Here is a 274956-nt window from a genome sequence, read left to right as displayed (position 1 = left end):
TACATAATCAAAATACATTCTTAGAAAAGATCGAAGTAGTACTCTTTGTATTTTATACTTTGAATATATATCTATAGAAGCTATATGTATCAATTGTTTGTCTTGCTGCACATTTTACATCACAGACGTTTTCTTGACGGCTCCCATTCCAATTAAACTACATGTGTTGAAAACAAATTAAACAGAGGAGACATTCATCCAGATTGAACAAAAGTGGCAACGTGAGGTATCCCACGCTTTATCCCGGCCGTAAAATAAAGTTAATTCAGAAAAAAAAGAAGCTGGGAGGGACGTTTGAATATCACATTGAAATCTGTTTATCATGCTAACAGTTATCTTTAATTTGAATCAAAGACAAATAAAGGGAACAGACAAGACTCAGAAGCTGACAAGAAAAGCCACAAGTTACTGCAGAGTGTGTGATCAATAAACAACGTGGCCCCTCCACCAATATATTCAAATAACAACCCTGACCGCATTGGAAAGCAGAAAAAATGACCACAGCGGCAGTGGGATTGCCTTTTGTCCCTGAATGAAAAACATCACTGGAACTTATCATAACAATAGAACTGAACTGCTGAGATTGAAACTAAAAAAGCCATGTGGGCAGTTTCCTGTCACCAAAACACCATCTGTAAGATTTGCAGGCTTGTGTGACTCACAGAGCAACAAATTCATGCGTATTTAAATGTGACTACAGTAGTTTGACAAGGTAACAAACAGAATCATCATGTAAAACATACACCTGAGCACATGCATGTTTCAAACCCACTCGAAGATGCACACTTTTGATTTTGATGGCACATACGCACACATACACACTCATGCGGATGCTACTGAGCAGGTGTGAGGTCACAGTGAGAGGGTGGCGTGTAAGCCTAGGGTTGTGCACAATCATGCAGAGAGACAAAAGTGAATGAATATGCTTTATGTAGGCAGAGAGTTAATGTCAAGCAAGAGGAAGAGGAGTTATCATGTTGATAAATGCACATTTCTAAAGCTCAATAGCTTAGAATGTTTTGTTACATGTCATTTCAAAGGAATTGTTTCACAAAGTAAGATGGAAATATTGATGCTGTGCTACGAAAAATATGATGCTGCAGCCAGGAGACTGAGCATAGCTTAGAATAAAGACTGGAAAACACACAACTTCCTGCTTCCAAGCCAACAAAAGGTAAACTATAACATTTTATAAGTTTTATACCTTGCCCCTATTTGTTTTGTGTGTGTGTGTGTGTGTGTGTGTGTGTGTGTGTGTGTGTGTGTGTGTGTGTGTGTGTGTGTGTGTGTGTGTGTGTGTGTGTGTGTGTGTGTGTGTGTGTGTGTGTGTGTGTGTGTGTGTGTGTGTGTGTGTGTGTGTTTGTGTGTGTGTGTGTTGACTGCCATGTTGTTTTAACTCCGATTTGTGCAATGTGCTACCACAAATGGCAAAAAACCTGCCAACAAATGAGGACACAGGTCTTTGTTAAGCCTAATGAAGTTTCACCAAAAATGTATTGAGGATGTGGGGTGACCGGGGGACAAAAAAGTTCATATTTAGGGCACTTGGTAGGGAGATATTGTTGCATTTCCTTAGGGTTCCAGTTTTTATGCTAAGCTAAGTCTGCGTTAAGACAGGAAGGACATGCCCCTTTAACGCAATCCTTGCTTTGTCTGAATTCCTCAAACCGGCTGTTGAATGAAGCTTCTCATTAACCATAGTAAAATAAATAATATTAATATTCTCATCTCACTCCTGGCCAAGAGATCAATGTATACCCTAAATGACACCTTTAACTTATAAACTAATGATTCAATCATAGAACAATAATGTGCAATTCAAAAAATGTCAAAAAGAATGTTGGATCAAGCATGATTATATGATTGATATATGATTAGGATAATATTTTACTGTAGCAAACACATCAATGCTTAGATTAAAATTAGAAAATGAATGAATAATGAATTACTTTCTTTAAATATATCTCAGGTTCAGCCTTCTTGCTTCTTGACCTTCAAATTGAGGACAAGCACCAGCTGGGAGACAGAAAACAATTATGATGTTGGGAGGGAATGGATAGGCCAATAAAAAGAGAGCTAGCAAAGAGGCTGATGGACTGCCATTGAATAGCTATTTAATATAGTATTTGAGGCTCTGACACAATCGCTGTTTTTATAATCAGGGCAACCTGTTAGCATGCCAAATTTGCTTTCACAATATCTGTCTTTCAGTTTTTTCCTATCTGCATGCCTGTACATCTTTGATCATCTCTTCCATTTGACTTTTTCCTGACACTAATTGAAAGAAAAACCCCAGCTCCAATCTTTTCTGAAATGTCCCTTGTATTCATATTTCTGAAACATCTGCAGGTTTGTTATCAATGCCACACTTCTACTCGTAAAATAGGAAACCCCAATAAAAGCCTTTTAACTGTAACAGTAACACAGAGTATATTATATTTCTTGAGTATATTCTTTTCTTGGTCATGCATTCACAATGAGGCAGGTCATTACACTAGGTGCACACATTATGAATCAAAATGATCAATTAATAATTTTTGGAAGTATCATCAACAAGCAAAACAGATTTTCAGAGAACAGAACATTTCCAACTTGCTACAGACAAAATCGCAGAGCCCAACAAAAACATTTAAGTGGTATAAAAAAAAAGAAAGAAACCTGTTTTGATTTTTTTACAGTACAAAAATTGGCACAGTATTTTTTAACCAGCGTTGCTGTGTTCTCCAGACTGGTTGTTGACAGAATGCCGCCGCTTCACAGACCTACGAGCAGAAAACCCTGAGAGTGGAGACAGAAGGAGAGACAGAAAGATGGACAGAGAGAGCAACAGAGACATGGAAATAGAGATGTTACAGTCATTACTCATCCAACGAACCGGGGCTTTGATGGCCAAATGTGAAATTCAAGTGACAATCCACACAGGAGCCATCGTCTGTGATGCATTATGTTGGGGCTTAATGAGCCATAGTGGATATGTAGGGCCCTTGTTTTGCTCTCATGGCAAGAGTATATGAAGTGTCTAATCTTCAATGTGCACAAATGACGACGGAAACAAAAACAGAAATGGAGCAGACCCACTCGCTTTCGCTCTAATCCTGTTAGTTTTAAGGCCCCTCTCCACGAGTTTCTATGGTTACCCACTCTGTTTTCATCTGAAACGACGAGTGATAACACATTGGCGCCGCTAACAACTACAGGTTGCAGATTGGAGTTATACAAATGTCTTGCAGAGGAAAAGCTGCCCTTGTAATCTCTGAGATAAATCTTAATGGGCTGTTCCAGAAAAACATTTTCCTTAATATGAAATAACCAGCTGGCATATTTGAGTGGTTAAAATATGATGTCTGGTAAATAAAAAATAAATACAATGATTAATAAAACACATCATAGATCTTGAGCATCCCACGCTGTTGCAGATGAGCTGAGTGAGTAATCCTGGTTTTAAGGTTGAAGATATAACCATGCATTCTACATTCCACAGCAAATCCAAAAGATGAATGATTAAAAATGTAAAAGAAAAAAAAGAAATGAAATATGATTCATGCCTGAGTCAGCAGGTTTGGAAAACCAAATTAGCAAAAGGCTAGCCCCGTGGTCAAGAACTGAGGAAGATTTTTATTAAAATGATGCTTATTTTATGACTCATAGCGGATGAATCCTTCTGTTTCTGGTGACCCCTTGACCCAAACTATCCATTTGTAGACAACATATGTCAAAATCTACTCGACAGTTACTATACCATTACTATGGATTTATTTTGTGACATGCAAAAGCTAAATGTTACCAGCAAGATACGTCTTTATCCACTAAGATTATTGCCTTCAAATGTGCATATACATATTGGCATTAGGATAAACGTCTTAATGACCCTAGGGAAAATAGAATAACAAAAACCACTTACTCATCTGAGTCCTTTTTGCTCTCCTCAATGTAGGCTATGGACTCTGAACGAAGCCTGTTGGTGACCTCGTAGGTACGCAGGGTGACTCCAAAGATGTCTTCATGGTAGCGGTTCTCATCCTGGATATGGTGGGAAGGTGAATGTAATGAGAAAAGAGTACACAAATATGTAATGGATTTTGTTACACAGTGAATGGCTGGACTGATTTTTTAAAAAGTAAAAAAGAAGAGATATAATCAAATCTCAAAAACGTTTTTTTTTTACTTTTAATTTTTTTCACAGCTCATCTAGGATTCAAACTTGAGACCCTCACTTCACCTGACAATAGCATTACTCCAACACTTGGTGAACATCATAGTGATGACGTTGCACAGTGACCTCTACTTTTTCTTACCCGAAGCTTGCTGATGAAGAAGCCAGCATCCTCCAGCGTCATGTTGCCCTGCTGCCTGATGATTTGCTGGATGGTCTTTAGAACATCCCCAGCCATTGTAACATCCCCACACACGTAGATGTGTCCTCCCTCCTCCCTCAGGCACTGGTACACCATCTCTGACAGCTGCTCCCGCAGTACATCCTGTACATATTTCTGACAGAGAAGCAATGGGGAATGATGAGTGTGAATTAGAAGGTCAAGTGTGAGCCAAGTAAGGGAAGCAAACGATGTGAAAAGTCAAAATCACAAAGACAGAAAGGGAGTTAAGTAAAATAAAGTAGCAAACTGGAAAAGTTATCTTTCTATAATCAGTGTTCTACAGAAAGAGACAAAAGCAAAGACATAAGGAGGACCTAGAGGATGGTTAAAAAAATAAATGCTGACAATTATGTCACTCAGAGAGTCCAGACCTCTGCCAATGTTGATGGTGAATTTAAGTGCTCATGTGGCATTTCCATTTCCACAGTGAGGAATTTTCTCCAAGATACAAATTTCCACGTATTCCTACATTAAATAAAAGCAGCACAAATGCTCTATCTCACAATGTTAAGAGAATTTAAACATTACTAGTGTATCAACCCCATGATTTGAAAGAGCTCTGAAATGAATGTGTTCTTCCTTTAGCTTACAAATCCGAAAGCATAACCTTCTCGGCAGAGGTAATAACTTTACCTTGGGATCAACTGTAGAAAAATCGCCAAATAAAGATACATTATGTGAATTGGACTGAATTATCTCCTGTATACAAGCAAAGCATTTTTATATAGCCTTTCCTCTACTGAGATGTTATTTTAAACCCACACAGCAACCCAAAGAGAGTTGCGACCTGCTGACTCATCCACAGCTATGGACAGTTTAATGCTTGTACCTTTGGTTTGCCGGGCTCTCTGGAATAGGCTGTATAGAGCTCCTTGAATGCTTGTTTGTTCTTGGCCTGGATGGTCTCCTCCTTGTAGATGTGGTCCATCTCAGACTGCCGACAACCGAACACCAGGATCATGGGGCACGACTCTATTACTAAAAGAGGACAGTCAGATTTACTTTTTTGCTCTGAATGGTGCTGAAGAAGAGACAATCTGTTTTGTGTATTATCTTGATCTCTGTTACGGATTAGATATGAATTCCATTGTTACTCAGAGGTGCATATTACATCATTTTACCTGTAAGAGTACATTTATCAGCTTGTCCTTGATATTCTTATAATAAGCTCTCAATTTATTAAGTATGTTTGCTATTTCATTTGGAGCAGGGACAACCCAAAACCTCTCTCAAAGTTAATAGATATGTCTCTAAGGAATGAGAAAACAAATCTACCGTTGTGTTCAAGGTCATATAGTCTTTGTTGCCAGAAGCTTCTGAATGGGGCGATACCTGTTCCTGGACCCACCAGGATACAAGGTGCTTGGTTGTCTTTGGGAAGTTGGAATGATGGTGCACTAAAGTAATGCAATAGATAAACAAATTAAGCACACATGTAATCACAGTGATGACAAAACTTCGACATTCAGGAAAAAATGTATTCTGTTTTTGGATTGTCTGACAAAAGAAAGTTATCTCTGCTCTGGTGTCTGCAAGATAAAACTGCAGTAGCTGGCTAACTGAGTTTCGTAGGAAAACTGGAAGCAGATCCTGGGTCCGTCCAAAAATAACAAAAACTGTGTAAAGCTCACTAATCAGCACGATATGTTTTGTTTGTCTAGTCTTTAACGACAAATGGCGGTTTTAATAAGGTTATTTGTCTTGGTTTGCTACCAGTGGAGACTCCAGGAAGTTTCTGGCTCTGACTAGGAAACTGCCTGGCACATAACCCCTGGTAAAAACAGCTATTTGTTGTTTTTATAGTCAGTAAAGATGTTCGGATTAGTGAGCTTTAGAGCTGCTGGTTTGTAGAGTTTGTTACTTTAAGAATGAGCAAGCTGTTTTCCTGTTTTCAGTCTTTGTGCTAAGCTAACTTAGCTAATTACTGTTGCTAGCTCACATTTAGCATGCAGACATGAAAGCAGGGCTGCCAACTTTTGAATTCAGCTTGGAGTGAGATTCATGTGTACAGTGTTCTTTGCCGCCCACATGGAAATAAGGGTTAGTTTACTGCAGCTGCCCAGCTTGCTAGGCGACAATTCTACGGACAAGCGGGTGTTAGGTGACGCAAACAGGAAGTCCTCCGTCTCATTTCGTAGACCGCTCAGTCTGCTGTTCCTACATTTTATTTTTATATTTATATATATTTATTTGGGACGAAAACTTAGCCTGAGAAAAGGCATGTGTGGAGTGAATGCATGAGATATGTGTAAATTGCGTGACTCACGCTCAATGCGTGAGAGTTGGCAGCCCTGATGAAAGTGTTATCTTTTGCGAAAAGAGTTTCGCTTTTTCCCTCAAAATGTCAAACTTTTCTTTTAACAAACAATACGGATTCAGCTGACATTTAACATTTTTTGGGGGAAAAACATATTTGTGATATTTACCCTCTGACAAAGCATGGCACCATCTCCCCCTTCTCTATCCTGTTGAGCCACGAGGAACACACTCCATGGTGAATAGGTCCCTCTCCATCTAAAAGGGATGATTATTACCAAGCAGGCACTTTATCATTTTCATTCCACCTCCCACTCTCTTGGAGAGCACAAACCAACAGAGGAAGAGTGGCCTTAACACATTTTCCAGGGCCAGGGCTGCTCTCTCCCTTAAGGTTAATTACATTAATTCAACGGTTACCTTTACAATCATAGTAATATTGTTTCCATGGGTACAATTTCACGTATGAAAGGGTAAGCATCTGGTAATGTTTGCTGACTACTTGACAGGCTAAGCTTATAGATGCTTATTGCACAGGTGGAGATGTAAGAGCCTTGTGATATAGCCTACTTTGCTATACACAAACACTTCAATTGAAACTTGAATAATCTAGTCATTTTAATATACTTTCAGACAGACTGATATACCTGTGGTGTTTCCTCTAGTTGGTTTTTGTGTCAATATCTGTAAATAGAATATGTTTGTAGATATAGACTCTTCCTGAGGCGTTTCTAAATCTACGTTTCTTCTAATTACAATCCTGGGCCAGTTACCCTATGAAGCAAACTGGCTTTCCAAGATAACTTCCAATCAATTTTCTTTGAGCCATTCGAGGGTTCATTTGACTTTCTGAGTCTTTACAGCAACCTTGAAAGAGTCACAGCACAGTGCCTTTTATCCATCAAACAGAACTAGATGAAAATATATACACAGGATATGCTCTCACTGCTAGTTTTTGTGAACATGATTTAATCAGGGTTGGTTGCGAAACAATGACGCAACTGTGGGAGACACATGCAGATGGCAGGCATTGAATATACTAACATAAACAAAAATTCTATTCTTGGGCTGGGCTATCTGTTGATTTATTGATATTGTGATATGATGCTATATATTGCATATCGTACAGTGTTAGATGGCACACTTGTTGTCTTTGCTTGGTTTTAATGGCTGCATTGCAGTAAGGTCATGCCATTTACTGAACTCACCAGATTTTCCTAGCTCTTCAATTATTTCCCTTCACCCATTACATCTAACTTGCATCTACAAGGTAGACCCTACAATACTCTTGCAATATAATCCATATTTTTTATTTGTGAAGCCTTACCTGAACAAAATATATAAATTAAAGCATTTTTAATTAAACTAAATCTCTTCATGTTTATTGTAAAATACTACCATGGCATGATTTTCCCCCGTAATTCACAAACATTCATTATTTTAAGGACTTCTGGGAACCTTAAACGCTACCTGCTAAATACAGTTTAATCCACTATCATGGTTGAGTTTATTTTGTATTTTATTTACTGAAATGTCAAGAAAATTGCAATAGAAAAGGCCAGGAAAGAAAGAGACCAATTTCAGACCTTCGAAAGTCTAATGGGAGCATTAAAGTTCATCCTCAAAGAGAGCAGCAGAAAATACCAACGGTTACACCCACACAGTCTTAAAATCCTTTGAGACACAACAACTAATGCTCATAGAACCAAGTGAGTGGTAGGTCCTTACCCCGGGCACGGTAAGAGACCACAGCAACGGTGAGGTGGATCTCTCCTGGGTGCAGGTCTGGAGAGGAGCTGATGGAGTAGTAGCGGGGCTGCAGCAGGGGCAGCTGGGTGAGCAGCAGAGTGGAGGGCATCTGGATTGAGGGGAACTCCTCCAGCACCTCCACCAGCGTTGGATCATTGAACCACTTCCACTCCTCGTACTCCTGCAAGCCCTGGTGGTGACGAGAAAAAAGACAAGGTGGGATAAGTAAAGAGGTGGAAGAACTACTTAGATGCTTTACTGGAGTAAAAGTATAGCTACTATATTCTTAAAATACTTCATCATAAGTAGAAGTCCTGAATATACCATGTATATAGTATATATATATCAGATAAATGTACCAAAAGTATAAAAAGCACAATGCAGAAAATGTATTTCTATAGCATTATATGGTTATACAACACTATACTATCCTGTTTTATACCTGATAAATACATGTAAAAACCTTTTAATGTTGCAGTTTGTCAATGTGGAGCCGATTTTAGTTACAAGATACAGCAAGGGAGCAAAAAGTTAGATATTTTCCTCTGAAATGAAGCGGTGTAGAAGTTTAATGTTGCAACATCAAATTAGGATTATGTCAAAGTAGTACTAAAGTATGGCACATGAGTTAACATACTAAGATTCATTGCAGCACTGGATAAATTCAGGTGGATATGCATCAGATTTAATTTCTGTCTAAGTTAGTTTTTGAATTGTTGTTGTCCTAATTAAGAAATCTTAGTAGCTGCCATCATTACAGAAAGAAAATATGGGGTGGTTTCCTCTTTTGGAAAATGTCTGACTCGAGAGCAGGAGGCAACCACAAGCAGAGCCATTCACCATTCACTGCCCAACTGTTTTAGTGTGTCATCATTTACATTTGGGTGGGATTTATTTAGAGCACTGCCACAAGGCTTAAAGACTTTGATAGGTCCCTAACTTTTGCTTTGTTCACAAAGTGCTAATGAGCAATGCAGTGCCCTTGAAGAAGCCTTGTGTGGTTCCATTATAAAAGGCAAAGCCCTGTTGAAAGCGCAGTATGTACTATTAGCAAAAGTTTAACAGAAAAAAATACTTTTGGGCCGTTTATTTTAACCTTGATACACAGATGGGGTTTTAGGGGATCTTTTCAGGGACTGATTTGAGATAGCTTATAAATATGCAATCATTTTTAATGCAATTCCCTCGTTCGTGCTTCTGAAAAGAGATAAAAAAGAACACAATAACAAAACAAACTTCACAGCTTGAATGTTCTGAAATGCTTGATATGATTAAAAGGACTAGGAATGTCAGAGAACCATGCTTTAGTCTTGAAATGAGCTTGAAATTAGGGCATATAAAAATAAAAATTATCTGCAGTGCTGATTCTACTGTACTGTTTCTGAATTCCTCTTGCTTTAGTGACAATGATTTGATGTATGAGCATATGAGTCACTGCTTGGCCTCAGCCAGCCTTCTCCACACATTGACAGAAATGGAGAGTGAATTGTGGGAGGCACTGCATGGGGGAATGGCTCTGAGTTAGAACGAACAACGGCTTTAATTTGGCGCCAGCTCACTCCTGCTGTACATATTTCTGTCGGAGCAAAGTGCAACAAATCGGCATTCAGACACAGAAAACCATGTCCCAAATTTTGATGGCAAACATAGGAATGCGTTGGTTATTGTTGTGCCTTAAACACATGTCGACTCGTTCTAGAACCCTGCTTTAAAATGTGCTTTAGTAAAAATATCTGCATACATTTGGCACGCATGAAAAGAGAGCCTATTTTTGGATATAGCCTACGCACATACATTGCAAATCCAACATTTAGCTCGGTTAGATTGAATTTACCTTGCTGAGGATCTCTAGTTTCTTTTTCTGTTTGTCATTGGTTGCCAAAGCAGCAAACTGCTGAAGCAGCACAGGGCTCGGTGGGGTGGTGATGTCCAGGAAGTACTGAAAGGCCTGGTAGATGGTGCAGGGAGGGATCCGAGTTTCATTTGTCCAGTTACTGATAACACCTGTAGAGAGAAAAAAAAAAGGTTCAAGATGCATTCATTCATATTTATCATCCACAGTCGATCACATGTGTAACAAATAGAGTGGTGTGGAATTCACAGAAAAACCACCAACAGTGCAGTTCCCCTTAACTTCATGTAGGCTTTATGCTTCTTTTATTGTATTTTTTTTTTTCAAGCTTGCAAATTCTCTGAAAAATATATGGTCAGGACTATATGATACTATTTTATTACGATGTCATTATTTATTGAAACTTTGGTAAATAAGCATCATATGAAGAATTATATTTTTTAATTACTGACACAATTTCCACTAACTGTGATTATTAAGAAAGTGTATAAGAAAATATTTGTAAAGTTCTTATATGCTGTTAGAAATGCCACGACCAGGAATGGATTAATGTGTTATGGTAACTCAAAAGATGTGTTTGAAAACACCTTGCTTCACAGTCACAGTAAAAATCACACTTATGTCACACAGTGTCACCACAACTGTGTGTGACTTCATCTTGTCTGTTGATTCAAGAGAGTCTGTTTCTTATTCATGTTCACATTTTGACATCCTGCCCAGATTCCAACTGCAACCCTCCAGTTTGCACACCTGTCGCATCCGTAAAGTACCATGACGTTGCTGATAGCATCACCCACCTAGGGCAGTGTTCCTCTCCTCCAGGAACTCCACTTTCACAATTTGATTGACAGGTGGAGCGTCTTCCAGTTTATCTATGAGTGCTGTCACCAGGTCCTCGTGGTTGCCAGGGAAGATGCCCAGATGGTCGCCGGGCTGGTAGCTCAGCTTGTCGTGGTTGTTAGTGTGGAGCCGCACAAATATGGTGGAGCGACTGCAAAAGAGATACAAAATTTGGGGAACAACGTTGCACAATTTTGGACACCAGAGTGCATTACATCAAATAAACATATTTTCACAAGCTTACAAAACAGATAACATGTGACATATTATTTTCCAGTTTTAAAATATACTTACTTGGATTTAGGACTTTGCAAGTTTTGAGATTCTAGCATCTTTGCACCATATACCTTCTTCTTGTGAATACTGTGCAATGCTGTTGGTAGACAAAAATACAGTTATATTTTTACAGAAACAGACTGTTCCACCAGTGGTTCTTAGGGCCAGTGCCCCTGTAACATTGAGCTCAGATCCCTTTCCAAAATAATAACAATTTATAATAATCTATTTTTTATTTTTTATAATGTCATTTAATTAAATTCCAAGTAATTTACAGAAACAAATTTGGTTACAAAAAAAAAAGAAATTCAAAAATTAAGAAAGAATATAAAACCAACGTTTGGCTGCATAAATAATGTAGCAAAGAATGTCCTTTGACCCAAATAACTAAAACAAGTAACTTAACTACAATTGTAACTAAGTCACTGACACAAAATATAATACTGAAACAACCAACAATAATGGTATTTTATATTGTTTGTGCGCTATGATTTCATACTGAACTCAAAGTGTTGAAATCTTGTCTTCAACACTGTCTCCGTTGTCCTGGATTAAATGAGCCCCTTTCATTAAATAACTGTCCCCAGCCGGACCCCCCAATTGAAATGGGTCAAGAACCGCCACTGGACGGGATTTACATAATCTGTTAATTTATTAAAAATACTGCTTTTTTAAACAGGTGTTTCAATTGATTTGACTACCTAATAAGGCTAAGATAAACTACAGAAACCCTTCTCTTTATAATGCAATAGAGTACAATTGCAACAAAAAATGACAAAATATCAGATGTAGTCGACATATTGGATGAGTCACTACACTTGATCAATAACCTTGACGCCCCTCTGCAGATACATTATAGTGAGACGCCATCAATAGTTTATCACTTAGCTCCCCATGGATTATTATTTACCTTCTGTGAGGGCCGGGGCTTCAGCTGTGTACGTCATGCGGAACTTGCTCTTCTTCCAGCTGCGGTCGTTGCTGATCAAGGAGTCGTTGGCCTTCTCGATGTTCACGTCATCGCCAACACAGAACACGTCACAGGCAGCCTTGACATGTAACAACCGAGCCAGATGAAAGAACGGGACCATTATTCAAAGTGTGCCATCACTGGAATAAGAAAGGATTTGGAAAATGATTTCTGCATTTTAAGTAGGACTGCCCCCACCAACTCAAGGTCAGTGCTTGGCCATCCATGGCCAAATGACACCACTGTTGGGCTTTTTTTTAAAGGGAGGAGGGTGCCTTCTGATTTTTTGTTGTTGTGGGAGCACAGAGAAATCGGGCCCAATTTCAAAATGAAGTCAAATACCCAATTTGATTTTAATGTGTCATGAATTAAAGTTAAAAATGATGAGAAATAGTAATAGTAATTAGTAATAGCAGCATTCGTGAAAAGGTTGTTACCTTTTTTCCTGGGTTAACCTTTGTGTGTTAATGTTATTGCAATCAATATACGATATAACATTTACAAATATGGAAACTCTAAAATCTTGTTCCAAATATCTTCTTCATCATGTCATAATTTGCCAAAACTCCTTTATCATTGTAATGGATTTAACGCTGAAATGAACATCACTATGAGAACTGAATCCGGAATCCTTTTTAATCAAGAATCAATATTCATTTAACCAAGCCCAAAGGGTCTTAAACAATGAAACATACCTTAAAAACCTTCTTGGCCCAGGTTCTGAATGACTCCTCCTGGCCACACAGCTCATCTCCCTCTCCCATACGTAGGATGCGCTCCCCCCCCAGCTCTTCAAACAGCGTGTCCACAGCGTGGGCAAAGGCGCAGAAGTGTGGGTAGGCCCTGGAGCCAAGGCCAAACACTGAGAACCTAAACAGAGACACACATTCAAATGCATACACACACAAGGAAGAGAGAGACAAAGTGTGAGAGGCAGATAGCGTTAAAAAATCCCAAAACAAACCAACCAACCAACAAACCATTCGCAAATCATGGCCACCAAATGTCAGAATCCCCAAAGTCTTAGAAGAAAAGCTTTTGATTAGATCGAAGTAGGAATGAGCTGAGTTTTCAGAGGGCAGGAGATTCATAAAATCACAGCTTCACTATGAAATGGTCAACTTACTTTAGTTTAGAGCAACATTTTTGTGTTTTTATCATGTTCAGAATGTCAGGAATCTGTCCACTGCAATAAGATTTGAAATCCAAAATACAAGTTTAACATGCAGAACACATACAAGTGACTAACCTAATGAGTACAGTTAATACACTTAATTAAAAGTCGAAGTTTCATTTTTTCAGTGTACGTCAACAGGTTCCACATAATTGTATTTGGTTAGTTGAAAGCATAGTATTAAGTTGAACCTATTATTTTTCATTTAAACTTAATTTTATTGAGTTTATCTAGCCTAATACAAACATTTGTTATTTGTTGACATGATACATTTATCTAAGTCACGTTTACATTTTTTTTTCAGCGTCGGATAGCTTTTGTTTGACAAGTTGTTAAAGTCTTTTGACACATTTTTGTTTACCTGACATTGGCGAGTGGTCCGGTACTCTCAAAGTTAATCCTGGGTTCTGGCTCGTCACTGGAGGACTTGCGAGTGTCAGAGTAGGAGGACACGCTGTTGAAACGGACCTTGTAGCTCCTGGATGAGAGGCAAAAGCGGAGAGATGAAAATCATGGACATATAACTCATGGAAAAGGGAGAGAAATCCACAATGCAATACAAACTCACTTTCTATCTTCTGTGTTGGATGTGGGGTGGCGCATCTCCATTAAGGCAGCACCAAATTTCTTCAGTAGCCAAAGAAGGACTGTTAGTATCTGTGCATCTGCCTAGTGTTAAACAGTCAGAGTTTAAAATATATTAACACACATACCTCTCCATTTTCTGGTGGATCCCCATTGCCGAATGTGCTGGTCACCGCTAACACCAGCGTTTCGTGCTCCAGGTCCACCACATCGTATTCATCCATCGACATCACCTGGGGATAACAAGACAGGGCATCATGCAAATGGAATCCAAGCCTCCACGAACAGGGTGTAGTGTTTAGTGTGTATTTCATAAAGGAAAAACGTGACGAAATATGTACGTAACCTTCCTTATCATCCTAGGACAAGATGATGAATGACTTCATTAAACACCAAAGGTCATGTCTCATGAAATGGAGGAAAAAAGCAGAGACTAAAATGTAGTTTAAAAAAAACCAACATATCATTTGAACCTCTCTTTATTTTTGTCATTTTCCCCTTTTTCCCACTCTCTCACACACACACACACACACACACACACACACACACACACACACACACACACACACACACACACACACACACACACACACACACACACACCTTGTGAGCCTAGAGATCAGTCCTTGTCTCAATCCTCCTTTGTCCTGACAAATGTGCTACTTTATTTCATTACATTTACAGTGTTTTGCCGTGTTGGGCGGTGCAGATTGGTTCTTATTACATACTAGTTAGGTGAGAAAGACCCAACACTAATGAACACAAACATTTTATGTTATATATATTTGATCAAAATTATGTTCTGGCTAGACTACATTAACTTTCAGTGGAGCTAAACTATATAAAAAACAGAATGGGCCTGGCTAAATATGATTTTTAACACAAAGACATTTGACACAGGACTTAGACTAAATAAAAACATAACTCAGACAATAAACCCTTGCTTTCTTAAACTTGCTCTCCAGACACACATTTCACAAGACAGATGACCAAAGCGTGTAAAATAAGGCTGAACATGCAGCCGTTGGCAAAGGAGGAGGTTGTAATAACCACTCCTTCCTCACCCCTAACGAGATGATAATATGCTGCTGCCACACATTGAGCATTAATGATGCATGCATACCGCTCAACATGAATGTGTTAGTCTGCCACAGGATTCACTTGTATTTCACACACACACACAAAGACACACACAACCATAGGCATGAAAAGGAATCAGGCTTTAGCCCCACGACAACGAAGATTTGCCCCGGGCACTCGCATCTGCCCTGCGATCCATCTACAGACACCCACTCTCAGTGACACACACATCAACACACACGCGAATCTCTTCTTATACGATTGATAACACTGGGAAAACAGGAAGGGAAAATTACACATGACCTGGAGGAAAAGCACACAGTGTATGATTGAGAGCAGCGTGTTTAGCATTTTTTTTCTCTCTTTATTTTTCAAACAGATTTGCACAGCCAGGGGTGCTTCGGGATCTTGTCTTAAACTACTGCACTGCTCAACGCATCGGTGGTTAAATGTTGCCTCCAACCCGCGGCACTTTACTGCATGAGAGAAGAAGAAGTGTGACAAAAGACACACTTTATTCTTGTATGCTCTCATTGCCTGTACTCAGCTGGCATCTGCTTGACTTCGTCAGCCACAGAGGGGATAGAGGCGGGGATGTAGGAACGATGTCTTTGAATTCCTTCTTTTTAAATTAAATGTCCTCACAATGATATTATGAGTTCCTGTCAAACTTTCGGATAACATGATGCAAGGCAGGAGCAAGGGTACCTTTGCATCGAATGCGTGCTTGAAGATTTCACACAGAGTTTTGGCATAATCTTGCGATTTGCCTGTCTCCGTTGCAAACAGTATGGTGGCTTTCACCCTCTTGGCCATGGCTTGGCCCATGAGCTTGGCTGAAAACTTCACAGCCCTGCAAAGGCAAAAGAAATAGATGGTAATTCATGAGAAGCACCGAATATCACAGGATGAGAAATTAAGAAAAACAAAGACCATTGATTTAGGGGAACAGCTTGCTGATAAATCATTTGTCATTGAGAGTAGTGGGGTACACTCAGAAGCGGTAGACATTATGTCAAGGGGGATAGATGACAATAGTGATTACCAAGCTTGTAATATCCTTGAGGCAAAAACATCAAAAGCGGAACTTGCGCGTGAACAAGTGCATGCATGTTCAGACACAACACTGACAAAGCTTTGATTACTCCCTAAGGGGTTGATTGGATAAATTGCACCGCTGATCACACCCGTTTCCTTCCAATGTGCCTCACTTTTGTCAGCAAAGTGATTACTGGTTTGGCATTAGATTATAATAGACACATCCTACAGTAAATTATCTTTGGCATTTGATGATGCAATTTAACCTTGACTTTAAAAATGCAGGAAGAACAAAGGAAGACAAACAAGTCATACATTTAACAAATACCAAACCTTGTTTTTTTTCAAATCTTTCTCTGTGACTGCACACTCACTTGGCAAGCTTCTTGAATCCAATGGTTCTCTTCTTTGTCGGCGTCCCGTTGACTCCCTTCCACACATAGGTATTCCAGGGATCAAGCTTTTCCATATGGGATGAGAAATTCAAGTTTTTAAAGGGGCCCTATTTTACCGATTTTCAGGTTCATACTTGTATTTTGTGTCTCTACTGTGACATGTCTCCATGCTTTAATGTTCAAAAGGGTCTTTACTTTTCTCATACTGCCTGTGTTGCAGCACCTCTTTTCACCCTCTGTCTGAGTCCAGTCTGCTCTGATTGGTTAGCTGGCCAGCTGTGTTGTACGGTCAATAACTTAGAGATGTCCCGCCCCTTCACCTACCATGTAAAATGTGTTGGAGCCCTAGCAATAGCATGAGTGTTACCTAGTGAGGTCACTATGTTGCGGTAGTAAAGAAAGGACTGCATTTGAGGCATTTGCAGACCATTAACATGCGCAAAAACTTATATAACACACTACAGAAAAGGCAAACCCCTAAAAGGCATAATAAGGCCCCTTCAAAGACTCCATCACCAGATACTGAGACATCATCTGTGACATTCAGTGTGTTCAAGAAGTGCAACTCCCTGTACAAACTTTCCTTTATTGTGTTTGGTCTACGTTTACTAATGATTCCCAACATTTACCTTTATGACTTCCTTAATATAGCTCAGCAACCAAGCAGTTTGTAAACACAAGTGCTGTACTTGTTGTGGTAGCATCTGCCAATAACACACAACACCCCATGAATTGCGTTACGGCCTTAAAAGCTAATGTCAGAGCAGGTATTCTTATCTCCGTTTTATGGGCTCACCTGGTACTCAAAGGAAGGGGTGAGGCGATAGTTGAGCATTTCTTGGTGGAACACCGGTGTGATACTTCCTGACATGGGAGGCACAATCCACACCCAGTCCCCGGGACAGCCACCTCGCACCCGGTACTCATTCTCCATGTGCTTCATAAAGGACTCTGTGGCTGAGTGATGGTCCACTATGGTGACTTTGCACAGCTAAAAATAAAGAATACACACAATGAACTCATTTAGGTATCTCTGCATGTTCTCGGATGCTTTCTATAACTAATAGTCTTTGAAAAGGCTGTATTTTGGGGGTTCCATGTAGCTAGCAGATATCAGGGCAAAGACTTCCTTCAGTCCACTTCTCATTGTTTTCAGTTAGATTAGCAATAGTTAATGAGCCGAGAATGGAGTCAAAAAACAAAATGACGCGACCAAAGAGGCCAATCTACAAATATACTTAGGGAATTATTTAACTAGTCTTTAATTCTCATGACCTTGAGACTGTAACCTTTTTTCGTATGATAAAGCAGCCAACTCTCAGCCATTGGGGCATCAACAATAGCTGGTAAAGAGATGACCTGTCTTTAAACCCTGAATGCGTCCATAGCAAAGACTTAAACACCCAGATAGGGCAAAGTTTCTGCTGAGGATCAGAGAGTATGTCTAATTTGACCGGTGCCCTCTGGTGCCAGCTTCTTTGTGAAGGACATTTCTTGTTGTTGATAGTGCGTTAGTTGTCCTCTTTGGGTGTGTTAAGTAGGCGGTGCAGACTAGAATCACAGACTCGGTTGGGGCAGGAGCTGAGACACGACTGTGTTCAAGCAAATGTGATTTGTGAACCCTCAACCCATTTGTCAACCAAATCAAAGCCGTAAGATAGCCGATGGGTCTAGAGATTTCATTTTGGCCAATTTTTCTTTAGTTCGACATATGGACTGTGAACTTGCATTCGACCAAAGCCTGCTCTGCATTCATATTCTGAATCTGTTTACAAAGATGTTGCACATTTCACAAAAAAATATGTTTTATTTCATCAATTACATTAAAGGCAAATCTTTTATGCATGCTGACATTGGATGCACCTCATATTTGACTCAAAATAAAAAAGTGTTAACTCTAGAGACAAACATGTCAAGCACATTTTCGCAAAAATATGAGTGATCAGAACATACACACTTTTCAGAGGCAGTCCAGAGCAAGGTTGAAGCTGGGTTTTAATATTTGAAACATTGTTTTTTTATAAAGTAAAGTGTACCTGGAAGCTGTAGAGAACAGCTATGTTGATTTCCACAAGTGCCTGGTCTTTCCAAAGGGAGGAAGTCTTTCTGGTGTCTAAGGCCATCCTGTCAGCAACCTCCTACATGATATAAAAATAAATGCAGTCACTGATATAAAAGTATCTGTCCTGGTTGGCAACACACAAATTAAATCAAGAGTGACATTCAAGTATTTTTCACGCCTCCAACAGGTGTTTGTTTACAGTGCTAGATCATTTTTGAGAGTGGGAAACAATTATTTCCCCCTCTCTTTTAACTTGCCTGAAAAGGAAACATGCAAATATAGTTAATTGGCCTAATTATATCCCATATATAAAATATTTTTACTGAGCATTTACTGTTCAATTCCATTAGCTTCTTTAAATAAATAACTCAAAGTATATGACTGCATGAATATATCAGCAGATAACTACATATACACATTTTGTAACAATATTAAACTTAACAATGTATAATTGATGTTAGGAACATCTTTGACAATACACAAGGAGGCTTTAAGTGCTGTTCAGCAGAGTGCACAATTAGCAGAGGAATGGCATTCTGATTTGGCCATTTGGTGACACAACACATGCTCCCCTCTACACAAGGTTTCAGTCAATCTGTAGTTCCTATGGAGCATGACCCCATATTCTGGCACGACACACTACCTCCAGAATGTTGTAGCGCGAGCTGTCACAGAAGTCCCTCACGCCAATCTCTGTGCCCATGTACCAGCCACTGAAGGGGCAGCCAGTGAACTCCAGACCACCGATCTCCAGCAGCATGTTGGAGACCGCCGGGAGGCCGTACCACTTCAGGTCCAGGTCCTTGAACCACTCGTACCTGGGCAGAGAAAACAAGGGATTGCCAGGTGGGAAATGTAGGTAAACATCCAACATTTGCGATATGAAGCTTATTAACTACACAAATTTGCAACGGTCTGTTTGAGCACAGAAATGTATTCCTGAGACCCAAATAATTTAAAAAGAAGAGCAGCCAAAACCAACATTAACAAAAATAAACCCTTTTTGAGAGCTTTTCAGTGCTGGACAGAGCAGGCAGGGTGTAAATCAACCTCCCTCTGCTCACTCCTTGCACCCTCTAGGGGGATTGATAACATTGCTTTCAGTGTATTATTTGAAGAGCTGGGTCTAATCTCATGTAATGATGAGGCGCTGTTGGCGGTCGAGTCCTGTGCCAAGCTGCTGCCAGAGCTGAGGGCCAGTAGATGCGGGGAATGGAGCAAGAGATGCCAATTTTGGGGAGGGTAGTCTAGCAGTGGGATCAGTGTGGGTTTTGATTGCTCTGTGTAGCGTGCAGAGATGTAGTGATAGCTCAGTGTGCATCTGTATTTATAATGTGTAGTGTAGGTGCAGATTTGAAAGTGATTATCAGAATAAGATAGAGCAGCATAATGCTTAAGATTTCAAGCACATTGTGGCTTTCATGCAGGGTCAGCCAGTTTACGTTTTCTTAAAATAAAGTAATCACCTCAAAAAAAAGGCAAAGCTTGAAACCTCACTTTCAAGTCCCATGGTTACCACAATAGCTGGCATAGCAACAGATAAAGTATGGCTTGCTGTGCTTTGTGGGAACGTTCAGCACAGTTGGAATGTGACAATAACCCAATCAGACTTCATGTTGTAAAAGTAACCCATTGTTTAAGAAGTGTTGTTAAGAGATGTGTGAGTGGGTGGATGTCTTTTTTATGTTTTTGTTTTGCTACATTTATGCATGCTTTAGAGGGAAAGCATAACTCACTTAGGGTGTGTGATTGGCACCTCGAGGATGAGGTCTTCGGGAATCTCGAACAGCTCGGGATCATTTCCATTGGCTTGCAGCAGGAGGGGCAGGACATCAAAACGGCCCTTTGGAGCTTTCCATCCCAGCTGCGTGCAGATCTGGGGACGAATAGCAACAAAACAGAGTGCAAATAGGACATTTGTTTCAAAGTGACTTTGCCATTCACCACATTGACTTCAGGTCCTCTGTGTACCTCAGTAAATTCAACATTAGCGGGGTCTCCGTGGATCTTTCCATCAGCCATTTTGTATCCAGCATAGCGAATCAGCTGACAGTTCCAAACACGAAAGTCATGTTTACCATCTGTCCTCTGAGGAAATATGGTGATAGCCGACCTGCAAGAAACAAACAGAAAAGAAAGAAAAAAATATTTAGAAAAATATAACTTTTTTTCAAAGTCAAATCTAAAATCAGTGGCTTATCTGTACATACGTACAGTATCGTAACGTAATCCACATAAAATACATTTTCAATTATGCTGTATCAAAGCTTAGCTACCTTTAGTCGACATCCCAGTGGTGTTTTCAATCCCATGATCGGGTGAAAGTGTTAACACTTCTAAGCTGGTGCTAAGTCACTGAGGAGGGGGAGCAGCTGCTGAGAGTCTGGGCGGGTTGTGCTAGCAAACAACATCTGCAGGAATGCTTGGGAACTGGTGTGATGCAGCAAAACCAGCAGTCTGTGCCTTCAGACTTTAAAGTGCCAACGACAAATTTCATTACAATCTGTCCTCTTACTGCCAATAACTAATGAAGTACATTGTTGACATTTACCAGTTCTGAGGGCTGTGTGTTACTGCTGCTGAAGGGACATCCTGGCAGGCCGAAGCAAAAGATACACACCCAAAAGCCGGGTCCTTAATTACAGGGAGTAGTCAATCGGAATGTACCAAATGCCTGCAGCGGGTAGGTTGTGAATACATGTAAAGAAATGTTGTTTACTACTTTGTTGAGATTGAAATTTAAACTTTTGTTGTAGTTAATTGCTTATCTATTCATACCAATACTATTTTTTTGTTGTAGTTAGGTAGCACATTGTTTTGGTAGCCTGATCAGTCAGTATACAGTATGTCCTTACATTAAGTTCTGTTTAATACTGTGGACCACTGTCATGGTTCAATAAATGTTTCTGTCACATTGTTACACATTTTGTAAATTGCTTATTTCCCTTTTATGTAAATAAACCTGTTTTTTTACACTCCTCAAGCCTGCAGGCAGAGCCAGCAGGCTTGATGGCTTTTCAAAACATTTGAAACTCCTTGACTAATTTTCATGCTTAAAAAAACATTAAAAACTGCATTAGAATAAAATAGAAAGAATAAACATCACCAAACATCAACCTTGCAACCCAACAATGGCAACACACTAATGAATTATGGATCACAATTATGGTGCCCGAAGAGAAATGTGCAGTGGTGGAGATTTTTCAGCCCCTTTTAAAAGTGAAATTAAACATCATGTTGACACATTTTTCCTGATATATTGCATACATAACATCATATTTTTTCCAAGAAATCCACGACTTGAAAACCACTGACTCATGGTGTTTTTTTTTTGCATCATTTATCATCCTTCCTGACATTTTTATTTATATTTTGTAATATTGACAGGTGTTTTGGGATAGGCAGGATTTCAAAACTATTGCAACATGTTGCATATGTTTATTTATGTGTCTGTATTTTTTATGTCGAAGCGAGAGCCAGACGGAGAGAGGATGTTGTGCTGGCTCCTATCAACATGTGTATGCGAGCTCTCTTCCTGAAGGCCAGGCTAAGTTTAGTAATGATTCAGAAGCTATCCATCATTCAAGAAGTAAATATGAAGTGTCACATGTGATTAGCACTTGGCAGAAAGTGAGGGAGCAGGTCTGACAAATGATTGCTTGTAAGCAAGGCCCGCCGCCTCACCAACAGGGCATTGATTGGTGCCGAGATACTGACAGGCAGCAGGTAGTGTCAGATAAAGCATAAAGAGACAGAGCACAGGCTGACAGATGGGACAGAGGGTCATGTCAGGGCAAAAAGAGATGGAGAGAGAGGGGATGAGATATATGAAGCGACAGATGGGGAGAGGAACAAGTGTAGTCGAAGGAACAGCAGAGTAGAATAAAAGGAAACAAGACGTAGGTAAATAAACAATAGACATTGTGTCTGAGTGTGTTTTTGTTTACCTCAGGTTGCCTTTGTTGGTGGCATACTTGATGTGGTTACAAATGTAGTTGTACATTCCATGAGCTGTTGTGCAGTCTCTAGCATCAAAAACCTGGAAAGCAAAACAAAAGAAGGTTATAGATGTTTTCAAAACGGGAATAAAATATTACCGTATGTATATTGTATATTGTATCGCAAGATGATATATGACTGCAAAGCTATGTTTGTGAGTATCCTGGATGTTATCTAAAACAGAAAATGCAAGTAGACATGAAACATTGATCTTGATGACTATCCAAATGACTTACTTGATTACTAAAAAACAGCAATGTAAAGCCAAATGCTTTTTATCCAAGTTGTATAGTACCTGCAGTTTGGACCACTGGATCCTCCCTACGCATCGGGCAGCATTCCTCCAGGCGTGCTTGGCTCCATAAATCAGTTCAGTGTCTTTCAGCTGGTAAGTGTCCGACGCTTCAATCTCCTTGGTTACTTCCTCAAGCCTGTCCACATGAGCCTTAGAGCCAAACCTGGAGACAGAACAGGTCCAGAGGCACAACAGAATAGAAGACAATAATTTAACTTTTAATTAAAGGTCTCCTATTATGCTATATTTGAACAAAATATTGTAGTGCAATATCTATACAATGCATACATATGTGAAGTGTTTTGCTCAAAATACCAAACAGATCACCCATTGTAGCATGCCTCATACCCCTCTATTTCTGCCCTGTTCCTGAAGTGCTGATTCTGTGACTGTGGATTAAAATTTGAGCTGAGCTGAAGCTGGCCACGCCCCTTTGGAGCATCATGATCTCTATCTGAAGAGAGAAGTTTCTAACGGAGAAACTCAGCTAAACACTGCCGTGATTAAACCCCATATTATGTTCCAAACCACATCCAGCATTATTTCTGAAACACTTCTCAGTGTTTACCACTACAACAGAGCTATTATATGTATTATATATACAACAACTCTAAGTCCCTCCTGCAGACATCCTGCTGAACACACAGACACACAGAGGTGCTGCTGAGTTTTTACTTTTAAAAAATATCCCAGTGCTTGTTGTTTCCTTTTCTTATGCAAGCGAGGAAAATTAAGCTACCCTGTTGAACCAGGCTTATTAGCTAACACTAATTAGTAGCTAACAGCAATGTTAGCATTTGCTACACATACATTAGTGGATAAATAAAAGAACATATATCAACAATCTACTTTAACCTTTTTATTGTATTATTTGCCTCTACCCAGACTTACAGGAATACAGGGATGAGTTCTGAAACCCAGAAGTGTGTCATCATTGTTGCACCTCAAGTCCCTTTAAAACTACCAATGGATTTTTTGAATGAGTTTTGGAAAATATTCCTAAAATAACTTCTGAGGCTTACAAAAGCTTTAGAGATTTTAACTTTTTGTGATTTTCTGACATAACAGTCAGTAACTACCTTACCTTTTTTTTGTTCGGTCTATCTACCCCACTTACTTTTAATTGAATAAAAGAAATCCCATTGGCTTTTTGTGGAGGGCAGCAGTGTGACGCTTACTTTCTGGTTGGCCTAATAAAAAGGTATTTTCTGCAGCACTCTATTGAGTCGCAACTATCAGCTGTTTCAGGACGTGCTTACCTTTTGATAGAGGTGTAGTACTGGTCTATAAAGTCAGTGGCCAGTGGAAGAAGCTCCTCTTTGGGTCTGAACTCGTCTGGTTTGCGGACAGTGGGCATCACAACAGAGCCGATGCACACATTTTCAGTGCAGAGTGGCATCTGATGAGACAATAGTATTCAGGGATTATATCTGCTTGTTGTTTTTTTTTTTTGTGCCCAAAATCCATCTGAAGAGCCAGTAGATCATTGCATATGGTAAAGCTCTGTGATAATATATCAGCAAATATCCTCAACATTTACTTTCAAACTAAGAAAAACACTAACAGAAGACACAATGCTGCCTCCCAGTTTTAATTTATTTTTATTGGACAAAGAATTCTTCAACATATTTCAGTGGTCTTCGGGATTACTGTTCACTGACAAAAGCCTGTGTTGTAATTAAATGCAAAATGAGAGATGCATGGCATCCTATTAATTTACAAAAGGCAGGACTATCATATTACCTTCCTTCTCTATTCCTACTAGATTAACCCGCTAGGTTCTGCTTCATGTGAAACAGACCCAGGGCATGTTTGAATTACACTTTAGGCAAGTGGAATCATTCATAAAGAAGAAGCTGTGTTTTCCTAGCCTATTGTATGAACTTTTTACCTTTCCCTCCTTTTCTTACTGTGTGCAAGCCACAATCCCTTCACCTCTTTATACCTCTGAAAGAAGGCTCTCAGGGTGCCTATGAGTAAACGCCTCTTTCAATACTTTTCAGAGGATGAAGGGAAATAAAGTGTAAACAAGAAATAAAATAGAAATAAACTATAAATAAAATGAAATCGATATGGAGTTCCTCAAGGTTCAGACAAAAGGTCAGGTTTTATTATAAGTTTTGACTCTGAATGCATACAAGGGATCATAACTGTTTTACAATTTATTTCAGTATATCGTTCACACATGGCTGGCACGCATGTTAATGAATGAGTAAGTCATTGAGTCATAGATTGGTATCCTTCTTTTAAGCAGGGCATGAAGACAGAAAGAGCGAGGATAAAATACAGAAAACATGTAAACAGAGAGATGCAGGGAGAAAATTGCTCATAGCTGAGAGCAACCTTGTGTGGTCAGTTTAATATGATTAGAGATGAAGTCAGCTGTCACTTTGGTTTGCCTAAATGCCTTCACCAGCTTAGAGAGAGATCGAATGAGTGAGCAAGAGCGGACGACAGGACGGATAGCGCAGGCATGCAACTGAAGAGGATATTTGACACTGACCCCATCGCTACTAAAATTGGCTTGTTACGCTGAAACACACACTTGCACTGTCCAAACACTCAGACGTAGACCAGCAGTCCGTCCAAAATAAACTTCCCTCTCTGTGCCTTCCAACAAATCCAACCCTCGCTCAACAAAAATAGAGAAGAGAAAAAATATGTCGAGCAACACAACAAACACACCATCACAGCCAGTCAACAAAAATAAAAACGTAAACGGAGTTAAGACGCGTGAAAGATTTTGTGATAACAAAGCTAAAAATAAAGGAATAATTTGAAAGAAAAAGGAAGCTGTGGAAAGATTGTTGTCAACAAGAGAGAACAACACAGAGGAGAAGGAAAGATGTGAACAGAAAGAGGTGACAGAGTAAAAAGGGGTAATGGATGAGTAAAGCAGGGAGTGTTAAAAATAAAACAAAGGAATCACTCGTGCTCCAGCACGTCCGCTCATTACACCGCTCTGGGCATTCATGCCAGCCAGCTGTCCTTTTCGAAAAAGACGGATCATCCTCGAATACAGCAGCGTCTGTGATATATAATAAATCTGAAGATGCTATTAGAGGCCATTCATTGGGATGCGCAGTCTGTGTTTGATAAGTCACCAAAGCAATTAGGCTGCTGTTTGCGGTTTACAAATGGCTGCTGTGTTTTGGGGGGTGAATGCTTAAACAGCGGGGTTCACCTTGTGCTTGTTACACTGGCTTATTAGCTAGAGGGAGAGGCTTTGGCGGCACGATAAAACTGAAAAATGGATGGTCAAACGGTTGATAGATGAATAGGGATACAAATGTATTTCAAACGGTTTGTTTTTGTTGAGTTTTCGGAAATAACCATTTTAGATGTTCGAAAGTCACCATGCATGGGTCAAGAACACCCAAAGCATCAGTTGTTCACTCACAAAGGCACATTGTTTCATGCCCAAAAAAATCCAAAAGTAAGTGATAGAGTAAGCACGGTATTAGATGTTGAGCATGAGCTAAAAGACACCCTGTAAAATTCTAGAAGAAAAATTCAAAGAGCACCAAAACTGGACCGATTCAGCAAGGGTGTAGCCCCGCGCCAAAGCAAATATTGCTCTATCGTCTTTTATGCGACCATCATTTATAAAATGAACATCATGCCATTAAAGACACTTGAAACCAGTGATCGGAACCATAAACTTGTAAACAATTGACTTATTTTTGAAACCAGTGGAGTCGCTATCTGTTGGCAATTAGAGGGAATTTAAGTTTAAGGTAATTTTGCATTGACTTCACTTTTTAGACCCACGCCTTGTTCTAATGGAAGGCATGGACTTACACAGTTGACATCTGTAAGGGCCATTATGGAATATTCTCGTTTATAGTCATTATTCCTGCTTTTTGTTTTGAAGGTATCTTTGGGCACAGGGTAACTTGGGCACCTGGTATAATAGTACATGTATATATTGGAGACAGGTGGTGGTGGGATTAGAGCAACAGTAAGCTCATGGTTTTTTACCACTGGGAAAGCACAAGAAACGCAAAGGGCAAGAGACAGGAAAACGGTTGAGTGTACTTTTGTTTGATGATATTGGATCATGGAAATGCACAAAAGGATATTCTTTTCTGGACTTGGATCATTCCATTGTGTAAGAGTTATCTGGTGCCTCAGCGGCAGTTTTACCTTTGAGTTAATCTTCTGTTTTATTTCTATAAGATTTTTGCAACTAGAACATCTTTGGTTGGAGATCATTGTCTTGAAAATGTTTAGGATTTGAACAAAGTAGACTCATGTTCATTTCTTTCCAATAACAATTAATGTTTTTTTGACCACAGTCTTTCCCTAAACAAATGTTTATTATTGTTACCATGATGATGAAGGTACCCCAACATTAGCCAAGTAGTAATTTCAACCCATATCAATATCTCTCCCTAACCCTATGAGCCTTAACCTTGGCGATGTTAAATTAGAAAATGGTCTTGTTGTCTTTTATCAGGAAATTGTGTGTGTCAATTTGGAAGGCATGGCCTGCTTTGTTGTAAGATCTCTCACTTGATTTATTTTATATCAGAAAACCTTTATTTTGAATGTATTCATGGTCATAGGATTCATCACTGGCATAGAAGACCTGGTTATTATATGACAAATTGAATCACAACATCCCATCTTTCTCATCCTTGTCAGTATGGTTGCCACAGCAACAAATGTAAATATGTAAATGTTGAAGCAGATGGCTTAATCCAACCCTTAATTGAACAGATTTCTATATGGCTTACCTTGCTGGAGCTGTGGTGGAGTGTGTCATTGTAGAGGGTGCCAGTTTCCCAGTTCTTGACCTTAATGAAGCGGGGGCATTTGGAGGGGCTGCCATTCTGAAGGGACTTAGTGGGCGAGGTCCTTCCCTGTGCCGGGGGCTGGAAAGAGCACACCGAAAATTACACATGAGTCATTACTTCATGCCTTTGAACTATATCTGGCTAATGGTTTCTGACCTCTGAGGTACCTTTCCTGCAAGCTGGATAAATTGTTTATGATTGGGAGTCATACTGTGGAAAGAGACGGTCTTGCATTGTCCTCAAAAGTACCTCAAATGGACATCGATTGGCAAGTTTAAGATGGGAATCACACACATATTCCATGGAGGAACTTTTAAAACCCTTTGGATGCTTTTTTGTGGACCACAGACTCTTTCTTCTCCAGAAAATTCTGTCTGTCATTGTGCTCCAGTCTCTCCACCACAGAAACTCTTCACATTGCCTCCCCTATCCATTTCTGGTTTAGTTTCCACTCAAGGATAAAGGCAATCAACATTTAACAGCAGGTTGATGGCAGGCTCACTTTGACTCACTTGGTTTTCCAATACGGTAGCTGTATTGACTTAAATGAATGCCTGCAATTTAACCCCAAAGCCAACTGTAAACGATCCAAGAGAAAGGCACAGAGTGATGTCCAATTATCAGAGCAATCAATCCCACACCTTGGAAGCTTTTTCATCATCTCCTACTGCATTGTTAATCGCACAGTGGAGCATCTCCTGAACGACTGTGCCACAATCATCATGCTCGTCTGGGTCCTGAATACCAACAAAGTCATGCCAGTTGAATCACATTGTCATTTTGCATCCTCTCAAACAGCAGAGAGGAATAAGAAGGATTGAATTGAATTTGATTTTGCACATACTGATAGTAAAGAGCTTAGTTCCTGTGTGTTCATGCGCCAAAAGCAGTAACCCCCACTGTACGGCTCAGATATGCCACATTATCACTGAGGTTGTGGACAGGAAGGAAGACCATCGGAGCGGAAAAATGTCTCAGTCAAACAGGCAAAGAAAATCAAAGAGAATTAAAGCTTTTTGACAGGAAAAGCAGAGCACCGGAAGCTATAGCTCTGGCATTTACGTTTAAGAAAGTCTGTTTATATGAACAACCTGTATATGTCAGTTCACTTTTTTCTTGATTTATACACGTGTACTGATGTCAATTTAAAATGTCAGGGTCAATGAAGCATCTTTTTTTGACCCTGAAAAACATTTACATGAGAGCGAGATCAGCTATTGAGAGACCATTAACTACATGTTTCGGAAGGACTGACATCAGCCAGGAGAGATAGGGAGGTAATTGTGTGTCAAATAGATTGCTCAATTTACATTTTACAAAATCCCTCCCCCGAAAGAGATGTGTTTGCCAATCATAGTTTGGCAAACACATCTAGGTTGAGCTGGTTTGTTAATGGCAAAATCATTCTGTTTTTCACTTATTCAATACTGCCTAAATAATAAATGTTCAATAGTTTAGTCATTGAACGCTAATCAGTGTCTGCTGAAGTGTTGCTAAACAGTCCTTCCTTTACTTAATACATTGTGTGATTTTTAAGCACTTTATAGTGGGTTGATTTACTCACAATTTGGACACTCATATGGCCGATGGTAAATACTGTGCACTCTATAGTAAATAGGGGTTGATTCCTGACAGCCAAGCTTTGGGTTTCACTACACGGTTAAGTTGCATTTCAAGGCTGGTGTCTTTTGTCAGCCTTTCCAAAATCAAAAGCATATTTTGGTGACGTCCTGTTGGGAGAGAAATACTTTGTGTGTAGAAAATCTTTACGGTCTTAATTTGGAATTGATAACATTAAAGTAGTCCCCTAAAGTTAGCAAGTGCCATAAAGGAATACCTGTAAGCTATGGGTATATTATATGTTAAAGACAAAACTCACAAAAGGAAGAGACTGAGAGAATAAAACTGTCAAGTTACCAAGAATTTAGAGCCAAGGTCAGGACCATAGATTCTATCTCTCACAGTCCTTTGTCAAATAAAGCATAAATGAGTATGGTTTTATAATAACCCCTCTGCCCCTATACCTCTCTTCTTCTAGGGGTTGGAAAGTGCAGATTCCAGGTTTACTAGGGTTTTTTATTTTAGTAACAGGGATAAATCTCCATATTGCTTTATTCACAGACAAAGATTATCGTTTCTGTCCAAAAAAAACACCAATGACCAAAAGATCCACTGTTTAGTATTTAGAGTTGGTCCTAGATGTAATGGAAACTTCTGGAGCTTGGAGTCGAAACACAATGAGACACGGAAGAGTTGGAACTTGATGGCCAAACTGAAGATTTATTTGAAGTTCCGCCCGAAAAATTGACAAAGACATGTGCTGCAGCCACAAGGTGACACAGCGCTTGCCCAATTCTGAAGATCTCTCTCTGAGAATTTAACAAGATCAAAGAGAATAATCCACATTCTTCATTAACAAAACAAAACAAGCAAGGCACTTAATCTACTGTCCATGGCTCAAAATGTATGCCAGAGGGACCTACGCCCCTGATAAGATGGGCTCCCAGATTTTCTCAAACAGCAAACTAACTTGTGTCAGCTTGTGCTTGGCCATACACTGGTAATAACAACAAACAGAGCTGCCACAGCTGACTGAAAATCAGGTAGCAACAGTTTTGATTAAAGTCCGAAATCGACAGTCTCCAACTACCTGCTTTTATCTACCTTTTGACTGAACTCAAGAACCTATCAACAAACCTAAATTTGTCAAGGGGTCAAATTCTGCCACAATAAAATTGTTAAGTGCTTCTGCGTAGCAATTGCAAGATACAACACTGGCTAAAAACATAATTGATAGAAAGATATCTGACATTATAATTTATCCTAATATAAAGAGATAATAACAGATGATTGGAATCTCTATGTCCAGTCTGTTTGCAAGACATATACTGCCCTGATTTATTCCATATTACTTGGAGAAGTTGCTGGACTACGGGAACTCTTGCAATCCCATCATATGTCACCAAGCCTCAATGTCAAAAATGAGGTGTGGTATGTACAGAAGGAAGCATCCATGAAGCTAGAAAATAAGATAACTGGAGATAATCTGATAAAGATAATTTCATAACGGGGCGTAATGTCCAAAGTCATTCTGGTAAATGCAGTTATACAATAAAAGTTCTCTTGAACACCCATCAATTAACATTTCTGATGGGAAATGGAGATGATGAGCGCAAGGTAGGGGGTAAATGGGAAACGAGAAAAGATGAAAGTGAGACTGACAGCCTGAGAAATGGAAAGACATGGTATGCATTAAATATTTATATAGTTTAGTCATGTACATTCATGGTTTGACAATCATGCTTAACTAGTGGTGATTAAGCCATTGCGTGTATAGAAAGAGATAACAAGAAAAAAAATATTCTTTGTTGTCAATGGATAATCAGAAGGCAGCTGGTGGAATTTGACAGAACATTTACCATCTTTTTTAGATAACAAGCTTTTCAAACATTTTGTCAGGAAGCAGTAGAAGCATATCCTTCTCCAAAATGAGAAACGTGCAAGCCATCAATAGCAATCCATATAAATCTGATTTACATTTCTGGACATTTTTTCTACTGTCTGACTTGAGTCTATCGAATTAAACACTTAGCGATGAGGCATCAAAGTCAGCATCAGTGTCTAGCAAAACGCCTGCAGGGGAACTTCTTGCAGCATGAGTCAGTACCCATGCATATACTGGACACTGATACACACTCACACAAAAACACACACACACACACACACACACTGATTCCACTTCCCACACTTTTCTAAAAGCATGTCCTCAGTCCAAGCACACACTCCCAAGACAAAGAGATAGCTTCTTATCCCATCATACATACATATCCTCTATTACCACTGCTGAGAGTACATAAGCCACCCACCCACCCCCCTTCTTCCCTTCGTCTTTCTAACACTCTTACACAATTATTCTCACAAGCATGCACATTAACACTCTCTTCTTTGCAGGTCTGAGGGGATGGATCATTTCTACAGGGGCCACAATTGATGGAGAGTGACGGATCAGCAGCTGCATGTATTCATTAGAACTCCTGGAATCATTTTGCCCCATCCGGTCCCATTGAGAGGGGATCGAGCAACGTCACAAGTGGGTGGATAACGCCGACCATGTGCAGATTACGACACTATGCCTGTCACAGACTCTCAGACTTGTGACCAGACCCTTCTATGTGGAAGGCATAAGCTGGATTTAATGCTGCACAAGCTTTCCTCCCGGAAGGATCTAATGCCTAGGTGATGGGATCTTAAGCAAAGGCTTTACTACTATGAGCAAAGAAGCAACACAGATGTGTGCTCGGTTTCTGAAAGCATCGCAAGTGCCAACCGTGTGGATTAATGCACAAGGCTAAAAAAAAAAACAGGAAGGCAAAGGCAGACATGGATGCACATGTATTACACAGCCGCAAAGATTCACTAACTGCTCATAAACACGTGCAAACACAGGGAGGATTTTCAGGTTATTGATCTAAAAGATTAGAGCTATACAAACATGAGCTTACAAGTGATTTTTCTTAATCAGAAATCATCTGAAAGCTTGAACATTTGTTTCATTTTACCTTGTTAGTGTCAGCATTGTGGAGCACCACCGGCATGTTTTCCAGCATTCTGTTGTTATCTGACGCCAGCTGGGGAGCCGTGCCATTTCCCACGCCAAGGTCCCTGGGGGTCATAAACAATTTTCTGTCAGGTGTGTTTGCTCACATCTGGTGCAACATAGTTCTTTCATTTCAAGTTTAAAAAAAAACACCCCACATGGAATCGCATAGGCACATTTAACAAGCCGCCTTTCTTCCCTCTTTACAAATAAATAAACCAGGGACTTGTACACGCTCCAAAATGCTTTTTAAACAGGGATCCCTGCACACCCACATAGGTGTTTTCTCTGTTTAGGCCTCCGTGGGTGTGTAGATGAAGCTTGGTTGGCTTCTATCAGCCTCTACAGTGTTTCTGTTTCACACCTGTTGCAGTGCTGCATTGGGACAATGTGATTCTTCGTGGAGGTCAGCCTAAGTAATTTCTCACCACAGCTGTGCTCCAAATTCAGTCAAAAAGAAGTGGGCGTATGATTCTTTGGGCTTATTCCTATCTGGTCATTTTAACATGCCAGCACAAACCAACCAAGATACCATATGGACTTTTGACTTTCGTTTAACATTGGATACAGTTTTGTACATGAACAGGGCGGTCTCACACTGAGCTGGAAGTATAAGATCGTAAGAGACTAAAGGAGGAGGGGGAGGGGAGGACACTGTGATGCCACTGTGTTAAACCACACGAGACATGAATAAACGAATAAGCAGAGTTTGCATTACTCCAATCAAAACGCATATCGCAGTCTACTGTTTCATTTACCCACCCCCCTAACTTTCTTATAAGCACGTGTCTATGTTAATTGTAAATCCTTACAGGCTTCCCTTCTCCCCTTCACACTCCCTGTCACACTGTATCTCTTTATCATAGCAATTTGCATAAGGATATTTATCCCCCTTCATTCAGAGGTGGAGTTCAGACACGCAGAAAACATGGAGAGAAGTTGCAAATGTCACTAGTCATTAGCTCTGACGAAGAGCGTCATCAGCCTCATGCTGAATTTTGGGATTGTTAAAACAGCAATGCAGTAAATCAGCTATAATGTGCAATTCCATCCCAAGCAAATGGAATGGAATTATTTTAGATAAGATTATTTATTGTATGTGCCCTGAAAATATTATGAAAATATGATAAATAAAATAAAGTAAGCTTTCTCCGGGTACTGACCGAACGCCAACATGTTTTTAAATGATATACGCTTGAACCCTATTGACAAAGCCATTTAACAAGACTTCCCCGCCCCTTTTAAAGCACATTTCTGTACAATTCAATGAACCACTTAAAGTGTATTTATGAACGAGAGGAGGATATGCACGGATTGGTCAAAAATTACATATTGATTGAAGGAGACTGAAGCCTCAATTAAATTTCAGTTGTTTGTATGAGCACAATAGCAAATAACTGAAACGTCAATATCAACAGTACACTGTGCAGGCCACTTAGAGTCGGGGATAGAATATAGGCTCAGACTGTGAAGCCATGTAAAACGCTGGTACAGAATGAACCAATGGTACAGAAAGTGGAATATACAGATTTTCACACTCCTCCACAAATTGCCTGATGAAACATTGCTGCAAATGGTCTCACAAACCAATAAGGACAGTTTGGAAAATGTTTCGCTCTCTTGCAAGCTGACAATAAACAGTTTAATGACGTTAAGTGTGAAACAAGCTTTGTGTACGTTAATTTGGGTCTACTTAGTGACATTGAAATTGACACTAAGAAAACAAATACCGTCTATGTTAACATTTATGTGTGAACTGTAGGATAAAACTTAGTCCGATTGCAATGTCATATTGATACATGCTAACAAATCTTAGGTCAATAATAGAGCTAAACAACATAGGTTATTGGTTTGAAATATTGAAACTGCCATGGGCAAGCTACATTTTTTGTTTAAAGTTCATATGGACCAATAAAAAGAGCTCCAGTAGTGGAAGAATAGCAAACTAAGCGGACATGATGAATGTGCGCAATGTATTTTTAATTGATGTTTGTTGGTGCTCAGCGTGCAGACAGTAATTACTTGGCACTGTACTCTGAGTTATATTAGAGCCTGTCTGTAGCTGCTAATACAATGCAGCTGGGTCAGTTAGTTTAGGGACGGCAGGGTGTCAAAGTGAGTGGGACTTCCTTTCAATCAGAGGGCCAGGTGTAGGCTACACTTAGCTAATAACCACCTTGTTGATGGGTTCTTGATCTAAATTGTGATTCTTATTCTCCCTAGGCTCTAACTCCAACCTGCAATGTGAAAGGAAACAAGCACAAAGACACTCTTAAGGAATACTTAACACACAAAATGAACATTTGTATGTCAATTATAAGTGTTACCATGAATTTCTCGCATGCCTCCATGATGAAGGAAGAGTAAAACATTTAAGAAAAGTCATGATGAACTAAAATAAATGGGAGACCTTTCTGAGACTGCAAAATGCATTTTGGGCTAGCATGGGCAAGTAGTGTTTCATATAGTAATGAATTAGCAAAAATTAATATGTTTAGGAAGTTATGAGCACACGACTGGATAACTAAAACATTTTCTAAAGTTTACAAACGATCCCATTTATTTAATTTAAGACTTTTCTCAGTTTTTTGTTTCTTCGTTCACCATAGAAGCCTGCAAGACAGACATTGTTTAAAGAATACAAGAGGTTACACAGGGTGAGTAGTTGATATTCACATGTCATTTTAGAAGTGAAGTATTCCTTTGACTGAGGAATCAATAAGGTAGTAGCACATCACATATTACCAGGCCACTTGAATCTGGGCATCTCTTCTCCCCACATTCCTCTGGCCTTCTCCATTGATCTCCCTTTTGCTGTTTTTGATGAGGCGCAGCACTGGTTCGATCTCCTTCAGGAGCTCGTTGTTCTCCTCCATCCCATTGCACAGGAGCGCTCCGCGGCTCAGCAGGGAATCCTGGGGCTGCAGGCCTCCTGTCTGCAGGATGGACTGGGTGATGGAGGGAGAGGACAGGTTCTCAATGGCCCTCAGCTGGGGCTCCTTATTGACCTGCTGCTGCTGCCCAGCGCTGAAGGGGCTCAGAGGGGAGCAGTGCTCGTAGGACTTGGAGGGTGGGAAGGCGGGACGTGTGACCCTCACCGTGCGTTGGCGGCCATCTCCGGACAGGGTGGTCTCCAAGTGGGTGGTGAAGCCCTCAGGCCCGCGGAGGATCAGCACTGCATGGCTCTCAACCATCACGTTCTTCAGCGTCTCCAGGGCACGTTCGTAGGACAGCTCCACCAGGGGCTTGTTGTTGACAGCCAAAACAATGTCGCCCACCTGCACCAGGCCACACTCCTCTGCTGCGCCTCCACGGATCAGGTCGGACACGATGACAGGCGGCTTGGACACCCTCTGCTTCACCAGGAATCCCAGGCCACCGACCTTCCTCTTGAAAAGACGCACTGAGATGATGTTGGGCTGCAGCTGGCACACTGTGGGCTCCGACTCCTGCATGGTGCCTGTGCGTGTATGTGTGATTGCGGGTGTGTGTGTGTTTGAGTCTGGGTATAAGTGTGTCCCCAGGGATGTGTCTGAAAAGCAACAGAAGGAGGAGGAGAAATGGAAGTTCTATTAGTTTTAGAGGAAATCACCTTTGCTGCATGATTTGTTTACAGTGTGTTGATAAGTCAAAGCGGGTATGAGTCACTCAAGGAGAGTGTAATATGACACGGATCATTAAGTGCTATTGAGCTACTAAAAAAAATGTGGTCATGCACATGAAAAGTCTATTATCCTACCTGCTGTTACTTCTGTGATCCTCAATATTGTCATGCCAAACATGTACCAAACTGTAATGCTCCAGAGATAAAACTAGAGAAGGGAGTCACTGTGGTCTGTTATTACAAATAGTGAAAAGTATTTACTCAACTTCTTAGTACAATTTTGTGGTATCGATATTTTGTGCTGCTTACCATCTCTGTGTCACTGCATTTTAATGAATAGAAATATTATACCTTTAACTCTGCTAAATTGAGTTAACAGCTGTAGTGACGGCAGATTAAAACATGAAATGGAAAAAACATGATCAATGATTAATATGATCCATTATTATAGACTAAACCACCAGACCATTTAACGGTTAACATGTTAATGCATCAAATGTTATCATGTTATTGGGGCAAACAGCATAGTGACTGATTTTTCTCTCATATATACAGTATTTTGCTGGTGTGCGTGCAGGACTTTTAATATAACCGAATCATTTTACAAAGTTTGATAAATATACTTTCCTGCACGTTTCGTTTACTCCATCTCCAACATAAACGTTTTTGTTTCCCACAAAGTGGTTGAGAGACATTTGAAACTTTACTTATGATGATAATAAAGAAAGTATTGCCTAAAATATTGTGAATAAACAGGGCTGACACTCATCTTGCTAGGATTTGTCTAATAAAAACAACAAGTGCACTCCTAAGAAATGCCATCACTTCAGCCTCTTCTTGTATTAATGCAACGCCACATACACATTATGTTCGCTCGTGTCTTTGCATAATCTTAACTTTTAAGCGCAAACAAGAAGGCATGCGGCTGAGGCCGATTCGTCCGCTCTCCTAGCCCCATTATGCCCCCTTGTCCCTCACTGTTCCTGCTCTCAAAATGAACTTAAGAAACAAAAAGAAGCCTATTTCCTCAGACAAGCACTGCCAGCCGCTATTAAAGTTCTCTACCTCCTTTGAACAAGCGAGTTGGTTGTTCTTTGAAGTCGAAGCATCTGGCCGCGTGGGTGGTGTCGCGTGGAATGTATACTACGTCAAAAAAAAAGAAAATAATGTACGCGTGCCACGCAGTCAGTATAGGAGGGCAGGCACTATAGTGGGGACAATTCAGCACCAAGGTCAGCACTCCGGCTTCACAGCAGCCTCTTGAACGCTGCCCGTTTTCATACTCAACTTTTAGTTTTCCCTACTCCTCTGCAACAGTTCACCAACAGCAGAGGTAATGGCTGAAAGTCGCCGTGATAAAAATACAACTTCCCCGCATGACAAGGTTCATATTCTTGCGTCAAGTAAAAAAATTTAAAAAAGTCGTTCAACCAAATTAGCTCCCCATCCTCGGACTCAACATTGACTTGGTCAGCGCTTTGGTTAACAATTTGTGGCTTTAAAGAGGAAAAAGTGGTGCAGGTTCATAAAAAATGTCCTGGGGCACAGGAATAACTTCAGTGAGCGGGCCTTTAATCTTCTCTCTTTGTAGCTGCCCCCTACGAAGATCAGAAATTGCCAATAACGGAGGTGAATATATTGATGGAAATGTGCTTTGAATATTAACAGTATCTCTATTTTTTTTTTTTTTTTTTCAGAATGCGGCTGCATCTGGCTTGGGGAGGTATATTCTCTTTTGTAATATTATAAATATTGAATATAGATGTTATAGACCATTTCCCACCTGATTCAGGGCTATATGATCAGGAAATGTGTTCAGTACACTACCACATAGACCGTATATTGTACATAAACTGCTTGGTAGATTATTAGTAATTAGAAGTGAATTCCGGGTTTGATTCTCTGGTAAATACTAAGGATGTCCCCCTGTTGCAAAGTTGTTGCTTTTTATATGGCATTTTTCGGTAGATGGGGTCTGAGCTCAATTTGTATACTTTATATTATGCTCACACGGTGACCTTTCCTAAATAAAGACGCGTTTCATGAAATGAGCACGTTAACATGGGGACAGGTTGGGTTCGTTTTTGTTCATTGACATCATAAATTACGATACAGCAATTCAGGTTTCAAATCAATTAAAATTTCATCTGATTAAACTGATGGTGGTACAATTTCCTAATATCTCCCTTGAGTGTAAAAACTAAAATTTCTTCCCCTGGTATTTCTGATGTCAAAATAAGTCCAAATGCAGCCTACACAGAGCTGTGTACTATTCCAAAATGCAAATAAAACAGGATTTAAATCCCATTAAAAACATTTTTTTAAATGTGAAACACATTTAAGGACTTCATAATGGAAGAAACACTCATTAGAATGTATTTGATTTACTTCTCTCCTCAATGCAATCGGCGAAAATGCACAAGATGTTCCCATCAAGCTTACATTTAAGAGCAACAAGTTCTGTCGACACTTGTTTGACAAAAATACCCAAAACAACAAAACTGAAAAGGCTTCAAACTTCTATTTGAGGAGACGAGGTCATTTTTCAAAAATAAATGCGTCCTTTCTTAGCCACAGGTCCGCACATTAGTGGACGCTCCATCTTTCCAATATAGCTGTCTACAGCCTAACCAAGCAGGGGAATGCGCAACCACAGAAAGAACAAATAAAGGGAGCACGGGGAAATAAATCCAACAACTCACCCCTGAGAACAGAGTCGCTCTCACAACGACCTGCTGCAGTGAACTTGGGATAAAACTCCTGCGCTCGCGCGTCTCTTCCTCAGCAGCTGCAGCACAGGTCTGTCATCCAAAAACGTCTCCAGGTCGCTTCGATGCGCTCTGCCTCTCTAGAGACGAGGCATGCTTGTGCTTTTCTGCGCACCGGGGCTCCTTATAAACGCAGAGCAACTGGAGACACAGTGACGAGCAGAGAGAGAGCCGTGCGCGGGCATTTAAATGAACTGTGGGTGGGTTTAGTTATGTCGGCTATCGTCATCACTCAGCATGCAACACCCGACCCTCTTCACATACCCAGTCCCATTAGAGCCTTCAGAGGGAGGCAAGGGGAAGGTAAGACGTGTCACACCAACATGTAGACTTTTAACTGTTTGAACTTGCAATAAAGTCAGATTAGTCACGGTGGGGCTGGTGAAGTTTCGAGCACAGGTCTGTACAAACGTTTAGAAAAGGGCAGAAGTTTAAACTGCAACTCTGGGGTTAAACAATCCTTATTTATGTTGACATGTTTAAAAATAATCCAATAATATCCAAATTGTATGGTGCGCACAATGCAGATCAATGAGCACCAGAAGACCAACAGTGCAGAGACGCTAAACAGTTATTCAGAGATGTTATTCATTATATTTAGCCTTCATCCAGCCCAGAGAAAGTCCCATTGAGATCCCTCAAACAAATGCAGATTAGAAGAAACTGTGAATGAGAACGAAGCTAAAAGAAAACAGCATTTATTGAGGAATTACCTTTACAAGGTTTTTAAATTGTGCCTTCAGGGGATCCATTTTTAGATAACTATGCGGTGAGCTTCAAATAGATGAAGGAAAGCTCTTCAGCTCACTAAATGCACTCAATCGGAAAAACAATCCAGTTAAAAGTCGGCTCTGCCAGCTTTTTGAGAAATCTAATAATACTGCTATTAATAAAGGTCATAAAAGTTATAATTTTTTCACAATTCTAACTATTTATAATAAGAGGGTTTTAAGTAAGAAAAAATGGACGAATAAAAAGATGGATATTTAAAAGTTAAATCCACCTTTAATAAAAGACAGGAATCACATGAATAGAATCATTGTTCCTTATATGATTTCACAAACAACCCTTGTCAAACAAAAGCCACATGGTACTGTTTCCTATCCCTTAAGAGCTCAGCGCCACACATGACACAGGTATTCTTAACCACTTATGGGTTGTGTCTGTTTTTCGACTTTTCAGATGAATTGCAAATTTATTATCTCTGTGAAAGAAAAAAACAGTAAAAGCACAGTCATCCTTCACACTGCAGCATTTGTTTAGCTGGCTCTCATATAACTGTAGGTAAGCTAACCTGATGACCTCAAACCCCATTTGCATTTTTTATAATATCGTAAAATAGATGTTTTTTTGTTGCATGCTGGAGTTGGTCTTGACCCGGGTCAATGTAAAGAGAGGCTTAGGAGTCAACAAACGTAATTAATGTACTTAATTTAGACAGATCATCCCCTTATATTCAGTTTTAGTTTATAACCTGTTAGTATGTAGTTGCCTATGGCCTTGCTTCTTCTGTTTGACAGCCTGAGCTATTTGTTTTTCATTGTTTTACACTGAGGTATGTGACAAACAGTGCTTTACAACATCTCACTTTAATGTGAAAATGTTCCCTCATTTCAGGTCTCTAATTTGTTCCAGAATTTGTACATAACCTAATACTGGCATATAATAAAAAAATGTTTTACCACTGTGATTAATTGGAAAAAAACAATCTTCGTTAATTAGTAATGACCTTTAGCTAGGATCCACAGACAATTATTGTAGCCAACATCAACAAATGATTATAATCTCAAACCGTAAGTGCAACAAAAGCATCACTTGCATTATATTCATTTTAAGCCTCAAACTAATTTACATTTTTGCACAATGGCCTAAAATGGTCAAGTTCCCATTCAAATGTAGCACATATTTTTCAAATTAAACACAGATAAGCTTTCTTAAAGTCATTTATCTCATGGTGTCATTTAGCTCGCCCCACCTATTGCCTATTGTGTTTAAATTAAGTAAATCAGTCACTAAGACAGTAAATGTGCAGTCTGGTGCCCATACAGAGGAGCTGAGAGGAGACTTTGAACTTGTCACAGAATCAGTTAGCGCCTACACCTCCTTTACTGTTGATCTAATCATACCTCAGGAAATACGCTATATCACAAACAAAATCAAAGACTGTATTAACAGGAAGAAAATAGCATTTGGATCAGGAGAAACTGTGGACTAAAGGCTGCGTAAAGGAAACTAAATCAGCAAAGGAGAGCAAAGAGAGAAACAGCTCAAAAACATGTTATAATCTGACACAAAAGAACTGTGGGACCCAATGTTGACTCCAATAAGAAGACTAAACAATAAAACTGTGTTTATTGGAAGGGAGGGGATCGGTCGTTTTATACAAATTGTTACAAACACTAACACTAACAAACATAAACTGGGCAACACCGAAACCGGATGTTGTTATATTCCTAAGCTAGCCCTAAAGCATACCCTGTGGGACCATCATTTACAAAGACAATATAAACAATTTCATATATTAATTTGGTACTAGATAAATTGAGAAGTAAGGGTCATTTTCTCAAGATTCTATATGATTAGACTTATTTTTTGCAACCAGTGGAGACACCCTCTGTTGGACATTGAAAATAATTCACATCTTGGGCACTTGATGGTCCTGAAAGGGGCCGCTTGGGCTATTTTGTTGGAATTACAGCTTTATTACATTTTCAATTAGTATTTTAGTTATATTGTTCATGAATAACTATAGATGTGCAACTACTAAGAGAGGAAGGGAGGGTGGGGTTGGCTGTCACATGTATCAAATGATGGACACACTTCAGTCAATTTCAACCTTTTGGTTGCAGAATAACTTGTACCACCCCTGTACTGTAGGTGGTACAGCCTTCCCCATGAATGAATCACTTAATTTTGTTCAACTCCCAATTAGGATGCCTTTGCTACTCTGGTAATGAAGTGTTAACAAAAATATTCCCTCAAGAAATTACAGCTTCGCTTCTCTGTATGGGACCACTAAGTGAACCTTTTTTTTTTTTTTATCCCTGCAGTTCTTAAGGTTCTCCCTAGAATAGCGGGGAAAAAACCCCTCAATTAATCATTACAGCTGAAAGTGGAGTCCTCCTCTTTGTGATTTCTGTTATCTAGCAGATGATGCACAAACATTTAGTTAGGAGCCAGCACAGCTGAATCGAAAGGCTCACGTTTCTTTAGCTGTATGGTGAAATATAATCAGGTAGAGTTCAAAGCTATCTATGAATGATCAGTGAGATGCTATTGGCCTACGCGTTGCATCAGTCATAACTCGATGTATCGACGTGTACACGAGGCAGCGGGCAATTTCTGGACATCGCACACACATGCACATATAAAAATAGCTGGGTTTAAAAGGGATATTTCTTTGAGTCCACTTTCAGAGTGTATCTTTATACACACGCGTACACTCATTCAGTACACTCATTCAGTACACACATACAGCAACATTCCACAGTCGGCCATGTCATTATGTCAATCACTTCCTGCTTGAGTGGTACCATCTGCCCTCTCATAAAGCCACACACTATGTGGATCACTGTGCAAAGCCCCTGCTTAGCCCCATTACATCGCACATCGCCCAGAGTTAAGACTCCCTGTAATAAAATTACATCGGTTTCTTTTTTTACATCTTCCTCATTTCCTGCTTGACCCTTAGCATTTTTCATTCACATTGAAACAGTTATGATTTGTATGCATGTGTGTATGTAGCTTTTGGAAACCTTTTTTTCACATGCCTGCATAAATACATGTACCTATGAGGCCTCAATACACGTTATCTACAACAGCCATTATTCACATCCCTTAGATTTCAATTCAACTTTTGTTCATGTTATATTTTCCATTGGTTTTTAAACATCTAGAAGAATAAAAAACATTATCACAGGAGCAATGCAGGCCTCAGTGATTATGTAGACACATGATGACATGCTAAAGGTATGCTTTGTATAGATTATACACTGGTTCCACATCTTAACTTGTTACAACATTTTAATGCTTGTGATTAGCCGTGTTAAGTACAAGTGCTCTGTCTTTGTTTCTATGGCAACTTTTAATTAAACATGTGAATGTGTCATTAATCAAACACTGTGTTTACCGCCAATGTTTGAGCCTCTTTTTGCAGTTTGATTGTATAGTATCACTTTGTCGCATGGGTTGTGGAATCAATTGGCAAATATGAATAGAGAATTATGCATGATTAAAAACAAACCACTCAACAGACATACTTGTATGAAGTGATTTCATGTGTGTAAGGGAATGATTACTGATTACATTTATTCATGCATCCCTACCAGTTAATACATAAGATGTAATGAAAACATTTTATATAATCATACTAACATGTCTTCTGATTAGTTTGTCCCAAAATGATCAGGAATCCAGGAATGCTGTATCCTTATTATATAAGGGCTTGCTAAATTGGTGAAATGTCATAAGGAGTACCCCAATAATCATGTATGGCCCCTATATGTATCCATGCTAGCGGATTTGATGATATCAGTGTGTCTGGAATAAAGGATAGTCAGGACATTTTATAATTTATTGTGAATGTTGAATCCTAATGACATGGGTGATTCTCGGACTTTGTTATCTACTTCCTTTGGAAACCCTTTACTTTTTATAGAGTTCACTCATTGGGTCATTGTCTGTTGTATCAACAATTAACTGCTGAGTCATCGAGATTCTCATCAGCCTTAGTTTCTTTTGTTTATATCTGATCCGCAAATATAAGCAAAGCATCATGCTATACCAAGATGGGATAATTTAAAAATGGCTTTGTATGTATGTAAGTGAATATATTAACATGCTGACATTTGCCTTTGGCTCAAAATACTTCCTAGCACCATTAAAGACAGTCGCTAGCATTCAAAAATGTGGTTTTCTGAGTCATTTTATTTTTAAAAAAAGAATCAAGGTTTTCCCCGCTATGGATCTGCGAATTATGGAAACACAACTTTTGTTTTGTATGGTTAATTAACGTAAATCTGCCTTTTAACAGGCCTCACTTCATATACGCCCCCCAAAAAGTACTTCAGTGGCCAAGAATGGTGCATGATTCCGTGCACTAATCTGACTAGCAAAAGAGACGATAACTTAAATCAGAGAATGGAAAAGCATTTAGAATTTAGTTTGAACAGACTAAATTCTTTTTTTTAGATGCACTTTTAGTTTTGACATAAAAATGTATAAATACTACTGACGCCAAGTAGTATTTTTAAAATAATGGCAATCGTATAAAACTCTGTTTGTTGATGTTTCATGATACATTCTACATGTAAACTCCACATTCATTTTCTTCTGTGTGTTAATCCATCAAAGCAGACATCTTTGTTCCCTCAAATCCCACTTTATTGTTGTAGGAATGCTTTAGCATTGGAAAGAGTCTCACTTTCTTGCATGAATGAAAAAAGTGATTTATAAATGCAGTCAAATTGCAAATAGTGAAATCTACATACACTGTATGCATGACTGCAACAGGTAAAAAAAACAACCATCAGTAGGCATATTTCCAGTAAGAGCTCTGAGAAAAACAATCACATTTTTTCTTGAATCTCAATTTCTACGTGTATGGGATCCGTTCCATTCAAGTGTCTGTTGAATTCTAACACAGAGAAATGTTGTCAGTAGTTTATAGAATAAAATAAAAAACACACATTTTACTCAAACACATACTTATAACTAGTAAAACCAGAGCAACTGATTATGCCTCAGTGGTCTCTTAATTTTTTTTCTCCAGAGCTGTATTTTAGAATGCGGAATTGATACTGTATGACATCTTTCCAAGGTGCTGTAAACTTTTGACCAAATAACTTTTACAACAAATGCACATATTATAAATGTATTTATATTAGTACGCTATTTCCTACATATTGCAAAAAGGCATGTGTAGTCCTAACCAATACTCACTAACCTTATAATCCACAGTTTGACACCATCAACTCTCAGAGTGGACCTGTAATTTATTATTCCTCACATTCTCTCCCCAGCATGAGGGTTAGGGGCTCAGAAGTTTCAGCCTTACGGATTGTGAAGCAGCCCTGGAAAATGTTATATTAAGTGGGCAGTGCAGGCAAAATGGTGATAAAATGAAAATGTCTGAATATGAAAGATGAGGCCAGCAGTTTCCCACAGGCTATGATGGGAAGAGCTTGTTCCTTTTGATGTAATCCAAAACATAACATCAGTGTTGCTTCCTCATAGCTCCTGGGTAAAACTGGAAATCAGTTAAGACCAGTAGGCCAGTGCAGGCAGGAACAGTCGGGGCATTTTATAAAAAATCTCTCACTTGAAACGAAAACACCCACTATTTGTTGGCATTGGGATTTTCTTGTAACCAACAAATTGAGCACAGCTAAAAGGGTCAACGCTGCAGAGCTAAAGACCGAGGGTTGAGAAGAGCCAAGAGCAACGCTGCACATGGAAATTTGCTGTTTGCACTTTGTTGGGGCCATCGTTTACAATCATTATCAACACAAATGAGCTCCACTTTATTTCTCGTTTCACAACAGACTGTTGAGAATGATAACGCCAGTCTCTGTGGTGTCAGCCCCCAAATGCTTGTGGGTGGTAAGCAAGAGCTTGCAGTGTTTAAGAGGTGGGAAGTCATTTATCCAAATCATATTTTACCAGACTCCTCTTTTATTCTTTGAATATTTTAGATTACAGACATTAGAATTGAACTAAAACTTCCTTTATACCGCAGATATTTGACTTTAAACAGGATAAACTCTATTACAAAAAAAGTATACAAATATGTCTCTCTGCGATTCGGATATGTGCTTTACTTCTTAGTAAAATCAACGATCAAAACTGAAGGATTACATGTATTCTACAGTGCTGATGGGGCCAAACATTTTAAAGTGATGCCAAGAGCAAAACATTTCCCAAGCTCCTCAGTTGAATATATTTAAAGCACAAGGTAATTTACGCTTGTTTTGGAAAATCGTTAACTCAAAGGCATTTTAGTTAACCAATGGTCAAGATTGAGTCATAGTGACCCCTACTGGCAAAAGGAAGTCAGCATGATGTGAAAAACATAATTTGATTCACATGCAATTTACGATGGGTGGTCTACACATGATATACAGCAACATATTGTATGTTAGGCTGCGTGTGTTCTCAAACCTTTGCAAGATTTGCAGTACATTTGCACATCACGTTCCTTTGGTCTACAACGGTTACAGCAATGCCCCTCAGCGTCAACCAGCTTTAAAAACCACGCTGTTACACTGTTCAATTGTTCCTCTCCCTATTTAAAGCTGCTAATACTGTAAGTGAGGAATTGTGACAAAGCTTTTGTACACAACTCATTAGCCTTTTGAGCCCTTCAGAGTGTTTCTGTACCATTACTTAGAAACAGTCAGGGTATCTGGCAATTAAAGTGGTTGGACATGATGGAAATGTAGGAAGGACACTCTTTACTGTTGTCTGTGATGACTGCAGAGATGCAGGTGCTCTTCTGAGACTATAAGCGTGAAAACAAGATTACTGGATACATTCCAGACCACATGGGGCTGTTTTGACATAAGTTGTTGAAATTACTTTCCCAAATTCCATTGAAGCACAGTAATGGTCTCTATGGGAGTGGCAAACTATTTTAAATTCATAATCTATGAATAAAATGGTGAGCCGAGCCCACTGCTGCTATTGATCTACGGAACTTTAAATTAGTTTTGCAAAAACTTAAACGAACGCGCCTATGAATTCTGTTATGTGTTGCAACAATTCATGCGGTCATAGCAAGTCACTGTAATGGCTTCTGCAAACATCTAAAAAGATGTTGGAATCTCTACGGGAAAACAACAGTGCAAATTATTTAGAAGATGTGAACCGGTTAATGCCATTATCCAGTGAATGCTTCACATTATCATCATATTTTGAATTCTACTTCTTGATAGCTTATGCTGCGCCACGTCAAATTATCCCCACGAACAACCTCACAACAAAAAGAAGTCCCACTGCAAAAACGTAATCTTTCCATCTCAATGTAGATCATTTAAGTTGAGGACATGCTCTTTTTTGTGACTGTGTTCCCATCTGCTACTGCCTTCCCTTTAAAAAGCGCTGCCAGGAAGAGCTACGACTCGGGTCTCTTCCTCGTCCCGAAAGGTCAAACTTGTCATTAGCTGTGAAGTTCTTCTTACATTTCGTCTCAGATAATTCAGAAGCCCTCTGCAAAGTATTTGATGCAGGAGTTCACCCCACCGAAAGAAACCTTTGTATTATCTGCATTTTGTATTTACAAATATGTTGCAGGAATAGCAGCTTCAAGTTATTTTATTAAACAGTGTGAGAAAGCTCCCTCTACACAGCACCATATTTCATCAAATTGTGAGTTCTGATGTAATAATATAGCTATTAAGAATTGATGTATGAATCTCTAACATATTGCTCATGAAGTTTAATTGAGTGTTTTTCTAGCTTTTAAACTGTTTGAAATGGTGTTGGACATTATTGGAGTCAGTAATGTTGTTGTTTCTTTTTAGTGTAGTATAAGCAATGGCACTTTGTGTGCATCACTCCCTATCTACTCAGGGAGTGATGCACACAGGGTGAACACAAGGTGAACCCAAATAACTGCAATTATCTCTAATTAACTCTAATCAAGTGAGTGGAAGGACAGAGCAACAGCGGTAAGGAGAGACCGTTTTGTAAGCTACTGGTTTTTATTTCAGTAGCATAGCTGATCCAAACAGAAACATTTTAGTGTCATCATATTTGTATGCATTTATTGAAAGCACATTTATCACAAACCCTAACTTTTAAACCTCGACCCAGGAAATCGATTTTCATCATACTTCGTCATGCTCCCGTTTCAATCAGTAGACGTGTAGGAGAGAAGTGCAGTTTCTCAATATTGATTCCCTCATCATTTACACATAATGAATACTAATAGTAAAATAGGCCACACATTTCCATAATAGGAGCATCGGGGTAATAAAGCATCGGGCCTGTGGAGTAGAGTAACTAATGAGCTCTAATCAATGTTGACCCGTAAAGGGATATCATTATTTTTAAAATAAGAAGTTACATTGTGTAGAGTAACCTACTGCAACCTATACAGGTGTTTAAAGCCCAGATTAGTATAATGTAAAGCCAACAATGTTTAATCAACAGCATTTAAATGTCTTATTGTTACGTGGACAAATAAAACAACTATATTATTGTTGTGAATTGTAACTCTTTGTTAGAGCATTAACGGTTGATAGATGACGGTACAAATGTGATGGAGACATAACATGCAACAAGTCCTCTGCCTTGTTCATAATGATATTGTTATTTTGTTTTATTCATGAAATAAATGATGATGTGAAAAGACTCTGAATCACTGTGTCTGCAATTTATTCATCATGAATCTATTTTATTTTCTTCCTTTCTGTTCAAAGTGAGTCTTGGCTCATTCAAGAAAACATTAACAGCTACACAGTTCTCACACAGTTACGGTTGTCATTATTAATCCTAAAATATCAACTTAAAACGGCAAGAAAAGTTTGAATTACTTTTGCTTTTTTTATTTATTACAAAATATGAGGCTATAGATTATATTACAGCATGTATTTCTGTTTTTATCAATTACCAAACATGAGGGAAGGAACCGAGGAACAGCTTCAGCCAGATGGAAAGCATCAATGGCCTTTCAGCTTGTATGCCACAAGCATATGCAATACCTTTCCTTTAATTGATGAAGCAGCGAACATAAGGTATACTTTATTAAAAATTGCTCATCCAGGGGTTCGTGCTGACGTACATTCATTTTCTAATAATCGTTCAATTTACAGAGATACTATCACAGCATTGATCAGTACAATGCTCGTACACTCCACATAGCACTTGATGCTTTATTTACATTCATATATAATGACCAGATCAAAGCCAAAACAATATAGTCTATTATTTTGTCTACATAAAAGCAGACTGAGCAGTCAGTTGTGGGTGGCCAGAAGGCAAATAGATGATAACTTATGGTAGAATTAACATTGCAATCCACGCAAGCGGAGGTAGTTTTAGTTTTTTCTATTTGTGTCCACTGATTTGCATTCCCCCTCTGAAGTCTTAAATTACACTGATTGTATCCAACGGGGAGTTTCATGAGCCAAACACCTCTCCAACTGAGACAGTTTGTGACATTCTCATAAGACTGATGGCTATTTGCCTCTGCAGGCCGACATACTGTAGGTGGAATAATCCAACAGAGTCTTTATTCTACAGAGTTGTATCAGCAGTGAATAATTAAAGACTTCCCAAAAGGATGAAGACAGAAGGCTATTAGAAGATTATGGTTGTCAAGTTTAGCATCCATTCCTCTGGCTATGTTTTTGGTCTTAAAACAAAACATTTTGGTATGTGTACTGTCAATAACATAAACCCATAATTTGCTCTTGTAGCCTACATATAATAAGTTTTATACAACAGGATTTTCAATTGTCAAAAATGGTTAAGCCTTATTACTTCCCCAACAAGACAAAGCAATGTTAGTATCTTTGTGAGGATTTATGCCTACTTATGCAAAGCAGTGCTTTGACTGAAATCGACATTCTGTAATGCCAACTATGAAAAGGCTAACATGCTAACATTTGACACAATGTTTACCCTCTTCACCGTAACATACTCCGTCCATGCCTCTGGTTCACTTGCTGAAGTGATGGAAGATAATAAAAAAAACATAAACCAAAGGTAAAACAAGATAAAGTGTCTTTAGTTTTCAGAATCGGTTAAACCAAATTGCATTATGTTATCTACCCTTTATTAATTATTAAGTATCCCAAAAAAAAACGTCGGACAAATATAACCTTCAGAAAGACAAGAGCATGTTGTGTTTAAAAGATCCGTGACAATTCTCTCGTCAATCTACAATGACGTTTTGTTTTGCTAGCTGGAGACTAGTAATTCCACGCGGCGTTTAATGAACCCAAACGGACCATACCTCTAAATCAAAACACACCGTGTCAGTTTTAACGGGGTCATATTTCAAAATTACAGTCACGCTGTTAGTTCATTAATCTTTGTTCTTGTCAATCAAAGGAATTTGCAAGTTTTTGCCAAAAACGGCATATTTTGGAGGGCTAACAGTTGTTGAATCATGGAAATTGCAGTGAGGAGAAAGAGGAAGCAGAAGCCATCTTGGTCATGTTTGAGAATATGCTGTCAGTGGTTCATTTGGGCAATGCCATTGTGTTTTACATAGGACCTGCACGTACCAACTCCTCATTTACTACTGCAATATTACTTGCTACACTTAGCTTGATTGCAGTATTTTGAGCTGTATGCATTAATAAACAAGATTATGCTATTTGAAGGCCTTGTTTCACATTTCAATTGAAGTTGGGTGCTCCTTCAAATTATTCCCATGAGTAGGCCTAATAATAGAAAAAAAGCATTAAATGAGTTCAGATGGCCTTCCTTGGTCAATATAAGAAAATAATAAATTAGCTTTCTAAGTTTAATATCAAGGCAATGAAAGCTGTATTAATAGCAACATTTATAACATCTCAGGGCACAGTGTGAGGCAGACTGTTTGCTTTTAAAATAAAAGACAACAGCCTTATCTATGAAAAGAGACAGGAGAGATAAAGTCATGACTGGACATCAGTAAAGTGCGCTGCATCAGATCATGTTAGGTATTCTATTGTTTTTGTTGTGAAAACAAGATGAATTATCACTCAAAGATTTTTTATTGACAACTGTTTTTTTCTTCTGGACAGTAGAACAAACCCAAATGTTGCACAAAAAACACAAACTTTATAACAAGGCCTGCAAATTGTAATTCATTGACATTCAGTTGAACAGCAGAAACTAAAATATTTCTGGAAGGGTAGAAAACTTTTATAAACTTTACTGTACAAATTATACAAATGAAGATCCATTACAAGCTTGAATGAAAGATATGCTCTCTCGAGCAAGGACAGCATTATATGTTGTTGCTGATTTTATCATGAGGAGGCTGATGCTCATGAAGGAGTGATTTCTGCTGATGATTTGGGTTTAGGATTTGTCAAAACGAAACAGGAACCTGGAGGGAAGAAAGCATTATGGCATCATGGTGTTGCATTATGACTGTGTTGCAGGGAAGCATTTTAGGTACAGAATGGCAAAAAAAGGAGAGGGGGGACTGACTGACATGTTTTACAGAGGCCTGGACAAAAATACTTCTCTACAACAAACAGCTTGAAAGCAGATTCAGAGCACATTTGAATCAGCAATATGAGCGTATCGTCTGAAAGGAGGATATATTTAGGCTAATCTGTTTAAATGTTATCAACTCGTCTCTTTTGGAAAAGCTGCTTGTATTTGACATCATCCTGTACATTCTCAAGTTTTTAAATGACAATGATTTGATGACAACATTAGAGTCATCAAAAAAATAAACTTTCCAAACAAAACTCTAAAAAATAATAGAGGAAATTATACTGACAAAACTCTTATGAGAAGCCCTTTCAGTGCACTCCCTTGTATAACAGTCAAAACAATATCTTCTTCTGCCTTAGTGCGTAATGTAACAACCGACTTCCCCGTCCTTGATGAATATGTGGCTTTAAAGCAAGAGAAGGATATTTTGGAAAATACATGATTATTGTCTTTCCTGCCAAGAGTATGATGAGAAGACTGACACAAATCTCCCATCTGTAGTGAGCTACCAGACCTATATCTAAACAACCAGCATCGCATAGCTCTGTCCCAAGGGACTGAAATCCACTCAAGAACTTTTAAAATGAGCTAATCTGTAAATTATATATTGTTTGTTTTATTCTTACATAAACTGAACTGTAAAATGTGCATTGTTTGAGCTTGGTTATATTTTTTCAATGATAGAGAAAGGTTAGTACCCCCTTTGTCCTATCTGTTAGCTTTAAGCTAACAGGCTGCTGACTCCAGTTAGTCATAAGACGCGAGACTGATGTAAATGTTCTCTTTCAACTCTTTTCGAATTAAATTAAATGTTTGTTTACACTAATGTCAAACTTCTTCATAATGTAGCCTGTTTTTATTTTGGGAATTAAAGTTAACAATGGACGGCCCCGGCTGTGGCGCAACTGGCTGGGGCACCTGCACCGTACGCCAGCGACCCGGGTTCGATTCCCGACCCGTGGTCCGTTCCAGATCCCATCCCGACTCTCTCTCCCACTTTCCTGTCACTCTCCACTGTTGTATCCGATTGAAGGCAAAGAGCCCCCAAATAATATCTTTAAAAAAAACAAAAAGTTAACAATGGACAATATTGTACATGTTTTTGTAAAAACACAGGCTTTGGGAAAATTCAGCAAACTCATATGTATGAATACAATTTCTTCAGCCTGTCGTGGGTTGCTGTTATTTTGCAGTCACCAATGAACTGTGAAAAATACTATGTAGGAAAATAAACATCTTTGCAGCCAATCATCTGCATGGCTGTATGTGCATTTGTCATAGAGAGCTGGTTTCCGTAGGACTGTGCACCACTGATACTTGTGTCACCTGAAGATAATTGTGAGCTACAGGAAATTAGACTCATTTTGCAGTCAAGAACTGTCCTTCTTCTTCCGTGAATTTTGTTTTTTATGTCTTGCTACTGTGTTTGCTCTCAACAAGCCTTATTATCCAACTGCATGTAGGAATTTGGTTAAGAGGAATTGCAGAAACAGGGTTTGTCCTCTGCCCACACTATGTACACACATACAGGATGAATAGCTTTATCGTCTAAAAAATGAAGTTTTGAATCAACCGGAGATAGTTAGGAAAAGACTTTGAAACTTTTAACTAGTGAGTGCAACTTGTTACATTTGTCATGATCAAAATTATTGAGCCATATGCAAATGTGCTGAGTTTTCTTTCCTTTACTTTCTACAACAAACATAGTGGAATTTCTTTTTGGAAAGGCCATTGTTACATTCTAACATAGCAACATGAACCAAATCGCATGAAGATACCAAAAACCAACATTGAATCTGTCCTTAAATCAAGTATTTTATATCCCCGGCATTATTCTAATCATGCCAGCAACACGTGAAGCATAGTAGAAGACCCTATGTAACAGGAGTCAAGGAAAACAAATGCAATGTTTTATCTTGATCAAGTTCTGCTTACTTTATTTGTACCCACAGTTAATTTGGGTTTCCATTGGATTACTTTGTCAGGGGAATTTAAACATAGACCAAACAAAAAGAAAATGCACCTACTACTTTATGCAGTAATTCTCCACTTGGAATAAGAAATCCTGAATCTTAGTTGGATCAAATTCGAAATATGGTAGAAATATGGTAACATTAATTAAAAGGAGATGTAAGAAACTATTAACACTGGATCATTGAGACTAAACCTTGCCGTCATTATTAATGTTAGAAGTATTATTGTGTCCTATAAGTAGCCGTTCTAACAAAGAGCTTGAGGGCAACATACCAGAGCTTTTCAAATTCCCTCTGTAAACACTGGTCTATTTAAATTCATACTATTTACTACACCAGATGTGGTTGTTGTGTCTCTCAGTGGAGGGCTACAGTCCTACCTGGATGGGCTAGTGGGGAATTGAAGGTTGCTTCCGTAGACCATTGCAATTTACAACAGCAAAGCTTTAAATGCTCTTGCCAAAAACCTTGAATTTCATATCAGAATCAAACATGTTTGAAAGATGTGTTCCCTATAAATGAAAAGATTCCGTTAATTATTAAAGAAGTTGCAGGTATTTTCAAAAACAAAAAAAAGAGAATTTGGTTTTGATTGCCACTAGAAAAGTGTTACATGCCTACTCAAAACTATACATAATTAGTTGTTAAGCCTTTTAATTGACACATAGCAAAATATTTATCTTTTCAAAATATCGTATGTTTTCTTTATCTTGATTGCTTAGTCATTAAACACTTATATGTGCAGGGGAAGCGTTGGAATAGACACTGGCTCACTGTCTCTCACAGCCACACATACAAATATTCTGTCGAACTAACTGTATTTTAGTCCGTGGGTTATTTGCTCAAACAGCCTGCACACTGTGATTCACAAAAAACGTTACTTGGAGTTTTCCTTACTCGCTGAGAGATTAATTTGCTGGTGCAGACAAATGGGTGTACCAATTTCTAGGTTATCAGACCATATAAAATAATCAATTACACTGAGATATTGGAATGGGGAGGTTTGGTTCAATAGATCACTCCATCTTCATTCACAAGCAACCTTTTCCTCAAGCTTGTCCAGTCGAGAAGCTTGTTTTGAAGTAGATGTGAAATAAAAAGTGAGGTGTTTTGTAACAAAAACAAAACTGTGAATGACTTTGGGAGTGCACAGACAATAAAGAGAATTGTTGGCTTTTCTCATATTAATTTGAACCATTGTTAACAAAAAAAGGATCAGTATCCTTAACACTGCTGCTGCTACGGTGCCCTCAAACAAGGCACTTAACCTCCGAACTGCACACACACAGCTGCTTAGTGGTCACCAATGTTCATGAAACCACATAATGCTCTGTAAAATCCGCTCTATCCTCTAGGAATTACATTTATAAAGTCCTATTTATTACTTTTCCCAATTAAGTGATCCTGAACATACAGAGCGCACCACTGTCATGCCAGAGACCAGGCTTTGCATCACCAATACCGCTTGCGGAAGATTAAGACACAGTCGTCACAGTTTTTCAATTCTCCATAATTGCTTTTTTTTCCATCGGCATGATACTGTTCTGCTCGACCCAACTCAACTAACTTTTGGTCTCTATTTAGTTTTCGACTACATATATCAACACCTATAGGAAAATATAGAACGGCATTGATTTCAGGGACATTTTCTATTTAAAATCTAGGTCTAGTGAATTAAAACAATGCGTGCACTAGTGACATTAGATTGGCTATTAAAGAATTGCCTCTTCGTGAAGGATGTCAAACGTCGACCTACTGTCGATTCTCTCTGGCCAAGGACAAGGTGGTTCCTAAATATTATCTGATACAATCCACTGTGTTTGTTAATAGAAAGCAAGAAAAAGAACAAGTCGAGTAGAGAAATGCAATACCATTAATGTCAGTATGCTATTTTGTCCAGACAAGTAAATACTGAATTGCCAGAGGGGCAGATATGATAACCAAAGATCCAAAGTTTACTTTCAGGGTTAAAAGAAAGTTTCCACCTCAGCCAATAATACCCTTAAAATGTTTGGATTATCATCACAATCTTCCAAATGCAGTGTGCAATAACCCAAAACATAAGTTTAAATAATCAATATATCAGGTCATAAAAGGAAAGCAACAACAATAACTGACAAAATGACTCCTTTGCATAATTTGCATACTCCAGATGTTGTTCTTAACAGTTTTGTAGCTGTTGTGAAATTGTTTCTCAGGGGCTCCCTAGAAAAGCGGAGAGTGATATGTTGCACAATTATGGTATTAAAAAACACATTTGCAGCTTTAGATGACTTGCAGCATGGCATGAATGGCATGGTTGAAATTCCTCAACAGAAAGACAAGGGTGTCGTTTTGGGGAAGGGCTTCAGGCATAGAGCGGAGAAAGGCCTCTCTGTTTGAAAGTCTGCGGCGTGTTTGTCACCCACTCTGGCAAAGTGGGCCAATACTGACCGCTAAAGGGTCCAATCAGGCATTAGATGTACATGTATGTATCAGAGCTGGAGCAAAAAGAAAGAGCAGGAAAGGTGGGGATTGTGGAAGCAAGGTGGGGCAAAAGAGGGTGGGTGGTTGGGCAGGCGGGCGGGTGGGCGGTGGAGCAGATGTGAGCAGAGCTGAGGACGAGCTTCTCGCAAAGACACAGTCCCATCGATGCATCCGTTACAGCCTGGAGCAGGAAGGGGGAGGGAAGGAAAACAGAAACAACATTAAATTGGAAGCCATCGTTAACACACAGCCCTGCAGGAAACCACACGATAAACAGCTATGTTCAGACAGACAGTGACAAGTCAGAACACAGGAAATGAAACTTAAGTCAAATCTGAAAATTATTGGTTAGGTATTCTTTTCCATTTTGCCAATGCAAGCAAGACAGAACAGCATCGAAGAGAACATCTTTAAATAGAAATGAATGAATATTGGACTATAAAATGTTGAGAAGCTTAATGATGAATTATAAAATAACTTGTTTCAAACCACATGGAAGTCTTTAAAGGTGCTGTAATAATTACCAAAATAAAATATGCAAATCTTCTACATTTTATCTTCGTCCAATGGTGCAACTGATTTTTCTTTACGATTTGATACTGGTTTAAGGGGATAGGGTTCTATGGTGGCCGACAGGTGCAAACACGCTACAACGGCCCAGAACACTTCCAATAGGCAAAACTCGCTGCAGCTTTAGAAATGATACAAATATAAAAACTCATATGTGCAAAAACACATGCAAATGAAGAAACATTATCACCAATTTGACAACACATGCGTGACATTTAGAAAACATTCCTCAACTTGACCAAACATGCGCATTGTTTACTAAAAGCATTGCATTAACACAACAGGTGTTCGGTCTAGTATATATGAAATTACTATGTAACAGGTAGTTAAGAGCAGATCTGCAATAATAATATGTTCACCTTGTCAAAATTAATCAATCAAAATGTTTAAGCACGATGAGAGTGACAGTTTGTGAAGATGTTTTTCATTTGCATACGTTTTGGCACATTTGTGTTTTTATATGTGCATCGTTTCTGAAGCTGCAGGGCGTTTCGCCTAATGGAAGGGTTCATCATTTCTCAACATTGGAAAAACTATTTGAAGACATCTGATGGCTTCCCGAACAAATCGAAATAAATTCAAACCAATAATGTTCTTCCGTTATTTAAAAATGCATTATATTTGACTTTTGTGTACATATAGCCATATCCAAAGATGGAGCCCTGTAACATTTGCTCACTTGTGATATTTACACATTACCATAGAACTAAAAGAAAGGACATCATTTTTTTGGAATGAATTAAAAATAATCATGATCTGGACTCGCTTTGAAGTGTCCACAGAGTCTGTCGTCACACACCGTGCAGAGCTTATTCTCTGCATCCAGGGAAACCACAATGGGTCTCCAACTTAGAGTCCGAGTGGTACTGTTGTTGCTCATTATCTGCCAGATGGGCCAGCATAGGGCCTGCTGGAGGGGAAGACAGGGTCACATCCTCCATCCTCTTGCATTATGTAAGATTTATTTTTGGGATGTACAGTTCAAACCAGTGTGGGTTTGCCAAGTGGTTGTCAGACAGTCAACCACTCTCAGGCTCTTGAGCATGATGTGAAAATCGCCACAGTTTGACCAGCTAAAACTTCATTGCTCTTATATGTCAGACGGGCTGCCTCACTAGTTGCAATTATCAGTGAGGATAACATTTGCACCTAACCATAGAGCAAGAATATCTCTGGCATTAGTGTTACATTTATTTGCTCCATGAATCAGGTCAACAGCTGCGTGGGATTCAATGCGATGTACATACAGGTGTTGCCAGTTCCTTAGCTTCAAGGCTTATCAAGCGTTTCCATTGTGGCACGGCTTTGGGCTCAGTAAATCTGAACCTTTAGGACATGGCACACTTTATAGTGCTTATGTTATGCCTCTTATCTTATCACTTGTTCTCTATTTCTCTGTCTGTATTCCAAACCCCTGGTCTGATGAAATACATCTCCAGCATAACAAGCCATGTGGGTGTCTTTAAATGAATAAAGAGAACCCCACAGTCCTTAGTGGCTACTTGGAAAAGCTAATCTGCCACTCTAAATTGGCTATTTTCAAAGACATATGCCGTGTGTGTTTTTGTTGACGTTCATCATGTTTGTGAAGGTAACCCTGATCTAATTAGCCATATTAATCTATTCAAAGTCTTAGAGGAAGGAGGAACTCCCCTGGGATTGCCATGTCTTCAATGTGTGATGCAAACTACGAGTTATTTCCTGATATACTGCTATGATTAGATTGTTGTGTTGTGTGGTTTTGCCTACCTCTACATCACTAGGTTTCCTAAGTTTCTAATAATGGAGCTCATGTCATGTTCAAACGCAGTAGATACTGCAACAACATTCCTGTGGCAACAGTAACACTATGATTAACTATGATTATAGAGTGGTGCAGTGGTGATGTATTTACCCGGAAGCATCTTAAAAGGGTCCCTTGATATAAAGAAATGGAATTTCCCATTTGGATTTCAGTATATTACAGAAAATAAGCTGTGTGGCAAACAAGCTTTCAGATGCTTGTGTTTCTTTAGAGATGCTAGATTTTCAGGTAAAACCACGTGCAAAGTCAATGCAAAATCATGAAGGGTCAAACATAAATCCCCCAAAAAGACATAAAGCAAAACATGAGAAAACCAATCTCAAATGCCACATACAGAGACAAGAACAGAAAGGAGAGAAACTGAGAACGACTTGCTTTTCTAGAACATCTGCTTTAGAGCCACTAAATCCTGTGATACTTATATCAGGGAGTCACTCTCATGATTTAAGTTTTTTGGAAACATATAACATTATTATTTTCATTTTATTAAGTGATATCGATTATTATTTTATGACTCAAATAATTGCACACTAATTATAAATTCAGCCTGTTTTTATTTTTTGTTCTGGAGCCAATATGTACCATAACAAGAAATGCACTGAACCTTATCAGGTTTAACACTTGACATAAACCAAGCATTCATGCTCCAATAAGCTTCAGCCTCCCTGAGATTGGGTGATGTGGGTTTTTTACACTTCAGTGGCCCAGTCTGGATTTCAGAGGTAGAGTGAAGGTAGAGAAGAAAAAGTTAGAGGACTGGCTGTGCAGACAGGTAGAGCTCGCATCTGTCCATCTCTTTATTTATCCTTCCATTTTCCTGCTCCATGCCCTCACTTTCTCACTTTCTACCTTCCACCAGTGACTCACATGTCTGACACTTTGGACCATACTAACACACACACACACACACACACACACACACACACACACACACACACACACACACACACACACACACACACACACACACAGTCCTCAATACTACAGTTTGTTCACAGAGGAAGAGGAGTTGAGACAAATAAAATACACCAAAAAGAAACACCACATCATGGCATGTTACAGCATCTATATAAGCACATGACTATTGTTTAAAACAGACTGGAACTATCTATTAAGGAAGAAAAGCAAAGGCGACAAGTAGCAGTAGCTATCAAATAGCAAATCAAATAGCAAATAAAAAATGTCCATGGTTTCCCTTTACATGGGAATTCTGTAAACCCAACAGACACATTTTATATTGTGCCACTAATACAAAATATTTTCTGGCAAAGTGAGACTCGCTTGCTGCTTACTGCTGTTCAAGCTACCTGAAACAGCGCCACTTCCCAAGTCAAACACTTAACTAGATGATTTAACATGTGTAGGTTCTTAAAGCAGTAATATATACTATATATAGCCAAATCAAGTTATTTTCATTCCTCTGAAAAGCAAAACTAGCTGGAGTCTAAGCGGCTGTAAGGGGTATAAGGAAATTCTACTGTGCTTATTCTTTGGAAAATTTGGGCAATTTTTATACTTCTTGATGCTATGCATACTGCATGCACTCGCAACTTGCATAAAGATACCATTTCTCGATCCGAATAACATTTCTGGATACAGTTCCTATGTTAATGCCTGCTGTAAATGCGGTCTTAGAGTTAACTTTTACTAGCTCAACTTTTATTTGAATTCATAAATACTCTCTCTTTTTTTAATTATTACAAAATGTTGTTGGTTTGTTCTGATGAATATCTTATTTCCCTTTATTGCCTTTTAATTCTATTCCATATTATTTATTTTCTAAATAAAAGGAACAAATTGCGAGTCCTAGAAGCTACAATGGAGATGGTTGTGTCAGAGGCATGAGCTCCATCGGTGCAGACAGTTTATCAAAGCTAAATAAGTTTATACTGTGCATTACTTAAGGGGATAATATAGTTTAAGACTGCTGTACTGTAGCTGTCCTCCAGCTTTCATATGATTGGAATGCCAAAGACCTGCATGTTGAAGCTCTTCTAAATGAACCCAGCTAAACTCAGTTCATGGATGTCCTGGAAACAGAAACTTTCAAAGGATGAGTCGAGATAAACAAACCATTTAACTTGCAATAAAGGGAACTCTAACCTTGACAATAACACAACAGTTTGATCACCTGGAACTCATTGAGGAGTGGTTAATGTCATCACAAGGTCTTAGTGGAGGGAAAACGCTCACAGTTCATGCTGGGTTTCTACTTGTGTAGACAGCTCTAGATATTTCTCAGCTAAGGAAAGGTAAACCTGTCTTTTGAGGTCACTTTTCTTGCATCAAAGAGAACTATGGAGTGGATGTTGCTGTGGCATATGATCACGGCAGAAGAGGAGGCAGCATTTCTATACAGTGCTTAAGAGTGGAGTTGGCTGCTGCAGAATAGTTTAGAAGAAGGATTTAACATTTTGGGATATTTGGATTAAAGAATTTTATTGGAATATTGATTTCACTCTTATTTATTTTTGGAAAATATAAGGTGATAGCAGCTAGTTAGCTTAGCATAGTGGAAACAAAAGTCTGCCTAGATGTAACACAATCTGCCTCCCAGCACCTCAGGAGTTCAGTAAATACCACACAGAATCATTTTCCGTTCAATCTCCATTTTCCCTAGTCAATTACAAGAGACCATCACATCCGCCTGATTATAACAGCATTTCATGTTGACACTGATTTTGGGTTTGAATGGCGTCTACTACTGCAGCTTAACAATGTTGTTAGTCCCGCCCTGTGGCACCTACGCATTGATCATTTGTCTTCCTGTGGAGATTATTTGCTCAATTGCTTTTTAATGTCTGACAAAGTTATGTAGCCTTTAATGGACATTTTTCAGGCTTTCCAGTGGAGGGGGGGTTTCATAGTAAAACAGATGTTGTATCCTGGGTCACTCTTAATATTTATAACTGGAGGGAAACAACATCAAAAGTTCCACTTTGTAGAATGAGATTGAGATCGCCTCATGCTTAGAACATTAATTAGGTGGTAAACACTTACTCAATGCTACGTCTGCCTTTTAAAGACATGGTAAAGATGTCAACCAAAGTAAAATATGGATAAGGTTTGACTAAGATAAAACATGACATAAAAGAAACAGAAAACATTCAAAATGAAAACATATTTTTATTGTCATACACTTCGTAAAGGATGAGTGCAAATAAAAGAGCTTGTGATCAAAATCTAACCATCACTAAGCCATGGACCATAAGGCATCATTAAATACAAGCTGTTTGGAGCTATCATCTACAATACAAGGACGGAATCAAGGAAAATAAACAACACAGCATCAATGCTTATGCAAGTAGAAGGAAAATGATGGAAAATAAATTTAACTGAACAGAAAAACAGAAACAACAAAAAAACACAACACAATTCATACATTCAAAAGAAAGAAGTCAACAAATTCACAAGGATATTGATATTACTGCAAGTGACGATAAAACATAGTCTACAATCGGTTATGTACACTTGGCACTAATGTTAGATCTTTGATTGTTGTCCAGTCAGGTTGTTGTCAACTCTAGCATGTGCACAGGGCGCAAATCTTTTTATCTTATTTAAATGCTAATCAATTATATCATCTATAAATATTCTGAAATAACCATTCTGTCAAACAAAGCTGTTGAAAAGTTTGGCAAAGCCTGACATAAAACTCCATTAGGTATTGAGATCAAACTGCTCAATGGACAAAAGTTCATCAGAAAAATGCTCACATAACTTTTATATATATGTAGTGTTTTTTTTTTTCATAACAATAATCAATCTTTGATAGTCCAACTCATGCACTTGAAAGTTGTAAACAGTACAAATATAAATGATCCACTTACAATATTTGAATCCCAGCAATTCCAAAATAGACAGACTCCAAAAACAGCAGCAGATTGTTTGTATGCATTTTCCAACACTGGCAGATGTGTATATAATGAATTGGAAAATGGCTATTAAACATGATTGGATTGTCTCTATCTATTCCACGTGGCTAGAGAGAATCGAAAGCAGTATACAGCTCAAATGGCGCCAAAGCTTCCAATTCATGATGATATGACTTTGTTATTTCTTTATAACACACATTTAAAATATATTATGATATATAGTAGAAAGTAGAAAAATGGCCTGGGGTGGTCTTCAGCATTGTGATATGTCTTTTCTGATATGTTGAAGGGAAAGTTCAGCCAGATTGAAGTTACTTTTACTTTAACTTTATAATCCAATAACTCAATAACTGCTTTGTTTAAATGAAGCAAATCAAAATTTAAAGAAACAAAAAGGCAAGTTTGTGATGAATTTGTCCTCCAGAGTCACTTTTTCGGCAGTGTTGTAGTCAAGAAGAAGGCTTGTTAAAAACTGTTTTGTTTGCTAGAAAACTACTGTAACCTGTAATTTACAAATCATTTATGATAAACTTATTAATATTTGATTACATATCGTAATCCCCTGCTTGACAATATCTTTGTTTTCAAGGTGTGTTTCTTTATTTGTATATTTGTGTGTATGTGTGTGGGTTTGTTCTTGCTACAAAGAGAGGACAGTTTGAAAAGTGAGGACATTTTTGCCAGTCCTCACTTCTTCTAAAGACCTGTTTGAGGATTAAGACTTTGTTTTACAGTTCTGGTCAGACTGAGGCTTAAGTTAAGGTAAGATTAGTGTAAGGGATGTGGTAGGAATTTACTTGTGATGGCTAAGGTAAGGGTTAGGGGTATGTTAATGATGATGCTCATGATAGAAGAAGATGTAAGAGTGTGTGTGTGTGTGTGTGTGTGTGTGTGTGTGTGTGTGTGTGTGTGTGTGTGTGTGTGTGTGTGTGTGTGTGTGTGTGTGTGTGTGTGTGTGTGTGTGTGTGTGTGTGTGTGTTCAAATGTACCTTTGCACTATACGCATGTACCAGAGCTTTGGTTTTAAAATAAACTGAAGATGAATTCATTTCGATGTCTTTCACTTAGAACATCTGTGACCACGAGTAACTCAGTATGAACATTCATTTATACAGCAGATTTATGAATTATTAACCAACAGTATTTAATACTTTCTAGTGTACTATATTAAAAAAACACATTTCACTTTTACCTTCAATGTGTTGTTCATAGGTATTTGAGGAAATGCAACACAGAAAGGTTAAAGGAATATCAGTTTAATCATTTTGTTGAGGTTAAATGAATGTATATTCAGCCTGACTACAACACTGCTTTTGAGCAACTTGAAACTAATTTTACCATGTACCAAACAAAGGACGACAACTTCTCAGAGTTTTTGCGTTTCCTTTTTAAAGGTTGTGTGCTCCCTTTACCCGTCTAGTACTCACATCATTTTCCTGTGAGGATCCAAATCATTCTGGTCCTCAGACCCAGCAACAGGTTGTCTCAACGTGTCATACACTAATCATAAAGCCAACGTTTCAGTTAATGTATCCAATTAATACATTATTTTCAATTACTGCATCAGCTATACAGTAGCTGACTTTATTTGAATCTGTGTTTATTATATTCTGTACCTATCATTAGCTATTTAATGAAAAATAATATGCATTTAGTAATAGGTAATGGGGGTTTAGGGGGCTCAGTGATAGCATATCTATAGGTTAATTAGTTGATGAGATACATTTCAAGTGTCAGCGATTTCTCAGAACAGTGTCAAGTGAGAAAGTCCTGGTCTGACTGGCTTTTTTCCCCCCAAAGACTGTAATTGTTCAAACGTCCCGCTTAAGTTCACAGGCAATATTCAAGAGAGAACATTCTCCCATCAAAGAACGGCGCCAACACATCCCCACACAAACAGGAACGCTGGCCTCTTCACATTCAAATGGTACGGTGTAAATAAGAGGACAGTTTTTGAAAGTTAAATAAAGCTTTTGAGACAAACATGTAGCTTATTCACACATCCACACATGAGAGACCATGAGGTAACAGTGACAGAATGCTCTACACAGTTGACAGACATAAGGAATGGCAAGACAATGTTATGAGTATATACAATGTGTGATGAACAACAGTTACATTCATTCAAAACAGAATGCAAGAAGACATTGGAAAATAAATCTACATTTGATCTCAAACATGTTTTGTTTTTTTTGTAAGTCCAGGATGATGTGATCAATCAAAAGTTACAAGCAAGATACATCCACAAAATCAAATCAAATATAATGAAGGGATCAAGTCAATAGTAAGAGACAAAAAAAATAAAGGAAAGAATATCCAGTATGGTTCAAATCAAACCAAAGAAAATATGAGTCCCGACTGCCTTGAGAAGCCTGACAGTCTCTGTACACACACATGCCAACATTCCATGAAAGTACACACAGCACGGGCAGTTTTCATCACTGGGCTGGCTTTTGGATTCAGTGCATTCTTTAAGGAGATGGGTTATTTAAGAAGAGTAATGGCGGCTTGTTTTTTTTTATATAGTTGCTGATAGTTTGTTGTTTTGTGTCCCTAACTCATTTGACATACTCAGCTGACTTCCAGAAGTGCCCTGGGTGGGAAAGGCGACGATTCCGTTTTGGCAACTTTTCCAGTAAATCTACCAGCTTGGAGAAGCTGGGCCGCTCATCCTGCTTGTACGCCCAGCACAGAAGCAGAATGTCCTGGAAAAGATACAACGGAAAACCAGCTTTTAAGATTGTGCAAATAAATGTCTTGATTTTCCTGTAAGTATTGGTGCTGTTTATTGAATACCTACAGTTCTAGACAGGAACCGCAATCACGGCAGGATGCACAGCTCCTTTTACGTAACCAAGACAGAGATCGTTAAGTGCAGGAGGTGTCCAGCCTTCCACACCATCCTGGCACTTAAAGTGCTCTGCATCTTTGCAATACTTAATTTGCACACAGTTACGTACTCAAAAAAGCTCCAGAGACTAAGTATATACTTAAACAGAGGGTTTCACAATGTAAAGATATGCAATTTAAATATCAGACAAAGATACTGTACGAGGTAAAAGTAATACATTTTTAGTTTGGATCACTCAGCAACAGTCAGCACTTAAACAACTGTGGTACAAGAGCCTAAACAAAGTGTCAAAACAAAACATGTCTAATTGTCATCTCTTTTTTTTTTTTTAGATTTCATTTCTAAAAAGTTTCTGAGGTGGGAAGCAACTAAGTGCATTTACTCAAGTACTGTACTTTAGCTTCGGTATTTTAAATGTTACTTTGAACTTCTACTCCACTACAATTCAGAGGTAAATCATGTACTTTTACTCCACTATATTTATTTAATACCTCTAGTTACTCTGCAGATTAGGATTAATGATGTGAAATATAATCAACACTTAAAGACTTTAGTTACACCTGGAGTGAATACACAAGCAGTATTTGAAACCCAGTCCTTACTTTTGTACTTTTACTTGAGAAACCTTGCAAAACCGATGCAGTACTTTTACTTAAACACAAGATCTGAGTACTTGTCCCACCTCTGCCCGGGATTGCTCATTGTTCATCTTTATCATGAGAAGTTCATTTCTGAGAAATAATCAACGTTTGTGTTTGAGCACTTGTTCTAGGATTGAATGGGCTGAAAGAAAAAGCAGGAATGCTCTTAAGTTAAAAAAAAATAGGAGGACTAACAAATTGTGACAAATGGAAAAGAAAGAGAGCCCTTACTGATATCTCCTTCCCCATGCCAGTTTGGGCGAGGTTTGGCTTCATCCCGCTGCCAATCTGCCAGATAATCACCTCTGCTGGCTGACTCTTGTAAGGCCACTCACGTGCGTGTAACTCGTACCAGATGGTGCTGTGATGAAAGAGGAACAAAGTGATGGTCAGCGCTTTGTACTGTCTGGAACTCCATATTTCCCAAACACCCACGAAGGGTTCCCATTCTGCCCAGTTCTAACGCGTTCAGGAAATGCTTCAGTTGCAACTTCTGTAAGCCATCAAACTCAACGGTTTTGATCAGCTTTCAGATTCATGGACAGCTGTTGTGCAGTTTTATTGCAAACATTTGAATTCTGTAGATGAATTTTGTATGTAACTTAAATCCAGATTTTAAAGATACAGTACAGTTGTAAAAACAGCTCCTGCTCAATTAGAATATAAGCAAGTGTTGTTTTCATTCTGCTCCAGCACGTCAAATTTGAGTAGCCTAAAAATAGCCCTTTGCCAAGAGTAGAAAAAAAAAATGAAGGCTGTTTTCGATTAATATGTAAAATAGCCATGGGGGTCACCTCTAGGTAACACAAGAGATATGAGAGCAGCTGGACATTGTGCACAAGCACTGCACTCTTCTTCCCTTCAGGGTGATATAGCAACAAAACCTCCATATGGGTGACCATCTGAAACTCCAATAGTTCTAGGAGTCAACAAAGCAGGGTCCACCCCCTCAAATGAATCAGTAATGGGATTGGAGGAGGAACAGGCGCCGTGGGTAATTTTAATCAACTTAAGACACATTTAAAATTGGACCTTAGAGGAGGAGAGGCAGGATACTTTGGTTCGAGAAACCAGAAGGGACACTCAAAAGCAATCTAGTTGGTTTGATGATTTCAGTCAAAATGTTGAGAAGTTGGGCATTATTACTTCTTGGGCAGTTTTAGCCCTATAATGCTTTGAATGTTAAATATCAGTTCCTTAACTTGTCTTTCTTTGCAGTCACATGCACAATAGATGTTCACTTTATTTGTATGCTTACTTTACTTTCTATGACTATTGTAATGTTCTTTTCCTTAGATGCTCCATAGATCAATGTTGAATCCACTTTTCAATTTCTAGAAACCCTTGTTGTCGCCTGACACAAATTAAACCCCATAACCTCCTGTGCAGTTGAGACTTACACCTAGAAAACAAACTACAACACACAACAGATGTTTTGAAGCCCTAATGTAAAAGCTTTTAAAAGACAAAGTTTAATCATAAACCAGCTTCCTTTGTACATCTTAAATGTCATGGTGTCACTCTTCTGCCTAATACATTTTATTATGTCTATTGACTCTTCGACATTCACACATTTTCCCTTTTTCCCTTATTAGCCAAACAGATTAACATTTAAACATTGTCTTTCACCCACATGGGGGAACCAATCACAAGTCAGTGAGCTCTTTATCTACTCCAATCAGTTTCTCCAGTGTCTTGCTGTCTTCCAGTTGCCAGTTGACAATTTCAGTCCCCATCACTACCATAACTAAGGGTTCATTCATAAAGGAGATGCCGTAACTCGGGGGTCTTCACTGTTCACTGTTCCTGAGAATATACGATCCTCCCAAACAAGTAGGGTGAATGTCAAAATCTGATAATTTTCAAGCAATTAAGTTTTAAAATGTCTAATCCTGCTCTCACTAAATGCTTATTACAGTCTATTTTTTGTACGGTAAGCAGTGAACATCTATAATGAGATCTGGCAACGTGTTAATGAGAGTCGCCTTTTGGTCATGTGATGTGGAGTTTTTGGATGCTGCTCTGTAGAAAAGCCAGAAAGAATTTATTTCGCATATAGATTTGGGCTTTGTTTACCCTCTCCATCAACGGTGGGCGAAGATGGACCAACATCAGGCTTTGCCATTGTCTGTGAAAAAACGCACAGGGGGGCGTCAGCTGAAACGACACTTACCCAAAAGCAAAGACATCTGACTGTTTGGAGAAGGGAAGCTTGTCCTCCTCTGTATCGGGGGAGAGCTGCTGGATTATTTCTGGGGCCAGGTGACACAGCCAGCCATTGGGGATCCTCAGTTTGTCTTCTCTTCGGCTGAGGGATGAGGAAACGTGGAGATGACATGTCAGGGTTTATCGATCTGCTGTACCATGCTGCCAAGCCACAGTAAAGATATTTGTCGTCGCTTTTTCATTCTACTATATTGTCTTTGCTGATATAACAAGATTAGAAGAATATGTTGCAATTCAATTATTGTTCAAGAAAAGGATGAACACTTTGGGCTTTGCAGCTGCGTCACTTGCACATTTACTGCTCAGTTCGGTAGGTCAGACACATTTAAAAGAACGCTATTCAAATATCCATGTATAAGATTAAGAGTGCCCTCACACCTGCAGTATTTTCTTCACTTGAGAAATAATTGTAAGGTAAGTATTTTTGTAGGTGCTGTCAACAATGTAAAATGTTGAACAAAGCCAGGTATGTTATTTGTCTAATTACATATGGGAAATATATGGTGTCACGTGGGTTGTACGTTGCCAGGAGTTCAGTGAAAAGCCAGCCCACATTTCCGATATGACGTCAAGTCCGCAGTAAATCCGGATCAGATCGTTTGTACCCCCGTTTATAGAGATGTGGGTAAGGAGGAAAATAGAAAGGGATGTATTTTCTGAGACTTTGTGAGTCTCCTTACACACCGGGGCCACATATGTATGTATAAAAGACAGCAAAAAGTGAATTTTGCATAATAGGGGACCTTTAACACAGCTTTTCAACACTGTTTATGTCTTTCCGTGATTGAGAAGGAATCTCTCCCATGAAAACGGTTACTGAAGACAAATTAAGGGTAATCAAGTGATGTTATTTTTTTTGTGAATATGTCACAAATACTGTACCTCCACTCAACGTTTCGTACGCCCTCTACCATGTGTGCCAATAGTGTTAAAATAATGTCATTCTGTCTCGAAGGCAAAATACTGCGTTGCAGGTGCTTAAAAAAAGTCATTCTGTCTGAGATGTGTGTTGAAAATAATTACCTGCCAGCCTGCAAAACCCCTGATATGGTGAAGAGTCCAAAGTCGGTGATGACGACTTTCCCGTTGTCATAAAACACGTTTTTGGACTTCATGTCTTTGTGTAAGATCCCCTTTGCGTGGAGGTAGCCCATCCCCTGAGGACAGAGGGAGAGAAATGTGACTTTTCTGTAATGTGATGGGCACTGAGCAAGTGTTCCGGGGAATCAGTGCAGAGTTGTTTTACCTTGACCATCTCTTGTGCGATCTGTCTGGTCTTGTTAACATCCAGGACAACCTTGGCATCCCTCACCACAGAATAAAGTGTCCTGCCTTTACACAAGCTGAGAGAGGGGGACAAGGACAAGATTTACTGTGTGGGCTTATGTAATAATTGTATCAACTTCAAAATATTTGACATTTTAGGTCTTGTGATCACATTTAAACTTTTGCAATTCATTTTCCCTTTGTCCGAATAAATAAAGAATAAAACTCAACCTTAGTGCGACCTGAGTCGGCTGCATTTTGTCATCAAACAGCCCCTGTTTTCCCAAAGATGACCGTCGGATATGGGACACAGCTGTCACCAACATAACACTGGCCCCTTATTTTTACCTTTCACTCGATATTGTACAGTATAAACCATACAGAACACACCAGTCTTTTTCTCTTGTTTTGGAAACCACTAAGCACTTCATTCACTGTTTTCAATCGTACAAAATGTAATTTGATAGTGTGTGTGTGTTTGATGCTTTTCTTAAGAAAAATTCCTTCCTGGTTGTAAAAATGTCTAACACAAATACACTTTTCTTGCCTCACGCTTAACCCTAACCTAAACCCTAACCCTTTTGCAACTGTTTTCAAATAAATTAAAGTTGGGACTATTTATCTAGCTGTTATTTTGTTTATGCAGTTTTATAAAATGTAAGCTTGTTTATGTGTTTTATTGACCTCTTTTAAAATCTACCTACAGGCAGAAATATACAGGGTTTTTACGTCTTATTACACTTTGCTCTCTCTTGTTGTTGCAAGGTGCTGTTGTTTATTTTGTTGTTACTGTTTACCTTGCCAATGCTGCATTCAAGACATGTCTGCAGAATAGGAGGACGGAAAATGCGCTAATGTTACAATGCTCATGCATTATTCCAAGAAAGATTTTAATTATCCATAGCGTCGAAATGTGGCTTGCTGGGGGCAATTCAACGTTAGCATTATGAATTGACATATCCCTTGAAATGTTCAGAATATATGTGACTTTTGAAAAATGGATCGAAGTGTGTTTACTTTGGTATCTACTAGGTTTTGTGTATGTGGGGCCCACACACGCTTGCTTTGGCTTGTTAAGTAACTTTTGACACAAGACACACAATGTCTTCTTAGTTGACTTCTCAAATTGCTGCAATCACTTCATATAACCAGTCATCTTTTATGTCAAATGTGTTTTTGCCAAACCAAAAAAACTGGCTTCACCTGCAGTTTGAGATGTTGTTGGAGGATGAAATGCCATCATTTCTAACTGACACGTGGGCCCACTCGGTGTCAGGGTGAGGCTGTTACACTGCGATGTGAGAGGTAGTGTCATATTTCTGGAGGGGTGCCTCAAAGCGGCTTATTAATAGACAGCTCTACAGCCACCCCCTGCCTCACACCTGAAGCCCTCAACCCCGACTGTGCCACGCAGGTGACCAACAAAGGACCTGAAGCCAACAGTTCATACATATTCATTACCAACGCTGACCTGACACCAGCTGCATTTTTAGAGGCTCTCTGTCCTCTGGGTATTTATAACACCCAAATGTGGCTTATGGCTTCACTGTAACTTCAGTAGAAACCTTACATTCACCTTATGACAACAATTACTGCAATACCTCAGAGGCAGCATTTGCTTTTACTCAGCTGATGTTCTGGTAACTAGGCAGAATTGATCCCCTGCCACTAGTGACAAATTCAATGATCAATTTTTATGGTTTCACTAATGCACCCTGGACATGCTCATCCTTAATAAACCACACATGATATTACACATTTATCACGATGAGTATCAGAAAGTACATTTTTAGATCCCTTCTTGAAAAGAAGAAGCAAATTATTGGTGGATAACAAAGCCACCTGTTGCACTGACATTTGCTATTATTTTCAGCAATCAGGATGGCATCTCCCCTGCACTCACGACAATTTGAGCAGGCATCAACTGCAATCATGCATCTCAGTCAATCAATCAGTCAAGCCGTTATTAAGAAGCTGTTTACCATCACTGTTAACGGAATGAGAAGGGAGTCATTTCTTTTACTATTAGCTTTGTCTCATGAATCACTTTTTCAACGGTGGGTCCAGCTTGGAAATCCCACTCTTTCTGTCAAATAAATATAAAACCAGAAGATACAAAGAGGTTTATTATTTTTCTTAGTGAGACATTCTTCTTTGTTCGCAGCCTGTGTCGATGGCTTTGGAAAATATCCGAACAATTTTTCTTTTTGAACATTATTAGCTAATTAATTAAACAGGACATTATTCTTTGTGATGGCCTTTAATTAGAACACAGCCTTGTAATACAATGAGAAAATACTTAAGGTTTAAGGTTGTTCACTTTGCAGGCCGATTCACTCCAACCACTAAAGTCAAGACAATTTCAGCAGGCGCTGTGAGTGTTTCTAGCAGCCTGTTCTCATCATAACGTTTGGAGCACGCTTCATTGTCCCAGAGGCGGCCGGATCAGTGGCTGGTCTGACATTAGACCCAGGGGACAAGGACTAGTTTAAGAGATTAAGAAGCAGAGCACACCACCATTCTCGGAGGTGTGATTCATTTTAGGAAAATCCCCAATGATAGTGAAGAACAAATGAACATGTGAGCAGTGGGGGTTAGTTGTATTCATGAAAAAGTCACATCTTTTGTCACACATTTTACATATTTTTTTCCCTTTCTTTCAATTTGGAATACCAAACTGTATGGACAGTTTAAAAGTCGTTTCCCTCCTAAAACTTTGCAACTTTTTGACATGCAAATGCATTAATTCAACCTTATTTATGGATAGATACAGTATATCTTTTTTTAATGTATTATGTAGATACGATATACTTCAATGAAATACACAAAGACAAAAACACTGTCAGGCTTTTATCAGCACAACATCACATGATACAGCCGTAAAAGTATTTTTCTCTTCAGTTTTACACATATCTATTTATATTTTAAATGGATAGCAATATTTTGTCTGAAGACATGATAACATTTATTTTAGAGATTACAATAATACCCTCTATTATTTTTATGAATGCAATGTCATATCCAAGTATATGCTATTGCCTTAAACTATATTAAAATAAATGATAAAATTCCCTGCACTATATTCTGCCTTTCCTTTGGAAACATGTATCAAATATTGCAAATGAACCTAAACTCAAAATATACTGCTTTCATAATTGTTCTCAATCCCTTTCATGTTTTATAGATATTTCCCTTTTTTTCAAAAGGATTTTTGGTCTTGTGTTTCTGTGTCCCAATTCCGTACAACATACCGTAAGTAGGCTTTAAGTATGTAGTGTTTTCACACTTGAAATCTTTATAAGTATACTTAAAGTCAAGATACATACAAAATAACACTATGAGTGTGATGTTGCTGAAAACCACCATCACTGCATTAAACAATTCAATGGAGGTGCTTAAAAACAAAATGATACATATTGCAGATGGAGGTTAGACACTAAACTTTTAACTACGAGATCTAACAACAAAGCAAGTTCATCAACAGCCATTGAGTTTATTTCAGAACACGTGTCCCATCTTTATCCTTACCTTGTGATGATTGCCAGGTGTGGTGGGCTCATGCAGGCCCCCATAAACAGCACCACATTCTCGTGGCGAGTGTTGCGGTAAGCCATCACCTCACGCTTGAAGGCCTTGAGCTGGTCCTCGTTGTCACGCTCAATGTCGATCAGGCGGATTGCCACCTCACCATGCCAGCGTCCGTGGAAAACTTTGCCAAAGCGGCCCTTGCCAATCATCTCCCCGATCTCCAGCTGCTCAAACGGAATGTCCCACTCCTGCAGGAAGATGCTGGTCTGGCTGGCCTTGCGTGGGAAGTTGCGTGCCGACAGAAGCGACAGGTTCATCTCCTCGAACTCGTCACCGGAATCCTCGTCGTTGCCGTCCTCGTTCTGTGATAAAGAAAAATCAAACAGTTATTTGGTAGCTGTTGGCCTGCTTTTCACAGATGTACATACATATGTGCAGGTATGGTGAATGAAATGCCCCTGTCCAACATGAAGAGGTAGTGTAAAAATATTTGACCAACATGTCAAATGCTTTTATTCTATTTGCCACAGAGCTGGAGGATCAAAATCAGCTGAAACCTCCTTTAAAGGAAGTTTCACAGACATACATGGTTATTTATTCTGAATGTAAAACCTAGTTGTGTCATAATATATTTGTACATTGAATCAATGACTTTATCAATGAATATGTAATAAAGAAGGTTTATATCTTTAATATTCCCTGGCGTATACACATATACTGTATATATCTATGTTTTCCTCTATATTAAACAAACTATCATTTTGTCAAATTGTCTTCATTCCAAATACTCACCGCTGTTTAGGCCATTGCCAATAACATAAAGAGTTATGAAAAGGGAAAACAGCCAGAGGGAAATTATTTTTGATTTATTCTGATTTGATTTCAAATATAATGTACTGCAGGAGGGAAAATGACCTATTCAGAGATGCCTGCTAGAATACTATTCAAGGCAATCTGCATCATATTTTCTCAAGATATTTCCTTGTTAGAGAACGGAGATGACGTCGAGTTGCATCTTTTCCTTCCTGCTGCCTTTCACTGAAACGTACCTGGAGGGGAGCTGAGTCAAATTATGCAAAATGAGAGAACGGTCCAAATGACTGCGACAAGTGATGGTGAGAGCTGTACTCTGTCTTCATTTGGATTCACAAATCATTTTACACCGATGTTACCAACAAAAATGTTTCATAGTATGATGTATGACAAACATTCATATATATTCAAAACAAGGACTTACGTCTGATGTAGGCTCAACTTCGATTTGAAGTAAAGGGTTGCCCTCATTCCTAATAGAAAGAAGAATACATTTTAAAATAAAACTATGAAAAACAACTCTTTCCTCTCATATAACTGATGACTATGTGTTGTTGTTATTTAAGTAGTGCTTTGCACCATTAATCAGGTTTTTAAATGGCTTTTTGTTTTGTTTCTCATGTGATATTAAAATGTATAAATGATTCATTCTTGATATCTTGTCTCCTGGAATGATCCAGACATGATCGATGCCCAGATACATATTTATGAGTCACATCTATGATGTTAGATATTTAGACAATTGCTTCTCCTGGTAGGAGAGGAGGTAGCACAACAAAATAGATATAAAACATGAAATAATGCTGTAGCTCTGAATGGGCTAAACAAGGTTAAACATAAGACCTTCTGGATAATGTGTACATCTTTCTTGTTTGGTGTAACTATCTTTATTAATGACATTTTCATTAAGTACAATGGTGATTGGTGGATTTACAATTGATCAATTATTGACTGAATGTATGATTGAATAGTGAGGCTGATGATGTGTAGGCTTTTTTACCAAACTTGAAGAATAATTAAGAGTACTCCATGGATTTATGCTCCATTTACTTGCTACGCGGCAAAAGGGATCGTGCTGGCATTGCCACAGTGTTTCTATGGAGATAGTGGTGCTGCCCGACTAGGCGGAAGAGCTACCCAGATGGTCGCTCACCGTTAAAAATTGTCGCCAAGCACTGTGCTAAAATTTCATATCATTTCAACTTTGACCTCATTTACCACTGACCTTTAGACACACAACCAATCAGACGACAGCTGTATGTAGCAGTTCAAGCTAGCAAGGGAAGTAACCATAGAAACTAAACTTAACTAGCTACTTCCACAGCGTTTTGATGAAAACAGCCAGTTTTGTTTCGTTTCTATGGTTACCTCCATTGCTAGCTTGTGCTAATACATACCTGCTATGTACAGCTCTCCATAGAAACACAATGTCAACGCCAGCGCAGATCTGATTTGCCGCTTGTTATGTGAATGCAGCATTTGACATCCAACTTTGTACCATCGCTGGATTCACAAAGAGCATTTAAACAAAAGGGATGACTGGAAAAAATTGTATGCGGCAAACTCAGAGATATCACCATCATTTTATCTGGTTCCAAAACCTACCTCCAACATTAACATTACTAAAATACATTAACCTCCAACATTAACCACAATGCAACTGGATCACCTGCAGTTGGGTCGGAGTGTGTTATGCTACTAATAAATGTAAAATGGATATTTTTTTCCATTATCAATAGTCTTTGGTGTGTTAATCAGTTGAGCTTTAAGCTATGGATCAAACATATTTTAAATAAATACTTTGATTGATATAGAATTATGACATTGCATTTGCTTTCATCAGTAAAGACCTTTATTCAGGTAATTTTCTTGACTGTCAACTGTTTCATTTGCTGTATTAGGCTTTGGTTCCACATTAAACGGTGAATAAGTGAAAGAAATGCAGGATTTTATACTAATCATAGGCCTATAATTATTAATTTCACAGCCGTTTTGTGGTATTAACTTTCAGGGGTGCTTTTGCCCTGAGCCCTTATTATTTTCTGACCCCAGCATGTACAGTGTCACTTACACCTTGGGTGCCACAGACACGACACAAATGATCCCGCTTTACCCTCTTAAACCCTCCCCTCCTCTGTCCATAGAACTGGCTGTGTAACACCAGTGTGTAACCTCTCACAACCTTTCTGTGGTATATTAACAGTGGTTTGCAAAGCAATTTCTGGACTCTGGGTGAAGACTAAAGGTGAGGCAGCGTATAAAATAATGTGATTCCTGTGGCGCCAGGGGCCCCCACCAGCGTTTCGATTTCTGCTAATGAGGGGTACCTGCCGGGTGTTGGGGTCTGAGACGGGCCCTCATTAACCCTGGAATGAGGCCATTAAGGCCAAAGAAACCTTTATCTGCCACTGCAAGAGCATACAAAGAGGTGGGAAAGGAGGGACAATAGCTTTAATTAAATCAGAGGAATATGGGTTTCATAACCTGTGCTAATGTATTCACATTCATCAAAAGGCAAAGAACGAGGGACAGTGGGTTAGAAATGGTGAAATGGTCCATCTAGAGGTATTATAATGAGCAGAGACTCAAAGGCAGGAGGTTGAAGATGAGCGTATGTTTTTCATTCATATTTCACTTTTTAAAAGAGATTTCTTCACTATCTAAATTCTAAATGTATCGCTGCATGATGTTGCCTTTATGTAGATTACACATGGGATATATTTCCTCAACTCTATCCCTTTACATCATTGATTATTTTGGATTTACTGTAATAATCTAGCTGTCACAAACACCAAATGTATCCAATATTTGTGGAAGTCCTCTACTCCCAGCAGCTCAGGAAGAAAGCCCACAGAATTATCAAAGACCCCCATCACCCCAACAACAAACTGTTCTGTCTGCTGCCGTCTGGCCGGCGGTATCGCAGCATCAGGACTAAAACCACCAGACTTAGAGACAGTTTAATTCTACAGGCCATAGGAATATTAAACACTTGAGCTCTGTAAGTGGTTCCATAAGCATTCATCTGTTTGCATCTTGCAATTTATTTATCTATATATCATATTCCATTTACTTGAAGGCTCGTCTTTCACTATTTCTATTTTTAATTTATTTTTATTTACTTGCACATTTTACAACATTCTCTTGCACAATTGTATTTCTATTCTGTTATTTCTTTATTGGTTTTATTTGTTTTATGTTCTATATATATATATATATTCATGTTGCATTGTTGGAGGCTCCTGGGACGTTTTTCATTGCCATATCTACACTGTACCTAGTGTGTACATGACAATAAAGCCTTGAATCTTGAATGTGAGGGAATTTTGGTCATTACTGATGCACCTCTACAGAAACACAAAATTACTAATTCAATAATTCTGACTTACTGTAAAATATATTTGACACAACTCTCACTATCAACCTGTTCTATTAGCCTCGGCCTGAAAATGTGTAAGCCTTTACATTTTCATTGCCATTTTAAAAAGCTAAAACGTGGCCCTAATGGGTTCTGAAACTAAATGTGTGTCTAGTCTACTTTTATCAACATCATTCTTTGGATAAAGGTTAAAGCGTGACTATTATGTAAGGCAATGACAAAATGTTATTAAAGGTTTTAGCTGTCGAAGCCACACAGAAGTAGTAGATGTTAAAAGCTTGAAAACAAATCATTGTTTTATGATGTTTCACCTGTACAACCATCTGGTGCTTCAGTCTGAACACACAGAAAGTCAGCTATCTCACTGATATTGTTCATGGTTAGGAATATTGCTCTTGACGTCGGGCAGCATGACTCATATGGCGTCCAAATTATCGGACCAAAAAAAAATGTTTGTTTACATTTGTCCTGTTGCAAATTCCAAAAACCTTCCATTCTACTAAAATTGCTTCTCTTCTGTCATGTCTTTTTCATGTGTAGCATAATGGACTAGAACAAACTGCATTTTTCAGTAACCCTTTGTTGCATAATGACTCTAAGTGATCCTTGAATCCTCTCAGAACCCCAGTCTATTCAAACACTATGAGGCCTCCTGTTATGTATGCATTAAATTGCCTTTTGTACTATATGTTCTGCTGATCTGCTGACCTTATTTCAAAGCTGGCAGCTGCTTAAAGATCGTAGCATGAAGACATCAATATATATATATATATTGTTTTATCTAAATACATCACTAGCATGGCCTAAACATCATTTCAAACAACAGCCATCGTCTGTCTAGGATCTCTTCAAGTGGATGTTCATAAAATAAAACTAATTACATTATTTACTATTGATTAATCCATTACAATCCATAAGTATCCATATTTCATTAAAATTGACCATCTGCCTATAGATGGGGGTCATTTTGTCCTGTTTCTATGATAGATTGAGATTCTGATCTAATTAACATCTGGGTCGAAAGGCATCTCATCACTCCTCCTCCTTCTCCTGTTGTTTTCCCGTGACCACTGGCTTCCTCAAAGAGCTAGTGAAAATCCAGTTGGCATCCCAAGTGTAGCGTGAAAGAAAGGATGTGCTGACATTCAGAGTATTCGTCATGAAGGCTCCCGCATTGAAATTGTCACCCAAATATCTGTGCTCCAATAAGTTTGTCCTGGCCTCTGACCAGCGGCCACAGAGAGGGAGAGACGAAGGAGCGTGTAGATGAAAGGAAGATAACGGAGAGGGCCCTGAAGAATATCATAAGTACTTTCTTCATTTCTTCAAAGGGAGACATGTGCTTTTGATTAAAAACTTGTTATACTGAAGGGTCTACTCACCCTGGTTCAGACAGGACGGGGTGCAGGATGACCTGCGGTGCTCTGCTTGGAGGAGCTTCTGGAGCAACATCTGGGGCAATTAGAGGAACAAATATCAGACAAACAAGTGAGAACAAAGGGAGGCATCTTTTTGTTGAATAAGGAAGATGCTTCCATTTTGTGGGTTAATTTTGATTATTATTATTATTATACAGAGAAACCTTTAGAAAGCATGTGAACAGTTGATCTCCCGACTGAAATTATGGAAGCACACTGCATCGCACCGACACTAAATATAAAATTATAACAAACCAATTGGCTCACATATAATGAAGACTATTTTAACATCAATTGTGTCAAACCTGTATCTTTTGGTCTCTATTTTTCTATAGGACTGGAAAAAATATATATAATTATTAATTTCCCTTCATATTTTAATGTTGTTTTTATTAAACCACTAGCAACTACAATATAGATGAAAGCAATTAAGCAGTGAACCACATTTTGAAATTGAGACCGTTTGTTTTCAGTTAGGGTTGGTAAAAACAATTGTTTCTTTGTTTCTTTTCTATGAACCTGGTGTGCACTTTACAGCGGAGAAAAGCTGCACAAAGGAACGCTCAAATTCTTTTTACCCTTTTGTATTCCAGTCTGACGTCTTGACATAATGTGTGTGAAAATATCAATAAGCGTGGAAAAGTCTTCACAGTGGGAATGAAGGCACGCTCTAGAGAAATACAATATATGTATGTGTTGAAATAGAGCAATGTGATATCCCTTCACAGTGTGCATCTTTAAAGCATGTAGAAAGATTTGTATTTAATTTGATTACCATGGAAGCATGTACAGCATACTGTGTCATATCTTTAGAGAAAGAAAGAGCAGGTTTCATTCTGTGAGCTTTTTTCTTGGAAGCATTCATTATTAACATGTAAGCTGAGTAAGGTCAGCTTTTATGTGGCATCTTCCTTTTAAACACATGCCATGCTTTCTGCCTGTGTTGGCACAGTGTGAAAATGAAATGTGAGCCACCCAAAAAAAACATTCCCTTTGAGGCATGGTGCATTAGTAGCTGGCACGTGGCCTCAAATTGAGAACGACCTGGTTTTGTTTTCTGTGTGATGCCTGCATGGATGTTTGCATGGATTTACTCCAAAGACCAGCAAGCCAGAAGAATTGGAGGCTCTAAAATGTCCAATGGTGTGACTCTTTGCCAGATGCTGTGTCTGTGGCTCCTGTGACTGAAGGGTATTCCTTCTTTCCCCCAAAAATCTACATTGGAATATGCTCAAGCTACACTGAGATTTAGTGCTTGTGTAAATATGATGGATGGATAAATCATACTGTAACCAACACTTTTTTTTGTAACCACCAACTTTTTGCAAAACAAGAGCTTGCATTTACAGTAAATGTACTATAAGATGAATGTACCATTGTATACACTGACAGTGTTATGGTTTTGAGATTGAAGTGACTAACAGTAAGTGGTAGTGTTTGACCATGTGGTTATGCAGCTCATAAAGGTAGCTGATGTGATTTAGATGAAAGCAGACAGTAGTATGTGTGGCTACAGTAATGAGATCCTTGGTGCTGTATATTCATGTGTTTCCAAAAAACCTGTCTCGTCCAGATCTCAATTACACCTCGTTCTATTCCTCACACCACTCCAGGTTGTCTGGGCCATAATATGCTGCCAAATGAGCAACGATTGTGTGGTACCAGTGTGGGCAAAGGAAAAGAGTCTGGGCATTGACAAGTCATTAGGAGGCCCAAATGAGACAACCAACGAGTGGGTGTAGGGGACAAGAGTCTTAAAGCAGGCCATGGAGACGAGATAAAAATCAGCACCAACATCAAAGGAGTCCTCCTCCTCCATACTCTTCCTGGGCTGCTTCCAGGGCATTATGGGTAGGGGCGATGAACAATAACGAGGTACTTACCGGGAAAGATGAACTGTTGTTTGTACTTGAAATAACTGGAGGCTGCGGGAAGAAAACAAAAGCAGAGCTGGAGTGATGTGGATTTACTAATCTTACAAGTTTGCTTGGTACACAATTAGTTATTTTCAGATAAATTAGGCAACCAAACTTTTATTGATTAACATGTAAGAGGTGTGTTTCTGGATATAATTGGCTTCATGAAAATTAAACGTGTTTACATTTTTTAGGAAGGCAAACAACATGATATTGGTGACGGCAATGTCAGTCCGTTGGTCATGTTCTGTCTAGAACTTAATATTTCAACAAGGATTGGATGGATGTTATTATATCAGATGGTCATGGTTTTGTGACCTTAGTGACTTTGGCAACCCCCTGACATTTCTTCTACAACTACTATGAGTTTTGGTTTTGAGTGAACTGCATTATCAATTGGTGGATGAATTGAGTGGAACTTGGTGCACGCACACATTTTTCCCTTGGAATGAATATGTAAAATAATGACATATGATGTCCAGCTTGACTTTTCACATGGCGCTTTAATCAAAATGTGCCAATTATTTAGTTTAGTTTCATGAAAAAACGTGCACAACTAATCACATTTCTATCAGCTTCAAAACTGATAGAGGGTGAACACAGTGAGCATCATTTTATGTATTTTTTCCCATCTCAAATATATGAATATCTCTGTATTTAGGTTCTCTGATTGTGATACCTGTCAAGTTGAACTGTTTCTGTTGCCGCGCCGACTGTGGGGAAGGATGCAGGGGCGAGGGGGGCGTGGCACTGCTGGGCAGAGGAGGAGCCGGGGAGGACGGGGTGGAGGAGGTGGTGGATGACGGATTGCTGCTGGAGTCTGGCTGATACGGGACTGGGATGTGATCCTGGGAAAAGACAGGAAAGAGAAACTTGTTTTTTCCCCCCAAATGTTTGTCTGCTAAACACAAAACGCTTGCACTCGACTTTATTATACATACCACAAGTTTCTAGATTGATTTTCTACCTTCCAGGCTGCACTTGGTTTTCATTAATATCAGTACAATTTAAAAATCTACTTGCATAGATGTGCAACTTGCCCCGACAGGGGTAATCCATCACAATGAGCAATATGCTGCCTTCACTTTTCTGACAAAGACATCTCACCATTGTATGCGGCTGCAGTTGAAAAACAGGAAGCCTCTGTTCAAAACTCCCTTCAGTGGTGCATTCAAGGATCCCCTAACAGAGCCAAAAATAAAGTTTGCTAACACTGAATCAGTTCCTCAACTGAAGATGTAACTTTTAAATACGTGTCTTTGTTACCAAAGTCCTTTTTCGGAACCTATATTACAAACACCGTCTGGACTCCACCGGATTTTCTATCTAAACAAAATGAGTTAATGCTTTCATGATGGATTCTAATAAGCCAAATCAGGTTTTTGTGCCACATTTACAACAATCAATGGAATTATTACTCGTATCTAACACACCTGTCTTGATTGTACTGACTCTGATGAAAAAGCACTTTATTAATTACATAGTCTGAACATTCAAACCAAAAGAAAAACTGCAAGCAAACATCAATCTTTATTGTTGTTGTTAAATATACAAACAATTCTTCTGTCCAGCAGCCCAACCTAAAATCTCAGCTGTCAGAGCATCCTTGAGTTTTAGAGGTTTCAAAATGGCTCTAGCTTGCAATGGATTGATGGAATGACTCCTAAAATAATGTTTACCATTTGATTATTTTGTATTTTTCTTAAGCTTCAAGTCTCTGCAAGATTATTTCTTAGCCCAAATAATTAAAAGGAAATGAATGGCTGCTTTGGGAGGTTGAAAATCAATCTCATGATTTAGGGTATTTGTTGAAAAAATAGTTTGAAATGATGTTAACTAAATTCAATTTGAAAGTAATGAGCTAAAACAGGAAGTGATGAATAATTTGACAAATGATAGAAGAAAAGGGCGTATTTACATATTCTGGCTACTTCCATCTCATTCATAAGACAAACAGTATAGTAGCACGCTGTGATGACCAATTCCAGAGAGTACAGAGGACTGGCAATACCCTTAAGTGTGAGTTGTTATAATACAAACTCAAACACTAGGCAAGAACTAAATGTAAATGATTTATAAACAGCTCCGGAAAAAATTAAGAGACCACTCCAAAATGTTTCATGAATCTCAATTTCTACATGTATGGCAGTCATTCCAGTGTTTATTAAATCCCAACACAGAAATGTTGTCAGTAGTTTATAGAATACAATAAAAAAATATATATATATCGGATGATTCTGTTTTTCTTCGATCTCACATGCTACATGTATTTGCAGTTCATTTATCTTCCATCTACAGCATGTAATGACCCAGCTTTTTTGTGACCAACATTTTGTGACCATCTTTATTCGACCCACGATAATCTTGCAATCAATAGCCACTTTATATGTTTTAAAATCCCTACTGTTGAAATGCAAATATATCCAAGTAATTTCTGTTGCATCTATATACATACAGTATATACAGCCGCGGAAAAAAATAAGAGACCACTCCAATTGTTTCTCAAATCTTTATTTCTACATGTATGGCAGCCATTACAGCGCGTGTTGAATTTCAACACAGGGAACAATTGCCAGTAGTTTATAGAATACAATAAAAGAAATGTTTTAACTCAAAAGACATTTCTATAAAAAACAAAACAAGAGAAAGTGATAATGCTGAAGTGGTCTCTTTATTTTTCCACGGCTGTACAATATATATTTATATATATATATTTAATCCCAGGGTATTTCTTGAGTGAGAGCGACAAAACATACATTTTTGATGTCCTCATGACAATTTCACATGTTATTTTCTGCAGAGTCATCAAAATACAGGTGCAATAAACAGATGCTGCAGAAAATATCAACAACTATAAGACCGATCTCTGGTTGCAAAGTTATTTCACAGGATTTGTTTACCAGCACTATAAAGGTGAACGTTATGCAATCAAAGGTCTTATTTCTAGCCGCACACATTGGGATCGCAAGATTTCCATCATCTCTGTACCACCATGGAAACCTTGTGATAAACTTTTTATCTCTGGAACTGAGAAACTGTTAGACATGCTGGCTGCAAAACACTCCTTGCACAAAAACAAATCCATCTGTGTAAACATCAATACTGCTGAAGATATTTTGGTACGGTTTCATGATCCCCTGAGAAAGACAAGGAGACTCATAACCCTTTTCCAGCCCCCCAAAAATGGAAGACGTGATATGTACGACAGGTTCAGCAAAAAAATTCTAATAAGCTGTTTATTTTTGCACTCACCTTGTTGATTTTGTTGGTTTTGGGTAGTGTCTGACTGATGTGCAGGTCTGTGTACCTGAGCGGGTTGTTGATGTCACATGGCACTGATTCAGTCCGTACCAGACGAGCTACTGCAGAAAAGAAGCACAGAAAACAATGAAACACTGTGAGAGGCTGAAATAAAACAATACTAGCCTAATAGCTTCAGGAAAATTAGAAAAAAAATCTTAATTAGGCCATGCTTAAATCATAAACTGCCTTTTCTTGAAGACCATCCAATTGTTAAGCATGCAGACACTTTGTTAGGGGAAAAAAGGTTTCCTAGAGGAAATTGAATCATTGGGAAACTGTCACTTGCTCCTACAACAGAAGAGTAGAACGAGTGTAATTAGTGTTCAGTACCTTGAGTTGTTCCTTGTTGATCTTATTTGGAAGAGAAAAGGAGGAGGAGGGGCAGAACAGGACAAAAGAATATCAATTCTGATAGCAGTTAATAGAATTTTTTCAGTGCTGTCTGTCAGTAAAAGCGGTACATGACGCAGTCACATTTGTCAAACCTAAGTGGATTAATTAATAAGAAGATAACCTTTTATCTGCAAAAGCCAGCAAAGACTCTTTCATTTTTTAAATGGGCACTCAATTGAAAGACATTGTCTTTTCAGTAGTTTAAGCACAAATGCAAACATATAAGTAATCATGAAGGCAGAATACATGCAATCATTTAATATCCACAAAATGACTATTTAGTGCCAATTTGGTACAGGCTGGTTTAGTACGGCCAGTGCTCACCTTTTTTATAGAAAAAGATCAGTATTGGGCAAATCTCTTGAATGTGTTGAAAGACAGAGGTGGAGTTTTGGCTTTAGCTTAATTCAACCTTAATCAAACTGAAAAGAAGCTGACTCCCAAAATGATCAAAGTAACAGAGTGGGATATTAATAACTGTAATTTAATTACTGACATTCAAATTCAAAATCATTAACATTTGCCCGCAGGATAGCCCAGTTGTAAGAGCTGGTGGCCTAAGTAAGCAGGTACGAGCACGTTGAAATAGGCAATGTCATCCCCTCTATCTCCCCCTGCATCTCTGATATACACCTGGCTTAGGAAGACAAATGTAAACATCTTGGTCAACAGTGGCAAAAGAAAATTAGGCTCGAATGCTATCACTATTCATTTGGATGGAATTGTGTTGAGCTAATATTAAAAAAAATACCTTTGAGCGATTCTCGTCCTCCTCGTTGTATGATCAATAAATGGCAAGGTGGGGCTTCTTTGGTGCATTTATTGTGGCACTTCAGCCTGTGTGCACAGACAAACAGGACAGGGCATTCTATTAGTGTTTGTCATATGGTTCATATTTTAGTTTATTTACACAACCTATGTAAATTGGGTGCATCAACATGTAGCAAAAAAGATTCATTTATTCAAGTTTATTCAAGTGAGATCTAAACATGTGTCACCTTCGAAAAAAATCCCCCCCAAAAAAGCACATTGACATAAAAAAATGACAGAGATATAATTATCTGTAATGAGCACAAATCACTACTATTGGTTGAATAAAAGGTAGTACTTACTTGCAGTTTTTACATTTCAGTCCAAACAACATTCCCTTTCCACATACTATGCATGTCTGGGACATCCAATACTTGGTTGAAAACCTACAGGCAAAAGAAAAGAGTGAGATAAATAATTTAAGAAAGTCCTTTGAGCTTGTTGCACATTTATATCACACGTGGATTAACTGGCAGAGAAACACGGCTTCTAACCTTTAAGCCTTTCATAACATTCTCTCATTCTGACGGCTTTTGCCAGAGAAGGCAACACATTACCTGCATAACCTTTCTGTGAGGATACAAAAAATGCCCCAAGAAGGTACTTTTGCAAAAGTGTTTACCTTCTGAGCTCCTTAACCTGCTGATTTGGGCCCCATTTCATTTTCATCTTTCGGTAACCCTGTTTGAATTAACATCTTAGGCAGTCACTCTGCTGCGCAGGGCCGAGGACATGGGGTTTACATCAAGGCAAAAATCAGTCTGAGAAATGAGCTCAGAAAATTGCACCACTAAAGGTTCCAACACACTTATTTCTCAGACAAACAAATCCAAAAAGTGCTCCGCAGTTTAGACCAATTTCCTGCACAGACCGTTCAAGCGGTACTATCACGTATGTGGCTATTGGCTGTATTTACTGATGCGACGCCTCGATGCAAGCAGTGCCGCTGGCTAATGGCAGGTGACTAATGTAGTTTGACAGAAACCAAATCTCTTTATTAGGGCATTCTTCGCCTCAATTGAGTTGCACAACTCAAATCAATCCCCTTGGGATTTTTAGTAGGCTCCGCTGTCAGATATGAACGATGAAGTGACATTAAGGGCGGATTTTGAATAAAGAAGTATTCATTCAGCCCATTTGATACCCCTAAGCCAAAGTGTTGCATTGTGTAGCAAAGACGCAAACGCACTTATCGCAACAGTCTAACTATACAATCAAGTTGTAAATATGCAAATCGGCACTTCTAGTAGATGCTGGATGGAGTAATTGCTTTTCTCTTAAAACAAGCCTTAATATTCAAATAACGGCTACATGAATTACATTTTCTCATTCCAAATCTCTGTTTTTCAGCAGGCTAGACACCCACGTTCTGGAGGTTGCTGAGATCCCACAACTCATATGGTATTGTTTTACTTTTTAGATCACTAGCGTTCCGAGTCAAGCAGGGTGAGAGAAAAAGAGAGGGACGGATGAGAATTGAGAGTTATGCAAGGGGGCCATCATTTTTTTAATTGGACTGACATTCTATCACAGATGTACGAGTACATAGGCACACTCACACACACTTACCCACACTCTTTCCTTTAGACCTACCTGTGTTTTATTGAGTTTCCCAGATCTCTTCGTGGAATCTGTGGGGACCAGCGAGGCACTGAGAGAGTGTCTGGAGGGGAAGAAATAAGAGAAAGGGAAGGTTGTTATGTTTTGTTTTTTTTGACAAATGGTAATATTGACTAAATATCCTTCAAAATTGCCAACAATTCTATTATCAAACAACATTTTGTAGCAACAAAGTGACATTTTGGTGTCGGACTTAATCAGCTGGTTCGATATCATGCCCATAGTTAGTCATGACACATTGTCAACTCATCACTGTAAACCAGGCTTTGTCCTAATTGTCAAGAACGCAAATGGACTGATAGAGGTATTGTAATAGATGGATAGACATCAATAATAATATAATCAGTGCATTATAAGGACAACACAGCATCCAGCATGAGCTGACAACAATATATTTCATATTTCTACCTGTATTGCATTGTGAGAGACTCTAGCCTCAAAAGGTTTCCAATACAAAACATTACGCTTGGTCCATTAGTACTGACAATGACTGAGCAGCCCAATACATTTATGCGCAACCTCTTAATACAAGGACAGAATGGCAGCCTACACAGCGCTGCCTGTGAAGGCGGCTGGAGGTGGTGGATATGCATTGAAATGATAGGGCGCTCTAATGCTGTGCCAATAATGAACATGAGCCCTGCAGAAAAAGTCAGGGCTATAACGTAGGGTGCATCATGCAAGATCATTTTTGTTTTATTTGAATTTCCACATAGGGTATTAGAGGCCTATTTAGGTTATATTCCGTCGCACTTCATACAATTACGAGATAAATGCAGTTATCCTGAAAATATCATGGAAACGGAATAGGAATCTATAACATGTTTCACAAAACAAACTCATAAAAAGAAAATCTCTTTACAGTATAATGAGAATATTATACCCCATATGAGGACTCCAAGTATCCCACAGTGCAATTTGAAAAGTAGCGTAAAACTAAATCTTTGTAACATTATCCATAGCACTAATACAATATTCACTGGAAAGAATAAGTAAAGAGAAGAGAGCATTGCGATTGAGACAAATCAAGAGTTGTGGTGCGAAGATAATCTGTTAAATGTTAGCGGAGCGTTTCATAACACTCACCGTCCAAAATGTTTTTGATTTAATCATTACAAAACATAAACTCACACTCTTGTACATTATTTTGTAATCATAACAGAAATGCATGTTCCTTATTATTATGAATGTTCCAACAATGCGGATAAAATGCCTCCAGCAGTGTCCAAAATGGTTTTTTGTTTTACTTTATATTAAGGTAGTATTGACAGTGAGTAAGGAGTATGGAATAATTTAATTATTTGGGAAATTGGACTCCATGTTAATTGACCATTGACAGTTCAGTCTGAGATTAGGTGTGTAATGATAGCTGCTAATGAAACCTCGAGCTGCAAGGCTGAAGCAAAGTGGAGGGGCGGATTACAGAGGTCCGGCAAGGTCACTTCTTTCTAACCCACAGCACTGGATTTTTATATATTTTCTCAAAAATTATAAATAATAACATGTTGCAATGATATTTAGTGAAGTCAACTACAAAAGGTCACGTAATACAAATAAATCACATGAATTAGTCCTACCTAAGAACCGTTTAGTCATTGATGTGAAAAATCAGCACCCTTTCCCGTTAAGGTAAGTTGCATGTCTTGTATTCGAAGAATTAAAAGGTTTCACATAGACGGATAATCATGCATCAACTCCATGATATTCATAAGCGTCCACACAAAATGTCCAATCCCTCATCATTTGCTTCTTCTTGGCTGAGTGTAAAGTGTATTAATTGATTGATATTCTGGCTACTTTGTGCAGTCTTATTCATGAGTATTATGGTACTTTTAAGCTGAAAATGAATGAGAGGAAGAATAGAGTATAGGCGATTTAAGATTTTTTTGGTATGGGTAGACGAAGGAGATGAACAATAGATTAAATCATGAAATTGTGCAGAAAAAAGGCTTCAAACTCCTAATGCCTTGAAATGGATTTGTGGGCTGAGTTGCGCACTGAGATCGATCTCCATATTACCTCAATTTCCCTCGGGATAAATAAAGCTTCTTGAATCTTGAATCTTGAATCCATATGAAAGGACAGAAGAGGATTCACTTCAGTTAGGCCAATAGGATGAAGATATCAAAATTCATTTCAGCTGGTTAGCCACAATATCGGCCAAAATAAGGAATCATCTATGAATCTGAGAACGTCTTTTTCAATCATCATATTAAGAGGCACTTTATATGTTTTGTAAGTAAACAGAGAAGACATTCAGATTCATTGTAGAGATGCCAATGTTCCTCCGAGAAGAGTCTTGGAAACTTGTCGATTGGAGTCTTTGAAAATTGTTTCAGAGACAGATTTCCTCTGGAGGCAGACAAACTCTTACCATTTGAATTTATTCAGTCCAAAGAAAAGGTATACAATCATTCATCACTCAACTTGCAGATCAAGATGCATTGTTTTTACAAGTTAAAGATCATGCATAGGTCATTTCCTGCGGTGTATTCTGCAGCTACACACTGGTGTTACTACACTAAAGTAGAATGAAGAGCACTTTCAAAATCATTTTTTACCTGGTAAGGGGCTCAATCAATCCTATTAATTGATAACAAGGCCACAAGTTATTGACAGTGCTAATCTCATGGCCCCAGTGCCGTATAGCATTTCCTTGTTCCTGAAAAACACCCTTCCTCTCTTTCCTCCCCCAGCTTCTCCACAGGCCCAGTGTCTTCTCTCCGCACTCCGATGCATCGCTCAATTACACTCAATCAACTTGATAACTCAATACAGAGGGGAAACTGACATCATCTGCTTCTTGTCGGCCTTGTTGGCGACTGGCAGATGATTGGACTTGTCAGCTGCGTGGTCAGGGCTGTTTATCATTATGTGTGTTTGCTGTTGATGTCTCTGTCTGTCTTCAGTGCCACTCATCGATGATCCTATCATCTCTCAAAGATGGGGAGTGTAGATTAATGTCAGCAAGTATTCATGAGAACAAACTCAACCAAACAATAAAAGCTTGAGATAAAACAGAAACCTTCAGATGTTACAATTTATTATGTACACATTTTGGGCTTGGAAAAATTGCCCTTCTTCCACCTATAACCGGCCAAATCAGAACGCATAACAATAACACAGTGCGTTTATTAGTTATTCCTGCATAATTGACATGGACATGTCCACCTAAATACAGGTAGCCTATTTGAAATTGTATGTTTCATGTAAAAAGCTCTTACCTGACCTCACCTCAATTTTATTTTGCCTGCATGGGGTTATTTATCCATGTTCTTTCCATTGTTGTTGCTTAAAATGTGGCTTTGGTTCACCTTACTTGAATGATATGTTGATACCACTGGAAATGATGAATCAATGGTTTTATTACAGTTGCGTGTTATCTTGTTTTGCAATAAACCGGAGATAACTTTAAAATCCAGTCCAGTTTCCTGCGCAGACTCCAGATTGTTGAAAAATGTCGAACATTTAAAGCTAAAAGCATTATAAACGCAATCATTCAACTATGAAACAAGACAAATTACATTTCGGATTTACCACTTTGCAAAAGACTTAAGGAAAAGGAGCTGCCACAGCAACTTTTTATACAAAAGAGCTGCACAGCACTTTTCCAACTTCTCAACAAGATGTGTCTTGCTTCTGTGTAGAAAGCTGCTAATAACATGCGCAGCATGACATCTGAATGCAGGTGCAATTATTTTGAGTGACATCGCTATAAAACAATGTGAGATACAACAGCTACTCTTCTGATGTATTCCTGACAGTTGCTCAAGGAGTGTTTGCAGTAGTACTAAAACACATTTGCTGCAACCATGGTAACCACATGTGTTTCCAAATCAACCGCAACTGAAATATCAAGTAGTACAACTTTTACATCTCTGTGTGTGTATATGTGTGTGTGTGTGTGTATGTGTGTGTGTGTGTGTGTGTGTGTGTGTGTGTGTGTGTGTGTGTGTGTGTGTGTGTGTGTGTGTGTGTGTGTGTGTGTGTGTGTGTGTGAGACAGATGAGCCTGCAGGAGCAGAGAAACCCTCAAGGCGCCAGACTACAGTGTCCTCCTCCATCTTCTCTGTTTGGCCTCAGACTAATTAAGCCGAGGCCTTCCTCTCCCCTCTTCCACTGACCGGTCACATGACACACAGCAGACCATGGGGTTGGGTCTGCTGTGTGTGTGTGTGTGTGTGTGTGTGTGTGTGTGTGTGTGTGTGTGTGTGTGTGTGTGTGTGTGTGTGTGTGTGTGTGTGTGTGTGTGTGTCTGTGTGTGTCTGTGTCTGTGTGTGTGTGTGTGTGTGTGCAGATGTAAAGACAGTTGAGTCTAGGAGCCTATTTAGAACCAAATATAGTTTATTTGTTGTGGATTCAGATGCCTCTCAAAGTGAAGCACTGCTGCTCCCCATGGAGGGTAAATTTCTATTGCGGTCCAAAAAAGAAAACTGTGAAGCATGTCACAATCAAAACAACGTAAGAAACATACATGGGGGAATCTAATTATTCTAATTGTCAGCGCTGTCACCAAGTATAACCCTCTACTTAGTATCAGAAGCATCAAGGTCAGAGTGGTTTGGATAAAAGCTTCAATTAAATGCAATCAACAGCTTAACATAGTATCATAAGGAGATACTGAAAAGCTTTAGAGGAGGATACCAAACTAATTCAGCACAAAACAACAATCAAACGCAACATGGCGATGAGAAGCTGAAGCCTGTGCAAGTAGATAAGAGTCTGATGTTATGGTATATACAGTGGACTGTGCAGAGCAGCAGAAGAAGTGAACAGGACTGTAAAAAAAGCGTGTGGGCGTTTGCTGCACAGTGTGCTGCATTACAGCACATGAGTGTTATTTGAGCGATATATTACAGGCTGTTGCTCACTATATTCTCATCTTTTCTCATCCATGCATTAAACGCATTTCCACAAGGTGAAAGTTCACAACTGAACCAATATTTGTCTGGAGAGGCAGCTAAAAATGCATTAAGAGCATAGAGGGAATAGAAGAGTTTGGCGTTTTTATCTGTTCGAATGTGGATTAAAAAAAAAAAACTCAGATGAACAAGAGACAAAGCCAGGTTGCTCAGTTGCTATGGCAACAGCTCCACGCCGATCAGCCTTTTTTTCCAGAATATTGTGCTGTCATACATATAACACCACACACACAAATCATGGTTTAAACTGACCATAGCAATCACAGTGACGGAAAAAATATAAATTTTCTTGGATGAAACTACTGTCGCCTTTATATATGCTAGGGTTCTTTAAGGCTGGAGGTTTGAGTGTGCCAGGGCAACAGAGGGATGGGAGAACAGATGATGCCCGGAGGCTTGGCATTGCTGGGAAGTTTATTCCTCAACGTAAAAACTCAAATGGCTTGGAGCATGCAGACAAGAACCCACAGACAACAGGTTTAGGTGGTCAAGTCAGAAGGGATTTCAGGTGGTTTTCAAAAAATGGCTGAATGGAGATGCTGTTACAGAAGTTGGTGCGTGCTTCAGTGGTGCCTACACTAAGAAATGACCAAACAGTGCCATCTCCTGTGCTTGATATACTTGCCAAACGTTTCTGTGATTGATTAAGTCGCCATTTAACAATCCACCTTTTTATTGGAGTTAATGATCTCCACTGCAAGATTTCTTTAGGTGGCCTGAGAGAATAATTTGTCAAGTCAGCAAAACATTTTTATTTTGAGGAGCAAACAAACAGCAATTACAAAATCCAGATCCTGCTATTAGATAAAGTTAGATGGTTTACTGACAAAATATGAGAAAGAAAATACAGAAAAGCTGGGCCTTGTGGCTGAAGTTGCAGGGGCTTTTTTAATTAAAAAGCAATTTTTGGAAAATATTTAAATAAATATATGCCTGTAAAGCTGTACGTTTATGACACTGTTACAATTATTAAATGAACATGTATTATTATGAATGCATTTAAAAAGAAACTTTATTGAAAGAAGAAGGTTTCACTGGGGAAAGTGGGCTCTTTAAAATGGGGGGTTTGCAAACACACTAATGTCCTGCATTTTGATATGTTTTATGCAGAATTTATGGTGCGAACAAAACCATTAAAAGAAAGTGGCTGGGAGAGTAGGTGAAAAAAAGGAATATTTTTAAAAATGTATTATTAATTATAAGAATATTTAAATAAAGAAAACATTTTTTCTCCAGCTTTTCATTACCCCTCTTCCAAGCATAACCGCAGGTGCCAATGACCCATTTAAGGTCTATCTCTGCCATCAGAAAATTACAATTTGAACTTTTGACTCTGTTGGCTTCAGGGTATTGGTTCACTGACTGATGAAATAAACAAGACATTAAAAAAGCTGAATATGATTGGCTCTGTATATGCTTGGCATGACTCAACGTGTCAACTTCCATCTCTTCAAACACACAAATACAAAAATGATTCCTTAAGGACAAAACTGTATGTCTGTACTGATATATATATAGATTGAAGACAATCTCCACCCATCATTTTCCTCACCCTTTTTAGTTATTTGTAGCCATTATTTACAAACTCTCAAAGGGACCTCCATTGAGGTGCCACACTCGGTTGCTAGGAGATCTGTGACGCATCTGCAAAAGCGTCCAAGCGAGGTTAGGGTGAGTGTTTATTTTCTACATGTGTACTCGTGACGTCACTCAGATTGAGTTGTGTGCAAAGCGTATGAAGAACATTCAAGCCATTTATATCCACAAGCACACACTCACAGACTCCTACACTCTCTTTCTCTGCATCACACACACACACACACACACACACACACACACACACACACACACACACACACACACACACACACACACACACACACACACACACACACACACACACACACACACACACACACACACACACACACACACACACACACACACACACACACACACACACACACACACACACACACACACACACACACACACCCCTTTGGCAGCAGGTGTGTGTGTTGGCCGAGTCCCAGAGCTGGTACACGAGGCATCATCACAAGTCAGGGTATCAGACTATGTGAGCTCAAACAGCCCGAGGTGCAAGAGGTTAGCTGAAAAATGTCCCTCTGTGGCCACCATAAATTAATACATTGGAAAAACAATGACTATCATGGGGGGAAAAACTCAGAAAATGTATTATTCAAGTTGACCATGAGGGTAAACAAAAACACTGAGTTGAAATCATTTTTTAAACACTTCTATTCCACATACATAAACATGAGCAGACTCAGCACAAGACACTAAGAATGAAATTACCAGTGCAATGGCCAATCTCTATTTACTAGCAAGGCCAAATAAATGATGAGTGCATGCATCCTTTTGTTTATATATGATATGTGTGTCAGAAGCCTCACTAGACAAATTCAGATTTAGCACCCAAGATTGTACTATCATGTCTTTTTGTTATTTCTCCATGGTCTAGGTGCTTTGGTTGTGTTGAGCTGAAAGCACCAGCAAATTCTTTCAGCAAAACTCCTCAAAACAGAACAGTGATTTGACCAGAAAGGTGTTTTTATAAATAAAGTGTATGATTTATATTAATATTATTATTATTAGTAATAGTAGTAGTAGTAGCACAAGATTTGTCATGCCTTGCATTGTTATTCCATGTGTTATGGTAATACAAAACTGTAAGAACAAACGTTTTATTTGTATTTTTCCTATTATATCAGGTTATGCATGAGGGCAAATAAATAAATAAACTGCAATACATACATTTTATCCTCCAGTATCTTTTATGATCCTCCCTACCTGATTCCTATAATACCAAGTTAGGCCTAAGTGCAAATTAATGCTGAGAGGAAGAGATTGTGTCGTTAAAGACAATACATGCACTCAGGCATAGGTGTTAAAAAGGAATGTAACAAGACAAACTAGATTGTGTAGTTTCTGCTGCATGTTTGCATGTGTGATGTTTTTCTTAACCTTTAACAATTTGTTGTTGTGCCTTAATGTACAACAATTAGCCATTGCTCATGTGAGGTTCATTTTTGTGTTTTGTGTTTCTAATGTTCAAAAAACACATTATGTTTCTCAAACTGTTTGGCAGGATATGTCTCTGAACATTCTATCTGAAACCCTCTGTTTTAGCACCTGTTTCTTATACGCCCCCTCCCAAAATCACAAAGGTAGTTCTCAAGCCTTAGGTAGAGATACTGTGGGTTTATTCTAATATGCCTGTATTTAATTTTCAGGTTTCATATTCGTATATTGAAGCGCAAGTGTGACATACTGATATCTGTTTGTTTTGCGAAAGCGACCAAAAGGACTACAAGTGAGGCATTTTAGGCATGGGGCGAGTATGTGGGAGAGAAACACTCTCTGGAGGAAAGTTTGGGATTTGGGACTACAGGAAAGGGAAACCCAAAAAAGCACAATAGGGCCTCTTTAAGGAAGGTGAGCAATGCTGAATAGCTTGATGAATACTATGCACTTAGAAAGTCAGTCAGAACTCCACTATGTGCAACAAAACCCCCAGCAAAGAGACACTAGTGTGAATCTCAAATGTTATCTAATAGTATCATAACCAGACTATCACAAAAAGTATCTCTAGGTGGAAAGCCAAAACAACTTAAAGGAGGATGCTGACGTTTCAGCTTCGACCGGGCACTGACTCATCCTGAGCAGACAGCGTTTGGTCACTTCAGCGCCTTGTAGGTCCTCCGTTTGTTTTGATTCTGAGGGCTACAGAGATGAGTTTCAATGCTGTTGGCTGGAGGGCTCTGACGTACGAGACGGCAGTGATGCCATAATCCCAAACATAGACCTGGGACAGGTGTTTATCCTCGATTAACGGGCGCATACACATGTGTCTGATGCTCAGGCATAGACACATATGCTATTACTAAAATAGGATCTGGAGACCAAAGGGATCAACTAAGGAGCTCCACATAAAAATAAAAACAACTTCCACTTTCACTCAGTGATTTACGAGTAAATACACATTGCATTAATTACATACAATTCCATACTTATTCTACCCAAATGTTGTTTTGCACAAAATTGTGCACAAAATTGTGCAAAACAGGGTACAGCGTAACTATATGTTGAGCCTCCATAGAGCAAAGGTATTCAATTTCTAGGTTGATATTTAGCTGAAAAAATAATGTTAATGATAATGTTAATAATAATAATAATAATACATGTTATTGTATAGCTGCTATAAGGGTACTCAAAGGCATTTTATATGGTAAAATCTAATACAAGTTATGACAATATAGACAATAAAGCTTCATCTTTAACAAACAAAAGGTGCAGTAAATGAAAAAGAATGAACTCATTTTCCCTGCAAATGTATGTTATGCTCTGTGTTGCTGTTGTTAATAGAAACAACACAGTGATGGATCAACAGTGAAGAAACACAAACATCTCAACTGCAAATAAGCCCATACTCCACTTCTATCTGTAACCTGAAACACTTTTTTCAAGATTAATACTTAATGTGTCAAAATTAAAAGTTAAAGATGACACTTGACATCCTAAGTATAACAATACCTTGCATTTTAATAAAATGTTAGTTGTTTTAAATGAAATAAGAAAACAAAATAAACATGCTTTTTCTAAAGGAGCAACTGCTACATTCACATACCACTTCATGTTTCTGATTTCAACTAGTCCAGCCAAAAGACAAAGCTCGTGATACGCAATGGTCAAGTTAAATGACAACAACTTAAAGTCAAATGTGAAAAGGTACCTATAATTGTAATCGCAATGTGAATTTTGACTATGCAATTATTATTAAATATATTATGTTCTTTTTTGATCTCTTTTATATACTATGTCTATTCTATGCTCATTTTATGTCTATTTTTATGTATTCTATTGGTAACTGTTTGCCAATTCTTTACTGTGAAGCACTTTAGACTGTAATCATTGTATGATTGACATGTGTTTAGCTTGTTTGGACAAGTGAGAAAACTGAATTTGAACTTATCCCACGTAAAAAATACATATACTTCTACTTTTGTGCCTTGTTTCTATTTCTTAAGAAACTGCAATATTGTATGTTAAATAAGAAAAGAATCCCAAACAAATAAGGGAAGAAATTAGCAAGGGAGATACAATAAATGCACATTCATCACAGTTGTGTTTTGTAATTCGAGCACAGCTTTATATGGCGTGTGATTATTCCACCTCATGCCTCTACTGACAAATATGCAGCGCTGTGCCCCACATACCTGTTAGTAAAGGTCTACTACTATTCACAACACTAAGTGATCATCATTCATCACTCCTTGCCTTGACACAACCTCCATTACTCCCCATCTCCTCGTATGTATAATGGCTTCCGCAGTATGCATATAATGCATCAGGCAATAAGGCTGCCAATGTGCAACAACACACCACCTCCGGTCATTATGGCACCACCTGATTGGTCATTTGTTGCATTTTCCAATAGAGCTATACTTAAATATATTCTTACCAAAAATAATTATGGTGATTATGAGTGAGCATTTTTTTCCGGCACAATAGATAAAGCAGAAACTTCAAGATTGACATTAGAAAGCGGAAAGAGGTGAGAAAAGAAAAACACATATAAGATAAATATAGATAATAAAGCAGTAGACCTTTGATTTAATTTAGGAGACTGACATCCCAGAAATGAGACGCTGCCTGAGAGCTAAATAAGCAGATGTTGAAAGGGATTAAAATATGAAAGAGGTATAGTGAAGGCACCTCATTTTATTAAAGCTAGAGTGTGAGCTGATTTTAAAAAAGTTCACTCACTTGCAGAGGGTGTTTCAGCATGGACAGGAGGTGTGGAAGGGATGAAGGTGGGAAAGAAGAAGGATCGCAGGGATCGTTCAGTGTGGAGGGGCGAGCGCTGCGTGGGCAGATTCTCACAGCTGCCCACGCTGCTGTGGATCTTAAGGTTCAAGGGCTTGGTCTTCTTCTTGGCTCTGAAGGAAATAAGACAAGAAAAGTAGATACAATTCAGAGGGATATAGGTTGCACACATACAAATTTCAAGGTTTCAAGGTTTTATTGGTCATATGCACAGCATATACAACGTATATGTTGGCAATGAAAATCTTATGTCCCATGCTCCTCCAACAACTCAACATACATGGTGCAAATAAGATAAATAAAATAGTGAAAAAGAGAGAAGAATATTTACAATATCAACAATAAAGATTTGAGGATGTGAAATATATACACATGTGGAATACATTGAGAGTATTTAAATACTTTACACTGTTGAATGAAGAGGTATGGACAGATGCATATATTAGGTATAGCAGATGTATATGGCAGATATGTATAATATATAGATATGTGTACTATAAACAGATATGTATGGCAGATGTGTATAATATATATGTATATATATATATATGTATGTGTGTACTATAAACAGATGCGAGTAGACATTCACACAGCTCAGGAGTTCAGCAGTCTTATAGCCTGTGGTATAAAACTGTCCCTGAGTCTGGTGGTCTTGGTCCGGATGCTGCGGTACCGTCTGCCAGACGGCAGCAGACAGAACAGATTGTTGCTGGAGTGATGGGGGTTCTTTATTATCCTACCGGCCTTCAAATGTTTCATTGAGTAGAGCTGAAGTACTCAAAATCCATTCCAACAACATAATTATGGGATTAAGTGATATTGATAGTGTGCCAGTCTAGGTATCATGTTCAGGTTTTTTTCTAGAAAAATATAGTACGAGGGCGTTAACGTCACTTCAGGCCACAATAACAGCCCCGCCCACTGTACGATGAAAATATTGCATTAGAGCGAAGCGGAAAATAATGGTTTCTTTATGTCCTAAAGATGCTGAGTCATATATAACACCTGAGACCACAAATAAATCCTGAGTTACGGTTTCTTTACTTCCTCTACAGAGAAAAGGACTGTAGAAATGACCTAATTCAGAAATCACAGTTTAAATGATTTAAGCCTGATGCTGCCTGCCACCTGTCCACTGGTAGACCGACCAGACCTCCTATTTATTCTGAGCTCTGTAAAAAAAAAAAAAAATCTGACATACATTATTTGATATGATTTTCATATTTTTGGAGTAATTACACAATATTTGATGAACAGAACTATTGTTTTCTGGCATTAGGTTAAAACTTTACGTGGAAAATCTGCATTTTGGTATGAGGGCGCGCGCCAAAAGTAAGAGGGCGTAGCACCCCTGTTACCTGTTTTAAACAAAACCCTGATTTTAATAAAGTGACTACATACCTACAGGCATCAGGCAAGAAAGAAGACACACTCGATTCTAAAATATTCAAAATTTCTTTTAAAATGTCTTGGACTTATTTGTAATTTAGTTTGTTGCTGATAATTTAATGTCACTTAAACTACGGATGGCCAGCTTTGTAAAGCTGTATGTATGCACCTGTATCTATCTGTACTAAGCAGGTATAATGTTTACAATGTTATTATTATCTAGAAAGTTAGCATGCTAACACCTACTAGCTTAAAGTATTACAGAGGAAAATAACAAAGCAAACCATCTAATTGGTTGAGACACAACAACAGACGGAGAGTCAAAGCGACATCCCTTAAACACATGCTCATAAGAAATCTGATGCAGAACTGCTGATAGTACAGTTGATGGAATTATAGCTGTAGTGTAAGCGGTATAATTAGCTAGAATGAATTTAACAGTAGCTTAGTATTCATGATATTCATCAATTTCACAGTACCCACATTGATAATTTGTATCCTTTTACTCATCTGAAGGGAGCAAATATATAAGCTCTAAATCATATTTCAGACAAGTCTAAACTAAAGATTTGTTTTCAGGTGACAGCGATTTATTTTGGTGAGTGTTATTGGTTTTCAAGGATCTGTCATGCGGCCTTAGGTAATGACAACTAAAACCAGACCTTCAGGGTGAATGAGAATGCTGTGTGTAATTGTGAATTCTTTGACATCAACAAGCTTATACCTGTTAGTAAAACACCAATGAGGCTCAGAGGAGCCAGGGAACTCAAAAAGACAAAAATCCATGGATTGGTTTTCTTTCTTAAGGGGGTTTGGGAATTAGAAGTTCCAGCTTGAAATGTATCCATAAAATAAAACTATCAGTGTTACAGGAAACTAGTGAAGGAAAAGCAGTAGAGAAGAACCAGAAAGAAAGGGAAAATAAACAATGCAGATAAAAGCAGGCTTATATGAAAAAAGTATAAAAAAATAGCTGAATTATGAAAAGTAAAAAAATAAAAAAAAACATAAAGCTGTGAGTCATGACTTCTCATTAACTTGGGGTTTAATCCCAAAGGAACTTTTCCTCCTATGTCAGTCTCTCAGTCTCCATACTGACTCATGCAATTAGACCTGTAAACCAGCCTGGCACTTCACTCCAATCTCCTGCAATAAGGAAGCAGCCTGCAGGTTATCACTTCTTCGTCATAGAGCTTTTGTCAGCTATTCCGATTAGTCCACTTTATGCAATTTGAATCAAAATCAAACCATTCATCTCCCTGTGTGCACGCCTTTTATCCTATACCCGAATGCGTTGTAGATGTTCAGTGAGGGGAAAGCGATAATGAACGTAGAGGGAAGGGAGAGGATTCCCAAAATTGGTTTTGAAGACGGCTGTCTGTGAAGGCATGTGGGCGGAGTTGGTGACTGTCAACTCCACAGTTGCTAACACATCTATTCAGATACCCTTTTTCTACTCTGCATATGAAAAGTTGAAGGAAGAGTAACTAGAATGCACGATACTGAAGATAGAAGAAGAGGGAGGTGGGTGACTTGTCAAGTGTTAAGGGAAATCAGTTAAGGTGTGAATAGTAGAGTTGCCTTTTGATCTACTCTATGAGTGTACATCACAATCCTCACAGATGGAAATCACTGCATATTTCAGTCATTTCAGGAAGCATTCGAATATCTTACCCCCGTGGGGTAATTTTTTTACGTATGATTTAGGCATTTCCTGTACCTATAGTAGTGATTAAATTAATTTAATTAACTTGTCATCCTTACAACTTGCTGATTTTCTTCCTTCCTGTTATATCCTAATATTTAGTTTTCTCTACAATCATTGAAGTTTAATGTGTCTTTCGTGAATTGATTGAACATGCATTCTTACATTTGCATAACATCAAGCGTTAATTCAGGGGCGCGCAGTTTGTAGACGATAGCTTTTGTTTTGCATGCAAATGATCTGTGAAGGTTGGATTTTGTCATCAGCTATGTCAGAGGGATTCATGGGAATCATGCTCCATGTAGTACGGGCAGGGAGGTATACCGAAGCACATGAGGTGGGATCAAATCTGTGTGTTAACTTTTTTCAGAGGTTTCTTATTTTTGAAGGATCAGATTTTCACTTTATAATCTGTGAACAAGGATGAAAAATGTGACATTCATGCACACACGTCCATGCATTAATCCGCCCACTCCCTCCCTCCACATCCACTTGCCCCTCACTTGCAGAGACACTAATTACAGAGACACCTTCAAGTAAAAGTTCCATATTGATCAAGGACATGGGAGAGCAGCAATCTTTCAAATGACATATTTCCTTTCCTTTCTGACATATCAAGAGGATTTCTAAAAAGCTGGGTCATACATATTCTGTCATACAAGTCTGGCCTAACAAGCTAAAAGTTGCTCAGCATCCAAATGGCTCTATAGTGGTGCTTTGAAACGGCAAAGCATTCCAGTTCTGTCTAATTAACACTGGTCTCCATCTATAAGAGTAACATTACTTGCGTGACACCATCTACATAGCCCCAGTTTTTACGTCAGTAAAAATGCAGAGTGCTCTACCGAGACCAATATGGCCAGAATAGCGCAGTTGAGTTTTATGCAAATGGACCTTTGGAATAATATGTCTGGCAGCCAATGCTCTCAGCTGCTTTAATAAAGTTTGTGGGAAATTAAATAAAGGTGGCTAGAATAATGATTTCAACAGAGAATACCTGTGAGCCCTTTGAGCAGTTTCACCCAAAGCAGGTGGTCTAGCTTTCAGAAGTCTGCTGTTTCAACCCGAGTTTAATAAAAGCTGACAGTCAGTAACCCAAGGTACTTTTTATTTTTCCAAAGACATTACAGCCGAGCAATGACAAACTTAATCTTAAAGGAATGTATTTCCATTGCTCAGCAAGTGAAACAAACCAAACAATTCCCTTTTGTTCATTACAAAACGCTGCATTTCATATTCTTTAAACTTGAATTTGAAGATGTTTGTCACTTGGTTTGCGTAAAGGACAACGAAAACAAACATACAGTATCATGTAAATGCTGAGCATTCACTGAGTCTTACTTGCCTGCTTAATTGTTTAATCGAAATGTAACATTTGTTTCTCGGAGGGGGCTATGTATGGACCATGAACGGTCAATAGTCACTGAACCAACCAAGATCTTCCAAGAACCACGAGACGCTGCTGTTTCGTACGTCAGCACGAAATTAAAAGCATGTTTGTTCCTGCAAGTTTTTTATTGGCACAGAGGGGCGTGTCTGTCAAACCAAGTCTGTAGGTGTGATATAACATTAAGACGACATCTTCTGATCACCAGTCGAGATGGTTGAATGATAACATCACACAAGAACAAAACATTTTTTAAAATTCTCCTCTTTGAGAGTCTCGCACTCAGATATGGTTGGGTGTCAGAGCACCAGGGAATGCACGAAACTCTCAGCGTGGAGGCGAATCATCAGGATGTATATTAAAAGCTGAACATGATGCCTATGGAAGATAGGGAGACATCCAATGCCGGGAAATCAGAAAGAAAAAAAGAAAGGCTAAAGCAATGAGCTATGTGTGAGACAGAAAATGAGATCGACAGAGCAGAGGCAGTGAAGCCGATGAGCAGATGAGAAGTGAGACCAGTGGTTGGGGACTGGAGAGCAGCGACAGAGGAGTTATACGTTGACAGGAAGGTGTACGGTGACATGTTGTCTTTTTAGTAGATCTTCGGCAATGTGTGTCAAGGCACATAGGCATTGCAGCTGTCTGTTTAAAATAGTTTCAGTGCAAAATGATGCTCCCATTGTAAGCCATGAGCAATGTTACAGTAGTGTTGCTGTTGGTATAAAATGTGGTTAATGTTTTCCTTCCACATTTTTATGTTTGCAACAATCAGTTTATTTGAATTCATGATGTGGGCACAGGAAAAAAACTACATGTGAGAGGGAACAAAAATATGTTGATTTTTTTCAGGTGAAATTAGCAATGACAATGACTGAACACTATTTTTTTTAAATCTAAATGAACTAATATTATCGGCCGTATTTCATAACAATGTTCCACTTTTTCTATCAGAAACACACTGTACTTATCAGTCCTCTGTCCAAAGCTCAAGATTACAGAGATTGAAGAGACAATAATTTCCAAAATTCACAACATACTTGTGTCTAATAAAATATTACATGAATCAATATTTGTTAGCTTCAAGCCTTTTAAAAACAACATTTTGGGTGCAGTCACACTGTTTTGTTTCCGGCTTGCTGTGCACAAAATAAAACCACTGTATTAACGAGGCAATCTAGCAGCAATCTAACAGCAACATAAATTACATTTATATAACCACAATAACACAAAAGCTGAAGTTAAAAACACCTTAAGAGAAGTTCAAATGTAAATGTGTTTAATAATGGATCTTAACCGGTCCGATTAGGTCTGGGTTTTACTTGGATATAATGGTGGGTAAGGGGTATGGATTTGCAAAACCGGACCTGGGAAGCACTTTTCCAGTGAACTATTATATAATATAACTATTCAATTGTTGATAACTGATAAATACTTAAAGTCAATGTCCTTACTGTCCAAATCCTAATTCATTCTAGCTTCTCAAATATGAAAAATGCTGATTTGAATGAGAACTGTTGAAAAAGGAAACTCATTTTTTCTCATGGTTGTAGGAAACTCTGAGGGGCTTGACCATAGCCCACCGCCATAGTGGAGTGGCTCTAGGGATGTCTGCCTGTCAAACGGAGGGTCATCTACTTTGGTCCAGATTGTTACGACCCCTCACTTTCTGCCCAAACTGGCCTCAACTGTCTCCTCTTGCAGGTGCTTGTGGTCTGGAGGGTCATTAAAGTAATTTGGTGACACCTGTTTAGGCCTCCAAGTTTACAGACGTCAGCTCCTTCCCCTGGTCTGTCCCTTCCTCCGTTTCAGTTTTGTTGAAAATGTTGGTGCTAATAATTCTTGTACATACAACCATCGAGAGATTCCACTAACTTCTGGTGCTTACTCTCCATCCTCCATTCTCTTTTGTTTATTTCTGATAAAATACCTTAAATGCACTTGACTGGTTTCCCATTATTGTCTAGGCAGTTTTATTAACAGAAAATTGTCCAATTCAATAATAATTCATGTTAACTGCATCCCTATTTTGAAATGTTGCTCATATTTAAAGGGGCTCTTTTATCTAATTTCAGGTTTCATAATTGTATTTTGTCTGAATTGTCTGAAACCAGAGCCCTGCTCTGATCACGTACAATGTGTTTGAGCGCGAGTGTTACTTAGTGAGGTCATTATGTTACAGAAGTAAAGAAAGGAGTTGAATGGAGGCGTTTCAGGCAAGGGGGAGTATGTAGGAGAGAAACTCCCTCTGGAGGGAACTTTGGGATTTCAGCCTTTGCAGACCATTTACATGCGACAAAAACCTACACAACACACTACAGGAAAGGGACAACCCCAAAAGCATAATAGAGCCTTTTGGTTTTGGTTGGGATGCACCAATGTTCAAGGTGTGTCAAAATCAGAGATTATTACCAAACACATTTAAGGGAAGGAAAGTAAAACTATTCTGAATAATGGCTGAAGTTCAGTGGACGTAAAATACATCAAGGTAAAAATAAGGACAACTAGACAGTCAATAATTAACATGCTGTACATAAGCATCAGATACCAAAAAAAGGAAATCTGCCCTCCTTCACTGCATTCATTTGCTTGCTACAATTAAAACTTACACAATCCACTAGCCAAAAGCTTGCCAGTATTCGACCCACGATCTTTGTTGACAGGTATGCCCTAAGACCATGGATGAAATGCTAATTTTCAACAGTGTATATCAGTGGAGAGTTAACCAGTTTGAAGATTACTATGTTATTGTTTGGGGGAGATCAGGTCTCGCAATCTAATAGAAGATTTTAGGGTTCCAAAAGTGTTGGTAGGGTTAAAGAACTCACTTCAAGAACTGTTCTAAAAATGGCAATCTGTTTTTGTTTGTCAGAAACAGCATAGTGTGCAATGAATTACACACGGCATCCGGATTGAATATTATTGGATTTTTCTTCCCTTGCATGTGAGTTTGCTTCAGACACAAGATGAATTTCAGAGGACATGTAATGCAATATACACACAATTTCTTCTGGATATAACACCTGTGATCTGAGGGCTGTAAAAGAGACAAGAGATGTGTCATCATGGAGATGGGAGAAAGCATCTTTGCCTTTCAGTCCGATTGGATTGGGCTGTGTCTAGATTGATGTTTAAGCATTTTCAATTAAAACCTTTTTTTGTTGTGAATCTATGATATTAGATGACTCTTGAAATTGTATTATAGAACACATGTTTTGTCCACACATGATATATACATGATATTTTGTTTCAGGTTTGAGCATTAGAAAGTCTAATTTTTTTTTAAAACACACAATATCTACAAGCACCTTTTTTCTTGCCACCTGTACTGTAACTCATCCATCTCCACCTCCAGGTGATAATTCATTGTCTCGAGAAATATTCTGTGGCTCCATGCAATAATCTGTATTAATTGATAGCTTGGCTTTGGATAACAACTCAGCAATTACTCATGTCCAAATCCTCTGAAAGCTCTTGAAATTCAATATTTTCCAAAATATGTTACATACAGACACACGTATTTGAGTGTACCTTAAAGCTCCACTGGGCGCAAACATGTGTTAACTTGTGATTTTGAAGCAGTTAGTAACAGGGTGAAAAGAAGAAGGGACCAGAGACCACCTTGAACCAGGAGCAGATGTTAAGCTTAAGATCAGAGAGACAGCCTTTATTTGATGGTTTGAATGATGAACGTTGGATTAACTCAGTAAGAAGTTGGACAGTCAAACCGTCATATTAGGATGTGCTGTAGTTTGGTATGGTACTGTAGAAATATGCTGCTGAATTGTCAGTGATGAATAGAAATAAAGAATATTTCAGAGTCTGACAATAACCATGGCCAGTGACCATAAAAAGTTCTTTCAGGACTTTTTTGAGAATGAAAGTGCATGTCTCAATAGCATTACTGCTTATCCGTGACAAACAGAATGAAACAGCATTGGAAGCAAACAACATCTGCGCAGCAGCTGTATGGGTTAATTTGTAGTTTGGAAGCAGTAAATGCCAGGGTGCCTAAAGAAGAGAAGGGGTCAGGGACGGTGTGGAGCCAGGAGCAGATGTTATCGGTTGACTTTACTATCAGAGAGACAGATTCCTTTGATGGTTTGAATGATGAACGCTGTTATAACTCACTTTGAGGGTAGTCAGTGCAGTAGTTATACAATGGTGGGTTTTAGTTTGTTATGGTACTGTAGAAATACCAGGCAGAGTGGGAGCTGATACGCTAACAGGGCAGGGTACTAAAGGGTAGTTGCCTTTTCTATATTGTATTACATAATCAATATTATACTATACTAGCCACCAGTGGCTACTAGCCACTATTATTTTTAATTATTAGTGTCTATTCCTGCATTCATCTCTATTCTTAATTTGCAAACACAGTGAGTTGTCAAGTGAGTAACAGCCAGTGTGTGAATTGAACTTGAACTCTAATAGCAATTGTGTTTGTTACAGCAGAGCCCAAGGAAACAAAGCCATCTGCATGAAAAAATGTATTCGGGGCTATTAAAATATGGCATATTTGTGTCAGTTTGTTAAACAGCATGGTCAGTTTCATCTTCCGTCCAAGTGGAGTCACTGCTTAGTTGATCTTGGGATATGTGACATATGCAGTATCTATCCATACAGTATATGTCTACTATAAAAAATCATGAATGCATTACAAATGGGAACTCGAGTAAAAGGAAAATTGAAATGCAAGTGGCTATTGTTGAAAAAAACGCAGCCAAAGTGGGTATTATATGCATCTTATTGGCATCATTTGTCAGATGGCTGCCTTTAATAGGGTTGAAGCAAAGTCTCCCTCTGAGAGCAAGATTAAGAAAATTAGAATAGGAATAAATGCCAGAAGCTCAGAACGACTTCTGTCCTCCCTTTTTCTCTATGAGTTCTACAGAGTTGATACATATGCATTGGTAACATGAAAAGCTCCTTTTGTACAGATCGTTTTTTACTTCCACAGCGGGGATTAAGATAGTTTTATTTAAATTGTCTGAATCGTCTGTCTTTCTGTATATCTATATATAAAGAGGGAACCATTTATCTTCTTAATCTTAACTGAATTGTTTTGCAACTCTAAAATTCAGGTCATGTACATGAAAGGTACAGGTGAAAAAATCCTCCATATTTGTATTTTAAGTGATGACGTTTTATCATCTTCTAGATTACCTCTTGTCCATCACGTGTTGCCAGAAGGTCAGTATTTTCCTCAGCATCAAATTGAATAAATTTTTTTTCAATTCAGTCAAAATGAAACCATAGCTCAAACCTTTAACTATCTAATCCAAGTATTAAAGCATTGGAGGCGATAAGAGCTGTGTGGCCCACAGCTGTATGGGTTAAATGGTAGTTTTGAAGCAGTAAGTGACAGGGTGCTTAAAAAGAAGAAGGGGTCAGGGACAATATGGAACCAGGAGCAGATGTAATCTGTCTCGACCATAACATCAGATGGACAGCCTGAATGATAAACAATGGTAATAACTACATTTGAGAGGTTGTTGGACACTGAAACAGTCATACTACAGCGGGTTTTAGTTTGCTTGGTCTTTGTCGGATTGATGTTAAAAATGATTTATCACACTTCAAACTTTGACCTTCCCATAAAACAGATAGAAATGGAACTTTAATGATTGTGCTGGGAAACTTAGGACTCATATAATTAAATCAAAAGCAAAACAAGATTTCCATAAAATTTACTTAAATGCTTTGAGCGCAGTGTACATGCTATAAATCGTTCATGTATAATGCTTGTTTCTTTCTCGTAGATCCTTTTTTTCCATCCTTTTTGATAAAAATTACACAGAAATTACAGATTACTTCTAACCACCCACTCAAATCCAGTTATCTGCCCCACGCAGCTCCCACTTGTTCACAAATTAACACAGAAAAACCATCAGCCTAATAAATCCATTCTCCACTGGCAACAGTGGCATTTGGGCTAACCACCACTCCTAAACACTCATATAAATTCATAATCATGACTCCAATTTCTGGGCCGTCGGTGGAGGCCAGGATGAGTACTCATTACTGCAGATAGATGGGTAGATGGATGGGGGGGAGTGTTGGAAACGTCTGGCTTTTAAGGGGCCCGGTGTTGACATCACCCCTCACCTGACTTGCCATTAATGGCAAAGGTGCAAAAGCCCTGATTAACATGGATGAGCTTTGGTCCGCAGAGAAAAGAAGATATACACCCACATTTCCCTCAAAAGGGATTCAGGGATATCTATCAACAAAATACCCCTCTACTCTCCCTTTCCTTTAAAGAATGTCAGAGACTTAAAACACATTTTGAAAAGGAACAGTTCTAAGAAGGAAACAAGGTGATCACCTAAACCACATAATGTGGTAGCGACCTGTCAATCCGAACATAGCCGCACCCTTAAGCATACTTTATTGTCTGATTTACTCTGAGAGGAATCATCATTTCCAAATTAACAACATGCTGTACTAAAGAAGACCTTCAAATGAGACCATTAACCCATTACAGAAAATGTTAAAAGTGATAATAAATCAAGGGAGAAGTAGGCTAATTTTTCCATTGATTTCTATACAAGCTGACTAGCTTTTGCAGCCGGTTGAATCCAACATACATATATAAGTGTAAAGCACCTTCACATGGGCTTCATTTTTCAGTCCTAGAGGTTGCCGTTATAATGAAAGAGATCCTATCTAGGGACAGTGTTTGTTTTTTCCTTCTGAGCAGAAGAAGTAGAGAGATGGACTCAGCTCCCAAAGTAGATATTAGCTCCTTCTAAGCTAACGAATCAACACAACAGATGATTTTACACAAATAGAATTATAAAGAATAATATAAATCCCAATAAATCCCGCCTCATCCCAAACAGCAGTTCTTAAAAGGTACCACTGGCAGCTGCTCAAACAGATACATTATCTTACTGCTCTTACATACAGGGCTTTGTGCAGTACACTTAACTACTTAATGAATGTCCCAAGCAGTAGAGCATGTGGAACAAATAATCCTCCGGGGTCAGAGGTCGCCGGCTAATGTGACGATGTGTGTGTCTCGGTGAAAAGGAAGAGCTGTATCCTAGTTGGTTGTCTTGGGGAGCAGATACAACAATTTCACACAATCTGAATTTACAGAGAGCACATTTTCAGGAAAATAAAAGGCGATACAAATGTACAAACCCTTGCACCAATTAGGAGTCATTTTAGACTCATGAGCTGAGAGTTCCTGCGTTAAATGTAAGACTTGTTTGCTCTTTGTGCTGCTGTTTGGCTGTAGCTGTCGCCTATCTACTTGTTTTATATGGACAACCATGAAGAAAAAAACTAAATAAAGACTTTTAAATGCAAGTGTATAACACATCATACAGATAGGTTTTCAGATGTCTGTCCAATCCTATATTGGGTGGCTCAAGCAACAGTATAATCCCTGTTCTATACCATTGCACAGGTATTTCCGACTGCAGGTAACCATAGCAATGGCAGTTCTGCTACTGGCAGATTAGCCTTAGGTCTTGTTTACAGACCTCTGAACCATCTCCCACATCCCAGATTTGCTCACCAACTTAAATCGTCTTATGTTGGATCCATTGATGGGTTTTTCAGCCATGAGAACCAGTTGACAAATCGCAGTTCAGCACAAAAATAAGGGAAATGTCAATACCCCCAATAGCCAGTCAGCTCTAGCTACATTCATTAAAATAAAAAAAGGCATAACTAACGAATGAAATTACAAATTAAAAAAATGGTTGTAAAATGTAATATGAATGACGAATAACTCAGGGTATCTGCTTTATTAGAACGCTGAGTCATCAATCCCCAAAGGCGACATCCTGAATCACCAAAGGTAAACTCCTGTCCTACTGAAAAAAAATACAAACAAAGTAGACAAATACAATTTCAATCCAATTTGAATTGAACAACTGCTGGTCAAGAAATTGTCTTTCCTAAAACTGTTGCACTGTAAGACGTAACACGGAAATATGTTCAACCAAATTTTGCATGTGTCAACAACTTTCAATGATAAACTACAACTTTCTGGACTTACTAAATAATATTTTATGTTGACAATCATCACATTTTAGAATCAAATATCTTTTGACTTAATTGGTCGATTTTGTATCTCTTTTATAAACAAGTCATTGTTATTATTATTTTTTTATATAAATAACTGCCATTTACAGCACATACATAATTAGTGTGGATTAAAAAGTAAAAAGCTCAGCTATTAAGCAGTTAAAGTAACATCATAATTGAAGATATGTATTTTTACTGCTGTGTATTCAAACATTGCTAATGAAAATTAACATTTGATGCACCAGACAACACAACATTATTGCATTTATTTAGTTGTGATCAACATTTACTTGAGTAGTTTCTAGTCCTGTGCAGGCAATGTGTGTTTATGCACCTCATAGCTGCCCTGTGTTGCATTCTCTCTCTGTAATATACAACGCTAGGTTTCAGTCAACAACGCCACAACCTTTTCAGTGTCCTTCGCACCACTGAGAGAACGAAGTCCAATGAAAAAAGCATTTTCAGTGTGAATTGGTAGATGTTATGGACGACGTTGAAATAACACATTGACAGGTTCTCAAAAGAGATGCATAATGAGAGGGGTGAGGAAAGAAAGAAAGGGAAACGTGGAGAGAAAGGGGAAAGGAAAAGGGGGAGAGAAATATATGGTGTGTACACCAGCTCTGTGAAAGCAAACAGCTAAATTAGTCATGCAATGGATGCAAATTTGCTTCCCCTGAGTGTTGCATGGTAGAATTACCCTGAGAGAAGCTGAGGGTGAATCATGCCAACCCCCGGCACCATGTGAGATATTAGCAAACATCCAATTCAATAAAAAAGTGCTTAACATTCAAAAAGCAGTGAAAGTCTCATAAGATGGCATTAACTGTTTGCTATTACCATTTCCACTGGAAGGGTGTGGGGGGGGCAAGACAAGAGGTGGTGGAAAAACAAACACGCCCACCTCCAGAAACGATCTTGGTGTGACGCGCCAATTGGGATTGTGACAGGCTGAAAATTAACATAGCCTTTTCCCCGCATGCATGTTAATGCTCATAAACATAGACAACGAGGTTCATTAATTGATTGTAGTCCAAAGAGCCTCTCTGCCTCGAAAAGGGCACAGAGAGAGAAGCGGGGGAGGTGTTGAGAAATAAAAACGGGAGAGGGAAAGGCTGCTACATAAGCTTAATTAAACTACTGTCGCACTCCTGGCTTAAAATTAAAGTTCAATTGGTGCTGGATATCCAGTGCACATGGAGCAGCAGCCATCATAGGCCTGAGATGACACAGACATTTTTACATTGTAAGATATAATCTTTTGGTGGTGATCAACGAGTTGTAGAAGATAACAATGTTTCATATTCCTATTTTCTAAGGGTTCCCAGAAATGAGAAGATTCAGCATCTGATTTAACAGGAGGTATTTTGTTGTTGCATTACATGGTCTCCAGATGATGGAGTTGAGAAACATTTATGGGACCTCAGGAAGCCTTTATTTTAACATTTACATTTAGAAGTAGGGAAGGATTAGTACGTTCCTAAATCCAAAAGAGACACTGCTCAAGGCCTCATGGCTGTCTTGTAATGTTACTTCCCCGCTGATAAATTTTTTTTAAAAAAAGGTGTTCAAAAACTTGAAAGGGACTTGCCAGTTGTTCTCTTCTCTGCTGAATTTTACTTCTCTGGTAGGTTTCTGAAAATAACTGCTTTTATACTGAAGGTTTCAGGCCTTTTGTTAATAGGCAGCACTTATCCTTACTATGATACAAAGCCGTTATTCAGGCTGCATAATCATATTCGTTCGAGTGTAAGAAGATGTCAAATCAACTCTCAAATGAGAGCTGTGTTGAGTTGGCTAATGAGTCCAGCCAGCTACAAAATCTAACCATCAAATTATATGTTGGTATCCTCACTGGGTCAACTTCTGTTTCTTGGGGTTTTCCCTTTCCTGGAGTGTGTTAAATAGGTTATTGTGCATGTAAAGGGTCTGCAAAGGCTAAGTTCCCTCTGAGGGAGTTATTCTCCCTGCCTGAAACGCCTCCATTGGACTCCTTTTTTTTAACTTCCTTAACATAGTAACCTGGGTTAATGGGCGGGACATCTCTAAGCGTTTGACCAATCACAACAGAGCCAGTCATCTAACCAATCAGAGCAGACTGGGCTCTGGTTTCAGACAGAGGGTGAAAAGAGCTGCTGCAGCACAGGCAGAATGAGAAAAATAAAGAGCTTTTTGAACATTAAAGAATGTAAACATGTCCAACTAGAGACACAAAATACAAATATGAAACTGAAATTTGCCTTTCTTGCTTTACATCTTTTCTGCCTCTGGAAGTTGCCTTTCCAACATCAAATCAAACATTGATTTCTATCTTTCCTGGGAACTGTTGTTGAACTGTTTGCAGGTAATTAAAAGCAACTTGAATGCAAGTTGAATTCTTGTTAAATGGCCAATTAAGCTGTTTATAATGTCGTCTTAAAGTACAAAGAACAGCATGATGACTTGTTTTGTTGCATCAACAGATACAATAGTAGCACTTTAGTGGGTTAACAGACATTTCTGGCTTAGTGTTACCACTTCTTATGGCATGAGCAAACAGGAATTCACAAGAGGATTTTACTGAATGATGGGCAAATCTGTTAAAAAAGGCACTGTCGGTTTGATTGATTTACTAATTGTGCGAGCCTTTACATTTTGTTTGTGATTAAATGCTTGCAGGTGCAACCAGGGATAAATTGATTGATTGAAGAAATTGCTTCTTACACAATTCAGATCAGCAAATGTGCAGGAAGGATGGCATCATTCTTGCCTAACCAAGATGTCTTCGAAACTATACTAAAAGAGAATAATCAAAGAAGCTTTGAAAAAAATTATCAGAAACACCCGGTGAGCCTAAGATGAGTGCATTCTTAGGATTTTACTAATGATTCTATACTACAGTAATAATCAATCACATGATGTTGGGTTGATACTCATTTGGTGACATTTTCATGGCGCCCCAGCAGAGGCTTCTGTCATCACAACAAAGCAAACACTACAGGCACTGTATTGATCCCTTACAGGTGTGCTCTTTAACCCTATCTGCGGCAGATCCCCCTATTGGAAAATTGGTTGCCAAGATGGATTTGTTGAGACAAGTACATCTTTCGTGTAATTTTGTGTTGAGCTTGGAAATGAATTTATCCCCCACCCAGAAAGCTGTACGTTAAAGATGAGTTAGTTCAAATGTACTAGTCTTGTGAGTCCAGAGAGCACCTTTGATGTGTTCTTTTGATAAAGTAAAAATGTCCTGCTGTGTAAAAACTGTATTATCTTGTGTTATTGAGAATGACTCTCTTTTGTTCATGAACAATTTAAACAAGTTACAACTGAGGAATCACTGAAAATGTTAAACCAGCTTTTGTTTTGTTCATTTCAATATGTTGGCCTTTTCAAGTAAGACCATCGTGCTAGGAAATGTCAACATCTCCCTCCTTACGCACATTTTGGACATAGAAGAAAATAAACCAAACCCTAAGTGAAGTTCATATAAAGGGCTTCTTTAGTGTGTGATAAGACTCTCAACCTTTATAAATCTATGGTTTTCATCTTGGTTTTGTTAAATGATTAGTAGATCTGTTATTTTTTTGAATTCTAAAATGTTTAATCTTCTACAGCCGCAAAAAACGGGAAGGTAAATAACAGAATGATGTAAAAGTAATTTACCACTGTCAAATTTAATCAGTTTCTAAGTGGGAACTAGGGTCCCCTACTGTAAATGCTTACTACTAATGAACATTGTGTGACTCTAACTACTAATCATGTCTTTAAACTTGACAACCCTTGAATCAGCATTTTCTTTTTCATGCTGGGGAAAAGCTCATTAATTAAAGGGAGGGAAATGTGTTTTGATACTTTCTAGTCTTCACAAATGAATATAGATGTAGCATATTCTCAGAGAACTGCATATTTGCTCCAGGCTTTGAATACAGTCTTTGATCTGAAGTTATAATCTGAAAGAGAATTTGCTGATAAAAGATTGTAACAATAATACAAAAAACGAAATGCTTTTACTGTTTCCCAAAAAGCTTTTAAAAAAAAAACACGGATCCTAAATGCTAAAGTAATAGTGAAGTGTGGGAAATAAAATATGTAATTGTAATGCTTTCCCCTGTGAAGGAACACTGTGAAGTGTTGCTTGAAAATGACTTCACATGATGCCAATCCTGCTACCTGTTGAATACATGCCAGAAGCTCTATTTTTATTTCACATCTATCAACCAAAAATCATTACCATAGGAACAAGAATAATCTGCTCAGCACCATCTCTAGAGAGTTGCTTTCAATGAAAAGGCTGCTGAGCAAACATATATTATAAAAGATTACATGTTTTACATACATATGTCTCTTCCTTAATTCTTCCATCAAAGTAAAGATTAAAGCTCAATTAGAGCAACATTTTATAATGAAAAGACTCCCTGCAAATAAATCTATATATTTATATTAATTATGTATTATTACAATAATTCAATTATAGACAATAACAACATTTTCCTTTCATACCCTCAGGTGTGCATTAAATACAGGTTATGAACTGTTTTTGTTTTTTTTCAAAATGTGAAATCACTTCTTATTTGATGAATCCATATCCCTATGCAGTTATGCTTATCCTACGGAAAAGCAGGACCTCACACTACAGCTCTGCCCCCTATAAAACCGGGGACAGACAAAAAATGACCATTGCTGAACTTCCAAAAACAGAAGCAAATATTTCTGAGAGTATCAAGGACCAACAAAGTCTGGGCATAACTAAATATATTTCAACTTGCACTTGACAGGTGGTGAGTAAGAAGATCAGAACGTCCCCAAGGAGGTGATTTATTCTTTTTTGAAGCATTAAGACTTGCCAAATTGGCAGGCGCTTTATCTCAGGGTAAGACTTTAATGGAATCATAGATATGAGTGAACACATTCGTAAGGAGGTAATTTGCTCATTATTTCTACAGAGTGATGGATACCAGCCTGTGGTTCACTGTAAGCTGAAAGGAAAACAAATTATCTCACAGACAAACAACGCATTAAACCTAGAAGCACACGGCTCTAAAGAAGGAGATGGGGGTCCACAACAGATCAGAGCGTTTGCCGAAATTCTAAATAGAGTGGAAACAATTTTCAGCCCCTGAATGCAGGATCACGGTACTGTATCTAAAACACACATTTGTGCAGCGGATAAGAATAAATGTTGAGATAGAGGCTATTAGAGGTTGGAATGGCCATTACATGTCCTGAATGCACTTGAGAAATAAAGCTAAACGTAGTCAGCTTTATTATATATGATTTTAACGCAATTAAGCCAAAAACATGACTATAAACCATGTTTGAAAATCGAAGTTGATTTGATTATCAATTACAAGTGTAGTTTCTCCAATTAGATAACATACTAAAAAAGAGAAAATGCTTTAGCGAGATAGAATTATCTGACATTATTATGCCCATGTATAATAATATAATCTAATTAGGGCTTGTTTTACCTCTGAAGTTAATGGAAATACTTGAATATTTCTAAAGCAAAAAAAGACAATATTACATTTCACAAAATAAAATGTCACTATATCAGTTCCAAAACCAAACCTAAGCTTGGCTTAAACATGGTATGCCGGGCAAATACAGCTATTAAAGTCTTTGTGCAGTATTATGCTAATGAGATATTAAGCTATATCATTAAGTTAACAAAAAAATGTGTCTTAGGGTTATGGTTAGGGTTAGAGGGTAATCCCTGGTTATAGTGTCCTTGCCGAGTGCAAGGGCAATTAAGCAAGAGAAACTAAGGAGCACAGCAAGCTTATTAAAATCAGGTGGTCGGTAAAAGGGGGAAGGTATAGGTAAAAGAAAGAAGCAGATATCACGGAAAGCAACCATTAAAGTATGAAATCGCCAAATATGTGATATTTCGGATATCTTTTACGGGCTTCTCGGTTTGCTACGGTGAAATGTTTGCATTAGGGATGAAATGAGAACAGTGTCTTCAATACCAAGTTGGTGCCAAAATTCTGTACACGTGACTTGTTTTTCTACGCAAGTACTATGAGTCAGGCAAAATTACATCGTAACGTCTTCTCCTTGCAGGGGGAAAGGGAAAGCACCCTTCCTCTTATAATGGAACATGACGTGAGCAACAAAACTGTGTCGTTAACAAGAGCAGGAGAGTTACAGGTCTGGCGCAGTCTTATACTGTAATAATAAATAACCAACTGATGTCAACAGGGGGAGGTTACATTGAATCATATTGTGATGCTTTTGAACAAAAAATCATTCGGAGAAGGCACGTAAAATGTTGATTGCGGCAATAATAAATGATAAGTAAAGTTGTTTAAAGGATATGTTTGGCAATTCAAGAAATTATTAGTCAATTATGACCTATAAAATGAGATAATTAAGGTTTGTATGGTGGAACACATGGCATGTATTGTTTGGTTTTCATTTATTTACAATGGAATTATATCAGGTATTTGTATTGAAATTTACATTTCTGCTGTCGTGACATCCCTAGTTTGCATCTTGTGTTTGATCCGAGAAAGGCGAGAAAGCCAAGGAATAATAATTCCATCGCAGGATTTAGAAAAATATAATGTTATGAATGTTCAGGCTTCTAACTTTAGGTATTTACGCACGCATTGAGGAAAAAGCAGACGCCAACTTTGCAATGAAGCCAATTCCCACGCGGGTACAGATAGGAAGCAACCCAGGACGAGTGCCTCATGCCAGAACTGAACCACATACTTACAGCTTGCCAGCACCATCCTCCAACCAATTACGATGTATCCTGAGAGGTACTTGGCTATCAGAGAAGCCAGCAGATCTGCCCTGTCTCGATGAGTTGCAATATTTCCAGGCACACACAGGCCATTGATTAGAGGGCCTCAACTCACAGCCTCAGTCTATCAGCGCTCAGGGACCGGTAATCAATTCTCTAATGCCGTTTGAGCCCATTCACTGCAGCAATGATCCACTCCTCATTGTGCAGATACAGACACACATGCCCACGTGGAAGAACATGTGTGGATGTTGCCAAGCACACACCGAATATAACCCAGATGGCCATTGTAAAAGCAGGGGACAACTCCCAAATATTAACTTACCAAGTGAAGCAATGATGGGGCACTGTCATCTAATGACATTATCAAAATGAGTGCAGCTCTCCTGAGGCGGACTCTGGTTCCTGATTACCTGGCAGCGCAGGACCCTGTTTGTGGCCAAATCTGATCAGCATAGCACCAGACACAGGCATGGCCGGTCAGCGACTCAGCCCCGCGGCCCCTTATCTCTACCGACAGACTGTTGTTCCTTTATGGGCAATGATGTACTCCAAAGAATTAATCTGATTGGGCTCTGGTGGAAGATTATGTTTGAGTAAAACTACTGAAAGGAAAGCAGGGGCCCTAACTTCCTTTCTGCGGTATCCTCGATCAGATGGAATTACGCTGTGAGACCTTGTACAGATCAGGGAGAGCGAGGACTGAATCTCTGCTTCAGGCAGGTCGTCTGCGGAAATTGACTGACCAGTAACAACTCGGATTATTGTCTCCAAGAAACTTTTTAAACAGGATAATTGACAGTCAAACAAATGTGTGCAATAAGAACCATTTCGCCTCAGTCCTAAATTACAACTTTATATAGTGTAATTCTGTTGCTGCTTCCAAACCATCCTTCTTCTAAATACATTTTCACTTTAATTTTGATATGCTTGATAACAATATTAACATAATTTTACTTTGCTGGCATCCTAAATGCAGGACTTTTACTAGTAACGGAGTATTTTTACAAAGTTACGAATCTGAATATATCCTCCTATTAATCCTGTTCATTTGTATTACCTCTAAAATGCAAGGTTTTCTGTTGGTATTAAATTAAATTAGATTGTATTTTAAAAAAATGTTAATACAAATAATACACCCAGCAAACATCAAACATAAACATGAAATACTCAATAAACAATGTTGCACTTTGAGTGAAAAGGTGTAGGTAGAAATGAATACTTATCTAGTCACAGCCCTTAAAAAAAAAGTATGTCCATTCAATGTATATTATGAATCATATATGAATATTCTGACTATGCACAAAAAGCTGTTTGTCAATCAATTCTTGTTGGTAAATCCTTAAATAATGTACACATCCTTTTGTGCTATGAATGCTTATGCTAAGAAACCCTGCTTGGTTTATGCGAGACATTGCTTTCATCAGGTTTTGCTTCAGTAAAATGTATCAAAGAAATGGACCTTAGAAGAGGGTTGTTTTAAAAGGAGCCTGTTAGCTAGGATTTAAACCCACGCATGCAGAGCCCAATGGGTTAGCACTCCATCGCATCAATAACACGGCCACCGCGTCTCTGCTGGCTTTTAAGGTGACCACACGTAATTGATCCTGACTCGGCTTTTGATGTATGAGTAGTTCATAGGAATTAGCTCAAATTGTAGAGCGCTTTTTGAGCAAGTGAAAAGCAACACTCTCCTGTTGTGGACTGATATTTACTGTAACTCAAAACTAAATAATTAACTGATGGGTAAAACTGTGATCTAAAAAAATGATAGAAGCACTGATACCAGGTTTAAGAAAATGCAGAGCTGGGGATCAAACACAACAATTACCATACACAGCATGGGTATATCTGCTTAATTATCCAACATTCATAATGATCAAAACTAATGATTCAGTTTGTGTTTAAACTGATTACGAGTATCATTAGATGTGAGAACAAACCTTTGAAAGCATCAGAATACATTAAGAACTTCATAGTTTTTGCCAAGTTTTAATTTCTGCATTAAAATACCTTTCAATCAAATATAAAGTGATGGGAGCTTTGGATCCTGTGCTTAAGAACGTTGGTGGTAATTTGTCCTTAGTGTTTGCATTTGGATCACAGTCTGGGCTTTCAAAGCTAAGACTCTTTACTTTTGAAAATCCAGTGCAACACTAACCCAAACAAAACAGTATTACACTTACTTTGGTGTCTGTGTGTCATCCAGGCGGTTCCCCAGCTGGAACTCATGGGATTTGCTGCGGTGCAGTGCGGTGAAGCCCGGCAGCAGATGGATGAGTTTGCGGCTCGGTGGAGGTGGGGTGCCTGGGGCCTTCACTTTGTTCCTTCGCCGCATTGGGGGAGTGCCAGGCGGGGTCATGGTGTTGACCACCAAGGGAGTCCGAGGAGGCGTGTGGCCAAAATGCCTCTGGCGGGGAGACGGTGGCAGGGAGCGATGACCAAAGTCCAAAGGAGGGAAGAGCCCCGTGGCTGGGCTGTCGACAGTCAGTCGATCGGCATATAAAGGTGGGGCCAGGGCCTGGGGGCTGTGGCACATGTGCTGGTTGTACTTGGACTGGACTTTGGGGCTCTGGGAGAGCTGGAACCGGATCCACTGACTGACCTCTGGTTGGCACACTGGAGTGTTTTCTTTTCCCGATTCAGAGGTGGGCCACTGGATGGACCAGTCCTGCTTCACCTGGCTCCCTGTTGGAAGAAGACACAGATTCAACATCCACAAAACACCTGGTTGTGACAAACCAAATAACAACAAGTTCATTTTTTATTAAAATGTAGTTTTTTAACAAATAGCAAACACTTTTGATTTATTTTGACCAACATTTTTATGTCTGTTTTTAAGATCTCCTATCTAAAACAATTGAGAAATAAAAATGTTTGTGTTGATGGTGAACATTTTTTTAAATACCATCTGAAATAACAGCAACATATATAGAAACATAAGTACTCCAGATAGCACACAGACATCAATACTATAATTGAAATGCTTTTTTCTGAAGAATAGGTCCGGATGAAAAAATATGTTGCTGTTAAATTCTAACATTAGTTTCTGGCACTCAGTTTATCTCCATTGTGTCATTGGGTCAAAACTTAGCCATATAAATAATCATCAAATATCTGCATGTCTTGATACCAATTAGGGTATTGAATATTTTTTGCTTAATATGGTGTTGTTAAACTGAAGTGGTTATTGACATGCACTTAAAACTGAATCATCAATTAGCTCTACTTCTTGATTGCAGCAGTAAGAGTTATCCTGACGGCAGGCAAACATTTACGACCAGCAAATGTGCTCAATTTGGGTAATGAAGAATTAACTCAGCAGCTATCTGATGTGATCGCATTAGTAGTGCTGTGGTGTTCAAATATGCTGATGTGGAGCAGATTAAGCATGAATGAATGAAGCAAGAGGGTGAGAAAAATGGAGGAGTGCACCAAAACAGAACAGGTCAAAGCTGTATGAGTCACACCACCAAGTCGACTTCTACCCAAACTAAACTTTCTGTTGAATGAGAAAGAGAGAGCAGCAGAGGCAAAATAAATGAAGGTGAGCAGCCAAAATGAGTGTTTTTGAGCTCAGATGACAATACTTTACCTCCATTACTGTGCAATTTATCCTCCTCAAGTTGTTCTTCAGAAAAAAACGGGGAAAAAAATGTGTTTATTGATCTGGCAGAGACACAGCTGAAATAGTCTGCAACATCCTACTTTTCTTTCCATCTGCAGTTATGTATAGCCAAAAGGCTGTTCAGCAAAACAAAACTATGTAGCTGGAATTGATCTCAGCTATGCAGTAACTCATATATGACTCTGAGCAACATTTACCTCACAGTCTTCAAAAACTGCTTTTGACCACAAAGCAACATTTAATGCAAATTGTTGTCAACAAAACTACATATTTTTGTGTCATTAGTTTTTCTTCCCCGCGACATTGTCTCCAAGGAACTATAAGCATCAAAAACACAAGCTTCAAACACAATATAAAACCAGCAACATCAAATGAGACGCGGAAAATATCTCCCATAAAAGGTCCCGATGGAATTGCTAAACTTGATGAAAAAAAAAGCCTGCAGCCTTTCCTATTCTGTAATGTTATGAAGAAGAGGCCGCAAGGAACGACGAGTTCTGGGAAGAGAAACAAGGGACATAATATGGATTTTCAAGGGTCCCACTATTCTCTTTTTAAATATACGCCTACTTAAGTCATATTGACAGGGGGTTATTACAATCCTTATTAAAGACCCCCAAAAAAAAAGTTACCAGAGGTTATGCTCATCAAATACTGAAAGAAAGCAAAACTTTTAAACAGATGCCGCTGGAACATTTAAAATCTTTTTTTTTTTACATAGAACTTGTGTTTGAAGACATGTTGTATTATTAATAATTTATATTGACTTATTTTCCAGAAATAAACCTCACATTTGCAAAGATTGATCTGGAACATACGTCCTGTTGACTACCTTAGCTCGAGCCTTGGATATTACTCAGTAGGGTCTCTCGAGTGAAGCTGTAGCTGCCACTCTGTACTTAGTGTGGCGGTGTGAGTACCACACTCACACAGGTGCCTGAACCCACATTAAGAGGCCCACATCTCAACCCTAAAAACCCCTTCAGAAGTCAAGTTCCAGGAAGGGCGAGTGGGCTCAACAGACTGCTCGTCCACCAATGTGAGCGGGTGATGCTTAATCGAGCCTCTTTTTATTAGCAGGAAAAGCCATAACCAGCCACTCAGAAATGTCAAAGTCCAGCTTGACCCAGTGAGCGACTGAAACTAATCAATGGCCAGTGAAGAGTTCTCACCTCCGACGATGATAAAATGGATCTGTTCTATAGGGGAAGTTTTAGTTTCCCTTAAATTTTCAATCAAAGGGTCGCTTTTTCTATCCAATAGTGAAAGGGCCGAGTTGTGTGGCGTCCATTGCTGTCTGTGCCGTCTCAAGCATTCCTTGTTCATCATTCAGGAGGTTTTTCACAGGAATAATATTATCCTATTCTCTAAAACAAACAAACTCAGTGATACAAACACAAAAAATGCAGAATAAAGCAGCTTCACATATATAATCAGCAATTTTACAGGAGGGGGGTGCGAGTAGAGCTGTCACTAAACTTTGCTCAATCATTTCTCTGATTACTTAAGATCCAGATCTTTTTTTTGTTTTACAAAGAGTCATAAATTATTTTAATATTCTCCTCATCTATACAACAAATGGACATGGTGAGTAAAATTGGTAAACACGCTGAATAAAACTGTTTCATTTAAACTAATAGAAGAGAATCTCTTAAAAGAAATCTGTGTTTCTGAAGACGCTGTGAAACTGCAGATTAAAGTTTCTTAAAAAAACTAAAAGCTAGACATTCAATGACTACAAATATTTGAATGTTTGAAATTTGTTGGAATGTGTTAGGAAAACTCCGGTACACAACTCAACAAAATGTTAAAACTCATAGGTCTAGTTTTTATTTGATATTTTAATGTGGAAACGTTATATTTTACTGTTAACTTTGCGCACCTTTCATGCTGCCTAGCCTTAGTAAGGTGGTCAAGTCAGATGAGAGTCAACGTAAAGCTGGTTGCTTTAGTCGGGTCCGGAGGTACGTTTTACCTGACACATTAGCCAATTTGACCGATCCATTTGAAAATCAGCACCTTGCAAAATCAAACCAGATAGTTTTGGGAAGTGTGGACCAATCACCATAAATCCAAATGATGTGCTTCCCTTCTTTAATTATATTCTTGCAGGAGACCGCCTCACTTGCCTCACGCTTTTGACAGTTCTTATCAAGCTGATACCAAAGTGAAATGCCTCTGCAAGTGAACCATTGAACTTGAATCACATTCATAAAACTGTTGCTTCAATTAATGAGTCAATTCATCAAACGCACTAGTATCTTAGCAACTGCTTGCGCAAAATAAGTGACAAGACTCAACTAATGAATTTCTTGTCTCACATGATCTCACCTAAGTCGAAGCCTCAGGCAATCCAAAAAAACTGGCTGCCAAACGAGATGAGGAACACAGACAGAGCTTAACCCGTGATTTGAGTTAATTTGCGTGGCTTGTGCTTGTTAGAGAGACAGTTTTTGAAGTTACTTTTCATGCAGAGCATTGATAGGATTTTTTCAGAAACACATAATCATCAATCTTCTATTCTCTCGCTCCTCCTGAATAATACCACATTTCCACATGCACTGTCGAACAGAACAATGCACCTGAAGCATTTAGCTTCTCCTCTGCAGTGATTAATGCAAATGGCACACCCCAACACCATTATTGTGGCAATCTTAACTTGCGGTGTGGCTTTGAGAAAGGCAGATAACAGCCTCATAATTGGACTAATTACCTCTCAATGTATTGCTTCTTTGGGCTAAATGGCAGTAAAATGCCACCGGGACAGTGGCTGGTTTATTTGACTGCCACTGTAAACAGGATTTGGTGAAAAGGGCAGTCGCTGCATTCAATATATGAAGTGTCTCTATTGAATCTTGACTCTTTTAAGTTGAGGTTTCATGGACATTCTCGCAGTGTAGTCAGTGGGACTCAAAGTCTGCTAATTAGATAACAGCCAATAAGGATCACCAAGGGGTGTTCAGGAAGATGGGGGATCGGTCAATGCTTCTTCTGGTCCTTTTTTCTTTCCCCTGTTTCATCTACTCTTTTTCTTCTCGACATGACAACATTTTCTTCTTCACCTCCTGTTGTCCATGGCTCTTTCTCACCCTCATTTTCTCTCATGTTATTCCACATGCCTTTTCCCCCGCATGCCTCCTTCACTTTCCCCTCCTTCGACCTCCTCTCTCGCATATTCTGTCCCTCCCTCTCTTCTGCCTTTCTTCGTCTCCTTTTTCTTGCTGATGGCATTTGAAGCCAATTAGGTGTTTGTGAAGCCGTCTTAAGACCGAGCATGGGGACTTTTCTTTTTTTTTTCAAGCCATCAAAGATTACAGATGTTAAGTCAGAGAGGAAACCTATCATGCTAAGAAAAGATAAACACTATTAGCCCGATCAACAGACAAACTCATATTTCAAAAATAGTCCATGTGAAAATGTTTGTCTGTGAGAGCGTGCGAGGACTTGTCTAGAGGGGCGGGCTGAATAATGTGTGTATATTGCGGCACAAAGGACCGACCGGCTGCCTTCAAATTGTATGACTCATCCTCATTGCAACTCGTGGACTGCAATCCCAAGAGCCTGTAGTGAAAAATTCTATTAACTTAGCATTAGTTTCCTTCCTCCGCCATTACACCACAGAGCACCATACATTCACATATTATGTTCTCTTCTGGCTATGTGATGTCGCCTACAGTACAACCTGCCAAGATTGCAAAGTATATGAATGTCATTGTCTGCCAATTTTGAGATAATTCCTGATGACTCATAAACTGGATCAACATATTTTCCTTTTGAAAGGAAAACATGTGCCATACAATCTGTAAATCCTTTTCTTTCATTCATGATGGTTGAAAATATCTGTACTTTTGCAACAACGTCCAAGATGTAAGAACATCCTCTGCTTCTTGCTTAGCAGTGTGTAAGAGCTACATGTGATCACAGGGTCTGCAATGCCGTTTAAAAAAACATGCTCTTCCTCTATTTTTGCATATATACATGTTGTAACACACATACTCGCACAATCCCACCAACTGTGCACTCACACAGATGTGCAAATAAGGGGATGTTGTGAAGCAGTGACATATTTTCATCTCCGAACTCCATCTGGGTAAGAATATGAATAACTTTACCGCGCAGCCTGTACTATTTCTCTCAGATCAACGTGCTTATCACCGCTCTGTGCGCTGCTGGTGGTGTTGCATTCACACGTATCCAGCCCCAAACCCTTAAGAGAGCCCATTAGTGGCTCTTTTGTGACCAGACCCTGCCTCTGAGGGAGAGGGGGAGTGAGGGGAGGGGAGTAGTGTTGAGACAATGGACAAAGAAAAGAGGCAGAAAATAGATTGACAAACAGTAAGCAGTAAGACAGGAAAGAGAAGGAGAAAAAGTATACTGTGAATAAATGAAACAGAAAAGGATAAACATAGCCCAGACCTTCATGGCAAATTTTGAAGGAGAGCAGATTGTTTTATTGCAGTTTCTTAAGCTATAAAGCTTTATATATCATTACGTTCGACAAAAGAAACTTTAATACTAGGTTTCTCCACCAAATCACATGGTGTTTTCCAGTGAATAGAGTTTGCCTATTGTAACCAACACATGGATCCTTGGTCATGAAATAACAGGTGGTCATACATGGGGGAAATAACCCATGTGTCTTTTTAATTAAACTGTTCAACGTTTAATGGATCCATCCATTAATACATGACAATGCTGCTCTCCTATCAACCAATGCAAGTAAAGATCAAAATCATGGTGTAAGTAACACAGCTGAACTGCAAGGAAAATGAACAGACAACATTAGCTTTCTGTGAACACCAAGATCGAAATCATAGGGTGCATCAAGATAGAGGGGGTCAAGTGCCATCCACAATGAGTTCAGGGCAGACAAAGATTAAGAAGGCCATTCACATCCAACCGTTTGGGTGGTTTCATTATTTGTCTCCTTGATTTCCTTGTTTTGTATCTCCTCCCGGCAAGGATGTGAGAGGATGAAGCAAGGGCAAGAGGCGAGGATGCAGGAACCGAAGATTCCAGATGAGAAATCATTGGTTCAATAGCGTCAAGTCTTCATCAACGTCAGTAACTCAAGACGTGCTGCACAGCTGTGTGTCATATTTGCAGGTGTGGTCTTTATACGTCACCCCTCATACGGTATTTTCTCGCTCTGTTCTCCTTCAGAAGCCTCCTCTCTCCTCAAAGTGCAAGGTAGAAGTAATGAGATGTATTCTCCATTTTAATGTCTACGTCATGTGATAGATATCTACATCCAGTGAAAAATGTACGATGCAGCTGAACGCTCCAGAAAAAACTTGGGCGGACCAGATATTTGATATTTTATCATGGCCCCGTTTCCAAGATCTTTTATACTTGCAACTTAACTGACGGCAGTAATATGTTGATTCTAAGACACAATCAGTCTTTTATAAACACTGACAGAACTGTGAGATAGCTGGAAAGCTGTCAATATTGTCCAGCAATTTATGCATGCTCACATCTCACACTGTGTTCCTCTTTTTTCAGACTGGTGGGGAGAGGGCAACAGGAAAAACAGACAGTTAGCAGCAGCTGCTTAGAAGTTGGTGCTATAGTTGTAGTAGGCAGCGATTGTCAAAGCCACTTTATGCAATTAGGTGTGAAGGAGCATAATTATTGGCATTGTTGCAATGGAGCATCAGGTCAAGAACACGTCAAAATATTACATTATAAGATATCACACTGATCTCATAAAAAGGAAATATCTACAGCAGGTGCAAAAGGGAAAAGAATCACGACTGAACATTTTTAGATTCAGTGTGAACAGCCAAAGTCTAAGACAGTGACAAAAGAGAGCTGGTCTCCAATGACGCCTGAAGCCTAGACTGCTCTGAACCCAGCTGGACTGAGGCATAAGCGGCTGGGACTCCCTGACAGACCCTGCCAGGAGCCGCCTATCTGTCTTTCTGGATAAAATCCGCCTCTGTCCCCAATCAGGTCAATGAGACAGAAATTAAGGAAGTTAGAGCAGCCCACAGGTGGCGAACAACTCCAGCAGTCTGACAAACCATTACAGAGAGCAGCTGTGGACCTGCAGAATCACAAAGAGCCTGTTTTTCAGGGCAGTGCTGTAATTACAAACAGGGGAAAAAAACAAATACAAAAGCTTTAAAGGATTGCCAACTCCTCTAATGAAACATTCTTTTAATAAAGCACATTTTGGTTAAGGGCACATAGAATAAAAACTACTCATCAAATTAATTTGCTTAATTATTCATCAGAGCTTTCCGTCTGAAAGGACATCTGTTACAGAACAGAGCGTGTGCGAGTGTGTGTATGTGTGCGTGTGATTGTGCATGTGTCTGTTTGAGTGGGTGTCGAGGAGAAACAGATATGTTATCAAACGGGTTTACAAGAGGTTGTTACTAAACACAAGGAGCCAGTTAGGGTGATGTTCTATTGCCCCCTTCTGGTTCATTTGTATCATTGCACAGGCTTTGACCTAACAGACTGAGAACACAGAGTGACCTGTAGCGCCACCTGGTGTGCAAACATGAAGCAGAGAAATCCACCTGTGGCACAGACAGTTTGTGAAAGCCAAACAAATAAAATAAATACTCGGAGCCCTTCTTTATATTGATTATTTAGAACTAGTTCTGCATGATTAAGTAACAATTACAAATTGTAATTTATTTTGATGGGCTATAAAATTACGGAAATCAATAGCCAATCAAAGGAATTTGGAGGAATTGACCATTTTTGCATAATAACTGTCATTATCATAAAAAATGTAACTAAAGAAACATGTTTTGTTAATTCTGGTATATCTCTGCAGCTCGACAATACTTTATTCAAAATAGGTTTTTTTAACACATATTTGACCATAAACAAATATTAGGCTTCCTTGCACTAGTCTATATTGCGATTATAAAAAATGTGCATTAATTGTGCAGACCTATTAAACATTATGGAAAAATCGGATATTGTTAGATGGGCAATTTTATAAAGTTGCTTAAAGCAAAAGAATAAGAGTGAAAATGCCTTATTTTTGGGTCCTTACCAATCGCTTAGTGTCAAATATCACCTGACCTGATAAAGCAGTTCAACCAATCCAACATACGTGTTCTTATCAAAGCAATACAATCATTCGTACATATTTTACTCAGGAGGGGGTCCTCACTAAGAAAAGGGTCAGCAGTTCAATCCCCAGCTCCTCCTAACAACATGACAAAATCTTCATGAGTAGGCCACTGAACTACCGTTTACTCATGATGGTCAGACCAGCGTTTGTTTGTTTGGTAGCTTACTGCCATCCATGTTTTGTATGTGAATGAAAGCAAGCCAATTTGTAAAGCACTTTGGATAGAATGTGTTGTATAAATGCAGGCATTTACTCTACTCTTTTACTAGCACTTTAATATGCTCTCTTGTGGACAGCATTTTTTTAACCTCTACTGCTACAAAACACTTTATTTCTTCAATATGTGCACATGGACATCCATAAAGGCACATTTATGGTTGATTGTTGTTGTATCATGTGTAAGGTGGATGCTTTTGCTGGCACATTATGGAGTTTCATTCAGTTGTGTTTTACAGAATAAATGTGAAGTTTTATATTCAAACAGATATAATGAAAGGACCCGCAAAGCTGAAGGGGTCAGATTTAAAGTACATTATGCTCTAGAAACATTAAACGCAGCAATAAATAATAGCTTCTGTGTTGTGAGTTTCAAACTTCTACAAACATAAATGTTTTTGATGTTATAACCAATATTTAGTTCGGTTTTAACGTCGATGAGGTCTGCTCAGGTTAAATTTGGGTGAATTTATGTGATCAGATTTAGGCTATGTGTTAGGTTCTTGTGCTCACACAAATATCAGAGTATGTTGTCCAATACTTTGTGGTGAAAATAAAATATATAAAAAGGAATACAAGATGATACATTATATTAAAAACCTACTGTAAAGGAAAAACGGTTCAGTTTGAACATTTATTATTATTAAACTATTGATTCATATTGCTTCATATTTCACAATTGCATGACATGAAAGCTGTTGCTCTCAACAGGTGGTGTCTTACCTCACAGAAATAATTGTCTGGCACACAAGTAAGGGTTCACATTATTTAAAGAGTGTAACTGATCCTCTGTGACTGAACAGTGCCACCTACAGAAACACAGACAGTACTGCACACACTGTGTATGAAATACTTCACTCTAGGACTGGCATTGGAAAAACACCACAGCAGGACGACTAGTATATTATAAATCATGACAATCTTAAAAATGTGGAGGTTGTGATGGATTTAAAGTTCATAACAGGTGAGTTAAATAAGGAGTTCTCTGACTGAGATCAGGAATGAGGTTGTTTTTTTGTTACATACCTAACATTTTTGTCTTTTTTTAAACATCATAAAAATAAATAACACTATTGGAATTACAAAGTATACCTCTTGTAATTCAAATCTTCTTTATATAGTCTATAAAACAAGCCATATTTAAATATAAACAATGGTTTTTGAAAGGGCATAAAGAATTCAAAGATTATGTCAGCAATTGTGTATTTAACCAATAAACTATAACCTTCACATATTACAAAAGTGTTCATTTGTATGTTGATGTAGGGTCTATATTCCTAATAAAGCTTTATTTATAACGATAAATACCTGCATCATTGACACAAACAATATATCACTGAAATGTACTAATCATCTCACCGATGATCAATGTCATATGGGCAGACATTAATGTGTGGCTTTCTGTTTCTATCACAATCATCACAAATAATGTAATTACATTTAAATATAATTAGTTTATATTGATTTTTATTACGCATTATATTCTTCATAACTGGTTTGTCATCCCTGTCACTGTTAGGGATAATCTTACACTGCGGCCTACTGCATACTGGACTACCTTCTTGACAACAAATATGAACACAAATATAACATTTATTTACACATGCGCATATATATTATGTTTATTTAAATATACAGTACAGCTCTGGAAAAAATGAAGAAACCACTGCAAAATGGTCTCTGGTTTTCCTATTTATAGGTATGTGTACACTGAATGTGTGTTGTATTGTTATACTGCGTTGTAGTTATACATCTAATTACTGAGGCATGTGAACACGTGTATAGCCACTATGTTTGAAAGTCAGGGACGTTTGGTTCTGTGGTTTCATAATAAAGAAAAAACGTGTGCCACTAATATCTCGGTTCCTGTACTTACAGCATCATAATGTTTTAACCCAAATTACATTCTACATCTTACACATTTTATGTGTACACATATTTAAAGCGGGTTAATGAGGTAATTGTTGAGAATAGTCTTTGTGTGTGCTGGCTTACTATAAATTGTAAATATTTGTTTACATTACTAAAAACATTCCATTGGTCTTAAGTATTTCAGATCATATTATTCCTTTGATGTACAGTATTTAAGTACCATTGTTGCACATCATTCTCTCCCCCCTCATTCTTTCCCTCGCTCTTTACTGTAACAGAAGAAGGAAATGCTACAGAAAATACTTTTTACAAAAATAAGTTGCTCTGTAGCAGCTGATTCTCAATTCTCACACGTGTCCCTACTTCAGTGTACTACCCTGCACCAATAATGTATCTTTTTGTCCGCTCTTTTTATTGCACGAAGTCATGTTCCAGATTATTTCCTGTTAACCTTAAAACCTGTTAAAGCTGAGATAATTGTCCTTAGTCTTTTGTTTTGAACTTTAGTTTTCTCATGATTGATAGTTGTATTTGTTTGTTTCAGGAGATCCAAATAAAAATGTAATGAGAGCATTGTAGGTTTATTGTATCTTAAACACCTTTTGAATTGAGTTTGCAGAACTATCATGTTATCTAAAATGACAAATACCATGGTAGAAGTATTTGTTGTTATTGCTCGCCCCTAGGTAACAAATAAAACATGCAGGCCCTTACTGGATATTGACAATTGCCAAAAAAGATTTGCTGGGGGGGAATAGTCTTCTCCCACTGTAATTCCTTGTAGGCTTGTACATAACAGATAATAACAAGTTAGAAATGTACTAAAAAAGCACAATTAAGTAAAGAATGTAATTTTTCAGAGTCTAGTGGTAACTGGCTAGTTAAAATCAGAACTGTTTATGGTAATGTGTGTATCTGTGAGTTTATCTGTGAGTGTTTTTCTGGGTGGACCCTCACCAAGCTGGTGGGCCTTTCTGAGGCAGGACAGGGAGGCGTTGAGTCGGGCGCACTCCTCTTCGTTGGCACCAAACTTCTGCAGCAGCTCACACACCTGCTCCTCGCTCAACTCCAGCAGGCCCTCAAGGGTCACCTCACCCGGGCTCATCTCCTGCGAAACACACACACGTACAAATACAGTACATGGTACAAGCAAGGGAATGCATGGTTTGCACTTTGGTGGCCACAATTGACAATGAAGAGAAGATGTGGGGGAAATGTTAAACCCCTTTTTTAGTGATTATGTTTTATCGCCAGTTAAGACGATTAAAAGCACTTGTGTCGCTTAAAAGCATGAATGTGGATCTATATTATGTCACAAATGACATAAAAATCTACAAGTTCAATTTTAAAAACTGCAACTACTGTGATGTGCTGAGAGGCCTGTCAATTACATAAAATGCCTAGAAATCAAATCATATTCAAGTTTTAACAGTCTTTTTTTAACAAATATTTCTCAAACACGCTTAGAAGATGTGATGTTTACTATTGAGAGCATAAAGATTTGTAATACATTTTTATTTCAAGAGACAAAAGCTTCCTTGCAGCCAGCATCTAGTGGCTGTAAGAGGAGCTGCAGCTCAGGACACGCCTGCAGTGATTGGTGCTACTGCTTGAAAGTCAAATGTATAAATGACAAGAAGGAAAAGTCAACAAGCAAAAAAAGTCCATAGTGTAGTTTATAATTAGCATATCACAAAAGCAAACACTAAACTAAAACCAGATAACACACAAAGCAAATTCAAGAAAACAAGGTAAACACAGGCAGGTGACACATTTAATGTTGAAAATGATAAAGCCTGTTATTTAGCTTTCACATCTGCATGATATTTTGGTTAAGCAGCACTCTAACCTGTACATCATCAAAACTGTTTTTTAATTTAAGTAAGAATAGCTTACATTTTAACTGGATGTAATATGTCCTTTTATAAAAGAAATAAAAACATATGTGGCTGGACGTATTACCTGTGTGACCTCTTTCCTCAGGTTGACGATGCGGAACCAGTGTCCAAGGCGAGGGAAGTCCTCCAGCTCGACACTGCGCTCCTCTAAGGCCACTTTGCACTTACAGGACAGCTGGCGGCTGAAGTACTTCACCAACTTCCCCTGAAAACAAGAGGGATCAATACAGTGAGGCAGGGCTGGACAATTTTCTTTCAACCCATTTTTAACTATCAATATAAAAGATAAGATATAATATGATAGCTATTGATTTGTTTAAAGCAGTACGGTCCTGCACAACATTGAAATTGCATTAACTCTAGTACTGTAGAAGAAGAAATTAATTATGAATTTCAGAATAAAGAGCGCTTGATATGATTTATATTATACACAGACTTAATTTACTTTTCAGCACTTCATCATAAAATATGTCAGTGTTGAATCAGAACAACATAGTGTTGTTTACTTGGCCTGTTGTTATCACAAGCAGGATTGACAATAAATAACAACACATTAGTAGCATATGTGTGAACCGCTGCGTAGGCTATAGGCTGGTTTAAATCCTGAGCCAGCTGAACATTCAGGCAATGTCCTCCCCTCTGTCTCTCCCTTTATACTCTATACATCTCTAATAAAGGCAATCTCTGGCCCAACAATACCTAAAAACATTTTTTTAAACACACAATAGTGCGAAAAGTGGCTGAACAAATGCATGTATACAGCCTATTGAATCCTGTTAAAACTGTTAAACGCACCAGAGATCAAAGTTGTGGTAAGTATGAAAATTAGCTGCCTCCTTTATGATACATTTTTGGGAGGTTTTTAGTTTTTGAAGCCCCACATTTGTTCTCTTACAATATGTCAGCACTTGTATTCTAGGTTGAAAGCAGGTGAAGTATTTTCGCACTTAATAGCCCATTCCTCTAATGGCAATAGTATTTAAGATGGTGCTCTGTTCAATACATCCTTTTTTCCTTGATATATAAAAAAGATTGCTAATTAAAAAGCTACTTCTTGGAAAATAGGCCTCCATATTAGAGAGGAGAGCACAGTGACCTGGCAGTGAACCTGTGCATGAAATAAATAGAAAACAGACAAATAAAGAGGTTACAAAGGGTGGGTGCAGATCTGAGGTCACATCCAAGTCATATTTATTTAATAATAGCTAAATAAATGTGAGTTGAGCCTTTCATTTTGTAATGTATGTGATTTACTACTATTAAGTAAAATAACAAGATTTATTCATTTCCCTTCACTTCTTGTTACCCATATATTTCCTGCGTTTAGAAACCAACGAATAGGTTTTACAGTAAGTGTAGTGACGTATCATATACAGCTTGAACCCACATGCAGATCACTCCATTCCCCATGTACCGTAACAATAATAATAAAGTTTACATCATGCAAAATGTATTAAAGACTTAATCTGACAAAATGATCTCAAATAAATCTTAGATATATAAATCAACAATTATTTTTGTGAATATACAATGAACTGTCTTTGTAAAAACAAAATTCATTGAATAATTATCTCAATGAGAAGGTCAAATATTGTAACTAGTTCATTAATAAGTGTGATTTAAAATAAATGTTCTGATCCTCAATAGAGAAAATAAATTGGCACGTTTGGCACAAGATTTATAAAGTTTTTTAAATCTCTGCAAAACAGAGTCTAATATACCCATTGCATGCTTTATGCAAACAAGGCAGATAAACATTCGGGACTTGGAAAGGCAGCCTGTCTTCATTGTATAACATGGAACCATTTATTAATTATACCAAATGCTTCCAACAAAAATCCCTTTTTAAATAATGACAGAGCTACTTTTGTCATTTAACTAAGTACATTTACTCAACTGCTGGTCTGAAGAACAACAATGGTGTTCTTGTGATTTGCAGCATTATCTGTATTTATGACATATACCAATGTATACCGTTACAACATTTTCAGCGAACATACATTTCTTTCCAATATATCGTTTGACAGCTATAGTTACTTTACAGATTCTACACAGAAAATAGAGTATATTTAGTTTTATATTAAACTTACAAACTGAACACAAAGGTGATGCATATATTTCCAGTGTGGTCATCTGCATCACTAACTCACATATTTATGTATCATTAATAACAATATCTAATTGTAATGTAGTTCATTTTACAGTTAACTCGTTTTTTAAGTACAATTTTGAATGCATAACTTGCATTTTTACAATTTTGCTACTTTTACTTCAGAATATGCTTGAACCACTGCTTACGTCTTGCTTAGTTACAACGCTATATTAGCTCTATCGAGACTGAAAGAATGTATTAGTGGACATAGAAAGTGCCGTATTTTATACAGTGTTGAAATGGGGAGATAGAGGCGAGGACATTGCCTGATTTTTAAAGCGAGCTCGGGAGTCGAACCCGCATGGATGGCAGTGGGCATTGCACATGGGCTGCCAGCTCTTACCACCGAGCTCTCTGTCAACCAACTGAAATATCTAAACAAACATTTTTGTTATTGCCTGATCTGAACAACTACTGTTAAATGACCAAACACCTGCAAAGCATTCCTATCAGCAGCATCAGCTGTGTTTTAAGTGCTAGTAAGCAAATGTCAGCCAAGATTACCAAGATTAAACTAAGATAGCAACAGGCCAGCAGTATATCTGCTAAACAGTTCTTTTGAGGATGTTAACATTTAGCAGAATTTAACTCAAAAAACAACAGTGTTTACGTGCAGACCTCCTCTTTCACTATCTTTCTTTCAGAATAGTGTATACGTTTATTTGTACCATCAGTAGTCAGAGACACCTGCAAAACAAAACAAAAAGCTAAAATCAAGGGTCTCAAACTCCTGGCATTGGAAGAATATACACCATGAGATAAAATATTATCTGCTAAGTCAATGAATAAAAGGTCTATAAATAACCATATGGTTAAAGTCTATTTACATATACTGAGTGGTACTGTGATGAAAAAGCATCTTAAATTATTTCAAAATATTTCACATATGAATTAAAGTTAGTAGGTGCATTTTACTACCCATTTAATCAACTAATTGCATGTCATGATACCTGTATATGTTTTCCTCACAATCAAATTCCATTCGAATTCCATCAATAAATTATCTCTCGTCCCTATTTAGAATGTACAGCTAAGTCAAGGACCCACATTCATTATCAATGTGTTCTCCATTTTGATTCCCCACCAACTTTATATATAAATCCCTCGTCTTGCACAAGTGTGTTTTCTTTTTTACGTTCAACATTTAGCAAGCAGTATTTACCGCATAACACCTGACACCAACTGCCTCTTTCTAAACCTAAAATAGAGACTGACCTGGAGCACACAGACAGTTTCAAGAGGTGAACTATTAATTCTTCATAGAGTTGAATATGACTTCTCTGTCTCTTCTGCTAGAAGAAAGCTGCTGTTCTTAAGGAATACAATCGAAAGTGGGCCATACTGGAATAACATGTTTAACAGTATCGGTGAGAAGTATGTGTCCAGATGAACCCCTGGTCCGAACCCCGGGCTTAGTTTAATGCTCCTCATCTAACCAAGCACTAAGCAGCCTCACCATTCTATAGTTACAGATAGAGCAGATTTTGGCAAGGAAATCTTTACTTCATTGCTCTGGCCAAAACCAGAACGGAATGAACATACTGTTGGAATACTGTGGGCAGGTGCACAGGCATAAGCTGCTGGGGCTAGCAGGCTAACACTAGCACGACACAGGCTAAAAATGATCTGTGTTTTCAACAGTTTATCATCCTTACATTCTGTCTTCGCTTGGACAGCTAGGCATGCAACTGATAATGCTGCTTGTATTTTTTAACCACCGTGTTACAAAAATGTAAAAGTCAATGCTTTCGGAACATGGCTTTCCTGTGTAGGTCATGCCCAATGTTTGGATAGAGTTGAATCGAGATCCATGTCGCAAATGAAAGGAATTAAAGTAACATTTATTCCAAACATACAAGAAGTGAATAGAGCTGCATTTATTAAGGGTAGAAAGGGTCAAATTTAATTTAATTTTGACAACACTAAAACCTAACAAATAAAAAGCCTGGGGCATTGGATGTACTTTCTAAAGTCACTGTTACTATGGCTGACATAAATGCTGTAAACCGGCATATTTCCTAAAATGTTGGACTGTTCCTTTAAGTTTGGAGAAGATGAGTTTATGTGGTGCTATTCCCATTTGGCAAATGAGCTAAATTGAAATGTTCACAAACGCTACACTTAATCCAGATACTCCGAAACACTTAGTTAATGTGCAGCAGAATAACTTCCACAGCAGCTTTATGAGAAACAGGCCCGAAAAGTCATGCGAGTTAAAATGTACACCTTTATATGTATTTAGTATAAATGGTTCCCAAATATAACCTACTGAGCTGAAGCATACTAAAGTACCTGATCATTTACCAAACGAAACTGGTTAGTAAATAAACCAGTTGAAACCGGAAAATATATCACAAAGGTTACTATTAGTTGATTAGTTGCTTATTTCTGTTTGTTTAAAGGATGGTAAGCACATTACACTCATGAAAGAGAAGAAAGGTAACCACTTATTTTACCCTCATCAGCATCATGATTTTTAAGACTAAATCATTCATAATTGTATGATTAATATAAAATTATACTCCAATGATTTGGTAGCTCACTAAAGCTCCCACTGCATAACTTTCTCAGCCTCTAACAGCAGACAGTGACAGTTAGAAACTAGCTGGTGAAAATACTGGACTTACACTAGCCATATGCATGCCAGAAACACAACTCTAAAATAATAATAATTTTGCTGCAACTTTTGGATTTGTAAATCAGCAACTGCCTGTTAACAAGATTGCCATATCAACTTAAAACAGGGATGCAAACTTATCATGTATGAAAAAGATGACAAGAATCAGAACCCCCTGTACTTTACCTGAGTATTCAGATGTTTTGCTACTTTGTACTTCTACTCCACTACAATTCAGAGGTAAATGGTGTACTTTTACTCCACTACATGTATTTAATACCTTTAGTTACTTTGTAGATTTGGATTAAGGATGTGAAATATAATCAACACTTAAATCAGACTTTAGTTAAACCTGGAATAAATTCACAAGCTACCCTGCCAATACTCAAAAACACAGTCATTAAAACTATACCAGCTTTGATAACAACTTAATGCACCAATAATTATAATCAAAACATATCATATATATTATTCTGAAATGGACCAATCTGCAGGATGACAACTTTTGGTACTTTAAGTACATTTTGATGATTTGCTTTTCTACTTTTACTTGAGTAACATCTTTAATGCAGCACTTCTACTTGTAACAGACTAGCTATATTCCTACACTCGGTTACTCCCACCTCTGTTTATAGCCTTAACATAGGATCTATAACATATGAATATTGATATGTGATTGTGTGTAACGTTATGCCCATGAAAAAAACAATTCGAAAACGAAGGCTAAAGCTAACGTTAGCAGATAGTGACAATGTATGCTAGTTAGCTAGCTCAACGATTCAAACACTCACACTAAAACATTTACATTACAGATGACTCTACACGTCCCCCTAGTGATGAACTTGTAGTTGTGGTTTCAGAGCACAAATGCTGGATGATGTTGAATTTCCAAATGTGTCTAGTCTAGGTTTTTCCTGTAGGTCTGCATGTAAATCACAGATCATGGGCACAGTAAGAATAAAATGAATGTGAAGACCCTCTTTCCTTTTAAAAGTATTTTAACAGGGCATCTCAAAATAATGTGAAGCATGCAGGTGCAGTGTTATCTGTCGTCAACTCTGGAGAAAAGAATAAAATGGATAAAAACTATGTATGTATATATGCATATGCAAAACTTAAGTTTGAACCCTTTCACATTGATTGTTGAATTATACTTGTAACTTCTGAATGCACAAATGATTGAAGGAAATGAGCAAAACTGAGAAACGAGAGACTGTCCAAAAAAACAAGAGCCCGTATTCCTATTCCTACAAAATCTGTCAGCATGTAGTTTGACACAGACAAGAGGAGATGAATCCATAAACTTTTCTTACATCCATCTTTTGTGTTTAATTTCATCAGATCTAGACATTGCCAGGAATACTTTTGTGTGACGTAGTTTGCATTAAGCGCAATGAAAACTATAACCTTGTTAAGCTACATTTTAAAATATACAATAGTTCCCCCTTTTAGGCAAGAAATAAAGCTGATGCTACACTTGTTGTGACCTTCTCTCTTTTCTGATCCATGAAATACATAATTAGCTCACATGTCATGCTCTATCATGTGTCTGCATTTCTATAAAAGCATAAAAGAACACATCATGTGCGTGGATCATTCCAGTGTATCCAAGGGCTACCGCCAAGAATGCATAATAATATTAATGGAAACTGGTATTAACACTTCATCCAGGTAATGATGTATGCCGCTAGAGCTTTTGGCTAAAGCAAGGTCAGTGCCCAACGCTTTTAACAAATTGTGTCTGAGGCTCAATCTGGATTGTATAGGTTAATAATAGGGATGGAAAACAGAGATGTCACAGATGAATCTCTTATACACACCACTCTCAAAGAAGACCAGGGCAGCTTAACGAGGAAGGCTTTGCCTATGGCTGACGCTATTGGGATCCTCATCAAAACCCCCGAAGGACAACTCATTTGTCGTTGAGGCAATAAGAGCACTGCCATCCTAAAAGCTCTAAAACTCAGAGGATTTGAGGAAGATTAAACGGTTCTCAGGAGTTAGTGCGTTGTTGCATTTCTGCATTTTTTATTTGATCTTGCTGTGAAACATCTAAATAAAATAAGTAATACAGAAAGAAGTGAAGTTATATTCAGTCACTGCAGTAGCCCAAAGCCATTTCTGTGTTGGTTCCTGGGTATTGATAAAATGTGTTTTACAAGGTGATTGTAGCCTTAACTTAAAAGAATTGAAGCCCACAACAATACGTGACTACCAAAATATCTCACTCTGACCTGAATTCATGTTGGTGTTTCTATTATTCTGTCTGGTGGGCATACAGTTCATACAAATGTTGCAAATGGCTGTGTCTTTCGAACATTGTGGATGTCCTAGAAGCAGCAAACAAAAGTTCTAACGTTACAGCATTGACAAATGAGTATTAAACCAAAACTTAAACATGGAGATACAACTAAGTTGCTGTTAAACAAGTGAGACTTTACTAAATGACTCACTGTTAATGATTCATTTGAAGCTATAGGCTGTCGGTAACCAAACTAAGTCATCATGGAGAAAAGGCAACCACAGATTGGATATACAGTAAACTGGGACCTTAACTGCAGACTCACTACTTAGATGCAAAGAATGATGATACTAAAACAAAGGAGGAGATATGAAAAGTGACAGCACATTAATCAATATTCTTAAATTAAGCTTTTCTTGTCAACTCTGTTTTCAGCCAAACAGCATGGATAAACCCATTGTGCACTGATTTCCATCACCTAACAAAGCAAGAGAGACAATAAAGCACAGAGCTTGGTTTTCATCCAGACACATCACTTCAATGAATACTTATTCTGCTGAATGTTTAAACAAGCAAATTATTTGAGCTACTAACAACTTTGTAAGGTCATATGTCAGACGTGTTGTGGAATTATTCTGCCCTCAAGTTCAAAGCAAATCTGTAAATGCAACTTCAGAAATTGCACATTACCTACAAACAAAATTGTGCTTTTCTTACATTTTGTTTCTCCTTGAAACCTTGACTTTATTGACTTGTATCTGTGCAGTTTGTCACTAGAGAGTTGTTTTCGCAATTCTCTACTAAAAAGGAAGATGTCAGCAATTGCCTAGAATATGATATTCAAACGCACCCTTATGTCAAATATTTGAAAGAGACAATCGCTTTCTAATGCGCAAATATGGAGAACAAGGAAGAAGTCACGCGCATCAGAACACCGGCACTTATAGTAAACCTGAAAGCTGCAAGCGCAGAGTCGACTTGCCAATACACTGAAAGTTAGTATTACCATAGTAAACGTTTTGACAGCAAGCTGGTAGTGTGCAGTTTTTTTTTAATTTAAAACTCACCTTGGAATTTCCTTCCATCTCTACAAAAATAAATAAATTGTTTGTTTGTTTCACAAACGGTAGCACTGTGGTAGTCACTGCTAGTTAAGCTAATAGGTTAGCAAACAACATGAGCGAAATAAAACGTGCTAACTACACTTACCATGCTAATAGTTAGGCAGATTTAGGTGCAGATTCCTTATCTGAGTCAAACATGTATGGCTAACGCTCTCGGGTGATTTCTGACGAAGAAAACAGACCAGACCGCAAAGCAACTTGCTCAGGGGCCACGCTTCGCAGTGCGCACCTTTCAGCTAGCTCGAGCAGGTGTGGGCGGGGCCAGATCCAGTTTTTTGGGGGGGAAGCCATAATAAACAAAATATTAATCATGGTAGCTTATTGTCACATACTTAAAAACATGTCTGGAGGGGGTTGATTAATCTGATATGATTTTCCCCACGATTCATAATGTTGGCTCCTATTTTGGACAGTATTTTTTGTTAGTCTACTGCAGCTTTCACTAATAAACATAGCTTGGGAGACATGATTGAAATGCTATGAAACACAATTAGTATAATTTGTCCATCAACAGCCGTAACATCTCCAATGATGAAAGGTATAGGAAACAGTTCCTTAAAAGAGCAGAGTGACACAACTTTATAGTGTAGACAACAATTCATAAATTGTAAGGGACTAAGGGTGCGAAAGCCATAAGAGAGAAACTTATATGGTCAAGATATGTTGCTGCAGAACACAGAGGAAAAACTACAGTAAGAGAGGCCAGATGTTCCACTGGTGTGTTGTATAACAAAGACAACAATATACCCCCCAGTGCATTCCCTAATTCAATTCAATAGATCAGGTATAAACAAATTAATAACTTATGAATGTTTTGGAGTCTGTAATATCTGCACAAGCTTGCAATTGGCTTCAACTTCGACATTATTCCCTGCAATCATCATAAATGTTTCACATTATCATTATGCTTGTGGCATGTCAGTCTGGTAGAACAAGTGATACAAACATTACTGCATTACTACATTATAGACAGCAGCAATATTCGACAACAACTCTGCAAGATCCATTTAACATCACACATGGCACAGCAAGTGTTTTATCCTGGTCATGTTGTCATCACTTTTTAAAGGTGACAAGTTAATAAGTTAGTTGAACTTCTACTGTATGCCTTCACCATCAGTGTTCACGTGAGAAATACCATTGTCTTTTTTATGTTTGTGTAGCTTTGTTACAATATGACAAAAGAAGGTTCCCAAAATGATCAGACTACAATTCTGTGTCTGATCCCCTTCAAACCTTGTATAGTTCTTTAGCCATGTAGCACAGTTAAAAGTAAAAGTACTCATTATGCAGATTGGCCCCTTTCAGAATAATATATATCATACATTTTGATTATAAATACTGATGCATGCAAGTGTTGTCAAAGCTGGTAAAGGTGCAGCTAGTTTTAATTACTTTGTATACTGCAGGGTAGATTGTGAATTTACTCCAGGTGTAAATAATGTCTTATTTAAGTGTTGATTATATTTCACATCATTCATCCAGCAATAACTAAATGTATTAAATAAATGTAGTGGAGTAAAAGTACACGATTTATCTCTGAATTGTAGTGGAGTAGATAAAAACAAATTGAAAAACCCGAACTTAAGCACAGAACTTGAGTTAATCTACTTAGTTACTTTACACTACTGATTGCCAATGTATATTTTCTTAAAATTTTTTAAAAAAAGACAAGTTAAACAGATGTTGGAGTATCCTTACTTCTTTGAAAAAGCTAAGGATTCATCGAAAAAAAGGCAAAGCTGCAACCATGTCCAAATAAAAACATTTCCATAAAAAGATAAAACAATAACCCAATCAAGCAAATCTTTGAAATTCCATTCCCAAAATCTGCCAGGCTAATACCTATGTGTTGTAATACGAAAACAATATTTATGTGATACAACAAACAATCTAGTACCCACAACGGTTTGCAAGGTATTCGGGGAACATAGTGAACATTTATCTCCCCACTGTAGCTCATGGCAGAACATATGTACTTAACATTAGTTCTTGACTCAGTTCTCATACTCTTGGATTACATGTATGTCCCATGCTTGTGTAACACTTGCAAATTTCACTTAAAAGCTCAGACACAGTATTTAAAACTTGTGTTTATCCATTGTATAACATATTTTAGCTTCATGTTCCTGTGGGGTTGGGGTTAGGCACTCACAAGCGACTTTATTTGTATGTAATATCTCATTATATTCCCTCTGGGACCTAAAGTGGTCTGATGGTACACACAGATACTCAGTGCTGAGTTTATGGCGACCTTATCACACTTAATGGTATTTGTTTTAATCTCCCGAGGCATCATAATAACATTCTTACAGGCCCTCAATGGTGTGCTGTCTGCACTACTCAATAGTGAGTTTTCAGCGACCTTATCGCACTTTATGGCATTTTATATGTCCCGTAACAGCCTCTCACTGGTGGGGTGGGGGGGTGGGGGGGGGGGGGGGGGGGGGGGACTGGTTAAAGTAGTCTAAAAACGGACAATCTGACATCTCAAACACAACACGGGGATATGATGGCGCTTACGTAACGCAATTTACGGAATACCCCACGGGCCAATTAAATGGATAACGATATTTTGTAACAATTTTAGTAATCTGCTCGCCTTGCATAACAGCAGCAGGGCCTGGTTGCGCTAAAAGGACAGATACGCAGGCTGGCATATTGGTAATGGATTGTAAACACGGGCAGCCTATAGGCCTCGGCTGCCTCAGATATTATTCTGATGGAGAAGAGCCACCTTCTCTCCCCGCCACCTGCAGAATGCGCAAGTCTATAACAGCCCACTGCAGCCCCGTAGCCTCTTGATTTATTGCACTGCACTAAACAGATAGCAGTGGGCTTTAGCAGAAATATTTGCATATGAATGCAATGGCAACACCGATAGTGGAAAAGCAGTTTGTGGTTGATAAAGCACTGAAAAATATGCATAGTGGCCTAGAAATAATAACATACTCCGTATGGATTTAGATGAAGATGCACAGCAGTATTTCAGTCATTCCGCTCAAATGGTGCTTACCTCCAGCGTTCGTATCTCTTTTTGTGTCAAGTCGTTGGATGTGGCACATTTGGTCCGTAAACCCTCCAAACTAGAAATGCTTATGTCGATCATATTTTGCACCAACTCGCACTGCTGCAAGGCTTTCTGCAAACTAAGATCCTGCTCCTCGCTTTTTGTCATCTCCTCGTTCATAGTTTTGCGAGCAGTGGTCGGTTTTTTCCCCTTTGCTCTTAGAAAATAAAAATAGAAAACAACAAAAACAAAAAAATAATTCAGAAAAGAAACGTGGAGAAGCCCACAGAACAGAGCAACCTGCTGCAAAACGCCATGAAACGAGATGTTGTAGGTTTACAGACGCGGTTTGAGCCGTGAGAGAGTCGACTCCATTGCAACAACAGTCCGCGTAGTTCCTGCTGTTTCATCAAGGTGTCTCTGATTGTAGGCTAAATCAAACACAATATGAAGATACCGAGCGGGACTACACGGTTTGCCACAGCATCCATTGGGTGCCCCTCCGTTTTAAATGGATGGTTTTTTTTCTAAATAGAAGCAGTTCAGCGCATCATAAACAGACGTATCTGTGGGGAAAGCCTGGTGGTTTTAAAGGTGCTGATGTGTGGATTGGATGCAGGTACTCCCTGTCTCCCTTGGCAGCAGCTGCATCCCGGTTCGCTCCCACCACACCGACATGTTTCCTGTCAATCAAACCCACAGCAACAGCAACAGCATCGCATCACCCAGGCACCGCTGTGAGGGGCCACTCTCGCGAGATCAGCGCCAAGTGCGGTGGGCTCACTGCTTTAACAGACAGCCTGGATAAGGAGCCCAAAACACTTTTCACATGTTTAGAGGAAAGATTGGGGTCTTTATATATTATAATCAATCTTTCACAGATGTAGATGTGAACATACAGGACACCCACACATAGCCTACGCACATATTCTACACACACTATCTATGTATTTTTCTGTAAAACGATTTCTTTTCTCATTGGCTACAGTGATTGTACGTCAAGTTGGAGTTTGTTTTATTAATTTATATTTTATTAAATTATTTAATATTTTACAACATTATAACATTTTGAACGTCTCATGACAATTTGCATAATCTTCTCTTTAAATGTTGTACCTGTTTACTATAAATGTGTTGTTATTGTTTAGAACAGAGTTAGCCTATATGTCTGTGTGTGACTGATCGTGCTTTCTTTTGTGCCCCTTTTTAAACAAACATTTCTAACCAATATCGTTGTGATGACTTTCTGCCTTTTGATGGTGGCTTTATGTCGCTCATCTAAATAAAATTAAACATTTCCCACACACAATCAGCAAAGAAAATAGGCCTTTACAATAATCAAATGAATCATAACAAAAGAGGAAAACTGGAAAACAGATATATAAACTTAGATCGTCTTTCTTTCTATTATGTTGTATGTAATATAATGTTACAGTTAAAAACGATGTCTCAACAATATATTCCACATAGGTAGCATATATATATGCCTCTTAAAAATAACTCAATAGTTCCTTACAGAGGTCACCATGTTATCACAGTATTTTTGACCTTTAGACAAAAACAAAAAACTGGCTGATGAATCATTTGTATGAATTTCTCTAAAAGAGAAACAAGAAATAATACAAACACATGTAAGTATAAATTCACCTATGATTTACCATGCTTAATATACATTTTTCATCTCATTATAATATACTGTATGTCCTCCCAAGCTGGGGGTCCCATGATAACTCTTTGACACCCAAGATAAATGAAGAAATAAGAAATAAAGAATATATTTTTTTATGGGAGATAATTCTGTTGATTTGGTTTGACTTGAATGTAAATGTTGCTCTTTTTCTTTTGAAACACTACTTTTAGCACTTCAGGCTTCAACATTATTCAAAAGAAACAATCTGAGGAGGTGAAATCACACATTTCACATCTCAGATCACTAATGTTATGAAACATTAAAACACTGCTTCATTTTAGGATGACACAAGCCAAAAAAGTTTATTTTGGTACTAAGTTATTGGCTATTCATGCTGTTGAGAGGTAATGCAACATAATTGCACTTTTTGATATATGTATGGAAATAGGAATATTGTCTGTATAACTGAAAAAATACCAAGCTAGTTGAGAAAAGATTGGTGCAAAACCGTTTAAAATGTTTTCATCTACTGGCAAAGGTGCAACATATTTAGATAATTGAATACAGGACCTGCTGAATCTTATATTAGGCCACTGGACATTTTTGATGAGAGTAACACAAGAGCATATTTGTATTTCTTTGTCACCTGCGTACATAGATTTAATAGCAAAATCACCCAGATATCTGCATGCATTGTATAACTCTATTTTAACTGTAAATGTGTCGCATTTCATGTTTTAGACACTCCTTTTTTACAGTGGGAAGTCGTGTCCCCAAATGCCCGCCTACATGTGCTAGCAAAATGATCCGATTGGTTGTACGCCGTGACGTATGACGCACGTTTTTGTTGTGGAGCGCGCCAAACACGTAGGCCACCAACATCAAACCTAGGGTGCTCGAAAATAAACTTATTTACCTAGCTTTGAGCTAAGTATATAGCAAACAGGACACATGTCTTCCTCAAGTAAAGTGCCGCTACAGAGCAGAAACTTACCATGGTGAGTTCAAAGTCGTTGTTCATCCCAGATAGGTTGGAATAGTTAGTGCTAGCTAGCTAAACTTCCTAACATTAGTATGGACTCAAGAAGGCAGCTCGCTGCTGCATGTAGATGCTCTTCGTTCCTCTACAAATAACGTTAGATATGAATCATACTTATAAAACGAATATGTAATCTTCATCTATGTGAGCTTCTTTTAAATTCAGCATACATAATAACCAGTTGATGCATTTACTATTGCCTTTTGCCTCTTGATACAACTGTTTCGTCTGAAACTATGCAGCCTCTACTTAACAATTACAACGTTGATATGTTATTTAGTATATTGGTGCATGGTGCAAAATAAATATTCCGAATGGAAACTTGGTACTTAACAAATTGAAGTGTCCATAAAGTAAAAACTTATTGCATAGGCCTATGTATCCAACATCTTTGAGACAGATGCTTTAAAAAGAGACACTCTTAATAAAGTCTGTTCTGTCGTTTGGATCAGTACACAGACACTGATATTATGGGGGGTTAGCATGTGGCTAATTTCATTTTGAGATACTTATGTTAATCAACTTAACACTAATGTGTTTTTGCCAACCACTCCCAAGTGTTGCACGCATTAGTCATTTGGAAATTGGAAGTATTTGTTTATTATTTACATTATTGATGTATTAGACGATGTCTTTTTTCTTTGTAATCCAGGGTTGAAAAATACAGACCACAGAAGCTTGATGATCTGATCTCACACAAAGATATTCTAAGCACCAGTAAGTATCTAGAATAATACATATAATCCTTCTTCCTAAAGCCGCTGCACAACAGGCTTCATCAGTAAGCCTGCTTTTTTATTATAAAAACTTGCAACATATACATATCAGGTGTATATAAATATGAATTATAAAAGGTACCACGTAATTATTAAGTTAAGTCATATAGGTGTGTAGACACATTTCCCTGCTGTCTTTCAGTTTGCTAACTCATGTTTTTGTTCTTACTATATATACTACAACTTGTCATATTCAGGTTGTTAATACAGTTTTCCTGTTCTTTTGACTTTTTTCATCCTTATAGTCCAGAAGTTTATCAGTGAGGACAAGCTTCCCCATCTCCTGTTCTATGGCCCCCCTGGAACCGGAAAAACGTCCACCATCCTCGCCTGTGCCAAGCAGCTGTACAAGGACAAAGAGTTCACCTCCATGGTGTTGGAGGTACACTACAACTCTTTAATACAAGCTTTTGGTTTTTTGAGATGCGAGAGCATTCACCTTATATCTTCTGTAGTTCAGGGGAAACCCTGAGGTTCTTCTATTTGATATTTAACTTATTTTGTTTTGAAGCTGAACGCATCAGATGACAGAGGTATTGATGTTGTACGAGGACCTGTCCTGAGTTTTGCCAGCACCAGGACCATCTTCAAGTAAGATTAAACATCTACTCTACTACTCTTTTCACATACCTCCTTTTGCGTTCCTAAAGCTCTTTCCTTTTCTCTGCACCCGGAATAATTTGAACTGCTGCATTATTCTTGCTCCTGTTGTCCTCCAGGAAGGGCTTCAAGTTGGTGATACTGGACGAGGCCGATGCCATGACCCAGGATGCCCAGAATGCATTGCGGCGAGGTAAGCCATCTGTTCAGCCGGGCGTTGCCCACTGTGAGCTGTACGGCTCACTGAGCAGCCAGACCATTTGGCTACTTGTGAATTACAGCAAATCTGTTTGTATACCCAGAAATCCATTTTTAAGTATTGAATACTTTATGGAATCATCTAATGTCAACTGTTCATTAGCCTGTGTCAATAATTGTACATATAAACGTTTACAAAGTAGTTGCATCAAGAAACTACACACCTAGTTTGTAGTGAATTGTGTTATCTGCAAGTACTTCAAAAAAATCATGTGCCCGTCAATAAGTGTCTCTAGGTTTTAAACATGTATTCTATGAGAGGACTTGGACAAACTGACAGATGTGATAGTCTTTAAATTAGTAGGTTTGCAAATTAGATGCAAAATTGTATCTTTTACATTTCATAGTCAACATTTTTTCTAACTCGTTTCTCATCCCTGCGCTCTCTGTCCTTCTCAGTGATTGAGAAGTATACAGAAAACACTCGGTTCTGTCTGATCTGCAATTACCTTTCCAAGATCATCCCGGCTCTGCAGTCTCGATGCACCAGGTTTCGCTTCGGCCCGCTGTCCCCAGACCAGATGATCCCTCGACTAGAGTATGTGGTCCAGCAGGAGAGGTAAGCATGTGACCATGTTTCATGTGTCATTATTGTGATACTTGGTACTGCCAGACAGTGTCTAAATTATGAAACAAATATATGCATTATATAAACATATAATTTTATGTACACTCTATTTCTTGTTATTCTACTTGTAGAAACATGCTATTTTACAGCACAGGATAGAAGAGAAATGTTCCTACTGCACAAAACAATCAGTTACATACATTTAAATTGAGTAAATAAGTAACTATTTGCATTGATTTGACTTTTAATTTAAACTGTTGATGTTTTTTGGGCAGTATCGACATTAATCCAGGCGGAATGAAGGCCATTGTGACATTATCATCAGGCGATATGAGAAGATCGCTCAACATACTGCAGGTACAACCAGAAACCGATCTTAAAAATTGTGGTGTTGTTGCGTTGAAGTTTCAAATAAATATTTTATTGAAATTACACCTGTTATTATATAGGTGTAAAAAACAGTGAGTGTATTTCACCTGTGTGATTTCAGAGCACCAGCATGGCGTACGGGAAGGTGACGGAGGACACAGTGTACACTTGCACAGGTCACCCACTCCGCTCAGATATAGCCAACATCCTCGACTGGTCCCTCAACAAAGACTTCACCTCAGCGTACAAGCGTATCCTTCACTTTGATTATTCCACAAGAGCGCTTCCTGAGTGATTATCCTGGAAAGCAAAGGATGTCTATGTTTGTATGTTTAGTATTCTGTACAATTTTTGAAAAAGCACAACAAAAGCAAAATCTACCTGTAAATAAATTATATTAAATATGCCAGTTTTCTATCTCAACGTAGATATTCAAATGACTGATAATGAGCAAAGATTATTCTTCAGAAGACTCACCTATAACTCGTTTTACAAATGTATCACACAGTTGAATATAATGTTTGCAGAGGATGGGGTTAATTTGTCAAAGATATAAAAAGAGTTCAGTTTGTTTTTGCAATTCTTTAACACCTCACTCAGAAATACTTCAGCTGAAAACTTTGAAGGGTTTGGCCCTGCATGATATTCTCACTGAGATTCATCTGCTCATACACAGAGGTAAGACTGAATGATAACGTGTCTAAAAATATGTTTATTAGCAATTTTAAAACTAGGAACTATGTTATTTTAACTAAGGTAAAATAAGAGTAAGAGTTCCAGGTAGGATCCGTTACTGTCGGTGCTTTTGGTTGCTGTTTTACATCTGAGCTTGCATGGTTTGGTGTCAGTATATGTTGACAAAATATTTCTGTAGTTTGGTTGTACACAAGCATGTGAATAATTTGTTCTCACCCCACCCCCCACCCCCACCCCCCCACCCCCTACTCATTCTAGTGGATTTTCCTCCAGCTATTCGGATTGGTCTGCTCATCAAGTTGGCTGACATTGAGTAAGTGGGTTCACCTGTGCTGTCCCTCTTATATTAACATGACTTTAGACACAAGTAATCAAAATCATTTGTTTCATAATATCCGGAACCTTTGTGATGTTTACTGGAAAGGTTGCCTCTGTACTTACCATCTGTCGTCTCCTCAGACACAGGCTCGCTTCAGGAACCAATGAAAAGATCCAGCTGAGCTCCATGGTGGCAGCTTTCCAAGGCGTGAGAGACTTCGTGGTCAGCGAGGCCTCCTAGATACAGTTACTGCTCTACCCCACAACAACATGTTATCTTTTAAAAGAAAGCCACTAGTGGAGACAAATGTTTTCACCCATTTGTTTTGTGGCTGCCATCACGGATCGGTACATTTTTCATGATGGTTAAATCGGTGGAATCACATTTTGGCTTATTTAAAAAGAAAACAGATGCCCTGAAGAGTCCACTGCATGATTGCCCACCAACGCTCCGTAGAGTTGATGTACAGCGAAGAAACCAAACGCTCGCAGCCATCTTAGTCACTCACATCTGCATACAAACTGAGCAAAAAATGGAAGGCAGTCTTCATAACTTCAGAAACCAAAAATCCTTTGGGCGCTTAAAATACGGACTTCGAAAACTTAATTTAGTCTCTTGTGGCGAGCAACTCAGTAACACATCAAAAATATGAAATGTGTTTCAAGATATTAAAGAAATGTGTAAAAAAAAAAAAAAGTTACACATGACTGTAATAAGATGTCTTGGAAATGTACATGTGTTTGAATCTGTTTAATAAAACTATTTCCTATAAGTCCAGTTTCTTGTTATCTTATATTAACAATTAATATGTGCAATAACAATAGCAGTGCTGCTGTATGATGAACAGAAATTAGAAATACATATACATTTGATATTTACACAATAAATTAATAGTATAAAATTGTGATATTCAAGTTATATAAGCATGTGAACATTACGTTTATATGCATCCTCTTACAGTCGTAGTGCAATAAATGAAATCCTTAATGTAGTAATGGTGAATCTTAAGAGGATTACAGACACTTTCTGTGCTAAAATCAAGCTGTGAAAACATCTACATCCGTAAACAAAACTATTACTCTTAAATCATTATTATGCATGACAATCTCTTGCTGTAAATGTCAGTTGTTGCATCGTGTTAATTTTCCTATTTAACCTTCCCAATCCTCCTCGTCGGACGAGCAGCAGGTCTTGAGGCGGTCAGGGATGTTTCTGTACGTGAGGTATTCGAGGATCCTCTTGGGGAGGGGAAGTGGCTCCATCTGGTGTGTGGAGACAGACTGGCGCAGGATGGATCGGCACAGGTGGCAAAGGCTGGGCACTGTCCTGGGCCCCCTCCAGAACCTCACATGGCCGTCTCTGGTTCTGTCACAAGAGGAGATGGTTGGTGTTAATGAACTTGCGGCTGAAATATAAAAACTTTTCAAAATAAAAACTAAAATCTGGGACTTTCAGGAATGATGTGTTGAAGGGCCATCTTGTGGGTGTGAATAATTTCTGATATTAATTTGAAGTTGATCGGAGAAATTCTGATACTATGGATGTTGGACTGTGAGTGGGTTGTTGATCAGAAGGTATAGAAATCCTGGAGTAAATCTTGTGGTAAGAGTAAAAAGAGTATCATCTATTGTTTGAGTTGTGAATTCTCCAGATATCAATAAGTCCACATTCTGACATCTACTGTTTAATTGTAGATGAGTGAAAAGCACTATGGGAGGTTGAGATGTATGAGGGGTCAAGTTATCGGTTTATCACAATGTTGAAATCCCCTCCTAAATGAATATGTGAATTTGGAAAGTTGGCTAGTTCTGTGAAGAGAGAACTAAAAGAAAAGTTGGTAGGTCCGTTTTTGGGCAGTTGGCTGGGTATTTTGAAAACGGTCTGCATATCATACACATCAAGGTAAGACAACATGAAAACTAGAAAGGGACATTTGTTGCTCACGCTGAAAAGTAAAAACAGGTTAACATACAGTATCTTACTTTTTTTTTGCATTCAAACATATCCTATGTGTTTGCTTTATGACAGGATACATCAGTACCAAACCTACTCATACATTTTGGAAGTTTTTACATCTATTAAAAAAGGGACCATTGTGAAAATGTTGCTCAATGACACTATTATCTGTCATCGTGCCAAACAATCTGCCTTTAGCTTAGTGGCGGAGATGAAAAGTCATACATACTCTTTGTAGTTTTTTTCAAAGCCTAAGCCTTTGCTGTAAGATGCAAAATGTGTCGTCAGAGTAATGTTATCTTTTTTTTTTTTTAGGATGTATCCAAAACACTCACTTAACAGGACACTAACAAAATTGCAAATCCCTACATTTGTTTGACATTTATCCTTGATAAGGTAAATCAATACATGAAATATTTTTTGACTTAAAAGTCTGAGTTTGAATGTTAAACAGGGTGTTAAGAAGTTTTATTGATTACTTTTAACATCCAATTTCACCTCTGTGAAGATTGCATGTTCATGGTCACTATGATAAATTTAGCAAACTACACCATATCTAAATCCACTTCTCTAGTTTACTTGTAGTTAAGGTTTCATAATCAAATAACATTACAATTGTGAAGAAGGCTTTAGGATGTTTACCCTGTTGCAACCACTCCCCCCTGTGGATGGTACTTGCAGCAGAGTCCGTTAGAGGCTCGGTCGGATTTGGTTTGCATCACCATGCCCTTCTGTCCCGGCTCCCAGACCCGAAGAGCTCTGCACACACAACACATCCGTCTGAAATCGCTCTTTAAATAACAAATCATAAAAGACTTATAAGATGGACCTGACAAACTCACCTGTCATCTGTCACCATCGCTAAGTGCAAACCGTTTGGAGAGAACTGTATCGATGAGATTTGGTTTTGCCCATAATCTTCAAAATAGTCGCTGTCGATGAAGGAAAAAGGAGATTTCATGAATCATTATACACAAAAATAGGATCACAAAAACAGGATGTAGGACAAGAGGAAATAGTTTCAGGAAGTGCATAAGGATCTGTTCCTGGTTCTGCATTTGAAACAGTTTACCTGCATTATGCTATTTTCTTTATATCTGTCAAAACAGTGCAGTCCAGAATGCATTTGCCACCATATGCATTTAAGGAATCGACTGCATTTAATTTACAGATCCAAATGTTCAGTGCATTTCAAGACTGTAGGCTGAGTGTAAACTTACACAAGAGTGGCCAGTTTCTCTGCGGTGTATGGGTCCCAGAGGTCGATCCACCAGCTGGAGCCGCTGAAGGCTGCGGTGGCGAGCACTGCTCCGTCAGGAGAGAAGTCACAGGAAGACAGCAGGTACAAGGTCTTGTAGGTTCCTCCTGTCAGGTTTCTGATGAAGGTGTATGACCGCAGACTCCACAGACACACCATCTGATACATTTAAATCACAAAGGGTAAAAAAGTCAAGGATTGTTATTCATTAGGGGAAAAAAAATATTTGAACAATAGTTAATCTAGGAACTGTTTTTCTTTCTATGAACTACATACACCAACAAGTGACCAAAGACTCATATCATATGTGGTGATCGCCACCATCTGTTTCCCCTGAATAACCTGTCCCTATCATTTGTGTCCACTTTGATTGTCTCCTCCATAATTGCCTGTTTATGTTTGTATCATGTTCTGTTGCTTTTACCTCTTAAAATATAAAAAAAAATGGGTGTCATGAAAGGCACCCTTAAATATAGTATTATTATTACTATTGCGACAGTTGGGGTCGTAAAGGAGGCAGGCAATTTACAAATTGCAAATTTAATTTTGAGTCTATGTTAAGACCGTGACATGTGTTGGGAGAGCACTGTGTGAATAAAAGCTACAACTACAACAACGAACTCTCATTATTCAAGAAGGAACTAATACGTTTATTACATGGTGTCATAAGTGGTATAGAATGGCAAAGTTTCAACCACCGGAGAGTTTTTGTTTTGAGAAACCGGCGGAATGGCCTGACTGGAAGAAAAGATTTTCCCGCTACAGGACGGCTACTAAACTGGACAAGGAGGACGGTCCGGTTCAAGTGAGCACGCTGGTGTATGCACTCGGCAAGGAAGCGGAGAACATATTGAGCTCTTTCACATTTGAGGAGGGGGAAAGCGAAGACCAGTTTGATGTAGTTATGACGAAGTTTGATGCCTATTTTATCCCGAGACGTAACGTTATCCATGAACGTGCCTGTTTCAACCAGAGAGTGCAGCATGTGGGCGAGCGCGCAGAGACATTTATCCGCGCTCTGTACGAACTGTCTGAATACTGTGACTTCGGTGCAAAACGAGAGGAACACATCAGAGACAGGATCGTGGTAGGGATTTCGGACAAAGAAATTTCACAGAAGCTACAGCTCATCCCGAAACTCACTCTGGAGATGACGGTACAAGAGGTCCGGCAGTCCGAGGAGGTAAAAGCAAAGGTTTGCCAGCAGGGGGAGAGAGCTTGTGCAGTTCAGGAAATTGCGCAGACTAAAGAGTGGAGGTCGCGCCAGGACAAATATAAACACTTGAGCCAAAGAGAGTCCTACACAAGGCAAAGAGAGTACTGAGTGGTCCGGGGGGTGGGTTGCACTGCTTGGGGCAGTTCATCACACAGACGGTATACAAGGGCAAAACATACATGTTTAGACTATATGTTATTCGTGGTGATACTGTGAATAACCTGCTCAGCCGGCCAACATCTTTAGCAATGGGGCTAATAAAGCGAGTGTATGAAATCAGTACCAGCGAACAGGAGTTTGGCCTACTAAAAACACAGCCTGTGAAAATCGCACTTCAAGACAATGTTCAGCCCTATGCATTGGCCACAGCACGCCGACTTCCCATACCGCTGTTAAATGCGGTGAAGGGGGAGCTGGACCAAATGGAGGCCAACGACATCATTGAGTCTGTGACAGAACCAACTGAATGGTGTGCACTGATGGGGCCGGTTTCGAAAAAGAATGGAAAGGCACGCATCTGTGTCGACTTAAAGAGACTAAATAAAGCTGTCAAAAGAGAGAGGTTCATTCTGCCTACATCTGAAGAGATGATAGCCCAGTTGAGTGGGTCCACAGTTTTCTCATCTCTAGATGCAGCTTCAGGATTCTGGCAAATCCCTCTGGACAAGGATAGCCAGAGGCTAGCTACCTTCATAACGCCTTATGGAAGGTACTGCTTCAAACGTCTCCCATTTGGGATCACCAGCGCCCCAGAAATTTTTCAAAGGAAAATGGTAGAGACTCTCGAAGGGCTGCAGGGAGCTGAGTCTATATGGATGACATCATTGTCTTTGGAAGGGACATGAGTGAACACAATGTGCGCCTGCATAAAGTATTGGAGCGTCTAGAGTCAGCAGGCCTGAAGTTGAACACAGAGAAATGCATGATGAGAAAGACTGAGTTACATTTCTTGGGCCAAGTGACAAACAAAGATGGGATACGACCAGATCCGGAGAAAGAGTTAGCGATCAATAAACTCTCACCGCCTGGAAATATCCAAGAGCTAAGGAGAGCCCTTGGCATGATAAACTACTTGGGGAAATATATTCCTGACCTCGCCACAGTGGGTCAACCACTGTATGAACTGTTAAGATCCACATCTGTCTGGATTTGGGGTCCGATGCAGCAGGCGGCCTTTGACAAAATCAAGGAGCATCTCACAACATCACCTACCTTGATGTATTATGATGCTAATAGGAGCACAGTAGTCTCAGCTGATGCTAGCAGCTATGGAGTTGGTGGGGTCCTGTTACAGCTCCATGGTGAAGACTGGAGACCTGTGGCATTTGCCACCACCAGCGGTGGCAAAGTCCATAGGGGCTTGGCCTGGGAACTGGAAGGTCACCAGTTCAAGTCCCCGAAAGACCAAGTGCCACCGTGGTGTCCCTGAGCAAGACACTGGTTACCTACACTGCTCCCCGGGCGCCGTACATAATGGCAGCCCACTGCTCCTAACACTAGGATGGGTCAAATGCAGAGACCGCATTTCGTTGTACTAGTACTTGTACTCTGTGCAATGACAATAAAGTTGAATCTTATCTTATCTTATCTTATCTTATCTTATTCTATTCAAGACGACTCAGTGATGCTGAAAAAAGGTACACTCAAATAGAAAAAGAGTGCCTTGCATCTGTGTGGGCATGTGAGAGATTTGAGAAATACCTCTATGGACTGCCTGCATTCAAATTGATTACAGATCACAAACCCCTCATTCCACTGATGAACACTCGAGACCTGGACAACACACCTGTACGCTGCCAAAGACTCCTCATGCGGCTGATGAGGTTCAACTTTGAGGCTAAATACGCACCGGGAAAAACGCTGGTTGTGGCTGACATGCTGTCCAGGAGCCCACAACAGGGAACGGCGCACAGCAAAGACAGCCACACAGATGTTGAGTGTTACGTTGCTGCTGTGAGGAGCAACATCCCGGCGTCACAGACGAAGATAGATGACATTCGAGCAGAGACAGCCGCTGATGAGCAACTCCAAATGATAATCAGGTACATTAAGAATGGGTGGCATGAACACATAACACACACACAGAGCTGTGCAACAGAGTATTTTCCTGTGAGAAATGAACTGTCTGTGCATGATGGGTTGGTACTTAGAGGGAGCAGGATAGTTATACCAGGGTCAATGAGATCAGAAATGTTAGAGCGCATACATGATGGTCATCAGGGACTTAACAAATGCAGAATGAGAGCCAACACTTCAGTGTGGTGGCCTGGCATAGCGTCACAAATCACACACAAAGTGGAGAATTGCATGTATTGTCGGGAGCATAGGAGAGCACAGAATAGAGAACCTCTCCTGTCAACACCCCTCCCAGACAGACCATGGAGAAAAATAGGCATAGATCTCTGTGAACATGATAGGGAGAACTTTCTTATCATAGCAGACTACTAATCTAGATATCTAGAGATACTCCACATGCCATCCACTACAAGTGCTCAGGTGACCTTAAAGCTGAAAGCTACTTTTGCCGGTACGGAATACCGGAAGAGATTGTTAGTGACAACAGGCCACAGTTCAGCAGTGATGCTTTCAAATGCTTTGCCCGTGAGATGGACTTTGAGCATGTCACCTCTAGCCCCCACAACCCACAGGGCAATGGACATGCTGAACGTGCAGTGCAAACAGCCAAAAGAATGCTGATACAAAAAGATCCACTACTGGCTCTTATGGTCTACAGATCCTCACCGCACAGCAGCACTGGTGTTAGTCCGGCGGAACTATTAATGGGCAGGAAATCCGAACAACGTTACCTACTCTGACTAAGTCCTGCAACCAAAATGGCCGAACCGACAGCACGTCAGAGATAAGGATGCTGTTGAAAAGAGTAAGCAAGCTTTCCACTACAACAAGCGACATGGTGTGAAACCGCTCTCACCACTGCAGCCAGGAGGCCCTGTTCTCACTTGGCTAGACAATCAGAAGACTTGGTCCACACCTGCGGAAGTGGCTGGGGAGAGTACAACTGAGAGATCATATGTCGTCGTTACAGAGCAAGGAGCCCAGTACAGGCGAAACCAAGCACTGCCTGATATGAGGTCCCCAGTCGAACACTCTACAGAACCAAATGCATCAGATACTCAGGTGAGCTCTGGATGTAGCTCTCCTGGTCTGGGGATGGACCCTAGTGGACTGTATCAAACCAGGTCTGGTAGAGTTGTTAAACCTGTTCAGAGACTGGAACTGTAAAGGACATTATGGTTACGTTGTTCATGAGGAAGTCGTATGGTGTATAGAAATACAATGTTTTATGTTAATAAGGCTAAATGGTATCACTGATGTTTCTGGGACTATAACGGCAAGTTACTGTTACTGGCATTGCTGGCTGTATGTTGTATGCATTAATAATGATGCAGTTCAAAAGTAATTAAAAGGGGGGAGATGTCAGAGAATGTGTATTGCGACATGCTTAAGAGATGCTTTGGGGTCGTAAAGGAGGCAGGCAATTTACGTGAGTCTATGTTAAGACTGTGACATGTGTTGGGAGAGCACTGTGTGAATAAAAGCTACAACAACAAACTCTCATTATTCAAGAAGGAACTAATACGTTTATTACAATAATAATAATAATAATTATTATTATTATTATTATTATAATTATTATTTCTAGAAAGAGACATCACTGTTGAATTTTTCAAAACATCTCTGTTGACGTTTTCAGCACCACCAGCTGATTGTAAATATGTCTTATTTTAGTTTGAACTAATTTTGCCCTGTTTCAAAAACTGGAGAGGTTGCATTGCCAAAAAATCGAGTGATTTGATCCTCAGTCTGAGTCAGTCCATGCCAACAGAACAGGCTGGAACACGCAGAAAAACAATGTGATTGTGATCTAACTAAGTCTGGCATTACACAATTTTAGCTGTCTGCTTTTTCTTTGCAATTATAAAGGTGTCAAGTTCGCAGCTTGACGGGAGTGGGAAGAACTCAAAGGACAAACTGCTAAACGTTCTGTCAGGCTTACAACAACTACACATGGGGGGGAAAGCGATAGGCCAATCATGTAATAAGCATACTTTGCTCTGGAAATAAATATTAAAAGCTATATGTGAGTAAGTTACACCTATCTTGTCAAAAACCATTAAATTAAACCATTAGCCATCAAAAGGAAATGCTGCAATAAAGACTTGTAAAACCTCAAATTCTTCCTGTATATGTCAAATATCAACAAAGAAACCTTAAGACAAAAGAGTTCAGCTAACAACACTGCAATGTCCTTAAAAAGTGAACTTGATACAGAATTAGGTTGAAAAAAAATCAATTCCTAAGAGTGTTGTGCAACAGGGAAAAGTGTCCTATTTTACTGAACTGAGATGATAACAGTTTGCCCCTATGCATAATTATGGACACATGTGGGAAATGGATGAAAAAATAGTCCTAATGACATGCACATTTGTTTGTTTTTGTGTTGCTGTGTCTGTCCTTGCCTAGAATATGAAAACACAATTTACAATCACATAACTCACTCTGTCAAATCTGCCGACAGATGCGATCATGCTGCAGTCTGATGACACACAGCAGCTGCTGATCCAGTCTTTATGGCCAGAAAGCACCTGCACCTTTTTACCTTCAACAGACACAATACAGAAGTCAAACTAAAATCATCACTGGGATTAAATAAACAAATAATGAGAAGCTACTGAAGTTGTGGAGAACATGACTTGTATGTGCAAACATGAACACATGTTTGCTTTAACCTCCTGGAATTGAACCGGAGGGTTGTTAAGTTAGACTGCACAGTGACAAAACAGAGGGGAAGTGATACATGAAGAGAAACAAGCAGAAAACTGGTGGTTAAAAATGTATATATTTATAATCTATACCATGAGCCTTTAGCCTTATTTTCAACCTTCCAGGCAGCCCCTGGTTTCAGTCAATATCCAATCAATTTGCACAGCCTTGAAACCTGTTTGGCAACACCTCACAGAGAGCATTTATTGTCTTAATGTCTAACCAGGGACAGTAAAATATAGGTGCGTTCAAGGATGCTCCGACATTTGAAGACAGTTGCAGCAAAGCCTTAAACTTAAAACAATGATGTTTACAAAAAAATAAACAGCAAAGTTTTCACCTAATTCAAAATGCAAGGTGGATCTTATCTTCATTTTCAAATAATCAAATAGCTTTGCCTATGCTAAATATCAAGTCTCACATTTCAGATTTTCTTTCCTCATGTATTTGAATATACCAAACAACAAGTATTTTAAGGCAGGTTGATCATATGGAACTTAGAAAACACTGCTAAAGTAAAAAAGATGATTCTCTAGCCCTATTGTCTGAAAGAGAAAGATTGTGTTGGAGCTGTTTGTCAGTCTTTAAACTTAAAGCCAGTAAAAGTGCACACACCTTTCTGAGCCAGGTCCCAAATCCTCAAAGTCTTGTCCCGAGAGGACGATATGAGTGTGAGCGTGCCATTTTGAGGGAAGACCAGGTCCCTCACAACACCTTCGTGGCCATGGAGATCAAACACAGCATCCCCTGAAACAAAAACATTTAAAATCAGTCACAACAGTCTGATAAAATATAAAAACAGTGCACGGGAGCTGTCGTTTAGCTTAGTTGGTAGAGCTGACGGATTATGTACTAGGGCTTAGTCTCCAAGCAGAGGACCTAAGTTTGAATCCAGCCTGGGACCATTTGCTGTGTGTCTTCCCATCTATCTCCTGCTTTCAACACTCTCGCTTACACAAAGACACTGGTTTAAAAAAAATATTTTTTAAAAACAGTGCAGGTGAGAACGTCACCAGCAGGAATAGAGATCTCACCTGTTAACACATTCCATATTTTTATCACCCCGTTCTCCAAGCCTGTGGCCAGAAGCAGGCTTTTGCTCCCTTTTGATTTTTCCCCTGTTTTAGCTTGGCACGCAACAGTTGATGATTTTGGAGGCCTGGGCCCGAAGGCGAGGCCCCACACTGGATGGCCACAACTGAAACTCTTGTCTCCGCGGTCGATCTCTGCATTCTGACTGTCCCTGTGGGTTAGAAGGATCCATAATGCAGATATTATTTTAAAAAAAGAATCTATTTGTAGACAAATTGGATGCTAGAGCTGGAGATTGGATATGCTGCCTTCAAGCACTGTTGGAAATTTCCTAGTAAGAATTATCAGTTCAGTTTTTCTTTGATCGTATACATTATGATCTTCCTTAAAGGTATTTTCTTATACAGGTTAATTATTCTTTCTTAATTTTTAACATTGATGCATGAAGGAATTTGGCATGTTTTGAAAAAAGAAGTTATCGGTACCTTCATATAGGTTTGTATTGGCACAGAAATACAAAGAGCATATGGGGTCTCAAAATGTTCAATATTAATAAAAACATAAATAAATAAGACACTTCAAAAAGGAAATGTATGAATAAATAAAACAAAATGGGTGATATATCCATTCAATTGTAAAATAATCCAATACATATTTAAACTGTCGGGCTACTTTAGATTTATCAATTTATTGATGTGCTTTCCTAATGTCAGTTATCAAGACTTGAAAACAAAAACAGCAATATCAATTAGAGAGAAAAATAAATAAGAACAAGTTCAATAATAATACAAATAAACAATACATATAGAATAAACCATTTAAAAGTATTCCCAATATATCTTAATTGAAATTAAAGACCTTCTTTAAGATGTTATTTGCCAACTTAAAATTAATAGTACATGTGTAATTAATACGCAATGTACAAGGATAAAGCCCAAAAGATACGCATTAATGTAAAGTTGTTTGTATTCTTTACTTTAGTTTACAATTAGTTTTTCAAGTCGAGCATTAATCTATTCATGCTCTATCCCAATGTATTTTGCACAAGCCCGATTGTACGAGGGACACCTGAATGCGTCATGTGGATTAAATGCAGGTAAACCTACTCCGAGTCGAGAGGCCAGGCGACCACCCAAACGATGCCATGTCCCATCGACCAGGCGAACCAGGCTCCGTCCGGGGAGAAGTCCACGCTCCAGGTCTCACAGCCCGCCCGGCCCTCCAGGGACGGAGGGCGCCTGGTCTTCAGCTCCAGCAGCAGAGCCGGGTCAGACGCTGAAAGAGCCCGGAAGGGCGACATAAATTCAGCGGCTGACACATTCATCCTTCACCGCCCCTGACAGCACCTTCCCCCAGAAGATCAAACCCTCTCCCCCGCTCGGTGTTGCGTGTTCCCCCGGAGGTTTAACCGCTGCTTGGTAACTGAGCGTCGCGATGACAACATGACTGAGCTCGCAGTATAATACTCATAAACAATATGCGACGACTTACATGTTTGTTGTAGCTCCGCGTTGGTTCCCGTGGAGCACATCGTATCTTTATCACATTCTTCGCTTTTAACTTCCTGGATTCTTGCTCTGTGTTTTTCTCCAGCAGTCCATTCACGCAGACAGGATGGTGTGTTGTGTCCGGAGACAGAGCTGCGACTTGTCAATTCCTGCGATACACTGTTCGCTATGTGAAAAATGTGCGAGTGGGAAACTAAACGATCAGCTGATTTCCGGTTGTCTGAGTCACTTTGTGCTATTGGCCAAACGCAGAAACGCTTTTCTTTTATTACGTAACCTTTAAGCCATGGCACGCCCCCTAATGACATTTCAATGCATGATAACCTATACAGGCTAAGATGTAAACAACCCCTCTGGTGGATAAAAACGATGCCACTATTAAACAGAGGTGGGAGAAGTACTCAGATCTTGTACTTCAGTAAAGCAACCCGAGTGTAGGAATACTCTGGTCGAAGTCCTGCAATTCAAATGTTACTCAAGTAAAAGTACAAAAGTATTGCCATGAAAATATTCTTAAAGTACCAATAGTAAAATAACTCATTATGCAAATTGGTTCATTTCAGAAGAAAATATATGTTTTGTTATAATTATTGATGCTAGTGAAGTGAAGTGTTATCAAAGCTGGTAAAGGTGCAGCTAGTTGTATGACGTTGTTTACTGCAGGGTAGCTTGTGAATTTTTTCCAGGTTTAACTAAAGTCTTTAAGTGTTGAATATATTTCACATCATAAATCCAAATCTGCAAGGTATTAAATAAATGTAGGGGAGTAAAAGTACACCATTTACCCCTGAATTGTAATGGAGTAGAAGTACTCATGTGAAACACTCATGTAAAGTACAAGTATCTCAAAATTGTACTTAAGTATTGTACCTGAGTAAATGTACTTAGTTACTTTACACTACTGCTATTAAAATAGCCCGCTCTTCTCAAAATTCTAAAATGAACCACAGAGAAATATGTGTTGTATAATTTCCAGAGCATACAGAGCAAACAATGTTATATATCAAATTGCTTTTAAAACTATAAGTATTGGTTGTTGGATCATGATCCAAGCCATGTTAAACCTTTTTACATTCAATTTTTGTTTAAAACATAGCAAAGAATGATTAATATGCCTTGTATATCCTTTCATTTAAAGAAGGTTAGATCACTGTAATGCTCTTCTCTCAGGCTCCTACCTTTTAAATCCAGATTAAAAGAGAATTATCCCCACTGACCTTGACTGAACCCTTAAGCCTATCTTGTATGTGTTTTTTATTTATTGTAAAATGCTTTTTTCATTTGAAGTTGTATTTTAATATTTTATGATTGTTCAATATCTTGCAATAATAAGGCACTTGTCTTTATAGTTATTAATAAGATATTTCCATTTGATATGACAGAGCAGCCAGTAATGTGGCTAATTAAAATTAAAATTGGATTAAAACAATTTCAATGATACAATATTGTATTATCGATAATGATATTGTAACATAAAAATATAATGATTTTCTCACCCTCACTATCGCTCAAGATCTACTATCAGCTGAATTGAAGTTATTTTAAGAAGGTAGGACATTTGACGTTCGATCGTTTTACTCTTTCTTCACTTCATCCTTTCAAACATCAGACGACTGACGAACTGACTCCACCACATTTTTTAGAACGTTCTAGAGTCTAAAGTTGCATTCTACACTGGTATCAGCACAGTAAATCTTTACATAGATGCTACGTACAACACAATCTATGAGGGAGTAAGGAATGAGCAAAGCCTTTGTCACATCACATGTTGTTTCAACTCATCATTTACTGCGCAAATCTCAGAGCAACATTCAAAATGCTGTACAAACAAATCAATGATAGAAATAAGCTTACAAAAATTCAAAACCCTTTTTAAAAATAATAAACAATTAAAATAAATGATTCTTTTATTATACATGTATCTTCCACCGATTGTATTCACATTGTCCTAGGGAGTAAATGGTATTTACCTTAAACGAAACACGTATCTAAAAACACCTGATACCTAAAATGTTACAAGATCTGCTGACTCTTCTATCCGTACAGTATCGTCCTGCTGCTGCGGGTTTGGGTCAGCAGTTTCTGTGTCCTCATGATCACCTAAAAAAAAACAAGGGAGATTGGTTCTTTACTAAATATTTTTGAAATGTTAACAAACCATAAAACCAATGTCAGGAGCCATGATGAGGTCATACTGGATGGGATTCGATGTATCTGTACGAGCGTTGTCGTGACTCCGTTGGCTATCGGAGGCAGCCGGGGAACAGTGTCCTGAAAGATCTGCTCATCGTCCGACTCCACCAAACTCAGCACGTCACCTCTGTCCTCCTCCATATGCCTAAAGATTGGGAATAGTATGGTATTATGATTGGCAGAGATGGTACTGCGTTGTATTTGACTAAAGGCTTTAAAGAGGTTTTTTTTCTCTTTAGCATTCAAAGCTTTAATTGAGGTTTTTGAACAAAGCTTTGAATTTCTGTCTTCATGTTTTATGAAATCACCGAATGAACACCAATTCTTATGATTAAATGAGTAAGCATTTGTTATTAAATTAACTATCTTAATTAATTTAACTTTTCAGCTTTTTAAAATTGCTGCTACAGTGCGAGAGCTAGTGCGAGCTGTATTTGAATGCAGTGAGAACGTTATTTTTGTGTTTAACACCTACAAATATGGATCAAAGCAGAATATTCAGTTGGAAAAAATGTGGTGTGAAATCGGAAATAGTTACATCTATCTTTTTCTCAATACACTTTGAGTTTTGGACTGCAATGCTATAAGTTAGTGGACATTTTTTAATCACACGAGCCAGGAACTACCCAGTGCAGCAACAGTTGGAATATATTTCCACAAATAGTATAATTAGACATATTATTGTACTCTTTATCTGCAATTATGCAAAAGTAGAAGCATTGTGGAGCAACAGTTTGAAAGTAGGGCCCTGTACCTCGTGCACATTACGCCCATGCACACGATGCACAGTAACACCATTTGGAGTAGTCAGCAAATTGGCCAACCAATTCAGTCATGAAAAATACTGCTAGCTAGCAAAACAAGGTTGTAAACAAATACGGTTTCAAATTCCAGAAATCTGCTGGACTAATGTTTTATGATGAAGGAAAGTGGGAACATGAAATGTAAACAACATTATGTTGTTTGTTTGCCTGCTTGGTGTTGACACATTTGTCAAAAACTGCTATGTGCAGTAGAAATTAGGGAGCAAACAGACACTATAAAAGTGCTATCAATCTTTTCAACTAAAAATACAAGAATAGTACAGTAAGCATACTCCCCAAAAATGTTTAAGTGAACCTTCATACACTATGCCATGATAGGTGCAGGAATTTGTATCTTTACTTCTTTTTGGATGAATGTGTACCAGGAGGATAACACCTGTGCCAAATAGTGAGACAGCAGATCAGGCTATTTGCTACAGAGATTTGTTATTAACTGTTCAAACAAAAGTTGTACATTTTAGCTTCAATTGTAGAATTAATGTGATTTTTATAATTATTTTGTATTCGTAAGATATGACATCTACAGTGTGGTTAGGCAGGTGTTAAGAGGAATACAACAATAAGCTCCTACTAAACTACTAATTAAGGCAAATACTGATTGCAGTGTATAATCCATTACATCATTGCTGTTTTCAATCCCTTTCATTTAATGAATTGACTTAAATAAGCATGCAGTGTGTATTAGATAAGTGATTTACTCACCCAAAGCCATCTCCTGAAACAAAAACATGAAGAGAAATTGAGAAATTAGTACAAGCAGATCTGTATGATGTGTGCTCTCATTCACAACATAAGAGATGTATGTGAGATTGTTCACAGGTGCAAAGACTGATTATGACACGAGTTAAGTAAGGCATTTGTTGCATGCATTTGTGACTTCTTATGTTGCAAAGATAAGCAAAAGTTACCCAGGCAAATGCGGTGTCGGCTGGAATAAACAGTTTTAGCCACGATGGCGGCTAATCCCACGATCAGTGCGGCTATAAAGACGCCGATGATCGCTCCTGTGTATGCAGAGGACTCTGTGGAGAAAAAAAAGAAGGTAACAGGTGAGATTATGAAGCAGAAAAAGAGAGGAGCAGCAGGTTGATCAGCATTCCACAGCTGCAGTGGTCACATGACTGTGCTGTCGTTGTAGTAAGAACTGTATGTACAAAGCTTTGATATGTTTACATTTTCTAAATCCATTTACAAAAGAAAGGTGGAACCAAACTGTTTTCCACAAACTCACTCTTCACTGTGAGGTAAACTTCCAGCTCGCGGACAGCTAGGGGGTTCTCGCTGCGGCAGAAGTAAACGCCTTCGTCGTCCTTGCTGATATTGTGTATGGTCAGCTTCAGGACGGGGCCTTCCTCAGTCAGGACGTACTTGGATCCGGGGACGATGTCTTCCTGCTGGAGCCCTTTCCTCCATATGGTGTTTGCAGGGGGTATGGAGACGTCCTCAGTGCAGGTTAGAGTTATGCTGGACGCCTCTAGAGCCGAAGCCATCGGGTCGCCATTGGGAAACGGGTATTCTGAGAGAGAAGGTCAAACATTAAATTCTAATTTGTCAGTAGGATAAGTTGAATTTGTATTCTAGTTGACCCCCTTTGGGAATCAAACCCTTAATCTTATTTGACAAGGACACCACTCATCTTCAAAGCTTTTATAAACATAAAAGATTGCAGATAAGCTAATGCAAACTAATAAACTGTTACATGCTCTTGCGTCATATCATTGTTTGCGCAATCCTGCTCTGTGATGATAACCTTTACACAGCTGAGTCACTCACTAACTGTCCATATCCTGCATGCAGAGCTGTGTCCATCTAGGTGTGTTTGTAACCGCAGCAGGGCTTGAAAAGTAAATAAAACAAAATATTAATTAATTATGACAAGATTTTTCTAACACCTAAATCACACTGTGCTACAGAGTCGGAGAGTCTTTGGAGAGTTGGGAGGAGGTACATTTTATCAGTAACTTAAGTATGTGTTATTCACACAATTTACTTGAACAAAACATAATTTCCCTCTTGTGGTAATGTCTAGCCATGCAGATAATTTAGCTTTCATTTACCTACACACCAGACAGTTTAACAGATGCTATTGCTTTGGTAGATATCATGCATGATATCATTAGTTTACAACATTAGGATTTGCATTAAATGATCGGCTTCGAAATGATCGTGTCTCTGCCTCCATCCTAATACTGTGGAGGTAAATATTGCATTAAAAAAATACATTATATCAGTTATTCTTGGTAGTGTACTGTTTGAGATGAGTGACCCAAATCTACAGTAATAGAGCCTATGGAAAAAGTCCATGGTGTTTTTTGCATATTATCCAGATGGGTCAGGTCTTTCTATACATTTTTAAATGTTATTTCTAAGGTATGAATGCTTAAAAAACTATATCTATTGACCCCAATTGCCCCGGGGGTAGGTGTATTTCAAAGCCTTAGCAGATGAATCTATGTACCTATAAACAACAATGTTAAACACCATAGAAAGTGGCCCTGTTACTCTGAGTAGTTCAGTAACCTGAACAAATCACACCTAAACTATCTGCATGGCATTTTTTGCTAATTGCCTTTTTTTGGAATGTGGATGAACTGGCCCTTTAAAGTAAATTAAGGTCAAAGCTAAAAATACACTGTGTACAATCCCACTGAAGAGTGTCAGTGTGGCTCTAAAGTGGAAAGCACATGAAAGATTTAGCAGGGTTGTAAAGAGACTCATTTCACCAGCACATGCTTACTGAGGTTGAACGAACACGACTTCTCTTTCCCTGCCGTGAGGGTCAGGTGCTGGGCCATGCACCGCAGCGTCTGCCCGTCCGCCAGCATCGAGCGGTTCAGCAACACCGACAGGCTCTCTGTCACCTCTGACTTATAAACGTGTCCTTTCCAGCCAGCCGCCTGGTCTCCCTGGTCTTCCCCCCAGCGCAGGGTCGGTGCGGGATACGCTCCGAACCAGGTGCAATTGAAGAGGACGTGGGAGGGGTCCTGTGCTGGGGCCCACATACACTCAGGGTGTCTGTCCGGGGCATCTAGTCAGGGCAAACACATCAGTCAGGAAATAGACAAACACTACAGAATAGTTTATACTACGAATGCTTAATTACATAATTATCAACATCAGGACTACTTTTTCTGTGAGTGCATTCATTACACTGTTTTGGAGACACATTATTACACTTTTTATATGAGTTACTTGTTCTTGTATCAAAACCCACTCATTTTCATTTATTTTTCCCACGTTTTATTATATCCTTTCTTAGGTTTATTTTCTTAGGGGGAATAAAAGGAAAAAACGTATATACTTATATTTATACTATTACAGTGATTTCTGCAATATTCCTATTTGAACTATTTCCTTCTAAGAATATTTCATTGTAGAAGAGGTAGACCATTTATTTTCTTTATTTTGAAATATCTTCCTTTTGTCTACACGTTTCCTGAAATTAAATATTTAATTTGATAATAATGCTGAGAAAATTGTTAGAGTTTAATAATCATTTATTTGATAGGATCTTTTCAATGTAAATCCAAGTAAATATTGATTTTAAGCATTTATTATTGGAAACTATCTCCATTTTCAGAATGTTGTACTATTTTGTTATTTATAAAGAAACTTTTTCTGTTTCGTTGAATTGCTTAGCACTGACCGAAATACATTTAATACATTAACATTTGTAAATCAGTCATTTTCTACAAAATTACAAGAATGTGTTACCGTAAGGATGTGCCTCAGCTACAGGGAAAACATCATTTTGTTGCTGTTGCTATTCTTTTACAGACAGGTTGATACCTACAAGTTAAACCTGTTTCACCTTGCCCTCCTGTAGAAAAGTTAAGCAAAGGTGAGTAATTCTAGGAAATCTGCAAAATCACAGGAAATGCTGTGTGAGAGTTCGGGACGTGAATTCAATGTTTCATTGTCTTAGCTTCTAACCCTGCCGATAAATCTGATATTTTCATAGCAGAGGCTACGCCATTGAAATTATTGTAACATCAGGTAACTTGATCTATCATGCTGTCAGTCTGGCAACATTTGAAAGTGCCCCCCACTTTTTCTTGACTTTCACGTGGTCCTAGTTTATATTGGATGCTGACTCAGCTTTTTTCCTCACTTTGTTTCTTTTAATCTCTCCAATAGAAGTACAGAAACCAGGCTAACGTCTCATATGGGCACCAGTACAGAAACATTTGAAATACAATGCTTTATTATATAGATGTGTCCAATAGTTATTACTTGAAATTATTACTATGTATTAATGGCATTATAAAATTAAGACTTATTTTTGCTATTTTGAAGTTCCCCTCTTAAGTGCATCCAAATAAACATGAGACCAGTAGAGAAGGGTAATCTGGGTATTCTGGTCACAATACGTACAGTATACCAGCAGCTCTGTGCTTTTATTGGCTGTCTGAAAAGAGACAGTGTTGTTTGCCTTGCAGCTGTAGACTCCCTGAGCGCTGGGCTGGACGTCTTCTATCCTGAAGTCCAGCCAGGGTCTGGAGGCCGAAGCCAGCGACTGATTGCTGGACTCGGCTCCTCTGAAGGCCCAGGTCAGCTGCTGGGAGGGGTAGGAGGAGCCGGAGCAGTTAAAGGAGACGGCCGAACCCTGATAGACGATGAGCGTCCCGTTGGACAGGGCGGTGGCTGGACCGATGGACAAAGACATATTTTCTGGACCATCTGAAAGAAGTAAAAGCAATGCATTGTTCTTATAAGTAAAGTTTGTAATGGAACTTTGTAGGGTGAATGATCTGGTTATATTTCATCATTCCTTAACATATTATTCTGTTGTTAGTAAGATGTCATGTCTGTAAGTGTTAATGTTATAAAATATGTATAATTTTATCAAGACACGATTACAATACGATAAAGGTTAACGGTAATGGTTATACCACAATAAGTATAGAAAATGTTATATAAAAAAAGAAAGGCTGAGTCAAATTTGTCTTTAAATTGAGTTTAAAAAAGAAATTTAACGCACAAAAATTAACCACCAACAATAGATCCTTTGTTCTGATATTTTTCGATGTTTTATGTCATTGTTTACTGAATATCTTATATCAGAAAAATATAATATGATATTTGAAGGCAAATGGTATGGTACTGTTAATGTACAATGAGCTATTTATAAATAATATACATTATACGACTGGATTATAATTAATGTATAATGCCAGTTTGCTTAACCTATAATAACACCATCATAATATCCTTGGCATATTGACATTTTTATAAAATAAATAATTGATCGATTATAAAAATCTTTGAGTATCGGCCTGTTCGCTCTCTCTATCATTGACCAAAGTACTGTTGTGACTGTCAGCTATGTTGAAGAACAGGTTTGTGTTTTACAAAATAGCCCCTTCAATGACCTCTAGTGAACTCGGAAACTGCAAATATGATCACCCTCTCATTATTGGACATTATGAGCCTTCACTTACTTGTCACTTCTAGCAGGACACGTGCGTGAAAGATGTTGTTGCCTGGCAGCGTGGAGCTGCACAGGTAGGTGCCCGCATCTCCAGGTACCACTGCCCGAATGTTCAGACTCCCGTCATAAAGCACTGTGAGGTGCTGTCTGCCGAGTGGGATGGGCGAAGAAATGTCCCCTCTAATAACTTCTTGTCCGTTTTTTATCCATGACGTTACATTAGGTGTTACGTTACCGACGGTGTAACACGGAAGTATAGCGACGTCTCCCTGTGCGGCTGTCAAGGCCGTTTCGGTGGAGACACTACCCGAAACTGCAGCTTAGACAAGAGGAGAGAGAAACACAACAACATGTAAGCCAAGTTTACACTCACCTGAGGATGTGTGGTCACACCATCAACTCACCTGTCGCACATAAACACAGGTGTAGAAGCGCTACAGGTGTGACTATCTTCATGGTAACTCTCCTAAAGCCTACATCGCCTTAAAAAAAAGAAAAGTGAACAATAGGGCTTCCCGTCCAAACCTGTATGACTAGTCTACATGTGTGAGCCTGTCGGTAACACACAACACCCAGTGCCCATACGCACCATTAACACACTACAGGGGGGAGCACTGTGTCACCATGTGAACTCTCTCCGCTACAGTCCGCAGACCTGCTTTGTTTACTAGAGTATGCTGATCCGGAAACTTTGGTACGAATAAACCACACCCTGACCTCACCTTGTTAAAGCTACAGTAACATCATTCTTCTTATTCCTCTGTATGTTAAGCAAACTGGAATGACTAATTTTATATTCGTTTTGTTTTTTGGTTCAACATTATTGAGCTTGAAAACAGAAGTTGAAGAAACATCTCATAAAGAAATATGAAATAGTTATGATGTTTGATCAGTTTTTATACAATTAAGAAATATACATACCACGTAAAGTTATTGTTTATTTTCATTGTATAAACTTGTTATTCTTATAAAATATATGTATACCATGTGTATGACTTTTTCTGAATGATACAATCACCCAGCAAAGTCTAAATTAGCAGTTGCATTGTAATATTTAGTGAATAAATATCAGACGTTTAATTATTGTTATTGCAATTTCATTCACTATTTGCATGATTGGTTATTTTCTCCTTCTGAGTCCACATACGTAATTAAACATTAAATTCTCACATATAGGGAATTAATAGGAAACAATCTTTTTTTATGTGAGAGTTTTAAAGTAAACCACTGTAAAGGAGAGCATCCTTTATGCAACACAATTGACTGAAATAATAGGATCACTTAAGTTACATTTCCATGATAAGACATAACTACACATTCCTCTGCTAACATGTAAGGAATTCTCTTCAATTTGCCATATCAAAAAAACAATTATCATACAGTTAGACCCCAGTTTCTATAAATGGGGTGTCTGGAAACAGAAAGTATGTTAATGGGGCATGTGCACTCACTGCGCTGGAGGCGGGACGACCACAGAACAATGATTGACAGATATGTCAGCAAATCACAAACCAAGTGGCCAGAGATGTGACAGCGCCATCTGACGGTCGCCTGCCGCTAGGGCAGTTTGTAACATTCACAGGTAGTCAGATTGCTCGGAAAAATACATTTTACCACCCAGTAATCAGCACAATAACCAACAAATACTAAACTCACTTACCTCTGACATGACGAAGGAGCGTCAAAATAAATATTACTTCTATAATATCGCTACTAAGGTAAAAAATGCCAACAAACGTGGTAAAGATCTACAAATGGGATAATTTACATAATAACCATCAGGTGTTTTTAACGCTACAGTAGGGAAGTTACTTACAAAAGCTGATTTAAAAGTACTACATTTCTTTCAAGACTGAAAATTCACACATAGGCCTAATGATATTTTGATTTAGGTGATTAATCCTTAAGCTAAAGTTACTTATTCATCAACACTTCCAATTTCTCCCAGTGGTACGTGGACGCAGCACTTTGGGCAGGTTTTGTCTTCATGCATGAACCACCACAGCGGTACAGTGAAGCGGCCTCTGCAGCAGAAGAACGTTACAGGTCGAAATGCCCGCAGATTTAAGCAAGTGGACCGGGCCACTTGTCTTGACGGAGGTCGAGGAGCAGCCTGCACAGCCCCTGACTGTTAAATACGACTCTTTGGAAGTCGACGAGCTGGGCAAAGTGCTCACGCCAACACAGGTTAGTCAGCAAACTATTGTTGGCTATCAAGCTAACAACCCAGCTAGTGTTAACAAAGCGTTATTTTTGTGTTTGCATAAAAGCTTTAATTAATTATTATTCAATTAATTATATGATATCGGCCTGTTTGCAAACAATGAGTTGGGTTAACCGTTAGATAATGTCTCCAGCGTGTCTGCAGCTGTAATAGACGGCGAACAGCGCCCTCTAGCGGATACACAGCAGCTATAGCTCGGGCATCCAATTGTTTTTACAAAAGCACCCGTTTTAATAATCTCCCCATTATTCACCTGCAGGTGCAGAATAGACCCTCCTGCATCGAGTGGGAAGGATGTGACTCCAGTAAATTGTACACTTTGGCCCTGACCGACCCTGATGCTCCCAGCAGGAAAGACCCCAAATTCAGGTGAGCAGAGCAAGCACACCTGTCACAAAAATACAGTAAATTTACTACAAATTGACTAAATGTGGCAAGAGAGTTGCATCCAAAAAGCTTATAATTAATGTGACAACAAAAACATAATTGTATACATTTGCCCGTAATGGGAAGGAATAAAGGGAATGCATAATTTCAAGTCCTTGTCAAACATCTATAAGTAGTATGGGGCCCCTGGTTTGCTTTGTGCTAATCGGTGTATAGAAATAAAAAGGCAATTCGATTTCTTTTCAAGCAGACTTCACCAGGTCTTAGATCATCATTAATATATATTTTCTGTATTTCGCTTTAGGGAGTGGCATCACTTTCTGGTGGTCAACATGAAAGGGAATGATGTTTCCTCTGGCTGCGTCTTATCGGACTACGTGGGCTCTGGTCCGCCCAAGGGAACAGGTGAGAGAGAAGGAAACTTAGAGAAAGCTCCAGCGTAAAGGTGGTTTTCAATTAGACCCGTTAAACCTGCTTTTTGAGTAACGCATTATTGGATGGATTAGATATTTCATAATGTCCTATATATGGGGTGAATCTCGAGACACAATATGTCTCTTCACATTGTCATTAAGACTTTTGCTTGAAAATAGTATCACACACAGGGCTTTAAACTTTACTTTCCACTGGTCTGTTTGTGTAGAAGTAATGTAAACATTAAATAAAATGTTCACCGATGATGTTTGACATGTTTGTAGCAACCGGTTTTGTGGTTAGGCACATCCGCTGCCTTTCGTCAGTGTTAATCTTCAACAGTATCTGTATCTTTGCATCAATAATTTACGGTTTTAGGAATTCTTTTCTCCACCGGAACTGCAACATAATATTTTAAACCTCAACTTTTGCCCCCCCCAGGCCTCCACAGGTACGTGTGGCTGGTGTACGAGCAGCTGGGCAGCCTGTCCTGCTCCGAGGCCATCCTCACCAACCGGTGTGGAGACAACCGTGGCAAGTTCAAGATCCAGAGCTTCAGGCAGAAATACAACCTGGGAGCCCCGGTGGCAGGAACCTGTTACCAGGCAGAGTGGGACGACTATGTCCCCAAATTGTATGAGCAGCTGGCCGGAAAGTAGATGGAAAAAACTTGACCCCAAAGCGTTCAGCACTAGGATTTCCGATACAAATTGCTATTCTTGTAGGACGCAAAAACAGTAACATTTTGTGTGCCACTAAAAAGTATTTTTCTTTTCCCACTGATGCCTACAAATGCTGTCAGAAAATAACTCTCCTTGATGTCAACTGCACTCTTCTCCAATAAAACTGTTAAACAGTGAAATTGTTGCATTATCTTTTGTAATGTTTTATTATCCTGTAACGGCTGATTAAAGTTTAGGGACCAATTCTGCCAACATGTATCCTACATTACATCTTTAGTATTAATAGTTTTAGTAATTTAGTAATAGTAATTTAAAATGTGTTCTATTGGTATCTGAAAAGGTTGAGCAGGAGCATAGATTTTCTTTTGGAGGTGGGTTACATTTGGCAACTCAGGCAGAAAAGGAACAGAAAATACACAATCCTTTACTGGGATATTTGTCAGCAGTTGGACTGGGGTAACTGGGACCTACATGTAGGTTCCCACGAAAATCTCTAATCCAGGGGGTTACTTTCAATCATTGCCGTTTGGTCCTCAAAAGCTTCAGGTCATATTGTTTCAAAAATGTCCCAGTTTGGGAATAATAAAGTAATTCTTATCTTATCTCATAACTTACTTTCCAGGAACCATTTTGTGGAACAGTAGAGGTTATCAGTATAGAGTAATGCAGTCAGGAGTAATCATCATGACCTTTGATCAGCTATCAAACGGACATTTGGTGAACTTTGCTCTGGGTAACAACCGGTCTTAAAATTTGTATTAATGTCTCCTTGTGCATTAACCGCCCTACAACATTTTGTTCTCATTTCATTTGTATCTTCAAGATGCAAAGGCTTACACTACAATACAGTTGTGGCTGCTCGATGTCATAGTCATTAAACATGTCCAAATGTAAGACTTCTTCAACAATCATCTCTACTTTCTGCTGTCATACACAGTGGATATGATTGATAAGAGGAAGTTCAGTCTGTAGCGACCCGGTTCATGTCCCAATCAGAGCCATGTGGACTGGTAGCTGGAAAGGTGCCAGTTCACCTCCTGCTCACTGCCGAGGTGCCCTTGAGCAAGGCACTAAACCCCACCACCACTGCTCCCCAAGTGCTGTACAGTAGCTGCCCACTGCTCCTAGTACGAGGATGATGTGTGAATGAACTTGTGTGACAAAAATAAAGAGGGTTTCATCCACCAATTTTTCTTAATATTAAGACATATATATATAACAGAACACCCTTAGTTTGTGTGATGAGCACTTTATTTACAAATATAATTAAAAGCTCTGACAGATTCATGCTTTCTTTTAACCTGGAAAAAAAATTAAAGTGCATGCAATAATAAAGCATCATACTGTTCTGGTTTATAAGAAAATACACAGCTTGGGAGTTGTGTAAAGCAAAATAAAGAAAAGAAAATCAGATTGATACATGGCTGAACCTCAAATACTATCTGAGGAGGGGGGAGGGAAAAAAGCGGCTTTTAAAAATTCTTTTTTGATTTGAGTGACAGTTAAAATACAATACGAAAATAAGTAAAAGCTCTCCATAAATCCTTCTATACACAAAGTACAAGTCCCCCCGTACCCCCCATGAAGCCCTTTGTGCTAGCTGGGAGTTGGAGTTTATTATTATTATTATTCACATTGGCTGCCATCGCAGAGAAATCAGTCAGTTCACGAGTACCATGTTTCAACCTCCCCTCGGTAATAAATTCACCCATCACAATTATCATGAGCGTACCTGTATGTACACGATGTGTGCGTCTCAAAGTATCAAATTATTCAAATTTCTCATAAAAATGTCCGAGGTGAATAAATACAAAAAAGTGTTGAGGGACGCAGTGCAGACTGACGGCTGCGGAAGGATCAGCTGTTTGATATTTCGCTTTGAGACGTTTGTTTTTTTTGCATCACTTGAGACCCACAAATTAAACTAAGCAAAAAAGAAAAAGAACCACTTTGCAAAATGCATGTGTGTGGATGTCGCTCATCCGACCGCCTTCGTTTTTCTCTCCCTCCTTCTCTCGTCTTCCACTTTAAAGTCACAACAAAAGTGTCATCATTGCACAAGAAACAAGAAACACCGTGACTACGTTATCATTTTTCTTACAAAAAACATGACAACTACAGGAAGTTATCCAGCATATATATATCTTTTTGTCATCTTGTGACACCACGAGAGGCAAGGAGGGGGAGGAAGTTCAGGTGGGTTTGGGAGGAGGGGGAGGGGGCATTAAAACCTGCAATCCACTTTGTCTGAGCGGCCCCCGGAAAAGACACACCGAATTCTGTATTTTTGTTTTGTGTGTGTTTGTGTGAGGGCGTCAGCAGCAGTGAACACCTGCACTGTCAGGTAGAAGGAGTAGGGGGGGGTTGTATTGAGGCGGATAGACGCCTGGGGGTGGGGTACAGCGAGACACAGCAGCTAGGGGGACGCAGCCCCTCATCTGTAGTCATCCTTGGGAAGGTCCAGGGTGCACAGGTTGCCGAAGCCGAGCCGCATGCTCTCCATGTCGAAGGCGTCGATCTCGCGCTCCTGCCGCTCCAGCAGGTGCTTGATGCGGTCGGTTCTCTCTTTCTGAATGGAAACCAGTTCCTCCTCGATCTGCGGGACACACAGGGGGTATGCAGGGTTCATATATTGAAGGAGACTTTAATTTGCTTATTTCTATTTCAGTAGTCATTTGTTTATCAAAACTGAAGCTACATTAAGGCAGTGAAGGCGTAAAAGCTTGGGGGCATCTTCTATCCAAGGTTAAAATAAAAACAAACACCTTTTTGTATGTGATGTTCTGTACTATCTTGTCTAAAAAGATGTAGAAACAATATTTGACCAGTGTCTCAATGTATCATAAAAAGCTACACTGTCAAAATTATTCTATAAATCCTCCTTCTTCATCAGGTCAAACGGCAGACTGTGACTTGGGTTGTAAGAATAACGTGAGTGATACTAAAGATAATGGGCTCGGGTAGTAAAACATCCATCAGTGATCGATGATTGGAGCAATATGACACAACTAAACCCAGGATTAAGAATATGACAGTGTCTTCCAACACACATCAATTAAAAACATCTCAAATGCAGTGGTGTAAAGCAACTAAGAACAATTTTGAAGTACTTGTACTTTACTTGAGTATTTACATTTTATGCAACTTTGTACTTCTACTCCAGTACAATTCTGAGGTAAATCGTGTACTTTTACTCCACTAAATGTATTTAATACCTTTAGTTACTTTGCAGATTTGGATTAATGATGTGAAACGTAAATCAACACTTAAATAAGTCTTTAGTTACACCTAGAACAAATCCACAAGCTACCCTGCAGCATAAAAAGTCATTCAAACTAGCTGTGCCTTTACCAGCTTTGAAAACACTTTAATGATCGATAGTTTTAATAAATATAGTAGTACATATAGTATATATTATAGTGTATATTATTCTGAAGTTGACCAATCTTAATAATGACTACTTTTGGTACTTAAGTTTATTGTGATACTTTCATACTTTCACTTGAGTAACATTTGAATTGCCGGTCTTTGACTTTGACTGTGTTACTGCTACTTTGACTCAAGTACCAGTACTTGTCCCACTTCTGCTGAAATGTAAACAATATGTGAGCTGAGTATTGTTTCTTTGGCCAAACACTTTTAGGAAAGAGGCAGGCTTAAGTTGTCCTGTCCTGATGAGTGCAACAGGAAAGTGAAACAGACACCCTTCCAGAATGATCTCCACCGTCCTGACGCAGAGGTGCTATTAAGCAAAATGTATCACACTGATGTTTGTGTGTAACAGCAGTTTTTTGACATAACCTGTTTCATAAAAAGGATGAATATTTCATGAATGTTGTTGGTATTTGCCAGACGCAGATGCAAATAAATACATGCAGGTGTTGTGCAGTTTAATACACTACAGTACTAACCGGAACCTCTGATACAGTCCTTTAAAATGACACTGCAGAGTTGATCAGGGTTGTTTCCCTCCCTTGCAGGTCTATTAAATCCTTACTAAATAAGGAATACTATGGTAAGCGTCAGTGTTTTGTACCGTGCGGGTGACAGTGTGTTAAGTTGTGTTACTTAGGATCAGTCATGGCAGGAGTTGTGTCTGCTGGATGTCTCAGATGAACCCCCCCCCCCCACACACAACCCCCAGCAAACACATCCACAGGTGCAGACAAAGCACTGCATGGCGCAATACGGCAACTACTGAGCATGCACAGAAAACTCCCGACTCCTGACCATGAAACCGAACCGGAGGACAATAGTGCCTCGGAAAAACCATGACATCATCCCGGTGCCAGCGAGCAGATCCGCAGGCAGCCAGGAGATGGCGTCAGACCCCCGTGCAGGTCTGGCAGAACTGGATCATGAAGGCATTGCAAATGTCTCTTCCCTTTGTTGTCGGCGTGCTGTTTACTAGACTGTGGTGATGACGTCGGTCACTTTGGAAAGAAGAGTAGTTCTAATCTCAATGCATGTGGTGGGCAGCTTGTGTTAAAAGTCACAGAAAATAAGAATTGAGGAGCGTCATGCAACCAAATCGGACGACACAGCTTGATAAAACTGGGTCAAATATGTGCAGAGTAATTTAGAATTTTAACAAAGTATGGAAGATAGTTGGCAGCTTGCAACGCGGCTGCTGATGTCATAATTAATACCACTTTATGAGTGATAGGTATTACAAAATAAAAGGATGGGAATGTTCCAAGGTTTGGACACACAAAACAAGCTATAACATTAACTGTATTAATTGTTCGTAATTATAAACAGACCAAAATGTCGTAGTTAGAGAAACATTGTGTTGTCTAGAGATTTCATCACCATTAGGGGTGTGTGGGAGAGAACCGGTTGTCGGCTCCCGGCAGGAAGGCATGCCACTGTCATCCCCACCTGTGGTGAAGGAAATCTGTGTGTGTGTGTGTGTGTGTGTGTGTGTGTGTGTGTGTGTGTGTGTGTGTGTGTATGTGTGTGTGTGTGTGTGTGTGTGTGTGTGTGTGTGTGTATACTCATGGATGTCTGTATGTGTCGCCTTTCATGCCCGCGCTGCCTGCTGAGGTGGATGCAAATGTGTATTTGGACCTGTACGCTTAGCCATGGAGGCGCCGACCTGTTTATGTTTTAATTTATAATTCCTCCCTCTTGTGTGAACACCTTAGATTATTTATTCCTGTGAATGCAATAACTGTTACGTTTTGTTTTTGTTTATGTCATCTCATGCAGGATGGTGTCATTATGTTAAAGTTAGTGACTGTTTTCTAAAACAGTGTCCTTTTTCAGGACATATTTAGGTGATCTATGACCCTGAAGGCCACGAAATACATAAAAGGTTTCAGAAACGTTTTTTTTGAATACTTGGCTCTCATTGATCAACTGTACAATCAGTATTCCGTTAAAGCTACTAACACAGAGCGCTGACTATTTATTTTAGCTGATGTGATAAGCAAGATTTGGTCTCAATTATTGATTTATTTGGCAGTAATGGCATGTAATAGGCCAGATAATTTAATTTAATAGTGCGTAAAACAGAGAAAAAGTGCACTAACATTAAATTGTGGTGGTCTTAAAATCTGTTAACCCTAATTTAAAACCGTATGTCTTTATTTTGAAATCTAAGGTTGCATCCTGTTTCTCTGTAGCAGTTTCAATGAGCTAAATTACTAGTAATTTCTTTCTCTTTTTCAGATATTTCTCAGTGAAAATGAGGTGAGTGGAACGATTGGACGTGTGTTGATACTCAAACTGGTGGGGGTCTTTAAGTTTATTTTTTACATGAGAGGAAACTCTTTTTCTTCAATATATTATTATTATATATTTTTGGAAATCATGCAGCTATGTGAATAAATGCTTTAAAATGATTGCACTTTTAAGAAGAATTGTGAGAAACATTTCCTTTGTTGTGTTTCAATGAAGTTGTCATAATTGAATCCCTACAAAGAAAATACATCAAAAGTGTCCTTTAAAGAGACGAGTGTTACATTCTGCACACCTTTTGTTCCAGGTGAGCCCGGCGCAGCGACACCTTCTGCTCCAGCTTCTGCAGCTCGCGCTCGTGCTGCGCCTCGGTCTGCATCTTGATCTTGCTCTGGTAGGCATTGAGCAGCTCCATCTCCTGCTGCAGCTGCTGCCTCAGGGCCTGGCACTCGGCTTCCTGGGCCTCGTCCAGACGCAGCTGACACAGGCCACCATGGACCGCAACATGGGAGAGAAGGGTAGATTGAGGGAGGGGGGGAGAGGGTGTGGGTACATTGATAAGACCCCAAGAAAAAAAAAGAGAAAGAAAGAGGGAATAGAGACAGAGAAAACCAGGGAGCGGAGGGGAACGGGTGAAAGAAAAGTGAAAGGGCGACATAGAAAGAAGGGGAGGGGGTTTGAAAGAAATACAGAAAGATTGTAAATGAAGGTGAGGGGAGAAAAGGAAGACAGGATAAGGAGGAGAAAAAAACGTAAAATTGTGAGCAACAGGTGAACAGAAATACCTCGTAATCCCCTTTAAAAAAGTCTACATTTCTTATCTTAAACAGAGGTGTAAAGTACATTTACTCAAGTACTGAACTTAAGTAGAATTTAGTAATTTATTTGAATATTTCCATTTTTTAGTAACTTTGTAAATCTACCCCACTACAATTCAGTGTTAAATCATGTACTTTTACTCCACTACATTTATTTAATACCTTTAGTTACTTAATGTACATTTGGATAAATGATGTGAAATTGATAACACTTTAATGCATCACTAATCAGAACATATCATATATATTATTCTGAAATGGACCAATCTGGAGAATGAGTACTTTCACTTTTGGTTCTTTAAGTAGATTTTGATGCTGACACTTTTGTACTTTTGCTTGAGTAACACTTTGATTGCAGGACTTGTAACAGAGTATTCCTACACTGCGGTACTTCTACTTTTGCTGAAGTATAAGAAGTACTTTTCCCACCTCTGACCCTGAATATTCCTTCCTGCCTTTAAAAGAGAAAGAAAACTATTTCGAAAACACGGTATGATGTTCTCTGCACTCACCGCCTGCGAGGCCATCATCTCGTTGATGCTCTGCTCGTATTGCTCAGCCAGGATAGCCAGCTTGCGTGTCTGCTCGTCCTTCAGCGCCTTGAGCACCGTCTTGTGCTCGGCCTTGGGCGTCACTTCCATCTGGTGGTGGCGCAGGGCCTTGTACTGCTTGGTCTGCACCTTGCATGTGTCCTGGAACTGCTTCTTGATCTGCAGCTCCAAAGCCTGGTGGAAGAAACAGACAGGAAACGCTATGAGAAGAGGACGTCTGCAGATTAAAGAGTATTATGTTTTTATTTGAAGGGTTTGTTGCTGTTCTCCTTCTAGAGTCGAGCCCTGAGAAATCTGTCGCTGAAGTTCAGAACAACTAAGTACATTTATTTACTTGAGTATTTCCATGTTATGCTACTTTATCCTTCTACTTGGCTACATTTAAAAAGCGGAACATTTAATTTAACTCCACTACATTTATTTACCAGCTTTAGCTACTTTTAACAAAATGCATCTATAAAAATTAAACTCTTTAAGTCACGAAAGAGTCAAATTATTACAATACTTTGTTTTGTTACGGTAAAAAAACCTCGATACTGAATGATATTTCTTCTGTGGATAGTGTCTGTATTATACTGTATGTTTTTATACCTGATTTATAGTGTTTCCAATTTCTATATTGCTATAACATAATGTTCATATTGTAAATACATTCATTTATAACCATCACATGTGTATATAAATATTTATATTTATATTAAACTTTCTGCTGTTTTGCACTTCTGGTTAGATGCTACATTTCCTTGTCTTAAGTACTTGCACTCTGTGCAACGACAATAAAGTTGAATCTAATCTAATAATTATATACACACACATAAAGGCAATTTTTAAACTAAATTATTACTTTTACTTTTTATACTTTAAGTACAATTTGCTAGTAATACTGTTGTACTTTTACAAGTAGGCTTTGAATGCAAGACTCTTTCTCCTGAAGTTTAAAAGGTTTAGAAAAAGCCAGTGGGGAAAATGCATCTGCGTTATCCTCACAAGCAGATTAAACTGAAATGACGCTCAGAGATGACACATTTAGTGTGTTCTTTCACCATTTTTTAAAAACTAATTTGTTACATCCACATTGCATCACTGCTTTATCAAAAATCTTCCCAAAGATAGAGACGTTGCTCATTGCTTGCGCCATCCTAGAGGTGGATCCAATTTGTGATTTAAAAGACTTCAAAAATTCATCAGCGTTACATTTCCAGCACCTGTGACTCTATGACAATACCACATCTTTAAAAACATAGATGAGAAACGTTTCTTCTCGACTCACTTTGAGGTTCTTGGGCTGCTGCCGGAGCTCCAGCACGTGTTTGCGGTGGAGTTCGCGCTCACGCCGGTTGTTGTACTCAATCTGGTTCTCCAGCTCGGTCTGGTGCTGCAGGCGGATCAGGTCCATGCGCAGCTTCTGCAGCGTCTTCAGCTGCCGGTGCTCCAGTTCCTGCATGGACTCGTCGTGGCGGATCAGCATGGCGTGCTCCATCTCTTTCTGGGTCTTCTTCTTGTTCAGCTCCTAGGAGGAGACATGCAGAAGAGAGGGGAATGATGTAGCAGTAGGTGCTATTAGTTAACATTGTGGGTTCAAAAATTACTTTTCCTCTGTTTGTTTCAGGCCTAACATTTGCTGATATATTCAACAGGTTAATAATCAATACATATCACAAATTCAATCTTTTCCCATTTGTTTAAACGTTTTTTTATTTATTCAATGAGAACATTAAAAGTATAATCTAAAATGTAACTCAGAGGGTCTTTTAACTTTATGTGGGGAAAATACCAATAACCATAAGACTTCACATTTAAAGAGCTTTTCTCTGTAATAATCTTCTTACACTTCACAGCTCTAAAGACAATGGGTGTATTCAGGACACACTGGTGTCTAACACTGTTGGTGTATATCAAATTATTAACGATTTATGTAAACAATAACTTTAAGGTTCTTTCGCACCTCTCTGATCTGTTCCTGCTCCAGGTCATGCCTCTTAATCATGACTTTGCGCTTGAAGGCGCGGCAGTTCCTGTCGTAGAAAACTCTCTGCTGGGCAAGCAGCATGGCTTCCTCCTCGGCCTGGGAATGCTGCATGTTCTCCTTGTGCTTGGACAGACGCTCCTGCTTCTCCTTCTTGGGTGTGCTGTGGTCCTCATTCATCTCCTAAAGTTCAAAAGAGAGAGTTTGAGGAACTATAAATGACTTGTTTTGATAATGACAGGTTAACAAGGAGAGTAAGGGTTAGTACTGTGCCGGGGCCAGTTATTAGAGAATTTAAGCTATGATTTGCTTTATTTGTGTATGCAAATATGACTTTATCTGGCTTAATATAAACAAGGGTACGTTTAGGAATAGCCATTGTGGGATGTTGAGGAGGAACGATCACTTCATTTTAGATATTAAAACCAGTAAGTGGTCTAAAGTAGAAAATGTCAAAACTATGTATTACACATGTATGTTTTGAATGTGACAATAAACACTGCTTCCATAAACACTGGCAAAATGAAGAATAGTGTTCACAATATCAAGTATTTGAAGTGAGAGCATACGGCAAACTCCAGTTGACCTTCTGTCTAGAAACTACAAATGACTTTCATAACCAGAGGCGGGTTATATGCTTTCTTTCAACCAAGACTATCCCTCATCGGTATGAGTTCCCTTCCTCTTTCATGGGCTTTAAGGTAATCTATAACTCGAGCTAATGCACTTAGCACATGAGCCTGATCCCCGTTCTCTGTGGTGTCTAATTCCGTTATAGCCCTCAGTTGGTGGGAAATATCTCTGCCTGCCAGCGATGCTTTCTTTTAACTGTGCTGCTGACCTAATTTTGGTCACTTATCTTGTAACTGAAAACACAGTGTTTCGCACTCCCAGCCCACAGGAGTATTCTCTGGACTCAGTTAGAAGGCTGTGGAGGCACACAAACGCCACACTGTGCGTATGGTTTTTGTGGGTTTCCTTGTTTGTGTCAATGTACATGTGTAGGTACAAAATGAGTAGGCTGAGTTACTCATCACAACTTCCAAAAGAGCGCTTTTGGAAGTACTGAATGTGCATGTTGGTGTGGAGGAGGGCTGATTCAACAGTAAACAGCATGCTGGACCATGTGTCACACGCGAGAGAGGCTTACAAAAAGGAGCTTGCTAAAGGAGAAAAAATGAAAGCAACAAAAAAGCGGCACACCTCCTTAATCTTTTCCTTGCAGAGTTTGTACTGCTTCTTTTGATTATCCAGGAAGGTGGTCAGCTCCTTCTTCTGCTGGGCCACAATCTGCTGCTGGAACTTCTTCTCATCCGCCAACGCCGTCTTCATCTGGGGGACACATGAGGGAAAAAGGAGCGAGGGGCCGTTAGCTTAGCAGCTGAAAACAGCCTACAAGTTAACAGTTAACAAATAAAGTCCAACACTAACTAAGCTAAAACAATAAAACCAAGGATCTTATGTACTAAAAGATACATGAACCTTCTTAAAAATGATAAATGTTTTAGTCATGTTTCAACCAAAAGTGCCTATGACTGATGAAAGGATTAGCTATTTTCCTGTTTCTTTATAATTTAAAACTGAATTCCTTTTAGTTTTGGGATGTTTGTCGGATAAAAAAAAAGTAAGATGAAACCTTGAGGTTTGAATTCACTTCATGTCATTTGCTGTTGTAACTAATATCAGATTGTATCAATTAAAAGGAAATTACAATACCCTCAAATTGGTCTTGATAGGCGATTAATGATGACAGCGCAGGAGTTTGACTCCAGGATGACAAAAAATCAGCATGCTTCAATAAAAGCATTTTTAACAACAGCTAAAACCAATTTTTCCAGACAACAGGCCTGTTGATGCTTTCTGCTGCAGCCTCTGTCTAGCGTCCTGTTGGTCTGGCTAATTGACTTGTCACTCTCGTGACATTGTGTGTTGATGTTGCTGCATGCTGGTCTACATAAACAGATGTCTTATCTCCCTGGCTGGGCCGGCAAGCTGCGTGCTAATCACAGAGATATGCAGCTAGTTTTTCAGAGTGTGACATTCTGTGACACACTTCTGCTCTTGTGTTTCATTCTATGCATCATCAGTGGCAGCAGTGCTCAACACAACTTTCCATTGCATTCAATGCAAGACTTTGTGGTTCAAAAAGATTTTTTTTCAAGACATTATTGCCCTTTCCTCTGGCAGCATAAGATTTTTAACATCATGGCCTCCACTCTTTCTCCACAGACCTTATCCCCCAGCAAACTGTTGCATGGCACATGTTGCTCAGCACGATCATCAGGATTTAGGGGTTCCTATAAGCTTCAACACTCTTCAAATATCCCACCTCCTTCTCAGAATGCACGGCGTGGCGCTTGGCCAGCTTCTCCAGCTCGATGTAGGCGTTGTTGGCCTGCGTCTCCACCTCCTTCTGCAGCTTGAGCCGGTGCTCGTCCATCTCGGCCTTGAGCTTGTTCTCCAGGGCGATCAGCTGCTTCTGGTGTTGCCGCCGCATGCGTTTGTAGCCCGACATCTGCTCCCGCAGCTCGCTCTCCTGCTCATGCTCGTGGATCTGCTTGGTCACCTGTGGAGGGAGAGAAGTTAGGAAATGTGATGTCCGACTTTTGATCAGACCAAAATAAAATAATCATTTAGGGAAACAGAACAGTTCACAGGTTTTAAAAGGCATGTCCCCGGTCATTTCTGAAAAGGCAAACATTAAAAACAAGATTTAGTTTTTTCAAAAAGAGCTGAAAACAGGAATTAATAAATTCAGTTAACAATTACAACTCAACTTCTAGTGTTACATATATGGGTTCTACAGGGAAGACAAAAAGTTATTAACCAGTGATGGAGAAAGCAGGACCTTAAAAACTGAAATACTGTGAAAATCCTGAAGATGAAGTAACAAGTAGAGCCTAACAAAAGCTCTTTCATCTGACCATTGCAAACACAGTCTCTGCAGAGCTCGGGCCACGGAGGATCTGAAACCCCTTTAGGTCAAACAGAAAGAACACATTTACTTTTCTATCACGATACATTTAATCTAAAATAAGGACAATTACGTCTCAACAGCAATGACACCCATCTTCTTCTTTTTTTTTTTTTTTTGCAAAACCTGACAACCCCCACAACACCAACCTGAGGACAGAAAGGGTTCTCCACGTCTAGGTAGTACTCGCTCCGCATCTTCTCATAACTTCCACCTGAACTCCTCAGGCCAAACATGATGGCGAATTTTAGCCAAGTGCACCGGCATCCAGGAACCTTGTGCAGCATCCTATGCCCGACAGAACCCTGCCTGGGCTCCGATGCCACCCTGAGACCCACCCTTACTGGACGACCACCCCCCCTCTCTTCTTCTTGGTTCGTGCCCTGGGCACGCAGCGGCCGAGGCAGGCGTGTGAACTGTGAATGAGGCAGGCCGCCGGCGTGGGCCAACAAGAGCACAGAGCGCCCCTTTAGTTGGGCTAACGCTAAGCGGCGGACAGCAGGTGGGTCACATGAATACCTCATTGAATAGGAGTGAGAGAAGTTGGAGAGGGGGGGTTGCATAAAAAACTGAGGGGAGGGGGCTGGGAGGTGTTTGCAAACAGCAAATGGAGAGTGACTGGGAGAAAGTTGGAATAATATGCAAATAACATGAAAGCGAATAAGAGCATCTAGAAGAGAAAATGGGGAGGGGGGGTTTTGTCATGAAAAAAGGTGAAGGTGGAAAGCCCCACCGCCCCCCAACCTCTCTTAATCTGTGCTGATTAGCTCCCAATCCTAGTCACTTGCTTCGCTGCCACCCGTCGTGCTGCCACAAAGGGCCAAGTCACGTCATGTGACGGCCTCTTTCACACAAGGTGTGTGTGTGTGTGTGTGTGTGTGTGTGTGTGTGTGTGTGTGTGTGTGTGTGTGTGTGTGTGTGTGTGTGTGTATGTGTGTGTGGCGGGGGGTTAAGGGGGGCATGCAGGCTAATGATCAGGGGGAATTAAGCAGCTGATCTCAGTTATTTGCTTATGTTGTTTAATTTCTTGTTATTGAAGCACTGGAAGGACATGATTTGTTGAATAAAGAAAATGCTGTGCTGGTGGTTGAGAGTGAGCAAACCAGGAGGACAAGCACTCACAAATTGTCTTGTTACATTGTTGATGTTATCAAATGAATAGCCACAGAGAGGCAGTTCTGTTTTCACTGGGTGTGAAAACAGAATGCAATATAAAGGAAACAAGTAGAGCTAGTTTCTTTCCTTATTAATATAAGAGTTACAAGCCTTGAACAGAACAGGATACGGCTGCTATCCTGCCAGAATGCAGGGTTGAAAAGAGGCATTCAATTGGCTGAAAATGGATGAGGGTGTTCAGAACATTCTAATCTTTTTATCGCCTGGCATTGTTTAACTTTAATGATACACTTGAGCAGCACTTCTATGTATATAGCTGTTTTGTCATTGAAGAGTGGAAAAAGAGCATGTCTTCTTTCTAAAAGAAGAAAAGAGATGCATCCTTAAAAACAAGGGAAATAAGAGCAGAGAAATGTTATATAATTTTACCATTAGAAGCCTGAACCTGCTCCTCGGGTCTGTCAGGTACGAGAAAAAAGAAGAAGACCATGGCTCTGAATGTTGCTACAGATGTATAGTGACATGTGGGGGAGTCATTTGGCCAAAGAGGGAAAGCAAAAGCCTCTGCAGACCCTTCTTTACTGTCATGTTTCCCTGTAGATGTCGGGGGCTCTGTTGTGTCCCAAAGCAAAGCAACTGCAAAAAATACATTTGGTTTTACCACAACCTCCCAAATCTACATATGAAATATATATTTGAATCAATTTCTGCTACATAAATACATGGAAAATGTGTTGTGTAAGCTTTAGCTGTCGTCTGACGGGGAAAGTGCATGTTTCTGAAACTCGACTGATCTGCTGGTCTTCAGTTGAGCGGCAGATGATGTGAAATATCCTACAATGTCGTCTCTAACTCAGCCTTCAGTCAGTTGACCTATAATAACCCTCTTTCTTTCTCTCTCTCGCTCTCTCTCTCTCCCTCGCTCTTTCTACTGTTTCCTTCCCTCCTCACCCTTATCCCTTTTTCTCCTCCGTCTCCCATGTTTTTCTCATTCTGCTCTCATCTGTCCTTCTCTTCAGTTTTCCCCTTGTTCTTCTTCTTCTTCTTCTGTCTCCATGTTTTACCTTCTCTTCATCAGATTGGACTCTGTGTCACCTCTGCCTCTCTCTCCCTTGTCCTGCTTTGACAGTCCAGATTGAATCTGCACTGCTCTTTTGTCTCACCTCTGTGTGTTTATCTGTCCTTCCCCCTGATATCTGTCTGTGTCTTCCACATCGCCCTTACCTTCACTAGCCAACATCCTATTTCAATGCATCTTTAATCTCCCCTCCATAACTATCATTTCCTCTTTTGTCTTTGCATATTTCCCACTCAGGAATTTGCATACTTGTTTTATGGAGGATGCAACTTGTTCCTGTCGATACATGTTTTCATATTTTCCCTGCTCTTCATCGTCTCATGTCTCTCCCTTCTCTGGCGATCCATCTCTCGTCTAACCATCTGGACCCCCCGTTCGTGTCTCTCCCTCTCCCTTTGTCTACCTGCTGATTCCAGTCTCAGCGAGCCGAGGCCAATCTGAGGACGTCTGCGCTCGGCAGAAAAAGATGATGTCATCTCTCTTTGAGCGCCGGCGGGCAGGACTGGCGCTATCACACAACACAGACACCGTGGCTTACACCATGTCGCCTCTTTTCAAGACTGCCAGCCTCAGTTACAGAGCTGCTAGGTGTCTTAGTTTCTTTTGTCCTGAGAGGACCGATACAAATCTATGAAAATTAAAAGTTGGGTTTTTGTTGTTTTTGGAGACTAGAACCATCACAATTGCAGGTACCTTTGAGTCCCTTTGTGACATTAAAGGGCATTTTAAGGTTTATTTTTTCAAGACTTCGATGTATGGTTTAATTTACTGGATGATTTTATGTTTCAAGGTCTCTCAAATGCATTCCTACTATTAAGAAAATCCTTCTGTGGTCTCAGCTGAACCAGGGACGAGTGGTTGCATAAACGATTGGCTTCATTTTGAGTCAACAAGGCTGGCTGGTATAGAGGCTTCTGAGCATAATAGTGAGAAGGCTTCTCGCAGTGAGACAAACACATTTGAAAGGGAGCTGATGTCAGGCTTATTTCTTTAGTCAGGTTTAATTCTTCTAGCAATGCAGTCATCAATTGATGTATTGCTGTGGACATTTCTGATCTTTTTTCAGGGAGGATCTTCTTTTTGTTGAATGTTAACATCCTAGAATTTCTGCTGCACTGAATCTTAAACTTCCAATGGAGGAAAACTGGCTGTTTCAATAAGGCTAAGAATGTACAGTTGAGTGCGACTACAGATAAAGGCGACCTGTGGTCCATGAAACCACACCGCGCCGGACTTGGTTCACACTCTGATCAAGGTCAGTATTAGGACACACGTCTCCTTTGCTCATGTGCCTGGTTTAAGACCACTGGGTCACGGATGGGTAAACAAACACACTCACATACGCTTACACACAACACCACTACTAGTTACTAGAGCTGGTTTCCATGACAACCGACAGGAAGGGAGGGAGAGAGAGAAGGAGATAGAGAAAAGAAAATATTCCTCCCTCCTCAAGTCAGACTGTAGAGTCAGATCAAAGAATGATGTGTTATCAAGTGCAGGAGAGGAGGAAATAAAAGGAGAGTGGGGGGGGGGGTGACAGCAGAGAGGTAGAGACAGACTGTGTAGTTGCAGTAAACTGGAGACAAAGAGTCGGAGAAGGTGATGACCAACAGATAGGTCGAAAAATATCAATAAGAGGAGCCAAAAGAGAAAAGGCAGGGCTGGTTTTACAACAATTTAAAACTAGAGTTTGTTCGAAATGGATCCACATGTCATTTCTTGCCTGTCGCCACATTTGCAGACAGGTTTTTACAGAGAGAAACAAAAGAGCCCCATGTGTGAGCCCCCTAGTATTCTGCAATGATGTGAATATGACATTCTGAGAAAAAATGCTGCTTCGAGTTATTGGGGGATTTATATCAACACAACTTTCAAGGTGGATGTTGCACAAAAGAATGATCCTGAAACCATTCAAACACATCACAAATGTGTTACAGGTTCCCAGGAAGAGATCAACAGAGAAAGGAGTTTAGGTAAACTAACCAGTGAGGCTGATTTGATGGTGGCAAAGCGGCCCTGGTTCTTGTAGTTTTGGGCCTGGCTGCTCTTGTCAGAGGAGGACGGCCGCAGCCCTTGCCGTTGGTCCCGGTGGATCCCATCGTCCCAGTTGTACTGTTGGTCCTGTGGGAAACACACACACATGGCATTAAGCAAAAGCACTTTGTATTTAGTTCTAAAGTTACAGAGTTTAACTAATAGAAATCACTGTGAACCCTCGCTAATTTAATACTTACATTTAGAAAACATGCACATTTAGACATTATCTCATTAATAATGTGCTAATTTCTGAGAACAGAAATCTACACTTTTCATGAAGTGAGATCAAAGTAATGTTTCTTTTTGTTTCACATGTTTTTACAAAGGGAATGTTGGATAACTCTTTGTATCACTTCATACATTTTAAAGAACAGCCATTAAAAATTCATTCCCAGCATGTTTTAGGAATGAAATGTTCTGTAAATCAGAATATGAATGATACCAAAACAAACTCTCAGGAAACGCCTTCAAAATAAAAAGTTTAGCGTGCGTAAAAGCTACTCAAATGGAGATTTCTGCCTCAGAATATAAGGAAAAAAGTCCCATACATTTTGCTAGACATGTTTACATTACATGACATGTCATTTGTTAGACATCTTTATCCAAAGCGACTTACATACATTCAATACTCTGGGCAAATCCGAAAGAAGCAATTTGGGGTGAAGTCTCTTGCTCAGGGACACAACGGCATGATGACTGAAGTGGGGATGGAACCAGTGCTCCCCTAATCCGAAGACCAGTGCACTAACCCACCGTGCCACAGCTTCCCTACATGTCTAGACACTACAGGTTAAAACTTTCTAAAAAGTTCTAAAAACTAAAATAGACAAAGTGTAGTTAAATAAAACATGTAAATGTGTATTTTAAAGGATTTTCTTTGAACTAGTATCAAGACACGTTATGGAAGCAACATTGCCAAAATGTAAATCATTAAACAGTGCTTATAGATAACTGTTTTTGCGCTGTAGTGTTTTATCTTACAATAATGCAAGAACAAACGGTACTGATGTGAAAATGAAGGTGCTACAAGTCACTTCACACTGCCTAATTTCTGAGTGAAAAACTGTGGCACTGTTAAATCTTTTCAACATCATTCTGTGACGTTTTTAAATAACAAAATTCCCCGTTGATTTGAATGGTACGACTTCTAGACTTCAAAAGGCTTGTTCAGCATTTGATGCTAAAACTGTGTCAACCATAAGCGAAACATCAAAAAATGTCAACACTAACGCCCTCCCTCCCGCCACATTAAAAAATGATTTCAGGAACCGGGGGACCACAGAGTTGATTCATGTGAGGAGGGGCCTTCATCAGCATCTGAAAACACTATGTGTCACTGTCATTTGTTCTCAGCTCAGCCCCTGAACTTGAAACACACTGGCTGTCTGTTCATGAAGTGACGTCCTCATTCATGCACTGTCATATTTACAAAGAGCGGATGAGGAAAGAGAATGAAAGAGCAGTGACAGCCCTCTCTTGACAGATGTTTAAGTCACATGAGAACGCCAGGCATTGTGTTGACCTGTGTGTGTGGGACGACAGAGCTGTAAGCAGGGGAGTGTGTGCTGCTTGTCGACATGTGTACACAGCCTTTGTTCTTGAGTGTGAGCGGTGTTTGTGATGAACTTGAAGCGGTCTGCCAAACAGTGAGGACTGTGTCGATGGTTTCCATGGTTTCAAAGGGGGAGGGGATTACGCATACACTTGAAACCGTAAAAGAAATCCAGAGATGTGTGAACAGAGGCATGTATCCTCTGGTTATGTGTTTTATGTACTCACTGAGTCCTCCTGATTCTTAATAACCCGGTGTTTATCTCTATATCCTAAGGTCTTAAAAATGGATTGGAAATCAATGAAATGTGGAGGTCAGGTAGGCATTATGTAAATGTATAAATTATTAGAGTTTTGTGGTTATCTAGATTTTTAAATGAAGCCATTAGACATTTCTTCTTTTTATTAGACACAAAGAAACACTAATCACTAAGCATGGGACTTGCATAGAAAATAAGTTGGAGCACATGAAATATTATAGGGTATGCTTCTGAAGTTGTCGAAGAGCTTGAAGAAACATATTGTGTAAAAATAAATAAACGTATTTTAACATTATTAAGAAACATTTGTGATGTTTTTTTTCTGTTGCAATCGTTAGTGTTGTTTCAATGGATGTTGCGGGGCTTCAGATCAGAATCAGAATAAAAAAATGTTGCCAGGTGCGTTTACACATACAAGGAATTGGATTTGGTGTATGATGGTGCATAACATAAACAATCCAAGGAAAAAAGTTGTAAAAGTATAGGTAAAAAATATAAAGATATTAAAAACAAGTATTTTGAAGAAACTATTTAGCATTAAAAAAAGAAAATGCTAAAGACAAGTATTTACAACAAATTTAACTAAACCAAGAACCTTGAGTATCAATTGGTGAGCTAAACTTGTGTCCATCAAACTCTGTAAGTGTCTTTTAAAAACACTTAGTTGGCTGCCATCTAAGTAACAGTCAGTTGCTCAAAGAAGTGTACAATAAATATCAAATTAGGGCTGTTACAGCCAGTATGACACATGTGAATCAACTAGTCCTTGTAATGAATGGATATGTTTTTATTTTTGATGTAGCACCCTGTCTCTTCAGGCGGCTGAGCAACAGTAAGCTATATCAGTATTTTTACCCCTTATGACTTTTTTCTGTTGAATTACACCTTATCTGTCTAAGGCCCTTTAATATGGAACAAGCATTTGTTATGTTTCCCTACAATAGTCTTTACAGTTTTTAATAGTGATTTGTTTCTGTTGTGGCAGGGTGGTTAAAACCAGATTCACACTTCCTCTGAATTTAAACTATTTCAAATTGCAGTTTTCAACTTTTAGAAGCACTTTAAAAGGTGTGTATGTCAAAGGGTTTCATTCTGACAACTTAAGTGTGTATAACTTTTACCTTCTTGGTGAGGGGGGAGGATTCCAGGGTGCTGCTGTAGTCCTGTGGGTGCATCATGGTCATTTCGGAGCAGCTGTCGTCCAGCACCTCCTGCATGCTGTTCACACTGCTGCTCTGGCTGCCCGTGCTGACCGAGGTGCTCGGGATGGAGTGGTTGCTTCCCAGGCTGTTCATCTTACAGCTGGCTGCCTCGCTGTCCTGCAAAAGAACATCCAGACGATCACATTCAAAAACACAAATATACCCTAAAGAGTCAGCTCGATTAGATACAGGCGTCTACAAAGCTTCATGTTTAATGAAGTCACCTCAGTATAAGGAAACTAACCTTTAGGATCATGCTAAACTGCCTATTGACTTTAATTTTACTCGTGTGTCATTCTTATGTTATTGCACATCTGTAAGCCTGAGATCTCTTCAGATTAAATGGCTACTCGGTGTGTCTACATGATAAGTATACAGAAGAAATCTGCACAACTATTAGGTGCAGGCGATTCTGCAGTTAAGTGTACAGTAAAAGACTCTATCAGGATTTTATACCCAGTGTTTAAAATGATGGTTCTTTGGGTCATCACTTTCCTGTACTCAGAATTAGTCCTGTCAATCTGAGCTTCATAATTCCGGCCTGTTGCCCCAATCAAGTGAAAAATTAATGTAAAGAAGATAAAGATTACAAATAATCCAACACATTTAGTTCAATTCCTTGTATTTTTTTAAAGAGATGGTTAAACTATTTTCTTAGTTCCAGCCTCTCAAATGTAAAGTTTTTTCAGATTTTCCTTGTTTAACTGAAGTGTTTACTATTGTTTAGCGGGGGGAAAAAGTCAACTTGCCCTCTAGAAAATAGTCTATATGTTCTGATAATGTTTAGACCAAACAATTAATCCATTAATCAAAAGAAGAAAAAAATGGCTGTCGGAACATTTTAGCCTTAGACAATTTATGAAGCCTGACCAAATGATAATTATTCATCTCTGTTTTATCAATGATGTCGCTGTTGGCTTCATCATTGTTGTTGCTGTTTCCTGTACACTGTGGACTTTTAATGTGCGTGTTATCTTTCTATGAAAGTAAAGCTGAAATGAATTTGGTTTTATACAAAATCTATTCAAAACACTTTGAGGTGAAAGTTGGAGGTATGTGAACAGAATTTAAATGGAGATTGACAGTTTTTAACCCCTTGTTTTTACTTGCATCCCTTTTCAGTTACTCCTGGCGAACTCTACGATGTTTGTATCTCTGTATTATTTCTGTAACGTTGATCTTTAAAATTAGGCCTTCCTACCTCCTCCTCTTCCTGGCTCTCTCCCATTGGTCCATTGTGCTTCTCCTGGTAGAGGATCTTCTTCATCTTGCGGTACTGCAGGTTGTCCAGCTCCCGCACCGCATCCTTGGTCCTCTGGATGAGTTCCAGCAGAATGCGCGGGGAGCGTTCCCGACGCACAAAATCATGCTGGAATAAGAACAGGAGGGGGAAAGAGAGTTAGATGATTTGTTGGGTTAGAAGTTATTTAAAAGAGGTGTTGAAGGAGGAAAAACATAGGTTAGACGTTATAAAAATACTTTTTTTTTTTTAAACTAAAACTGTAATTAACCTGTTTCTACTTTAGTCTTTATACGAGACATTTTATAAATGCTCAATTTTACAGAAATATAAATGTGCATATATCTACAAATGTTTTCTCTTTTTCAAAAATGTTAACCTGACTATAGTTTTTAAAGACTCAATGTTAACATTAAAATGCAATTAATATTCTAATTTAAATGTTAATAGTTTTTTAAAAACCTGGATAAAAGTCATGTTTCGTTTTTAGACAACAGACAATGTATTAATTATTCATTTGTCAATTTGTTTAATTACAATTATGTTTTACCTTTCTAAAAAAGTGTATCATCTTGAAGATATTCCTTACAGCCTACATGTTGACATTGAAAGGCATTTAACCTTTTGATATTATTAGGCTAAATTGTTAACATCTTTAAGAGATAATGTAAAAAAAGTAGTGTTTGCTGAAAAGGATGTAGGAGCTTTAAATAATCATTAAAAAGGATGGCTGCAGGACTTTTGAGTTTTTATATGCTCTGTTCTCAAAGATCTCATACATTGTGATTATAGGATATCTCATTTTAATGAAATATTTGAATGCCTGAAACTTTTCTCACCCAGTGTGTTTTAAAGGGCAGCACAACAGTGACTATCACTAGAGGGCGCCTGTCAGTTGCTCTGCCCATACTGGGAGTCCCAGCATGCTTCATTCTGTAGTACACTGAACACATGATATCTGTGAAAGATTGTCCATAAAATCGAATTTCATAAATACTCATAATCCTTTTCAGTCCAATTAATGATGTCTTAAGTGTAATTCCCTTGGCACCAAGTTAAATATTTTAAATATACATTGTACAACCATAGAGTAACATGCTTACAATTAATTAGCAGGTTTCAGGCTTTTAATCTGAATCATTTAGTTGTACTTTCTACTACAAATATTAAACTCTCATTGGAAGTTGGATGTAATTACATCTTTGGGACCCCATTGTATTCACACTGGATGTTTTAGCAATGTTAAAGTCCTACTTAAAGATATTCCTCTAACAATAATATTACAGAAATGGTCAGATTTCTTTAAAAGAAAAACTATTTGTTTTCTAGATTATTTGTTATTTTTCCAACCCAGTTTTACACTAATGTGCTGTGACCGGTTCTACTGTAAGGAACAAAACCTTCCTGTAATTTATTGTTAGGTGTACTTTTGTGGAGGTTGAGGCATTATGCATTTATATAATTAGTTGTTATATCTTACATAAGCAGCAGGTCAGAGTGGGTGTGCAGGGCTGGTGGGGTTTGGGTGAGAATGACACGGTGAGAATGTATGTTTTTTAAATTAATTGTATTGAACTGCACTGACCAGGATGAAAATAAAACACTCCCCTGCTCTTCCACACACACACACACACACACACACACACACACACACACACACACACACACACACACACACACACACACACACACACACACACACACACACACACACACACACACACACACACACACACACACACACACACACACACACACACACACACACACACACACACACACAGAGACTCCCCTTAGTCACGCTCATTCATAAAATATGTTGAGCTAAATCCCTGATATGTATGCAGCCTCAGAGTACAGGACTATATGTACTGTATAAAAAAAAAACAGGTCTATTTCAAGATTTCTGTCGCCGCACACCTTCCTCTCCATGTGACAGATTCTGGTGTAATGGGTTAGTCAGGACACCAGGGAATGACATCACACTCTGAAAATAGAGATGGGAGAGATTTGTCCCGTTTTCTGACGGACCTTAACCAGAGTGTGGGTGGTCCCCCCTCCCCTCTCCCATCGACCAGCAGGAAGTAATCTCTGGGATTCTTCCTCATTATACGGTTAGAATGAGGCGACACAGTCTGAATTTAAACTGTTGCATCAACAGCTTCTTCTACCAAAAGTACTAATCCATTCTCGGAGATTTACTATGTGAGGTATTGTGATGTTGAATGTGAGTGCATTTAAGATAAAATACTAAAAAGGAAGACTTTTGATGCTTCTTTAGTGTTAATAAAAGTTATTATTTTTATTCAAACTCTATTATTCTCCATCTTATGTTGGACTTTATTATTTTATCATAATTTTTTGGTTTTCTTTTCCTCCTTCCAAATTATGGCATACTATCCCTGATTTTATGTTCATTGTTCATTATTTTACCAAAGGTGCTACACAAACAAAATGCATTTAACTTATGATTATCATTTTAGTAATAAATGAATAGTTCAAGATTATTTTTGAAATATCCTTCTTCTCTTCCTTTCCAGGGGTTATATTTCATATCACTCATAGCTGAAATAGTGCTTGAACCAAAACACAGTTAGCTTAGCCTAGCATAAAGACTGGAAACAGCTAGCATTGCTCTTCTGGCGCTAGCTACATATGTATTTAACAGACAGCGTCAGTCTTGTCATCTGACTCTCACAAAGAAAACAAATAATATGACCAACTATATTGAAAAAGGCATAAAAGAGATAAAATAAATTGCCATTGACTGGTTCCAGCTTCTGAAATCAGTGGATTTCCTGCTTTTTTATTTAAATATATTCATGTAAATTAAACAATATTTGAGTTTTGGGCTGTCTGTCCTCTTGTGCTCTAGGAAAATGATTATAGAAAATCACTGGAGATGTCTCTGCTTTGCTAGTTAATTTATGGATTAAAAAAGGAAAACCCTAAAGAACAACAACACCGAGAGCTAATTTTAAATGTTAAACTGCTTATATTTTTCAATTTTTGTCTGCACTCATAAAAGGTCAATTAGAGTTCATATTATCCCTTACTTATATAATTACTATTACTCTTAATAAGGTATACAGGGAGAGGGTGATTTTAACTTGAAGCCTGAACACTGATAGCTCAAGGCCCCCAGATAAGTGACCTGATTTCCCCTTTAAAGAGCTTGGAGGGGCATGTGCCTGTGTGCCTGTGTGCCTGTGCAAAGATTGATTTTGTGTGTGTTGTGTGAGAAGAGAAAGTGGGGTTTTAGTCATAGGCTAACACCCCCCCCCCCCCAAAAAAAAAAAAAAAAAAACTCTTATTGGACCAATGGGATTACCTGTTGGTTGCACAAACAAAAAGATCAACCCCTGGATAACAGCGACACACTATAAACCTTCACGGATTAACACTGTGTAAATTCATTATGTTATTGAGTAGATTTACTGGGTTGTTATTGGGCGGGAAGGTTTTTTTTTTTAATGGGACAACTGCTTTATATTTAACAGATAACAGTAAAGATGTACAAGAAGAGAGGAACTGATGGTGACATGTTGCTGCATCATCTTAATTTTGATCAATTTATGACTTTGGAAACAGCAGTATGAAAAAAATGTGGTCCGCTTTTAAGTTATTTCCCCCAGAAACTTCAGAAAAGTTCCATCCAAGTTAACCTTGTTATAAGATGTATTTGTAAAGAGTATCTTAAAGTTGTAGCCAAATTAAAAAAAGGGGGAACCCTGGTGGCTTTAGCATCCCAACTTTTTTGCCCATCCTACCCTCTCTTTCTCCCCTCATTTCCTGTCATGTCTCTACTGTAATTTAAAGGTCATTAAGGTCCATGGCTTTGAGGCACAGAACAGGAAGCAAAGTAAAAACAAAGAAAAACAAAGAATAGGACATTCTCAGCGGGGTGCTTGCTTCCTGCTCTTGAAGAATATATTGTTCAGTATTAGGGAGTCGTGGGTGGGTGGGAGTGACTCATCCACAAGGCTCATGGACTGTCTGAGACAGGAAGTGAGGTCACAGCTGGAGGGATTACAGAGGAAGCCCACTCACTCTTAGCAGCTCCCCTGACGAGGGTCTGTCCTGAGGAATTTTCAGTAGGCAGTAGTCGACGAAGCTCCGGAAGGGGTCAGACCTGGGTAATGAGAACAGTGAAAATCAAAGACTCCTCTTCCCATTCAAACCTTTTTGAAATCAGGATGAGTTAAAGCCAGACACCAGAGGAAAGGCATGAACTGGTCTATGTTAAAGCCTCCATGCCATGTCTCGTTTCAGACTAGAAGAAAGATCACATCTAGAATACATTTTTATTTACAAACGTTGTCTTTTTGAGTATGTAGCTTTCTCCATAATTAACCAAACTTTGATTAGAAAATGCTTCATTTGCACATTTTAACATTTTTAGAAAAAACATTTAACACAAAAAAAGCTTTCTTATTTTTAAAATCTATTCGTTACACCGTTTAACGTTATTCAACGGAAGTGTTTTTCAAAACACTTTGGATTTTGAATACAAAAGGCTGCATTATCAAAATACGTTTCCCCCTTCATACTCTGAGCTAGAGATGTCCACTTCAGTAGCTCTTACATCCTGCAAACTTTCTACGGTTATCCCTGTCTATGTTTTAATAGATTTTTAACCAAAGTACTTGTACATATATTATGCATAGCCCGGTTTATAGACATTGTGAACCTGGCTTTATCCAACGATTTCTGTTACTTAAATATAAGCCAAAAAGTTCTGCACAAATTGAAGAAAATTAAGGTCTTATTTGCATATTTAGTTGCTGTAATACAAAATAAATATTGTCTTAATGTTAGTAATCAACTGATGAATTTTTAAGTTGATATCCCTAGTAACAAATGTGACCATAGTAAACTACTCCCCATAAGTCGAAAGAGCAGTGAATAATGGTAATCAGCCTTCAGCTACACTTCAATCAAGTCATGAATGATACACGTGATGAGTAATCTTTTCCTCTGTTGTGCCTGTTTTATCATATCAATTAATTAACCCAGAACAGTCCTATGTAATCTCTTAGTGCAGCGCCATCTATGAACCATATATGGATTATGTAAATATGTGGAGCAATAACAATATAGGCCACTGTGGATCACTGTGTCACTCACTTTAATCTAAAAATATACTCCTTATAAACAGTATAAGTAACACAATGTGATTGCGCTAATGCTATGGATTTTTAAATTTAAGAAGCCTGTAGTGCTCTTTAAGATATTGAGCCTTAAAATTTGTAGGGTTCACCAATCCACCACAAACTCTAACGTTTTCTGTTATAAGCCCAGGTCAATGAGTGCAATGTAGTGTGTCATGCCAGTGAGTGTGTGTGTGTGTGTGTGTGTGTGTGTGTGTGTGTGTGTGTGTGTGTGTGTGTGTGTGTGTGTGTGTGTGTGTGTGTGTGTGTGTGTGTGTGTGTGTGTGTTTGTGTGTGTGCCGAAGTTACACCGAGGAGCGGATGTCTGTACTAGTCTCATCTGGAGGGATGTTGCTAAAGCCTCAGGCCGCTGGAGCTCCTCCAAAAATACCTCAACCCTGCGCCACCTCACACAATGCTACAAACCAACGCTAATTTTATAACTGCAGCGCAGAGGAAGAAAACTTAAAAGACTCCTCCTGCCTCGTGTTCCTGATGACAGAGCCTGTGATGTATGCTCTTTTTTAAGGGTGTAAAATAAGAAAACGTATTTAATTGAGAGCTAGGTGGAAGATTCATGAAGGCCACTGATGCCTTCAGGCTGCGCAGAGGCAGGTAGAGAACAACTCTCAGCCTTGGCTGCGCACAAAATTCCTGCAACATACGACAAGAAGCAAACACAGACACGACTCTGCATGCTTTCATACCACGGTAATGACAGCATGAAGAAGAACACAGAGGTAAATAACATGGAGAACATCAAACAAAGGGTTAATATTTAATGAGTGTTGTTTCCCCCACGAGGCAAGCACCTCACATGCAACGTGTTAGCAGCTGAATATTTACGGCTTTGCTAATTTCCTGATTGCAACATTTTACGCCGTTATTTCTTTTAGCAAATTAAGATAATCTATTTCTCAACATATTTATGAAAACATCCTCTTTTCCGCTGTTTGCAATAATACAACCTGGTTTTTGTGGTCCATTCTTCTATCTCTAGGTTTGTGCAAGCTCATACATGTGCTTGATAAACAATTATGAGAAGGAGGATGAAACATTTTCTACCGGAATTTAAAAAATGAAATCGCTAAAGTCTAAGCAAGTTTTAACATTATGCTGGAGCTAGCCCAAAAAAATGTGTTTATAAAACAATTTATATTAATTAAATGAAGTCACTAAAGCAATGAGCTATGAATGTTTTTGACAAATCGATTTAAATAGCTTAATTATTTATATCAAAAGTATATCAAAAGAAACACAAATGATCTGCCTCTGCAGAAATTAACAATTCTAAACCATTCATAATTTATCAGGTGAACTTTATGATTATATGAAGAAGCACCACAAGTCTTACTTCGACACTTTGACTGAGATGCTGTTGCAAAGAGCTGTTTAAAACCTGCTGGCCTAAATTAAATTGCTTAACGTTTTTTGATGTCTGGTAGGACAGTCTCTAGAGGATCTATTAGTGTCTGCTGTGAGGCTGAGAGCAGCATCAAATCCTGGCTGTTTTCCCATAATACGTTTAGGAAAAACTCAGTCTGTATACAAAGAAACATCCTAGTGAGTGTGGCAAACACAAGTAGTAGTATTCTATTAGTATTTATAATCACGCTGCTTTGTTTTGATGCTGTTACACATGTAGACGTGCCTCACAGCCCAGCAGGAACGATGTGGGTATTCACACTGTATTAATTTGGTAGAGGTTTCCCAAGTAATTACATAAGAGACTTAAAGCGGGGCATTGCACAAGGCCTGTTGCAGGGATCAAAGGTCATGCAGATTAACACAGGGATGTCTTACCCCCAATGAGCACTGATCGGATTGGGCTTTCACAGTCACAGTTGTGTGAAAGTATTGTGTCAGCAGTTTCGCTGGAGTTTGTGGATTGTCTTTATATAAACATTTAACACTTGTTAGATAAGCATTTTTTGTTGAGTTCTTGAGTTTGACTGGTAAAATATTGGGCATTTAAGACTCCTGCTAAGACTGTTTTTATTTTTTAAAACAATTATAAAATGAGACAATGGTGAATGGTGTGTTTTCAACTCACCACTCATTGGACTGTAGCGTGGGAGAGTCGTTCTGTGCGATGTGATATAAGGCACTCATGGCATTCATGTTGAACAAGGGAGGTTTGCGCTCCGCTAAAATAAGAGAAGATGGGAGAGTCAGAAAAACATACAAAGATTTCACAATCAGCCTCTCCTTAAACGAGGCAGACTCAAAGTCTACAAAGCAACCAGGAACAAATAAGATGTATTTGCACGTTTCACAAATACTCTTTAATCTGTGGAATTTCTTACATAAAGGGCCCATAATTGCACTCTTTGACTAGATAAATGCTTACCCAGTTCAATACAGGTGATCCCCAGGGACCAGATGTCCACTTTTCCCTCGTACTGACCCTCGTCCATGGCTAGGATCACTTCCGGGGCCATCCTGAGGACATGGAAGTGAACAAACATGCATAGTTTATTAAGTACGGGGGAAAAAATCCACGGAAATGTTATAATCTGCTAAGCTGCTCAGAGCTTTTAAAGACTCTGGTATGCTGTGATAGCAGCTCAGTTTTGTGCAAATATGTGTGTGTTTCTGTAGACGTGGAGTGTGAAAACGGAACACTGTCCCAGCTGTTCATGTAATGGCTTTCATTAACCAGCATAAAGTGTGTGAGTGAGTATTATGATGGGCAAGGTAGAGCTGATCATTCTATATGAGAGGCAAACAACAGAAGGCATTATTATCAGATGAAATGTAATCAAATGTATTAATAAAGTGTCACAGGCTGTATCAATGGTGACCATCTTGAGGCAGACTCACCCTTCTTTCTCACAGTTAATATCCTTATATATTTTCTTACTAGCGTTATCATTTGTTATCATAACTAGGTTGACCTACAATGTCCATTGGGATTTTTATTCAAAAGTAACTCGGGGACAGCAACTTGAAGTACTCACTCACTACAAAAAAATGAAAATGGTTTGTCATTTCTATGCAAAGAAAGCACTGAAATAAATACTCAAGAAATACACTAACACAATTACCACTATCCCAATTTTCATTGGTCTGTGTAGCCCCACAATATGTCCGAGTCTCAAGTATACTGACCAGTAAGGTGTTCCCACAAAGGAGTTGGCAGGTGAGGCAATGGAGGCGGAGCCAAAGTCGGCCAGTTTGACCTGACCCAGCTCAGTCAGCAGGATGTTACCAGCTTTCACATCTCTGGGTGGGGAGAGTGGGATGGAGAGAGTATGTTTAGGAAGAGCAACCAAGAGAAACCACATCAGTTCCAGGGATCTATTATGCATAATGCTTCTCCCTCAAATCTTGATGAACTGGTCACTGGTGTGGTGTATTTATAGATGTGATATGTTCATTAACTCTGCTAAGGAGGTCATGTTTTTGGCTCGATTTGTTTGCCTTCAAACAGGAAAACTACTGGCCCCGTTTTAGTGACAATAGCTGAAAGGGCATGGGCCGAGGAAGAATCCACATTCATTTTCAAGGCTGATTTAGTTTCACTTAAGTTCACATTGCAAGATCTGTGCTGCGTTCATCATGTCGGAATAATCGGAAAAAAATAAGATCCATGTGAGGGACACTTGAATGCAGCTTGGTCTTGGATTTCCAAGTGTGACTCTAATTTTATGGGTTTTATGTCAATTACAATTCTGCAATGAGACCTATGATGACACAGAACATTTCATACAGCCCCATTTAAGATGCTAATCATATTTCCCTGCCATAAAATCATTATATTGAGGACACCAGTAAAACAGGAGGGTTGTTTTTTGCTCAATAAGGACCATGTGTCAGACAGAGATGACGTTTTACAGCCTAATTAGCAAACGCTAATCCAGTAGGGGAAGTACATCTCCTCTCAGCCTCTTATCATGTTTTTTGATAAAGGAACTTCCTTATGGGGAATGTTTGGAGCTAGAGAACAAACTGACTCACCTGTGAATCATATTATGGGAATGTAGGTAAGCCAGTCCTAGCAAGGCACCATGGGTAATGGCAGCAATTTCCATCTCTTGCAGTGGTTTCTTATGAACTGGGGGAGAAATTAGCAGAGTGGAAATGAGTCAAAAACCCTCTGAAGACTTTAATTACATAATCAGGAAATGTATTCTTCACAAAGGCCTTCATAAAAAATAAAGCTTCTTCATTTAGTTATGAAGTGCAGACTTCAAGCAACTGCTGGCAACCAAAACATCACAGTATTAGTAATAAATGAATAACAACTATAGCAGGGTGCCCTGCTGACATAGCAGTAAGAAAGTAGTCTCTTGGCATCCACCACATGGATTAACAGTTGTGATAAAGGCACCTATGCCAGCTCCCTGTGGACTGTTGCAGTAACAGAGAGAGATGACATGCAGAGGGAAAGGTCACAGCAGAACTATCAATGAGAAATTTCCAAAACAGGCCAGGGCCACCTGTCAACTGCATCAGTGACGAGCACACACATAGGTGCTTAAAATAACACAGTATGTTCAGGGCGGGAATGTTGAGAGGATGGACTGTTTACAAAGTTCAAGCTTTGAAAACTGGAAAAATGTTCCTCAGAAAAAAGGAGTCAAACCAAAACTACATCAGATATGGCGTTGTGTATAAAACATATCATTTGAATGAAAGTGCTCAATTGTGACGACTTCACATATTTCTTAAATGTTTATCTCTACATGTATGGCAGCCATTCCAGTGTCTGTTGAATTCAGTAGTGTTTAGAATACAACATATATATATATATATATATCTATAAATAGTAAAAACCCCAAAACTCATAATTTTGCTCTTCATTTTTTCCAGAGTTGTATGCCTTTTGTACTGTGAATATGTATTCTGTATATTTGCTGTTAATGATATTTTGGATTGACCTGATAGCAGGTAGCTAGTTAACCACAGTAAAGCTAAAGCTAACTTATTAACGCAAGTACAATAACCCACATTTTAAAACAAACGTTCTTGTTTCCTACAGGTTTTGTTTTAGATTTTACAGACTATTTCTCGCCCAGGTGAAGAGACTTCCCGAACAAAAAGAAGTTTGTGTGCAGATTTTGCATATATTTACCCTCTAGTAAATCTGATGCGGAGCCCAGGCAGTACTCCATCACCAGCTGTAACAGAATGCAGATACAACCGATCATTCACATAGAAAGGTATTCATCATTAAATATCCTCAATACCAATATTTAAAGCTTGTGAATACTTGAGAAAATGTTCTTAACGACAAAGATTGTGTTACTGATAACCACATTTGCAGAGGAACTGTAGTGAGAAATCAAAAAACACAAAGAGGCAGGCAAAAAAAGATAAACTCACAATTTTGCAAAACTGAAACAAAGATGGGAACTGGGACAAAGGGAGAGACGGATCTACTAACCCAGGCAGTGTTGTCTTTCAAGTAGCATCCTTTGTACTCAATTGTGTTTGGGTGTCGCAGCTGTCCCAAAAACTTGACCTCCTTAATGATGTCCTGCCACTTCTGCCAAAAACAAATTCAGACACACAGATGGTTACACACTACAGGTACAATCCCGGTAACACTTAGGTTGGCATTGCTGTGATTTGAATTTTGTGGCGCAGCTGGCCGCACTGTAGCAACCATTTTAAGAGGTAATATGGTTTTTATACAGGTTTATATGCAGACAGATAGGAATGTTTCTCAATAGCACTGCAATAAAATGAAATTAAAAAAGGAGTTTGAAAATGTAAAACAATATTTTAGTGTGCTTTCTGCTAACCACAAGAGTTTATAGCAAGTGAAAGCCTCATCTCGGAACTGTGCGAGTCCTCACATACGAAACACACACAAAGTTTATAAATAGAAAGGTTTTGCACAAAGGACGCCTTCTGAAATACGCCAATGCCTAAACTTGTTCCGTGGTTAGCTTGAGGGAGGCACATGTTTGTTCCAAACCTTGCATCTTTTGGTGAGTAATTATTAAATATTTTCACATTGTTTTTGTTCCTTTAGGGTAACTAACAATCACAAATGAAAAATCTCAATGTATCATATCATAGAGTCCGAGCGTGGGTAAATATCATTCGAGAATTACCTTTTTTTGCATTTTGCATCACTGCTTGTTACTGATATGTTACTGGATGTGGGCCAAAGCAAGAGAAATGAAAGCTGCAAGCAGTGATGAACAGGTCTTGCATATCCACGTGCTTCAAGGGTACTAGTGGAGGCCGGTTAAAGCTTTCAGTGCATCGAAGGGACCATTCGAGATGGATTGGACCAATTAACACTATTTCTTGGATGATGGTGCTGGATGATACCAATGCCCACATAATATGACAAATGTAATAATTAGGGCTGACCAAATTAACGCGTTAACGCGAGATGATTAATTTCTAGAATTAACGGCGATCATTTTTTTTAACGCATTAACGCAATCCCGCCTGGACCTGCCCACAATTAAACCCCCGCCGCGTCATTCCTCGTTACGTGCGAACGACTCTTCTCAGTCGCAGGCCATATTGTTTAGAAGAAACAGTCCACTTTACGTTCAGAAAATGTTAACCAGATAGTTTGCCATAGCAACTGGCTAAAGATGAATACACAAAAGGTAAAAGGGCCACATGTAATTGTGTGAAAGTGTTGTTTGTCAAAAAGAAAAGTGTTCCATTTATCTATCCTGTATTTGCTAAAGAAAAAGAGCAATGGCTAAGTTGCCAAAATTGTTTAGAATTAAAACTTTTTTTTTTAATTTGTCATTAATAAAGAACAAATGTATATCCGCTTCTTGTCATTTATCTTTCTGTTCTGAGAATAGTACACAGAAAATACGAATTTTTCGAAATCTTGTGATTAATTAGATTTAAAAATATATATCGTTTGACAGCCCTAGTAATAATTGTTCAAATGTAACAATCAAATGGCTTGTTCCAATGGGAAACTCAAATAGTGACATGAAATTAGCACGTCAAATGGCTCGTGGTCGCGGCCAATCAGAGGGCTTGTATTTATGAACCGATCAGATGACTTGTTTCAAATGACCAGACAAAAATCTGAGGCTAGTTTCAACCGACCAAATAGAGTCCCTCTATCAACAACCAGAAGGCTTGTTTCATTGGGCCAATCAAAGTTGTTGTTTCAATTGACCCGTAGGAGCCAAAACGCTTGTTTAGCCATTGCTTAGTATTTCTATTATTTGTTCAGACAATGTTTTATTGTATTGGGTTATCATTTCCGGCAATTGTCACATGGGTGTGGTTTATTGGTATTTGGGTAAATTGCCCCGACACTTTCTGTTGACCGTGTGGCTCGGACTTGGATATTGTTCGTTTTTTTTTGTTTATTTATCATTGTGAATCACAGCAGAGAGCAAAGTTTAGCCTCTCAGCGGCTTAACTCATATTGAGTTTTGACTTGTTTCAATAGGCCAATCAAATGGCCCTTTTCAACAGGCCAGTCAAATACTACAGTACAATCAAAGACTGGATGTGTGCAAAGGTTCTCTTTTTCACAACCACTATTTGTGTTGTACTGACTGTCGATGTTGGTGTGTTTTCTTTCTCAATATTGATGTCCTTGTTATCAGACTGCGGGCTAACCAAATGTCACTGTGACCCAGAGATATGAATCAGAGACATAAGCAACAAACTGTGGTGTTGCGTTTAGAGGGGGAGTTTGGTTTTGAAGGCAAACTTTGGCATGTGTGTGTGCTCTTGTGTGTGATTGATTTCCTTACTTCGGTAGTCTGCTTGCCATTATAGGACATCTTTTTGATGGCCACCACCTCGTTAGAGTAGGAGTTACGTGCCTGGAGGGAAAGAAAACAGAGATCAGATTCTTGATAGGTCTTGAATTTGAAGTCTTACACACAACTCTCACAAAGACAAAGGACTTTTTTTCCACACAGTTATTAGATTCTATAGGAAGAATATGGCATAGGGAAGAATTATTTCAACTAGAAAGAAATTTGTTTTAATTGGACAACAGTTTGTTAACCCTTTAACTCTCTTCTGTACAGCATTTATTAGCAAATGTAAACATTTAATCATATTGCCAAACATTATCTAATTCTACACCAGTGTTTAAGCTGTTGATTTGAATTATTAAACAATTGTGTTACATACCATTTATCACATGTTTATTTAATTGCTTAATAGGGGGGTTAAAGTGAAGGGTTGACAACTCATGAAATGTCTTAAGGATGATTGAGAGGAAAGAAAAACAAAGTGGTGTTTAAACACATCATTATGTCCGCATAAAGCAATACATCTACAACTCATTCTCTCATTTGTATTCAAACACATTTCCGCCTGATCAAAGCATTCAATAACATGACTAAGGAAAGCCTGCAGGTAGGTGATATGTGTTTGTTTTGCAGCTACTGTCAGGGCTTGAATTGTCCATGCTAAAACGGCGTTAACCTCAGAGGCATTTGGACTTAGGAACAGCTATGCTAGAGCTCAGCCTAAGCTCTCATCTCTGCTTCATCCCACTTACAAATGAAAGGGATGTTGAGTTTCAAATGGAATAACAGAGCATTTATATTTGATTTTTATTATTTTTCTGATTAATTTGATCCCTATGATTGCCTGTCTTTTCATGCATAATAGCCGTTCCCTCTGGTGTAATGTAAAGATAGATTGCTATAGAGAAGAGAAAAAAATGCTGAAATATTAAAACACATGCAGGCTAATTGTCATCACAGGAGAAAGGGGGAGCATCCATAATTACAGCCTAATTCATTCAACACACTGTAGTGAAGTGTGTGGGCCTGCATGCGCAGCAGGGGGAATTCCCCTTGTTCTCTTCGAGAATGGAGTTCCTTTAATCTTAACGTATGTATGTATACACTATGGATGCACATACACTTGCATACATTCCTTTGACTATGCATGCATATACAGTAACATAATAGAAAATATGCACGCATTTACAAGAGGAAGCACAGTGCCACTGCTCCTTTCTCCTGCGCATAAATTGCAGTATTGGAGATTTTATTTCTTGTCTTTCAGACAAAACAACTCGATCACAGCATAGTAAACTTCAAAACTAATTGCTGTTATTTCGTTATACCAGCAGGAAAATCAATGTCAACATAATTTGTTATTTGCTAGACATGGACAGATCATTCATTTTATTATTTAAACTTAGAGGATATCTTTTAGACTACTTTACCTAAATCTGCTCAGGCTAAAAGCTAAGCTACCAGTTTGCCAGTTGTAATGCAGACAGCATAAGTGTGTCAGTGAGCACAGCGCTGGCATCAGGGCAGGATTAAGACGCACACTGGAGCCTGTTAGCCAGACGGACATGGGCACCAGGGTTAGTTGTGACGTACTGGGGCTGTGTGTGTGCGTGTGTGTGTGTGTGTGTGTTGAGGCCCTGACAGCCAAGAACATCCTGCTTTACTATCGACAGCTTCTCTTTTTCTATTTCAAGAAAACAGCTGCCTTAGTGGGGGGGGGGGAGGATTAACGCTCCCAGCCCTGCATCTGGAGGGGGAGAAAGGAGAGGAGAGGAGAGGATAGGAGGAGAGGAACTCAGAGGAGAGGATAGGAGGAGAGAAAAGAAGAGAGGATAGGAAAGGAGAGGAATTGAGAGGAGAGGAGAGGAGAGGAAAGGAGAGAAGAGAAGAGGAGAGGAATTGAGAGGAAAGGATCTGAAGGGAGCAGAGAGATCTGCTTTCAACCCCCACATCCACACAGCTTTAGAATCAAAGGCTTGATGAGTAATTAGTGATGATGAGATTAATAAGAAAAGCTACAGAGAGTGCTGAGAGCAAATCTGTCTCCACTTAATGGCATTCAAAGAGCCGTAGCGTAGTGGGCTACACTTACAACATGCATACAAATCAATGAATCGATCAGGGGTGACTGGCTCATAAATAAATCAAAACCATATTTGTGTATTAATAAGCGCTCTCTCTCTCGCTAATGCTCTCTTTCTTCCATAACTATGACACTTAAGCTAAACGGTCAACTAATAAACTCCACCTCTACATCGGTTTGTGAAAGAACACAACATTTGCACTCACAAAGTAGACGGCCCCGAAGCTGCCATGTCCGATCTCGTGCAGGTCACAAAAGACATCCTCGGGGTCATCTTTGAAGAAAAGGTCTGCCACCTCTGGGTCCTTCGGCACTCCTTTCCGCGTGGAGGACGGCATTATGGGCTGGACATGAGCTAGGCGTCGGGGACGACGCTCACATACACACTACTGCTGCTGCCGCCGCCAGATATCTGCAACGGGCCCGGCATTGGCCAGCTAGACCTGGGAACAGAGTGGAATAGATAGTGCCACTTAGCTGAAGATAAGATAAAACAAGAATTACTTTATAGGTCCCAAACTGGGACATTTTTGTGTTGCAGCAGCATAATACAATACAAGGCATAGCAAATAATTAGAAATAAAAAGAGAAATAAACTATTCAAAAGTATAGACATCTCAAACAATAAGTAGAAATAAGAATAAACTGGCATTAGAGAAAAGATATGTATACAGTCGACTATGAAGATAGATAATTTATAAACTGTCAGACAATTAAACACCATTGAAGTTAACAAAATATAAAGCAGGATGTACATAATAGTGCGATGAATGGAATATTAAATAAAATATAAATGTCCAACGTAAAGTAAAGCCACACAACTTAACATCCTGTGTGCAAGAGAATTATTACATGACTGAAGTATATTTCAACTTTTTAAAACCCAATGCAGACGGATTATGATCAGTGTTATATTAGTGGAATTTATAATAATAACATGCTCACTAAAGCATAGCATTACACACAGACAGACTATGTTTACATTACAAATATTCCTGCTTATGCCCTTATTCCAATAAAAACCTACAGTATATTTAATATTTCTTAATATTTCACCTGTAGTGAACATTTTCAATCCTTAAACCCTCTTCCTGTAAGAGTTGGTGTTTCTACATTTGGGAAAATCCAAAAACCTGTCGTTCATAATCTGTAGATGTTCAGGTTAGTGTGTTGCTCCTAGTTACTTAATGAACCAACAATGATTCTGTTTACACACTCAAACCCGTATTAAGTGTGTGTGTCTGTGTGTGTGTGCCTTTCTATTCTGCGTTTGCATCTGTGCAGTTGATGGGTGACAGAGACAAGTAAAAGGACAGCTATAATGACACAGCAGTACTGTCTGTTCATCCAAGTCAAAGTCACAATGGCTTACGTAAAACATGCACACACAATCACACACACCTTGACAGTAGGGCTGCGTATTGGCAAGAATGTGGCGGTGCAATACATATCATCTTTCAGGGGTTACGAAACAAATATCTAAGATTTCTTTTTTTATTCATCAGAACAGTAGGATCTACATTTTGATTTATCCCCGGTCCAATCCAACATCCAAAAGCAAAATGAGCCACTTTCTGCCACTAGTTTTTCACACAAAGTTGATTAAAGGATGTTATTGAAAGTAAATAAAGTATCACAAAACATAATATTGCATAAAATGTATTACGAAAATATACTTTTCTCAAGATTATCAATATTTCCTATCCCTACTTGACAGCTGAAGCTGAGTCACTGATGCATCATCACGCAGTGTAACAGCGCAGACACACACTAATGCTAAATGTTTTGTATCACAAGGCTGCAGCCAGCCCGTCAAGCGTGCATGCATCCTGGACACCCTGCTCCAGTTAGCTTGGCTGCACATGCATCACACACACATGCACACAATCACACGCTATCTCTCTCACGGCCGCTCCTGTCTCTCTCTCTATCTATATCTTTTGCTGTGTACCATAAAATCTCTGTGCACTTCATCCAGATGCAGCAAATCCAGCTCCAAAGGCCAGCCCCACACAGGGCAAGCTGACATACAGGCAGAGGCAGCAAGACACACATGCACACAGGCCAAGACACTAAGCATCAGCATCATCCTAATCCCCAGCTCTTAAAGGGGCTTAAGCCATCACACCCGCTCCAAAAATATCTTAAAATGTCTTAAAGGCGAAGTCCTGTGCCCTCTGTTCCACGGCACAGCATAAAGATGGCAGCCTTGTAGCTTTGGGGTTTACTTTAAGTTTGGGATTCTGAGGGTGGACTATTTCATGAATTACCCGACTGAAATATTATCTACTCATCTTAACACAACTATACATTTGTCTACACATATCTGCTGATTGCATTGTTTGTTAAAAAAAAAACAACCCAAAACATCTTTGTAGTTTTTTTTAAACCACATTTAAAACTTTACCAAGAAGCTATAAAATACGAGGAGTGCACAACAGGTACATGCAGAGGATGTTAGAGGGGCAAGGGCCGGACATTTTTATAATAAAATAAATATATGCCTTGGGTGACAACTTTTGTGAGAGTGGTAAATGGATATTAAAATGTATGTCGGTTCAAATACTGTTTCATGACATTTAATTAGTGATCAATATATTTCACACAAGTAAACAAGGTCACAAAGGGGAAATCAGACAGAAGTGCCTTAGCCAATCAGAATGCAGTCCTGCAGCACCATAGGCAGGTTGGACTGAACACGCTAGTCAGATTAAAAAAAAGTTCATTTTAAAAGGGTTATTGCTAATAGGAAAAAGGGCAGGTGCTCAGGCCCACTTTGATATCTATGTTTGCACAACACAGGGTTTTTCAAGTGTGTCCTCGTGGTTCAGGATTGACATACCCTAAATTACACGGTCTCAAGATACCTCAAAGCTATTCCACCATTTTTCATGTGTGGAATTGCCACGTTGAGAGATGTTAACCCCAACTCTGGGTTAACATCTCTCAACGTGGCAATTCCAGGAGAATACATGGAAAAGACTGCTTCTTGCGTTGGCCAAGTAAACATCAACAAGAACACACACTCTGCCTCCCTCTGTCAATGGAAAGGTCTCCTGATGCCAACCGGCTTCAACTCCAAAGCTGCTTTAACATCTCAGCATCGGGTATAGCAGCATGTTGTACTGCAGCCTGACGAAAGTCAATTTCATGGCTTTGATTTCTCTCTAAGAATGTCCCAGAACATGCTCTGAAACCACCACACGTTGGCACATAAACAACAGCCATGGTTTCAGTTTACCCCACTTACATAATGTGGAAGCTCACATATAGTGGCTTACATGCTTATTGCCTTAAGGCAGCTCTCGGTTACTGAGGCATTTTTGAGTAGCATGAAGCCTTCATGCCTGTGATGGAGGTGTGACGAATGATGAACGAACAGTACAGCACATGGGTACGACCTGTAGGAGGCGGATATTTTTACACATTACTTATGGTTATTACAAGTTTAATGGAAGTCACGCTGCCATCAAGTATATATTTTTTGCATGTGTATGGCTTTCAATAGAAGCTTTGCATAATTTTCGTTCTTTATATTTCCGATAAAAGACTTTTTTAAGCACTAAAAGTTTGTTTGTTGCCATAAAACCAACACAATTATGTATAATCGATCTTGGAAGAGAACCATACAGTGTCTCTGTTTGTGTTTGCCTGTGTCTATGCCAATATGTGTTCCACCACCACTTGTGAATGTGTGTGTGTGGTGTGTGTGTGTGTGTCTCCCGGTTGCATCAGGGTTGTCTGTCTGTCCTCGCTCCCACTTGATCTGTACTGAAATGAAACCTGACACAACCCCCATCTCAACCCACTACACACACACACACACACACACACACACACCTTTCATAGAATGAGAAATATTGGAAAATAATGGAGAAAATTGAACATTGGAGAGAGAGAGAGAGAGAGAGAGAGAGAGAGAGAGAGAGAGAGAGAGTCGGACCATGTAAAAGCAGATCTGAACCACAATGATGGGAGGAGTTGGCGGATGAGTAAAAGAGTTAAAAATGGAGCAAATTATGTCATGTGATCACTCTGGAGACTGTGCACACCTCCCTCTCACCCTCTGTTTCACTCTTCCTCCTCTAAGATGTGTGAAGTGATGCAACGTACCATTAACAGGTTGTAACGCTGGGGGCTCGGTAAAGCTGTCACTAGTCCGGCAAAGTCGGGTATTTTGTCTGTTCTCTGTGTGTGTGTGTGTGTGTGTGTGTGTGTACGTGTGTGTGTGTGTGTGTGTGTGTGTGTGTGTGTGTGTGTGTGTTTTACTCTGGATCTATGAATGGTATTGTGCTGAGAGAGAGCTGATTAGGCAAATGGCTTAGACAGATTTACCGCATGGTGTGTGTGAATTCTTTAGGATAAGTTCACCACCACACGCTTGACACAGGACGTATGAGTAGGTGTGCAGGAGCGTGTCATGCATGCATGCTACTGGTGGCTGAGTGAGTAAATGAGGCAGCATGTGTGTGGGTTACAGCAGGGGTAGGTATTGCTGCTAAATTATTGCTATATTTAATAAATTATGACAAAAACAAATGAAATGTAAAAGAGATTATATCGTGTATGAAAATCTGGCCCATGACTATAAACACACACAGACACATTTAAATTCAACAATATTTGAAGAACAATAAGGAGTTTGGGAATTTTCTCTTCATTAAAGTATCTAATATTTCACATAGAAAAATAAAATAAATGTCGAGACAAGATATAAAAAACGACTCTTAGATCTCTCTTGTTGCATCTGTACATGAACACATGCTCTGGGCCAAAGTTCAAGAAGAAAGAAACACACAAACAAATACATAATGTACGCCCCTCCCCTCCAGGGCCCCTGTTGGTGCCGTTATGACTAATTAATGTACCAACATGTCGTTGCAGGAACAAGTCCATCAGGCCGGTAGATTCAGCTGTCTACCATGTGCTGTGACAGACATATTCCATCACATCGTCTTCTCCTGGCCAATTATATGCAAGAGTAGGAATAAATGGAAATTATAATAATAGTAAAACAAACAAGTATAAAGCCAGTTCTGTAAATAAAAGAAGTAAGAGAAAGAGAAAATACCAAAAGAAATGTGAAGTCAGTTGCCAGAGTAGATATTTTTGGCTATGTATTTAGAAGGAAGAAGGACAATGCTTCCGACAGCCACAGTCTGAAAGTGAACTGAAAAACATTTGGTTTTGGAGAGAAAAACAACGGAATCGAAGTCAACCACAACTAAAAAGTCATAATAATAATCTATGATTGTGATAACTGTATTTTCAGCATTTCGTGAACATAATCGGACATTAAGGCGCAAGGGATTTTAATTTCAAAAAATGTTTGCAAGATCAAGATCACAGGAATTACAAATCTTACAGACAAGACAGAGAAGCAGATAATATCAGATGTCAATTGTATTTGCCATTGCTTACTACATGGATGTATGTAAATACGGGGGGATAAACACTTTGACACGCTCAAACTATTGCTCTACTCCTTCCGTTTTGTTTTGACCATTTAATGCAGGAAAAAAATATACAATTTATCCAAGTGCCGATAACCGTAAATTCAATGACGATGCCACTGATGGTGAAGGATATTGTGATGGAAAATTGTTGCAGGATTGTGGTATAAATTTGCAGTGAAGAGAAAGTTTCGCCTCCCGACTCTCTCCACAAAACCACAGTGAGCAGGTGAGTGCAGCCAGGCTAAAGCACCACTTACTCCGCCCCTCACTCCAGTGCAAGCCCACCATCAATAACACGTAAGAAATACCACATAAACCTTAAATTTGGGTTACATTTAAAACACAATGTTCTTCTTCTCGGACCATGCCTTTAATTCTTCCTGCTCCAAATGAATTTCTTCATAATTTTCGATGAACGCCTTCAATTCTTAAACAATTAGCTTCACTTCTGTTTGATACCTTTCTTAAAAAAAGCAAAATAACTATGACAAACAGGATGTGGTTTTCCTCATCGTGGCTCACTCTCAGCCTCCTGGGTCTGCCTGTATTCCATCTAAACTCTTACGAGAGTGCAAGGAAAGTGCAAATACTGTACATGTTTATATATATATGCCATAACGCCAGTGAGAGCACACAAGAGTCCATATATGTGTGTCAGTTTATGTGTGTGTGCGTGTATAGCCAGGGGGTTTAGCGGCTTACTGGCCCCCCTACCGGCTTTAGGCAGGAACAGGAATTAGGCAGACTGTGGGAATTCTTACTGGGATTAAAATCACCAGCTCTAATCAGAAACGAAAGAAAAAAAAGAGAACTGGTAAATCCGTTAAACAGTGCATTGAGAGTGTGAGGGCTGAGTGTGTAGAAGACAGACAGAATAGGAATTACGTAATGATTCATGACAATATAGGGAGCAGGCCTTGCTGTCGAGTGTGTTTGTGTTTGAAGGTGCACGTGTATGGATCACACTCGTAGAAAAAAAAAATCCCTGCACTTCAATAATCCTGTCTAATAAAAACGTAAAGACTGCCGGAGAGGGAGCCTTACATCTAACTGGAGTGCAAGGCCTCTGGAGAGTACTGTATGTGTGTGTGTGACGTGTACTCTGTCTCTGTGTGTGCATGCTCTCTGCATGACGTTAAATGGGTCAACCTCGATATGAATAATATACAAGCACAATGCCCGGGTTGTATGGTGATGATGGGCCAATTCAAAAAGGGCGATAGGACTATTTATCATCAATGGAAAATCCAAAGTGTGTGTTCTTCCTGTGAGTTAACACACACAATGCGTGATGGGGGACAGCATTGGCGTATGCACAACAGTCCTCTGCAAGTCCATGTGTCCGGAAATGTGTCCCAGAAAAGGGGGGAGAAATTCCAATCTTAACACAAAAAATGAATAAATATAAATAAATTGAAACAGAACAAACAACTCTATGTAGGCCTGTCTGGCTCATAATGTTTTAACTGAGGCGTGCTGCTGCCGACTTTAACATCAAGCACTGTTTTGATTCTGCTCAGCAGAGAGAAACCATCGATCACTCAGGCTAGCTTGGCCAGTGCGACCGTCTCGGGATTCCGCTGAAATCACTTATCCGAACCGTTTAGAAATTGGAGCCTCGATCCTCACAGCGAGGGCATCTCGCTGCGTGCCTGTGGCATTGAGGAGAAATACAGGTGCTTACTTTATTTTCCGCCCCTTTTCATTGCACATAAAATTTAACTAAGGGGAAATTATTTTCATCCGAAGTTATGACTGGAGAAATGTAAAGTTGTTTGACCCTAACAGATTGTTCTGGTCAAAGTCTGGTATATACCGGCTAACAAAAACACGCATACATGCAAAAACTGCATAACGCAATATATAAAAGTTGATTGAATTACAGCCCGCCCGCTTTTCTACATGTGTTAAAGCTGCTGAGTCACATATTGCACCTCAAACAACAAATAATACAGAGTTACGGTTTCTTCCTCTACAGAAAAAAGGACAGTAAAAGAAACTGTTTGATTCAGAAATCACAGTTTCAGTGTAAGCCCGCTGCCTGTCACTCATCGACCCATCGGACTTCCATCCCCTATTTATTCGGAGCTCTGTAAAAACAAAGCTGTCTCTGCCGTCTGACACCATTTTCATATTTTTGGAGTAATCATACCGTTTTTGACGAAAATAAATATTGTTTTACGGCATCACTTGAAATTTTACGGGGAAAATCTGAATTTTGGTATGATGGCGCACGCCGAAAGTAAGAGTGCGCATTACCTCTGTTACCTGGTTAGACCTGGTACTAATGAAGATCCTTAGCCCTTTTACATTTAATCAAATGTACAGAGAGATACTGAACATGGCGGCAGTGGTAGCTTGGGCACAACAGGCTTCGCTCAAAGTACAGACGGTTTCAACTTTGCCTTTATTTGCCAGTTGCTTTTTTGTATGTACTAACCATACAATGGCAGCTGCTCGTCACCTGAAAGTGACTAACGATGGATAAACACGTCGACTATGGTACACAACATACAGTTGCACCAACTCGCCTGCCTTTCCACTGAAAGAAGGATTGGTGTTGGTTCAGTGTGTGATGCCAAGTTGACTGAAAGAATTTACATGATTACCCAGTTCACAAAAGACCTCAGGCTTCCTTTAATCCCTACAGCGTTAAGGCGGGTGATCAAGACAACTTTCTATGAAATATTAAAGCAGCACATTTCAAAACTTCAAAAACAAAAACAAGGAATAGGAAAACTGCATTTAATGGCTCAATATTTGATATCTAGTTATTTCAAAACTCAATGTCTATGGTCGTGACTTTGCTGAAAGACTAAGAGTGAGGTAAAGTGCATCTGTAAAATGCACTATAATCAAACATGTAAACTGGTTCTGGGCTAGCAGGCTTCCAATTTAACATATCCAACAATTTCTTTTTCCTGCATGCTGCCAACAAGCAACCTCAAATCTTTCAGCAATCCCTATGTACAGGAATACACACACACACACACACACACACACACACACACACACACACACACACACACACACACACACACACACACACACACACACACACACACACACACACACACACACACACACACACACACACACACACACACACACACACACACACACACACACACACACACACACACACACACACACACACACACACACACACACACACACACACACACACACACACACACACACACACACACACACACACACACACACACACACCTTGAGAACCCCACGGTACAGTATAAGGGAAATGTTGCCTCTATTCAGACTCTTTAACTGACTCTTTCAGCTTTAATACAGAGTGACAGCGGGTTGGTTAGCTGCTGCGTACATCAGAGAGCCGGCAGGGCAGCAAGCTTTCACTACGAGGACAACAAGACCCAGTTTACAGTCAGCTGATGTCTGGCTTTTGACACATACAAGGACGCATGCACTTAAACATTTTGCTTAACTATTTGCGTACTAGAAGTGGCAATAAGATGAAACATACTGGTTATAAACACATAATATAATAAGAAGGAGTAGGTGTGGTATTGCATGATGAGGTGCACTGAATAACAAATATGACCTACCTGTAGGAAATGTGTAAATGGGGTCGGACAAGCCTGTCTCCCCCTCCTTTCTTTTAGTTTAAGTCCAGAGTTGACCTTTTGCCAACTTTCCTCATGACTGGAATAAAACTCAATCTGCTGTTGGAAAGAGGAAAAAAAAAAAGGGGTTAGATGGTGGGACTTTATAGTATGTTAAAGTCAAATACATTCAATAACTGGCTGTGATAATGTGCGAAAGCTGAAACAAGTGGATTAATAGATCAAAAGAACAATAATCAGCATTTATATTAAACTATTTTGATAATCAGTTAATCATTTAAGTCATTTCATTTTGAGAATAATTGCCCGAAAGTCACTGGTTCCTACTACTTCGATGAGATTTGTGGTGGAAAATTTGCTCACGAGGAAGATTAATTATTGATTATAGTGTTCTACTGAGCCAATATCAGGGAAGGCTACTACACTAACATCGTTTTTTGTTTAAGATCATTGCTGACCATTGAGAAATTCAAGATTCATCAGCTGCAAACCTCAGCACAATGTGATTTTGATAATTATTTCTTACATTCTTCTCACATTCATAAATAATGAATGAAAATCATCATTAGTTTCATGCTTAAACCATTAACTGGGACTGTTAAAGGCTCTTTTTTTTTAATTTGTGACTTTCAGTTGTGTCTTTTTGGCACTGATGAGTGTCTGATGCACTTTTGTGGTTCAGTGCAACTTCTGCAAGAACATAAATGCCAACAAAAAGTTTATATTTGCCTTTTTATTCAAATATAATCAAATGCCCGTAACTGACAAGACTATCAGCCACAGCTAAACGCTCTACTGTAATGTATACATTTTATATCAGGTGCCACTGAGTCAGATTTTGTAATGTTTGCTTTACAGCACGAGGGCTGAGGCTTATCAGTGCAAACATAGGGAAACGTTTTTTTATTCTTCACAATAGCAGATGGTGGAATGACTCAACGGCTAATGAAAATCCCCTAATAAGTTATTATTATCTTCTGAACAACACCAGGAACCTGTCTTATCAGCTTCGGGAGAGACAACAATACGTATTCTACAACGCGGTTTTTTTATTCGTAAAAGTATTACAACTAACAAAATCATCAGTAAACTAAAAAAGTGATTTATTTGGTATACCATGGAAACATCCTGTTGATTATCTTTTGCCACACCTGATTGTCCAAATTCAGTGTTACATGGAGCTTAAAGTCTATCCCAGCATTTTCCTACAAGCGAGAAAGCCTCCTGTTTGCACCTTAACACACCCTCTTTCTTCCTCTTCCAAATGCACGAGTTCAAGGACTCCACACACGGTGGACAAACACAACCTTTCGTGAGCAGGAACAAATTCAATATTTAGCTCGCTCACACACACACACACACACACACACACACACACACACACACACACACACACACACACACACACACACACACACACACACACACACACACACACACACACACACACACACACACACAACACACACACACACACACACACACACACACACACACACACACACACACACACACACACACACACACACACACACACACAAATCTGAACGAGTTGTTCTGACAGCGGATCGCTTTCGATCCTGGGCTGTGTGTCGTTTTGACGAGCAGGTGGGGCAACACACACAACAGTATCAGCAAAAACGACATGACCCTGAACTAAACACAGTCAGATGCAAGACGAGCGCACCATGAAACCAACTGTAGCTCCACAATCAGTAAACATCCCTAATTCAATCCATAAATGATCCTTTGACCTTTGTGTTGGGACCCACTGAATCAAACTGGAACATCAAATTTCTCCCTCTTCTCAGCACCTCTACTTTATCACTTTTCCCCTCTTGTCTTATTGGTTTCCACAAACACACACACACACCACCCTCCAACCTCCTCTTCTTTTTTTGATCATGCCAAGCGGCAGATTGGGGGCTCAGAGGAACCACATTCAATAATAAAAGGAGAGAGGATGGAGGGATGAGAGGAGAAGGATAAAAATGTATTGTGCCCCTTCTGAGTGTCCCTGAATGATTTATAACACAAACTGACGCTTGCATGAGCCTCTAGGGAAGCTGTTGCTGCACTTCTCCTCCTCGCTCTCTCCACCCTGCTTGGCATTTGTTACCAACTGACAAGAGAGAGAGATATAGATAGATAGAGACTAAGTGTTTGTGTGTCTCTTATTTAAGTAAATCCTAAAAACGGCTTCGAACGCATCTTCTATCAAAGAAACAACCTGTACATAAAGTTCTTTCAAAACTGCAACTTTTTTATTTTCAACTTATCTGGCATTAATATTCTTAGTTCATTCACTGTTTGTCAAAAACTGTGTGTGTGTGTGTGTGTGTGTGTGTGTGTGTGTGTGTGTGTGTGTGTGTGTGTGTGTGTGTGTGTGTGTGTGTGTGTGTGTGTGTGTGTGTTAAAGGTCTCTGTCACAAAGGTCATGGGCAATTGAAGGCTTGGCATGATAACATCTGGTCAACATAAAGAAAAAGAAAAGAAGAAATGCTGTTAGAGCGACAAAGACGTTATGATAGTGTCCTAATCATTAACAATGAGAGACGAGATGAGAGGGAAAAATGAGAAGAGGGTGAGACCGGAAAAGAGATACAGATTCGGAAAGAGAGAGATTTAAAAGCCAACGATTATGCATTTGACAACTTCCTGATTTTCAGGGCCCTTGCTTCTTTTTTAGGTTAATATTAAGCTGCTTTCCACAGACGGCTTGGTAGCACTAAATCCTTACAAACTAATGGGAAGGGAAAACAACATATGAAGTTACAGAAGAAGAGAAGTGTGCGTTGCTTTTACATCCTTGACAGTGGGAGTTCCAGACATTCAGTGAGGCTCAGAAATTGTAGCAAATTCTTCCAAGGGTGGAGGTCAGGCAATGAAGGCTCTAACAAATATAGTAATATTAACAACCCACCATCCCTGGTTCCGTCATACCACGGGCACTCTGTTGTTGCATTCGTGGATGATAAAAATCCTAATATCGCACTCCTACTTTCTGTTCCTCCTGTTGCATGACACACTGTGATATGAATCATAAATCCTGAGTCACGAGCCGTCAGTTTCTGGAGGTACAACTTGGCCAGGCAACCTTTTTTCAGAGACAAAACCTTGATTTCCATTTTGGTTCTTGGGCAAAACAATCCAAAAGAACAGCTCTCAGAGGGATGGGCCAAACAATTCATCAAGCTGGACAGGGACCCCTTTTAGGTTCAGTTTTCCACATACAGTCTTCCAAGAGCTTACGAAAAGCTTATCAGCAAACACGCTGCTGCAGGCATTCATGAGGACATCCACTCCTGGGTGACTCTGGGGAATTTTGTGGGAACTATTCCCCTTTATCTCAACGTCAAGTTACCGTTGAGCAATTATTTGAAGAAAAAAAAAAAAACGTAAATCTGAGTTAATGCGCAAACTTAAGCCACTACAGACAAATACCATCACACTGATCCCCGATTTGCCTGAATCTAATACTCAATAGGACTCAAAGTAACACTTAAAAGATTCCTAGAGAGCCTGGAGATGACTGAGGTGGGCTTTTGGTGAGTCATGCTAGAAGGTGTGCTTAAATCACGTGTCCCCTAGTGAGATGCTGCTTCAAATAAAGCTGAGACAACCAAATACGAGGCGATTTCCTCAATGTGCAAAAATTCTCCCCGGATGAAAATAAACTAATCCACGGAGATAGAAAGAAACTAAACATTATGTCCTGATTATCCTGCCAGGGCGGCATGGTGTGGATTTTTATAGCAGTGACTCATTTACAAAGAGTGAAAACACACACACACACACACACACACACACACACACACACACACACACACACACACACACACACACACACACACACACACACACACACACACACACACACACACACACACACACACACACACACACACACACACACACACACACACACACACACACACACACACACACACACACACACACACACACACACACACACACACACACACACACACACACACACACACACACACACACACACACACACACACACACACACACACACAGCTCTAAAGCAGGATTTGAATACTTTGGGGCAGCTCTCATCGCAGAAGCTTAGTGACACTATTGAGACATGCGTGCATACAAACACACACTCCCACAACAAAGACGGTTACCTTCTCAGATAAGCTTTAAGGCTAATGCCAACATAAATGTGGGTGTTTGGGGATTGAGGGACAAATACGAGAGGAATAAGTGGTCTGTCCGCCGACTTGAAACCCTGGGCCAACTTTAAATCTGTAGTTTATTTAGAGCGATTCCCTCTTTGGAAAACAACCCAAAAATGTACAATGGCAATTCAACTTGTGTGGTGGACGTTTTAAAAGCTTAACTTGGCACCAATGACCTTTAAAGGATCTCTACACTGCCATCTAAGCTGAAGACTTTGGGGATCAAGTGCTCACCGAAGATGAGCTTGGTGAAGATGAATTCACAAATCAAACAGTGTATGCACATATCCATATCTCAAAAGAGAAACCTTGTTCTTTTATTTTTAAATATTATCACATCTACTGCCAATTCACTACAGTTGAGCAGTTAAATGTAAGCCACACTTTTAACAATACAAAACATGCTAGGTGCATCTATTCAAAGTATATTAGCACCAGATATTTCCGAACCACATCATTCATACTAGACTAAGCAGGGGGAGTGCAGCTCCTCATTCGCCCTGCAGCTTTAGGTCAATATCAATCTTAATCTCCATATTGACGTACAAAACCACTCGCAGTAATGCAGACAGGAAAGCACTGTAGAGCAGCACATGCACAAATATTACACATGGTAGCCTTACCTGTGAGAAACGCTTCCACACGTTTTCCCCTCATCCATGTCCATGTACAGTATTCAAGAGCCAGCTTTTTTACGTCAATTTATTGAACATGTTAACCAAGATATTCTTACAAGGTAAACAATACAGTTCATGTTCAAAAGAGGCAAGAAGACGCATAATAACGTTTCAAGTCCTACCCCCTCTAGCAAACATTGCTAATGCCAAAAGTCATACAGAGTTCAGTTCATGGTCGTCAGCGATCGTTTTTAAAAGAAAACTTAAAAAAACTCTTTGAACGAATCAAACCAATAAAAAAATATTATTAATAATAATAATAATCTTTACAGGTTGAACACAAAAATCCATTTAAAATTAGGTTTTTGAAAAGTTTTGTGCATATAGATGCATATATTACGTATAACAGATGTATATAATATATATGTATAATAAATAGATGTGTATTATAAACAGATATTTATGGCAGATGTGTTTAATATATATATATATATATATATATATGTATGTATGTATGTGTGTACTATAAACAGATGCGAGTAGACATTCACAGAGCTCAGGAGTTCAGCAGTCTTATAGCCTGTGGTATAAAACTGTCCCCGAGTCTGGTGGTCTTGCATGAGAAATATGCTCAGGACACTATCTATAGTTTTGGATTAATCCACAACTTATGTATTAAATGTTGCCTATAGTTAGTACCTATTACGCAATTGATGAATTAGTTCATTTACAAAAAATGACACTTGGTTATAGGTAAAGCAAGTCGTTATTAGTCGCTGTTGTGTCTTTTTTTTAAGCCCGTTGTCCAAGTTCCTACATCCCAAATATGAGTGTTCTCTGTATTTATTGGTCTTATATGATAGTAAACATAATATATTTTTGTTCTAGGACTGCTGGTCAGACAAAACAAATATTCAAGGACTTCTGAAGTTTTTTTAATTTATGATGGGCATATTTTAAAGATAAAGGATTCATGGTTTTAGAAAAACTGATAAATTCATCAATAATGAAAACAATAAACATTTACAACCCTTATCAGAAGTCCTTTATTAGTCCCGCATCGGGGAGAGATACGTATTCAATATAATGCTATGTTTTATTTTACTTGTTCCTGCTGCAGAACAACTTTAACTTGAGAATGCCTAACACTCTCTTACAGTTTATCTGGGAGATTGCAAGACGTTTATGTTTTAAACACAGGACATAATAATGATGTATCACTGAAAATATTTTTTTCAGATGGTTATTTCAGTGCCGTGAGGATGGCTGACTGTGAGAAAATAGAGAAAGACCTTTCCAATAATACAAATCTCCTACATAATATTACAAACATACACAGCTTTGTTCACACACATTTGGTCACACAAAGACCATCCCTCATTCAGTGTGAAAGCTTTTTTTAGAGCAATTCCATGAATCCAGAGGGGTCGGGTGTGTGTGTGTGTGTGTGTGTCCGTCCCTCTGGAGCGCAGCCTGGAGTTTTCTCTATTAAAGCCATTCATCCTCTCTGGCAACTATCAATGTTAGCGCCTTTTCAGCTGAGCTTTTTTTTTTTTTTTAACCTTGTCAATAGTGTGTGTGGTTTGCCGTCTTGCTTTTTTCCAAAATCTACACAGACTTTCACACAAACAAAATCAATCTCTGCACTGTGTAAATCCAAACCCCTCCCCTTTAAATAAACACAAACACACTGAATGAAACAAGCAAACACACTAAGTGCAGTGTCACAGAGCGCCGTCACCGGGCTGTTGAATTATTCAACAGTCCCTCACAGACACTACTGCACATCAGAGGAAGAGAGGGAGGAGGAGCAAGGGAGCGGGGGGGAGGGGGTTCTCATGGGTACCACAGGCAAGGATTGAGTGTTAACATGATCAACAGGTTACACATGCACACACACCCCGACAATAGAGAGCTGAAGCTACATTCACCCAAAACATGTAGGCTACATATCTGTGTTAACGTATTAACACGTTTTGGATGGCATTGGCACAGGAAGTAAATACGTCTGGAATGCGTCTGGACAAGGAACGGAACTATTTGAAACAAAGAAAGACATACTTTAATGTTCTTTAAATGATGGAGAGGTGTCAGAGAGACATCGCTTGACAGTGTTCCGGCGCCAGAGGAAGTTTGGGGGTTTGATGCCTTACTCAAGGGCACTTCAGCAAAGCCTTGGAGGTAAACCGTATTGTAAACAGTAACTGAGGTCTGTATTGGGTCCGATCGGGACTTGAACCGGCGACCCTTCGAAGCCAAGTTCCAACAGACTGAGCCACTAAGAAATAGACCAAAGAAAGTGACGACAGTGTGTCCGGGCAGATTATGAATGATGTAAAAATCTTGGAGGGATTAGGATTAAGGAGATTTTTACATGTTGTAAAAAAAAAATCAAGAAACTGGAAATAAAAGTCAGTTAGTTGTTTTTGGATACATATACCCGTAACGTTTTTAATCATAACCTAACAGTCTGGTAACCTCATCACTACAAAGCGAGCTCTTAATTGCTGCATCACGACAGCTTCCTTGTGATCAGTGTTTTTTTTCCGTGACATGCCTGCAGTAAAACATATGTCAAAATGTGGGAGTTTGATGTTTATGTAATTCCTTTTCACTCGGGCAATCATTCGGTCTAACTTTTTTTTTTTTAAACCATGCAAGGCCCTGCACAGTGCAGTTCATTATTATAAAAGCACGACTCCACCCACCAGCACCACCTCCTCTAATCTGACTCACCATACAAACAGCAACATGTGTTGGTTTTTATGCAAATTGTTTCTGAAAACCACTCAGTTAATCTGAAGAGATGTGCAGAGACTGTGCATGTGCGCCCCAGAAATAATGCCTTAGTCATTGACCCTAGGAAAAAGAAAAAAAACATCAAGCACTTCGCCCCGAGGTCTGCACAGGAGGTAAAGCAGAGCAGCGGCTTCACTCCAATGTCTGTGTTCGCATAGAATGCGTTCACGCATAGCGTTCAGTGTAGGTGACCCGCATTTTGGAAGCGCTCAGACCTCAATAAACAATGACTGTGGTTACACGAGGAATGGCACACTGTAACCCAGATCTTCTCTTTCCAACTTGGACAAATCTGGCTTGCTTCTGGCTGTGGGTCAGTAGGAGTATCTACAGAACATGAGGACACTTTTCTAAATGAGTTAAAATGACTGTGTAGCCAATTATGCATTTTAGATTGTAAATGAGGGAACCATACAGACAGGATGTGAGAATTACACAGAGAGAGGAGAGGAAAGGATGGGAGAAATGGTTTAGTCCGTCATAATCACAGATTCACTCTCAGACAGACAGACTGATTTTCTACCTTAGATGTTTCAGACAGAGACCGAGCCGGAGTGATACGGAGAAAATCAAATATCACAGTATTTTTCAGAAAATGCTTCTATATCGATATTCTAGAGTTGATTTGCCTATTCACAAAATATGACACTTTTGATAAATAATCAATAATAATAATAATAATAATGACTAACTGGGTAAAGGCTATTAACGGGAAACTAGAGACATCATTTTGTTAAAATGACCAAACAACCGTCCTATACCTTTCAGCCTTCAATACCAGGACACTTTTACAATATTTAAAATCTGAGACTATATCTAGTCTCAGATCACTATGTCGATATAATACCCAGCCCTAGAAGGACAGAACAGACTGAAGCAGTGTCCCAGTCAGGAACACCTATTCTTCTCTAACCAGTGAACCCCATGGATTTCCAGCGTGAATTTAGGAAGAGTCTTCACCACAGTGTTTTTGTTTTTTTTAAATAGCTGGCATAACAGTCCTATTTTATTTGATTTAGTTTTGCTACGTATTCTTCTCTCTGTGTGCATCCAAATTCCTCGTATGTGTAAACGTACTTGTTAATAAAACCGGCTCTGATTCCGGACCACTATGTGACCCTGAGTGACCTTGACCATCGTGTTTCTGCTTGGGTTGAGTTAATTAATGTCATTTACATCAGCGTGAACACCAGACCTCCATTTCATTCTTCTCCAATTACTTCTTTGAAATGTCATAGCAGGAAAAGCCCGGTTGTAATTAATATCATTAATAATGAGTGCTCTGCATTCAGGTGTGCCAACTCCATGTCGCTGGTATAATGCTGGCTCCATGATCGGTCTAATGGGAAGACAGCCATTAATAAAGTTATTAGTTACACTATGCTTTTCCTGCAATGACACGTCAAGAGGTCTCCTGTGATAAAAAGCATCAATTAGATTTCATTGGAATCTCTTTAGCATACAGGATGTGAACAAGATAAGCATTAGTGCAGTGTTGCTCTAATGACAATGCCATCATTTTTTTCTGTTGACTGTTTACGTTAGAGATGAATTTCCAAGAAGAAAATACAACGCTTACATTAATGTATTGCTAGGAAAATGTTTCCGTTTATAGGGCCCACTTCTGTGGCCATACACTGATTATGTCCGAATGTGTTTCTTTAATTTGATGTGATTGTATTAGTCTTGTCTGTGGTTGTTTTGTATCGTGATTGTGTTTGTTAGGTTTTCTTTGTTTTCTTGTAGCTGACTTGCTGTTTGTAGGACCCCCTCGAAAACGAGATGGGGTTGATCCTACACTAATAAAATGTCAATATAATGGGGAAGAGAGAAAATATGGCCAACGTAGAAGTAACATGTTTGCCTCCGTAGGGATAGACCGTTTCAAACCTGAAGCAAATAAGATTGCTATCCATATTTAGGCTACAACAATAGCAGACCACTTCTGTTTTTAGTATCAAAAGTAAATTATAGATGAATGTGTGGACACCTTAGAAAGGGGAATTCTACATTTAATTGTAGGGGAAAATACTTTTACTGTAACTTCCTTTGGATTGTGTAACCACGCAGGGCAACGCATCCTTTATCCTGAGCATATTTCTCATGTAAGTTAGAAGCCACCAACATAAAATGCCACCTAATACAGTATATCACCTCAAATTTAAATATTGCGAATGGAACTATTGTTATAAATAAATCAGAGATGGTAGAGCGAGTTTAGACATTCCCAAACAAAAGCCACCCTGGTGTTTTGTGTCCCTTTGGTTCCACCGTCAGATTTACTACGGCCGGCTCAGGTGGTACTGGCTAATGAGCCGATACTGGGAGAGAATGCAAGGGCTGGGTGGCTGGAGAGCCGAGGGTTAACAGGGTGTAATCTGTAAAGCTGAATTTAATCTAGCGCTGACCCGGGGTCACTGCGTTTAACAGAGAATCTGATATCAGCTCAGCCTTTGACACCTTCTTTCAATGGAAACATTAACACAGTCACTGTATTAATGCCATAGCACTACTTTGATAATAATACACTCCTTTAAAATGACTGTGCCAAGAACAGTTGATTCTGATTTTATTAAAGTGGACGCCAGGTTTAGCAAACTGCTCTAACTGAACAAGCATGTACACACTTGCTCATGTGGATGATTCAAAATCACAATTTTAGTGCTAAACGAAAGCTAATGACATTGTTTTTTTTTATTAACATTGTAAAGTTGCCATTTGATATTTACATCAATAGCAGGTTCCACATAAAGACTGTAGAATGTAAATAGAATGTTAACGCCTAAATACTCAAAGGTATAAATGATATGTTTTTGGTTATAATATGCAACAATGTAAAGCATGCTAATGTGCATAGGGGTAATAAGCAGCATTTAAACTTCAGGCATGTTACAAAATTACCACAGGGAAAAGAAAGAAAAAAAGGGTCTTAAAATAAAATTTCCCACTGGGACATTTCCCCTGCTCTTGTATGCTTACAACATAACAGAATCATCAAAAATAGCACAGTCACACAAAGCAAATTCTTCAGCTGGAACATGACTGTCGGAATTGAGTCTAGATAAAGGGGTTTTACAAAGATGAAAATATGTGACTGTTTGTTTTACAAATATATGACAAAACTGGTGCCATGACTTTTCCACAGTGGCAGTTTGGCAGCAAATATGTGCGAGTAAAATGTGGGACACAATGAAACCTTTTTTTTTTTTTTTTACCAAATGGAGCATCGAGTGTATGACTAATATAGACATGCGTGAATAAAGCTGATTGATAGATACATAGAACTCTATTGGTCTTTAGATCTATTCTATATAACCGGTGTCTTTCACACATTTTTTTTTTTAAAGTGTCAGCTTAATGTTTTTGCAGCCTGTTATCACTCCTGAAACTTTCATTCAGTCAACAAGAAACAGTCATTAGCGAGTGTTAATTATGGTGTTCATTCCCTTTGCCAGGGCATCATGAGCCTTGCAGCTAGCTAGTTTTAATACAATAAATGTATGTATGTGGACCCAACCTTTACTTTGCCGTTGATATGTATAAGATTAGTAAGGTAAAAAAAAAAACACAGGCTAAAATCTGAGGGTTTTATGTAAAATTTGAAGTTTAAGTTTGCTGTTTCAACACTACCAAAAGTCATCTTGTAATTATATCTCTCTTAATGATTCATAAAAAAGAGAAGAGGACACAATTACTGATCAAACCTAATTGACATTTAACCTGAGGTCTCGGCCTTTGGCTTCTATTGACCATGGCTAACGCAAAGGCCCACTGCGGGGGTTAAACTGGTGTGAACACCGGACACAGGCCATTGGATAAGTGGTTCTTTCATCAGTGTTACACTCACTGCCATTGGCCACATCTAGCCAGGCTCAGCTGGGACTCTGGTGACGAGATGTGCCATATCGACTAGGCAATAACCCTGGGCCTGTTTATGGCACTATCAATTCCCAGCTGTATTGATTTTCATTGTGGCTTCAAAAATACTCTTCAGTTGCACACCCAAACACATGGTGTCACACAGGAACTGAGAAAGATGAGGAATGGCACCAAGGCACAGAATGATGTGTAACCAATATTCAGGCAAACGTATAAATATTAAATAACAGAGTATAGCGGTGATCAGTCTGTTTGACATCAAGGCCTTATGACAGCCAATAAAGATTAACCATGATTTCCCCCAACTGTGTCATGCCTGCAGCTTTAGCCCCCATATCAACTATTCAGGCCCTTCAAAGACTCAAGAACTCTTTGCATGAGAGTCTTAGCGGGGACTGGTGCTGAGTCCTAGCTGTGTCCCTGACACCATAGTAACAAGTGCTTGTGGGCAAATGCCTACCCCGGCTAGTGAGTCATCCTGCTGCTGTAGCCCCATTATTCTATCCCACAAGGCCATGCAAAATGCATGAGAGTACCAGAGAGTTTGAGAGAAAAATGTGCAAACACAGTGCACATGTACACCGACACACTTCCATAGAGAACGCATGTAATCATTACACAAAGTGCTATAGTCATTTTAATCAGCAGCGTGCATGGACACACACCCACAGAGGGGCTTCTGCTCGTGGAAGTACACACCAGATGATCTAGTTTCAGCTCCAAGTGTGTGTGTGTTTGTGCATGTTTATATGTGTACATGGCGAGGGCTGAGCAGAGAGTGAAATGCTTCTCTAAAGCCCAACAGGATTTTCCAATCAGGAGCAGCAGAAAGATTAATAGAGGCCTACTGCATGTTCTGTAGTGAGAGCAGTCCAAACGGGAAGTGATTAGGAAGGCTCTCAGTGTGCCGGCTATCCTGCCTGCCTCCTTGTGTGTGTGTGTCTCTTTTTTACCGTGTCATGCCAAGTCAAAGCATGTATGGTCCTATGCACAGTTTAAAACAATGTGAGCTGACCGGTCGACGGCTGGAGAGCGCATGGAGCCCCACAGATGACAGAAGTAAGCTACCCTTGCATGGGTCCACTTTCCTCAGATGGGTTTAGTGGGATCTCATTCTGTGATTGCGTACCAGAGACTGAGAACATAGAGTTAGATGCCTTGCCCGAGGAAGTATCTAAATCTTTTTCGACCGCCTTCTCTTCTCAATTTGCTGAGCAAGGTTTGTTGAATTCAGAGCAAAACCAACTGCCCTCCAGACAAAGCTAAAGCAATAAGCAGGGGTCTACTCTAAATCTTTTATCCCAGCGAATGGATTCCATGTTAGACGCCTATGCTATGAGACGCCCTCTCTTACTTTCTCGAAGGCAGTTTTCCTGGGACGGAAAAGGATGATGTCATGCAATCATTTGCCGGAGCCTCATGGGATGGGGGGATGTTGTGATTCAGGGTTATACATTTATGGCTAGGAATCCCACAGCTGTCAGCTTCATCACAGACTGGATAAAAATGTCCGGCTGCAACCGCCAGTCACAGGGAACCATTTTCTGAGGGAGCCTGTGGCTTTGAGTTGACCGTGAAGAGACGAGGACAAACAAAAAGAAAGACGAGTGTCTGGGATTTTTGTTTCAAATTCTCAAAGTGATTCCAGAGAAACACCACCAACTTTGGAAGTTTTCTCATGTTATCTGTGTCATGAAGAGGTTGTAGGGGAGTCAGCGTTTACACTGAAATGGCGGTTGATCAATTCAACTATAGGGTCATTTGACTCATGTCACACTCCAAGGGTGCGATGCAGCATTGGAAACCTAAGCATACCACTGTTTCCCCTCATATGACTTCTAAAAAGAAAAGAGAGAATGATCTGACAAAATGAAAGAGAAAGAGGCAGGGAGGAAATTTAGCAGAGGAAACCCCAAAAAGGAAACATGCATCTAGGCCATTGAGTCATTTCCCTTGTGTTTTGCCTCTTCCTCTTCTTCTTTTTCAAATATACACTGACAGTATAAATTATGTACATCATCACTGGGGTTTACACAGAGTGGGAGAGGGCCCATGGGTTTTAGGACTTAGCATTTCCGCTTTTTATCCCCTGTAAAGTCTGCCCGCAATTAGTTTGGGAATTAATTCAGGCTCAGAACTTAGCCTCCCCCTTCCTCTTTTAGATCTGTCCTGATTCATCCAAGCTTCTTTTACACGCACACACTACATGGTAAAAAACAAAAATGTTGCCCTGTGGAGGACAGTTTACTCACACACATGACTGCAAGGTAAAACCAAAATTATAGGAATGAGGCTTAAAGGTCTCCTAGGGTCACGTGTCACGTGGGCGGGACGTTGCCAGGAGTTCAATGTAAAGCCAGCCCACATTTCGGTTATGATGTCATATCGGCAGCAAATCTGGATCAGCTCGTTTGTACCCCCGTTTTTAGAGATGTGGGTAAGGAGGAAAAGAGAGAGGGTTGTATTTTCTGACACTTTGTGAGTCTCCTTACTCACCGGGGACACATATTTATGTGTACAAGACAGCAAAAAGTGCATTTTGCATAATAGGGGACCTTTAAGACAAGGCACTAAACGATGTGTTTGCTAATTCCACATGCTGTGTATGTGTATGTGTGTGTGAGACTTACATGGTCAGGTCAATTACATTCAAATGATCAATGTGTATTGATATGCCAGCTGTAGCTAAAGTGTTCAGTCTCTAACACCCCCCCCCCCCCCCGGCACTAAATTATTGATGAGTTTTGTTAAACAATGGCTTGTGAAACTGCCCAATTAAAAACAGACTTGACTACAGGCAACCCAAAAGTTGCAAATAAAGATTCCCCCTTCCTGTTTAAGCTCTTATAGTAGCATAATATAGGATCCAATGTACAACCAGACATCAGCTAACCTTTCTTGTAGTGTAAATGTCTTCACTCTGCAAATTACGGTATGACTGTGTGAACTGAGATTTTCCCCTCAAAATAAATCACAAACTAACCCTCAGTCCCAAAAGACATGATTCTTCAATATGGCTGCAACCAACTACCATTTTCATTAATCAACTGATCTGTCTTTTTAATTCATCATTTGGTTTGATGACATAATGTCGTAAAGCCGTGAAAAATGGTTCTGAGAGCCCACATTGTTGTCTTCCAATTGCTTTGTTTTGTATGTATTTGTTTACTGGATGAGGGGTTCAGTTTCTCATTCTTAGCCACATGGAATACTAAATGTTGAACGTACAAACCAAGTATTATCTTAAAAAGGATACACACTAGTTCACTGAATGGAATAGAGATTGGAGAGCAGTTACTTTCAGCATATATATCTCTACATCTCTACAGTAATCAAGATCCTCACACCACTAAAGCCTAAAGTCCTGCGTGTGTGTTGCAATCAATAGATAATCAGTTAAATCCTTATATTGGAAATATAGTAATGGGAAACGCTTGTGCATAATACATAGCAATTAGAGAGCATGTGTGTGTTTATATTAACATACAATTGAATTAGGCAAGTTGAATGTCAGGGATTGTCAGATGTATTTACTACTTGCTGACTGTCACTATAGCCCATCAATCATGTTTATCATCATATGTATTATCTTGCCTTATAAAATCTAAGGGAAAGTATAGGCTAAGTCTTCAGCGAGAGATTTTTACATTTCCTGGAATGTGTGTATTTTCTGATACAACTGTACATCTTACTAGACATTGTAGGCTTAGCGTAGATGCACTAAAGTTAAAAAGCGACTCAATGAATGCTTAATTATGCTGTTTGTTTTAGCGATCAGCAATAAAATCCAGCTTGTGATTATTGGTGAAAACAGTCACTTGAACCTTGACATCTATTAAGATAGTAATGTTGGCCTGTTTCCCGCTCCTTCGCTGTGAATTGGTTAAGAATAAACAATCATTTCCTATCGGACATGGCCCCTGTATCACACCAGGAAAAGCTGGACCCGAGTCATGAAGACTGAGCGTCAATGAAAAGCCAAGAAAGGCGTGTGCATCTACCGGCTTCTTTGATACTCTCACGGGTTGACGGTTTAACCATTTCCTCACTTGCCCTCTGGGACGGTATCACCCCTGCAATTATCCAAGGGTTCGTGGCCTGCTGGCTTTGCAGTACTGCACATCTGGTTCATTTTTGTTTGTGTATGATGAGAGCCTGTGTGTTTGTGCGAGTGAGAGCGGAAACGAAAACAAGAATGAGGGAGTGAAGAAGTCGGGTGGGGTGTTGACTGGCAGAGTTTCCTCCAAGTCACAGTTTAATTGGACGATTTTTCAGTCCAACCTAGGGGCTCTCTGGGTTCACAAAGGCATAAAAAGCTGTCGTAACATGGACTATTAAACAAGAAAAGGGTGGCAGAAGTAGCTTTGGCTCTCTTTGCCTTCTTTTTCGTCATGGGAAATGTTCCCTTATGCAATATGACACAAAAGTGATATCCATTCTGATGAATCAGGGGTTGGCTAAAAGCTCAGTTGGAGAACTAATGGCAGCATCTATGAGAAAAGGCTGAAGAAATTGCTATGCAGTCTGACTAAACAACACGAGAGTAACCTTCATAATTTGTTAGCCTTGATGTTGCGTTGCATTATCATTTAGTCTGGGGAATCCTGTATAATCATAATCAGCCAGGATGAGCCATAGACTTAACTAAAATATGAAACATTTAAGTCACATTTAGCCGGATTCAATGATGGCTGGTGAGAGCGAAACACAATCTCTCCCTGATTCATCAGACGTAAATCTCCAATTGACCCAATGGAGGCCGTCCAGTCATAGCATTACAGCTGTACAGAGCTTGGGCGCAGGCCTCGTCTCTCCTAGGACCGGAGGGGGGGATGGGGGTGTGTTTGGCACATATTCTCGTAGCCCAAAAGATGAGGAGTTACCAAGCTTTTACGTCAGGTTATGAGGCAGGCATACTGAAAAAGTTTGGTTTTATCTTGCCAGTCGACATCAAGCTGAAAAAAGCCATGCATGGTTTGATGATGCTATGGGCTGAGAGCTTGTCAGTAGTTATTAACGAATACCAATTTTGGCAATGGTGTCCACTACTGTACCGCAATGAAAATTCCCGAAACACCTGTAAAATATCACTAGGAAGGCAGCTTATTTTAAAAGGCACCGAGTAGACATAATGACGACGAACTGAGACACCAAAGTCTTTGAGCGGGCAAAGGAAGCTCCCAAAATAGAGCGGCGTGGTGCAGTGTATTACCTCACCCCCACACACATAAGCAAATGTGTCCATCACAATCATGCATCCTAAGACTTGCTGACATGCCCTACTCCGCTAAGCTAGCAGCACATACTGGAGTTTTCCAAGCTGGTTGAATGCCTGGGGACAGTCAGCAGAACAGACCTACAACATGACACCTTCAATTTTTAAAAGACCCCTATTACAGTGAACCAGGAAGTTCTAAAAATACCCCGGCAGAAGCTTCTCCCTTCATTATGCCGTACTAAATGAAGCCATGGACCCAGAAGGGGTGGTGGTGGGCAAAGATAAAGCAAGTCAGCCATCAGCAATGGTGATGTCTCTTCGGGTGATGATGATGGCTGCTCTTAATTCCCCAGCATGCAACTTGGCCTAGTCATGGAAGCAGCAGAGAGGGGCTCGCTGATTCCACAGCAGAGCAGGAGACAGATGTAGCCGGACATAATGGGGGTTGAAAATAGAGAGGGAGGGGAGGGGGCTGGAAGGGGTAAACTCATGGTCACAGCTGCAACCTCGCCAGAGGATTGGAGGCGCGCTTCTAATGAAGGGCTGTAATCAAGTCGCTCAGGCTAACCTCCCACACCCAGTGAAGCCAACTTGCCAAAATGCCTCTCTTATGACAGAGGGGTTAGTATGCTTGAGGAAGAAAACAATGAGAAGAACAATCTGTGTAATGCAAAAGATAGAATGACGTATTTAACAACCAATCTGTTCTGCATTTCTGCATATAACTTATCTGAATTGCGTGAGGTAAACAAGTCATGCCAGATGTGATGCTAGCAGAGAGCCTTTGAAAAGGTGTGAAAAAAGAATATGAGACCTGCCAGGTGAATAAAGGTTGGCATGTGCCTCCAGACATAAGCCTGGATATAATGCCACAATGAATGTCATCTCATGTTCGCAGGATCATACTGCTTATCAACGGGTCGGTCAGATAAAGAGCGTTCTCAGCAGTGTGAGGTGCAGTGAACAGCAGAAGTGGCACACTCACTAGGGAGGCATTTGTTGATGAGACATCTGTTAGGCCGTGACTTCCTCCCCTCCTAGACAGCTTTCAGTAGACCAAGGCCATGACTCAAGTCTGCACCAGCTGCTAGGCAATGACTGGATCTATTTCACATTTTTCCTTGTGACTCCTATCATGGTCAGTTGTGAATATACACAGCTTCCATCCAATCAAGAAGTACTGCAAGTGAGGATGAGTATGACTCCTTCCTCCACGGATGTGAACCAACAGATTGGTTATAGAAAAAGGACATTTTGCTTAGGTTTTCACACACTTAATTAAATCGAAAAGATGGATGGTTGAGTGTATCTTTGGTAAAAACACTTGATGTCCACCAGAAGAAGGCTTAGAGATGCACCCGCTGCGAGCACTGGCATGTGTATGCCGTCTTCAGGATTGGGTAATCAATTTAACTACTGTAGATTAATCCTGTTACCAAATATCTGCACTGGTTTTCTCTGCCTTGCTGGCTTCATAAGACCGTGATCTTGCAGTGGTGCCGAGTTTAGCTGTCTTTTAAAATCATCATTAAAAGCAGTACGCATTAACACATCTGCTAGTAGAGGAGGGTTGGGGGTAGGGGAAGGCATAATTCTCCTTGTCATCGGAGACAGCATTCCTATATTAGACATGCTAAACCAGATCACTGCATCACATTAAGCCTGACAGCAGCGCTTTAATATTTGATGCACTCTGCTACCGTGGCATAAACCACCAAACTACTGTAGCATGGGCTAAACTGGCAATTCTGTAATACATTTTTCAAAAGTCAGGCTTTCATCACAAGGATGAGAGTTGCTGAGATGGATTAGTCAGCAGAGAGGAGAAATATGTTGTTTTCACTGGTGCTTTCAACAGGTTGCACTAGATGCAAAACAGAACCTGCGAAGATTTTCTCTACTGGCATCAAGGGGTTTCAACTTTTGGTTCTGACAGATATAGAGCTGGCCCAGAACACAGACAGCAAACTCATTACAGGGTAGGTGACAAGCCATGAGGCATACTGTGTGCCTACCAGCGGGCCTGTCACAGTTCCTCGACAGCAGAGCAGGTAAACTTGTTAACTTTGACTTCCATATGACCCCGACAAAAGCAGCAGGAGGAGCAAAGAAGACTTAGAGACCGTGTTAAGACAAGTCGTAGCCGGGAAAGAGGAGGCTGAAGCGCTGTTTTCAATGGTAATTAAAGTTGGCCCATGTTCTGTTAAGCTAAAAGCCGGCCTGTTTGCAGGTAAAGATTCAATTGAGACTGACAAGAGATTGCATTAAGCACTGCAGCTCATTCCAAAAGGCACAGACAAGACAGGCAGACAGTACAGGTCACACCGACGATTGTAACCATTGTCGACTGTTTTACGGGACAGTGGCTAGATAATGTCTGGTTAACTGTTGTAGCCTCTATTGACCAACAACTACATGGGGACAGGCGCTCGGCAAAAATAAGAAATGATTGTGATTTAGGATCAGAGTTGTGACGTTAAAGTAAAAATGTACGACGGACATGAGGAAAAATATTGATCAGGGTCAGATTTTAGGCTCAACAACAGAAAAGACTAAAAGCAAATCAAAACCCGACTGTATTGGATGCATGCCACAATGTGGGGTCAAATGTAGTCACTACATTTTGGGATGTCCTTTGCACTCTTCTATACCATGCTGATTTCCTGCTATTCAATTTGAAAGCTTTTCGTGGATGTACTGCCTCCATGCGCAAATCCACTGATCACTGTTGAGATTAAAAGGATGTGGTCCTAAATGTTGCTGTCATAAATGCTTGTGTGATTGTTCTGTACGGTAAAGACTGTATAACAGGTTAGGTTTGGGGGGGAATACATTTGGAAAGGACAGACAACCATCCCACCTCACATTCTGCTAAAAAAAATGTTAGGTTTTACCCACTCCAAGATAATCCAAACCCATTTGCAAAGCGAGGCATGTTTTACGCCTGCTGCCAGGGGTTTAAATACCCCCCCCCCCACAACCAATGTCAGGTCTGCTGGTACAGTCAGGCCATTCCCACACTAAGCTGCCTATATTTGAAACAGCATCATGTACTTCTTCATTTTAGCCTTCCATCCAGACTGAACCAGTATTTTCTCACCCAAAAAGGGTACTTACACTGTCTGTAGTGTGGAATAGACAGTGCTGTTGTGTGGACAGGTTTCCAAAATTATTCTTGCACAGACCCAGCCAGGCACTGTGTATCAGTCAGCAAAAGATGGCTGCTAATTGTCACCATCCCTCTACATGGTTGCTTATTTTTAATGTCAAAATGGAGCAACTCCAAATTACAGGTTTCATCATTCATTTGGTTTTATTAAGCCATGAAAGGCCACAAATATTCAATTGCTGTTCTTAGTTGAAGCATTAAACTATAAGACTCGTAGAATGATTAAACCATGTACAGTTGTGTTCAAAATAATAGCAGTGTCTAAAAAAGTGAGTTTAGCTCAAAGTCCTTATAATAGCTTTTATTTTCATACACACAAATTAATTGGGAACACTGCACATTCTATTCCAAATCAAAACATGAAGAAAAAAGTATCAAATTAGTTTTTACTTTACAGAAAGTGAAGAAAAGGGAATATTAGGCTGTTCAAAAAAAATAGCAGTGTCTGCATTTTTCTTTACTAACTCAAATATTTACTGTATGAACTGAAAAATGCTTAAAGATTTAGCTTTCCTGGGAATCACTGAACCGACATTTAGTGTTATAACCACTGTTTCTGACAACTGCTTCACATCTGTGTTGCATGGAGTCAACCAACTTCTGGCACCTGTGAACAGGTATTCCAGCCCAGGACGATTGGACTACTCTCCACAATTCCTCTGCATTTCTTGGTTTTGCCTCACAAACAGCATTTTTTATGTCACCCCACAAGTTTTCTGTTGGATTAAGGTCCGGGGATTGGCCACTCCATAACATTAATGTTGTTGGTCTGGAACCAAGATTTTGCTCGCTTACTGGTGTGTTTGGGGTCGTTGTCTTGTTGAAACACCATTTCAAGGGCATTTCCTCTTCAGCATAAGGCAACATGACTTCTTCAAGTATTTTGATGTATTCAAACTGATCCATGATCCCTGGTATGCGATAAATAGGCCCGACACCATAGTATGACAAACATCCCCATATCATGATTCTTGCGTCACAATGCTTCACGGTCTTCACAGTGTACTGTGGCTTGAATTCAGCATTTGGGGGTCTTCTGACAAACTGTCTGCGGCCCCTAGACCCAAAAAGAACAATCTGGCTTCATCAGTCCACAAAATGTTGCGCCATTTCTCTTTAGGACAGTCGATGTGTTCTTTGGCAAATTGTAACCTCTTGAGTGCATGTTTTTTCAACAATGGGACTTTGCGGGGGCTTCTTGCCGGTAGATTGGCTTCACATAGGCATCTTCTAATAGTTACAGTACTCACAGGTAACTTTAGACCTTCTTTAATCATCCTGGAGCTGATCCTTGGCTGAGTCCTCGCCATTCTGGCTATCTTTCATCCATTAGAATGGTCGTTTTCTGTTGTCTTCCACGTCTTTCTGGTTTTGGTGGCCATTTTAAAGCATTTGAGATCATTTTAGCTGAGCAGCCGATCATTTTCTGGATTTCTTTGTATGTTTTCCCCTCTTTAATCAACTTTTTAATCAAAGTACGCTGTTCTTCTGAACAATGTCTGGAACGACCCATTTTACTCAGATTTTCAGAGAGAAATGCACTTTACCATGTGCTGCCTTCGTCCTTAAATAATGGCCACCTGCTTGACACTTGTTTTTCCATAGAATTAATAATTTCACTAATTGGATTCCACACTGCTATTATTTTGAACACGCCCCTTTCAATCTATGATTCAATTACACAGAATCAGCAGCAGGCTTGTCATGACTGTTGGGTCTGTTGGTTTTCTATGACTCTACTACACCTACGTACTAGTAAATTATTTGCCATGTAGAAATAATTTCGACCAAAAACAGTTGTTGATCTGGTAAGTGATGTTGGACTGCTGTTATTTTGAACACAACTGTATGTCCTTCATTTATGTTACAAACTGTTGTTGTTTCTCAGAAACAGAGAGACAGATATCTGCTGACAAATGCTGTTGTAAACTCCAGTTAGACTTATTGTTCATTTACACAGTTTATTTAAAAAAGCTAAGTAAAATATAGTAAGTAGATTGTACATTTATTTAGTTGACAATTTTGTTTATTTAAAATAAGTAAACTTATAAATAAGACAATCTATTTAAGAAACAGAGACAATGCAAACAAGAACAAGTGTTATTTAAAACACAAATGTCCTGCAAGTCATCTGGGAGTCAGACTAACATGCTCTGCAAAGCCTTTTCAAGACTTTCTTTTTATTTAACAATTTCTGCCCTTAGCATGTTGTCGCCTGTGAAAATATGTGTATTCTTACTCTTTGCCTTAAGCCAAATGTTGAACCCGATTAAAACCAGTCACGTGTTCAAAAGGGAGTCTGCTTCTGGTGTGAACATGGCCTCAGTGTAAGCATGTCTGGCTCACACCCCCACCCCAGCCGACCCCCTGTCTATGACAGCCACATCAGCCAATTGTCAACAGCAGCTGATGTGTCCTTTCCCAGCACATCTATCAGACTGCACACATACACACAACACAGGTCCTCAAACAGATTTGTGTGAATTCATGACAAGACCCCGGTCTAACGTCTCAATGATCTCTCACAGCTTTATAAAAAGACATGACTGTTAGCTATATGCCTCTGCATGTCTAAAGAAAATGTGTTGACACATTACGCATAGGAGCATGTTATAATTCATCCAAAACAGTAGTCTATTGATAATGTGGAGTCTCGTCGATGTATTGGCCCTTTGACTTTTGCTCTTAGAGCCTTACGTTTCACAACATGCACTATAAAAAGCTTTAACCTTACCAGATGTGGTTAACCTCTCTTGGGTCCAACTGTACACGGAACAAGTATTTAGCACCTCATAACCTGTGTATTATCAGTCTACACTTCCTTGCACCACCACCCATTCTGTATCAGCCCGGATAAGTAAAACATTTACCTGAAATTGACTCAACGTAAAAATCACGAATGCAGAGCTGTGCTAGACACCATCACTTATAAGGAAGTGGTTGCTTTCTGTTCTCTCTCTCAGATTCTTGGTCAACAGGGTGCGAATGAGCCAACTACATATGGGTGATGTGACAGGACTTGCACAACAGTCCTGTGCTCTTTGAGGCATGTCTACTGCTGAATTGAAGTACAGCACTGAAACTGTTGAGACAGAAAGGTTAAACGAGTGCACAAAAAACATGAGAAAACTGCAAAAAAGAATGTGTGTGAAATGAGTTTTCATTCAATTATTCGCACTTCTGTAGTAAGTAGAAAAATATAAAGTGAAGTCATACTATAAATCGATTGAAATTGCGTGCATGTGCAAAGCACAAGGTTGAATTCTAGTGATCTTTGTCTGAAATCGCGCTGGCATGGTTCTTAAAATAAATCTTTACAAATGACACAGTTAAGCAGTGAAACACAGGTCTGCTGCCTCTCACTCATGCGCCTTGCACAGAACAGATGACATCATAGTGGGTCAGCTTGGGTTTTAGTGCTCAGCTTGCTATCTACATCTGCCATTTCGAGCGCGTCACGTTAGCTTACATTTACTTTCAACGTTGGTTATTTAACCAAGCGATGTCCTGCTGCATGCAGGTGATGCAGTCTTGTAGCATTCACGCATGGAAACACTTAAAAGAGGAAATAAAAAAGATGAATGACGTGCGACGGTTGTATTTGCATTGAATGAATGCAAGGCAATATAACAATCTAAATCAAGAACAAAAATATCAAGGATGCAGACAATGCTCGACTGGTTAATGAGTGCTGAGAGACGTAGTAAAAATGTACTGTAATGGGTTCGTGTCATGTGTAGTGGACGTTACACCGTCTCAAGCGAAAGCCATTGTGACTGTGTGTTGATAGTAAAATCTCACTCACAACAACGTAGGTAGCAATGGAAGGTACCACAGTCATGTTGGATGTGATAGAGTCGCTCTGGACTGGCACACATTGCATGACGATGCCAAAATACTACATGGGAGAAGTTTACACAGCATCCAAACGTATTGTCGGCTTCAAAAAACCCACAACTGCACACTTCATTTACAACCTGTCATCCGTTTGCTCTCCATACTCACCCCCGGAGGAACAAACCAAACGGCAAAGCGCCTTCTCCGTCAGTTTACCGCGCGACGGTCCTAATTGCAGCGTAGATTTTGAAGCAGGTGCACGAACACATCAATCAGCAAACATGCACTACGTTAAACACCTTTAAAAAGCTAAACCTACGCACTTAAAACCCCGGCGAGCTCACGCTGGTGTCTGTACTCACCACCTCTGAGTGGCGTTGAAACAACAAGCCGAACAACGTCGAAACCAGGCGACGGTGGTCATTTTTAACTTCAGGTGCAAGGCATACTACTCATGTTCATCCACTCCTGACTGCTTTGACATTTAGCTTCAGTAGCTTAGCCGTAGAGACAAGAGGAAGTGTCATTTCAGTGTTGAGGTTAGCGGGAGCTGGTAACCGTTAACGAAGGAACAAACAGTGACACAACAACAGAAGGGGGAACAAATACGCTCACCTTTTGCAAAAGTCGTTGTTGTTGAAAAGCGTACTGACTTCGGGAACATTTAGTCCGACTCTGAAGATGTCCGTGTGACTTTGCGAAGTGCTGTCAGTTGGTGTGGACTTCCTGAATGACGGAGCCGCAGGAGCACAACCCCTCGCCCGTGTTTGACAGCTACTTTGACAGACAAGCGGAAATAAAGTTGTCTCGTTCACTGAAGAGTCTGCTGCAGGATGTGCACGTCAAGTGTATTTTGAACAGGAAACACAATTGACTGTTTTGCAAGAATCTTATGCTCAATTCATACCTACACGCAAAATAGACATGATTACACATGTATCTTTCGTAATCATACTTTACATAACAATAGCTTGTATTAATGTCAGGTTACAATAATAGACTGTATTTCCTTTGCAGATCATTAAACATGCATGGACTGAGTCATACCGACTCTGTTGCAACTTCAGTGATGGCAATTCAGTTCGTCTCCTGAATTAACCTAGTGCAATGCTGCCACCTGCTGTTACTTTTTGGATGTTCAATCGTACCACTTAATGAGCAATATGCTGAAAGCTCATCAGTATCAGAAATGTATGAAGATAATTTATTTAGAAAAGAAGGAAGTGGTTTTTTTTCCTGCAATATAATACACCCTTGGAGAGTTAGGAAGTTGAAGAAACCACCTTTTAGTGTTTATTTTTAGAATTATATTCTAATATTCTTAATAGTGATTATTTTCCCTGTTAATCAAATTTCATCTACACATTATGGCATATATTTATTGTCTATGTGACATATTTAACCAATAGTTCAAAACACAAAGATATGTAGTTTGCTGGTAAAGTCGATACAAAGGATTACTTTAATCTATTGACCTCTAAAATGTGGGTTTCTACTGAACCACTCAGAGATAACACTCAAAACCCACAATCCCTTGTGTTGGGATTACTTTACCAATAAAGGGATCCATGCATGTCCACTTCCTGTCTGATGATGTCCATTATAACCTAAACTGCAGCTCTATAAATCCACTGAAAAAAAAGTTAAACAAAAATAAATAACTTCAGATTTCAATAATGTGAAGTTCAACTTCCAAAAAGATTCAGTTTATTATTATGGGGAAACCAAATATTCAAATAAAAAGCTCAATTAAAATTAACTGTCAATCAATTATTTCAAGACATTCCGGAGTGCAGAAATGCTAAGGAGGATATTTGAAGAGCAACCTTCAGTATAGTGTCATTAACTGGACATTATATATGGCATACACAGGTTCTAACTATTCCATAGGCTCTCACATATAAAAGAGATTTAAACACAATATACTCAAAAATTGCAATCGTTGGAAACTGTCACCCAATGAATGATTCCAAAGTGGTGAAATAATGGTTTGAATGATGATACTGCAAATACAAGTAATCTTCATATTGATATACAGGGTATTGTACAAATGCCATCAGACAATTTATACGTTTATTTTAGAGTCAGTGTGTGCCAATGGCAAGAGAACCCATTTCAAATAAATACTATGATACTTTGTACACACAACTAAATGGGAGGAAAGGAAAAGAGGAATAAAATAATGGATTTATATTTAAAATAACGACACACAACAGTATTCTTCCTATGATTGTCTGAATTGCTGATATTGTTGGAACATGAACTGGACTTTATAGTCTATCTATACCAGGTTATGCATGCAGCATAAATGTACATGGTGATCTAGCGAGGTTAAAAGAGAGTCTCTTCGTAATATGGAAAACTCTCGCTTTAGGGTCAACATTGCTCGCTAACCCACTAATCTGGCTTCGTAGTAGTTACAGCCCTCGTAGTGTAGATGAACTAAACAGAAAAAGCGAGCCAAACGGGAGCCAAAACAAAGACAACACACGGTTGCTGCTGTTCGGAAATATGCCTGATGGTATTACTCAAGGTAGATTTCAATGTGCAAACAGAAAACACATACCTTATAGACTAATATACTGTATTTGTGTATTTATTCTGATTGTTATACAAATAAAATTAAAACATATATATTTTTAAATGTTACACATGAATATTACAGGCATTGTTTACAGGCATAAGGGCAAACAGCTTGATAATCGTAGGTCCTGCCAGTTGTAGGCGCTGTTCCAAGCAAGCTGCAAAACACAAATCGATTGTTTATTTTGTGTTTGTTTACATTTTGCACTCGAACAAATGGCTTCGACTTTGCTATCTCCTATGGTGGATTATTACAACGATGAAGAAGAACTTGATAGCGTGGAGGACGACGATGAGCGGAGTTTCAGGGGAAGAGACTCGGAAGAAGGTAGCCTTTAACGAATTGACGAAAAGCCCCAATCGGGCTCTGTCTACTTGTTGGAAAAGAGTCGGAAGCGCGCTTTAACTGCGGAAAATCAACTACGTTTTTAGTCCATCGATTAAAGTCAACCACAGATTAAGTTTGTTCCACATTGCCTCCTTTATCAAATGTTTAACTGCCTGTTCCCCAAGCTGGAAAGCTCGTAAACGCGAGCCTCACTTACACGCATTAGGCATGCTAGCTACATAACAAGTTAGCTACCCCACGACCGCCAATCACGTAACTGCCGAGTCTAGAAACATTTGAGAAGCATATGATGTATACTAGCTAAACTGTGTGCAAGCGCGTAACTTCTGCTCATGCGACCATTTAACCAACGTTGTAACATAATAATACAAACGAACATTTGTTTTCATGCTAACCCAGCTAGCGCATCCACACTAACGTTCCCCGTGAGGCACCAATCAGCTTTAACCACATTATTTGGCTTATTGCTCTATTATGTAATACATTAAAATCGATTAACTCTTTCTGCAAGTTTAATTATACTAAATTAAGGTATGTTACATCGTTGCTGGAATAATTCAGTTTCCTTCAAACGTAATCCAAAAGGTGTACATAGCGTTAATTAGCCAACCTGCTAAGTAGCGTTAGCTACAAGCATTGACAGATCGGCAGGCAGGCGAAACCCTGCGTCCTGTGTCCACTGCACTGCCCTTTTCACACTATTCAGTGAGACAGGACGGATAGCAGTGAAAGAAAAGGGGAGACAAGAGGAAAGCAAGGCGATGACAGCTGTACAAGGTTAGATAGTTTCCTGACACTGACTTCCAAAGCAAGCAGCTGGACTTAATTCTTCCTCGTCCGGACATGTTGACAGTGGTGCTGTGCCTAACTACGCGAGCTAGAATCGGGTTACTGTTTGAACATCACATCGAGCTAACTTAAGCTAGCACATTAATGCTAACCGAAAATGAAAGCTGCAGTGTCAGCTTAATGCAACTGGGCCTTACCCTTATCTCCTGTCCGGTTTTGAAGGTAACCCCGACTGGCGTAGGTTAGCCTGTGTTACTAAACTTGGCTCCCAAGTTTGCCACATTGCATTAGCCTGAACATGTTAGCTTTGCCGTGAGAGTTGCCGTTGGACTGACAGCACGACCAAGTTAGCCGGGGACCGTTTCTGATTAATCTCACCATGCGGCAAATGCTTGACACTCAAATTAACAGCTACATTTCTGTCGTCTGTTACATTAATTTCATTACGTTCTAATTTCATTAGATTAAAATGACAACCGTTGTCTTTTTCTTGCTAAACTCCCTGCTGGTGATGCAACGATAGATAATGTCAGATATTTCATGGTAAACTTCGATTTTCAGTGTCCTATTATTACAAAGAGGGCAATCCAAAAAAAGGGTGTTCACCATTACCTTACCGGTGCCACGCACGTCCTTTGATCCGCGTAGACATCTGTTGTCTGCCCGGACTTAACTTGTTTGTCTAAACAAACAAAATGATTATCTTGTGGTATAACATGCTGAAATAATTACATGAACAGTTTTTTTTACAAAGTTAGTTGAGAGTTTTATTGAGTGTATTCTTGTCCTGTCATGACCTTTTTTCCAGACACGGAAGATGCCAGTGAAACAGACCTCGCCAAGCACGACGAGGATGACTATGTCGAAATCAAAGAGCAGTAAGTGCTTTGCTAACCATGGTTCAGTTTTGTTTACCTTAATACAAGTCGTCTTCAGCTTAAGTTTGTTTTAATAAATTAAAGGACATTTTAAAACCACATCTGTTTTATTTCATTTCAGAATGTACCAAGACAAACTGGCCTCTCTGAAAAGACAGTTGCAGCAATTACAAGAAGGTAATCCATTTGATTTGTTCCCCTGTAACAGAAGCATGGCAGGAGTTTCACAAATGTTTATGTCTTCTCTTCAACTTGTGGGTTGGGATTAACGTGCTGTTGAGGGTACTTTTTCATGTTGAATCTATATAATATTTTACAGCTATATCCTAAAGGATTACTCCTGTTGATGCATTACATAATCAGGACACAAATTCAGTTCAAACGGCATCTTAAAGTCACGTCTCTGGCCAAAAGGAGGAAGGAGCTGATAAGTTGATAAAAAATGATGACAAACATAAGCAGTTCATTCGGTTTTATAAAGTCTGTGTGTTGATTCAAAGTGTTTTTGAATAGTTATTTCACTGTGTGGAAATGGAGGTGACATGTTGTGTCGCAATTTAGGTTAAATATCGTCTAGATTGTGGGTGTACAATTTAGTAATCAAACAACACCTTACAACTCTCTCGTAAAAGTTGCCATTCCATAATCTTCACATTTGTTTTAGTTATGCTTTCTGCTTCCAGGTACACTGCAGGAGTATCAGAAGAGGATGAAGAAGCTGGACCAGCAGTACAAAGAGAGACTCCGAAATGCAGGTTAGTGGCTGTTCTTTGCTTCACCAAACTTTACCAGTTGTAAAAGCATATGAGTACATCAGGAAAAGTTTGGCTATAGAAGTGTTATACACAAAGAGTTCAGATTTCCCACATTGCTTCCGTCACAGGATTATGTTACTAACTTGTTTAACAGATACTGCAGTGTTATTGTAGATGTTGTGGTCAACTGTGTCCTTGAATCCTAGTAATTTTCTTCTGCATTTTCTTTAAATTGGATTCTAACAACAAATTATTTCAGCCATTTTTTCTAATTTTCTGGTTTTAAATAGAGTATGTTTAAAAAAAAAAAACCTTCATTAGAAATGTCTGATTTTCTTCATTTAAAATGTCCGGTTAAAAGAACTCAGACTTTTTTAATTTGAGAATTGGATGAATAAAGCGAGCTGTTTGATTAAACACAACGTAAAATATTATGACTAAAATTACAGTTTCTATACACAGACATCATCATTTTGTAAACATGCAAGAACAGATCAAAATGTCTCAAAATGTCTGAGTCATCTTCCTCTCTCTGCTCTAATCCCCTTCATCTTCTATCCTTTGACAGTTTTAATTATCTTGAAAACTTCATTTTTGATGTCTCAGCGGCTTTGATCTGATTAGCTTTTTTCTTTGCCAGCTTTGTGAGCCAGAATATTAAGTGCTTCATTTTTTGCTAATCATAATGAATTGTTTGTTTTACCCAGAATGCAATGCAACAAGTGTTTTTATGTTCATTGATAGCTGCTTGGTGTTGGTGTTCTTGCTGTAAACCCCTGTTTTGTTCTGACCCTGCACCTCACCCTCTTCCCAAACAATCCCTTACATTTTTGAGAGCAACCATGGTAGTTGTCAAAAGTCAGATATAATCAGCGACTATGATAACCAATGATTTCCTTTCTCTTTACAGATCTCTTTCTCCAGCTTGAGGTGAGTAATATTCATCACAATGACCGACTGAAGTAGTTTACACGTAACTGACCTTTACTTTCGTGGCATTACAAAAAAAACCATCCCTGCTTTTTCCATTATGTCCTTCTCTCAACCTTCTGCAGACCGAGCAGGTGGAGAGGAACTACATCAAGGAGAAGAAAGCAGCGGTGAAGGAGTTTGATGATAAAAAGGTGGAACTGAAGGAAAACCTAATTGCAGAGTTGGAAGAGAAGAAGAAAATGATCGAGAATGAAAAGTTAACAATGGAGCTGACGGGAGGTATTGGATTCAAGATAGAATTATTGATTAGGGAAGATAGAAATGGGACCAAAAGTTTGGTGGGAGCTCACTTTTTGTTTTGTTTTATTGTTTCTTTCATACATAGACTCGATGGAGGTAAAACCTATAATGACTCGGAAGCTGAGGAGACGGCCCAACGACCCGGTCCCTATACCAGATAAACGGAGAAAACCTGCACCAGATATCCTTTCAATAAACTTCAGTCTCTGATTGGCTACAGTTAGCAGTCACTTTAGATTATTCTGTGAGGCCTTCAGTATTAATTGTTACTTGTACTTGTCGTGTTTAAAAATGCTTTCCTTTACTCTTCATACCTCAGCTAAATTATTTGTTAACAGATGATCAGATAATGGAAGATCTAAGAACATTAAATAAGGTTTGTGGTCCTGAACATCTTGATATTTTGCATTTCCCAAGTGGATTATTTTGTCTAATTCTGTATTTTTTACACTTTCTCTATACAGCTTAAGTCACCAAAACGGCCAGGTATGTAAATGCTGACCATTTGCTGTATTAACCTTACGGTGCTTAATTTGTCATGCACAACAAGTTATGTAGTTCCTTTAGGGAAATAAGCTTACATCCTTTCAAATTGAATGACTGGACCCAAAATAAGAGTTTACAGCAAGCTGTTGGTTAACACATTTTTTTTGAAGTTAGCTAAAAGTAAGACTTTATCAAGGCAAACAGCTAGCCCGGCATGGTCCAACGGTAGAGAAATTTAGACTTTCTTGGCTAGGATCTTTAAGGCAAGTCTCCTAGCTAAGAAATAGTCAGTCAAAAAACCTTTCATTTTAGCAAAAAACAGATTTGCATATTCATTATTTGTTCTCCAAAACATTGCTTGTACTTGTGCCCTGCATGGTTACACTAACCCGGTGTTTCTCCCCCTTCAGTGTCTCCCACGTCACCAGAGCACGTCCCCTCCGCCCCCATGGAGAGCCCCTCCCAGCGTTATGAGGCTCGCATCGAAGAGGGGAAACTCTACTACGACAAAAGATGGTGAATTTTGTTGATCTGTCATTCTCAAAATCTCTTCTGTTTCCTCTGACACTGTGCCCTTTCTCACAAAGCTTGACTATACCTCCCCCCACCACTAGATGGCCACATTGCCATTGGTTGATTGCTTTGGTGTTTGGTTATCCAAAAACATCACACAACAACTTTGATGGCAGACTCTTTTTTGAGCTACAGAAAGATGGATTTCTTAGGGACTGAATTAGTGCTAGTGCTTGAACCATTAAAATACATATTCAGAGGAGGTGAGAATCACTGCAACTCTCTGCTGTGATGCGAAGATGAAAATCCTTGACCAGACACCACTCGGATGTCCTTCTGTTTGACAGCAGCTCCGCATCAGACATGAACATAAGGTTGTGTGAAGGAGTGTAACAATAATAGAGTTCTGTCTTTATAAGCTGCCGATATTGACAAAGGAAGTTAAGAGGAGCGGGGTATGCACACTTCTCTTTCAAGGCAAAGTCGGATTTATTCATCTCTAAAGAAGACGCTGCCACAGGAAAACCTTCACAAAGAGCCGCAGGGAGAAACATGCGTCATTATTCTTCAGTGGGCCCTCAATGATCAAGCGTTTTGTTTGTCAGTCTCTTCCCCTGGGTTGATTTTGTCCTCTGACAGTTTGGAGCCATTAATGAGACAAAAAAAAGCTACTTTTTGTTTTAACTTTCCGGTCTAATAATCTATTAAGTGCCATCTCAGGAGGATTGTAGTCTATTCAGCTGGGTGAAATTATACATAATGAACCTTCTGTCTGCACTTAAGCCTATCCCTCAAATCTCACCTTGAATGCATTGTGTGTGTGTGTGTGTGTGTGTGTGTGTGTGTGTGTGTGTGTGTGTGTGTGTGTGTGTGTGTGTGTGTGTGTGTGTGTGTGTGTGTGTGTGTGTGTGTGTGTGTGTGTGTGTGTGTGTGTGTGTGTGTGTGTGTGTGTGTGTGTGTGTGTGTGTGTGTGTGTGTGTGTGTGTGTGTGTGTGTTTAATGCTGACAGGTACCACAAGAGCCAGGCCATCTACCTGGAGTCAAAGGACAACACAAAGATAAGCTGTGTCATCAGCTCGGTGGGGACCAATGAGGTGGGCTTTAGTTTTCATTTGGCTCCTGTTGCACATAGAACTGCTCACATTACTGCTGCATGGGGCACGTGATATGTCTGGGGACTTGCGGATTATGAATTACTTGGCTGTTATTCATTTCTTTTTTTTATTGGAGGAGGGGGGGTTGTTATTTATTTGGTGTTTCTAAGTCTTTTTGTTGCCCTTCAATACATCATCTGAGTAAGCACCAATTCAATCACACATTTTAATGGAGTCTTCTTTCTTTGTTTAACCACTTCCAAAGCCCCTTTATCCTGCTATGCAGCCTAACTAACTCACCATCTAACTAACTAACTGACTGAAGATATTGCGAGTATTTGTGCCTTGTAGCAGCTCCGATTGTTTCTCTTGTCATCCAAGAAGTGAGAAACAGAGCTGAGAATGTGCTTTCTCATGGAGCTCACAGTGCCGGAAAACCGTAGGTGATCATCTCTACAATATCGGAGTGCTGTCACATTTGCAACGACAAAGTTCCTTACAAACGGCCTGTCACCAATATTTTTGAAAGACAGCGTCATGCTCCCACACGGCTTCATTTTTTTACATCTTTAATGGTAAACAAACCGCAAGTTTATTTATTTTCTTGCGTCATGCCAGAGTCATGTTCAGCCAGGGCCTTCTTTTCCCGAATCAGTCGGTTCAAGCAGCTGCTCTCAAAGTGCAAAAAAAAGACTAAAGTAACATATAGCAGGCGCAAAATTAATGCGACACATAAACATTGGCTACTGCCATCAGGGAAATTCATCTTACTTGCATTGAGATACATTTTTAAATTGACCCTATTATGATTTTGGGGGTTTCCCCTTTCCTGTAGTGTGTTTTTATAAGCTTTTGTGCATGTAAAGGGTCTGCAAAGGCTGAAATCCCATAGCTTGATTAGTGACATCCCTATGCAACACCTGGCTTCTATTTGCTAGAGCTCAAACATATTGTACGTGATAGGCGAAGGGGCAGGACATCTCTAAGCAGTTGAGCAATAACAACAGAGACGGCTAGCTAACCAACACAGCAGACTGGGCCCGGGTTCCAGACGTAGGGTAAAAAGAGATGCTGCAGTATGAAGAAAAAAAAGACCCTTTTTATATTTAGGCATCCAAACATGTCACAGTATGTGTCACTTAATGTTGTCTGTGTAGCCAAACAATACATATTTTATTCTTCCGTGCCATAGAGCTTGCAAAACTGATGCATGGGTGACACGTTCCCTCATTATTATGAACACTCACACTGGAGTGTATTTTGACTAAATCCTGTCCTGCTGCAGCAAATACTCTCCAAAGCTCCAACCATCTATAAATAGTCCCCAACAATTTCACCACTGACTCCTTTTTGATTAACATTTTTCATTGTTAGTTTTGGTGATTTCTTTGGAAGTGGTTGGCAATAAGAAAGTAAAGACATACCAGCCACAGATTTATTGGACCAATGTTTGAATAATCACACTACTAATTCCCAACTCAGTTCTGATATTTACTTTGTATTTTTTATGGATGTGGTTTATATTGAAAGGTGCATCGCTACACATTTATTTCTAAATGACTATTGAGAAATTGCCTCGTCTATGTTTTCCAGATATGGGTGAGGAAGACGAGCGACAGTACAAAGATGAGGATCTACCTGGGTCAGCTGCAAAGGGGAGCGTTTATCATACGTCGACGGTCGGCTGCATGAAACATCGCCCCACCTCACGCCACCCCCATCAGTCCATTTTTCCATCCATCCGCCCGCCTTCCTTTGTGGTGCATCTCAGTTTGACATGTGGCCTCTTGTTCTTCATCATGGACAGTATCCCCTTATGACACAAACATACACACGCAGTCTTCTGTGACCAAGAATAACTGCATCTGTTTCCTACATAAACCAAATGACAGTACAGTTAAAGTTGTCATAACCGACTGCTTTCCAGCATTATTTGTCACTATGTGGCACGTGTGTGAAGGAGGTCAGTGGTCATAACAGAGCCCGCTTTATTTCTGTCTTGTGCTGTCAACACAAAGGCTTTTTAAAAACACACTTTGTCATTTACCTTTTATATTTAAGTTATTTTTCCTTATTTTGTTGGTGTAGTGGCCCCGCAGAAACTGTCTTCAAGCTTTTAAAACAATTTCTAATATGATGTGTAACTGAACTGACAAAGGAAGAATTGCATCAGGTTTATCATAAATCCTGTGACCGAAAGTGCTTCACCAGGAGTCATGCCATTTACAAAAGAGTAGGACTTTTGCACTGTCATAAAAAAAAGGCATCTTGCTATGCTGATGGTTTTCCCTAATAACTTGTTCAAAAGCCCTGTGTATTAAAACCCCAAATTTCGTATTTGAAAGAAATTGTATTTTAAGGATCTTCTGTTATTTCTTTGCCATTGTATGCGATCTCCTGCCATTTGTGAACCATCTGGAAAAGTTCAGCTGTATTTGCATGTGGAGCGCTACGTTGACTGCTGATTTCTACTGTTTCATTTTATTAAAATGTTTTCTGCATTTTATTAATTTGATTAAAGATTTGTTGCTTTTTTTTTATTCTTAAAATATACAAGAACGTTTTGCTGGCTTTGAGGCAGTCATGGTAATCAACGTTACCATATGTTTCGTTTAGTGCTGAGAAGCAAACGGACAGTGGGTTTCTGAAGTTTTTTTTACTAAAGGGGGAAAATTGGAAAAAAATGGGTAAAACTTTAAATTTGACAGTTTGGCAAAGCATTTTTTTTTTTTTTAATGTTTGTGCACGACCTTCTATTGCTTTTTGGGGGGGGGGGGGCTTACTAACCCAAAAACTAAAAAAACAAAAATTTTTTTTTTCCACAATTCCCATCGGGAAACCCAATGATTTTAAAACAAGCCCCAAAGATCTGGTTTCCCTTTATCACATAGGCTCATTCAAATTATACGCCCTCCACATGGTATCCCCAATTTAAATGACAAAAAAGGCGGGGGTTTTTTCAACCAGGGGTTTCCCGGCCCCCTGGGGGGCCGCGGGGGGCATTGCAGGGTGGCCCGTGACAAACCCCCCTTGTTAAATAAAAGTTCACCATTTTTTTTTTTTTAATTTTAAATTTCCTTTGTTTTCAAAAACCATTTCCAAAATACCGTTACTTTAATCGTGAAAAATATTTTTACAAAAAATTAAAAAGGAAATTCAAGCTGACAGAATGTAGCCTTGCCCTATCCATTTCAGGGTAGCCTGTGATTCCTTTTGGTTTAAATAAAGGTTTGCGTCGCTAACCTCATTTATTTTTCATTACGTACATTTTGGGCGAGAAAAAGTTGCCCAAAACATTTATAAGCATACCCGGGACAGATTTTTAAAAGATGGGGGGGGTTTTGTAGACAGGGAAAACCATTTTTTACATATGTACTAGTCTAGCTATAAAACTGAAACCAATGGTCTTTTTTGTAGTGGGGAAAAGTGCCAGGGGGGACAGGCTGCCAGGGAACAGAGGGGTCAGGCTGCCACGACAGGGGGACACCCCGCCACGTTTGGGGAAAGGGAAACCGGGTTTTCCGAAGCTTTCAATTTTCGAAAAAAAGACAAAAAAGAAAATACATGAGGGAATATTTTAAATTTTGGGGTTTCACAGTGACACAGCGGGCCAGGAGAGGAAGGTCCCCACGGGTTTTTCGTATGTTCAAAAAATTCTCTGAAAATAAAGCTTGAACCCGGGCCCCAAAAACCTTCCCCGCGGCAAAATGGAGACGAAATCCCCGTCCCCTTGAAGGGCCCAAACCCGTTGAGAAACGGGCAAAAAAATGTTGCGGGGTTTTCAAAGGGGACCAGCGGGCCCAAACCAAGAGGAAGGTCCCAAAAAAAAAATTTGAAAACGCACGGGAAAGGGCTTTTCGTATCTGGTCGTTTCTCGGGGTTTTGAAAAAAAGGGTAAGAACCCCCCATACCTTTGCAGACCCCAGTTTAAATTTTGGGCCACAGCCTAGAAAATTCCCGTGGGCTAGGGTTTAAGCAAAGAAGGGGGCCAACAAAATTAAAAACTTTTCCGTTGCCCAGAAAAAAAAAAATGGAAAAAGCAAATTTGGGGAAATTTGGAAAAGTTGTCAAAAAACCCAAGCGGTTGGAAAAATTTCAGAAATTCTTTTTTCCCTTAAAAATAAAAGGAGAGGGGACAGATTTAATGGATGGAATTTTTTAAATTTGGGGGGGAAAAAAGGGGAATTGGTTTTAAGTGGGAGGGAATTTTTAATTTTTTGAAAATTTGGGGGAAAAAGGGGGGGAGTATTTGGGTTGGAGTTTTGGGGGTTTTTGGGGAAATATTGGGGAGAGGGGGTTGGGGGAGGGGGGGGGGGGGATGGTGGGAAAAAGGGGGATGTTGGGGAGGGTGGGGGGGAGGGGTTGGTGGGGGAGAGGAAGGGGGGGGTTTTTTGGGAAGGGTTGTAAAAAAAATTAGTGGAGATGGGTTTTGGGGGGGTAAGGGGGAAATTAAAAGGAAAAGGTTTTTTATTTAAGGTTTTAAAATTATGCCATGGCCTTGGGGGGAAATTTTTCACAGCTTTAAATTTTTAAATTAAAGGGTTGGTTGGCTTTTGGGCGGGCTGGGCCCCCCCCTTTGGTTTAAACTCGCGGAGCTACAACGATTTTCTTGTGCGAGAAAATTCTGATCTGGTTTCCCAAATTTTCAACGATAGTTTGGTTTTTAAAAAAAGGCTGGGTACCTCCAAAATTTTTTGAAAGGAGCGAACAAGTTGAAAAAAGCTCCATGAAAGGGAGGTGCAAACGTCATGCACCCTTACGAAAGCTCGAGCTTTTTTTTGTGTAAAAAAAAAAATGTCAAAGTGGATCAAAAGGGGGGGAAGGGGGGAAGGGGCCAAAAACTTTGGCGTGTTTCCTTAAATTTGAGGAATCCCCTGACACCCCTGACATCAACGCACTAAATGTAATTTGAGGAACCCTTGTGCGCCCCAAATTCGCAAATTTATTAAATGTTTGGGGAAGAGGGGGCGCCTTTGACAGAAGTGGATCCTGCTCCCTTCAGGGGACGATGCACCCATTGGGGTTTTCAATTTCGACGCTTTTTGGAAAGAGGTAAGCTGATTGAAAAGGTCCACAGGATCGTCCCCCCCATATGTACGACACCCCAGCCCCTTGTTAAAATTTTGGATAAGTTGCCAGACAGAATTTTCCCCAAAAATTTTCTTTCAAAAGCAATGAGGTTTTCTTTTGCCCCCTTTTCCCAACCCATACCGTGTTTAGAGTGGGTTTTTTTACACTTTGGCCCTACTTAAAGAAAAAGTACCGGGCTAAGGGGTTTTTATTTCCCCCGAATGACATGAGACTGTCTCCCCGTCTACCATTTGCCACGAAAAAGAAAAGGCTGTGTGGGCTTCAAACCCGCCCCGATACCCCCTGCCCGGTTTGGCCTAATTCCCCATGTTTTACTGTTACGACCCTGGCGGTTTTTGGGCCCCCCCCCTGTGTTAATGGTAAGCCCTGTTCTCTCCTTTCCCGGGTTTTTTCAATCTCTCTCTGCTTTTTCTTAATTTCTCTGTCCCCCTACCGCAGGTGATTGGTGACAGGTCTGCCTGGCTGGGGTTTTAAAAGGCCCTGACCAGCCACCCGTTTTAGGCTGCCTTGGTCTTTATTTTTTGGATTTAAAAAGGGTTTTTCCGGGGGGTTTTTTGGAATTTTTTTTCCCGTTGTTGTTTTTTTCCCACAAAAACCCGGGCTGGGCTTTTTGGGGGTTTTAAAATTTTTGGGGGCTTTTCCCAATACTGGAAAATTGGGCCCAAAAAACACTTTATTATTCTTTTTTTTCTTTTTAAAAAAATCTTTAATTTAAATTTTTTTTAAAAAAGCATTTTTTAAATTATAAAAACTGCGGTTGGGGGTCTCTTTCATTTTTTCAGCATTTTGCTATGCATTTTTAACCCAAACACACCGCCGGGGGAGGCCAGGGGGACATAAGGGGGGGGGCCCCGGGGGTTTTTTTTCCCCCCCCTTTTAGTCCGAATGGTGGGGCCCTGGGACAAAACAAATTGAAAAAACCCCCGCATAAGGTAAGGAAAGTGGTCAGACAGTTGAACACAGCTATAGGCAGACATAAGCCGGGAAAAAATTTTTTTTTTTAAATTTATACCTGCAAACTCGAAAGGGGGGGAAAAAGGGGACAAACTAAAAATTTTAAACCGGGGTGGGGGGGCTGGGGGGGACCCCCCCCCGGGGCACCCCCCCCCCCCCCCCCCCCGCCTTTTTTACAAAGTTGCCCCCAGCAACGCCGCGCATGCGCCTTATATCCCGCCCCCCTCCGAGTTTAGTTTGTAGGGTAATTTAGGGGGGGAAAAGCAATTTAAAAGCACGTTAAGATCTCGGCCCAAATTTGTCATTAAAAGCATTTTTTCATTATTTAATTAAGCGGCCCGGGAAAGCCAGTGTTAAACAAAGGTGTTAAAAAGGTGGGTTAAAAAACGCAAAAGCCGGGTTTGGTGTGCGTAGTTTTTTTAAATGTTTTATTTGGGCCACGGGGGGGAATGAAGTGATCCCTTGGGGGCCATATTAATGTGCACGGGGGTTTGTTTCCCCTTTGGCCCTAGGCTATTGGGAAAATTACTTTAAAAAAAGGATCCCGGAAAAAAAACCCCTTTGCCCAGGGGAGTTTTTTCATTGTATGTATAGCCTTTTTTTGTATTACGCTATCATCCCTTTAACATTAGAATGGGAAAAGGGTTTTTTATAGATTTGATTTACATAGAAAAATTTTACAAAACCCTGAAACCCAATCTGGATCTTTAAAACCCGCCCAATTTCCCAAAAATTGTTACTAATATAAAATAAGTTTTCCCTTTTTAGAAAACGCGGGGTTTCAAAAGGGGATCTGCGTCTTGTGTAATAAACACAGCCCCAAAAGGGAAAATGTCATTTCCCAAAAGTGAAGCCCTTATATGTGCCTTTTGAAAAACTTTAAAAAAAACCTTTCACCCCCGGTCGCCGGTTTGTAGTTTTTTCGTAACTCCCAAACTTTTCGGAATACTAAAAAGTTGAGGAATGCGGGGGAAACCCCAAATTTAATTTTATTTCCCAAGGATTTACCCGGTTTAATGAGATCTGTTCCCAAATACTAGCTACTCACCCGAACCAACACGGATGTGGTATTTTTTTTCATTACGGGGTTCGTTTTCAAACCCTCTCAATCTGGGCCACAAAGACAGCCGCCCCGTAAAATCAGGGAACAGGGGCGGAAAAAACTGTGGAATCAGCCTCACAAAAAGCATTCTGTTCGCATTGAACGAGGGGAACCCTAGAACCTTTGGGCAGCTAGGCCTTTAAATTTAACACAATTCCCAGAAGGTTTTGCTGCAACCCCTAACCAAACCCGATAAGCTGAAGCATTGGTTTTTACACATTTTTTGGCTAAAAAAAAATTTTTTTCAGCAAGTTTTAAAAAGATACAGCATTTCAAGTTTTTTCCGTTTGCTGTACTAGACCACCTCAAAACTTGTAACTGAAATAACCCAAAAATTTTCCAAAAAACCACTCGCTGGGCGACCCGAGGGACTCCCCTCCAAGAAGGGACCGATGGGTTTTTTTAAAAAAAAACCCGGGTGTTTTTTTTTTTTTTGCTTTTTTAATTTTGGGCGGTGGTGTGGGAAAGCGGGGTCATTTGAAAAAAAGAAATTTTTTTTTATTGGAAGATAGCAAACTTGTTTCTTGCTCCATTAAAAACAGTCGGTTAAAAACAGTCAAGGTTTTGGGCGGTTTAGGCGTCGGGCAAACCCCCCCCCCCCCCCCCCCAAAAAAAAAAAAATCTTTCCTCTACACGTTCAAAAATTTAATGGAAAATATTTTTTAGTTTGGAAAACGGCGAAATTTTTTTTTTTTGGGCCCAAAAGGGGACCCATTTTTTCAGGTTTTTTTTTTTGTTAAATTTCCAAAAAAAATTGTTTTTTTTTTTAAAAAAGGGAAAAACCCTTTTTCAGGTTCTTAAAAATCTTTTTAAAGAAAAAAAATGGGTTTAAAAAAAAAAAAAACATTAAAACCCTAAAAAAAGGAATTTCCCTTTTTTTAGCAAATTATTTGAAGATTTGGGGGGTGAGTATCTTTGATGTATTCCAGAGGGAGCGGGCAGCAATGGGGATCTTTTAAACAAACCTTATATGAACTGGAAATGTGACTTTAAAGTTGTGTTCCAGAAAACGTAATGACTGTTCTGAAAGGTGCCGAATCACTGGCTGTAATTCTCTGAGGTTTATTATGAGCAATCTGCTTCCAATACAAGTCATTTGGTGATTATCACAATATTGATCATTAGCTGCTTTAAATGAGCAAAGATCCGTATATTACAAACGTTTACAGAAAAGCAAACAGTTCCACAATGTTTTACAGTGCATGCTCCTTGCAAAGCTTTATGAATGGTTATATCCTAAAATGTATCAACGGTGACAGCAGGGTAAACAGAAACCAGGTTATTTTCTATCACACTGCTTGTGGTTCATATCACAATTTTTCCACAATACATTGATTTGCCAGCGTCTCCTTATAATTAACCTGGCCCAGTCACCTCACAGCTCCACTCCACTCACACAGCTGCTCTCCTCCAGCCCCTCCACTTTGTAAACATCTGAATTATTTGGCATTCAGCGCAGGTTTCTCCCTGCCGGCTGCGCAGCCTGCCTTTTTCCTCTTGTGTGTCCTATCGCTTTTACCGGATGGTATGTTTCACTTCCCCTGACTTAATGACACTGCCTGACAAGGAGGGCAATTACTGTTTTGCCATGCTGCACAAACAGCAAGGCTCATCTCAAAAGGCTTGTTGTCCAAAAGCTGTCAGGTGTGATTGCTCAGTCTCTTGCGGTGGCATGAAATGAGCTGATAGTGAATGCAATGACTGTCCGCTCCCTTTGTTGCATCCCATGTCTGGCTTTTAGTTAAGGCTAGAATAACTCACACTGAAGCATTTATTGTTGGGTTTACAGGGTTTGGATTTCTTGTTTGGCAGTTGTCTTGATCTGCAGGGGGGAAAGAGGGGTGGCACGGGCCCCTCTGATTGCACCTCCCTCCAGACACAGAAGGTGATAGACCTACTTCAAGGACCCCTAGACCAGTAACAAAAAGTGAAAAAGCACAAAGAAGACAAAAATAAATGATTTAAGAAAGGCAAAAAGGAACGAAAACAGATGCAAAAGAGGCGCAGATACAATCGTTTGCGTTCCTTTTGTATGTGTTAATGTGAACATAACCCGAAACAGCAGATGCTGTTATAGTCATGTTCAAGGCAATTGAAAACGATGAATGAAAACAGTCATAGCAGCAAAGATAATACAAAAATAGAAAGTAAAGTACAAGTAGCATTCTGTTTACACGTTAACAAAGTAACAGAATATGCAGGTAGGAGTACTACATGTGTCATGCTATTTGTAGTTAAAAATACAAGCAAAATATTGTTATTATTTCATATAAGAATTTATTTATTTTTGGCATTCATTTATTACACCGAATTCTCAATGTAACTTTAAATTATGTATATTTTTATTTTTGCTACAAACCCAAGCACAATTCAGCAAATTTTACATTTAAGGTTACAATTGAACCCATGTTTCTTGACTGCCCCTGTTTGAACGTGCCTCTTGAATTATTAGCTGATCCTGATAATTCCATCCCAATATCCCACCAAATAGGGAAAAATGTATGCAGTCGCCTGTTTTTTTTTTGTGTTTACCTTAATCGGTTTACTCCCACTGTCCTACACATACAGACAACACACATTTGGGTGAAGTGTCAATGATCCATTTCACTGCCTTGTCATTTTCACATCAAACCAAGCAGCAGCTCTGGTTCTCCCCTCTCCACATGCCTGCCTTTCAAGCGATCCATTTCTTGCTCGTTGATTGTATCAGTCCTCGGCTTTCTCTGCAGGTGGCGTTTTATACTGTCTTAAATTAATATGCTGAGTATGCAAGGGAACGAGTGGGAGCCCTTGAGCATGCAGACAGCTCTCTGGTGATGAATCTGTTTTTTCCTTTCTGTCTCACGCACCATGTTTGTTTACCAGAGTGTGTAAAACACCTGCTAACGCTCACCATGTGGAAAACAAAAAGCAAGCTCTGCAGCCTTCTGTAACCACGAGTCATTACGGCGCTCTGGCTGTGCTATTGGTTTGTTGGTAGGCTAAGTCTCACTAGAGCTGTGTGTGGTAGTTATTGCTTGTGTGCATAAAAAGTAACCCAGGGCATCAATAAAAAAAAAATCCCCCTCGCAATCTCCCACCAGTTCCAGCACCAAATTCCCTCTTTCATCCTCTTTCCCCTAAATTGAGCATTCGCCTCACTGCATGTTAGCACTTCCAAGCATAGCTACAGGGCCAAGAGCTGCATCTCGCTCTGCGCTATCTGCTGAGAACCAAGTGGGATCCAGGCACACTCAGATTTGCCTCTGGTGGTCTGAAGAAAGGATGGTAGCTCCTTGACAACCCTACCAGGCTGTGTGTATGTGTGTTAAATGTGAATGTGGGTGTGTAGTGTATCATTCTGCAGCAGGTCTGCACTGGGAGAGGAATTCATTTACAGTACACACTCCTCATCTGACTCTGATATTTGGCCCAGGGGTTACAGAATAGTTGCAGCCTCATTGGACCATTTTGCAATATTGATCATTTTAAACATTCATGTTGTTAAGCAGCTACTGCTCATTACAACATCTGGCTGTGGTATCAGTTGTTTATACACTTGGCACTATTCTGTTTGGATGATACATGCTAAGAAAGCAGAATATAAAGCAGAACAAAGCTAAATAAATCATCCATCTTGTAGACCAGTGTGCTAGCTTCTGAAAATTAGTATGCTGTAATATAAATGATAAGGTGGGTGATTGAGAAATCCCACTTTTACAAGGGTTGACAGGGGCAAACGCAATAGCTACAACGGCCTAGCTTGCACTGCATTTTCAAAAGCGGTGCAAATGTCAAAAACACAAATGTGCCAAACACATGCAAATGAAAAAACGTCTTCACCAACTCCATAACACATGCAAAGGGTTTACTAAAAGCACTGCATAAATGAAACGCCGCAAATAAAGAAAGGTGCAAGAAGCTCAAAACGCAAGGAAAACAGGGACACTAAAAAGAGATGCACACAGCTGGGACCAGAGCGCTTGGTGACATTCGATAATTATAGAGTGGGCAAACTGTTACTGTCGCTTGAAACTGTAAGGAATAATCAATATATTGAAACGGAACATTAAAAGATAATTCACTGTTTCTGGACGGACCATATTTGTCCAATTCCGGTAGTACTACCGGATGTTGTTTTTAGCCTCAGAATGCATGTAGCTAATATTGTATTGTATATATGAGTAGAGGGAGAAGGACGCGTGGAGTATACATACCAAACACACCACCTCTACCTCTCACTCATTGATGCTGCAATAATACTATTGCATGTTTAGTAACTGATAAACTTCAGAAGGATTGCATAATAGAATATCGTAGGTGAGAGCTTCAGGACTTCAGTAAAAAGATAGCGACGGTGACGTCATAGGAGGACCCGCCCCCGACGACGTCAGCCAATAGAAGAGTCCGGAGAACCCCATGTGACAACAAGCGGCCAATAGCATCCAGCCCCCGCTACCAACCAATGAGAGCACGAGACCGGATCTCGTCTTATTTTGAAGTTGTTTATTGTATGACCGTAAAGGGATGGTTCTATAAAGCATGTTTGTATTGTGAAATCGAGCTCTTTTTTGTTCCGGACCACCAGACAGTAACTACTGATGAGCTCCACTCATTCAGCGGCCTGTGGACGAGTGTACCGGGCTATTGAGCCACAGCTGTGAAACTTTTGTAAAACCTACTGCTACATCCTTTTATTAAATACTCTTTTAAAACTTATAAGAGGAGCTTCACTTCGTTTTCTTTTACATCGACTCATGGACTTCGAATAAAAGAACATTTCTTACAAAATGTACCTAAAATAGAAGTTTTGTTGGTTTGTTTTAGCAATGCGATAAGATGATTCCTTTATAAATCATTGCACACAGTATCTGCTGTAGGCTAGCAAACGTATCTAATGTAGCAATCCAAATTTGACAAAACTCCATACAATTATGAGACTAACTAATCGAGAGTGGCAGTTGGCCAACTTTAAAATCCCCAAACATCAACAAGCGCTGCGGTCTCAGTGCAGCAGGTTTCTCTTAATGTAAGGGTTTCGGGCAGTTGTAGTGCGTTTTCTCCTGTCAGCCGCCGTACACTTTGAATGGACCAAATGAAACCAGCTATTAAAAAACAGTTTAGCTGCATTTACCATCTTATGCTAGGAGAGCATTTTAGTGTTGTTGTTTAAAAAATGTATTTGGTCCGTGATGACCTTATTAAAATCATTCTGCTCACTCATTCGAGCCAGGAAAAGTTAAGTTTGTGCAATACAACTTCTGTGTGTTTCTCTCTCTCAGCACTTTTGCTTATTCCAAGAGAGCTACCTAATGATGATGGTCTCTTTTAAAGAAAGGCTATGTTTAGCACTCTTAGCACTTGAAGTGTGTCTCGCAGCCTTTCCCGCAGTTTCTAATTGATGCGGTGCTATCACAACTCACTTTTACATTCCAAGGCTGAAAATGCTAAAGATCCCAACATCGCTAAATAAAGCCTAATTCACCTACTTACATCATAAGTGTGAAACTTCATTGTGCAATATAAAAGTTGACAGTATAGGTTTTTTGAGGTAAATGCACATGACACATAGGATCAATGTACAAAGTACCACGTGTTCACCAAACAACACATCCATATTGCCCTGTTAAGGGACCCAGGGCCAATGAAAATGAGCCACTGACCCCCACAGTCTGTGTTTATGAACAGATTTTAGAGGGAAATGTATGACTTTTTACTCCTCTACGTCTCAGGATTATAGTCACTATTGAGATTACATTTCACACCAACCATATGATGATTCTATGTGATTTGATGCTTTAGATTAAACTAGTGTATGGAGCAGTTAAAATTACAACAGAATATAAAGGCTGTATAGGGAACAAGAAATGTAAAAGAAAATGAAGCGAGGAGGGAGGCATTTTTGAGAGAAATTAGGGAGATTAAAGTTGGATTACTGAGAGAATATCAATGTCTTTTTTTGTAAAGGTATCACTAATCTAGGTGTTTCACTGAATTTTTTTCACAGACCCTATCCCTGCAATTTTATTTCCTGTTACAATGATGCAATTATACCCGGAAGTTGACTGTTTAAACATCAATACTTCAGTGTCAACAATCCCCTCACAACCTTGGGACCTGCTATGCCTAAAATCATGATAAAGGGCCCAAAACATAATGTTGCACCTCTAACATTCTGCTGCTGTTAAAGTTAGTCATGTCCTGTGCTTCTGTCATATTGAATAGTAATCCAGCCTTGGATGATCACAGGTTATGACAGTGCAGGGTCAGTATGACTATGTCCTTGACAAGCTAGATGATTTGTAAGAGGAATGGAAAAGTAATGGCAGGCAATTTCAAAGCAAAATCCCCAAGAGGGCGTTTTTCACTTTCATTATATGCACTAGTGCTGGGACTACTAGCTGCAAGGTGTAGACAAGTGCCGGAGTGGCCATTATCACTTTAAAGAACACCCTCTTGGGCATTGTTATTTTTTTACTTCAGGCACTAAGCCATGTGCAGCAGTAAGAAAGCAAAAAAGTAAATACATTAGAAAGGTAGCTCCTATAAAACAACTAAATTCTTGCTGGCAACTCCAGTGTTTGCAGACATGCTTTAGTGTATGGGATTTATCAATATCTCTTGTCCAATTAGCTTCCCAAAGAAGTGATAAAGGAAAAGATAGTGAGTGAGTCATCTTGACATGAATAATGTAACAGGCAAGAGGGTAACAAAGAGTTTAGAAATCAAAAGGAAAAAGCATCAAGAGATTTCACAACCTCATGACTTGAAAATGTAAGTGTAATATAATGTATTCTGTTTGCATGAATACCAGCACTAAGGTGTGTGTGGCATTTTGTGTCATGCCATTTAAATTGCCCTTCAAAATGAGATGCGCTACTGGAGACACCAACAAGATTTTATGACTGGAGATGATCTTGTCTTTTTTGTTGCTTCAAGGTCACTGCATGATGGAGAAGACTTTTGCTCATTAAAGCCATTGTGTGGATCCAAATTCATTTTTGAGACCCATGACACCAATTGTATTTGTATTTTCTTATCGCTCAACAATGTCGGAAAACTGTGAATGAGTTCCCTTGTAATTTCAGCAAAGATCACGTCTACTGTCGGTTCTAAGCAACAACCTTCACAACGACTTTGGCATCCACTTGGAGAAGTGAGATCACTCTTCCACTGATAAGATTTTCCCTGATAAGAGAGAGATATCAAGAGAACCATCTCAGTCTCTCTGCCCAAGGTCCCACAAGAAATCTAAACTTTGCTTTCTCTGTAACCTCTCAAGAGGCGTCTCAGCTTTCTGCATATTTTATTCAGAAGCGTTCGGGGATAAAGAGTAACCTGGGAAAAGGTTGGAGGGGGCTTTCGTGGATTGAAAGATGGACCACGCAGTCATCTGATAATAGTTATTCATAATACGGTTGTCATGCAATTTCTGTATTCATGAATCTCATGGAGGTACTCCGTCACCACAAGAGGAGCCTCTACCTTGAAAAGACAGATTAAGCTTTGCCTTGTGGGAGGCAGACAGGCATATGGAAGATGCTGCCTACATACAATTAATCTCTCCTTCGACTAGTGCTGTATTTCAATGCTGCGACCTTAACGGGACTTAAAACAAGGTTCCTTTCATTTCTGTGCTTCATTACAAGTGGACATGAGGATGTGTTTACACCTACTCTCAAAATAATAGCTTGGCATTCCTTGTTATATGTTTATTGCTTTTTGCCGAGTTATATGAGCGTATGAAGCCACTCCCATGCTGTCTGCTAAATAACATGCTACCATGAGCTATAGGGGTGAGCCATGAATGCTAAATATTCAAGGCTCAGTCCAAAACTAAGTTATCCTGTAGGACTTCCTCCACAAGGGACACACTAATTATATTCTGAAAGTCAGTAATCCTCCAGTTTAGAACTTCTAATTCATTTTTACTCAGTGGAACTGAGTAGAAATGGAAAAGATAAAATATGGAAGTATTTTAAAACCTAAGAAGAATACAACTACATACTTGCCACCAGAAGCTGGTTAACTAAGCTTAGCACAAATACTGGATAAGAGAAGAAAGAACTCTGGCTCTCGACAAAGGTAAAACAATTCACGTATTCACAATTATTCTGTAAAAATACTGCAAGGCCTATACCGCAGCATCAAGCCGGACGCATATTTGTAAGGAGGACAAATACAAATACACGTCCGGCGCAGCATGGGCATTGAAAAGCCGGACGTCTGGCCACCCTAGTTGCTTGACACTCAACAGGAGGAGGAGCTGTATGGGATTATCGACAGGAAAAGAGACTTCTCGGCCAGAGGCCGCATTTATTGTGGCCGGGGATTTTAACAGAGCCAACATGAAGAAAGTCCTGCCGAAATACTATCAGCACGTCAGCTGCCCCACGCGCGGTGGAAATACACTGGACAATGTTTACACTCCTTTCCAGCATGGATATAAAGCCCTACCCCGCCGCCCCTTCGGCAAGTCAGACCACATATCTGTTCTTCTGCTCCCCGTTTACCGGCAGAGACTGAAGAGGGACCGACCAGTGCCGGCGCTAAGGGGGGGGGGGCAGAGAGGCAGAGAGAGGCAGAGAGAGGCACACACACCCATCACCATCGACGGGACTCCTGTGGAGAGAGTCAGCAGCTTCAGGTTCCTCGGGGTAAACATCAGTGAGGACCTGACATGGACACATCACACCAGGGTCATATCCAAGACAGCTCGACAGCGGCTCTTCTTCCTCCGCAGGCTGCGGAAGTTCAACATGGACTCCAGGATACTCTGCAACTTCTATAGGTGCACCATCGAGAGTATCCTGACTGGCTGCATCACCGCCTGGTATGGCAGTTGCACCGCCCTCAACCGTAAGACTCTACAGAGGGTGGTGAAAACTGCTCAGCACATCACCAGGACGGAGCTGCCATTCATGGAGGACCTCTACACCCGGCGGTGTAGGAAGAAGGCCGGTAGGATATTAAAGGACCCCCATCACCCCAGCAACAATCTGTTCTGTCTGCTGCCGTCTGGCAGACGGTACCGCAGCATCCGGACCAAGACCACCAGACTCAGAGACAGTTTTATACCACAGGCTATAAGACTGCTGAACTCCTGAGCTCTGTGAATGTCTACTCACATCTGTTTATAGTACACACATACATATATATATATATATATTATCAGGGGCGGCTGGCCCATAGGGGGCGATAGTGCACCGCCCTCCTTAAGCCAAACGAAAAAAAAAAAAAAAAAAAAAAAAGAGAGAAAAGAGTTTATTTTGCCGGTCTAAGTCTTAATAGTATAGTCCAAACAGCAGCCTGAATATCGCTGCGACAATCAGCAGCCTGGATGTCACTGTCCAACCAGTAGCCCCGCCCCCTTGGGGCGATATCAGTCAGATTGAAAATCGCCCCAGGCGCTCTCATAGACTTACATGTTGAGACTCGAACGACAAAAAAAACCCGATACAATGCATTTCTATGGGCTCCGGGGGGGCTTGCCCTAACGTGATTTCGTCATACGCAGTTACGCACTGATGCGTGCTCGGACGTACAGCGCGCGCGTCTGGCGGAGACCGCCGATTCGATGCCTGTTGGGTCTGTTGGTTTTCTATACCTTTACTAAACCTGTAAACTGTATAGTGGTAAATGGAATATATTCTGGAAAATTTTGATTAATTACAGTTTTGATTATAGTATAATTTGATTTGATTATTGCTATGGCATCCATGATGGCTATAAATTGTAGACTGTGCTAAAAGTGATTTCAAGGGCAAACTATTAGATGACAAACTATCTGTTAATGTGTGTTTTATTGTGGAACCAAATGTATTGTATATTTTATGTCTGGGGTTGCATCTAGTGGTTGAAAACCAAATTAAACAATGAGATGTGACACTGTAAAGCTGGCTATCTGACTTTTATTTATTATTATTTTACCCATTGAATGGGTCATCTTAGCCATCATCACAACTTTTGCCCCCCCTGAGAAATTTGTCAGGAGCCGCCACTGTATATTATACACATCTGCCATACATATCTGTTTATAGTACACATATCTATATATTATACATATCTGCCATATACATCTGTTATACCTAATATATGCATCTGTCCATACCTCTTCATTCAACAGTGTAAAGTATTTAAATACTCTCAATGTATGCCACATATGTATATATTTCACATCCTCAAATCTTTATTGTTGTTATTGTAAATATTCTTCTCTCTTTTTGCACTATTTTATTTATCTTATTTGCACCATGTATGTTGAGTTGTTGGAGGAGCATGGGACATAAGATTTTCATTGCCAACATATATGTTGTATATGCTGTGCATATGACCAATAAAACCTTGAAACCTTGCTATTGTTTGCGATGTAAGCACAATTGGCTGCTAGCTGTTGCCTATGCTGCATTTATGTGAGAGCTGTGTGGAGGATTTTCCTCAGTCTTAGATATACCACAAATTTACACATCGAGAGCTAAACATTAAAATATTGTAACTTGATGTGTTTCCAGCATGAACAAGGGGTTCATCCGTCTGGCTAACAGAATAATTAGCAACTGCATATTAAGGAAGTGAAACATGTAGTAGCCAATGACCATGATCATTTTTTTATAGTAGGTGGAGACCAAGACAAGCATACTTGTCTTACAATTACTAGGTGGTAAGGAACAGGATTCCAAATGAATGGTAATGTGGTATATTGTCTCATTTTAAGGCTAAATTGTTAGCAGTAAGGACTTTCTAAGAAGACGCTACTGTATGTCATGTCTAGGACATTTGATATTTGTGGAGCACTTCTGACATGATATTTGTTCACTGTAAAACCCAAAGTGAGAGTGCAGGGCTCACAGACCCTACTCTAATGACAACATTGTGGATAATTGCAGTACGATGAACTTATGACCCTTTACTTCATTCACTGTTCAACAAATGTGGCTAGCCCACCCTTTTGAACTCCTTCTCCCTTTCAATGTTATTAGCGTCAATTGAGCATGAGATACTTTCTCCTCTTTATTGAGGGGAAAAAGAGGGAAAATGTACGTGATTAAGGCCCATTGATTGTGAGGTGTCTTCACGAGGCATTGAGGAGGGCTCTAAGTGCTTACCGTTGCACCATTTGGACTGGAGAGGAGGGGGTAATGGATTCCATCTTGACAATCGCACCTTCTTTATGGCTTGTGACAGAGTCTGGATGTCATCAGTTTGATGGCACTGTTGTCAGCCAGTTGTGACCACTCCATTGCTGCATCTATAGGAGCATATAGAGGTGTGCACAGTTACCAACAGAACAGCCAGTACATGGGTAACAAAGACCCTGCTTTCAGAGAATTACACTAATCAAAAAAGAAATTTGCTAGACCATGATATGATACCTCTGCTTCCATTAGCTTTATTAGAAGTGAGTGCAAAATTACCTCCAATTAGGGTTTCCTAGACAACATACTGGCTATGCATAATAATATTCTTTGTTTCTCAACCCCCGCATCCCCCCCACTGTTTGGCACTTGTCAGGAAATTGTTTTGCCTCTCCTCTGGCCTTTCAGAGCTAATTTTGTGTGCAGCTATGTCTGGGCTTTTAAAGGCAATTTCTTTCTTTCTGTGTGTTTGCATGTGTAGAGCAGAGGAACAGAATAACACACATGAAACAGATGTGTGGGTGTAGATGTGATGATTTTGCAGATCCTTTTCTTGTTTTGCCTCGGTTAGTAAGTAGGGATGTCATTTACGACATTGTTCCCGAAAGATTATTTCTGATGTGAAGTGAGTGTGAAGATGAAAAGCAGCAAGATGTCTCTCGCGCACCAAACGCCTTGCAGCGAGCATGCTGCGCTAGAGATGCCATGTCCCATGGAACACAACATCTGTTTCCATTAGGTCCGATTATAGCAACACCCCGCCTCAGAATACATCAACTGAGTTCAGGCGTCATGGGCGTCGCATGCTGATGACTTCACTTCCCATCTGCCACAGTTTGAGCAATGGCAAAAGAAAATGTCCAATTCGTTGGAGAGTGAAATGCAATCACGTAACCTCTCACAGTGGAAACGCACCAAGCTGCAGTGCTTAATCTAAGATTCTGCAATACAGCCTCCTTTATTTGAGGAGTTAACAGTTGTCTAGAAGACTTCATACAGCATATCATTTAGGAGCGCATGGTTCTATAAATTCCATTACAAGCTAAACTATGTGTCGGTTATAGAAGAAAGTTCAATATATGTTTACATTAATATAGTTGATTAATCAAAATTGTCAATAAATCGCCTAACTATCATAACTGGGTACATGTGGTATGCTTGTGTTGTGGAGTCCCAGAATAATTCCTATTTCCATGTATAGTACATGGTTCATGGTGAGGATGCTGACTTTTTGAGGGAGCTTTAGATTTCAGCCCAACCTCCTGTCTGCAGCCTTAAGCTCATATATTATAACACATTTTATTAGCAGAAATGTAAAGATGGGTAGACATATTTCTAAAGTAGAATAGTTTTTATATTTTCCAAATCACAATGTATTCACCCTGATAGTCTTGAATTTAAATAATTCAATAATTGTTTAGCATTCAGTAATTTAACTGTAAAACTACAATAGTGTAATAACACAGACAGGCAAGGACATAGGACTACAGTCTCATTCAGGAGTCAAACCAGACAGGTTGATGAAAATGAAAAGGGTTCCTTTTCTATAAAAAGTTCTTTATATCTAGACATGAGAAGCCAGCTTTTGCCTACTTTTTTCTGAAGTCAATGACCTGGTGTTTCAAAAATGGCTTTGAATTTTAAGTGGTTCCTTTGGTTGAATTATTTTAAATTGAAACGCAGTGTGCATGAATGTAAAGCTTGACAGTAACTAAGGGGGCAAGGGTTAAGCAAACGATCAACATTTAATAGACGTGTTGAAAAATTGGCCTCCAGTTTTGATTGGTCATCATTTTTTTATATTAGACCCTCTCTTACGCCAACACCAGATGTTCTATTAGAGATTTCAGTGTTTCCAAATGTGGGTACTTATATAACAATGAATAATTTACAAGCTGGATTGTTTTGTATCACATTGTAAAATAAACTGTAGCTACAACCTCTGAACGTGGTGATGTTGATCGTCTGTAGGACAAAATAAACATTGTCCAGTTGTCGTTTTATTATCTCTAAAACTACATTATGGCCATGCAAGGACAAAAATATCCGAACACTGGCTCCACACAGCTTCAGGCTTTGGAATATAACAGCTCTGGCATTACGAACCCTGTCCAGAGGCTCTCTGCGGACATCTGATTGACTGAGGCAATGTTTAATGATGCTGGTGTGTAATGATGGTTTGAATGAAATGATGCTATTTATATGCAGCAGAAGCAATTACCTTGTGTTTGTGTCATAAACTATCCGAGATGTTTCTCTCCTCAATATTTTGTCCGTGGCATTATAGAGGGACATCTCTCCAGCATTTATGAAGAGTTACAATCCAATCTATGTTGATGTGATTAAAAACATCTACTGTAATAACACCATTTATTTACATTGAAAGAGTCAACACTTGCATAAGTCCCTTCATGAATGTCTCACATCATAAGAGGTCTCAATCTAAATGAAAATGTGCTCGACTGCACAGCCACAGCGTACTTGCTTCCAAACAATGGAAGACCCAAGGCCAAACTGCAACTACTGCTAAATGAATTTGTGTGTCATTCTTTTCAAATCAAGCTAGTTTAATGAAAAAAAAGAGAAGGAAATGTGCGATCAAAAGTGCTCTTAAAAAACAATAATCAAACTTAATTATCTTAAAAGTGTATTATCTGGGGCTAGGATTTGAGAAGTTTGGATAGTTTTAACGTACATTGTGTAATCTTTTGTCACTTGAGGGTTCTCAATCTAAACAATATCAAAAGACAGGGTTTGGTGGAGGCCTGTAGTGGGGGATCATGGGAGTTTATCATTGTTGTCTGCTTCACCTGGTTAGTATTACTTCACTGTTCATCATTCAGGAGGTTTTGACTGGGAGCAGAATTAAAACCAATGAAAATGCTCAGCGCTAACTCTTAAGATTTAATTTCTTAGATCTCAAAACATTAGATCCAGATGTCTCATGACTATTATTTAACCCAGGTTGATATCAATCAATAGTTCAAAATGGCTGTGTATTTTAAAGATGTGCTTAAAATTGGATAGATAACAAGTGATGTCAGCATCTGGCACAACCACAACACATGCTATGTTGCCATAACAGGAGATTAAATTAAATGGAAATTAAATGTTTTTCAAATGTTTTTGTGTGTGTTTTATTTTTATGAAGTTGTTTTTTGACCTTCAGTGCCATGTAAGTTTAAATTAAAAATAATAAAATATTGGTAGTCGTCTGTATATTACATTATAGTACAAAAGCCATAAGTGTTTTTTTGGTGTCCATCAGTGTCTATCTTGCATTATGTTCTGTTACCACTCAACACAAATACATTGTTTCCATGCACACCAACTGCCAAAGCAATATATTGTAAACATTAGTTTCTAGTGTACCTTGCAGTATAAGTAGGCAGTATAGTGTGATTTGTGAGATAAGTGCTGCAACATTCAACATCCCTAAGCATTGAGAAAGCAAGTGAGACAGTGTGAGTGCATGCAAAGCTATAAAAGCGAAGAGCAGGGATGTTAAGGGAGCAAGGAAGACTAAATCCTCTTGGAGAATTGTTAAGTGAGAATTCAGGAAAGGGAACACTTTAATCTGTTTATGAGGATAGTGTAGTTAGCTGCAGCTAAAGCAAGGAACTGTTACATACAGCACTGGTATTATTTGCATTCATAAAAACATCTCATGTTGGTTGGCTTAAAGCACCTGCTTTGAAAAATAAAAGGTTTCATTAAAAATATGGTGTATTATGTTAGGGGAAGGGGAGAGACTCTGACTGAAGGAACAGCTAAAGGTATACTGCTACTTACTTTTATACTATTATCATATTGTTTATGTTTTCCTTTTCCTTTTAGTAACACAACAGTGTAAGTAGTATGGGATTTTTATTAGTGAAATGTCTCACACTATTCAGGGTGAGTGCCATGAAATGTGGTACACACATTCATGTTCCCCTCAGGATGATCTGTAATAGCAGAGGTGATCCCTTAACTTGTCTTGTGCTCTTGTCTGGACAGTAATTGCTGTTTATTAGACTAATAAACACATTTCCTGAAGTGTTCTCACTGGAAGAATAATGATTATAGTGAGGCCGATTGGCAGACTGCATCATTGCTACCCCTGAGTCAGATCATCTCAACCTGCTGAGAGGAGGTTTTGCAGACAGCGTTTTAATTCAAAGGTTAGGGAGGATTGTATTAGTGCTGGAAGAAAATATGCAAATTATGACCAAGTCCATTTGTGACACATTGACTGTAGCTTTCCAGAATTGTTCATGTTGAAATAACAGGGGTTCTTTTCAATCATCTCTCAACTGGACTAGTGAGAGTGAATGCCTTAAAAGCATGTGAAAAATCACAAAAGGAACAATTTGTATGCCGTGCATATGTTTGCATACTGAAGGTTATATTGCCTTTGGTACCTTTTGAAAAGCAAAACAACGGTGAAAAAAGAAGCACAAAACCCAGGGTAGCCCTTGTGAGTGGCCATCAGACTCTGAAAATCCCAGGGTTAGATGTTATTGGACAGCAAGGTATAACACCACTCTCTCAAACACATGCCGATTCACACTTCAATGCATGAATGCACAGATATACACACCTTGTCCAACCGTAAAACCTTGCAGCATTTGTTGTGTGTCCCATGTGAGTTCAGTATTGGATCTTTGTCTCGGCTTTAGCAGAATTGATAGCATCGCAGAGACTCTACAAAGGTCTCACTAATCACAGCTGCTGCGTTATTGGAACATTACTCACCTATCTGTGAAAGCAAAATCCAGCGTCAGCACCATAACCCCGTTTTGTTCCTTTTTCCTATGCAGGCTTACAGAATAAGATGGGTAAAAGATTGAAGAACTTTTCTCTTCTTCTAATAAGACACAAGTATGCTGTAAAGCAGAGTAACTGTACAGTATTAGTTCAGTATTTAGTCGTTAGCTAATAGTGACTTTCCTGTGCAGTCACAGGAAGCAGCATTGCTTTGCTGGTTGCCACAATCTGAATTAACAACTCTGGTTTGTGAAGGCAGGGGGATGAGCGCAATTTCACACTCTCCAATTAAACCCAACTTTTCCTTTGGCATTTTCGGCTTAAATTTAGAGACACACATTATGAGTGTGAAGCTGATTATGAATCGAATTTGGGTGTAATTCCTCTCACCTCCTGTTACCTCTGTAGGCCATACAGACTGTGTTGACAACGCCTCTCCATCCAGGATGTCACCCAAACTCTACACAAAATACGTTTTGCCCTTTTCAGTACAAATTTGGGGGGGGGGGGTTTGGTACCAAAATACGCTAAAATCTGCCATTACAGGTAATCTATGGCCAGAACATCACCAAACTGAGTCATCTGCAGTACCCTGAGCAGTAAGTGCTGCAATTGAGAATGAAAGATTAAATTAATAGGCCAGCAAATGATGTTTGACAGTTCACTTAATTGTATGGGGAAAATAATTTATGAATGAAATGAAGAGGCAATAAGTGTTAACAGCTAAAATTGTATTAATAAATTGAACTAGCTTAAAGATACATGGCAAAATTAGCTCTACGAAATGATTAGCCAAAGGTAAAGGTTTAACAACGGTGAAAGCAGCAAGCTAAAAGTAGGCTAAATGTTAGCCAAAAGTGATGTTTAAACGGTTAAATACATACAGTGGGGAGAACAAATATTTAATACACTGCCGATTTTGCAGGTTTTCCCACTTACAAATCATGTAGAAGTCTGTAATTGTTATCATAGGTACTCTTCAACTGTGAGAGACGGAATCTGAAACAAAAATCCAGAAAATCACATTGTATGATTTTTAAATAATTAATTTGCATTTTATTGCATGACATAAGTATTTGACTACAAACCAGTAAGAATTCCGGCTCTCACAGACCTGCTAGTTTTTCTTTAAGAAGCCCTCCTGTTCTCCACTCATTACCTGTATTAACTGCACCTGTTTGAACTCGTTACCTGTATAAAATAGACCTGTCCACACACTCAATCAAAAAGACTCCAACCTCTCCACAATGGCCAAGACCAGAGAGCTGTGTAAGGACATCAGGGATAAAATTGTAGACCTGCACAAGGCTGGGTTGGGCTACAGGACAATAGGCAAGCAGCTTGGTGAGAAGGCAACAACTGTTGGCGCAATTATTAGAAAATGGAAGAAGTTCAAGATGACGGTCAATCTCCCTTGGTCTGGGGCTCCATGCAAGATCTCACTTCGTGGGGCATCAATGATCATGAGGAAGGTGAGGGATCAGCCCAGAACTACACGGCAGGACCTGGACAATGACCTGAAGAGAGCTGGGACCACAGTTTCAAAGAAAACCATTAGTAACACACTACGCCGTCATGGATTAAAATCCTGCAGCGCACGCAAGGTCCCCCTGCTCAAGCCAGCGCATGTCCTGGCCCATCTGAAGTTTGCCAATGACCATCTGGATGATCCAGAGGAGGAATGGGAGAAGGTCATGTGGCCTGATGAGACAAAATAGAGCTTTTTGGTCTAAACTCCACTCGCCGTGTTTGGAGGAACAACAAGGATGAGTACAACCCCAAGAACACCATCCCAACCGTGAAGCATGGAGGTGGAAACATCATTCTTTGGGGATGCTTTTCTGCAAAGGGGACAGGATGACGGCAGCGTATTGAGGGGAGGATGGATGGGGCCATGTATCGCGAGATCTTGGCCAACAACCTCCTTTCCTCAGTAAGAGCATTGAAGATCGGTTGTGGCTGGGTCTTCCAGCACAACGACCCGAAACACACAGCCAGGGCAACTAAGGAGTGGCTCCGTAAGAAGCACCTCAAGGTCCTGGAGTGGCCTAGCCAGTCTACAGACCTGAACCCAATAGAAAATCTTTGGAGGGAGCTGAAAGTCCGTATTGCCCAGTGACAGCCCCAAAACCCGAAGGATCTGGAGAAGATCTGTATGGAGGAGTGGGCCAAAATCCCTGCTGCAGTGTGTGCAGTGGCGGTGCGTCAATAGTGGGCGCTTGGGCGCCGCCCACCCTGACTTTTTGAGTTAAAAAACGTTATATATACAACATAATTGAAATAAGAAATGTACCGTGTTTATGGGTTAAATGTGTATGGGAGACCACTGTCAAGAACCGCTAAAATGTGTCCGGACATAATATATTGCCATTCGCCTTTTCTGAGAATAGGCAGGTCGGCTACCGTCCGTGGGCGCCGATAACATGGGAGTCTATAGGAGAGCTTATACTTTTCTCAGTCATTTTAGCAAGGATAGCTTTTCATTGGGGGATGAAACTTAGATCTGTGGGCGCAAATCTTTGCGCCCACAGCCAATGGCATTGTTTCTTAGTTCAATGTGACATTCTTAGATACGCGATTGGACTATTTCAGCGAATCAGCATCGTTATCATTCCCTAACCACAAGCGTAAAGAGCAGCACCGTAGCTAGCTGAAACTTAGATTGAGTGAATATGGCGACATCGATGGCTGAGAACTCCGTGCAAGCTCTACTTAAAACACCGTTTCATCGACTATCAGATGTCGAAAAGAAGAAATTGAAAGACTTGGGACCCGAGCGTCCGGATTTAAACATTCAACAGACGACCACTGATCGCGGGTGAACCTACACTCGGACTTTCTCCTCAAACTTGTATGCTAAGCGGAATTGGTTAGCTGGTTGTACAGTGAGCAATGCCTTTTTTTGTTTCCCTTGTCTGTTATTTCAAAGTCCTGGGACTGAAACACTTTGGACTACAACCGGGATGAAGGATCTAAAGCACTTCACACAAAAATGTAAGAAGCACGAATGTGGCCGCAGCCACCTAACCAACTGTCTTAAGCTAAACCTCTAAAAAAGTGCTATTTAAACCGTGCCGCCCAACTGCGCCCCCCCAAAAATTTCACCAGCCGCCACTGAGTGTGTGCAAACCTGGTCAAGAACTACAGGAAACATCTGCTCTCGGCAATTGCAAACAAAGGTTTCTGTACCAAATATTAAGTTCTGTTTTTCTGATGTACCAAATACTTATGTCATGCAGTAAAATGCAAATTAATTACTTAAAAATCATACAATGTGATTTTC

The 274956-nt window shown here is 39.3% G+C and overlaps 8 protein-coding genes and 1 long non-coding RNA gene across 19 annotated transcripts; 3 read left to right on the top strand and 6 right to left on the bottom strand.

Moving 5' to 3' along the window:
- Positions 1-1265: 1265 nt before the first annotated feature.
- Positions 1266-38835, bottom strand: nos1 (nitric oxide synthase 1 (neuronal)). Its single transcript, XM_063898326.1, has 30 exons — positions 38650-38835; positions 35089-35875; positions 32306-32408; positions 27687-27824; positions 24207-24346; positions 22948-23110; positions 22601-22692; positions 20625-20766; positions 20390-20529; positions 19297-19471; positions 18628-18729; positions 17388-17582; positions 16571-16656; positions 15867-16011; positions 14207-14311; positions 14062-14120; positions 13855-13971; positions 13446-13505; positions 13015-13189; positions 12260-12398; positions 11368-11446; positions 11031-11224; positions 10216-10385; positions 8361-8571; positions 6803-6890; positions 5652-5773; positions 5206-5354; positions 4296-4490; positions 3902-4020; positions 1266-2778 (listed from the first exon to the last, which is right to left on the bottom strand). The coding sequence occupies exons 2-30, from the start codon at positions 35796-35798 to the stop codon at positions 2763-2765; spliced, it is 4329 nt and encodes a 1442-aa protein (XP_063754396.1). The 5' UTR covers positions 35799-35875; positions 38650-38835; the 3' UTR covers positions 1266-2762.
- Positions 38836-55326: 16491 nt separating this feature from the next.
- ksr2 (kinase suppressor of ras 2) lies at positions 55327-142313 on the bottom strand. 3 transcript variants are annotated; one of them, XM_063896266.1, is made up of 22 exons: positions 141616-142313; positions 130529-130669; positions 129524-129674; positions 119347-119382; positions 117938-118439; positions 96435-96607; positions 85700-85769; positions 84409-84492; positions 84048-84133; positions 83234-83254; positions 82853-82962; positions 80280-80448; positions 79568-79609; positions 77649-77718; positions 73312-73360; positions 72075-72436; positions 68527-68623; positions 68304-68437; positions 67228-67362; positions 65286-65415; positions 64134-64267; positions 55327-55494 (listed from the first exon to the last, which is right to left on the bottom strand). In XM_063896266.1, the coding sequence occupies exons 1-22, from the start codon at positions 141787-141789 to the stop codon at positions 55488-55490; spliced, it is 2877 nt and encodes a 958-aa protein (XP_063752336.1). In that variant the 5' UTR covers positions 141790-142313; the 3' UTR covers positions 55327-55487. The 3 variants fall into 3 exon arrangements, with proteins under 3 accessions (XP_063752336.1, XP_063752335.1, XP_063752337.1); XM_063896265.1 differs by lacking the exon at positions 55327-55494 and having other exon boundaries at positions 60859-64267; XM_063896267.1 differs by lacking the exons at positions 55327-55494; positions 119347-119382 and having other exon boundaries at positions 60859-64267.
- Positions 142314-144064: 1751 nt separating this feature from the next.
- On the top strand, positions 144065-148636 carry rfc5 (replication factor C (activator 1) 5). Its single transcript, XM_063896272.1, has 11 exons — positions 144065-144237; positions 144931-144995; positions 145300-145436; positions 145566-145645; positions 145774-145847; positions 146312-146471; positions 146756-146837; positions 146971-147100; positions 147450-147527; positions 147804-147858; positions 148005-148636. Exons 1-11 carry the CDS (start codon positions 144191-144193, stop codon positions 148102-148104), a joined length of 1008 nt encoding a protein of 335 aa, XP_063752342.1. The 5' UTR covers positions 144065-144190; the 3' UTR covers positions 148105-148636.
- On the bottom strand, positions 148600-159861 carry wsb2 (WD repeat and SOCS box containing 2). Of its 2 annotated transcripts, XM_063896270.1 has the most exons (9): positions 159603-159861; positions 159218-159386; positions 158114-158322; positions 157695-157826; positions 156815-156915; positions 151041-151237; positions 150663-150752; positions 150463-150579; positions 148600-149229 (listed from the first exon to the last, which is right to left on the bottom strand). In XM_063896270.1, exons 1-9 carry the CDS (start codon positions 159640-159642, stop codon positions 149016-149018), a joined length of 1269 nt encoding a protein of 422 aa, XP_063752340.1. In that variant the 5' UTR covers positions 159643-159861; the 3' UTR covers positions 148600-149015. The 2 variants fall into 2 exon arrangements, with proteins under 2 accessions (XP_063752340.1, XP_063752341.1); XM_063896271.1 differs by lacking the exon at positions 159218-159386 and having other exon boundaries at positions 159603-159820.
- Positions 159862-161385: 1524 nt separating this feature from the next.
- On the bottom strand, positions 161386-168736 carry vsig10 (V-set and immunoglobulin domain containing 10). Of its 2 annotated transcripts, none has more exons than XM_063896268.1 (9): positions 168472-168736; positions 168078-168386; positions 167011-167316; positions 165374-165664; positions 163868-164152; positions 163545-163658; positions 163339-163351; positions 161815-161957; positions 161386-161719 (listed from the first exon to the last, which is right to left on the bottom strand). In XM_063896268.1, the coding sequence occupies exons 1-9, from the start codon at positions 168521-168523 to the stop codon at positions 161625-161627; spliced, it is 1608 nt and encodes a 535-aa protein (XP_063752338.1). In that variant the 5' UTR covers positions 168524-168736; the 3' UTR covers positions 161386-161624. The 2 variants fall into 2 exon arrangements, with proteins under 2 accessions (XP_063752338.1, XP_063752339.1); XM_063896269.1 differs by having other exon boundaries at positions 168078-168380.
- Positions 168737-170015: 1279 nt separating this feature from the next.
- On the top strand, positions 170016-171954 carry pebp1 (phosphatidylethanolamine binding protein 1). Its single transcript, XM_063896468.1, has 4 exons — positions 170016-170254; positions 170551-170660; positions 170983-171083; positions 171534-171954. Exons 1-4 carry the CDS (start codon positions 170120-170122, stop codon positions 171749-171751), a joined length of 564 nt encoding a protein of 187 aa, XP_063752538.1. The 5' UTR covers positions 170016-170119; the 3' UTR covers positions 171752-171954.
- Positions 171955-173008: 1054 nt separating this feature from the next.
- On the bottom strand, positions 173009-240822 carry taok3a (TAO kinase 3a). Of its 4 annotated transcripts, none has more exons than XM_063897327.1 (21): positions 240599-240822; positions 216239-216355; positions 207405-207641; positions 205107-205178; positions 202793-202894; positions 202481-202526; positions 201364-201460; positions 200515-200628; positions 199754-199845; positions 199457-199550; positions 196304-196385; positions 192215-192382; positions 190933-191130; positions 187947-188084; positions 183122-183358; positions 181996-182124; positions 180772-180975; positions 180097-180336; positions 178788-179000; positions 177753-177935; positions 173009-174371 (listed from the first exon to the last, which is right to left on the bottom strand). In XM_063897327.1, exons 3-21 carry the CDS (start codon positions 207534-207536, stop codon positions 174210-174212), a joined length of 2703 nt encoding a protein of 900 aa, XP_063753397.1. In that variant the 5' UTR covers positions 207537-207641; positions 216239-216355; positions 240599-240822; the 3' UTR covers positions 173009-174209. The 4 variants fall into 4 exon arrangements, with proteins under 4 accessions (XP_063753397.1, XP_063753398.1, XP_063753399.1 ...); XM_063897328.1 differs by having other exon boundaries at positions 216239-216352; XM_063897329.1 differs by lacking the exon at positions 240599-240822 and adding an exon at positions 240346-240446.
- An 851-nt stretch (positions 240823-241673) lies between these two features.
- LOC134874073 (uncharacterized) lies at positions 241674-244408 on the bottom strand. The gene is made up of 2 exons (XR_010167020.1): positions 243902-244408; positions 241674-242724 (listed from the first exon to the last, which is right to left on the bottom strand). It is a non-coding gene; the product is annotated as an uncharacterized LOC134874073 (long non-coding RNA).
- On the top strand, positions 242679-251169 carry suds3 (SDS3 homolog, SIN3A corepressor complex component). 4 transcript variants are annotated; one of them, XM_063898061.1, is made up of 12 exons: positions 242679-242894; positions 244513-244582; positions 244704-244759; positions 245266-245337; positions 246248-246267; positions 246393-246549; positions 246656-246751; positions 246885-246946; positions 247035-247056; positions 247467-247572; positions 248579-248663; positions 250257-251169. In XM_063898061.1, exons 1-12 carry the CDS (start codon positions 242783-242785, stop codon positions 250353-250355), a joined length of 957 nt encoding a protein of 318 aa, XP_063754131.1. In that variant the 5' UTR covers positions 242679-242782; the 3' UTR covers positions 250356-251169. The 4 variants fall into 4 exon arrangements, with proteins under 4 accessions (XP_063754131.1, XP_063754132.1, XP_063754133.1 ...); XM_063898062.1 differs by lacking the exon at positions 242679-242894 and adding an exon at positions 243420-243692; XM_063898063.1 differs by lacking the exon at positions 242679-242894 and adding an exon at positions 243807-243926.
- The last annotated feature ends 23787 nt before the right edge of the window (positions 251170-274956 follow it).

Source organism: Eleginops maclovinus, chromosome 12 (genome assembly GCF_036324505.1).
Source record: "Eleginops maclovinus isolate JMC-PN-2008 ecotype Puerto Natales chromosome 12, JC_Emac_rtc_rv5, whole genome shotgun sequence".
Classification (NCBI taxonomy): Eukaryota; Metazoa; Chordata; class Actinopteri; order Perciformes; family Eleginopidae; genus Eleginops; species Eleginops maclovinus.
Note: the sequence above shows the minus strand (reverse complement) of the source record. Positions and strands in the feature narration are given on the sequence as shown.

What these genes read in the sequence shown, in the direction of transcription:
- nos1 (XM_063898326.1), bottom strand. Translation starts at nt 35,798, where the DNA reads ATGCAGGAGTCGGAGCCCACAGTGTGCCAGCTGCAGCCCAACATCATC. An exon ending in AGCCCCGGCCCTCACAGAAG is followed by an intron (nt 11,447 to 12,259) that starts GTAAATAATAAT and finishes GTCTACCAACAG; the next exon opens with CATTGCACAGTATTCACAAG. An exon ending in AACTAGAGATCCTCAGCAAG is followed by an intron (nt 8,572 to 10,215) that starts GTAAATTCAATC and finishes CGTCACCACCAG; the next exon opens with GGCTTGCAGGAGTACGAGGA.
- ksr2 (XM_063896265.1), bottom strand. Translation starts at nt 141,789, where the DNA reads ATGAACGAGGAGATGACAAAAAGCGAGGAGCAGGATCTTAGTTTGCAG. An exon ending in GGAAACTCAATAAAACACAG is followed by an intron (nt 84,493 to 85,699) that starts GTAGGTCTAAAG and finishes TTTTGCCTGTAG; the next exon opens with GTTTTCAACCAAGTATTGGA. An exon ending in AAACCAACAAAATCAACAAG is followed by an intron (nt 80,449 to 82,852) that starts GTGAGTGCAAAA and finishes GTCTTTTCCCAG; the next exon opens with GATCACATCCCAGTCCCGTA.
- rfc5 (XM_063896272.1), top strand. Translation starts at nt 144,191, where the DNA reads ATGTCTTCCTCAAGTAAAGTGCCGCTACAGAGCAGAAACTTACCATG. An exon ending in CAGAGCAGAAACTTACCATG is followed by an intron (nt 144,238 to 144,930) that starts GTGAGTTCAAAG and finishes TTTGTAATCCAG; the next exon opens with GGTTGAAAAATACAGACCAC. An exon ending in CCAGAATGCATTGCGGCGAG is followed by an intron (nt 145,848 to 146,311) that starts GTAAGCCATCTG and finishes TGTCCTTCTCAG; the next exon opens with TGATTGAGAAGTATACAGAA.
- wsb2 (XM_063896270.1), bottom strand. Translation starts at nt 159,642, where the DNA reads ATGTGCTCCACGGGAACCAACGCGGAGCTACAACAAACAT. An exon ending in AATATGGAATGTGTTAACAG is followed by an intron (nt 157,827 to 158,113) that starts GTGAGATCTCTA and finishes TTTTTGTTTCAG; the next exon opens with GGGATGCTGTGTTTGATCTC. An exon ending in GGGGGAGTGGTTGCAACAGG is followed by an intron (nt 149,230 to 150,462) that starts GTAAACATCCTA and finishes CTCTTGTGACAG; the next exon opens with AACCAGAGACGGCCATGTGA.
- vsig10 (XM_063896268.1), bottom strand. Translation starts at nt 168,523, where the DNA reads ATGAAGATAGTCACACCTGTAGCGCTTCTACACCTGTGTTTATGTGCG. An exon ending in CACAGAGCTGCTGGTATACT is followed by an intron (nt 165,665 to 167,010) that starts GTACGTATTGTG and finishes TGCCCTGACTAG; the next exon opens with ATGCCCCGGACAGACACCCT. An exon ending in GTCGTGTTCGTTCAACCTCA is followed by an intron (nt 164,153 to 165,373) that starts GTAAGCATGTGC and finishes CTTCTCTCTCAG; the next exon opens with AATACCCGTTTCCCAATGGC.
- pebp1 (XM_063896468.1), top strand. Translation starts at nt 170,120, where the DNA reads ATGCCCGCAGATTTAAGCAAGTGGACCGGGCCACTTGTCTTGACGGAG. An exon ending in AGGAAAGACCCCAAATTCAG is followed by an intron (nt 170,661 to 170,982) that starts GTGAGCAGAGCA and finishes ATTTCGCTTTAG; the next exon opens with GGAGTGGCATCACTTTCTGG. An exon ending in TGGTCCGCCCAAGGGAACAG is followed by an intron (nt 171,084 to 171,533) that starts GTGAGAGAGAAG and finishes TGCCCCCCCCAG; the next exon opens with GCCTCCACAGGTACGTGTGG.
- taok3a (XM_063897327.1), bottom strand. Translation starts at nt 207,536, where the DNA reads ATGCCGTCCTCCACGCGGAAAGGAGTGCCGAAGGACCCAGAGGTGGCA. An exon ending in GCTTCGGGGCCGTCTACTTT is followed by an intron (nt 205,179 to 207,404) that starts GTGAGTGCAAAT and finishes CTTTCCCTCCAG; the next exon opens with GCACGTAACTCCTACTCTAA. An exon ending in AGCAGCCCAAGAACCTCAAA is followed by an intron (nt 179,001 to 180,096) that starts GTGAGTCGAGAA and finishes TTCTTCCACCAG; the next exon opens with GCTTTGGAGCTGCAGATCAA.
- suds3 (XM_063898061.1), top strand. Translation starts at nt 242,783, where the DNA reads ATGGCTTCGACTTTGCTATCTCCTATGGTGGATTATTACAACGATGAA. An exon ending in TATGTCGAAATCAAAGAGCA is followed by an intron (nt 244,583 to 244,703) that starts GTAAGTGCTTTG and finishes ATTTCATTTCAG; the next exon opens with AATGTACCAAGACAAACTGG. An exon ending in GTTGCAGCAATTACAAGAAG is followed by an intron (nt 244,760 to 245,265) that starts GTAATCCATTTG and finishes TTCTGCTTCCAG; the next exon opens with GTACACTGCAGGAGTATCAG.